This window comes from Chiloscyllium plagiosum, unplaced genomic scaffold (genome assembly GCF_037043375.1).
Source record: "Chiloscyllium plagiosum isolate Xiang-an unplaced genomic scaffold, Cpla_swu_hap1 HiC_scaffold_26, whole genome shotgun sequence".
Taxonomy (NCBI): Eukaryota; Metazoa; Chordata; class Chondrichthyes; order Orectolobiformes; family Hemiscylliidae; genus Chiloscyllium; species Chiloscyllium plagiosum.
The window spans coordinates 40,749,363-40,993,155 of record NW_028270164.1 but is presented as its reverse complement, the minus strand read 5'-3'; the positions used below and the strand labels follow the sequence as shown (position 1 = coordinate 40,993,155).

The 243,793-nt window shown below is 42.0% G+C and overlaps 1 protein-coding gene across 6 annotated transcripts; it reads right to left on the bottom strand.

Moving 5' to 3' along the window:
* Nucleotides 1-14,567: 14,567 nt before the first annotated feature.
* On the bottom strand, nt 14,568-184,777 carry LOC122563251 (alpha-1,3-mannosyl-glycoprotein 4-beta-N-acetylglucosaminyltransferase C-like). Of its 6 annotated transcripts, none has more exons than XM_043716885.2 (5): nt 184,692-184,777; nt 89,109-89,160; nt 31,525-31,680; nt 22,340-22,490; nt 14,568-16,548 (listed from the first exon to the last, which is right to left on the bottom strand). In XM_043716885.2, the coding sequence occupies exons 3-5, from the start codon at nt 31,624-31,626 to the stop codon at nt 15,392-15,394; spliced, it is 1,410 nt and encodes a 469-aa protein (XP_043572820.1). In that variant the 5' UTR covers nt 31,627-31,680; nt 89,109-89,160; nt 184,692-184,777; the 3' UTR covers nt 14,568-15,391. The 6 variants fall into 6 exon arrangements, with proteins under 6 accessions (XP_043572820.1, XP_043572815.1, XP_087829763.1 ...); XM_043716880.2 differs by lacking the exon at nt 184,692-184,777 and adding an exon at nt 123,535-123,668; XM_087973637.1 differs by lacking the exons at nt 31,525-31,680; nt 184,692-184,777 and adding exons at nt 111,242-111,342; nt 123,535-123,635.
* Nucleotides 184,778-243,793: the final 59,016 nt, after the last annotated feature.

The following is a 243,793-nucleotide window of genomic DNA, read 5'->3' as shown; positions in this document are numbered from 1 at the left end:
GTCCCAACTGCTCCAGTGTGTATAATATCTCTGAACAGGTTGATTAGAAAAATATCTAGTCATTGTGTATAGGTAGCGCACGTGATCCAGTGGCAGTGATAGAGTTCCTACTGGCCAGTCTAGTTTCCATTTTTAAATAATCCCCTCAAATTCCAATGTTTGTTTGTATACTTGTTTAGTTAATTGACTGGTGCATAGATATACAGCCAAGCATCATTGGTTACCAACTTGAGTTCTTTAAGACCATCATCAAACAGACACTCTGACTGTGGGTATCATTGTATGGATTATTCTTTAGTTGCAACTTGGATAGTTTCAGTAACCCACAGATGTCAGTGGCTGCTCAGAATTCTCAACCAATCTGGAGATTGTTTGAAAGGGCTCAATGTCCCCAGGAGATATGAAAGCCAGTTGGGGAAGCATTATAATCTACGAGGGAGTGATTGCTGATGAATACCATCTCCTGCCAATCGCCCTGCCTGATGTCTTCAACCATTACTCCTTGCTGCAGTGGGTTTACCATATGGGGTGCTGAGAGGGAAGGTGTTTTGCTGTTGCATTGAGCAGGTCATTGAATAAAGACAGGATTGGTTTGAAGTTGACCTTTTCCAGCAGCTCGCCTGAATAATTACCCTTCTGGTGTGAGATGGTGGTGGCTTGTAGTGGGGACGGGGAAGGGTGGTGATTACGTTGCTCAGACCTGGGAAGCAGCAGAGTGGATTTGACCAGAAATGACCAGTGATAATGCACATCATTGAACTGAGATGCAAATCACTGAATTTGATGTGGGCAGATAGGTAGCATTCTGGGACACAGCTTTCTTCAGCTGAGTACGTGATGGCAGTAGCAGTCCCCATGTGACCTTCATGAGGTACCAGCCATGTCGATGAGGAAGCTATTGCAAGCTTTAATTTCTGTTGCAGTCCTATTGGAATACTGTCTGTTTTGTCAAACATAACAAATGAGGATTGTACTTCAGTGTGTGGTAATGTTCACTTACCTCTTTGCTCTGGTATTGTGAAATTGCTTATTTATTATGTGTTGTTGATTAATAAAGTTCAGAAAGTAGAAAAATAACATATAGGTTTTTTAAAAAATTGTATGTTTGGGCATTGGAACGGGAACTTGAGCTTTATTTAGAAAGAATAAGTTACATAGCGACTATTGATCTTAGCCAAAGCTTATAGCATTTAGCTGTTCAGTCTGATGAGCTAGAATTAATATCATCTCTCCCTTTGTGAACAGTGTCTTACAACAGTGAGTGCACAAGACGTACGTTGGCTGCAAAACATTCTGAGTGCCCTAAATTGGGAAAGATGTTATGCAAATGCAAATATTTATTTCTTTTGGTTGTTTCCTATGGATCGTTAATTAACTTTTTGTATTCAAGAAAGGGCACAAAATATGCCCAGGAAATTGTAAACCAGTTTAGCATAAGTGGTAGGAAACAGAATGGAATCTTTGCTCAAGAACTACTAGAAATGCGAAATACAGTAATAATCATTTAGCTTGGACTGAAGTTGCTTAACTAACCTTACTGCATTTTCAGAAGAGGTAACATGCAGTAGCTATAAGTTATTTGGATTCCCAAAAGCAAACCTTTGGTAAAGGTGCCCCATTACACATTAATGAATAAGGACAAATGATGTGGATTCAGAGGTTATATGGCAGATGGTATTCTTAGCTGGTTTCAAGCAGGAAGTTGTGTACAGGAGAAAAGTGTAGTAATTCAGAGTGAGGGTGAGTCCATTGCTGTTCAAAATTTACATCACATAAAAGCTGCAAATTGTTGTAAAGGAAAGAAAGTTCCAGCCTCTACCATCACTATTCATAGCTCTGGACCACAACATGCACATTGAAGTGCTTGCTGCTATCACGGTAATTTGAACTCCTTGGGCAGATCATTCCTCTGGTCAACTTGATAGTAACAGCACAGGATTCAAATCTCTTGGGCTGGGGACAGTACAGAATATCTCCTTGCCCTACCTATGGTGGAGATCACAGTGGTGGAAATGTGTTGCTGGAAAAGCGCAGCAGGTCAGGCAGCATCCAGGGAACAGGAGAATCGACGTTTCGGGCATAAGCCCTTCTTCAGGAGATCACAGTGTTGTGGCTCAGGTCCTTTAGACCATCAGGATGAACAAGAAACGAGTGGAGATTGTAGAGGATTTCGTTTGAAAACGTTTTGATTGGTAATATTTTTAAAAAATCAGTAATATTAGAACAAATACAGTTGCTCAAAATAGATGGCTGACAGCAGGTCACCTAGTACCAGATTCAACGTCTCTTTTTCTCTGGTAACCAGTTTTGGTGTTTTGTGTAGTTATCTTACAACAATGTGTGCTATTTAGCAAAGCCAGTTATACAAAATCAATTCTCTGCTATTGGATATTAGAAACAGTGGAGAGTTGCCAATTACCTTGCAATTGCAAAACATTCATTCAAAATACTATTATTGTGAAAAATTTACATAGGTAAGGCTCCTCATATCAATCAGTACACCTGCCAAAAAAAAACTTTAAAAAGGAAATAAAGTCGAAACAGCAGTGAGGAGATTCCGTTCCCCCACCCCCCCATTTGAAATTTATCCTGTCTGATTAATACCAAAATTCAGAATCCAAAGGATGGTGGAGAGCAAATGCCAATATGGAAATTATCCCTAACTAAAAACACTAGGAAGTCTCTAATCAAAGTAGAACATTTTTGTAGAACCATAATACTAGTAAATAAAAGCTAAGTAATGCAGATGCTGGAAATCTCGAAGAAGATCAGGAAGTACTGGAGAAACTCAACAGGTCTGGAACCATCTGTGTAGATAGAAACAGATTAACATTGTGATGTGACTCTTTTTCACATCATTTAATACTAGTTTGATCAAATCTAGAGCAAGCTGTTAGAGGGAAAAGAAGTGTTTTTCAATGGAAGAATTTTCCACCTCAAGGTAAGGTGGGGAATTCAGGTCATGTTGGGGGGGGGGGGGGGTGATTATTGGGGGGCAAATACACAATGTTGGAGAGCAAACAAGAGATTTGCAAATTATGGGAGAAATCTGTGCTATATCCTGATTGGCAGAATGAGGTTAAGTCAAGTTTGTTTCAGTTGAATGAGGGTAGAATTAGGCAAATTCTTGATTTGTAAGTTGAAGAAAATTATTCAAGTTTGTAAATTTTCTGACTATCTTACCTGTCAAAGAGAAGTACAAACACAATAGAGTCATAGTGATGTATAGCAGAGAAACAGACCCTTCGGTCCAAATTGTCCTCGCTGACCAGATATCCCAACCCAATCTAGTCCCACTGCCAGCACTTGACCCATATCCCTCCAAACCCTTCCTATTCATATACCCATCCAGATACCTTTTAAATGTTGCAGTTGTACCAGCCTCCACTACTTCCTCTGGTAGCTCATTCCATACACGTACCACCCTCTGCATGAAAACGTTGCCCCTTAGAGCACTTTTATATTTTTCCCCTGTCACCCTAAACCTAGGTCCTCTAGTTCTGGACTCCCCTACCACAGGAAAGAGACTGTCTTTTTATCCTATCCATGCCCCTTATTATTTCATAAGCCTCTATAAAGGTCACCCCTCAGCCTCTGACGCCCTAGGGAAAACAGCCCTAGCCTGTTCAGCCTCTCCCTATAGCTCAAATCCTCCAATCCTGGCAACATCCTTGTCAATATTTTCTGAACCCTTTCAAGTTTCACAACATCTTTCCAATAGGAAGGAGACCAGAATTGCACACAATATTCCAACAGTGGCCGAACCAATGCCCTGAAGAGCTACAACATCACCTCCCAACTCCTGCACTCAATACTCTGACTAATAAAGGACATTAAGCAAATGATTTCCTTCCAATATGTTATTGCTGACAATTTATAATCTCTTTTATATGAAAATGAATTTTACTGGTAAGATTTGAAAAAAAATTTCCAAAGTACAATTGTAAACACGAGTCAGATAAAATGGTCACTCTATACCCCAGGGCACAAAATACTTCGAAATAAACAGACACAAATCTTGATGGATTAGAACAATTGGTTTATTAACTGTGCTTATCCTTGAAAGGATATGTTGATAGTGCAAGGAGAGCAGAATTTATGCCTCCAAAGAACATGAAACTGCACAAACTATACAGTACCATTTCCCAATATCTCATAGCCCCACTCTATTAAAAATGAAAGAGTTTACAAGATAATAAATCCTACAAAATCATACATTGTAACTTCTGGTTTCAAATTATTTTCACAGGAGCTTAATTTGTGCAGGTTCCAATTTTTATACAACACAGACAGCATTGCCTTCTTGAGGATTAAGTAAATTGCTTGGAGCTGGGCTGACAAGTAATGTAATTCTAAATGGGACGCTGGACCACTGTCAAAAAAAATTTCAAAAGAAATAAAGAAGCTGGTAGAATTACCCAACGGATCTGCTATGTAGGCAATGGCCTACTGGTATTATCACTGGGCTATTAACCCAGAGACCCATAATGTGAGTTAAGAGTCTAATGATGACCACAAAACCACGTTGTTTGTTGGGAAAAACCAGCACTCATATCCTTTAGGTAAGGAAACTGCTGACCTTATCTGGTTTGACCTACATGTGACTCCAAACCCAAAGCAATGAGCATTGAGTATAGGTGTTGGGAGGTCATGTTACAGCTGCATTAGACATTGGTTAGGCCACTTTGGAATATTGCGCGCAATTCTGGTCTCCCTCCTATTGGAAGGATGTTACGAAACTTGAAAGGGTTCAGGAAAGATTTACAAGGATGTTGCCAGGGTTGGAGGATTGGAGCTACAGCGAGAGGCTGAATAGGTTTGGGCTGTTTCCCTGGAGCAGAGGCTGGGGGGCAACCTTATAGAGGTATACAAAATCATGAGGGGTATGGATAGGGTAAATAGACAAGGTATTTTCTCTGGGGTGGGGGAGTCCAGAACTAGAGGGCATAGGTTTAGGGTGAGAGGGGAACAATTTAAAAGGGACCTAAGGGGCAACTTTTTCACACAGCGGGGGGTGCTTTAATGGAATGAGCTGCCAGATGAAGTGATAGAGACTGGTATAATTGCAACATTTAAAAAGCATCTGGATGGGTTATGAATAGGAAGGGTTTAGAGAGATATGAGCCAAGTGCTGGCAAATGGGATTAGATTAGATTAGGATATCTGGTCAACACAGATGAGTTAGACCAAAGGGTCTGCTTCCATACCGTACATCTCTATGACTCTGACTTTAGTGGACAATGAAGAAGGTTATCTCAGAGTACAACAGGACCTTGATCAGATGGGCCAATGAGTGGCAGATGGAGTTTAATTTAGATAAATGTGAGGTGCTGTATTTTGGAAAGGTAAATCAGGGCAGTGCTTATACTGGGGAGTGTTTTTGAACAAAGAAACCTTGGATTGTAGGCTCATAGCTCCTTGAAAATGGAGTCACAGGTAGATAGGATAGCAAAGGCAGCGTTTGGTATGCCTGCCTTTAATGGTCAGAGTATTGAGTACAAGAGTTGGGAGGTCATGTTGCAGCTGAAGAGGACATTGGTTAAGACACTGTTAGAATGCAACGTTCAATACTGGTCTCCCTACTATAGGAAATATGATGTGAAACCTGAATGGGTTCAGAAAATATTTACAAGGACTTGTCAGGGTTGGAGGGTTTGACTTATAAGGACAGGCTCCAGGTTATTTTCTCTGGAGCAGAGGCTGAGAAGTGACATTATAGAGGTTTATAAAATCATGACGGGCCCTGGATAGGGTAAATGGTCAAGGTATTTTCCTCGGGGTAGGGGGGAATCCAAAACTAGAGAGTGCAGGTTTAAGGTGAGATGGAAAATATTTAAAAGAGACCTCAGGGGCCACTTTTTTCACACAGACAGAGGTGTGTATTAAATCGACTTGGATTGAATTTATTGTCACGTGTACCGAGGCACAGTGAAAAGCTTTGTCTTGTGAGCAATACAGGCAAATCACCATAGATAAATAGCATAGATAAGTAAATAATAGGTAAACAGCGGCAAAAACAAAAACACAGGTAGAGGCGAATGTTAAGAGTTTGAGAGTCCATTCAGTATTCTAAAAACATAGGGTAGAAACTGTTTTGAAACTGGCTGGTGTGTGTTTAGACTTCTGTATCTTTGATCTGATGGTAGAGGTTGTAGAAAAGCATTGCCAGGGTGGGATAGATCTTTGAGAATGCTGGCAGCCTTTCCTTGACAGTGGGCCTGGTAGATGGATTCTATAGATGGGAGGTGGCCTTTGTGATTGCCCGGGCTGAGTTCATCACTCTCTGTACATTGGGGAGACTGGGCACCTCCTAGCAGAGCGCTTTAGGGAACATCTCCGGGACACTCACACCAATCAACCACACCGCCCCGTGGCCCAACATTTCAACTCCCCCTCCCACTCCTCCGAGGACATGGAGGTCCTGGGCCTCCTTCACCGCCGCTCCCTCACCACCAGATGCCTGGAAGAAGAATGCCTCATCTTCCGCCTCGGAACACTTCAACCCCAGGGCATCAGTGTGGACTTCAACAGTTTCCTCATTTCTCCTTCCCCCACCTCACCCGAGCTCCAAACTTCCAGCTCAGCACTGTCCCCATGACTTGTCCTACCTGCCTATCTCCTTTTCCACCTATCCACTCCACCCTCTCCTCCCTGACCTATCACCTTCATCCCCTCCCCCACTCACCCATTGTACTCTATGCTACTTTCTCCCCACCCCCACCCTCCTCTAGCTTATCTCTCCATGCTTCAGGCTCACTGCCTTTATTCCTGATGAAGTGCTTTTGCCCGAAACGTCGATTTCGAAGCTCCTTGAATGCTGCCTGAACTGCTGTGCTCTTCCAGCACCACTAATCCAGAATATGAAATGAACTGTCAGAAGTAGTGATGGAGGCTGGTACAATTACAACATTTAAAAGGCATCATGGATGAATATGTGAAAAGGAAGGGTTTAAGAGGGATATGGGCCAAATGCTGCTAAATGGTACTAAATTAATTTAGGATACCTGGTTGGCATAGACGAGTTGGACTGAAGGGTCTATGACCAGTGCCCAACAGTCCTTGTCGTCAAAATATTAAAAGGCAAATATTGAGTAGTGTCGAACAAAATTGAACTTTGCTATTAGCTCGTTAAAATAATATTTTTACATGTAATGCCTTCCTGGTTGTATTTAATGCTGTCAGACTAATTTATTACCAGGGCTTATATTTGACCCCAATATTTTCACCTTTTGCTCATTTAGGCTATTAATGTATAATTAACCATGGCAACTTACATCCAAGACTGCAAATTATTGACAAAGTACACACAACATTTACCAACAGTATTGTAAGGCTGCAGTCTGAGAAAGCCAAGGGTAATGATAGATTTAACGCTAGGATTGCGATTTATTGTGCATGTTTGGGCATTCTTAAATTTAAAAATTTAACTTTTAAAAAAGGTCTGATATTTATTAATGGGAAATCATCAAAGTATAGCACCACAGATCTTGGGTGAGGTACAGTACATACAAGAACAAGTGGCAGGTCAGGCATTAATAGTGCATGGCATTACAGATAACATGTAGCGACATTAAGTTTTGGATGATAGGTAGTTAGAAGCCAGTTAGAAACAGGATGATTTGATTTGAATTTGATACTGAGTAATAGTCAGTTGAGGGATACTGTTGCTTTTATGAATAATAACAAAATTTAATTTCTGCACAAATACACTGCCAGTCAATTAGAGCTCTGATGCATTAATATATTCAATAAGCTGATTGCCCATGATTGCTGTGTGTGCTTTTTCTTTCCGTTTCTTTCAGTGAGTTTTATTGCCTGAACCAGAAACAAATCTCAAACCCCTTCCTTTTTGTAGTATCCCTTTACATGATCTGACAATGGTCAATTCACTGAATTTTAAATTAGTTTTTATTTAGACCTTCCCCAACCCCCAGCAAATTGAAACTGAAATTGTAGCCATTTCCCAGCAGAAATGAGGCAATGTATTCCAGTGGCTTGTTTTCTGGATTCCAGAAGATCAGCATGAGCAAACTAATCAATTCTGACCCCTTAATTGCTGCAGACTCGTGGTCACAAATTTTATTGTAAACTGCATGGAGCTTTACTTTCTAAGCAAAACTATCCGAGAAACAACTATTATATCCTAACTTATTACTCCTCGCAATTGCTCAAATCTTTTCTGAACCCTTTCAAGTTTCACAACATTCTTCCAATAGTAAGGAGATCAGAATTGCACACAATATTCCAAAAGAAGCCTAACCAATGTCTTGTACAGCTGCAACATGATCTCCCAACTCTTAAACTAAATGCTCTGACCAATAAAGGAAAGCCTACCAAACTCGTCAACCACGTCTGAGGGGAAATTGCGGTCTTTGAAGAAGGAGGCCATCTGGGTTGTTCGGTATTGGAATTGGCATCTGCTCCCAGGAGGACCAATTCCAATACCGAACAACCCAATTGGCCTCCTCCTTCAAAGACCGCAATTTCCCCTCAGACGTGGTTGACAATGCTCTCCACCGCAACTCCTCCACTTCCCGCTCCTCTGCCCTTGAACCCCGTCCCTCCAATCACCAGGACAGAACCCCACTGGTCCTCACCTACCACCCCACCAACCTCCAGATACATCATATCATCCTTCGTCATTTCCGCCACCTCCAAACAGACCCCACCACCAGAGATATATTTCCCTCCCCTCCCCTATCAGCGTTCCAGAAAGACCACTCCCTCCGCAACTCCCTCGCCAGGTCCATACCCCCCACCGACCCAACCTCCACTCCCAGCACCTTCATCTGCAACCACAAGAAATGCAAAACTTGCGCCCATACCTCCCCCCTCACTTCCCTCCAAGGCCCCAAGGGATCCTTCCATATCCATCACAAATTCACCTGCACCTCCACACACATCATTTACTGCATCCGCTGCACCCGATGTGGCCTCCTCTACATTGCCTACTTGCGGAACGTTTCAGAGAACACCTCTGGGACACCTGTATCAACCAACCCAACCGCCCCGTGGCTGAACACTAACTCCCCTCCCACTCCGCCAAGGACATGCAGGTCCTTGGCCTCCTCCATCGCCAGACTTGGCAACACGATGCCTGGAGAAAAAGCGCCTCATCTTCCACCTAGGAACCCTCCAACCATAAGGGATGAATGCAGATTTCTCCAGCTTCCTCATTTCCCCTCCCCCCACCTTATCTCAGTCCCAACCCTCGGACTCAGCACCGCCTTCTTGACCTGCAATCTTCTTCCTGACCTCTCCACCCCCACTCCCTCTCCGGCCTAACACCCTCACCTTCCCAACGTCCCTCCCCCAAGTCCCTCCTCCCTACCTTTTATCTCAGCCCGCTTGGCACACCCTCCTCATTCCTGAAGAAGGGCTTATGTCTGAAACATCAATTCTCCTGCTCCTTGGATGCTGCCTGACCCGCTGTGCTTTTCCAGCAACACATTTTTCAGCTCACATTTGGAGTATTGCAGAGAGTTCTGGTCACCACATTACAGGGAGGATGTGGAAGCTTTCAAAAAGGTTCAGAAGAGATTTGCTAGCAAGTTGCCTGGTTTGGAGGGAACGTTTCATGAGGAAAGGATGAGGGAATTGAGGTTGTTTTCCTTAGAGAGGAGATTGACAGGTGACTTAATTGAGACATATACTATAATCAGAGGGTTAGATAGGGTGGACAGCGAGAGTCTTTTTTTTTCCTCCGATGACGATGGCTAGCATGAGGGGCCATAGCATTAAATTGAGGGGTGATAGATATAGGACAGATGTCAGAGGGAGTTTCTTTACTCAGTAGTAGGTTGTGTGGAACGCCCTGCTTGCACCAGGAGTAGACTCGCCAACTTTAAGGACATTTAAATGGTAATTGGATAAACATATGGATGAAAATGGAATAGTGTAGGACAGATGGGCTTCCGATAGGTTCCACAGGTCAGTGCAACATTGAGGGGTGAAGGGCCTGTACTGCTCTGGAATATTCTGTGTTCTATTTTATGACTAATAGAATTATGGTCACTGGCCCAAACGTTCTCCCCCACTGACACCTCAGTCACCTGCCCTGCTTTATTTCGCAACAATTGGTCAGGTTTTGCACCTGCTATAGTCGGTACATCCACATACTGAATCAGAAAATTTTCTTGTACACACTTAAATTCCTCTCCATCACAGCCCTTAACGCTATGGCAGTCCCAGTCTGTCTGAAAAGTTAAAATCCCCTACCATAACTATATTATCCTTACAGATAACGGGGACATTCTTATCAATTTGTTTCTCAATTTCCCGCTGACTATTGGGGATCTACAATATAATCCCATTAAGGTAATCATTCCTTTCTTATTTCTCAGTGCCACCCAAATAACTTCTCTGGATGTATTTCCAGGAATACCCTAAATACAGCCGTAATGTTATCCCTCATCAAAAACGCCACTCCCCCTCCTCTCTATCCTTCCTATAGCATCTGTACCCTGGAACATTAAGCTGCCAGTCCTTTCCATCCCTGAGCCATGTTTCTGTAATTGCTATGATATCCCAGTCTAATGTTCCCTGAGTTCATCTGCCTTACCTGTCAGGCCTCTGGTGATAATGATTTTGTATAACCTGACTCCTTATTAACTTAATGGAAGGGATGACTCCCTCCAAATTAGGAGATTCAAGTCTAAAATTCAACCCTAGAGGGAGAATTACAAATCACAAATGTAAGACAATTAAATTGAGCTGTTAGCCAGGTAATCATCTGAATCATAAAAAACAAACGCTTATTCTAATCTTCTGGTTGTACAAAGTTTTATCCTTTCCCACTCCCCTCAGAGTATCCACACTGTACACATCTATAAACTTTGCAAAATGCTTGTTTTGTTTGTGCACTGTAAAAAGAGGTTTGTTGTTCAGTACATACACACAGTGTACTCTTCAAGAGCTACATAAATGGACTCCAACCATATTCAAGGATTTACATTTTCCTTTGAAAAATAACAATCATGGAAATGCAGAATAGAACTTCCCAAATACTGGCAAAACTAAACAGGATTTTTACATGATTTAATTACGTAAATCAGTGGACCTGTTCATGCCCATTATAAGCATAATTGATAATTGTCCTTTACACAGGTCACTTAACAGCTCATTAATTCAACATCTGCAAGAACTTGCTAAGTGCAATCTGTGCAACGGGCATAACTCCAGAAGTCCACCTAAACCACAGGTTTTGCAGTGCCATGGGATTGCTGCTGGCACATTGCTACTGTTCTGACACTTAAAACTCTTCCACCACGCAAGGTCTGTTCTGGCTCCCAATAGAAGACTCAAATATGAAGGCTTTTCTGGTGCATTGGGCACATCCCTCTCCTAATATACTCGAATACGTCGATTAAAATACCCACAAGGCTCCATTGTAACTGGGCCAAAGGTAAAGCAAACTTCTCAGTTATAACAAATTTGACAGTTGGCACTCAAAGAATCAAACAATTCCACTTGGAGATTGCCACCAGCTGTACAAGACTTGGATGTCAGGGGTATGGAGGCAGGAGTGCAGATTCAAGCAGTGTAAAATGAACTTTTAAAGCACTTTGTAATCTGACTTAGTAAATCTGGAATTGCTGGACAATTAAAAGACTCATCAAGATGGTCTCCCAGCATCCTGGTTCCACCATCCTGGTAGGTGCATAACCTAAGGATAATGGGGAGTTGTTGACTAATCATGATCATTAGGCATAATTAGTCTACAACAGAGCACAAGGAAGAGCAGAGGGTGGAAAAGCTTTGGGACCCATGGATCCAGAATAACCTGTTTCACACTGGCAATGCAAACTATTTACAAATGATCAATGCATTGCAAAGCCTTCACTGTGAACTGATGTTGACTAATTTAACCAGAATGTTTAACATTCTTTCTAGTGATGTTCCTGTGGGCAGCTTTAGTTACGTAATTCCATAAAAAGTCAACTTTGGCTAGCATGCAAAACATTTCAGAGAACACCTCTGGGACACCCGGACCAACCAACCCAACCACCCCGTAGCCCAACACTTTAACTCCCCTTCCCACCAAGGACATGCAGGTCCTTGGACTCCTCCATCGCCAGACCATGGCAACACGACGGTTGGAGGAAGAGCGCCTCATCTTCTGCCTGGGAACCCTCCAACCACAAGGGATGAACTCAGATTTCTCCAGTTTCCTCATTTCTCCTCCCCCCATCTTGTCTCAGTCAAATCCCTCGAACTCAGCACCGCCTTCCTAACCTGCAATCTTCTTCCTGACCTCTCTGCCCCCCACCGGGCTATCACCCTCACCTTGATCTCCCTCCACCTATCGCAATTCCAACGCCCCTCCCCCAAGTCCCTCCTCCCTACCTTTTATCTTAGCCTGTTGGACACACTTTCCTCATTCCTGAAGAAGGGCTTATGCCCGAAACGTCGATTCTCCTGTTCCTTGGATGCTGCCAGACCTCCTGCGCTTTTCCAGCAACACATTTTTAGCATGCAAATCAACCAAATTTGGATGTTTTCCTATACAATATTAACAGGGCACATTACTTCCTTGTTATAATTACTTTCAGTTCTAGCACACTTCATGTGTTTGCAAAACACCACATTCTGGTTAGTGAGAAAGAAATTACAGAAAATCTCTCTATACTTGAACAAAATAGGTTACATTTTGTCGGTCTAATTTGCATCCTTTGGAACAGTAGAAATTCAGATGAAAGAGGTATATTTTGAAAACAACTCATGAAAATATATTATGACATTTCTAATGGTAATGGATCATGGTTGTAATTACTACTCAAACATTCAAACAACTCTTCCTTCACCTTTAAAAAAAAAGCACAAGAGTAAACATTTCCCTATTTAAACGTGTTCATGAATAAAAGTTCATAGTCAAAGTTTCTTTGAAAACAGTAATAATCACATTCTTTATCAATTTATACAATACATCAAAGTAAAGGCATTCTTTGAATTATAGTACAAAGGTTTGCACAAATATACATAACGCCTTATCAATAACCAACATTACAGAAGACGGTGAATCTCCCTCAGACAGTTAATGGTTTGAAATTCCACCTGTCACCCTTGTTTTCTCAATACAGACACAAATAAACCTCTATTCAGAAGCAACTCACTTTCCTGGTACAAAGTTAAAAATTACACAACAGCAGGTTTATAGTCCAACAGGTTTAATTGGAAGCACACTAGCTTTCGGAGCGTCGCTCCTTCATCAGGTGATTGTGGTGGACACAATTATAAGGCACAGAATTTATAGCAACTGTTTACAGTGTGATGTAACTGAAATTATACATTGAAAAATACCTTGATTGTCAAAGTATTTTTCAATGTATAATTTCAGTTACATCACACTGTAAACAGTTGCTATAAATTCTGTGCCTTATAATTGTGTCCTCCACAATCACCTGATGATGGAGTGACGCTCTGAAAGCTAGTTTGCTTCCAATTAAACCTGTTGGAATATAACCTAGTGTGGTGTGATTTTTAAACTTTGTACACCCCAGTCCAACACCAGCATCTCCAAATCATGACCTTCCTGGTAGCTCATCCTGATTCACATAATTATGTAAGTTGCTGATATTCTCCTCACTCTGTTCCATTCTGTCTTTCCATCAACATGACGGCAGAGTTTTCAGGCCCTGGTGAGGTGTAGAACAGAGATGGATGTGTCAGCTTCCTGACCCTGTTACCCATTTAGAGAGGTTGAGGTGGATTTGGAATCTGAAGGGGCTGACTGCAGCCAATTAGGCTAATTAAGAGCCTTGCTAAGTAAGGCTAGTCCACAGAGACTAAATGGGAGTTTCCAGTCAGCCTTCAATCTCCTGATAACAGTTTTCTTTTGGTGGTAGGGGAAGAAAGAAGTGAGGAGGAGAAAGAAGTAATTTAACTGCCTGAAGGTGGGCAGCAATTGGCAGAATCTGTGCCAGTCATCCAGGGGAGTTCACATGTTTTCCCTACCTGCCTTGATGAGGGTACAGCCAAATGGCACCTTCCAGAGGGATTCTCCCACTGGCAGTAGCCTACCTGGTTTCTCTATTTTTTAAACCAATTTTCAAAGAGACTGGTCAGAGGGTGCCTTCCTGTTGAAATACCCTCTCAGCTATGTATTCTTTATTACAGTTTGCAACACCACTCAACCCAACGTCCCCTGTTAATTCTTCAGTTTGGAGAACACATCTATCACTCTTATTTTGGCACAGAACCTCTCTCTATGCCAATTAAGTGGTTAACCTGCATCCCCGTTCTAAGTGATTAAAGACTTAACAGCCACCTAGGTTTGTCTAATACATTATAATCAGTTGTATTACACTTTGATCTTTTACTTATAAATTCTGCGTCCTATGATCCTGCTCCACTAGCGACCTGAAGGAGCAATGCTCTGAAAGCTTGTACCTTCAAATAAACCTGTTGGACTATAACCTGGTGTCGTGTGACTTTTAACTTTGTCCACCCCAGTCCAACACCCGCACTTCCACATCATGAACTCAAGATAGCTTTGTTCAGCAATCTAAACTTTTGATTTTAAACCATTTACACACAGAATAATGGTGCATTCTCATTGTGCTTGTTAATAGCTGGTGTTGGGTAGAACAGATGTCCCAAATATAAAATATTTTGTGGGCACATTTGGATGATTCATGAATTTCCATTACAACTTGGCCGTTGGCATAATAAACTTGTTCTGGCTCCTTCTTTTCAGCACCAGTTAGGTTATTACATCAGTGGGCAGAAATGGAGGATGTATATTAGACCTCTGTTGAATGCCATTACATTCAAATCTCTGGTCAGACCACTTACTTCTGAGGGAGAAGGGTCATAATGCAATGGTGGCTTACACACTGAAATTGTATGGAAACAAAACAGGCTCACAAGAATTAGAGAATGTAAGACTACTTTTGAAATAATTAATTTTTTGTGCTATATATTTGGGATGAATCATTTGGTATGGAATGCTAGTTGGCAGCAGGTAGCCTGGTAATCAAAACATCATACGATCCTTTGGAATTATTTTCATTATATATTAAAAGTTTTTATTGATCTGAAAATATAATTAATTGGTAGGTGTTCAGTTCAACTTAGTAAGTGAGACGCACTAATATAATTTCAATTGGCTTTGAAAACAAACTTCGCATTTCAATATCCTTGGACTGAGATAAGGGCAGGGGGTCCAAATCAACCAAGGCTTTGTTCCCAATCACCATTTACCACACTCCTAAAAGGTGCCAGGACATGAGTGAGCTGTGGCACTGTTTCAATGAATAGGCTGACATCATTTACTGTCTAAGCTCACTCACAAACAAGAAACCATTTAGTAAGATACACTCACAGAACTATGTCCCAGCATGAGTCACTAAGGAGAGTAAGGAAGAGAATGATACTTGGGGATATATTGTCGTCATAGAGGGTTGTTGGGCTTTACCCAAATACTGATGCTTCTAATAATTAGCCAGTCTTTTTGACTGTTTGTTATAGATATTCGCACACAGTCTACACTGAAATCAATGATGGTATTGATATCTTTTTTATCAAACAGTCCTTTTTGGAACTCATTTAGTTTAACATAGTCTGAGCAATCTTTACCCTTCTGCGTTATTTTTGGATTCTTTCCAACTTCAAGGATGCCAGAATGAAGAATATCATTATGCCTATCTTCTGAACCAGTGACAACATGGATTCTGGTAACATTCATTGGCTTCATGAATACAATACTGAAGTAGTCTCCAGTGGAGGGTGATTTTCCCCAAAAGTACGCATCACCATTACTGTAAGCTTTGCTGGGGTCATAGTTCTCAAATACTTTGAGACTTGTGTAGATAGTCGCTGGAGGGTTGTCAGGAATATCAAAGAAGTCCTCTTCAAAGTCATCATCCTTTAACCTATTTTCAGTCCCTCTGAAAGAGGAATAATATCCAATATGCTGAAAAAGGGAAGGCTTAAAGCGGATGACATCTTTTTGAGTGAGAAGGCCTCGAAAATGAATCAGTAACCAGTCACATGGCATCTCCTGATAAAACATCAGGAGAAAGTGGGCCAATCTTGGAAGGTCAGTAGAATGGTAAAGTTTTCCGATATAACCCAACTTGGAAAACTCCAATGTCACCCAATAGGAACCCTCCTTCGAAGCAAGGACTTTCTTGATTGCTGTTAGGAAAGAACGGGCACATTGAACGTCGTCTTCCAGCATTAGGTAATATTCGGATAAGTTTGCACAGAAATTGAGCAGGAAAGCATAGTCGACATTTTGTTTTGACCTGAAAGTCACACGATCTGCTGGGTCATTATAATTTCGTTTCAGACCTTTTAGAGATGGATAGTACATTTGGGGAGCATGAATGATAACCAAGTGGCCAGAGATAATATGGTGAGCAAATTTTCTGGAAACCTGTTGAACTATTTGTGCATTCCAAGCCATGTCAAAGTCTGCTAAGTGTACGACCACCACCATCTCAGTGAGCTCTTCATTTGTGGACTGATCAAATATGGATTTTAACGTTTCAAAGAGATAATTCCCACGTTTTCGTTTCACTGAAGACAGTCCTACTGTAAGATATTCTGCAAGTAGACAGATAGAAATAAATTTATTCAATTGTCAAAAGTCTAAAGATATGCACTAAAAATTTCAAAGCAAAAACCAATCCAATCTACTTCCATTTCACTAACAATGTAGGAGGCTGCATTCAAACGGTTTCATACAATAAAGGGCTGGTCAAAGCCTATGGTTCAGTTGGGATATTAGGTCAACTTTACGCGACTGACTGAACTGGTCCTCACCCTGAACAACTTCTCTTTCCAATCTTCCCACTTCCTCCAAATCAAAGGAGTAGCCATGGGCATCCGCATGGGCCCCAGCTATGCCTGCCTCTTCGTAGGATATGTGGAACAGTCCATCTTCCGCAGCTACACTGGCACCACCTTTTCCTCCACTACATCGATGACTGTATCGGCGCTGCCTCGTGCTCCCACGAGGAGGTTGAACAGTTCATCCACTTTACCAACACCTTCCACCCCGACCTCAAATTTACCTGGACCGTCTCAGACTCCTCCCTCCCCTTCCTAGACCTTTCCATTTCTATCTTGGGCGATCGAATCAACACGGACATTTAGTATAAACCGACTGACTCCCACAGCTACCTAGACTACACCTCCTCCCACCCTGCCCCCTGTAAAAACACCATCCCATATTCCCAATTCCTTCGTCTCCACTGCATCTGCTCCCAGGAGGACCAGTTCCAATACCGTACAACCCAGATGGCCTCCTTCTTCAAAGACCGCAATTTCCCCCCAGACGTGATCGATGATGCTCTCCACCGCATCTCCTCCACTTCCTGCTCCTCCGCCCTTGAGCCCCGCCCCTCCAAACGCCACCAGGACAGAACCCCACTGGTCCTCACCTACCACCCCACCAACCTCCATATACACCGTATCATCCATCGTCATTTCCGCCACCTCTAAACAGACCCCACCACCAGAGATATATTTCCCTCCCCTCCCCTATCAGCGTTCCGAAAAGACCACTCCCTCCGTGACTCCCTCGTCAGGTCCACACCCCCCACCAACCCAACCTCCACTCCCGACACCTTCCCCTGCAACCGCAAGAAATGCAAAACCTGCGCCCACACCTCCCCCCTTACTTCCCTCCAAGGCCCTAAGGGATCCTTCCATATCCGCCACAAATTCACCTACACCTCCTCACACATCATTTACTGCATCTGCTGCACCCGATGAGGCCTCCTCTATATTGGGGAGACAGGCCGCCGACTTGAGGAACGTTTCAGAGAACACCTCTGGGATACCCGGACCAACCAACCCAACCACCCCGTGGCTCAACACTTCAACTCCCCCTCCCACTCCACCAAGGACATGCAGGTCCTCGGACTCCTCCATCGCCAGACCATAGCAACATTATGGCTGGAGGAAGAGCGCCTCATCTTCTGCCTAGGAACCCTCCAACCACAAGGGATGAACTCAGATTTCTCCAGTTTCCTCATTTCTTCTCCCCCCACCTCGTCTCAGTCCCAACCCTCGAACTCAGCACCACCTTCCTCACCTGCAATGTTCGTCCTGACCTCTCCGCCCCCGCCCCCACCCCCACCCCCACTCCGGCCTATCACCCTCACCTTAACCTCCTTCCACCTATCGCATTTCCAACGCCCCTCCCCCCTACTTTTTATCTTAGCCTGCAGGACACACTTTCCTTATTCCTGAAGAAGGGCTCATGCCCGAAACGTCGATTCTCCTGCTCCTTGGATGCTGCCTGACTTGCTGCGTTTTTCAAGCAACACATTTTCAGCATACCATGATGGTATACAATAAACCAATTGATCATTGAACCAGATGACGAAATTCAATACCTGGGGCATTCATGGACTGAAACGTTTTTAAATAGGGGCCAAAAACACATTTAAAATAGTCGCAGGCATCACCTGATCCAGATACCTTGGCCAAGTCTCACAAAACCAATACCAACTAAATGAAAGTAAGCCATAGCTGAAATTAACAGTTTTCTCCAAAGAGGTTGGAAAAAAAAAAAGAAGGCTCCTCACACCCCACTGGATCTCCTGCATCTCCTAATGCATTTATACCATGATGAGAAATGGAACTTCGGACTACAGTTATCAGCTCTGACATCAAAATACGAGCAGATGGTAGACTGGTTAGCAAGGTTAGATCACGCAGAATAGAGGGAGAGCTAGCCATTTGGATACAGAACTGGCTCAAAGGTAGAAGACAGAGGGTGGTGGTCGAGGGTTGCTTTTCAGACAGAAGACCTATGACCAGTGGTGTGCCACATGGATTGGTTTTGGGTCCATTGCTTTTCATCACTTATATAAATGATTTGGATGTGAACATAGGAAGTATAGTTAGTAAGTTTACAGAAGACACCAAAACTGAAGGTATAGTGGACAGCGAAGTAGTACAACGGGATCTTGATCAAATGTGTCAATGGCTGGCAGATCGAGTTTAATTTAGATAAATGCGAGGTGGTGCATTTTGGAAAAGCAAACCAGGGCAGGACTTATACACTTAATTGTAAGGTCCTGGGGAATGTTGCTGAACGAAGAGACCTTGGAGTGCAGGTTCATAGTTCTTTTGAAAGTGCAGTCGCAGGTAGGTAGGATAGCGAAGGAGGAATTGGGTATGCTTACCTTTATTAGTCAGAGCATTGATTATAGGAATTGAGACATCATGTTGGAGCTGTATAGGACACTGTTTAGGCCACTATTGGAATACTGCATGCAGTTCCAGTCTACATGCTGTGGGAAGGATGTTGTGAAATCTGAAAGGGTTCAGAAAAGATCTACAAGGTGTCGCCAGGATTGGAAGATTTCAGCTATATGCAGAGGCTGAATAGGTTGGGGCTATTTTCCCTGGAGCTTTGGAGGCTGAGGGGTGACCTCAGAGGTTTATATGGACAGGGTGAATAGACAAGGTCTTTTCTCTGGGCTGTGGGCATCCAAAACTAGAGGGTACAAGCTTAAGGTGACAGGTGAAAGATTTAAAAGGGACCCAAAGGGCAACACATGTATGGAACGAGCTACCAGAAGAAGTGGAGGCTGGTACAATTACAACATTTAAAAAGCATCTTGGATGGGTATATGAATAAGAGGAGTTTGGAGAGATATGGGCCAAACGCTGGCAAATGGGACGAGATTAACTTAGGATATCTGGTCCACATGGACAAGTTGGACTGAAGAGTCTGTTTCCGTGCTATACATCTCTATGATAGAAGAACATACAGCCAGTTGATATTGCTGGGGCTTCTGTGGTAGATTAGGGGAGATGAAACTAAAAATGCAGACCCAAATATAGGTTGAAAACTCTCTCTATGTCCCTCAAGATGAAAAGTTTCCACAGAAAGAAGAGATGAAGCAACAGGTAGCTGGGTATTTTAAAAATAAGTGCAACTTTACTATAGCTGATGATCCAACAAGCTAACTAACCAACTGTGGTCTCAGGTTAAACTGATGCCTCAAGGACATCAAAAGGATTAGCTTCCTTTGTTCTGAAAACTATCCCCTTTTAATGTTGGATGAGAGAGACTGACAGAGCAGGCTGACGTGACTGCCCAAAGCTTTAAGCTCTACTTTCTACCGCTATTATTGAGTTTCAAGAGAACAAAATTGCTCTTTCTTTTACTCAAGAAATGCCATGTAATTGGCTGTCTTGCTTATATTGAAAATGATTAACCATATTTTAGTGGAGAAAGGTGTAGCTGTTTGTTAAAACCAGCTGGGAGGTTGAAAAGAATGTCTTTTATTTACCCTTCCTCTGGTTTAGCTCTCTACTCACTGGCCTCTGAAGATATCAGGTGGAGTGATAATGTGCATCCTCCTACTGTTCTTAGTGAGCAGGTTGAGGTGATGTGATCCATAGTTCAGGATTCTCAGCCATAATTTGCACTGGAGGCTGATTCTCAACTTTCACTTCTGGTGTGAGTGGCCACATTGTCTCTGGTCAGTGGACATTTGCTGGAGTGCTATCCTCTACCTTTTAGGGAGCTTTCCGTGAATGAGGAGAGGGTTTTTTTTGTTTATACACACTGCAGATGGCTCACAATGCTCTCTTCCAGGAAATTGCATCGAATATTAGCTGCTGTTTAGCAGATTGGTCAGTGTGATTTGAAGTACTTTCCTGATGGATTTCTTCAAAACTTCATGAATGGAAAGTGTAGAAACCACTCACAAACGAAGTGGCTGGAGCATCCCTTTCCCCTTTCTCTTGGCAGCAGTTAGCCACTGGCCCAAGGTCTATGTGTGGCTGTGAACCTGTCCTGCATTCTGCAGAACAGAGAAGGGCCACTATTAGAATACACAAAGTTCTGGCTGTGCTCTGTATCAGTTATAGCCTCGATATTATTGTTATCTGTGTATCAGATAAATAATCTTAAGTCGAGCCTTTGTGCCTTTTACATTGGATCTTCGCCTGAGACTTGCATAAATTTTGATTTTCAACGGCAGCATAAATTACTCCACCAACAGAATGCGCAATTCAGGAATAGAATATGTAAATGTAGGGGAATGGGTCTGGGTGGGCTGCTCTTCGGAGGGTCGGTGTGGACTTGTTGGGCCGAAGGGCCTGTTTCAACACTAAGTAATCTAATCTAATAGTTTGACCAAAAAATCTGATGAAATCATTTAAGTAACAGAATTCATTCGAGGCTTATTGTGTATTTAAATATTTGTAAACATACATATATTGTAAAGGTAAAGTCACCATCATCTCAGAGAATCATAGGGCTGCTCTCTACTAGACAGTGGAGACTGGTAATGGTTTAACCCAAGGGTCACTGCATCTTAGATGCCAAGTGAGGTTGAGGACACACAAGTTCCATGGGAATGTCAACTGGTGCAGAAATTGAACCCACACTGTTGGCATCACCTGCGTCACAAACCAGCCGTTCAGCCGACTGTCATTTGAGATAAGCCAATACGACATTGCCCTTATTCATTTGATAATACAGAACTTGAGTTTGCCATAAAAAAAGACATCTTGACAAAGTGTTTCATCTTGCACTCAATCAGGATAATTTGCAAGAATACCAATGTAAAGGGAAAACAACTTTTTCATTGTAGGAGAGAAGAGTACTGACTGACTCAAAAGAGACCTTGATTGAGAGAGACATTATCATGTAGAATTTATCAGTTAGATGACTGACAGTTAATTGCCTTGCTTGGTTTAATTTCTAAACCAAACAAGTTGACTATGATTGGTTTTGGAATTGCTCTGAAAAACGTACCAAAGAATAGCTGTCACCTATTTTTCTGGGTTGAAGCATCGTGTACATATATTTCTGCTTGCAAAGAACAAGGCCCCATGTATTAATTTTTGTAGTTTCCAGTATGTGCATATGCTCCACAATGTCAACTTGGCTAATAATCCTAAATTGATTGTCAGCATTTATTTCTCACTGTATATCACACAAACCCATAAACGGACCCAAGGCCATCACTTTTGTTGCTGAGAAGTGTCCCACCTACCTCACATTATCCTGAAAGTAAACATTTGATGAGACTAACTGCTTCACACTGCTATAGGTAGTAACAAATAATGTTCATCACTAACCAGATGTTTCAATAAACATGTGGACTATATGGAAGCGTAAGACATCTCCAAGTTGGGTAGAAACACAAATTTCTTTTTTTGGGTCAGTGCAAAATTATTCACAATAAAATGGAATTTTTAAATGTAAGTTTTGTTAATTTGAAACTCCAATTACAGTTCAGACAATAGGTCTGGCTTTAGGAGACTTTAGACCAAGATTATTAACCCTTAAATGCAATTTCTTCATCTTACAGCTAACACATACACGTGAAAAACGTCAAAGAAAATGCTTTTCTCTTACTCTTTTTCAGTAAAGGATAACCTGCTAAATATTGATAGGTGACATTAATAGGTGCAGAAAAGTTTATCAGCTCCCTGAAGTTCTGCACATTCCTCTCTGAATACAACTGCTGGACAGCTATTTCTTTGGCCAATCTCTTTTCTTCTTCTTCCTGAAAGACAATTGTAAACAACTGTAAATTGCACCACCAATAAGAAATCATATAATCATCAAAGACATATCTTTCAGTAATCCCTGCTTTACATGTCCAGCTAGCAAGCTCAGCACTTTCACACATCCTGAGTGCAAAAACTCCTTACAGTATGGGGTGCTCAACATGGACAAGTAAACCATCTTGCTCTTTATTAAAAAGATGCAGAAATATTTATTTTATGTAAGGTGGCGGCGTCATGGTTGAAACCACTAAAATACCATATCTGCAAGAACTCCCTTTGTTACAGTCATATTTTAATGTAAGATGATAGAGATTTCTCCCCACCACCCAGTGTTTGTAAATGCTTGCTTTTCATTTACAAAGTACTCACATTTTAGAGATTTCAAAATGCCATTATGAAGAGATATAGGTGGGGACATGGTATTGGGTTTGCTGTAATTTATATTCAAAATAGAGTTATTGAGGTAAATGTTGATCTCAATGGATTCAATTTGTAGAATAGCATGGCTGAGTTTGTGGAAAGTGGTTAGAATATTTCAATGATCATTCACACCCATTCTGATGGAGTTAGTTCAATTGATTTGTACTCAATGGTGCAGTTACCATGACAACCTAATGAATTCCTCCTATGGTGATAATTTTAAAAACTATAGAAGACAACCATTGTTCAGATTCAGTCTTGGTTTAATAATGGCGATGTGAAGGGGAGATATGGGGCTCCGAGCTGAGTATTAAAATACAGTAATATTTAAAGTGAACGTTGTTTCTACTGTACTGGAAAGTTTTGTTGTTTATTGCAGTCGGTCAAAGTGTTAAGGGAAAGGAAGTGTGGAATTGCTATTTTAATTCAGGGATAAGCATACTACAAAATAAACCAGTTGCTTGAGTTCCTATTAAATTCATTTTATTTGAGTGTAGGGATGGCACTCAGTGGCTCAGTGTTTAGTACTGCTGCCTCAAAGCATCAGGGGCCCAGTTTCAATTCCAGGTCTGTGTGGAGTCTGTACATTCTCCCCATGTCTGTGGGGTTTCCTCCCATAGTCCAAAGGTGTGCAGGTTAGGTGGATTGGCCATGCTAAATTGCCCAGGGATGTGTAGGCTGGGTGGATTAGCAATGGAAATGCGGGTTACAGAGATAAGGTGAATTCTCCTTGGAGGGTCGGTGTATACTAGATGGGCCGAATGGCCTGCGTTCACACTCTAAGGATTCTTTGATTCTATGTTCATCAGTCCTGCTGAATGAAAGATTTGAGAAATATTTGAATGGGTCCTGTATATTCATGGAACAGATTGATATTGTCACATGTCTTGGGTTACACTAATTCTGGGTTAATATGGGCAGTGAGAATTAGGGACAGAGCACAGCAGCTTCTCACAGGATTAACCTGCACTAGTGAACCTACAAGAATATCTGTGGCCCACTCAATATTTACAACAGGCCCCTTGTATTCTTGAACTATTTCATGTCCAATTTACCAGTGTCGAAGAGTAACAAATGGCAGCCAATGTACAAACAGCATGGTTCTTTGACCAGAAAATGAGACTAATATGTTGCATACACACACACTGAAATGCTCAATACCAGCCAGGACAAAGCAGCCCACTTCAGTGAGTTTCACGTTCCATAAATATAAACAAGACCAATGGCAAATTGATGTTTTTTCTTAATAGTGGTGGCTGAATGAAAAAACAATATTATAGATTTTTGGCAACCACCTGAACAAGAATAACATAGAACATTCCAGCGCAGTACAGGCCCTTTGGCCCTAGATGTTGCGCCAACCTGTGAAACCTTTCTGAAGCCCATCTAACCTACACTATTCCCTTTTCATCCATATGTCTATTCATTTAAATGCCCTGACAGTTGGCAAGTCTACTACTGTTGCCAGGCAAGCCGTTCCATGCCCCTACTACACACCGAGTGAAGAAACTACCTCTGACATCTATCCTATATCTATCAACCCTCAATTTAAAGCAATGTCCCTTCATGCTAGCCCTCACCATCCGAGAAAAAAAAGACTCTCACTGCCCTCCCTATCTAACCCTCTGATTATCTTAGGTCTCAATCAAGTCACCTATCAAACACATTCTCTCTAACGAAAACAACCTCTCAACCACATTCTCTCTAATGAAAACAGCCTTCAGTCCCTCGGCCTTTCCTAGTAAGACCTCCCCTCCATACCAGGCAACATCCTATGAGGAACCCTTTCCAAAGCTTCCACATCTTACCTATAATGTGGTGACCAGAACTGTACGCAATACTCCAACTGCGGCCGCACCAGAGTTTTGAAGTTTAGCTTTACATCTGAAAGATGATACCTCCGACAATGCCACACCCTCTTAGCAATGCATTGAAATTCCAGGCTAGGTTATGAGCCCAGATTCCGGATTCTGTCTTCATCCATGAACAAAATGTTATATCTGACTCGTTATCATATTTGACTCACTCACCTGGAAAGTGTGGCAAAGTACTACAAAAATGAGTAGCTTATAAATGTCCCTCCTGTATAGAGAGTAGAATTCATTCATCGATGGCTGAGTTACAGACTTGGAGTTCCCCTTAAATGAGAAGACTTAAAATAAACATCTCTAACATTCTGCGGGTTCCAGATCAGAAAGTGAACTGGATCAAACCGGAGTACTCTGGCTGCAATAGCAAGTCAGAGGCTGGGAATTCTATGATAAGGAACTTACGGTATGACTTCCCAAAGCCTGATCACCATCTACAAGATACTGGTCAGGTGTTTGATGGAATATTCTCCACTTGTCTGGATGGGCGAAACTCCAACACTCAAAAAGCTTGACACCATCCAGAACAAAACTAAAAAATGTTTTGCTGGAAAAGCACAGCAGGTCAGGCAGCATCCAAGGAGCAGGAGAATCGACGTTTCGGACATAAGCCCTTCTTCAGGAATCCTCAACACTCTTACATACCTGCAAAGGACCTCTACTGTTCTTCATCCACAGAAGAATTCATACACTAAACAAACAGTTCTTCCTCGCCATATCGGAAATTAAAGACAGTAAGTACCAATTTTTCAGCTCTGATCTCCAGCATCTGCAGTCCTCACTTTCTCCCACCATCCAGAACAAAAGAGCCTATTTGATTCTCACCCCATCCGCCATATTCCCTCCCTCCACCACTACCACTGTGGCAGTACTGCATGCCATCTACAAGAAATACCGTAGTAATTCATCAAGGCTCCTTCAACAGCACCTCTCAAACTCGCAACTTCTACCATCTCAAAGCAAGAGGCAACAGATGTTTGGGAACACTACTACATGTAAAGTCCTCTCCAAAACCTCACGGAACTACATCACTATTCAATGTCAGAAACCTGGAATTCCCTCCCCAATAGCACAGCAGTGCACACATACCACATGAACTGCAGCTGTTCAAAACAAGGTCGGCATGTGGTTGGCACTTCTATCTCCGAGCACCAAGGTCCCAGGTTCAATTCCAGCCTCAGGTGACTGCCTGTGTGGAGTTTGCACATTCTCTCCACGTTTGCGGGGGTTTCCTCCCACAGTCCAAAGATGTGCAGGTCAGGTGAATTGGCCACGCTAAATTGCCCATAGTGTTAGGTCGCCCATCCACAGCTTCCAACCTCAGTCCGGGAATCCCTCACTGCCCGGTTCTACATCCTTCCCAAGATCTACAAGCCTGACCACCCTGGCCGACCCATTGTCTCAGCATGCTCCTGCCCCACTGAACTCATCTCTACCTACCTCAACACTGTCCTATCCCCCCTAGTCCAGGAACTCCCCACATACGTTCGAGACACCACCCACGCCCTCCACCTCCTCCAAGACTTTCATTTCCCCGGCCCCCAACATCTCATTTTCACCATGGATATCCAATCCCTCTACACCTCCATCCGCCATGACCAGGGCCTCCAAGCCCTCCGTTTCTTCCTCTCCTGATGTCCCCAACAGTATCCTTCCACCGACACTCTCATTCGTTTGACCGAACTAGTCCTCACCCTTAACAATTTCTTCTTCGAATCCTCCCACTTCCTCCAGACCAAAGGGGTAGCCATGGGCACCCATATGAGCTCCAGCGATGCCTGACTCTTTGTTGTTCATGTAGAACAGTCGATCTGCGTAATTACACCAGCACCACTCCCCACCTCTTCCTCCGTGACATTGATGACTGCATTGGCGCCACCTCGTGCTCCCGCGAGGAGGTTGAGCAATTCATCAACTTCACCAACACATTCCACCCTGACCTTAAATTTACCTGGACCATCTTGGATACCTCCCTCCCCTTCCTGGACCTCTCCATCTCCATTAATGACGACTGACTTGACACCGACATCTTTTACAAACCCACCGACTCCCACAGCTACCTGGATTACACCTCTTCCCACCCTACCTCCTGCAAAAATACCATCCCGTATTCCCAATTCCTCCGCCTCCGCCGTATCTGCTCCCAGGAGGAGCGGTTCCACCACAGAACACACCAGATGGCCTCCTTCTTTAGAGACCGCAATTTCCCTTCCCACGTGGTTAAAGATGCCCTCCAACGCATCTCGTCCACATCCTGCACCTCCACCCTCAGACTCCACCCCTTCAATCGTAACAAGGACAGAACGCCCCTGGTGCTCACCTTCCACCCTACCAACCTTCGCATAAACCAAATCATCCGCCAACATTTCCACCACCTCCAAACAGACCCCACCACAAGGGATATATTTCTCTCCCCACCCCTTTCAGCCTTCCACAAAGACTGTTCCCTCCGTGACTACCTGGTCAGGTCCACACCCCTCTGCAACCCACCCTCCCATCCTGGCACCTGCCTCTGCCACCGCAGGAATTGCAAAGCCTGCGCCCACACCTCCTTCCTCAACTCCATTCAAGGCCCCAAAGGAGCCTTCCACATCCAAAGTTTTACCTGCACATCCACTAATATCATTTATTGTATCCGTTGCTCCCGATGCAGTCTCCTCTACATTGGGGAGACCGGACGCCTCCTAGCTTTAGGGAACATCTCTAGGACACCCGCACCAATCAACCACACTGCCTTGTGGCCTAACATTTCAACTCCCCCTCCCACTCTGCCGAGGACATGGAGGTCCTGGGCCTCCTTCACCGCCGCTCTCTCACCACCAGATGCCTGGAGGAAGAACGCCTCATCTTCCGCCTCGGAACACTTCAACCCCAGGGCATCAATGTGGACTTCAACAGTTTTCTCATTCCCCCTTCCCCCACTTCACCCCAGTTTCAAACTTCCAGCTCAGCACTGTCCCCATGACTTGTCCCACCTGCTTATCTTCTTTTCCACCTATCCACTCCACCCCAGACCTATCACCTTCATCCCCTCCCCCACTCACCTATTGTACTCTATGCTACTTTCTCCCCACCCCCACCCTCCTCTCACTTATCGCTCCACCCTTCAGGCTCTCTGCCTGTATTCCTGATGAAGGGCTTTTGCCCGAAATGTCGATTTTACTGCTCCTCGGATGCTGCCTCTAATCTTTACATAGTGTTGGGTGCATTAGTCAGAGGAAAATGGGTCTGGATGGGTCACTCTTCGGAGTGCCGGTGTGGAGTTGTTGGGCCGAAGGGCCTGTTTCCACACTGTAGGGAATCTAATCTAAAATACACGTTTATAGCTGAATTGCTCAGTGTTTCTTAATGGTTGGGGCAGCACGATGGCACAGTGGTTAGCACTGCTGCCTCACAGCACCAGAGACCCGGGTTCAATCCCCGCCTCAGGCGACTGTCTGTGCGGAGTTTGCAAATTCTCCCTGTGGGTTTCCTCTGGGTGCTCCGGTTTCCTCCCACAGTCCAAAGATGTGCAGGTTAGGTGAATTGGCCATGCTAAATTGCCCATAGTATTAGGTGAAGGGGTAAATGTAGGGGAATGGGTCTGGGTGGGTTTGCTCTTCGGAGGGTCGGTGTGGACTTGTTGGGCCGAAGTTCCTGTTTCCACACTGTAAGTAATCTAATCTAAAACAAGGTTACTCACCACCACCTTCTCAAGGACAATTAAGGGTTGGCAAAAAATTCTGGTCTTATCAGATGCTCAAATTCCTCGAGATGAATTTAAAAAAAAGATAACTTGAAAATCATTGTAAAAAAAGTAAGACACGCAGCCTTGTTCCTTCATCTGATTTGACTTTGACAATTTATATTATCATTGCAGGGAGAATACCATCCACCAGAGGGAACAAGGAAATAGAGATTGACAGTAATTGCTGAACATAAATTTTCACTGTGCCTCAGTCACAATATGACAAGGAATACATTTCTACATCATTTTGAAATTTGCTTTTGGTTCTACCTTCCTTTTTTTTTAAAACAGTGACAACACTTCAAACCCATTCTATGCATTGTGACAGAATCCAAAATGGATGGAACTACTGCACAAGATCCCAGAATTAAGTCTGGCTTGATAGATGATGGTTTATTTGGTTTGTTCATCAACATGATTGTTAGTCACCAAGATATATTCAGATGAGGCTACAGATTTTCTCTAACACCACAACAGAAGTTTATTAAACAAAAAAGTTTAATAAAACAAAAGTTAGAATGATATCAAAATACATAGCAAAATAAAGTATCAATCTATTTTCCGAAATTATCCATCATAGACATTCAAGTCCAGAAAAAAATTACCTCACATTTCAACCCTTTAGGGTTTTACTTGACTTTTTCCAGATTCTTTCCTGTGGACTGTGAAGACAACTTGATGAGACCATTCCAAACGTCTACAAATCAGAGACCCTAAACTTTCTCAGTTCTGATAAACTTTATATTTTGCAAATAGGTTCTCTTTGCTTGGAAGTTTCACAAATTAAAACCCTTCTGTTGAGGTAACTTATTCCCTGAACCCTTCACGGAGAAAAGCTCATCTTGCTTCTAAACTCAACATTGGTGTATTTTGTACTGAATTTTCAAAAAGACTCACGCAAACCTAGATTCTCTGACCTGAAAAAAAGGCTTAAACTCTGTCATAAATACCACAGTCCTAACACCTTTCCACAAACACAAGGATCCACAGTTTGCTGTTTTACAGACAGGCAGACAGACACACACACACACACAATGTATAATATATAAATATTTCATTCATTGCTGGGATGTGGACATCAATGTCTGGGTCAATATTATTGTCCATATCCAGTTGGGCTGGTGCTGGTGAACTGTGTTTTTGAACCTCTGCAGTCTATTTGGTGAAGGAAGACCCACCATTCCATTTGAGAGAAAGTTTCAAGATTTTGATCAGTGAGACTGATATATCAAAAATACACCTTCATCACAAAGTACAAAGTGCCTGAGATTGTGAAAGGCACTAACATCATTGGAATTAAAGGAGTGGCTGCTTGGAATCCAGGTAAATTGTGCCAATCTTGCCCATTTTCTTTGCACGCACAGCCATTGTCTCTATGCCTCAGCCAGTTTTATGCAACACTTTAATCTGGTACCTACTTCCCAAAACAAATCCTAATGAATGCAGATAATGTGTGTCATCTTTGGCATTTAAGTACAATCTAATGCATCACAGCAATAAACATATAATAAAACAGGTTAGGCAAGTCTACTAATTAAAAGGCAGATTCATTTACATCTCTCAATACAATATAGAAGTTTTGCTTTCCACCTGTTTTGAGTCTTGAGACCCTATTATATGCCATAGGCATTTCCCAACGTTATGGTGAAAGATTATATGAATGTGAATTCAGGGGGAAGTAAAGCTTGGTAACAATTGCCTGTATTGTTAATTTGTCTTCATTATTTATCAAATAGATTTTTCTCTGTATTCCTAAATTCTCATGGATTTATAGGAGTTTCCCTAGTAAAAGCTCTATTTAAGCATGGGAACATACATAACTAAAGACATCAGTCCGCTACGTACTGGATCAGTAGCAACAAATGTGTATTTAAATAGGACCCACCATATAAACTAAACTTTTCAAAGCAGATCACAGACATTATAAAACAAAGTATACACTGAGCCACTTCGGAGATCAGGTTAGCTTAGCAAAATCTTGGTCAATTTGGTGGGTTTCAAATGTTTTAAAGGAAGAACATTTAGTAGAGGTGGAAGGTGTCCCAGATCCTGGGACCTCCACAATGAAACAAATAGCCATCAACAGTGGAGCAATGTTTTAAAAAAGATGATTCAACGGGATGTTAGTGTGGTTGGCCAGGCCAGTATTTGTTGCTTATCTTGAAGTGTCCTCGAAAAGGAGGTAAGCTCTTTTTGTAAAACTACTGCAGACCATGGGGGTTAGGTACACCACATTGCTGTTAGGGAGGGAGCTCCAGGACTTTGACTCAGTGACAATAAAGCACAAGTGTATAGTTCCAAGTCAGGATGGTGCGTGACTCTCAGCAGAACTTGCATCTGATGATGTTCCCATATATCCGTTGACCTAGTCTGGGGTGGTAGAGGTTGTAGGTTTGGATGTTTAAAATCAGTGATATTAAAGAGGCTAGGAAGAGATAAATGGCTAGAAACTACAGAGATAGAAAGGGATGAAGTAATTATTTCCCTATTAATGGAGACAGTTTACAAACTACTGAGAAAATACACAGCTACATAAAAGTTGCAATTTTGCTGCATTCTGTACTTTCAGGAGCTGCTTGAAATAAGTGGCTTTCACTTAAAGATACATGAGGGTGGCCCTATTTCATCTACTGAGCTGGGGAGAAAAAAGTTATTTTAATGACACCTTTGATGAATGGCAAATTTAACCTGAACAACTTTCCACATCGTGAATAGTGTCAAGTTCCCTCGCCCCTTACAGAAAATGACTTTTCGCATTACCATTAGAATTAAAGATCTCAGATCACAACAGGAAAGCTTAAGTTTGGTGTCAATGGAAGAATGTGGAAAACTTGGCAGATATGGAGCTGTTGTACAAGGTGGTATAAATCGTTGAATTGAACACACATGAAAAACCCCCATTGTCAATTGTTGGGAAAGTGCTTTCTCAGTCACACTTGGTGCACAAACATCAAGACTGCTGAAAAGCTGATGCAAAGTGGACTCCTGTCTACCTGTGCCACTGAGAATACTCACCAATATGCTCCCTTCTTCATTGTTCATAAAGAGGAACATGAAAAGACAAACAAATAGGAAGAAACCAACCACCATCACCGATCGTTTCCAGTAGCATCTCATTGCAGCAGAATTTTTCCAAGTTGATCATGAGTAAGGGCGGTTTTCAGTCTCACTCTGAAAACAAAACACAGACCATTTGTCAAATTGGAGTTTGAGTCTTCAGGTGGCTGCATCATTTTGAAAGAAGTTACAGTATTTTACAAAGTCTAGTACATAACGGCAGACCATCAGGCTTCACCACGATGGGTACCATATTCAAACAGCCAGTAAATACTTACTGATGACATGTACGTATGAAAATTGAAAAAATTGGGCAAGAGAAGTGCCAAATCCAAGGACTCTTTCCAGTCCTTATACCAGTGTAATGGAGAGAGAAAATAAGTACTCCTTTTAAAAAGGAAAATAAATACTATCTGGAAAATCTTTGTGACATTGTGTGCTTCTAAAGTTGAAAGAGAGTTTCTAGCACTCAGCATTAGTTGAAATCAGTATTCATTTAATCTCAAAGCTAACTGTATCGGTGCTCTTTGCTTGCCTCATCTCCTCCTGATTTGGAGTGGCACAAGTGTTGGCTTGGGAACAGGAGACCCTTCTGCATGGAGGCTGCAAAAGTCACAATCTGGCAAAAATGGAATGAAACTAGCCAGAGGCACACTACTTAATTGCTTCATGCCATTTTTTTACAACAATATATTAAGTGATATAATAAATTGACTCAGTAGACACACTAGTCTCTCGTCCCAGTGACATTCTCTTGAGTCTTCCTTTAAAAAGGATCAAACCAAGCTGGTTCACACATAAATTCCAAGAAAATTGTTGTCCACACAATTCGTTTGTAGCTTAATCAGTACACCATTTTGTGCTGATTTGCTTTATCAAAATTACTGATGTAGTTTTTGCAATATTGGGCCCTAGATTAGAAATAAATATTCAAGCTATTAATTTATCTGACAGTATTCCAAATGTTGTGTAAAGGGATAAGACAATTCGATATAATACAATATAAGCTTATTAATGATTCTTTGAACCAAAAACACTGGAACCTTATTTAATGTAATTGTGCTTGACATAATTTCCTTTCTATTCTCTTCTATTTTAAGCTAGATGATTGATAGTATGGGCAGGTGTAACTGCAGGGGCTGTTATCTCTAAAGTATTAGAGGCATTGTCACCAACCGAAGGAGAAGAGAATATCTATGAAGGGAGCTCATTCTATCTTCTACACTCAGGAGGCTGGTGACAGGTACATTTCATAGTTTCCATTCTTTACACAGGTGAATTGTGTGAACCCCCTGAAGTTAGAGCTTTGCTTGCAGTATTGTGCCCACAGTGTACACTTTGCATCATAATCAGCCCTTGATTTGGCTCTATTCTTGTGCTAGTTCAATGGCTTCTCATTAGTCATTCTTCTTGTCCCAATTAATATGTCAGTATGTGTCTGCAACACAATAACTCAAACACCTCCAGTTTAATTGCATCAGGAATCACACAATATCTGGAGCAAATTTTAGCCAAAGCTTTTTTTTTTAAAAACTTGCCATGACAGAAAAAGTTTCCTGACAGTAAGAGTTTGTGTCAACCACAGGGACTGGAAATTGTACAATTAATTGTTAAGATTGGAGAAGGGGGTGAGACCATTAACTGCAAGGATTAGAATTAACTGCTTTCCACTTTTGACAATTGTAGGTAGCTGCACTAAAAAAAAAGCAGCAAATAAAACTCAAACTCATCTACAGATGTGCACACACCTGGCTCAAATTGACCCATTCCTCAAGTTGTTACTAAAAGCAGATTTTTGTCATGTTTGAATGGTTTCTCTTTTTAAACTATGATCACAGTCACATATTTGAATCATTTATGCAACCAAAAATAGGTTAAAATCAATAAACATGATGTTGCAAACTGATAAATGAACTACCCAATGTGATCTTAAGATAACTGCCTTGACTCTGTAATAGTGCTACCCCTCTCCAATTTAAAACCTCAATTCATGCATGTAATCTGGGCTAACACTTACTGATGCGCTGGTCTTCTGGATAAGACATTTAAAACCAGCCTCATTTACACTCTTAGGAGGATATGAAAAATCCCACAATACATTTTGAAGACAGCTAGGAGATGTCCCCAGGCCAGCATATACAGCACAGGAACAGGTCCTTCAGCCCTCCAAGCCTGCGCTGATCCAGATGCTCTAACTAAACCGGTTGTCTCTATTCTAAGGATCTGTACCCCTTTGATCCCTGTCTATTCATATATCTGTCTAGATGCATTTTAAATGATGCTACCAAGCCCGCCTCTACCACCTCTGCTGGCAACGCATTCCAGGCACCCATCACCCTCTGTGTAAAGAACTTTCCACACATATCTCCCATAAACCCGTGACCACTAGTAATTGAGTCCCTCACTCTGGGGTGAAAGCTTCTTGCATCTCAATCAGGTAATGCCACCACCCTCACCCAACCTCCATCTTTCTAAATCGAAACAATCATAATCTACTCAACTTCTCTTCATAGCTAGTGCCCTCCATACCAGGCAACATCCTGGTGAACCTCCTCTGCACCCTCTCCAAAGCATCCACATCCTTTTCTTAATATGGCGACCAGAACTGTATTTAAAATGCAGTATTTAAAACGTGGCTGAACCAAAGTCCTACCCAACTGTAATATGACCTGCCCGTCCGATGAAGGAAAGCATGCTGTATGCCTTCTTGATCACTTATTGACCTGAGCTGCCACCTTCAAGGTACAATGGACTTGAACGCTCCGACCTCTCTGTATATCAATTTTCTCCAGGGCTTTTCCATTTACAGTTTAGTTCGCTCTTGAATTTGATCTTCCAAAATGCATCATCTCGCATTTGCCTGGAATTGAACTCCACCTGCCATTTCTCTGCCCAGCTCTTCAATCTACCTATATTCTGCTGCATTCTCTGACAGTCCCTTTCACTAAGTGTTACTCCACCAATTGTAGTGTCATCTGCAAACTTGCTAATCAGACCACCTATGCTTTCCTCCAGATCTTTTATGTATATCACAAACAACAGGGGTCTCAACATGGATTCCATTTTGAGAAACTCCCTTCCACTACTATTCTCTGTCTCCTGCTGCCCAGCCAGTTCTCTATCCATCTAGCTAGTACATCCTGGACCCCATGAGACTTCACTTTCTCTATCTGCCTACCATGGGAAACCTTAACACCATATCGAAATCCATGTACATGACACCTACAGCCCTTCCCTCATCAATAAACTTTGTCACTTCCTCAAAGAATTCTATTAAGTTGGTAAGACATGACATTCTCTGCACAAAACAATGCTGCCTATCATGGATAAGCCCATTTTCTTCCAAATGGGAATAGATCGTATCCCTCAGTATCTTCTCTAGCAGTTTCCCTATCACTGACGTCAGGCTCACAGTTCTATGATTACCTGGATTATCTCTGCTACCCTTCTTAAACAAGGTGACGTTAGCAATTCTCCATCGTCTGGGACCTCACCCGTGTTCAAGGATGTTGTAAAGATATATCTGTTATATTTCCTCATTTGCTTCCCTCAGAAACCTGAGATAGATCCCATCTGGACCTGGGAACTTGTCCATCTTAATGCCTTTTAGAATACCCATCACTTCCTCCCTCCTTATGCCTAACCTCAACATCCGTCATGTCCCTCTCATCAGTGAATACCGGTGCAAAGTACTCATTAAGAATTTCACCCATTTTCTCTGACTCCACGCATAACTTTCTTCCTTTGTCCTTGAATGGGCCAATCCTTTCTCTAGTTACCCGCTGGCTCCTTATATAGGAATAAAAGGCTTTAGGAATTTCCTTAACACTACTAAATCTATTCAGCTACTGTATTCATGATTGTGGAACCTTGCAGTGCACTAACTGGCCATCATATTTCACTGACCCTGACTTGGAAGCACTTAATTGGTTGCGTAGTAACTTGCTATTTCAAAGTATTATTGAACTACACTGACCAGCTCTGAAATACAATCCTCTGACACTGCAGAGTTAGAGAGACAAACTTGATGTTACATTTAATATTCAGCGGAGGAGCACAGAAAATGAGCCAGTACTCCAACTTCTGATCGTGACTGTTCTGTGTCTGGGTTTCCTTAAACCTGAAATGGCAGCATGATAGCACAGTGGTTAGCATTGCTGCTTCACAGCACCAGGAACCCATGTTCGATCCCAGCCTTAGGTGACTGTCAGTGTGGAGTTTGCACATTCTCCCTGTGCCTGCTAGGGTTTCCTCCAGGTGCTCTGGTTTCCTCCCACAGTCCAAAGATGTGCAGTTTAGGTGGATTTGTCATGCTAAATTTCTCAGTGTCCAGGGATGTGCTGGCTAGGTGGGTTAGCCATGGGAAATGCAGGGTTAAAAGGGTCGGGGTGTGGATCTGGATGGAATGCCTTTTGGAGATTTGATGGGCTGAATGGCCTGTTTCCATACTGTAGGGATTCTATGATTTGAAGTGCTATAGTGTGCATGAGGATAGCTGTTTACCTGGAGTCTTGAGTAAGCAGTTAGTTTTATTGCATTACTGTAACAATTTACAGATTACACAAATGTGACCAACATTACTACAGAGGTTAAGAGCAAACTTGCCTCAGGTCTGCCTCCTATCACTTCTTTCTTAACTCTGACCAAGGCCCCATGACATCACAACGATGGATAGTGCTTACTGCACTGTCTCAATTATTAAAACAGAACATGGCTTGGAAAAAGTAGAACGCTAAAAACATTTTCATCAGCCAAAGCAGCACGGATTTGGAATAAACTGACCACTAAACTGCATTGGCCTGTATATTGTATCTTCTTTAATTGTTCCAGAAGTAATACTGCATACTCTCTTGTGCTTTGTGAATGGAATGCATACAATACAAGCAATATTATTCCAACAGTAAAACAGGTAATTTTCAGCATCTGGAAAAACTTATACCTATTCAGGCTGGCAGTTTAAATTCCAGCATTTTGAGAACCCTGTTTCAAGAATTCTGCATTTGTTTCAGTCCAGCCAGCCACATTGATAATCAAGCAGCCACATTGAAAAATCCTCAAGACCTGATCAGGTGTACCCCAGAACTTTATGTGAAGCTGGAGAAGTGATTGCTGGGCCCTTTGCTGAGATATTTGTATCATCGATAATCACAGATAAGGTGCCTGAAGACCGGAGGTTGGCTTTCACGGTGGCATTATTTATTGAACGTGCTGAAGAAAAGCCAGAGAACTATAGATTTGTGAGCCTGATGTCAGTGCTGGGAAGTTATTGGAGGGGATTCTGAGGGGCAGGATTTATAAGTATTTGGAAAGACAAGGACTGATTCTGAATAGTCAACATGGCCTCGTGAGTGGAAAATTGTGTCTCACTAAGTTGATTCAATTTTTGGAGGAAGTAACAAAGAGGATTGATGAGGACAGAGAGATAGACGTGATCTATATGGACTTCAGTAAGGCGTTTGACAAGGTTCCCCATGGGAGACTGGTTAGCAAGGTTAGATCTCACAGAATACAGGGAGAACTAGCTATTTGGATACAGAACTGGCTCAAAAGTAGAAGAGAGAGGGTGGTGGTGGAGGGTTGGTTTTTAAGACTGGAGGCCTGTGACCAGTGGTGTGTCACACAAATCACTGCTGGGTCCACTATCTCTTGTCATTTATATAAATGATTTGGATATGAACATAGGAGGTATAGTAAGTAAGTTTGCAGATGACACCAAAATTGGAGGTGTAGTGGATAACGAAGAAGGTTACCTCAGATTACGAGATCTTAATCAGATGGGCCAATGGGCTGAGGAGTGGCAGATGGAGTTTAATTTAGATAAATGCAAGGTGCTGCATTTTGAGAAAGCAAATCTTAGCAGGACTTATACACTTAATGGTAAGGTCCTAGGGAGTGTTGCTGGATAAAGAGACCTCGGAGTGCAGATTCATAGATCCTTGAAAGTAGAGTTGCAAGCAGATAGGATTGTGAAGAAGGTGCTTGGTATGCTTGCCTTTATTGGTCAGAGTATTGAGTAGAGGAGTTGGGAGGTCAAGTTGTGGCTATACAGGACATTGGTTAAACCACTGTTGAAATATGGTGCTCAATTTGGGTCTGCTTGGTTTAGGAATGATGCTGTGAAACTTGAAAGGGTTCAGAAAAGATTTACAAGGATATAACCTGGGTTGGAGAGTTTAAGCTATAGAAAGATGCTAAATAGGCATGGACTATTTTCCTGGAACATCACAGGCTGAGGGGTGACCTTACAGAAGTTTATAAAATCATGAGGGACATGGATAAGTTGAATAGACAAGTATTTTTTTCCCCCTGGGGTGGGAAAGTCCAGACCTAGAGGGCATAAGGCTTAAGGTGAGATGGGAAAGATTTTAAAAAGGGACCTAATGGGGAAATGTCTCATGCAGAGGATGGTGTATATAGGATGAGTTGCCAGAGGAAGCGGTGGAGGCTGGTGAGGATGCCACAAAGGGATCAGTTCCATATTTTTCTTCTTTCAAGGCATATTGGGCACTCAAGGGTTAAACATTCCGCTACCAAAGAGACTCACTGCAGTATCAATTGCATGTCTGTCCTCTTACAATATAGAGGGAACATCTCAGTAGGAAGGAGGCTGACTGAATCCTAAAGAAGGAATCCAGTGGAGCCACACATGTGGATTCCTCTGCAGCCTCAGGCAAAGGTATTTGTTCTCAGACAAGACTGATAGCCTAGGCCACAACCCTGTTAAACTGCCTCCAGCTCCCATAGTCTTGCCTCCCCTCCATATTGTATAGTTACGTGAATCCCTTATTGAGAACAAGCAAAAACCCTTCTGTTTTAATCTCTTCCCATCAACACATGATCATGAAGAACGCGTTAATCACTCCCAGTAATCCATTCACGTGTTATCACAGAACATCGACATTCACCGAACTTTGTAAATTTATAATTGCCTATCCTAAACCATGTAAAGACAATCGACTATGTGACTGATAGACCTTTTGTTTTATTCCTATCAAAAATACTGTCTTTGTGTTGAGGGCAGAGATTGGTGAAGAAGTGTCACCACAAATAGACACACAACTACTTCTGGTCACATTAAGAATCTCTCGCCGGCTGTCCGATAACAAAACATCTAGCTTTGTGCAGAAACTTGTGTCGTCCGGATTTGTGGGAAAAAAGGACATCAACATTTGGTGCCGTGACTCGGATCTCAACATAGGGAACGTCTCACGGGGCTGAAAATCTGAATTGGGCAGAACAGAGCGGTAAGGGCACCCAGGGTGTTTTACCCCAGACTGCTCCTTATGTTCAGCCAGACGATCTGTCCATTGCACTGTGGAACTGGTGCCATGACAAGGTCACACAAGCCACCTGGACTCAGCTTGTAAGGTAGGAAAGTTGTCCAGTTGCTCTAAATTGCTGCAGGGTGACATTGGCTACTCTGTATTGTGCGCATTCTGGCTTGGGAGCTGCCTCTTTTGAATATGGCCAGTGGAAATTCATCTATAGATATATAGAAGAGAGAGCAGGCTGGGTAAATTTCTTGCCCCACGGTACTAATACGGTCGGTGGAAATTTGTTCACATTAGAGCAGAGAAGCAGAAGGGTGGCACGATGGCACAGTGGTTAGCACTGCTGTCTCACAGAGCCAGAGACCTGGGTTCAATTCCTGCCTCAGGCAACTGTCTGTGTGGAGTTTGCACATTCTCCCAGTGTCTGCGTGGGTTTGCTCCGGTTTCCTTCCACAGCCCAAAAATGTGCAGGTTAGGTGAATTGGCCATGCTAAATTATCCGTAGTGTTAGATGAAGGGTTAAATGTAGGGGTCTGGGTGGGTTGCTCTTTGGAGGGTCGGTGTGGACTTGTTGGGCCAAAGGGCCTGTTTCCACACTGTAAGTAATCTAATAATGGGACAATCACTTGATGTGGCTGGGAAGGGGACCACCCCCCGCTTCAAAGCATGTGCGAATACTTACCTGATCAGGAAAAAGATGTATGGAAATTAAGTGCAGCACCAAACAAAAGGCTAGGGCACAAAATTTGGCCTCTGGGGGAAACTTGGGATGTGGGTGTCTGTGAGTAAGCAGTGAACCTGATCTGGAAGAGAAACTGTGGTGAAAGGTGGAAATCCATTATTAAGGAATGGAAGGAGAGAACCGATAACAAATGGCAAGACATCTTCCTAGCCAGCTGGAGAAATAACGCGTGTGACAGGCAGATGGAGGTGTTAACAGCAGATGGGACTCTGAAGGGCTGGAAGGTGCTGAAGGCAGAATGCGAATGGGTGGATGGTAGGTGAAAAAGGGAATAGGAGAAACAGTGCAAAGAGGCTAAAGCTGGGGAAGATAAACTAGAAGGGTTACAGCGGCAGCACTGCAAGGAGAACGAAAGCACTTCTCAGGATCCTGAGTTCAGGTCTGGCATACCTGTTTAAGGGAGGGAGGGAATGACACGGAGATCGAGGAAGAATGGGGAGAGAGCCGAGAGCACCAGTTGAAACACCCCCCACCCCCTCCCTGCCACCATAGCAAAGCCCCGAGAGATCTTGCATAGCCAACCGGGTTAAAACGCGCGCGCTGGGAAATCTGTGGAACCCTGTGATCTCTGCACTGGAGGTCACCAGCTCCTCGTCACCCCGAAAATATAGTCCCCATCAGGCAGTTTCCAGAGCCCAAAGCAGATGAGGAAGATGAGCCATCTGCTGTCAGGGTTTACATCCTGTGGAAACCCCAAGAGATGATCATGATAATGAATCAGGCACCAGACCGTAAAGATAAGCCTGCCCAATTCGCTCAGTACTTCCAGCGCACCATTCAAATGTATAATGCAACACCCCGGGATCTGTTTGCCCTTTGCTGCATGACTTTGTCACCAGAAGAAGTAACTAAATGGGGCAGGAGCAGATGGGTGAGAGCAATGGAAAGGGCCCGGTCCTCACCCACGAGGATTTAAACGACAGATTCAAAGACGACACTCAGGTGAATCAAATTGTCCAGTCATTAGAACGCACCCTGCAACAGCCCCTTAAAAGGCTATACCCCTTGTCCTCCAGTGCAACTACAATTAAAAGTGAACCAGAGCCTGCCTTTGATCCCACAGCATCCCATTAAACCAAAGCCATTAGCAAGGTCCTAGACTGCAAATCCAAGGTGGGAGATTCCGGGGAGACTTCTGGGAGAGATTTGTTGCTTCCTATGGACCTTTGCTGGGGATCAAGTTTTTAACTCCGGGAAGGACTCACCATTGTTTAATTCGATGGTTCTACAAATGTGTCCCCTCAAATCTTGCTGACACGATATACACAAACAATATGGACTGTTCTGAAAACACCAGGTCCCAGATGAGAAGAGCCCTTATGTATTACTGGGAAGGTTAGAATGACCCCAAGCAATGCTCCAAATCTCACCCAAAAACAGAGTTTGTTCTGCTGCCCCACGAATGCTGTCAGTACTAATGAATTCTAGTGGAACCGGGATTGCCCCTGGTCACAAACTCTCCCCCAAATGCTGGTCCAGCGACACCCACCAAGTCACCTCTTCCTATGGGGACCTTGCGGGGTGGATTCCCAGTGAGGCAGCCAGGCCAGTGTTTCAACTGTGGGAGGCCCAGTCACTGGAAGGCCAAATGCCCCCTTCGTCCAGAACCGGACTATCCAGGCCCGGACCTGCCACCCCAGACTCGTTTCACCTCTAACAATCCGTTTGCTTGATTCACAAACAGTAACCTCCCAGTTGTCAGCACGTCCCCTCAGTAGGAACCCTATATTACCCTGTGGACAGCTGGAATGCCAATCCTATTTATGATAGATACAGGGGTAACCAATTCCACCCTCGATCAGGCAGTTGTGAGGGATAGGGGATTTCAGCTATCAGGCTAGACCATGGCACTCGCCGGGTTTGAAGGAACAAGCAGCTTTTTATTCTAAATCCTCCGCTGGAGGCTGAGTTCTGCGGACGAGTCTGCTCGATTTCCTTCACAGTAACAGTAAAGATCAGATGGAACATGGCAGGCAGGGTTCGAGATCATCTGTACGGATGAGGGCATTGCAGTGGGACTGCATGGCCAGATGCAATACCCCCAGTTTGCGGTCCCCCAGTGGGGACACAGCATTGAACAATTTGCCTTCATACTGCCGCTCCCAACCCCAGACCACCATGTGACGGTTTGCTATGACTCCACTGGATGCTCCACAGAACATAACTAGTATTACACTCCGTTTGAGGGCACGGGATTCTCCATTTCGGTTGTCGGTGAGGTCGAGGGTAAGTAAGGCTCTGCTTATCTTGTTCAAATCCCACACTACCTGTGGTGACAGAAGGGGTTGGTAGTCCCACATCACTCGAACCATCGGCCCACGGTATAAACCTAAAGATGTGGGCCACCTTGCCTACACACTGACATAATTTACTTCCAACACCTGGGGACTGTAGCAACACCTCACAGAGGGCCATTTGAAATACTGGGAAAAATCCCACAACACAAGGTCGGCATCCTGGCCCACTACACATCCTCTGTAGACCCAACCCATGATTTTGAAACCCATCTGTGGGCTGCCTCTAAGCATGAAGTTGGCTTGTCCTCTGCTGCAAATAGAATTAAAAGTGAATCAAAGCTTGCCTTCGATCCCACACAGTATTCCATTAAACCTGAGGCAGAACAGGGAATCCAGGCCCTCATTGACACTTTTCTGGCACAAAGTATCCTGGTCCCAATGCAAATCTCTTTGCAACACCCAGATCTTTCCAGTTCCCAAACCAGGCCAACAGGACTGGAGGCTGGTGCAGGACCGAAGGAAGATCAATGAGAATGTGGCACCGTTACACCCCCTTGTCCCAAACCTGGTTACCATATTAAGCTGCATACCTGCTGAAGCCTGTATCTTTACCACCACTGATCTACAACATGCCTTCTTTTCCATCCCTCTACATCTGGATTCTCAATATTTATTCGCCTTTACCCACTGGGGCCAGCAATATACTTGGACTCGCCTGCCCCAGAGGTTTGTTCACTCACCCACCCTACTCTCACAAACCCTCCACAGTCAGTTATGGACCCTGAAGCTCCCACATGGATCCACAGTGAGTGGTGACCCATAGGTTAAACTACCACCAGTCATCTCTCTTCAGTGAGAGAGCAACCTATGGTCCTGGAGAACTATAGCAACTTTACTTTTAACAAATTCAGATTGTGGCAGCTACAATAGAACAGTATTTCTCATGGCTTGTTCCTTTAAGGTTACCTGTGGGGAAAAGCTAACATTCACATATGCCTATAAAACACAGAGACACTGTAGGCACAATCTTCTGGTAACTGTAACTCCTGTTAACCTTATTGCTGATATAATAACTCAATGTTCTGGCCTCATGAGAAGTGGGCACTCGATTGTGGCATGGGCATAAGCGAACTTAGGGAAATAAATAGTGATGTCTTGAAGAGAGTACACATTACAGAAGAGATGGTGCTGGAAGTCTTAAACCTTAAGGTATATAAATCGCTGGGACCTGAAGAGATGCACCCCAGAACATTGTGGGAGGCTAGGTAGGAAATTGCGTGGCCCATAGTGTAGATATTTGTGTCATCGACAGCCAAGGGTGAAGTGGCTTGTGTTGTGCCAATACTGAAGGAAGGCTGCAGAGAAATGCCTGGGAACTGCAGACCGGTGAGCTTAAAATCTTTGGGTAAGTTGTTAAAGGGGATTCTGAGTGACAGGATCTACAGGCATTTGGGATAGTCAGCATGGCTTAGTATGTGGGGAATTGTGACTCACGAATTTGATTGAACTTTTTTTGATGGGGTGACGAAGAGGTAGATGAGGGCAGTGTAGTAGGCATTGTCTAATTGGACTTTGGAATGACCTCTGACAAGGCACCACATGGAGGCTTGTTGAGTAAGGTTAAATTTCACAGAATCCAAGACGACCTGGTCAATTGGATACAAAATTGGCTTGAAGGTAGAAGGTAGAGGGCTGTTTTTTCCCCAAACTGGAGGCCTGTGACCAGTGGTGTGTCACAGGGATCAGTGCTGGGTCCACTGTTACTTGTCATTTATATAAATGATTTGGATGAGAATTTAGGAGGTATGATTCGTCAGTTTGCAGATGATACCAAGAGTGGTGGTATATCAGACAGTGAAGGTTATCTGGGAATACAGCAAGATTGTGATCAGCTAGTTGCCAGTTGTCTGAGGAATGGCAGATGGAGTTTAATTTACATAAAATGTAAGAAGTTGCATTTTGGTAGATCAAACCTGGACAGGACTTACATAGAAAATGGTTGGGCCCTGGGAAGTGTTATAGAACAAAGAGATGTCGGGGTACAGGTGCATAGCTCCTTGAAAATCAAGTCACAATTGACGAAGTGGTGAAAGCAGCTTTTGGCATGCTAGCTTTCATTGGTCAGAGCATTAAATATAGGAGTTGTACAAGACACTGGTGAGGCCACATTTGGAGTATTATGTGCAGTGCTGGTCACCCTGCTATGGAAAGGATATTATTAAACTAGAAAGAGTACAGAAAATATTTACTAAGTTGCTATCTGGACTGGAATGTTTGAGCTATAAGGAGAGGTTGGATAAGCTGGGACTGCTTTCCCTGGACCATAGGAGACAGAAGGGTGACCTTGTACATATCTATAAGATCATGTGAGGCATAGATAAGGTAGATAGCCAACAGTTTTTTTCCCCATGGTAAAATAGTCTAAAACTAGAGGGCATAGGTGTAAGGTGACAGGGGAGAGATACAGAAGGGTCCAGAGAGGCAATTTTTCCCACACAGAGGGTGGTGAATGTCTGGAACAGGCTGCAAGAGGTCATGGTGGAGGCAAATACAATTTTGTCATTTAAGAAACATTGGGACAGGTATGTAGATGGGATAAGTATGGAGGGATATGGACCAAACGCAGGCAACTGTGCCTAGTTTAATTGTAAAAACTGGAGAGGGGGCACCATGGGCCAGTTGGGCCGAAGAGCCTGCTTCCAATGCTGTAAACCTCTAACTCGGACTCTAAAAGTGAAGGGGTCTGCAAGAGAAATCAGTTTCAACCATCAAAGCATTGAGTTCTTATATTCAAAGACTGCTGGGCTCTGAAATGTCATGATATTATCAAATGAAAATTTGAAAAATACAAGCCCGAGTTCACCTGAAGTTTGCTTAAACCGAAGAGATGTGCATTGGTGAATTGGTTGAAATTGTATGCAGAATTCACCACCCTTTCAAATTATGTGCAGCATTTTGTGAAATGAATTGAGGTTTTCTTGAGGATCTGGTCAGCACATCTACTGGCCTGCAGCAGCTTGGAACTGGCAAAGGCTACTCAATAGGGCATTAATACTTGAAGAGAACCTGCCGCAAAAGGTCTTCAAATAGACAACAAGAACTTGATCATATATTGGCTACTGGACTAAGTCTCCAATAACCTGTGAAAACTTATGAAAAGGAGTGTATAAAGTGCATATACAAGGTATAGATACAAAGTCCACCTTTTTATATATAAAGCAGAATTTCCTCATTGCAGCAATAAATCCCTCTTCAAGTCATAAATCAGTACAGACCAATAAAGTCACATTTCAATTTTCTGAGGTTTGGAATCATTAGGAGATATTTGAGTCCGACTACCAGAGGGCCTATAACCACACAATTACTTCCATTAAATATGGTGGCTCTCTAGTGCCTGCTGTAGACACACATTGCTGTGGATAAGATATGCATTACGTATAAAATTTCACTATCCAAGGGGGGACATAAAAGGACAGGACATTATCTGAATTGTAAATCAGAAACACAAAGAGCACCGTGGTCATGATCCCTCTGCTGACAAAGTGATTTACAATATGCTTTGATGCATCGGATTCTTGATGTCTTCTATACGATGAGGGAAATGCACAGCCAGAGTGCACACAGATTCTATAAAGAGAAAATACCAATCATTCTCTTGGGCAGATCTCCAAAATGGATCGCAGTGACTGAAATCAGGGCTCAAAATATCTGCTTGCTGCTTCATCATGGCCAAAGCTCCTAGACGGGGTGCATTTCAAAATGGCAAGCAACAAACAGGATTTATCATGAACACAACCCTTTTCTTTGAAAAAATGGTGCCTGATCTGGTGTAAGTGACATGGTTTGGAAGTCATCTTGTCTACTTTAAAAGTAATAGCAAATGTGAACAGACAGAAGCATATCAGATTCCATCAGAAGACCCACTGAAAAAGTTGCAAGTCAACGATGCCACAGAGGTAATAAACAATAATATTGTCTGACATTCACTAACCTGTTCAAACTTGCCCAACAGCCTCCTGGAAATGCAATTATAAAAAGCCTCTCGGTAACTTAGAAACCTCTGCTTTCAAGACACTAAACTTCAACAAAAATCAACACATCTAAGAAATGACATGCCCACCATTAAAGAACAATGGAGATAATTATACACTGTAACTCTATTGCTTTTCTCTTCATCTAAATACTATGTCCTAATATTGTGAGACATTAAATTTTCAAACCCTCTAGGGCAGATATGGGATATTAAGTGGTTTCTTTATTTCAAACTCTGAATAAAGCTTGCTTCTGAAATTACTTTGAGTGATTGTCCAAATTGAAGTAAGAAAATACATACATCTCACATGCAAAATGGTTTAAAAAAAGATTCTATGAGAAAAGGCAGATGAAAATGTTAAATTATTCACTGAATCTGCTAAGGTCATTTCAACGTTCTACTTTCCATGGGTTTGGAATACTTGGGCCCAGTTTTATTCTAAATTGAGATGGAATGGAATGGAGAAGTTAACGTAACCTTAGAAGTTTAAAAATATGTAAGAAGCTGGCATGTGGAATATTACTTGATGGCTTGGGTGGATTTGAATGCTTTCGGCACAATGGCACAGTGGTTAGCACTGCTGCCTCTCAGCATCAGAGACCCGGGTTCAATTCCCATGTCAGGCGACTGTGTGGAGTTTGCACATCCTCTCAGTGTCTGCGTGGGTTTCCTCCAGGTGCTCTGGTTTCCTCCCACAACCCAAAAATGTGCAGGTTAGGTGAATTGGCCATGCTAAATTGTCCGTAGTGTTAGGTGAAGGGGTAAATATAGGGGAATTGGTCTGGGTGGATTGCGCTTCAGCAGGTCGGTGTGGACTTGTTGGGCCGAAGGGTCTGTTTCCACACTGTAAGTAATGTAATCTAATCTAAAATGTAGTCTGTTTGCTGTTAGGATTTAAGAAGTCATGGTTGCTATGGTAACAGTTGATGTCATTCAAACGTCAGATTACATCACTGACTAATATGGTCTTCCTTTCATATTCAGGTCAAGATACATGTGAAAGGGTGGGAGAGAAAATAAAAAGCTAGCAGCTAGAAAAAATACAGGAAAGTGTGTTCAGTCACATTTAACATCTTGCCAAATGCACCCATTGTCACAATCAGACTTGTTTTGTACACCTCAATAATTTTGCTATTTCACTTTTTATTTCCTCTTCCTCACTTCAACACAGATGTGGAAGTAATGAAATTGTTTCCATGGTTTCCTCACAATTATAGAAACTTGAGTAAATTACAAATGTCAGGTCAAATGTAACACTTCACTTTCTCTCTTTTTTTGGGGACTTGAGTGTATTCTGACCTACCTCCACTGATTTCCTTATGTCTCTCTGCCTGCTGCTTCTCTTCTGCTTCATTGGTTAATATTGATATCACATTACAAAACCCATCATACTGCTGCCATCCCAATGTATTTTTCATGAAACATTACTTCTGTGTCAGGTGGCTCAATGGATGTATGGTATACATCATTGTTAGTAAGTTGAATGAAAACTGACATTCATTCTCAGATTTCACAAGATCACCACTTTACAACAGGCCATTTGATTTAAATACCAGCTGTCTTCAAACAGGAAAACTAAAGACTAAACAAAAATAATCTCGTACTTGTTGCCCTTAAAAGTAGATTTGCACATTTCTATGCAACAGGGAATTCTTTGCTATACTGTATTTCTTTTCATATCATAATTTCTTTATCTTTACAGTTTCTTTTACTTAAATGGTCCAGAATAGGGGGAGTTCCACACACCTTCAGTTGTGCCAAAGTGCTTTTTAAACTGAATGAAATATTTATTGAAGTGTAGCCACTGTACATAGAGTTAGGTACCACAGCAATGTACTAATAGAATCACAGAATGTTTACTGCATAGGAAACCAGACAGCCCACATCAGGTTTGTGTTGACTCTTTGCAAGGATCATTTCATTCTGTTACCACATCTTTTCTCTACAGTTCTGGAAAGTTCTCTGCTGATTCAATTTCCTTTTGAAAGCCACAGTGGACTCTGCTTCCTCTCAGGCAGTACATTCAGATCATAACTAAATGCTGTAAAAAGATTTCACCTTAGGCTGGGCAGCCCATTCTCCAATCTAAATGTTTTTTTCATTTGCCTGGTTGCCATGGTCTAATTTTTCAAACTGTTCTTTAAAGCAGGACTTCCAAGATGAGGTCTTACCTCCAGAGGCCAGCAGCTCAGTGCCACACCAGGATCAATGGCCATTGCCGATTGCAGATGACAACGATATGAAAATTGGTGGGATGGTTGTGACAAAACTGCTCCTTTAACAAGGTTATGGGGTCCTTAGTTTTCCACCCCCACCCCCCCCCCCCCATGAGGTCGTAAATAAAAAGACTCTGAAAAGTCTGGGATTGAAGGGTTTTAGGGCCACTTTAATAATAGCTAACAGATATTGCCTCAGGCAGAAGGCTTTCATGTTTAAGAAACACACTTGTACAATGAAAGGGGAGTGGCCAATTCTCCCTGCTGAGCTTTTCTCTGGTTTTTAGTAGTATTGTGGAAAAAGCACAAGTAGAAGTAGGTCCAGGTTGTCTGTCTCTTTGTCTCCGTAAGGACCTGTGTTTGGTTTTTACCTTTAGTGCCAAAGGTTCTTTATAGGGTTTGTTGCAAGTATTTGGAACAGCATCAATACGTTGGAGTGATCTGTTGGCTTTTCGGACAGTCTAAGTTATTTGATATTCTGTTTGCTGTTGTTTGTGTTTCATTCAATATTCTCACAAATAAATTCAGAGGGAAGAGGAAGAGAGATACAGAGATAGAAAAAGAGAGACAGCGACAGAGAGGGGGAGGGAGTTTGAACTTCAGAAATTGGCACTTAGACAGGAATGTCAGCAAAAAGGATGGAGATGAAGGCTGAAGGCAAACTTAATGAGGAAGAGAGTGAGGTTGAGCAAATCCCATGGTAGTCAAAGGCCTAGTGAGAAACTGATTAAATATATTCAAGCATTGCCTACATTTGATGAGAAGGATGTGAAAGCCTTTTTCATCTCATTCATTTGAAAAAGTGGCTAAACAAATGCAGTGGCCAGTGGGTTTGTTGATCCAAATAAAACTTGTAGGTTCAGATGGTACGTTATTTGCATCACTTTAACAGGAAGTATCTGGGGCATATGAGGTGGTGAAGAAAGCTATCTTAAGTGCATATGAGCTAGTGCCAGAAGCTTACAAACAACTTTTCAGGAACCTAAGGTGGGACCCTGGTCAAATCCACAATGCTTTTAGAGAGATAGTTATTTTTGAGTTCAAAATATCACTTCTTGAAGTAGTGCAAACTCATGTGGAAGAGCAGGAACGGAAAACGGCAAGATTAGCAGCTAAAACGGCTGATGATTAGGAGTTGGTTCATGAAGCAAAGTTTGGCTTCCAAAATCAATTTCAATCCATGAGGGATAGAAACTGGGGAAAAGAGAAATCCTCACGTGGAAAGGGAAAGATAGATCTCAGTGAAGATCATAAGGGTAACTTACAAGATCAAAAGGAAACCCTTGAAGGGACAGTGAAGTTAAAAAGCTCAAGTGTTTTCACTGCAATAAAGTAGGCCATATGAAATCAGTGTTGGTGGGTTAGGAAAAGCACTGGGAAGTCTGATGTAGGAAAACAGGATAAGCCAGTGAATTTTGTTGGAGTGGTAACAGAAAGCACAGTGGAGGCTAGAACAAATGTACCAGAATGTACAAGCTGGTTAAGGAGGAAGTGTCAGGTCTTTTTAAACCATATACCTGCAAAGATAATGTTTATTCATGTAGGCCAGGAGCAGCAGGTAAAGAGGTTACAATATTAAGAGACAAAGGATCCGCTCAGTCTGTGATGCTGAAAGGGGAGGAGATATGTGCTTCTGAAGGTCTATTGCCAGAAAAGGTACTAGTAACGGGAATTCACGGTGAGACAAAAAGCACTCAATTTTTAAAGTGAGTTAAGAGTGCCAACTGAGGAATGGAGAATTCGTGGTAGGAGTACTGGACAAACCTTCAGCTCCAGGAATACAATTTGTCCTTGCTAATGATATAACTGAATCACTGGTAGGAGTGCCACATACTCTGGTTGAAAAGCCAGTGGAAACTCAGGCAACAGAACTATTGCAGGATACATAGCCGGGGATTTTTCCTGACTGTGTGGTAAAGAGGTCAAAAAGTCACCAATTGAAACCGGAGAGATCAAAGAGTACATACAAGAAAGTTGAAGTGGAATTAGCAGAGAGCCTGTTTGATCAGATGGTTGAGACAAGCCAGGAGCAGATAGCTAATAATATAGACATCTTTAGCTCAGATAAATTAACTTAGTTACAGCAGGAAGATAAATCTTAAATCAATTGCATTAAAAGGCATACACAAAAGGAATCCAAATGTATCCCTTAATGTTAGTATCTTAAATTTGACATCTTACGGAGGAAGTGGAGACGATCACATATCCAGGCAGATGAGAAATGGGCAGAAGTACATCAAATTGTATTGTCAGCAGGTTATAGAAAGGTGTTGCGAGTAGCGCATGAGCTACCTCTAGGGGGTCATTGAAGAGTAAGAAAAATTAAAGCTAAAATATGAAAAGATTTTTATTGGCCTGGACTGCACAAGGATGTAGTTGAATGTTATACATGTCAGGTAATCGGAAAACCACAAACAGGAATAAAACCCACAGCTTTAATCGCTAATCCTGAACTTGAGGAACCTTTTAAAAGAGTCGAGTGTGTGGTGCTGGAAAGGCAAAGCAGGTCAGGCAGCATCCAAGGAGCAGGAAAATCACCTTTTTGGGCTTGGGCTCTTCATGAGGTTCCTATCGTAAATATGCTCAAAAGGAATTTTGACAGGAAAGGTATGCAAGAGGAGAACGTGATTGCAACACAGAGGAAAGAACCAAGTTCAGAAGATTCTGCATTGGACATTCCTCAAATTAAACTGGATAATGAGGAAGTTGTCAAAAATTGTGATAAATTATGGAGTTACCTTCCAGAGGAAAATCAAAATGACCTGAAAAAGAGTTATTACTATCACATGAGGAGATAAGTGGAAATAAGCTGGGAAGCACTAACCTAATTATACATGATGTAGATATAAGGAGATAAGCAATATCCTTATAGGCATGACCCTCTAAAGTTGGCAAAGGTTCAAAAGGAGATTGAACACATGCTTCGAGATGAAGTGAGTTACAGTGACTGGAGTTCAGCCAAAACCAGATGGTACCCAACGGTTATGTGTGGACTATCATGAAGTCAATGCAGTTACAATGACTGATGCATATCCAATTCAGCTGTGGAAGGCTGTGTTGAGAAAGTGGGACAAGCAACTTCTATTTCTAAGTTGGACTTGCTCAGAGGATACCGGCAGATACCTTTGTCAGAAAAAGCAAAAGCAATTTCGGCTTTCGTATCGCCGAACTGATTGACGGGCCTATGCTCAAAACATCGACTCTCCTGCTGCTCGGAAGCGGACTACTTTTCCGGCACTACACCTTTTGACTCTATCAGTTTAAAAAGAGCAGTACCAAATTTTAGCAGTGCGGCTGCTTCACTCAAGGTGGCTATTGATGCAAGTGATGAGAATGTTGGTGCTGTGCTCTTTCAAGACAACAAGAAGATAGAAAGACCTATCGGGTATTTTTCCAGGAAGTTGAACATTCATCAGCAGAAATATTCAATGGTTGAGGAGGAGACTTTGAGCTTGGTTTTGGCATTACAATATTTCAGTGTTTGTGTTACCAATAACTTATCTGAGACAATCATATACACTAATCATAACCCATTGAAATTGGTGGAGAAATTTAAGGACAAAAATGCCAGACTGATGGAGCTTGTTGTTGCATGATTTTCAAATTGAATGGCTGCAAGTGGCAGAACAGGAAAACATGATTGCCAATGCAAGGTTGACAGTTGAATGAGAAATGGAGGCCTTTGTTGGCAAGAGTACAACAGACTGAAATGGAATGTAGTTGTGCATGTTTATAGTCAATATAATGTGCGTGTGTAGAGTACCAACAATTTACGCTTAAGGGGTTTCAAAATGAAGCCACCTTTGGATATTGATGGCTCATTCTTTTTTAAAAAGGGGGGGGGGGGGCGGGAGGAGAGAAAAGGTCTAACAAAGCTACTCCTTTAACAAGGTTATGCAGTGCTTGGCTTTTTTTCCAATGAGGTTGTAAATGACACAGATTCCAAAAAGTCTGGGATTGAAGGGTTTTAGGGTCAATTTGATAATAGCTAACAGTTACCACCTCAGACAGAAGGCTTTCAAGTTTAAAAAAAAACACTTGTACAATGAAAGTGGTGTGGTCAGTTCTCCCAGCTCGGCTTTTCTCTGGTTTGGTTTGGTTTTCGCAGTAGTGTGGAAGAAGCTGCTGGACTCTCAGAAGCAGGTTCAGGCTGGTACTCTCTCTCTCTGACTTCTCTCCTGTAAGACCCTGTGTTCGATTTTACCTTTTGTGCCAAGCAGTGTTTATGGGGTTTGTTGCAAATATTTGGAACAGCATCATTACGTTGGGATCATCTGTTGGGTTTTCAAAAAGGTTAGCTTATTCGTGGTGGGGGGGGGGGGGGGGGGGGGGGGGGGAAGGTATTGTGTCTTTAGTTGTTTCCGTTTTATTCAGTAATCTTGCAAATAAACTCTGTTTTCCTTAAAACTAAGTGGTTTCACCAGTGGCATTACTCCTGGAATATCCACTTTCCACCTGCCTAACACAAACCAGCAAATTTAGAGTCTGCCAGTCCCTTATAGTACTGGAACAAGTGTAAAATAGCAAGATCTTGTCTGTGATACCTCACCACTCAAATAGCTAATAAAATCTCACAGATGAATGGATTCAGGGTGTGACTGGACTGAGACATTACATCAATACAGATCTTCAGGACAGATGAGGTTCAGTGAAGAAGCAGATTATGGGTTGTATTAATCAGAGCTTTCTCCCTGTCAGCATAATAGTTGAATAAAAACACTACGAATAATTCTGTAAGACAGTATGCCTTATGTACTGTCTGGGAAAATACAATTGTTCAGCAGAGAAGTGTACTCCCCATTAAAGTCTAATTAGAGCTCTCCCTAGTAAAAACTCAATGTTCAATCAATTATGGCATTCACAATAAGACACCAGATGAAATGTGTAATTTATACAGATTTGGTACATCACAGCAAAATTCTTAATCTAAAAGTCTTCACTGTCACATTTAAAAAAACCCTCAGTCAGAACTTCAATTTCTCTCTGGGCTGAGGCATTGTGCAATATAAGTGATTTTCAGGCGTTTAAGCTATACCACGCCACACACTTTCCCAAAATCCCAACAGGCGGTAGGTTTTGCTGAATCAATTGAAACAGAACCAATAATACAGTCACATTTGGGAAATGTGACTAACTACAAAAAGGCAAAATCAAATCAGGAATTCAATTTAGGATGGAGCCCTCCCCAGGGGGGTTGCTTTTTAAATACTGTGTGGCAGTCTACTTCAATTTTATTCTGTGCTAATTTAGCTGATCTGAAGCATTAGTACTATTGTATAGATTCCAGACCAGACATGAAGTGTATCTTCAAGCCAGTTACACAACATCACAAATATGATATAAAGGGTACCCCCACCTTAGTGCAATGGAGTCATTGTAGTGTGTTAAGTTAGTCAGTTATTTGTATGCAGTGTAGAGTCACATCAATAAACACAGAATATTATAGCAATACAAATAGTTAACATTGCTAATAAATCTCAAGACACCTGTCTCAAGAACCACCCAATGTTATGAGTGCTTACAAATAGGGCATACTGGCAGTGGTGTTAACACAAGTACTACATGTGAACGGACCACATTGTTGGCTGCAGTGTTCCTTCCCTATGGAGAATAATTTATCAGATATCTTCTCTGATCACTCTTAAGTGACTTGTATTAGAAACCATACATGCATTATGCAGAGGTGAAGAGAAAGTTACATTTAGCTGCAATGGTATCTGTCTTCCTCGGCCCCATGGGAAAAAGCTTGGCGACACTCACTACCCAGGCTTACCTGCAAAAAACAGCTGTTTGGGTGAGCTTCTGGTGGGCAGCTGCCACCTCTCCACATTGGCTGGCTGTGCAAATCTTACTCCTGCAAAATTGAAGGCCAGTGGGAGGGAAAAAAGAAAAAGACTTGTTCCTTCATGTTTTTGGTGAGATACTTTGGCATAATCCTCTTTATAAACTGGTCACTCTTAATTGCTAACTACCACCATCAGAACCTGACCACTAAAGCATGTTAGTTAACATTGAAGTTCATTGTTGTTGAACACAACAGGAATTGGCTTGAAATATACTATTTTGCGCTAAACCCTTCAATGTAAAGAGTATATTTGACAGCAGCAGTGGGGTTTCATCCTCTGGTCAAACACCATGGAGAATGGAAATAACAGGCGCATGAGTGAATGATTTACTAGAGATATCACAGCATTATTAAGCAACATGTAGCAGAATTTTGCAAACACAATGCAGCAGCTTTCTATGGTCACCTTTTTATAGCAAAAAAGAATATCAAAGGCATTTCATAATAATGTTACACCTTTATACAAATCAAAGACTCTTCTGCCAACTTTGTTTAGCTTTGTCATTGGATTTTACATCAATCACAAACCATTCCCCTAAACACAACCTAGAGACTATATCCCATTTCAAAGGCTAGAGCATAAATCTTATCTGGTAAAAACAATGACTGCAGATGCTGGAAACCAGAGTCTGGATCAGTGGTGCTGGAAGAGCACAGCAATTCAGGCAGCATCCGAGGACAGGCAAAATCGACGTTTCGGGCAAAAGCCCTTCATCAGGAATAAAGGCAGAGAGCCTGAAGCGTGGAGAGATAAGCTAGAGGAGGGTGGGGGTGGGGAGAGAGTAGCATAGAGTACAATAGGTCAGTGGGGAAGGAGATGAAGGTGATAGGTCAGGGAGGAGAGGGTGGAGTGGATAGGTGGAAAAGGAGCTGGGCAGGTCGGACAAGTCCGGACAAAATCTGTAATTCATACATTTTTGGTCATTGTAAATATCAGTTCCAATGTATCAGGCAAGAAACTTGAAACTAATGCAATTTACTCAAAATGACCAATGCCACATTGCAAAGAACATAAATAAAACATAATGGGCAACTCATAACAATTTTGAGGGAGCACAGTATCTAAAAGATGACCACGTGTTCTACGCTCTATAGATACTAATCGACCTGCTACCTGTTTTGAAGTACCTGCTCTATTTGTTTCATCTATTTTTCCAAAAAGATTAAATGGAAATTAGTTTCTGATCAAGGTAAACAGGGATGTTAATTCCCCATGTTTGCTCCATTAGTACACTAGATGGACACACACAATTTGACATTATCCTTGAAGGCATTTGGAAAATAATGTACCAACAGTTATATAGAGGAAATAATACCTGCAATACCAACTCTACTGATCAATTAAAACATCATTCATTTCCTAAATATTTCTGGTTAATTATAATAGTCAATGAATAATTCATTTGCAATATAGTCTCTAACATGAGTGACTCCAATTGGATTGGTCTCTCAGGGTAGGGGATGTGTGCAAAAAATCGAAGATTCCCTGCAGTTGTTACGGTATCAGACCCAAGTCTGTCCCCTAATTGCAGTTTGTTTTTTTTTGTTTATAAAGTTGAGCATCTTTATAGATTTAATAAAGATGTCACTATTTATAATAACATAAACCAAATATTGCATCTACATATGATATAATCATGGGAAAGAAATCGTATAATTTCAGCCAATGACCAGTCACTTTTATGTAAAATATTTCTTCAATATGCATCCATTCATTTTCTGCTACTAATTATCTTTCATGAATGCCTTTGTCCAACCAGAACATCTTTGTAAAAATTCTTATTGAACCTTAAACAACAATGTTGTGTTCTGTCTCACAGCTAGTATGGTCGGGGACCTTGAAGCCATCACGATGGGGAGAAAGAACGGGTACGCAATGAATACAGTCCACCGATTTCTCAGCAACAAACCCTAGCCACTCTCCCTGACAGCAAAGACATCTCAGAAATGACTGCCACACTACTCAGACTCCTTGGCATCATGGTAGCCCACAAACTCACCAACACACTAAAACAACAGCAAATGAACTTGAAAGACCCTATACAGACAATGAGCAAAACTAATATCATTTACAAAATACTTTGCAAGAACTGTAACAAACAAGACATTGGACAAACAGGCAGAAAACTAGCCACCAGGATACATGAACACCAACTAGCCACAAAATGACATGACTCACTCTCACTAGTATCCTCACATACAGATGAGGAAGGGCACCACTTTGACTGGGACGACACATCCATCCTAGGACAAGCCAAACAGACATGAACGAGAATTCCTAGAAGCATGGCATTCCAACCAGAACTCTCTCAACAAACACATTGACTTGGATCCCATGTGTCACCCCCTGAGAAAAAGAACTGGAAATTACATCACCATAGGAAATGATGTCACCACAGGAAATGACATCATCAACACAAGGAAACTCAAACATATGAATAGAAAGTGGGCAACACCACCAGTACTTCATTCGGAGGCTCACTGACGATGTTACCTAGTATGGTGACGAAACGTCGGAAAATGAACCTTCCAGCTCAGCGATCAAATCCACATCCAGAACCTCAACCTGAGCTACAAATCTTCTCAAACTCGCTGCACCATGATTCCATAGAATGTGACTTAAGGTCTCATGCTTCATCTAACTCAAAGATCACTTGAGGTCTGAAAAGCTATTGGAAGTGTGCTGCTTTGCGTAACTTAAAAACTAAATATCATCCCAGATATTTATGTGCCTGTGAGTATAATGTTTGTACAGAATAGCAAGTTGTAATGCACGTCTGTTGAATTGCTATCATTACAACTGCAGTGAATTGGAGTTTCATTGTGCAAATATATTTAAACAGGAAGATGAGAATATCAAATTGTTTAGGTTTCCAAAATTAAATAAGGATTTTTGTGTTTTACAAAAGAGCAACATTGTAATTGTAGGTGTACTACTATGGGACTAACTCTTTCACTTTAGAGTTTTGTAAGTCCCTACTCTAAAACAAATCTTACCAAAAGCTAGAGATTTACAATAAATGGGAATATATTAATTGCCCATTTTTTGGGGGTAACTCTTTTAATGACAGCTGAGCCGATAAACAAACTAATACCAGTTTGAAACAGCGCAAGAATGAAGGAGCTCCCTTTATAGTTTTATTTTGCAATCTTCTGCTATTGAGTCGTGACCTGAAGGTGCAACTCCATTTCAGTGGTGTTGATTGTTTACTTTATAAACTATGGCTGGATGATTGTTCAGTACTCAATGTCATACACCATGTTCTGAACTGACTTGTTAGGATAACCTTTTGAATCTTCTACTTTAATAACCAGTGCCTTTTTAAATCAGAATAGTACATTTGTATTAGAGTGTAATTTATTTTTACATGTAGTTAAACCATTTAAATCCATAGGATCATGGCTGATTGGATTGCGGCCTTAATAACATTTTAATGCCATAACTTAACTTTGTCATCAATCAAAAATCTGTTGATCTCAGCCTTGAGTTTACTCAAGCTTCATCTTCAAGCTTCCACCTCCAAACAGACCCCAGCACCAAGGATATATTTCCCTCCCCTCCCCTATCAGCTTTCCTTAGAGACCACTCCCTCCGCGACTCCCTTGTCAGATCCACACCCCCCACCGACCCAACCTCCACTCCCGGCACCTTCCCTTGCAACCGCAGGAGGTGCAACACTTGCGCCCACACCTCCCCCCTCACTTCTCTCCAAGGCCCCAAAGGAAACTTCCATATCCGCCACAGATTCACCTGCACCTCCACCCACATCATCTACTGCATCCGCTGCAGCCGGTGTGGCCTCCTCTATATTGGGGAGACAGGCCGCCTACTTGCGGAGCGATTCAGAGAGCACCTCTGGGCCACCCGGACGAACCAACCCAACCACCCTGTAGCACAGCATTTCAACTCCCCCTCCCACTCCACCAAGGATATGCAGGTCATTGGACTCATCCACCGCCAAACCACAACAACGCGACGGTCGGAGGAGGAGCGTCTTATCTTCCGACTGGGAACCCTCCAACCACAGGGGATGAACTTGGACTTCACCAGTTTCTTCATCCCCCCTCCCCCCACCTTGTCTCAGCCGAATCCCTCCAGCCCGGCACCGCCTTCCTGACCTGCAGTCTTCTTCTTGACCTCTCCGCCTCCATCCTACTCCGACCTATCACCCTCACCTTGACCTCTTTCCACCTATCACATTTCCAACGCCCCTCCTCCAAGTCCCTCCTCCCTACCTTTTATCTTCTCCTGCTGAACACTCTCTGCTCATTCCTGAAGAAGGGCCTGTGCCCGAAACGTCGAATCTCCTGTTCCCTGGATGCTGCCTGACCTGCTGTGCTGTTCCAGCAATAAAGTTTCAACCTTCATCTTCAACTGTTGTGGAAAGGAATTCTCATGGACTGAGGATCTTTTGAGTGAAGAAACTCATTCTACGTAAGAATACACTATTTAGGAATGGAACTAGGCCACTTATACCCTCAAATTGACATTTCTATTCAATACAAATCATGGCCAATCGGATTACTCAACATTCTAGCCAACCCTGATAACCTTTCACCCCCTTCCTCCCCTCTGTCTTAAACAGAGAGACATTATTTTTAAACTGGGCGAAAGTGAGCACTGCAGATGCTGGAGTTCAGAGTCAAGATTAGAGTAGTGCTGGAAAATTTACTTTGATTTTCCTGCTCCTCGGATGCTACCTGACCTGCTGTGCTTTTCCAGCACTACTCTAATCTTGACTACTTTTAAACTGCTCTATATTTTCACAAGAGGAATCATCTCAGCATCTATTCTGTCCAGCTCTCTCAGTCTGACATGTCATGGCTAATTACCTTTTGTATCAAATGTCATTGGATGCCACCATTAAATATCTTTATTTTTGTTCTCTAAAGTTAAAATCCCGGTCTAATGACAGGTTTGTTGGACCAACACAGAGTATCGACGGAAGTAATCTTTTTTCATTTATGGAGGTTAAGGATGCAGAATATTTCTTGAATGGTAAGAGGTTAGAAAGTGTAGATGTGCCAAGGCATCTTGATGTCCACTTCAATAACTCACTGAAGGCTAACATGCAGAAACAGCAAGCTATGGAATATTAGCCTTTGTCACAAGGGATTAGAGTCAGGAATAGTGAAGTCTTGTTTCAATGACATAGGAGCTCGGTTAGACTGTACCTGGGCCACTGTCTGTTACCTCGCAAAAACATTATTGTCAAAGAAGGGGTGCAACAAAGATTCACCATTCTTGTTACCAGGATGGTGGGATGGTCCCATGAAGATCCAGTTGGGTAAATTGGACCCATATTTTCTCCTGTTTCAAAAAATGAGAAGTGATCTCATTGATACTTACAAAATACTTGAAAGAATAGACATGGTAGATGCAGGTAAGATGCTCTCCTGGTTGGAGAGTCTAGAACCACGGGTACAACTTAAAAATAAGGGGAATGTCATTTAGGACTGAGATGAGAAATTTTTTTTAAAAACTTTAATTATGTATCTTTGGAATTCTTGACCACAGAGGAATAGAGTCAGAGAGTCATAGAAATGTACAGCAAGGAAACAGACCCTTTGGTCTAACCCATCCATGCCGACCAGATATCTCAACCCAATCTAGTCCTACCTGCCAGCACCCACTCCATATCCCTCCAAACCCTTCCTATTCGTATATTCATCCAGATGCCTTTTAAATTTGTAATTACACTAGTCTCCACCATTTCCTCTGGCAGCTCATTCCATACACGTATTACCCTCTGTGAGAAAAAGATGCCTGTTAGTCTCTTTTATATCTTTCCCCTCTCACTCTAAACCTATGCCCTCCAATTCTGGAGCACCCCCCACCCAGGGAAAAGACCTTGTCTATTTATCCTATCCATACCCCTCATGATTTTATAAACCTCTATTAGTTCACCCCTCAGCCTCCGACGCTCCAGGGAAAATAGCCCGAGCCTATTTAACCTCTCTATAGCTGAAATCCTTCAACCCTGGCAATATCCTTGTAAATCTTTTCTGAACCCTTTCAAGTTTCACAACATCTTTCCGATAGGAAGGAAACCAGAACTGCACGCAATATTCCAACAGTGGCCTAACCAATTTTCTGTACAGCCTCAACATGACCTCCCAACTCCTGCACTCAATACTCTGACCAATAAAGGAAAGCATACCAAACACCTTCTTCACTATCCTATCTATCTGCGACTCCACTTTCAAGGAGCTATGAACCCGCACTCCAAGGTCTCTTTGTTCAGCAACACTCCCCAGGACCTTACCATTAAGTGTATAAGTCCTGCTAAGATTTGCTTTCCCAAAATGCAGCACCTCGCATTTATCTGAATTAAATTCCATCTGCCACTTCTCAGCCCATTGGCCCATCTGGTCAAGATCCTGTTGTAATCTGAGGTAACCTTCTTCGCTGTCCACTACACCTCCAATTTTGATGTCATCTGCAAACTTACTAACTGTACCTCTTATGCTCACATCCAAATCATTTATTTAATGACAAAAAGTAGTGGACCCAGCACCGATCCTTGTGGCACTCCACTGGTCACAGGCCTCCAGTCTGAAAAACAACCCTCCACCACCACCCTCTGTCTTCTACTTTTGGGCCAGTTCTGTTTCCAAATGGCTAGTTCTCCCTGTATTCCGTGAGATATAACCTTGCTAATCAGTCTCCCATGAGGAACCTTGTTGAATGCCTTACTGAAGTCCATATAGATCACATCTACTGCTCTGCTCTCATCAATCCTCTTTGTTACCTCCTCAAAAAAATCGATCAAGTTTGTGAGACTTTTTGTTTAGCAACACTCCTTAGAACCTTACCATTAATGTAGAAGTCCTGCTAAGATTTGCTTTCCCAAAATGCAGCACTTCACATTTATCTAAATTAAACTCCATCTGCCACTTCTCAGCCCTTTGGCTCATTTGATCACGATCCCATTGTAATCGAAGGTAACCTTCTTTGCTGTCCACTACACCTCCAATTTTGATGTCATCAGCAAACTTACTAACTATATCTCTTATGCTCACATCCAAATCATTTATATAAATGATGAAAAGTAGTGGACCCAGCACCGATCCTTGTGGCACTCCACTGGTCACAGGCCTCTGGGAATGTAGAAGCTTAGGTTTTGAATATAAAAGTAGAGATTGATAGAATTCTGATTAGCAGTGTATAGGGTTATGGGGATTGTCTGTGTAAAAGGTATTGAAGTGTTCAATCATTCATTATCATACTAAATGGCAGAGGAGCTCAATGGACTGATTAGCCCACAACTTGTTTCTTCATTCTTATATTGCTTAAATTGGCAAGGACTGCAGTTGTGTCCTGTTTTCCACAACACAATTCATTGGACCTTGGGATATGAGATGAAATATTTAACAGATTTAAAATGCACAGGCTGCAAAATGATGTATTATGCACGAAGGAGACTAGACAGGATCCTAATCATTCCAGTAGCAGGAAAATAATTAGTGTTTGTAAAGATTCAATTACCCATATAAATTTACCATTAATCATTCAAAAAATTATTGAAATGGAACAGTGAACCTTCGACCAAGACTTAACCTGCTTTATTAATTAAAAAGGAATTAAAATTCCTGCCAAAAAAGCTAATGAATCCCTAAAAATTACATATAGTTTTACAGCATGGATATAGTCCAGTGGAACCATTAAGTTACCCTCCCTTTCACTTTATTTCATCTCTCCCATCAACATTACCCTATCTTTTTCTTGATTTGGTACTTATCTATCTTCCACATCAATACATCGATGCTAAGCATGTCATTTGAGATTTCCACAACCTTACACTCGGTATATCACGATACCATGATAATGCGTAATGTCAAAGAAAAGCAAGTACTTTTCTTGTTTATGTTTGTAGTCTCTTTCTTGGGTTATAATGAGTCTTCGACATTTAAGGAATATGTACAAATCAAGACAAATTATTTATTGGATACATTTATTTGATAATTATGGTGGATGAAACTTGAGATTTTATTAAGTTAAGGGTGCTAGATGAATGTAAGTTATTGTCGCCATTTCAAGAGCAAATCAGAACACTTCAGGCTCTTTCACAACTGTAAAAACTTCCCATGGCTAGTCCCTTTGTATTGAGGTTATTTTTAGATTACTCTTCTGATTTATGGGTTTATTGCAATAGCAAAATCTCATATTGGCAATATAATCAGGTTAAGTCAGAAAGCTGTACAGAAGAGATCTGTGCACTATGCACCCTACTTTCTGCCGACTGTTTTACCTACACAGTAAAATAATCAATGGTCATTGACCTGAAATATTACAATTATTTCTCATTCCACAGATGCCATTACACCAGCTTCTGACATTTTGTTTTTAATTCATATTGTAAATCAATACTGTTTTGGTGTGTTGATTTTGAAACTGCAAGGTATGGGTCATAATTTGGACAAGTGATTAGCAATGAGTGCTCACTGCCAATGAGCAGTTAAGACAAGATCACAAAAGTACACCATACAAGAATGATACCAAACCTTGTTCAGCAAGGTTCAATCATTTGTTAGAACATGTTTGATGTGGCATCCTACTTTGATTTTATACTTTACCTCCTCTCCCCAAATCCTGGAAATAGATTTAAAATCTGTGACTGTCCATTCAATTTGACTGCTTCACTTCAGCCAGAAATTCATCAGCCAGTGACTGAGTGCTGTATCAGTTTCTCCAGCATCATTCCAGTCACTGAACTGAAATGTTGCTTTGCAGCAATAATATCAAAGTATCTCCAGGTGTCTAATTATTGCAGTGATCAATGCTCCTCAACACTATCCTCCTGAACACTTTTAATCTCTGATTATGTTCTCAAGGGAGCAGGAACATGAGAGAAATCATGTTGAAATAAATACAATCTTTGTTTCAGAAGTACAGAATTCTTACCTTATCAGCAGAGACATTTTCCCTGGTGTTCTGGCTAATGTTTATCCTTTAAACACTATCAATAAAACCAATTATCTGGTCATTATCACATTGTTGCTTGTGTTGTATATAAATTGGCTGCTCTGTTTTCTACATTATAATAGCAGCTACACCTCAATAGAGTCAGTTAATTCACTGTAAAGCACCTAGTTATGTCCAGAGCTCAGAGGTACAATCTTAGGGCAACTTTTTCTTTTCTCTCTCATTTGGTTCTTCCCTGAGTGTGTTTTGGATTCTTGGCCTTACTTTCCCCACAAGGAAAACAGAATTACACAGTTTAAAAAGTGGTATACTGACTAAAATTATTCCTCAAAGGAAATTATGTCTTCATTCTCTGACAACTGGAAGAACTGAAGTTGTTGCTATGCTTATAAAATTTATAATTTAAAAATTTGGGCAACAATTCCATCCAGTAATATAGTAACCAGATTTTTTAGTTTAAGTATCAGTACGTTTTTTTCCACAACCACTTGATGAAAGAGCTTCCAAATAAACCTTTTAGACTATAATCTAGTATTGTGTGATTTTTAACTTAGTATCACTTTAGACTGAGACGGTCTTACTTACTAATATCACTTGCTCAGTAAAAGATGATCAATGCCAAGCCATTTGTTAAATATCAATGATAGGCATCAATAGGGATGGGCATCATTTGTAAATAAAAGTGCCCAAATTTATTTGGAAACATGCAACAAGGTTAGGCACCATTGATAAAGAGGACAAACTGAAGTAGGAGAATTCCAAAACTACTTCACCTTCATTGTGAAAACGTTTCTCCTCTTTTCAATTCTAAGTGTCTTACTCTCAGAGTAGAAGGTACGTCTAATGATTGATTTTAACTCATGAACATTCAGTTTGCCTTCTGAATCGCTTGTTGTATTTGCATGCTCAAATTCATGGAGAGCTGGTTCCCTTTTGACATAAACACTCTTCAATTTATCACCATTTAAGAACTACTTTGCTCCATTATTTCCTACTAAAGTGGATAACATCACACTTATTCACATTATATATTCTTTCTGGTATGTTCTTGCATAGTCTGAGGTGTTTTGGCACTGCCTCATAACTCACATTCCCTCCAAATTTTGTATGATCTGCAAACTTGGAAATATTACAACTGGTCGCTGCATTCAAATAATTGATATGGAATATGAATAATTGGGGCCCAAGCACAAACACTTGAAAGGTGTACAGTACGCCTTTATTGTCACCTCCTTCAGCACTCCAGGGCACAGGACATCAAGCATTGCGAATTGTCAATTGTTGGAGGTGCTGCCTTTTGGAGGAGACATTTAAACAGAGGCCCTGTCCGTCATTTCACATATCCTGTCCACACTTTAAGATCAGCATGGAAATTTTCCTCACTAATACAGCTCATATGTATCCCTCAAAACTACTTTATTGAAAAACAAATCTGGCCATTATTGCTGTTAGTTGAGGAACATTGCTATTTGGATTAGGCTGCTGCATGTCTTACATTACATGTGACTACACCTCATTTGTTATAAAACCTTTCAAGATGGCCCCAGGTTCTGGAAGGTTATAAAAAAATGCATGCCCTTTGTTCCACTGTTTCCACACCTGTATCACTACTCTTATCTACTGAGTGAACAACCAGACCAGAACAAAGGAGGCCTTCCGCAGAGCGAGAAGAGGTGTGCCATTCAGCCCGAAGTGTCCATTTACACAGTTACATGCACTTCCCAACTCTGAGACTGAGATTTGTCTGAATTCCCTATGAAACTGAATCAATACACAATAAGATTGCCACATGACTGATTGTGCTTTGCGCATATGTGCAAGTTACTTTAAAGCTTCTGTTGCAGGGGAAGCCTTTGATTTTTCACTTATTGCATTTTGACCAGATGACTTCAAGCTGTCTTGAATAATTCCTCTTCTCAGATTTCATCTTGGAAAATTTTCTTTACTTCTACTCTAGCAGAAGATTGATCACTTGACAAATTGGCAGATGTAAAAAGACACAGCAGAACTACAAGTGTCGTTGCGCTGAAGCAGTGAGAGAGTCTACATTGTAATACATCAGTGGTTGGAAAAACCCAGAGTCTGGCCCAGAGAGACCTCCTCCCCTTCAATAAGAACACAAACAGCTCCTTTCCAAAGAGTCATTTTCCTGTCGATCATTGCTTATACTCTCTCACAGATGCTGCCAGTTAACGCCAGATGTTAAATGTGGTTGGTCCTCCTCATGGACCTGGCTAAAGTAGGGCTCATGCCCGAAACGTCGATTCTCCTGCTCCTTTGATGCTGCCTGACCTGCTGCGCTTTTCCAGCAACACATTTTTCAGCTCTGATCTCCAGCATCTGCAGTCCTCACTTTCTCCTAAAGTAGCCATTGACAGGTCCAGGCAGTGGGCCATGGAGGGAGTTATAAATCCAAACTGCCTGCCTCTCCTCAGCAGCTATGTTCATGCCCAGGTGCCTTTTCAAAACAGCACCCTGTTTATCTCCCCTCTGACCCTATTCTGATTTAATTCCCTCCCCCTTTTTCCGACTCTTCCTTCAGTCTGATATTGTTGCAGTGTCACTCTCTTCACATAGGGTTCAAGTCCCACTTGCTCCAGAGATGCATCATAACCTATCTGGACAGGTTGATCAAAAACATCTAAACTTAATAAAGCGATGCGCTGGAAAAAGCACAGCCGATCAGGCAGCATCTAAGGAGCAAGAGTGTGGATATTTCAGGCAGGACCCTTCTTCAGCACATCGGTCAACCAGAGTCGAGGTACATACCTTTCCAGCCAGGAGCTTTATTTCCATTCATACACCACAAAGTCAAACAGTGATGGCTGTATACAATGGGGGAATATGTTAAGTGCTCACTCAGAGAACTTGCGACCATCAGCTGCTCCCCAGTTCCACCAGACCCTACTGGATGAAAACACTGCTCAGTCTCTGATATTTTGCTCAAAATGACCACCATTTATGAGTTCGACTACCCATGGGAGACTGGTTAGCAAGGTTAGATCTCACGGAATACAAGGAGAACTGGCCATTTGAATACAGAACTGGCTCAAAGGTAGAAGAGAGGGTGGTGGTGGAGGGTTGTTTTTCAGACTGGAGGCCTGTGACCAGTGGAGTGCCACAAGGATCGGTGTTGGGTCCACTACTTTTTGTCATTTACATAAATGATTTGGATGTGAGCATAAGAGATACAGTTAGTAAGTTTGCAGATGACACCAAAATTGGAGGGGTTTGACAGTGAAGAAGGTTACCTCAGATTAGAACAGGATCTTGACCAGATGGGCCAATGGGCTGAGAAGTGGCAAATGGAGTTTAATTCAGATAAATGTGAGGTGCTGCATTTTGGGAAAGCAAATCTTAGCAGGACTTATACAGTTAATGGCAAGTTAATAGGGAGTGTTGCTGAACAGAGACCTTGGAGTGCGGGTTCATAGCTCCTTGAAAGTGGAGTCGCAGGTAGATAGGATAGTGAAGGTGGTGTTTGGTATGCTTTCTTTTATTGGTCAGAGTATTGAGTACAGGAATTGGGAGATCGTGTTGCGGCTGTACAGGACATTGGTTAGGCCACTGTTGGAATATTGCATGCAATTCTGGTCTCCTTCCTATCGGAAAGATATTGTGAACTTGAAAGGGTTCAGAAAAGATTTACAAGGATGTTGCCAGGGTTGGAGGATTTGAGCTCTACGGAGGGGCTAAAGAGGCTGGGGCTGTTTTCCCTGGAGTGTCGGAGGCTGAGGGGTGACCTTATAAAGGTTTACAAAATTATGAGGGGCCTGGATAGGATAAATAGACAAGGTCTTTTCCCTGTGGTCTGGGAGTCCAGAACTAGAAGGCATAAGTTTAGGATGAGAGAGGAAAGATATAAAAGAGACCCAAGAGGCAACTGTTTCACACAGAGTGTGGTACGTGTATGGATTGAGCTGTCAGAGGAAGTGGTGTTGGCTGGTACAATTGCAACATTTAAAAGTCATTTGGATGGGTATATGAATAAGAAGGATTTGGAGGGATATGGGCTGGTTGCTGGCAGGTGGGACTAGATTGGGTTGGAATAGCTGGTCGGCATGGACAGGCTGGACCAAAGGGTCTGTTTCCATGCTGTACATCTCTATGACTCTATGACTCTAAATGCAGATGACACCAAAATTGGAGGAGTAGTGGACAGTGAAGACAGTTACCTCAGAGTACAACGGAATCTTGATCAGATGGGCCAATGGGCTAGGGAGTGGCAGATCGAATTTAATATAGATAAACATGAGGTGCTGCATTTTGGAAAGGCAAAATCACTTAATAGAAAGGTCCTATGGAGTGTTGCTGAACAAAGAGATCTTGGAGTGTATGTTCATAGCTCCTTGAAAATGGAGTCGCAAGTAGATAGGAGAGTGAAGGTGGCATTTCATATGCTTTCCTTTATTGGTCAGAGCATTGAGTTTAGGAGTCAGGAGGATGTATAGGAGGATGGTTAAGCCGCTTTTGGAATACTGCATTTCTGGTCACCTTACTATCGGAAGGATGTTCATAGAATCCCTACACAGTGTGGAAACAGGCCATTTGACCCAATAAGTCCTCGAAAGAGTATCCCACCCAGACCTAAACTCCTACCCTATTGCTCTACATGACTAATGCAGCTAACATATGACCAATCCACCTAACCTGCACATCTTTGGACTGTGGAGAAAACTGGAGCACCTGGAGGAAGCTGGAGCGCCCAGAGGAAACCCACGCAGATATGGGGAGAATGTGTAAACTCCACACACACACACAGTCGCCCAAGGCTGGAATCAAACTTGGGTCACTGGCACTGTGAGGCAGCAGTGCTAACCACTGAGCCACTGTGCTGCCCGTTTTAAAACTCTTTTTTATGTTGTGAAACTTGAAAAGGTTCAGAAAAGATTTACAAGGATGGTGCCCAGGGTTGGAGGATTTGAGCTATAGGGAGAGGCTGAATAGGCTGGGGCTGTTTTCCCTGGAGAGTCGGAGGGTGAGGGGTGACCTTAGAGGTTTATAAAGTCATGAGGGGCACGGATAGGATAAATAGACAAAGTCTTTTCCCTGGGGTGGGGGAGTCTAGAACTAGAGGTCATGGGTTTAGGGTGAGAGGGGAAAAATTAAAAGGAACCTTATGGGCAACTTTATCACACAGAGTGGTGAGTGTATGGAATGAGCTGCCAGAAGAAGTGGTGAAAGCTGGTAAAATTACAACATTTAAAAGGCAGCTGGATGGTTTTTGACAAGGAAGGGTTTGGAGGGATATGGGCCAAGTGCTGACTAAAAGGACTAGATTAGTTAAGGATATCTGTTTGGCAAGGACGAGTTGGACTGAAGGGTTTGTTTCCGTGCTGTACATCTCTCTGACTATAAATTGCGTCACATCTCAAATCTGTCTTCAACTCACCTTACCTCAGACATTGTTATAGTCACATTTAGAGTCTGAATGAACCTCTTTTTATATCTGAGGTTGACATAAAAGATGCCTTTTTCAATTCAATGCTTAACTGAAAACGCATGAAAAGTTATAAATAAACCATGTTTGCTTGATCACAAGTTAGCAAGTACATGCATGTGTTTTACTTTAGCAGTTCTGAAGAAGATTCACATTAAACTTGAAACAATAACTTTCTTTCTCTTCAGATGCTGCCAGACATGATGTTCATCATCATTTTCTGCTTTTTATTTTAGATTTCCAACATCTGCAGTTTTTTGTTAAATTGTTTTAGTCTTATACTTTATTATAATGTTCAAACACAAAGCATAGAGTCAAAGAGATATACAGCACAGAAATAGATTCAAAGTTTGTGAGAAGATTTGTAGCTCGGGTGGTCGTTGCTGTGGTTCTGTTCGCCGAGCTGGAAGCTTTTGTTGCAAATGTTTCGTCCCCTGTCTAGGTGACATCCTCAGTGCTTGGGAACCTCCTGTGAAGCGCTTCTGTGGTGTTTCCTCCGGCATTTATAGTGGCCTGTCCCTGCCGCTTCCAGTTGTCAGTTTCAGCTGTCCGCTGTAGTGGCCGGTATATTGGGTCCAGGTCTATGTGTTTGTTGATGGAGTTTGTGGATGAGTGCCATGCTTCTAGGAATTCCCTGGCTGTTCTTTGTTTCGCTTGCCCTATAATGGTAGTGTTGTCCCAGTCAAATTCATGAAATTGCGAGGATATCCGTTTTTTGCAAAAAGAGGAAGAGGAACACCTATACAAGGTATTCGCAAAAAACGGATATCCTCGCAATTTCATCAACAGATGCCTAAGGGAGAGACAACAGAACGAGGACATGCCGCAACCCAAAGGACTAGCCACACTACCATACATCAAGAACATCTCTGAAATGACAGCCAGACTACTGCGACCACTAGGACTTATAACAGCACACAAACCAACAGCCACACTCAGACAACAACTCACCAGAAAGAAGGACCCGATACCCAGCATGAGCAAACCCAATGTAGTGTACAAAATCCCATGCAAGGACTGCACAAAACACTACATAGGACAAACAAGAAGACAGCTAACGATCCGCATCCACGAACACCAACTAGCCACGAAACGACACGACCAGCTATCCCTAGTAGCCACACACGCAGACGACAAGCAACATGAATTTGACTGGGACAACACTACCATTATAGGGCAAGCGAAACAAAGAACAGCCAGGGAATTCCTAGAAGCATGGCACTCATCCACAAACTCCATCAACAACCACATAGACCTGGACCCAAGATACCGGCCACTACAGCGGACAGCTGAAACTGACAACTGGAAGCGGCAGGGACAGGCCACTATAAATGCCGGAGGAAACACCACAGAAGCGCTTCACAGGAGGCTCCCAAGCACTGAGGATGTCACCTAGACAGGGGACGAAACGTTTGCAACAAAAACTTCCAGCTCGGCGAACAGAACCACAGCACAGAAATAGATCCTTTGGTCTAACTAGTCCAGCCAGATATCCCAACTAATCTAGTCCCATTTGCCAGTACTTGGCCCAATCCCTCTAAACCCTTCCTATACCCATCCAGATGCCTTTTAAATGTTGTAATTGTACCAGCCTCCACCACTTCCTCTGGCAGTTCATTCCACACACACACCACCATCTGCATGAAAAAGCTGCCCCTTAGGTCCCTTTTCTACGAGATTAGAGTCCCTACAGTGTGGAAACAGGCCCTTCATCCCATTAAGTCCACACTGACCCTCTGAAGAGCAACCCACCCAGACCCATTCCTCTACATTTAACCCTGTACCTAACACTACGGGCAATTTAGCATGGCCAATTCACCTAATCTGCACATCTTTGGACTGTGGGAAGAAACCGGAGCACCCCTTACTTCCCCCTTACTTCCCTCCAAGGCCCCAAGGGATCCTTCCATATCCGCCACAAATTCACCTGCTCCTCCACACACACCATTTATTGCATCTGCTGCACCTGATATGGCCTCCTCTATATTGGGGAGACAGGCCGCCTACTTGCAGAACGTTTCAGAGAACACCTCTGGGACACCCGGACCAACCAACCCAACCACCCCATGGCTCAACACTTCAACTCCCCCTCCCACTCCACCAAGGACATGCAGGTCCTTGAACTCCTCCATCGCCAGACCATAGCAACATGACGGCTGGAGGAAGAGCGCCTCATCTTCCGCCTAGGAACCCTCCAACCACAAGGGATGAACTCAGATTTCTCCAGTTTCCTCATTTCTCCTCCCCCTACCTTGTCTCAGTCAAATCCCTCGAACTCAGCACCGCCTTCCTAACCTGCAATCTTCTTCCTGACCACTCCGCCCCCACCCCCACTCCAGCCTATCACCCTCACCTTGACCTCCTTCCACCTATCACACTTCCAACGCCCCTCCCCCAAGTCCCTCCTCCCTAACTTTTATCTTAGCCTGCTGGACACACTTTCCTCATTCCTGAAGAAGGGCTCATGCCCGAAACGTCGATTCTCCTGTTCCTTGGATGCTGCCTGACCTGCTGTGCTTTTCCAGCAACACATTTTCAGCTCTGATCTCCAGCATCTGCAGTCCTCACTTTCTCCTGCCAACTCCAATACTCAATGCTCTGACCAATAAAGGAAAGCATACCAAATGCCTTCTTCACTATCTCATCTACCTGGAACCTTTCTGCACTCCAAGATCTCTTTGTTCAGCATCATCCCTAGGACCTTACCATTAAGTGTCTACATCTTGCTCTGATTTGCTTTCCCAAAATGCAGCACCTCGCATTTATCTAAATTAAACTCCATCTGCCACTCATTTGGCCCATTTGATCAAGATCAGAAGTTTCCTGAGGTAAACTTCTTCACTGCCCACTACACTTCCAATTTTGGTGTCATCTGCAAACTTACTAACTATACCTCTTATGCTCACGTCCAAATCATTTATATAAATGACAAGAAGTAGTGGACCCAGCACCGATCCTTGTGGTCACAGGTCACAGGCATCCAGTTTGAAAAACAACCCTCCAGCACCACTGTCTTCTACCTTCGAGCCAGTTCTACCCGTAATGACTCGATCTCCCTGTATTCCGTGAGATCTAATCTTGCTAACCAGTCTCTTGTGGGGAACCTTGTTGAATGCATTACTGAAGTCCATTTAAATTATGTCCACTGCTCTGCCCTCGCCCATCCTCTGTTACTTCTTCAAAAAACTCAATCAAATTTGTGAGACATGATTTCCCACGCACAAATCCATTTGACTATCGCTAACCAGTCCTTGCCTTTCCAATTATGTGCAAATCATGTCCTTCAGGATTCCCTCCAGAACTTACCCACCACGGATGTCAGGCTCACTGGTCTATAGTTCCCTGGCTTGTCCTTACCACTTTTCTTAAACAATGGTACCATATTAGCCAATCTCCAGTCTTCTGGCACCTCACCTATGACTATCGATGATAGAAATATTTCAGCAAGAGGCCCAGTAATCACTTCCGTGGCTTCCCGCAGAGTTCTGGGGTACACCTGATCAGATCCTGGCGATTTATCCATTTTTATGCGTTTCAAGACATCTAGCACTTCCTCCTCTGTAATATGGGCATTTTTTGAGATGTCACCATCTATTTCCCTACAGTCTATATCTTAAATGTCCTTTTCCACAGTAAATACTGATGCAAAATACTGGTTTAGTATCTTCCCCATTTTCTGTGGCTCCACACAAAGGCCGCCTTGCTGATCTTTGAGGGGCCCTATTCGCTCCTGATGAAGGCCTCCTGTCCAAAATGTTGATTTTCCTGTTCCTTGGATGTTGCCTGACCTGCTGTGCTTTTCCAGCACCATTCTAATCTTGACTCTTTTCTCAACTGTACCAGTCTAAGATTGATCTGTTTCCTCAGTATCTGCCTGGGTCCCATCCCCCTTCCTTATTAGTTTGAATCCTCCCGAGCAGCTCTAGCAAATCTCTCTGCCAGTATATCAGTCCCCTTTCAATTCAGGTGTTATCCGTCCTTCTTGTGCAGGTCACTTCTACCCTAGAACAGATTCCAATGATCCAAAAATGTGAATCCTTCTCCCATACACCAGCCCCTCAACCATGCATTCACCTGCCCTATCCCCCTATTCCTACCCTCACTAGCTCGTAGCTCAAGTAGTAATCCAGGTATGACAACCATCGAGGATCTCCTTTTTAAATTTCTGCCTAACTTTCTATATTCTCCCTTCAGAATCTCATCCTTTTCCTTTCATATGTCATTGGTTCCAATGTGTACAATGACCTCCTGCTGGTCCCTCTCCCCTATGAGAACATTCTGCACCCTCACTGAAACATCCTTGATCCTGGCACCAGGGAGGCAACACACCATGCTGGTTTTTCATTGCTGGCCGCAGAAACGTCTGTCTTGCCTCTCTAGTCAGAGAGTCCCCATACACAATCAATTGCTTGGAACCCGACATACCCCTCATTACATTAGAGCCTGTCTTGATACCAGAAACTTGGCTGTTCGTGCTACATTCTCCTGAAAGTCCATCACCCCCTACCATTTTCCAAAATAGCATACTTGTTTAAAATGGGGACAGCCACAAAAGGCAGCACTACCTGCCTACCTCTCCTGTCTTCCTTGGAGTTAACCCATCTACCTGACCGTACCTGCGGCTTTTCTCCCTTCCTATAATTATCATCCATCACACCCCCTAGCACTTGTAAATTCCTCATTGCCTCTAACTGTCGCGCCAAGCGATCCATCTGACAGGATTCGTAACCAATGGCATTTATTGCAGATATAATCCTCAGTAATCTGTAAACTCTCTTGAAACTCTCACATCTGACAAGAAGAGCACATCACTCTACTCAAGACCTTCCAATCTACAGACCCAGAAAATAGCACCATCTTATTGCTCTACAAAACACTACTCCAGGCTAACTTAATATTTACAGCTTATATTTTTAAAATTTAATTAAGAGACAGATCCCAATAAAAACATAATCAAGAAATAACCCACTCTCCTCACTATTGTAGGTTTACAGCAATGCTATACTTAAAACTATTCACTTATCTGTTTCTGTGCTGTGACCTCTCCAAACAGGTTCCTCCAAGATCAGTTGTGAATTTCGCTGTTAAGTTTTCCTAGACCTACTCCATCCTGAATCTAGCCTCGAACACAAACACTTGGAATCGGTGGACTGGACCATATTCAAGTACTCAGCGGAAGACTTACACGGGTACGTCTCCACAGTCACGGACTTCATTAGCAAGTGCGCGGAGGACTGTGTGCCAAAGAAGTCAATCCAGGTGTTTCCCCACTAGAAATCTTGGATGAACCAGGAGGTTCACTGCCTACTGAAGACCAGGCAGGCAGCATTCAAGTTGGATGACCCAGACCTATACAGAAAATCTGGATATGACCTTTGCAAAGCCAGGGAAGCCAAGGGACTGTACCAGACCATGTTAGAGGCCCAAACCAAATATACAGATACCTGCCACCTGTGGTAAGGCCTACACAACATAATAGAATACGCAATGAAGCAGAGCAAGATAGTGGACAAAGGCATACCTCTCCATGATGTTCTCAGTTAGCTCCCTCCTGTAGACATCAGATCAGGCTTTCCAGAGTCATACCAAGGAAAGCACTGGACCCGGATGGTTGCCCCAGCCCAGCTGGCAGTTATTCACCGACATCTTCAACCTCTCCCCCCACAAGCAGAGGTCCCCACCTGCTTCAAGACCACCATCATCCCAGTACCAAAGAAAACACGTTCAATGTGCCTTAATGACAACCGCCCAGTGGCTCGGACCTCCATAATCACTGCTAGGACCAATGCTTCAAGGCGCTGGTCATGGTCCATAACATTAGCCTCTCAGCCTGCAATTTGCCTACTGACGAAACAGGTCCACGTTTCATTTCCCTCACCCTATGCTCATCCCTGGAACATCTAGATTGCAAGGACACCTACATTAGACTCGTCAACTACAGCTCTGCCTTCATCACCATTATCCCTTCCAGACTAATCTCAAAAAACCGAGACCTAGGTGTTGGTTCCGCCCTATGCAACTGGATCTTCAACTTCCTGACCCACACACTGCAAATCAGTGAAAATAAACAACTGCACCTTCTCCATGATAACCCTCAACACTGGAAACCTGCACCTCCACCCCTACCCCATCAAGGATGCATTCTCAGCCCCCCACTATACTCCCAGTACACCCACGACGGTGTTGCCAAATTTCAAACGAACGCATCTACAAGTTTGCTGACAACACCACCATGGTAGGACAGATATCAAACAATGATAAATCAGAATACAGGAAGGAGATAGGGCTTGGCATTGTTGTGCAATGATAACAACCTCTCCCTCACCATCAACAAAACTAAAGAAGTGATCATTGAATTCAGGAAGAACAGAAGAGGACATGCCCCGCACCATCTACATCAACAGAGCTGAGGTGGGAAAGGTTGAGAACATCAAGTTCTTGGGAGTGACGATAACTGACAACCTGTCCTGGACTTCGCACCAATCTTTACAGATGCACCATAAAAAGCATATTGTCCGGGTGCATAATAGCCTAGTACAGTAACTGGTCTCCCCAGGGCCTAAAGAAACCGTAGGTTGTGTGCACAGCCCAGTCCATCGTGGAAGCCAATCTTCTATCCATGGATTCCATTTACACTTCTCATTACTGCGGAAAGGCTGCCAACATCAAAGACCCCTTCCATCCCTCAGACAGAAGATACAGAAGCTTGAACACGCACCAACAGGTTCAAGAACAGCTTTTTCCCTGCTGTTATTAGATTGATGAATGGACTCTCTGACTTTAAATAATGTTGGTCTTGCTCTGCACATTTCCCATGCAGTTGTTACTTGTATGCCTCATTCTAAGCACCCTGTGATCTGCAGGTCCTTGTTTGCTTTGATCTGCATGTACTGCTCACAAAACAAAGCTTTTCACCGTACTTAGGTACAAGTGACCACAATAAATCAAATTAATTCAAAGACTAGAATAAATTTACAGGATGTGGGAGGTGGAAATGAAGTGATGAAGTCCACAAGACAGAAAGAAATATATGTTCCGATGTTGGTCGTGAAGTTCTGATAGGGTTGGCAACCACGTTCAAGGAGGAGTCACGTTCTCTTTTACTCATTGTCCTTTTCTGGAGTTGATTCTTTGGCACTTGAAGTTTCTTTTAATTTTAAAATCTCTGATGTATTCCAACTTGTAAGAAAGATAGGGTTAGAACTTGAAAAACATCTATTCAGAGAGAACTGGTTATTGTCCCCCGCAGACGATCTTGACGTAACCACTTTGCCATAACAGACAGACAAGTTTGTAATGATTGCCCTTCCCAGGAGGCATTTCAATCATAGGACAGCTGAGCATCACCACACAATGGAGATAATTCATGTAAATTTCATGGTTTGGATCTTCTATTGTACAAGGCTGTCCAGTTGCCATCAAAACAGAAAGGGTGTTGTTGGCACTCTTTTTGCATTATGGATTCCCTTTGTTTCAGGTACTTTCTACAGAAGAAGTGGCTGTTGCTCATTGTCCTTAGGCATCTTCTAGATCAGTAAAACAATAACAAGCATGAAATTCTGAAAAGGAAATAATGTCCAGACATGAAAAGGATTCAGTTGAACAATGATCACATCCAACTCGAAATGTTCACAATTTCTCTCCCCACGGATGCTGCCAATCCGATGGAGTTTCTCCAGCATTCTTTTTATGTAAGATTTCCATCTTCTGCAGCGTTTTACTTTGTATTATGCCCAGATATGTCTTCTATTAATCTCGAGAGGTTTATGTAAACAAGGTCTCTCTTGTGGATCAGATAATCTCTTCAGACATGTTAAAACATAACGCATTGGCTCATTCAAATGTCTTTTAAATAAAGGCCCAGTTGATAGAATTAAAAGACGATAGTCCATATTTTATAACCTTGTGACAAGATATACTTTCCACCTAGATCACAATTTTAATGGGCTCATTTCAAATCCTAACATCGATCAGGAAAGCTAGCAGATCTCTAAAGTCCATGCATCATCAACAAACGTCCATTTTAATATCTCAGATTTCACATAACATTAATTAACCTGCAGAGTGAATGTCCAGCCACTGTAATCCTGAACACTGATTTAGACAACAAGTCAATAGCAACAGATCAGCATGGTAACTGAATGATGTATATCGATCTCTGGCATGGAAGGAGGACTCAAGAATTTATTTGAAACTTGCACTAAACTCTGATGGATTTTGTCCTCCTGATGCAGGGCAAACCCGTGTCTGGGGACCAAAACTGATGTTGTGAGGGGTTCTGATTATAAAGTGGTCAGGCCATTCTGGACAACTGCCTTTGGAAAATAGCCTAACTCTTCCTCCGTTATTCAAAGCTAGCAAGAGATGGTTTATTTATCTAATTTCTACACTCAATTAAATGTAAAACCACCAGTAAAAGAGAAAACCTGTCCAGAATTCATCCCCACGCCCAACAAACACATGTAAGCAAACCAAAGAGATTACACGATAGCCCGTGAACTTATCTTTTGTAGCTGCAGGCTGATTTGTTGTGCGTTTACTGCAATTCCTATTTCTTAACTGCAGTATTACCTTTTTAACTGTTGTCCGGTTCTCTTATTTTTGAAAGTAATGTTAAAATGATGCTGCTTATTAAATGTCTGACAGTAACAAATAGCTCCAGTAATTGCCTGTTAGTTATTTTAAGGGTAACAGTTAGCATGGTGAAACTGTGACAATCCATATCCAGTTAATTGGGTGATAAAGCTCTTGATATTCTGCTGACTGCAGCTACGCTGTGGCATCTGTTAGTTTCATTATGTTGTACCCAAAGGAGACAAAAAGCTCTTATCTTTGGATAAATCATCTCAATGCAGCTTCATTTCTGCATCCTAGAGCAGCATTAATCTGTCACTTTATCAAGGCATTTACTGTTGTTGTTCATCACTGTGGGGCACACCTTGAATTTTACCCACTTTTTAAATTTCTTTTCCCCAACTTTTCTTTCCTTCCTTCAAGCCTAAAAGACTCTTCCATTGGGAATAGTGGCACCAGCAAAGGCTTATGAAAGCACCTTGCCTCTGAGCCACATGTTCATGCTTCCTAAAACAGTAGCTCACCTCAGCTGACTCCAAAGGTGCTGCATTGAGAAAGTGCAGCACTATTAGAGGAACTGGTTTTCTGGTGAGATGTTGAGTGTAAGAAAATCCCTATGTTCTACATTAGGGACAGTTCATACAATCCCGCAGTTTGGGGCTAATATTGCTCTCCAAAACATCACAAACAGATCACCATGTCAATATTACATTGTGGTTTGATGACATAGAACATAGAACATTACAGCGCAATACAGGCCCTTCAGCCCTCGATGTTGCACCGACCTGAAGCCCACCTAACCTACACTATTCCATTCTTGTCCATATGCCTATCCAATGACCATTTAAATGCCCTTAAAGTTAGCGAGTCTACTACTGTTGAAGGTAGTGCGCCCCACACCCCTACTACTCTGAGTAAAGAAACTACCTCTGACATCTGCCCTACTTCTATCACCTCTCAGTTTAAAGCTACATCTCCTCTTGCTAGCCATCACCATCAGAGGAAAAAGGCTCTCACTGTACACCCGATCTAACCCTCCGATTATTTTATATGTCTCAATTAAGTCACCTCTCAACCTTCTTCTCTCGAATGAAAATCACCTCAAGTCCCTCAGCCTTTCCTCCTAAGCCCATCCCTCCATACCAGGCAACATCCAAGTAAATCTCCTCTGAACTCTTTCCAAAGCTTCCACATCCTTCCTATAATGCGGTGACCAGAACTATATGCAATACTCCAAATGTGGCCGCACCGTAGTTTTGTACAGCTGCAGCATGATCTCATGTTTCCAAAACGCAATCCCTCTACCAATAAAAGCGAACACACTATATGCCTTCTTAACAACCCTATCAACCTGGGTGGCAACTTTCAGGGATCTATGTACCTGGACACCGAGATCTCTCTGCTCATCTACACTATCAAGAATCTCACCATTAGCTGAGTACTCTGCATTCCTGTTACTCCTTCCAAAGTGAATCACCTCACACTTTTCTGCATTAAAACTCCACCTCTTAGCCCATCTCTGCAGCTTATCTATGTCCCACTGTAACTTACAACATCCTTTGTCACTGTCCACAACTCTACCGACCTTAGTGTCATCCAAAAATGTACTATCCCATCCTTCTATAACCTCATCCAGGTAATGTATAAAAATGACAAACAGCAGTGTCCCCAAAACAGATCCTTGCAGTACACCACTAGTAACTGAAGTCCAGGATGAATATTTCCCATCAACCACCACCCTCTGTCTCTTTCAGCTAGCCAATCTCCGATCCAAATCACTAAAGAACTTCCACTCCCATGCCTCTGTATTTTGTGCAACAGCCTACTGTGGGGAACTTATCAAACTCCTTACTGAAATCATATACACCACAAAAATTGTATTACCCTCATTCACCTGTTTGGTCACCTTCTCAAAGAACTCAGTAAGGTTTTTGAGGCACGACCTACCCTTCACAAAACCATATTGACTATCCTTAATCAACTTATTCCTTTCTAGATGGTTATAAATCCTGCCTCTTATAACCCTTTCAAACACTTTATCAACAACCAAAGTAAGGCTCTCAGATCCATAATTTCCAGGGGTGTCTCTACTCCCCTTCTTGAACAAGGGAACCACATTTGCTATCCTCCAGTCTAATCCTCCTGTAGACAATGATGATGTAAAGATCAAAGCCAAAGGCTCTGCAATCTCCTCCCTGGCTGCCTAGAGAATCTTAGGATAAATCCGATCCTGTCCAGGGGACTTCTCTATTTTTCACTTTCCAGAACTGCTAACACCTCCTCCTTATGCACCTCAATCCCATCTAGTCTAGTAGCCTGCACCTCAATATTTTCCTTGATCTTTTTCCTTGATCTTTATTGTCTTTTTCTAGTGTGAATACTAATGAAAAGTATTGATTTAGTGCTTCCCCTATCTCCTCTGACTCCACACACAACTTCCCACTACTATGTTTGATTGGCCCTAATCTTACTGTAGTCATTCTTTTATTCCTGATATACCTAGAGAAAGCTTTAGGGTTTTCCTTGATCCTACCTGCCAATGACTTCTCATGGCCCCTCCTAAGTCTTTTTAGCTCTCTCTTTAGGTCTTTTCTGGCTAACTTGTAGCTCAATGCCCTATCTGAGCCTTCACATCTCATCTTAACATAAGCCGCCACCTTCTTCCTCTTGACATGAGATTCAACTTCCTTAGCAAACTACGGCTACCACACTCAATAGCTTCCTCCCTGCCTGACTGGCACACACTTATCAAGGACCCGCAGTAGCTGTTCCTTGAATAAGCTCCATATTTCAACTGTGCCCATCTCTTGCTGTTTCCTTCCCCATCCTTTGCAACCTAAATCTTGTTTAATCGCATCGTAATTGCCTTTCCCTCAGCTATAACTTTTGCTCTGCGGTATATACCTATCCCTTTCCATCACTAAACTAAACATACCCGAATTGTGGTCACTATCACCAAAGTGCTCACCTACCTCCAAATCTAACACCTGGCTGGGTTCATTAGCCAGTACCAAATCTAATGTGGCCTTGTCCCTTGTTGGCCAGTCTACATACAGTGTCAGGAAACCCTCCTGCACACATGGAACAAAAACTGACCCATCTAAATTACTTGAACTATAGTATTCCCATTGGAAAGTTAAAGTCCCCCGTAACAACTACCTCGTCACTCTCGCTCCTATTGAGGATCACCTTTGCTATCCTATCCTCTACATCTCTGGAACTATTTGGAGGCCTATAGAAAATTCCCAACAGGGTAATCCCTCCTTTCCCGTTTCTAATCTTAGCCCATACTACCCCAGTAGATGAGTTCTCAAACGCCCTTTCTGCAACCATAATATTGTCCTTGGCTAACAGTGCCACACCACCCCCTCTTTAACCATTTTCTCTATTTTTCCTGAAAGTGAAATCAACTTTGCACAAAATTTCCCCAATTCCTCTGCTTGTTTTATCACTGTGCATATATTAACATTGTTAGCTTATTGCACAATGCAATTAATGAGTTTGTAAAAGGCATTTACAGGTTAAAGCAGCAACAGAGCAAGGCAAGGGATTCAAACTCGAACAATAGAACCATACTGCATCTTTAACATAGTAAACCATCCCAAAGCAAGTCTTAGGAGTTATTACAAACCAAAACATGTGACATTGAGCCACGCAAGGGAATCCCAGCACAGAAGTTAACATTTATAGAACACAGAACATAGAAGAATACAGCGCAGTACAGGCCCTTCGGCCCTCGATGTTGCGCCGATCCAAGCCCACCTAACCTACACTAGCCCACTATCCTCCATATGCCTATCCAATGCCCGCTTAAATGCCCATAATGAGGGAGAGTCCACCACTGCTACTGGCAGGGCATTCCATGAACTCACGACTCGCTGAGTAAAAAACCTACCCCTAACATCTGTCCTATACCTACCCCCCCTTAATTTAAAGCTATGCCCCCTTGTAATAGCGGACTCCATACGAGGAAAAAGATTCTCACTGTCGACCCTATCTAAACCCCTAATCATCTTATACACCTCTATCAAGTCTCCCCTAAACCTTCTTTTCTCCAATGAAAACAACCCCAAGTGCCTCAGCCTTTCCTCATACGATCTTTCTACCATACCAGGCAACATCCTGGTAAACCTCCTCTGCACCCGTTCCAGTGCCTCCACATCCTTCCTATAGTATGGCGACCAAAACTGCACACAATACTCCAGATGTGGCCGCACCAGAGTCTTATACAACTGCAACATGACCTCAGTACTCCGGAACTCAATTCCTCTACCAATAAAAGCCAGTACGCCATATGCCTTCTTCACCGCACTATTTACCTGGGTGGCAACTTTCAAAGATTTGTGTACATGGACACCAAGATCCCTCTGCTCATCCACACTACCAAGTATCCGACCGTTAGCCCAGTACCCCATCTTTTTATTACTCTTACCAAAGTGAATCACCTCACACTTAGCTACATTGAACTCCATTTGCCACCTTTCTGCCCAGTTCTGCAGCTTATCTATATCCCGCTGTAACCTGCCACATCCTTCCTCACTGTCTACAACTCCTCCGACTTTCGTATCATCCGCAAACTTGCTCACCCAACTTTCTAACCCCTCCTCCAGGTCATTTATAAAAATGACAAACAGCAATGGTCCCAAAACAGATCCTTGCGGAACATCGCTAGTGACGGCACTCCAAGATGAAACTTTGCCATCAACTACTACCCTCTGTCTTCTTCCAGCCAGCCAACTCCTAATCCAAACCTCCAACTCACACTCATTTTGAAAGGTCTTGTAGGCTTTAGGAGATGTTTGAAAGGAGCAAAACAAAAAGTGGTACAGTCATGGAGAGATTCAATGAGGGAATTGCACAACTTAGGGCCCAGATAACTGAAGGTGCAGTATCAAACCACAAGAACACAAGGGGAGGAATGGATCTTACAGTCATTCGAAGCTCCTTTGCTATTCAATATCGAAATGGCTGACTAGAAGCTGATTTGCCCACTCCTCCTATCTCTTGAATCTGCAAGACACCAATAAACTGCTTATCCAAGCCTGAATGTATTCAATGATGAGAGACTCTGCCAACCCTCCGGTGCACAGAACTCATACAATTTACAACCCTTTGAGTGAAGGCATTTCTCATCTCAATCTTCTACAACCAGCACCTTATCCTGATATTTTGCCCACTATTTTAGATTCCCTATCCAGTGGAAACAATCGCTCAGCATCTACCCTAACAAGTCCCTTCAACACCCTGTGCAGTGATGAGAATGGAGAAGGTTCCAAGAGGCCAGAAATAGAGAAACACATATCTCAGCATAATGTGGGACTGAAGGAGTTTACATAGATTGGGAGAGTGAAAATACAGTGGGATTCAAAAGCAAGAATAATAATTTTAACAAATAAGCATGTTGCTTCACCAGGAGCCACTGTAGGTCAGGAAAGACATGGCTGATGGGTGAACGGCTTGGTGCACGTAAAACCATGTTCAGCAGTGTTTTGGAAGGGTAGAATGTGGGAAGGCATGTTCGAGAATAGGTAAGTCTGGATGGAACAAAAAAGTTTACATGAGGACTGCAGCAGCTGATGAATTGAGACAGGGAGCAAGTCAGGCAATTATTATAAAGGTGGACGATATAAACATCATCTTAATTGTGTGGATGAGGTTGAATGCTCATTTCAGGATCGAAGATACCACAGTTTGCAAATCATATGGATCAACCTTAGACTCCATCTCTATCCTTAGCAAGTATATGTGACTAAGGTGTTTACAGCAGCAATCGAAGACAATGGCTTCAGTCTACCCAATAATTAATTGAAGAAAATTCAGATAAAAGCAAGGCGTATTCCTTTAAAGCTAAAAGGCAGAACATTCACAGCTAATATGTCCTGGATAATAAAAAAAAGCTTACAAAAATTAAATTAAAACTGAGAAAAAAAAGTTTGAACAAGTAGCAGGAGCAGGATTCAGTCAATAGCCTGGAGATTATGAGAAATACAGTTGAAAACTGAAGTTAAAATGGGAGTACAAGTGACGCTGTAAGAAACAATCGAAAAGGCAAAACCTAAACTAAGCACTAAAAATGTATTACTAACGTGCAGGGCAAAACATGATCAGGACCAGTAAACAGATATAGTCATTGTTATAGACAATTAGCCTGTGACTGTTTGTGGCAATGTTGGCAGCACACTAAAGCATTCAGCCCAACAATAGTGTGCTGTTGAATGGCTACAAGACTCAGCATGAAACCTATCTTCACAGGAGGCTAGAATAATTTAAAAGCAGTCTGGACTTCTGTATTTGAGTACACACCTCTTAAAAGAAGAAATGCATTTTGGTTGCAACAATTGGTTTCTGAGCAGGAAGAGGATTGAACATGGCATGAACTAACCAACAAGCATGCTCCAAGGCAATAACTGTAGAGTTGAAGGTCACAAACTTTGAATCTTATTTGAATATAGAAGGCTCAGTGCAAGTGACTGCCCTTACCATCATAGCAATATCTAACTGACTGTGGATCAGGGCGACTTAGCACAACTAAAGTCAATTAGAATTAAAGGAAAAATTCACCACAGAATTTTAGATATTTCTAGCGCAAAGGCTATGTATCTTGAAGCCAATTATCTCAGCCCAGGACATTGCTGAAGGTATTCTTCAGGGCAAGGTCCTAGCCCCAAGCAATTTAATTGCTTCACCAGTGACTTTCTCTCCAACCTAAGATTAGAATTGTACAAAGTTTAGTACCATTCGCAAATCCTCAGATATTGATACAGTCCAAGCCAATATGCAAAATGAGAAAAACAGAAATTGCTGGAAAAGTTCAACAGGTCTAACAGAATCTGGGGAGAAAAATCAGAGTTAACGTATGTCGGTCCAGTGAACCCTTCCCTCAGAATTGAGGGTAGCTAGGAAACAGTTGCAGAAGATAGGGTGGGGGAAGGGAGTAAGGAATAAATGATCAGTGGAGATAGAGCCCAAAGAGAGAGAAGAACAGTTGGAAAAACAAAGGAGTGAACAATGATCAGCCTGGGAGAATGAAGAGGCTACCAACTGGGACAATTAACAGCTAACAATGGGTAATGGGTAGGAACATGGGGGGGGAGGTGCCTCAAGTCCTGAAATTGTTGAATGTGATGTTGAATCCAGAGGCTATAGAGTTCCCAAGCAGAAAATGAGATGCTGTTCTTCCAGACTGCACTGGAGCATTGCAGAAAGCATGAGACAGATGTTGGCTCGGGAACAGGGTGGTTTGTTGAAGGGACAAGCAACTGGAAGCTCAGGGTATTTTTTTTTGTGGACAGAGCATGACTTCACCTGGAAGATGTGTTTGGGCCCTTGGATACTGAGGGAGGGGGAAGTAAATGGGCTGATGTTACAGAAGGAGCCATAGGGCTGTAGACGGGTGGGATACCAGGAGTGGACCAGGATATCCCAGAGGGAACAATCCTTGCAGAAGGCTGACAGGGGAGGGTAGGGGAATGTGTGTTTGATGGTGCAATCTCACTGGAGGTGGCAGAAATGAAGGCTAATGATTGAGGATCATCCATAATGCCAGATCATTAGCTTGTGGATGAAGAACTAACCAGGATATGGACAAAATAAAATGATGTAAGATGAGGTAAGCACAACTTCTAGCACAGGTATGATTGGCTGAATGGCTGCCTTCTGTTCTGTAAGTTTCTAATCATTCAGAAAATGTCCTCCAATGCAAAGTAAACATTTGTGATTATTCTGGAATTCCTGAGTCACATCCAAAAGAGCTGCAGAGAAGAATAACATTTCTACTGTGTGGCATGTCTCCTTATGTGGCCTGCCTTCACATTTTCTTTGCGTATCCTCCAGTATAATGCCTTGGAATATTTTGCTACATTAAAGATGCTATATAAACACAGTTGTTCTTCTTGTTGCAACATAGCATCACCCAAGGTGATACAGTGCAAAAAGTGTTGTCAACATGTTGACAGTGACAATGTTCAGTGCCCACGCTTGCATTGCTGGCTGTGCTGTGCATGACGATGTTAAGAAAGGTAATGATGACAGGCTTTTGATTGAGGCTGTGGGCAACAACAGGGCAGAGATACCAGCAGGAAGCCCAATGTTGAGGGAGACCACCTCAGGGACTCAGGTACATAATTCTTTGAAAGTTGCACCACACGTGGACAGAGTGGTTAAGGCGGCATTTAGCATGGTTGCCCTCGTTGTTCAGATGTTTGAGTATAGGAGTTGGGAGATCATGTTGAGAATGTGCAGGAAGTTGGTGAGGCCCCTTCTGGAGTAGTGTGTGTAGTTCTGGTTGCCCTGCCATAGGAAGGATATTATTAACGAGAGAGGGTTCAGAAAAAAAATTTACCCTCCATTCTTAGTAATATTGTGGTATCAGTTATAAGCAGAGGCTGGGACTTCTTTCACTGAAGCATAGGAAGTTGAGGGGTGACCTTATAGAGGAGTAAGTGAGGACTGCAGATGCTGGAGTTCAGAGCTGAAAATGTGTTGCTGGAAAAGCGCAGGTCAGGCAGCACCCAAGGAGCAGGAGAATCGACGTTTCGGGCATGAGCCCTTCTTCAGGGTGACCTTATAGAGGTTTATAGAGACATGAGGGGCACATAAAAGGTGAAAATTGAAAGGGTCTTTTTCCCTATGGTGGATGGGGGAGTTCAAAACTAAGGGATATATTTTTAAGGTGAGAGGAGAAGGTCATAAAAAGGACATGAGGGGTGACTTTATTTTGTTATTTTACAGAGAGTGGTTCATATGTGGAATGAACTGCCAGAGGAAGTGATGGATGTAGGTACAGTTACAACATTTGAAGATGTTTGGATAAGCACACGAATAGGAATGGCTTGGAGGGATATAGGCCAAACACAGCCAAGTGGGACTGGTTTAGTTTGGGAAACTTGGTCGGCATGGACTAGCTGGACCAAAGGGGCCGTTTCTGTGCTATATGACTCTATGACTGTGTATGGGAGAACATATGAAAGAGATCATGAGTGAGAGGGAGGGGGAAGTGAAGGTACTGCAGGAGAGTGGGGTGCTGGGTGGGAGGAATTCCAAGAGGAGCCCTAAGAGTTTACCGAGGAGGAGAAATCCCCTGTTGATCCAAGAATCTGCCCTAACTATGCCAGGGAAAATGAAATACATTGTAACTTCCAGAGTGTTACACTGAGCTGAGCTCACTCACTACAGCAAAGTGCCCCAGTTTGGAACAGCATTCCCATCGATGTGACCATGGTGTACTTACATGTGTATCTCCCATGCTCCAAGAAATCAATAGGTCCTGCTGTTAGTCAGCATTTAAAATGGTCAGACCCGGAAAAGGGTATCATTTTCAAAAGGAGTGTAATAATACTTAATGGGGCTGTAAAAATGATGTCGTTTACACTAATTTAACTTTGTCATTGCATTAAAAATTTTAACCTCAGGCAGCATGTTAAAAATTAAAGATAACTCATCATTAATTCAAATCAAGGCAATCAAGATCATGATTAATCCTTCCACGAAGGCTGGAAGGTTTCCTGTGACAGCAGAAAAGTACATTTAATATTAAACAGCCAGGACCTACATATGCTGTACTAGGTATTCAGCTGCACTCATCACAGTTCACTTCTGTAACTGTTATAGATACTTGGTCCACCACACCCACACCCAACTAATTATCACCAAAATTGCTATTCACTGGCAATGCATTGTTACCTAAAAGTAGAATCCTGACAGTGTGGAAACAGCCCTTTGGCCCAATACGTCTACACTGACCCTCTGAAGAGTATCCCATCCAAACCCATTCCCCATTAGTCTACATTTACCCCTGATTAATGCACTTAACCTACACATCCCTGAATACTCTGGTTAATTTAGCACGGCCAGTTCACCTGACCTGTGCATCTTTGGACTGTGGGAGGAAACCGGAGCACCCGGAGGAAACCCACGCAGACACAGGGAGAATATGGAGAAGCCGGTGTTGAACTGGGAGTGTACAAAGTTAAAAATCCCCTGATGAAGGAGTGACGCTCTGAAACCAAGTTGCTTCCAATTAAACCTGGTGGACTATAACCTGGTGTTGTGAGATTTTTAAAGGGGAGAATATGCACACTCCACACAGATAGACACCTGTTTTAAAAAATTCTCAAGGTCAAGGACCAGGCTCGCAGGAAAGTAGTCTGACACAGAACAAACAGCCAAGAGGCGAGTGTGCTAGAATATAAGTGTTTTATTCCCCGCAGCGTCGCCACAACCAGGTCTCGTACTTACAACGGGTCTGGTTTATACTCACTCTACGTGTTACCGGAACTGGGAGCCGTCAGTTCTCGTAGAGCGGTTGCCAACAACCCACGCTCGGCGGTTAAACGCAACCCCGGAGCAGACTCACCGAACTGGAGACTTTTCCAGCTGATATACTCTTTTCCAGATATAAACATTCATGTGAACAGCAGAGCAAGGCTAAAAAACACATTCCATTCTGGTTACATACAGATAAGAAGATTCACACGGGGAGGTGTGTAATAAGATTCACACGGGACTAAGCAACACCTCCATTCCGGTTAGATTCACACATGTATTGGGACATAATTTTTAACCGTTTCACCACAACACCTGAGGCCGGAATCAAACCCGGCCTGTGAGGCAGCAGTGCTAACCACGGACCCACTGTGCTGCTCCAACGTGCCCCATTAAGAATCATTACAATCCTTTTGAAAACAATACCTTTCTCTGGGTGTGATTATTTTAAATGCTGACTAACTGCAGGAGGACAGGAGATACAGCACTGGGCTGTGTAAATACACCAGGGTCACATTCTCCATCAACGTTTGCACAAATGAGTGGTAACTTGAGTGTCAACATAACTAGTAAATTCAATGTACCCTGTAATGAAAGATTGCATAAAAAATTACAGGATCGCATGAAATGAATTTAAGAATTACTTAAGGATCCAAAGTCACATGACACCACGCTGTAGTCCAACAGATTTACTTACCTGATGAAGAAGCAGTGCTTTGAAAGCTTGTGACTTAAAAAAAAACCTGTTGTACTATAGCCTGGTGTTGTGAGACTTCTGATTTTATCCACCCTAGTTCAACACAGGCATCTCCACATTATTATTTAAGAAAGTCAGATTTACAAAATAATGGCCTACATATTGCAGTCATCAACGAGTGAACTGTGTTTGTATTTTCAGCTGCACATGAACTATTAGTAGAGTTTTGCAATGGCAATTTATAGTGACTAGAAAGTCATTTCAGCATGGTGTCCTCAAAGGATCGGAGGCCTGTGTGAACAGCAGTTTCTCTTCAAGTAGTAAGATTAAAGAATCCTTACCAGACTTGTAGAATATCAAGTAGGGCGTTAGAATATTTAATTCAATGGAAAATCATGTGCAGACAATGAAATAGACATTGGAAATACACAATTAAGAGCAACCAGCGAAAGCAACAGAAAGAATAAGTATTCTTATTAAATCTCCAACAATAATGAAATAAAGAAAGAGACTCCATATTTGTTAAAAATTAATTTTCAGCAACAAATTGTTGAGGAGATCATAGCATCGAGTTAAACCTCACTGGAAGTAGTAATTCACAAACTAAGGACATAGGTTCAAATCTCTGTACGTCAATTATCGGAATTTAAATTCATTGATTAGACGGAAATAAAAGTATGCCTCAATAATGGCGACATGAAATTGCTTGCTGCATCTCTGAAGCAGTCCAAACAGGCATTTTAACAAGGGAATATTTTTCCCTGGAAAAATGCCAAAATATATTTTTCAGTCTAAACAGCAAGTGTTGCTTGCGATGCACACCAGGGAAAACCTGCCCTTGTGTCAAAGCTATTACAGTGTTTAAAGAGGCTGTGTTTACATTTATACTAACGCAACTTGTGAGAGAAAAAAAAAGAGGTGTTGAGACATTCCTAGAGGGAACTTGATAAATTGTCTCCAGCTACTTGAACGAGACTCTGCAAGGTTAACACTTTTCATTCAAACTTGAAAGTAAAACTTGATTGAACATTTCCTTTGTACATTTTAAAGCATTTTCAAACAGTTTATTTTATCTTTGCTCCTGTTAAGAACAGAACTGCCCTTGAAAATTCATTCTTGACTAAATCTTATCACAAGACCATTATTTACCTCAAGATAAAACACTGATTCATTTTAAACAGATTATCACAGCTGTATCCCAGCATTCAAATTAACCTGACTACATTTTCTGATCACCACACCTTATGAACCATTGTCATAACACATTTAAATTCCTAACTTAGAGTTTTGCAACTCACCTGGAGAGGTTGCTGATCTGGTTTTTCGATTTCTGGCCGAAAGTATCCACCCCTGATGAAGAGGAAAGATGTGTTATCATGTTGGGAAACCAAATACGATTTTACAGTACCAGGATAGATAAATCATAATAAATGTAAAGGAAAGAAAGAAGAAAACCAAACTATTGTTGCTTTTCTCTAATGCTTTCAGCATGATAGAATTTTGCTGAACTACTAATAGTGAGTTAAAAATCACACAATACCAGGTTATAGTCCAACAGGTTTATTTGGAAGCACTAGCTTTTGGAGCGCTGCTCCTTCATCAGGTAGTTGTGGAGTATAAGGTTGTAAGACACAGAATTCATAGCAAAGGTTTACAGTGTGATGTAACTGAAATTATATATTGAAAAAGACCTGGATGGTTTGCTAAGACTCTCATCTTTTAGAATTACCATGTTGGTTTCAGTTCCTTCATACATAAATTGCAAAATGTTTTCAAAAATTTACATTCTCAAGTGAACTTTAACAATTGGTGTCATGTTGGCCCAGATAATGCATTGAAGGTGTGAGGTGCCCTGTGTGATACTGTGCCACAATGTTCAAACTGACTCTAATCTAAAAAAATGATTTAGAGACTCTAACAAGGATTCATGCAGTTTTTGAGCAAAATAAAATGTAATTCTGCAAGTACAAATTCACCCCATAGACTCATATGTGTACATGTGGGGGGTGGTAGGAGTGTCTGTGAGAGAGAGTGTGTGTGTGTGTGTGTGTGTGTGTGTGTGTGTGTGTGTGTGTGTGTGTGTGTGTGCGCGCAGGCACAGTGCAATGGGGTCACCTGTAGTGTGACATGAATCCAATGTCCCGGTTGACGCCAAGCCCATGGGTACCGAACTTGGCTATCAGCCTCTGCTCGGCCACTATTCGTTGTTGCCTGTCCCTAAGTCCGCCTTGGAGGACGGTCACTCAAAGGTCCGAGGTCGAATGTGCCGGACTGCTGAAGTGTTCTCTAACTGGGAGGGAACACTCCTGTCTGTCAATTGTTGTGCAGTGTCCATTCATCCGTTGCCATAGCCTCTGCTTGGTCTCGCCAATGTATCATGCCTCAGGGCATCCTTGCCTGCAGCGTTGGTAGACAACGCTGGCTGAGTCGCACGAGTACCTGCCATGTACATGGTGGGAGGTGTCCCCCTGCATAATGGTGGTATCCGTGGCGACACTCTGATATGTCTTACCGTGACAAGGTTGTATGGTGTTGTCCTGAAAGCTGGGCAATTTACTATGAACAATGATCTGTTTGAGGTTTGGTGGTTGTTTAAGGGCGAGAAGTGGAGGTGTGGGAAAGGTCTTGGCGAGGTGCTCATCCTCATTGATAACGTGTTGCAAGCTGCGAAGAACATGGCGTAGTTTTTTGGCTCCTAGGAAGTACTGGACATCGAAGGCTACCTTGTCGGTTGCAACGCGTGTCTCTCTCTCCTGAGGAGGTCATTACATTTCCTTGCTGTGGCATGTCGGAACTGGTGGTCGATGAGTTGAGCATCATATCCCATTCTTATGAGGGCATCCTTGAGTACTTCCAGGAGCCCGTCATGTTCCTCGTCATCGGAACAGATCCTGTGTATGCATAGGGCTTGTCCATAGGAGATGGCTATTTTAATATGTTTTGGGTGGAAGCTGAAGAAGTGTAGCATCACACATTATCCATGGGGTTGCAGTGGAGTGAGGTGCTGAGGTGCCCATCATTGATGGAGACGCATGTGTCCAAGAATGAGACAGATAGTAGAGAATAGTCCATGTTGAGTTTGATGGTGGGATGAAACTCATTGATATCACCGTGGAATTGTTTCAGTGACTCCTTGCCATGGGTCCAGAGGAAGAAAATGTCGAGCTGCAAACAACAGGGTACATTTAGTTGTCCAGTACTTCCCAGGAGCTGAAAAACTATGCCATGTTCTTCGTGGCCTGCAACACACTATCAATGAGGATGAGCACCTCGCCAAGACCTTCCCCACACCTCCACTTCTCACCTTTAAACAACCACCAAACTTCAAACAGATCACTGTTCGTAGCAAACTGCCCAGCTTTCAGGACAATACCATAAAACCTTGTCATGATAGACACTGAAAGACACGTCAGAGTGTCGACATGGATACCACCATTACGTATGGGGATACCTCCCAACATGTACATGGCAGTTATTCATGCGAGGAGAAAGTGAGGACTGCAGATGCTGGAGATCAGAGCTGAAAATGTGTTGCTGGAAAAGCGCAGGTCAGGCAGCATCCAAGGAGCAGGAGAATCGATGTTTCGAGCATGAGACTCATGCGACTCAGCCAACATTGTCTATCTCATAAGCTGCAGGCAAGGATGCCCCGAGGCATGATACATTGGCAAGACCAAGGCAACGGATGAATGGACACAACAATCGACACATAGGAGTGTTCTCACCCAGTTGGAGAACACTTCAGCGGTCTGGGACATTCGACCTCGGACCTTCAGGTGACCGGCCTCCAACGCGGACTTTGGGACACGCAACAACGAAAAGTGGTTGAGCAGGGGCTGATAGTCAAGTTCGGTATCGATGGGGATGGCCTTAACTGGAACCTTGGATTCATGTCACACTACAGGTGACCCCCATTGCACTACACACAAACACACACACTCTCTCATATACTTCCACATTCTCTCTCTCACACACCCTCTCGCACATTTATACCCCTTTGCACTCTCACATACACACTCTCTCACAGACACTCATAAACCCCCCCCCCCACTCTCTCAGACAAGTCTGTGGGGTGAATTTGTACTTGCAGAATTACTTTGCTCAAAAACTGCATGAATCCATGTTAGAGTCTGTATAACCATTTTTTCAGATTAGAATCAGTCTGACCATTGTGGCACAGACAGTCCCACACAGGGGAGCTCAAACCTTCAATGCATTATCTGGGCCGACATGACACCACTTGTTAAAGTTCATTTGAGAATGTAACTTTTAAAAAGTTTTGCGATTTCCATATGAAAGAACTGAAACCAATATGTTCATTCTAAAAGATAAGAAATTAACAACAATCCAGGTCTTTTTCAAAATATCATTTTAGTTACATCACACCGTAAACTTTTGCTATAAATTCTGTGCCTTAGAATCTTATACACCACAACCACCTAATGAAAGAGCAGCGCTCCAAAAGCAAGTGCTTCCAAATAAACCTGTTGGATTATTATATGGTGTTGTGTGATTTTTAACTTTGTACACCCCAGTCCAACACCGGCATCTCCCAATCATTACTAATAGTGAGGATACTGCTATTAATATGGGCTAAATCTAACAGCAAGTTCTTGTGTCTACATATGCACAATTAAGTGCAGAACTCCAGGAGTCCCTGTCAACAAAAGTCTATTCTGATGCAAACCTCATTGTTCAAGTCTTCACTAATATAACTTGAGGTAATTAAACATTGAGTTTGCAATAAAGCACAATGAAAAGAATTAGAGTTGGTAAAATCAAAAGTGAATGAGCTTTTAAAAAGCATTACGTGATAACTGCTGCTGACAATGTCGGTCTGGGAAAACAATTTTACATGCATGCAGTCTCATTGTCTTGGAAGAAAACTATTGTACAACAGTTTTTTTAAAAATCAAGAATGTTGTTTATCTTTTTGCTCTCTCCTTTAAACAGAAGTATGTTTCAAGACAGGCAGTTCCAGATTACAGACAGATTCTGAACTGGAGTCCATTCACAGGTTAATTTGTATGCAAATTGGAACACTATGCAGAACAATATAAAGTAATTCATTGTAAGCACAGGAAATGTTATGTTGGATCTTTAAAACCCCACCCCTGTACTTACGAACACGATCCCATATAAGTGCTTGTAAATTGGATATTTGTAAATCAGGAACTCGCTGCAGTTATTTCTTTCCCCTGTGCATTGATTTAACTGTAATTTGTGACAGTTACAACCTACGAGTTCCGATTAGGATTCATCAACTTCATTGTTGAAGGGCTTTGCTGCTGCTTATCTTGCTCACAGAAGTTACTACTTTCATTTGGAGTACACCCCTCTGGATCAGATGAAGTTGTCAATGGGAGATTGGGGGAACAGTGGTAAATCCACCGTACTATTTGGTTCCTCTGCATAATCAGGCAGAATTATGGACACACATGTGGAGGAGGCTGGTACAATAACATTTATAAGGTAAAAACAATGACTGCAGATGCTGGAAACCAGATTCTGGATTAGTGGTGCTGGAAGAGCACAGCAGTTCAGGCAGCATCCAAGGAGCTTCGAAATCGATGTTTTGGGCAAAAGCCCTTCATCAGGAATAAAGGCAGTGAGCCTGGAGCGTGGAGAGATAAGCTAGAGGAGGGTGGGGTGGGGAGAAAGTAGCATAGAGTACAATGGGTGAGTGGGGGAGGGGATGAAGATGATAGGTCAGGGAGGAGAGGGTGGAGTGGATAGGTGGAAAAGGAGATAGGCAGGTAGGACAAGTCCGGACAAGTCATGGGGACAGTGCTGAGCTGGAAGTTTAGAACTAGGGTGAGGTGGTGGAAGGGGAAATGAGGAAACTGTTGAAGTCCACATTGATGCTCTGGGGTTGAGGTGTTCCGAGGTGGAAGATGAGGTGTTCTTCCTCCAAGCGTCTGGTGGTGAGGGAAGGGCGGTGAAGGAGGCCCAGGACCTCCATGTCCTCGGCAGAGTGGGAGGGGGAGTTGAAATGTTGGGCCACGGGGCGGTTTGGTTGATTGGTGCGGGTGTCTCGGAGATGTTCCCTAAAGCGCTCTGCTAGGAGGCGCCCAGTCTCCCCAATGTAGAGGAGACCGCATCGGGAGCAACGGATACAATAAATGATATTAGTGGATGTGCAAGTAAAACTTTGATGGATGTGGAAGGCTCCTTTAGGGCCTTGGATAGAGGTGAGGGAGGAGGTGTGGGCGCAAGTTTTACAGTTCCTGCGGTGGCAGGGGAAAGTGCCAGGATGGGAGGGTGGATTGTAGGGGGGCATGGACCTGACCAGGTAGTCACAGAGGGAACGGTCTTTGCGGAAGGCGGAAAGGGGTGGGGAGGGAAATATATCCCTGGTGGTGGGGTCTGTTTGGAGGTGGTGGAAATGTCGGCGGATGATTTGGTTTATGCCAAGGTTGGTAGGGTGGAAGGTGAGCACCAGGGGCGTTCTGTCCTTGTTACGGTTGGAGGGGTGGAGTCTGAGGGCGGAGGTGCAGGATGTGGACGAGATGCATTGGAGGTCATCTTTAACCACGTGGGAAGGGAAATTGCAGTCTCTAAAGAAGAAGGCTCAACCTCCTCGCGGGAGCACGAGGTGGCGCCAATGCAGTCATCAATGTCTCAGCATGCTCCTGCCCCATTGAACTCACCTCTACCTACCTCGACACTGTCCTATCCCTCCTAGTCCAGGAACTCCCCACATACGTTCGAGACACCACCCACACCCTCCACCTCCTCCAAGACTTCCTTTTCCCCGGCCCCCAATGCCTCATCTTCACCATGGATATCCAATCCCTCTACACCTCCATCCTCCATGACCAGGGCCTCCAAGCCCTCCGTTTTTTCCTCTCCAGACGTCTCCAACAGTACCCCTCCACTGACACACTCATTCGTTTGGCCGAACTGGTCCTCCCCCTTAACAATTTCTCCTTTGAATCCTCCCACTTCCTCCAGACCAAAGGGGTAGCCATGGGCACACGTATGGGCCCCAGCTATGCCTGTCTCTTTGTTGGCTACGTAGAGCAGTTGATCTCCCGTAACTACACCAGCACCACTCCCCACCTCTTCCTCCGCGACATTGATGACTGCATTGGCGCCACCTCGTGCTCCCGCGAGGAGGTTGAGCAATTCATCAACTTCACCAACACATTCCACCCTGACCTTAAATTTACCTGGACCATCTCTGACACCTCCCTCCCCTTCCTGGACCTCTCCACCTCCATTAATGACGACCGACTTGACACCGACATCTTTTACAAACCCACCGACTCCCACAGCTACCTGGATTACACCTCTTCCCACCCTACCTCCTGCAAAAATACCATCCCGTATTCCCAATTCCTCCGCCTCCGCCGTATCTGCTCCCAGGAGGACCAATTCCACCACAGAACACACCAGATGGCCTCCTTCTTTAGAGACCGCAATTTCCCTTCCCACGTGGTTAAAGATGCACTCCAACGCATCTCGTCTACATCTCGCACCTCCGCCCTCAGACTCCACCCCTCCAATCGTAACAAGGACAGAACGCCCCTGGTGCTCACCTTCCACCCTACCAATCTTCGCATAAACCAAATCATCCGCCGACATTTCTGTCACCTCCAAACAGACCCCACCACCAGGGGATATATTTCCCTCCCCACCCCTTTCCACCTTCCGCAAAGACCGTTCCCTCCATGACTACCTGGTCAGGTCCACGCCCCCCTACGACCCACCCTCCCATCCTGGCACTTTCCCCTGCCACCGCAGGAACTGTAAAACCTGCGCCCACACCTCCTCCCTCACTTCTATCAAAGGCCCTAAAGGAGCCTTCCACATCCATCAAAGTTTTACTTGCACATCCACTAATATCATTTATTGTATCCGTTGCTCCCGATGCGGTCTCCTCTACATTGGGGAGACTGGGCGCCTCCTAGCAGAGCGCTTTAGGGAACATCTCCGGGACACCCGCACCAATCAACCACACCGCCCCGTGGCCCAACATTTCAACTCCCCCACCCACTCTGCCGAGAACATGGAGGTCCTGGGCCTCCTTCACCGCCCTTCCCTCACCACCAGACGCTTGGAGGAAGAACGCCTCATCTTCCGCCTCGGAACACTTCAACCCCAGGGCATCAATGTGGACTTCAACAGTTTCCTCATTTCCCCTTCCCCCACCTCACCCTAGTTCTAAACTTCCAGCTCAGCACTGTCCCCATGACTTGTCCGGACTTGTCCTACCTGCCTATCTCCTTTTCCGGAGAAAGTGAGGTCTGCAGATGCTGGAGATCAGAGCTGAAAATGTGTTGCTGAAAATTTCCTTTTCCACCTATCCACTCCACCCTCTTCTCCCTGACCTATCACCTTCATCCCCTCCCCCACTCACCCATTGTACTCTATGCTACTTTCTCCCCACCCCCACCCTCCTCTAGCTTATCTCTCCACGCTCCAGGCTCTCTGCCTTTATTCCTGATGAAGGGCTTTTGCCCGAAACGTTGATTTCGAAGCTCCTTGGATGCTGCCTGAACTGCTGTGCTCTTCCAGCACCACTAATCCACAATAACTTTTATAGGGCATAGGGATGGGTATATGAACAGGAAGGTTTGAGGAATATGAACCACGTGCTGGAAAATGGCACTAGATTAATTTAGGATATCTGGTCAGCATGGATCAATTGGACCAAAGGGTCTGTTTCCGTGTTGTACTGCTTTATGAATCCTGATAATATTTCTCCACAACAATTGCCAGTTCATTTGTTCACAAGATGTGGGCATTGCTGGCAAGGCTAATATTCACATTCCGTCTCTATTTGTTCATTGAGAAAGCGGTGACATGCCATCTTCTAAAAGTATGGCCATCTACATAGATTAAATACTTTTGCAACAGCTTTGATGCAACTAAGTGACTTCCTAGGCCATTTAAAAACTAGATACATGGAAAGGATGGTAAGTTACCTTCCCCAAAAGATAGCTGTGAACCATCTGGGTTGATTCATGGCATAATTCTAGTTCTTTATTCCCAGTTTTCTTTAATTAACTAGAACTAAATGCAATGATCCAATTTGAATTCATGCCTCTGTTGTTACTTCAGGCGTCTGGATGAATCAACCTGGTGCCAAAACACACGCTACCTGTTGAATGTATAAAAATATGCATAGACCCAATGGCCCTGATTTTCCCTTCAGAGTCAAAAAGTCATACTTCTAACACTGATCCAACAGGGGGAAAAAAAATCCATTTTTATACATTGATCAGTTCTATGTACAATTTACAGTTTTGTGGATAGCAGTCTCCTGCTCTGAAACAGTGGAGGCCACTTCAAGAATCAGTAGAGAGAATCAGCAAAGATTCAGCAACCACATCTCAGTCAGCTAGTAATAAGTGCACCAGATTAAAACATCCCACAGCCAATTTGATAGCTACCAAGGAAAGGCAAGTACTGAAGGTCAGCTGTGGGGGGTTAACGTGTCACGTGGATGTGGGTTATGACAAAAGGCAGATTGAGATATCGAATTGGGGGTGAGCAGAGGTCAGGGCAATGGGGATTGTTGAAGTGGAGGTCTCTGGAAGGAATTGGGAAGGGTGTTGCTAGCAGGTTATTGTGGTGGTTGTGAATTTATGTGGTGTTGTTAAGTGGGGGGGGCAGAATGTTAGGTTACGGCAGGAGCAGGCAAGGGTGGGGGGGTGGTGGGGTGCACTGTTGATGTGTAGAGGCAGACGGTTGAGATCAGATCTGGTGACTGGAGCAGTGTTGTCCAAAATTGAAGGTGGGTGTGTGGGTGGGGGAACAGGCATTTAAAAAAAGGGAAGTGGCAAGCTTAATGGGACAGGTAGGGGTTTTCAGTCCCGTGAGATTTAATTGGGTGGGGGTGGAATGGGGAGGAGCTGGGAATGAAAAGGTTAGATGGTATATAACAGGGAATGCGGTCAATGGTAAGTCAGCTTTCAATTTAATAGCTAACTATGAGTTACAGCAGGTTATTAAACACCATCTTTTCATGGAAAACTATTAAATTTAAGTGAACTGAAACCTAAAAGAAAATTTCAGAAGTTGAGAGATTTTTTTTAAATAAACAAAAATGAAGATTCCACATGCAGGAAAATTGCCCAGAAGTAATTTCAACCCTGGGCAATTCTTGCAGTCAGCTGGCTTTAGGATTTCTGCATGGTCCCAGCGAACAACCAATTGCAAAATTAGGTGTTCGGCCTTTGAAATGTTTGCGCTATTAAGTTGAAAGTAGCGGACAACCAGCAATCCGCATTCATGAACATCAACCAGCCACTAAACGCCACAATCAGCTGTCTCCAGTAGCTATATGCACAGATGATAAGAACCACAAATTCGACTAGGACAACATAATAATAGGATAAGCTAAACAGAGCACAGCCAGAGGATTTCTAGAAGCATGGCACACATCCACGGACTCCCATCAGTAAACACATTGATTTAGACTCAATATACCGACCACTGCAACCAGCAACCGGAAACAGCGGGAAGAAAACCAAATAAATTCCAACCAACAGTACAGCAGCACTTCACAGGAGGCTCCACAGCACACAGGATGGCCTAGATAGAGGGTGAAACATCTGCAAACCAACTTCCCAGCTCAGCGAACATACCCATAACAATTGCAACCCAGCACATGAGCTACAAATCTTTACACAGACCTTGAGTTGAAAATATTGCTTCGCTTTCGCATTGTAACACAATACCTGATCAACAGGCATTCAACTGTATCCAAGTCTGTTCACATTCAAACACATCGTCTGAAAGCTAGTTTTGCAACAAAAAACATTTCCAAAAGAGACAAAAATAAATGATTTTACGTCAGACCATTTTCTTTGACTAATTTTCTTCCTTTTACAAAATCGTGACCTGATATAGGTAATGACAATACAAAAAGAATGCTCAGTATGGTTTGTGTTTCCAGACCTATAGTTATGATTGTGAACAGGCTGACATACAGGAATAGACGTAAAGGCTTAATAAAACCCAATAAAAGCAGATAGTGAAAAAATATTGAAATACATGAAAACACATTACAATTAAAACAAAAGCATTCAAAACACTTTTGGAAGATGAAACCAAAGGCAAACATTCACAAATTTTCCTTTTGCCACAAGATGATTCTACCTCCTTAAACAAAATAAAATTAATCAAGTCTTATTCATCCATTAAGCATGATGGACATGAAAGGAAGCAATCTTGTTGGCAAAAAATATCTGAATGCTAGGGAGCAGACTTTATCCCAAGCAGATCAGTGGAAATGTGCCATTGTGGTGGTGAATCATTCAGATAGAAAGAATCCGAGAATTGAACTGTGATTTGTTTGGAGTGAATTGATGTTAGCCAGAGTAATGCTGGCTGCTAAAGTCTGTCTTGGAGTCTCTACACTAAAGGAATGGGGAAAGAAATTTCTATTTTTGCTTCTGTTCCAGAGTGTGTGCACATCTGTGTATGTTATGACCAAGTCCAGGATGATGAATAAATTCAGCAAGTATATAAAAAGGACACGCCTTCTTCAATTTAATTTGAATGCAGGTAAAGTTGTAAGGAAACAAGACAACCAGACTTTAAGTAAACAAAGAAAAAGTTCAGTCTACTTTTAAAACTCAGTTTAAAAAAATTCTAAAAGTAAAGCTTGTGTCCGAAGCCCATGACGTACTCACATTTGCATACTGGCATGCAAGCAAAAGAATTTACAGATTTTTGGGGTGGGGGGGGGGGGGGGGGGGTGGAGAAGGGGGAGAGTGGAATGTAAAAGCGAAAGTACATAAGCTTTGGCACTTGAAGTCTGTTTTAGTTTTAAATTCGTCATCTCTTTGATGTACTAAAACTTATAACAGATGGGGTCAGAGCTTGACAAGAAATGTTTGGTGAGATGCAGCTATTCTATCCCACAGGCCCTTTTAATATCTGTTTGGTACAGAAAGGCAGTTACAAGCTTATAATGTTAGTTCTTCCCAGGTGGTGGTTTGAACAGCTGGCTATTGGCACAAAATTGAGGCAATCCACATTAAAGGGATTTTGATTCTCCCCCACATTCCCATTATCAAAGCTTTCAAGATACCATCAAAACAGAAGTGGTACTCAGCATTCCTTTTGGCATAATAGGTTTGTTCAGGTTTCTTTCACACTGGATATTAGTTCATGTGTACTGTGTGTACTTCCCTTATGGAAATACAGTCCATCCCTCAGCAATGTTGTTTTGTCATCCATTTTGTATCCTGGTTCATTTAAAAGTTGTCGTCTTTTAAGTAAAATATTGGTACATCTATAACATCAAGGGTCTGTGTGTGCATACTGTTGACTTTTCAATTGATGTGAAAAGGCCATGCATTGTGATAATGAACATTCATTTACAGGATGTGAATTCAGGATTTATTGCCCAGAGGGCAGTGAAGAATCAACTATGCTGCGAAGTGTCTGGAGTCATGGTCATCACAGAGTCACGTACATTAGGGATATTTAAGCAACTCTTGGATAGGCAATGAATGATAGTAAAACAAAAGGTATGTAGTTAGTTTGATCTTAGTGTAGGATAAAAGGTCGGCACAACATTGAGGGCCGAAGGGCCTGTACTGTACTGTTCTATGTTCTAAATTCCACCAGCACAGGTTTTGAACCTGGGTCCTCAGAACACTACCTGAATCTCTGGATTAATAGTCGAGCAATAATACCATTCACTATTGTCTCCCCTGTGATGGTATTTAGAGTCATAGAGATGTGCAGCATGGAAACAGACCCTTCGGTCCAACTCGTCCATGCAAACCAGATATCCCAACCCAATCTAGTCCCATTTACCAGCACCCAGCCCATACCTCTCCAAACCCTTCCTATTCATATACCCATTCAAATGCCTTACAAATGCTGCAATTGTACCAGCCTCCATCGCTTCCTCTGGCAGCTCATCCCACACACGCACCACCCTCTAGGTGAAAGATTTGCCCCTTAGGTCCCTGTTATATCTTTCCCCTCTCACCCTAAACCTATGCCCTCCAGTTCTGGACTCCCCCACCCCAGGGAAAGGACTTTCTCCATTTATCTTATCCACGCCCCTTCATGATTATATATACCCAAAACTTTGACTTCTCTACCTCCTGATCCTGTCTGGCTTGCTGTATTCTTCCAGCAACCTGTTTGTCTGGGTTGCCATATTTGAAGTCCAGCATGCACCATTTCCAACCTGGCAAGCCAAGAATTGCACCTCACAGGTAAGACCACAAATGGAGTACTGCATGCAGTTTTGATGGCATGTCAATAGAAAGGATATTATTAAACTAGGAAGAGCGTGGAAAAGATTTATCTGGGAATGGGTCCAACCAAGTGAATTTCTGAGTGAGAGAAAAGTATGAGGTAAAAGCAATGGAACCACTTGCTGGCTGCTATGACCATAGGTTTATTTGGACTGTGAATGAAGATGGGAACAAATGGTCATCCTTATCTGTTTAAAAGTGTGGTGCTGGAAAACCACAGGTCAGGCGGCATCCGAGGAGGAGAGTCGACGTTTCGGGCATAAGCCCTTCATCAGGAATGTTCATCACAAATTCCTGATGAAGGGCCTGTGCCTGAAATATCGACTCTCCTGCTCCTCAGATGCTGCCTGACCTGCTGTGCTTTTCCAGCACCACACTTTTCGACTCTGACTCTCAAGCATCTGCAGTCCTTACTTCCTCCTAATCATTTTCTGTCTAGTGTGACAGCTTCTGATTTTGGAAAAATGAACATGAACATCACCTGGAAAAAAAAGCTACAAAAGCTGAAAATGAGCTGAGAATTTGAAAACATTGAAATAATCAATGAGTAAAAAATAAATGAAGATTCAAGTTGATGTGGATAACCTGAATTGCATTACCACTGCAACAATAATAACATACAATTTGCAGCAAGTCTCAATTCAGTATATTATCCATTTCTGATATGGACAATGGCAAGGCCAAAGTATTTGCTCTAAGTCAGAGAACAGTTGATAGCAGGAAATGAAGTAAGTCATGCACAAACACTGTAACCCACTTCCCCTTAGATCAATGTAATCTGATATACATAAAACAGATATGAACAAGTCACATTTATATCTAAAGCAGTGGTACGTTCAAGCTTCCAAATGGTGACTTTGAAAGAAGAAATATGTTGGATCTTTAAAGGGTCTTCTGAATCACAGGGGAGAAAAGAAGTGGGCTATCTGTGAGGCTGTGCTGTCAGTGCTGTTGGTCTCCATGCTTCTGACAAGCTGAGCATTAATAAGGCCATGTCTGGAGGAGAGCGCACAAGCTTGGAGGTCTGATTACCTGCTCTCAGATGGAGCAGAGCAAGAGCTGCTGTCAGTGGAAGGTCAAGCTGTTTATTGCAAATTGCAGCACTGAACAAAAGCCTGCTATTTGATAGTAGCATCAATTTCAGGCTTCTCTCCAAAATGGTCTCATGATGATCTGTTTGACTCTCTCATGCAGAATAGTGATTTTCCCAGCCTGTACTCACAAGTGCGCTGGCTGATCATTTAACAATTTGCCCCTTTCATGCAATTTTACAATTAAATAAAGAATCTATTTTATTTTCCATGCTGTTAATTTTTCGACATTGAGATATTCAGGAGAAAGTGGGAAAATTGACAAATCAGGAAGTGTCTGCGTGGGTTTCCTCTGGGTGCTCCTGTTTTCTCCCACAGTCCAAAAATGTGCAGGTTAAGTGAATAGGCCATGCTAAATTGCCCATATAGTGTCAGGTGAAGGGGTAAATGTAGGGTAATGGGTCTGGGTGTGTTGCTCTTCAGAGGGTCGGTGTGGACTTGTTGGGCTGAAGGGCCTGCTTCCACACTGTAGGGAATTTAATCTAACCTTGAGGGTTATGACAGCAGAAATTTCACTAACAAACACTATGTTGAGAATAACAAATTCAGTAGAGACAAAACTGGGACTTGGGACTCTCCTGGTCAGTTGAATCAGAGAAAAAAAACAATTATTTTTCATTTCTTTCTCTCTTCAAGACGGCTGAACGGAATAGTCTGAGACTTCAAATTCCATGCACTCTCACTATTCTTTAGTGCTCCAAGTTCTACAGTTCTCGGTAGCAGCCCAAAATTTGGTGGGTCAGCCGCAGAAGCTTACCTTAGGGAAAGGTCAATCAGTCGGATGGTGTTCTAATCAATAGGTATCACTGGACTATGTCTTAAGCACTTTTTAAAAAGGGGTGCATATGTGTGTTCTGTAACTCAGCAGATGAACTGAACTGGTTACACAGCACATCTGTCTGAAGGTCCAAGTTAAAACTGATTCAGACCACTAGATGTGTGATGTACCATTTGTCAGCAAAAAGAAAGAAGTGTTGTCATCATAGGAGGTGTGCTGTGTAAATATACAGTTAAGTGGATGCTCAGAAAGATGCAAGGAATCAGCACATGTAACAATATGAACAGACGGGCCTGAGATCAAGGTTCAGAGATAAAATCCAGAGATAAGCCTCTTTCCAGAGAAAACAGCAGTTGGCCAAAGGAATTAATGATCCGACCGATGTGATACACGGCACATTTGTGATGTGTGCCAGTAGTCAAACTGGGCGGCACGGTGGCACAGTGGTTAGCACTGCTGCCTCACAGCGCCTGAGACCCGGGTTCAATTCCCGCCTCAGGCGACTGACTGTGTGGAGTTTGCACGTTCTCCCTGTGTCTGCGTGGGTTTCCTCCGGGTGCTCCGGTTTCCTCCCACAGTCCAAAGATGTGCAGGTCAGGTGAATTGGCCATGCTAAATTGCCCGTAGCGTTAGGTAAGGGGTAAATGTAGGGGCATGGGTGGGTTGCGCTTTGGCGGGTCGGTGTGGACTTGTTGGGCGAAGGGCCTGTTTCCATGCTGTAATGTAATCTAATCTAATTAATCAGGACATTGGTGACTGTAATCATGTATGAGTAAGCTGGAGATGTAGCAATGTTTTGTAGTGTCTCTTGTTTCAATTAAGAATTTGGTATATCCACTAGGATATTGCCTTGGGTTACTGATAGCCATATTAATCCTGACAAAGCAGGAAAAATAGGAATAAAAGCCTTCACAGTAAAGAGAACTTAACCAGGAAAATAATTAAAATGGAGATCATGACAAGACTTTACACAGTGGATAAGAAGGATGTGGAATGCTCCATCACAATTGCACACTTGGAACAAAGGCTATGAAGCCTCTAAAAGACAACTGAATGTGAGTGAAAAATATTAAAGTATGGAAAACTGGTGAAGAATGGAATTAAAAACTGGGTGACGTGCTTGAGAAAAAAAAGTTACATAAACTTATAGGGCAATAGGGAGGGTGGGGATAAAAAAAGTGTTTGAATCTTCGTTACCTGCGACATGTAATGATTTCAGACCCAATATGCAATTCAATACACATTACTATGTCATGACACATTCTGGAGAAAAATGGGAATCAGGTATTCCATTGACATTACAAGTCCTAAAGCTCTAAGCAAATTTTAATTCATACACCTAATTTTATAGCCCACAGTTAAGATGGTAATTGAATAGAGAGAAAGCACTCCCATCTAAATCACTATGGCTATCTATCACGATGACAGGTATGGCTGTCCCATCTAAAATGCGAAAGGCTTTAAACTGAAGAAGATTAAAGCAATTTTTGTAAACTACACTTACCCAAAGTGTTTGTGCACAGTAAGCTTAAAAGCTACAAAATATTCTGATTATGTAAATAGACCTTTATTTGATTCTTACCCCAACAAGCAAAGTCAATTCCTGGAGGGATTGTTTCAAAAAAATTGCATTGCACAGCCACATTGATGGTCTCCTGGTAAACTTACATTAACAAACAGCCTATGAGGTGCAAGTGTATTTTTGCAACAATGATACTTCCAGTTTAGTTTTAATTCTATGTTAACAAAGACAAGATAACGCTTTTATTTTTTTTTAAAGTTCAGGTAATCTTTATTGCGACCCAACTTTGTTACAGCTACAATCCCCCCCCAGCAAAAAAGCATTGAGAGTGTAGCTTTTTCTTTTAAACAGCTCAAGGTCCAAGTGGACACACTCCCCCCACCCCCCACTTTCTTTACTAGTGGTCAGCACCAAGCTGTCCCTTTGTAATTGGATCCTTGGTACAGCCTTAACCTATATTGCATCACTCAGCAGTTTCAACCCATACCCTGTAAGGATAACACTTTTATTGTGACATAGGCCATCAGGATAAATATAGCACACTCACTATTTAGTGAACATTTGGTAAATAGTGCCTCTTAAAAGGGGCAGGAAAAGACAAAAACAGAAATTGAAGAAACTCAGCAGGTCTGGTAAAGTACATGGAGAGAAAGTAGAGTCAACGTTTTGGGTCCAGTGATCCTTTTTCAGAACTGAGTTCTGTTAAGGACAAAAATAAGTTTCATTAAAATAAAACCTTTGGATGTATTGATTTCCAAACAATGGTCTAAGTTCATTGCAGGTATGACAATTTAGAATACAGGTCGTTCCACTATAATGCATGTTTCATTAATGCAAGTTAGCAGTAATGTCATTGACAAATTGGGGACACTGTTTCTAAAGCCTGAACTTTTAAAACGTGTGTTGACTATAACGCAATTACATCGCCAACACTTTAATCACTGTTTCTAACCCTTATGACCTGATGAAGGAGTGGCGCTCTGAAAGCTATTGTGCTTTCAATTAAACCTGTTGGACTATAACCTGGTGTTGTGTGATATTTAACTTTGTACACCCCAGTCCAACATAGGCATCTCCAAATTGTTTCTAAAGTGCAATTTTTCCATAATGCGGTGTTGCACAAAAACCCAACTATCGCATTATAGAAGAACTACCTATAGATTTATAATTTAAATCAATGTGCAATTTGAAAACAATACAGGGTGTGAATCAGTAATCATGGGAACCTTGTACACAGATAACTGTAGTTACAATGAGCTCAGATAAGCACCTAAGGAGTTCCTAATTTCCTCAAAATAATATAATTCCTTTAATTGTTAAAACAATTGAACTTTTCCCAAGACATTGTATTGGGTTTATTCCCAGAGGATATGCTGAAAATAAAATGGATAATTTGTCTGCAGTGCTGGTCAATTAGAGAACAAATCACAATTCAACTGTGATCAGAGATTGATGTGGGTATCCCAAATTTTTGCCTTGTTTTCCCAACTCTCCTGTTGAATCTTCACATGTAACAGCCACTTGGCAAGAAAGCAAACAGGAAACCGGTTTTCAGATTTGTGCAAATACCTCCTTTTAAAATCAAGCAAATAGAAGCATATTGGTGTCCTGCACATTCAACATCCCACATGCCCCAAAGGTGTAGTGATGAGGGTATTACGTCAAATGCACTGATCAATAGAAGGTGGCTGGTACAATAGTTAAGCATATATTATTTTCACTTCTGTATCTGAATACAGCCCTGATGGATGATAGACTCTCCATTCAGCTTAAAATTTATATGGTGTTTGGACAGTTTAAACATTGGCTTTATTAACTACACAGCAAAACAGTACCTACATTGAGGTTAAATGGGAAAATGCATCCAAGATGATCAAGAAAATGTTAGATTTTTGAAATGAGTCATTTCAATGAAGTGAAATGTCACATGGTGCTTACCAGCTTTGTCAATCACCACAGAGAAAGCTTGGCTGTATCCAGCTGGAGCACGTGCAGTTTCCATTCCTAACAGTATAATCCCTCAACGAGCAAGTGGAATTTCACCCTCCCCCAAAATGCAACACTAACAAGTCACTAATACTGAAGCATCATCCCAGATAATAAAAAATAGGCAGTGCAAAAGTTTGATAAACTCAAAAACTCAGTCAAGCAGTAATGTGTGTTTGCCTTGTAGTACTTGGAATGAAATGCAAAAAATGGAACTGTTAGAAAGAGGATTACTGTAATAGCTTGATTTAATATCCTCTGCACGTTGAAATAGGCAAATGTGTTTTCTAATAACGATAGGATGGCTTTTGTTTTAAAAAAAATACAAATCATAGTCTGTAGTCTGTCCTAATCCATTTTTGCATTCCATTTCATTAGACTGAACAAGCTGGACTTGGAGAAACTTGAGATTTTCTTATTAGTTCGAAGGAATTTACATTATTCCTCTTCCTTGCAAACGCTTGGAACTGGGTCATGTTTGCTATAAATTCTACAACTTTCTCATATTTCGTAGGCTTCCACAGATTGTGTAGTACAGTACATGAGGGGAAACCATTCACATTGGTGACTTACAAATATTTATTTATACAGACATGATTCTTCTTTGTTATTTACTTCCATTAGTTGCAATTACCTGTAAAAATAAACAGGTTCTGGTGTGGAGCACCTAATGGATTAGCAGTTTAGTTGGTCAATCTCCCTTTCCTTCACGTGCAGTGGAGAAAAAAATAACTGAGGGCACGAAGAACATTTATGCGAGAATAAAAATAAGGATTGTGAATGTCCTCTCAAACCACATTTCCTGCCTCTTCTCAATGTTCCTGGCAATGCAAGCACCAATGAATGCAAACAATGATTTAAGGGCATTGGAATTCAATAAGTCTCTCTAAATACTTAACAAGTTAAAAGCTCTCTGTTCAAATGTGGGCATGGAGTTTGCTTAAGTCTCTCTAAATACTTAAGCAAACTCCAGGTCTGCATTTAAACAGAAAACTTTCAAGGTGTTAGGTCAGCTTAATTCTTCAATTTTCACACAACAAACGTTATGCTAACTACCATCTGATTTGCCCCCTCATGTCTCTTAAATAGCAGAGTGAGAACTTTGCAAATTAAAACAGTTTCTCAATCAAAGCTACTTTTAAATATTATAATTAGCCCATCTGCAAAGCACGGTGGCCCAGTGGTTAGCACTACCACCTCACTGCACCCTCTGGCAACTGAGTGGAGTGGAGTGTGCACCCTCTCGCTGTGTTTGCGTGGGTTTCTTCCCACATTCTATAAAATGTGCAGGCTGGGTGGATTGGCAGGGCTAAACTTCCCATGGTGTTCAGGGGCATGCTGGCTAGGTCGACTGGCCATGGAAAATGCAGGGTGGGTCTGGGTGGAAGGATCAGTGTGTCCTGATGGGCCAAATGGCCTACTTCCATGCCATAGGAATTCTATGATTCTAAGGCTAACTGGTCCTGAAAACTGGTCATTCTTTTGTGCTTTTATTTCCTTAATTATTAAAATATTAGGGAGAGATCTTAAAATATTACTCAATAAGAAAACACATTTGGATATATTTGATTTTCTATCTGTTGAGGACTTCAGAATAATCGTGAACAGGCAAAGGAATTACTGTTGGCGTTCAGGTAACACGAGTTGAAAGGTCTGTGCTTGGTTATCCAAATCTGGCCATTTTTGGACAGCTCCATTTTACACCAGACTGTCTTACTGAAAACCAGATGTGTGGCAATGTCAACTAGGAAGCAGTTAACAGCAATAGCACAATCTGGACGATCAGATTACTGCTATCTAACCCTTCGGAGCTTAGCACTCAGGGTCGCCTCGTCTCATTTTTGTGACTTTTTAATTTGTTTTTGTTGGGATATAAAAGCCAAGCTGGTTTTATGACCTTCGGTTGCTCATTGCAACTGGTCTTTCAACTGTTACATTGAACCTTAAGAGAGAGCTTTCTGATTAAAACACTCCAAGCTTCCTTAAGCCAGCTTCAAAACACTCCCTGGAATATTGATCATCATATTATGGATAGATCGATAATTGAATTTCAGTTATTAAGTCTTTATGTTGCATTAATACCTAACCCAGGATCACCCAAATTCTATAATCTTCTCAGCATCTGCAGGTTAATCTGATGCATTGTATAACTCTTCAAAAAATTCACCAAGTCCAATTGCAACATTTAAAAGGCACCTGCATGGGTATATGAATAAAAAGGGTTTGGAGGGAAATGGAAGCCGGCCATTTGGCCACAATGACCAATGACCCTTCCACCCAGACCCACCCTGCATCTTCCATGGCTAGTCAACCTAACCTGCACGTTTCTGGACACCATGGGAAAGTTAGCATTTCCAATTGGGTTGGGATATCTGGTTGGCACGGACGAGTTGGACCTAAGAGTCTGTTTCTGTGCTGCACATCTTGATGACTCTATGACTCTAAGTCATGCCATTTCCAAACTGCCAACTGAAGAGCTGTTGGTCTTTCAATCGCAATGACTCTCAGATTGGCTTAATTATACTCTTGGCTCCATACATGATGAGTTTGTTCCCAGCAAAATAATGACTCTGTCCCATCCGAGTTGTTCCCCAGTATGATTCTGACATTTGCTACTTTAAGTCTGAAGGTTACACAAAAGATCTTTAATTGTTATACTGTACCACCTGGTTATAGCCATTTATTGCCAGACTTCACTGAACCACTTAAACACTATTTCCAAACCATTGATTTTGTTCCACACTTTTGGAAGTGCGGTGAATGGCAGATGCTGCTGCAGAGATGTCTTTGCGTCAATCGGTACAAGAGGAGGCCAGTAAGTATAGTTCTGTCAGAGTGTGGGAAAAACCAGGAGATTACACAACTGCATTGGGCAAGTGAGTAGCTGCAACAAACCTCACAGCTTTTCTGCTCCTGGCTGCTCGGCTAGCAAAGGCAGATTGGAATATAAAAATGTTTTTAGCACAAAATATACGGATATTAAAAAGGAATTGAGGTTAAGATCAGTAAATATTGAGGAAAGGGGAAGAGTGGGTAGTTGGTGAGCTGGGATGGGTTTCACTCCTGTGTTTGAAGATTCCCTTTTTAATCACAAAAGGAGCAGATGTAGGCCATTTGGCTCATCAATTGCCCTGCCATACAATTAGATCATGACTAATTGCTATCCCTCAACTCCATTTTCCTACCTTTTCCCCAAAACTTTTGATTCCTTTATTGATTAAAAAGCTGCCTTTTTCAGCTTTGAATATGCTTTGAACCTCAGCCTCGACAGCCCTCTTGAGATTTCCAAAGATTCATGATCCTCAGAAGAGATTCCTCCTCATCTGACTTAAATAGGAGATTATACCCTCATGTCCTCGACACACCTAAAAAAGGGAAAATACCTTAACTTTTCACCACTCCTTTTCTCAGAGGCACTACCCCCACCTTGAGCCTTTTGTTGAGTTCAAAGACCTGACTACATATTTTAAATGGTCAAGGAGAAAGTGAGGACTGCAGATGCTGGAGATCAGAGCTGAAAATGGTGTTGCTGGAAAAGCGCAGCAGGTCAGGCAGCATCCAAGGAACAGGAGAATCGACATTTCGGGCATAAGCCCTTCTTCAGGAATGAGGAAAGTGTGTCCAGCAGGCTAAGATAAAAGGTAGGGAGGAGGGACTTGGGGGAGGGGCGTTGGAAATGCGATAGGTGGAAGGAGGTCAAGGTGAGGGTGATAGGCCGGAGTGGGGTGGGGGCGGAGAGGTCAGGAAGGAGATTGCAGGTTAAGAAGGCGGTGCTAAATTCGAGGGATTTGACTGAGACAAGGTGGGGGGAGGGGAAATGAGGAAACTTCCGCCTAGGAACCCTCCAACCACAAGGGATGAACTCAGATTTCTCCAGTTTCCTCATTTCCCCTCCCCCCACCTTGTCTCAGTCAAATCCCTCGAACTCAGCACCGCCTTCTTAACCTGCAATCTCCTTCCTGACCTCTCCGCCCCCACCCTACTCTGGCCTATCACCCTCACCTTGACCTCCTTCCACCTATCGCATTTCCAACGCCCCTCCCCCAAATTCCTCCTCCCTACCTTTTATCTTAGCCTGCTGGACACACTTTCCTCATTCCTGAAGAAGGGCTTATGCCCAAAACGTCGATTCTCCTGTTCCTTGGATGCTGCCTGACCTGCTGCGCTTTTCCAGCAACACATTTTCAGCTACATATTTTAAATGGTTTGTTAAAGAAGATTAAATTTATTCTTACTGATGATTTTTAAAAAATGGTCAGGAATAAAGTGCCTAGAATACCAGAGTCTAAACATTGGATTTCAGACTGAGGGAATGCAACCACTGGCACCATTTATATTTTCCCCAGCCCCAGTTGTCTGCTCTGGAAGGTTCAGACACAGGGTGTGGACTTGGATTACAGCAGTTAGATCCAGTTAAATGCCATAATTACAGTCAGCTACTGTAATTATGGCATTCATGCAGCGTCAAGAACCAGTTAAATGCTCTTCATTTCAACTCATGAAACTGAAACTACATTGGGGAATCAAGTAAAATCAATATACATAGTGAATGTGAAGGAGCTAAATGCATTGATAAACTTGAAGCAATTCAGCGATCATAATTTCAACTGTGGGAGAAAGTCAATCTACCAATATATCTTCAATGTTTGAAAAGCAAAAACAAATTGTTTTCAGAAACGATTATCAATGCTGATAATAGAACTTAAGTGTGGCAAACTGCGCTTATAGTGCACATTGCACTTTTCTGGGTTTGAGATCAAAATATATCTAACAGCTTACACATGTTTTGGTTGTTTACTCCTTGAGATTCTGGGGCTTGTACCTGGCATGCCAACCCCAGGCTGGTGGGGGTGGTGAAAGAGGGAGCTGATTATTGCATTTGAAAAGATGGAGGAAGATTGGCTTCACCATGTCTTCTGTCACCTGCGAATATAAAGAGCTTAGCTGATGTCTACATGTTGTAGATTTTTATACATAATCTATTGTTATTTGTTACTCTATAATACACAAATGGTAATAATTATAAATAACGTTACTATGTTGCTTTGGTTTTATTAGCTTGGAGTATCCTGTTCATTTTGAATTGTTAAAATGGGTGGTCGCATCAGGAAATAATCCATGAGGCACCACTCTACTGGTTTCTGCTTTCCTTTGGTCGAAACAGCACACTATTACAGGACCATATTGAAACGCAAAAAGTAATCATGAGCTTCTCTTTTTCCACTAAAAATTGTGTCCTTAAACACATCCTCCCAGCTCTTCCATCCTCACCTCAAAAAGTGGGGTACAGGATCTCTTCCACACTATTGAGACCATTTAGTTACCTATTTCTCCCATTTCCTTCTTCTCCCTTTGCTCTTCAGGTCAAAGCACCCCTCTGGTTTCCCCTACTCAAATCATGAACTTGCAGGTTTCTCTCGTTTCCACCTCAGATAGGTGGGAAGGAAGATAGACAGGTAGATGACAGCAAGAGGGTGGAGCCAAGTACGAGGGTTAGGGTCAGGTCAAAAAGGAGGAGCCGAGCTCTGACTTAACCTACCTGTCCATCTTCCTTCCCATCTATCTGCTCTAAACTTCTGACCGACCTACCACAATCACCTATCTTCTCCCACCTATCATCATCCCATCTACCATTCCCCTTATTCCAACACCCCCATTCATTTCTCAGCCAACTTCCCCCTCTCCAATCCTGAAGAAGGTTATGCCCAAAATGTCGATTCTCTTGCTCCTCAGATGTTGCCTGAAGTGCTGTGCTTTTTCCAGTGCCACACTTCATCGACTCCATTCTTATCTACCCAGTCAGATTCACCATCAGAAAGTGGCCAGGGGAAGAGTTGGATCGGCGACCTTTAAATTGTGCTATGTAAATGCAGGCTGTTGCTGTTTGCTCAACTCATTCTTCCAAAACAAAAAAAAATTGCAAAATTGAATTCAATATAGCCATGACATGGAGGTGCTGGTGTTGGACTGGGGTGCACAAGATCAAAAGTCACATGACACCAGGTTATAGTCAAACAGGTTTACTTAAAATCACAAGCTTTCAAAGTGCTGTCCCCTTTGTCACTTCACCCAATGAAGGGGCAGTGTTTTGAAAACTTGCAATTTCAAATAAGCCTGTTGGACTATAATCTGGTGTCATGTGACTTTTGACCTCAAGTTCAAGATGGGGGAAGAGAATGTTAGGGAATATTATTAATTCATATGATTCTCTGATTGCTAGCTCTACTTTTGGTTTCAATAAAGAGGAAAAAAAACTTCTAGGCTTGAAGATTGTTAGAACTGGTAAATTTCCAGTTATTAGGATTGATGAAAAAGTGGGACTAGCTCTGATCAGAAAAGCAAGGGGATTGAGGAAGGTGTTCCAAATCATGATGAGAAGCTGTCATGGAATTGCCAGTGAGAAATCGTTCCCATTGACAGATGTGTCACAAACCAGGCGACATTAATTCATGGTGAAGGTAAAAGAACGAAAAGGTTTCTTGAGGAAAAACTCCTTTATGTAGTGAGTGCTTAAGGCATGCAATGCATTGTTGGAAATAGTGAAGTGGCAGATTCAATTATGGCTTTCAAAAAGAAAGTGGATAACTATCTGAAGAGAAAAGATTTACACAAAAACTGGGAAGAAATGTTTAAAAATCATACATCATCAGGATATAGTCCAACAGGTTTATTTGAAAGTATTGAATTTCAGAGCATTGCTCCTTCATCAGGTAACTAGTCGGTCAGGATCATAAGACACAGAATTTATAGCAATCGGTCAGTGTCATGCAATTAAAATGATATTGAATAAACCTAGATTGCTGTTAAGTCTATCATCTTTTAGTATGGGTTGCAGGTTTCGGTTCATTAATATGTAAATCCCAGAAATTTTTATAAATCACATTCCCGAGATAATGTATGGTTTTATAAAAAAAGTGACATCTCAGCTCAGACAATGTATTAAAGATGTGAGGCTAGAGGCTGTCTGTTTCCCAAACTTGAGTCAGGCTGGTTCTATTTCCAAAGAAGGAATTTATAAAATGTTATATAGACTGACTGCCTGGAAGTTGTGCTTTTTGAGCAAAAATAGAAAAAATCAAAAAGCACACAATACGGCATTATGGCTCAGTGGTTAGCACTGCTGCCTCACAGTGCCAAGGACCCCGGTTCGATTCCAGCCTCGGGGGACTGTGTGGAGTTTGCACATTCTCCCTGTGTCTGCTTGGGTTTCATCCAGATGCTCCAGTTTCTTCCCACAATCCAAAAGTGTGCCGGTTAGGTGAATTGGTTATATTAAATTTCCCATAGTGTTCAGGGATGTGTAGGTTAGGTCCATTAGGTAGGGGTAAATGTAGAGTAATAGAATGGGGTGGGGGGGCGGGGGGGTTATGGGTTACTCTTCGGAGGGTCAGTGTGGATTTGTTGGGCCGAATAGCCTGTTTCTGCACTCGGGATTTTAAATTCTAAAATTCAAATAAACCTGTTCAACTATAACCTGGTGTTGTATGATTTTTAACTTTGTCCACCCCAGTTCAACATTGGCACCTTCACATCAGGACAAGAACGCGACAGTGAGACTAGAGAATCATAATGTACCTCTCCTCACAACCAGGACTACATCACCTCCCTTTAAACAAGGAATGGTACACTGGAGTTTAATTGGTTGGTCCCACCTGGAAAGATTTGGTCATGTAGAGTTGGAGGGTGACAGTGATCTTGATAGCCACTACAGGAATGGTGTTTGCCAAGATACAAGCCTATAGATTCCTATTTTCTTAACTCAGTTATTGCTCCTGAGCAAGGCCAACAAGGTTAGGGCCAACTATTTGGTAGCATTAACTTTTCACCTATTTACTTCTTCAAAGCAACACTGGCAGCTTTGCTCACTACCATTCACTTCCCTCTTTATACTTTTACCATCCATTCTCCCCTTCTCACATTCAACAGCCAGAATTGTCTTGTTACTACCCCTCAACCAGCCTCACTGCTAATTTTGAAGATTGGGTTGCACTCAGTGCTATTGACAGGATTATAGTCTTTGAGTCCTGGACAGGAACACATGCAATAATAGGAATAGAGCAGTTGGAAATGTCACATTCTTTGGCATTAACACAACGATTAACACAAAACGTATTATAGAGACACACACACCCCCCGACATTTCACTAAATGTAACTGGAGCATACCATGCAACTGAGAGGGCATTGAATATATTGTAATGTACACAGTGACCACACTGGTCAGTGTGAACCGCAGTTAGTGCATAATGTTTCTGAAATAATTGGGGCATAATTTTATTTTTAAAGGCAGGTGTTCTTGGTTTAAGAATCAAAAGATACATTTTTTTTCTTTGTTACTACCCAGTGATTTCACTTTAAAAATTCATGTATGAGGAATTGGAGGTGAAACTTGATTAGGCTCGTTTGTAATAGCCGTCAATGCATGGCAGCCTACGAACACGTCAAAAACCTGTTTGCTTCAGTGAATTACTGGAATCAACATGAATCTTTAGCACAAACTGGATATTAGAAAGCATTTCAAATATTCACTGAAGATCTTTATCAAGTAGGTCAATATGACAAAATAACACTAACATAGCATCAAGCCCACTTGCTGAAAAAACATTATAAATCGATGGCATGCAGCGCAACCTTTAGTAATTGTTTTGATAGGTAGTCTGAGATAGACACCAAATTACTTCATAACTACTGGGAGACTGAAGAGATTCTGAAATCAAAAACTAACTAAACAGCAGAATATGAACCACATAATACAATTTTACATACTGCATTAGATCAATAAGTAGTCTCCTCCACAAGGATCAAAGCTTGACTGCCACTCTCTAAATTGGATAGATCCAAAAACAAATCGAACAGTTCTAGACTGGCCATCATTGAGATACTGAGGGCAGTAACTGCAAAATCATACCCACCTCAGTTTTTAAACTGATGGCTCTCCTTCAAATGAAGGGGACCAATTCTAGTCCAGTGGGAAATGTAGAGGGACATGCCTGGAGCAGAACCAGGCATGCCCTGACATCCCCCCCAAAAATCAATTCAACCTGATGAAGCCATAACACATGCATGCCATACAGCAGAAGCAGTGTGGGACAGACAGACAGATCCTAAAACCAACAGGTCAGATCAAAATCCTGCTGACCTGGTATATACAGTTATGAATGGTGATGGACAGTTAACAAAAGGAGGGTCTGCAAATAACACTTTCTCAATTATGCCAGAGCCAAGAATATGACTATCAGCCCCGACGACCTCCTGGCTGTATTGCTGAAGTCTTCTGATCTAGTAATAACCAAGCCTCTAGCTAAACTGTTCCTTTACAGCTGCAACAGCAGCATCTACCTGCCAAAGTATGCCTTGCCCACAAAAACTGGGAAAATCCAATCTGGTCAAACACTAAACTATGAGTATACTCTTGATAATCAAGATGGAAGGTGTCGCCTACACTACAAACAGCATTTACTCAGCAACAAACTGTCAACCATTGTTCAAGCTGAGTTTCCCCATAGCACCTCAGCTCCAAACCTCATTATACTCCTGGCCTGAGTGTGTTTGCATTTGATGGAGTATGGTAACAAGCAAACCCAAAGTTGGAACCAATGAGAATCACAGATATACGGCTCTAATACTTAAGTATTATACGTACTGAGCACCAGGGAAGACTGTCTTAGTTATTGGAGGCCAATCATCTGTGTAGAAGTTACTCAGGGAAATGTCTTGGCCCAACTACTGTCAGCTACTTCCATCAATGACCTTCCCTCCATTCCAAAGTCAGAAATAGAAGATGTTTGATGTTCAGTTCAGAGCTGCTCAGACAATGATGTGTAACATGCGGCATTCATGCTTGGGCTGATAAGTACAGGTAGTTCTTAGGCCATACCAGATACGATGAAATGACCATGTCCACCGAGAGCAGGTCTGATCAGTTCCCCTCCCATGTCACCAATGACCTAGGGGTTACCATTGAACAGAAACTTTAACTTGACATCCACATCAATATATAACTACACAAACAGGTCGGAGGTTGGATATTCTAATGGTTACTAACTTACAGGAGAAAGTGAGGACTGCAAATACTGAAGATCAGTATTGAAAAGTGTGGTGCTGCAAAAGCACAGCAGGTCAGGTAGCGTCCGAGGAGGAGAATTAGCGGTTCGGGCATAAGCACTTCATCAGGAATGTGTGCATGTGTTGGGGGGTAGGTGAGGGGAGATAAATAGGAAGCAGTTGGGGCTTGGGGGAAGGTAGCTTGGAAGTAGATAGAGAGATGCGGGCGGGTGGCACTGGTGATAGGTCGGAGCAGAGAGTGGAGTGCATAGGTGGGAAGGAAGATGAGCAGGTGGGACAGTTCAAGAGAGCGGTGCTGAGTTGGAGGGCTGGATCTGAGATAAGGTGGTGAGAGGGGAGATGAAGAATCTGGTGAAATCAACATTGATACCATGTTTTTGGAGGGTTCCAAGGGGAAGATGAGGCGTTCTTCCTCCTGGCATCAGGTGGCTGGGATTTGGCAGTGAAGGTGTCCCAGGATTTGAATGTTGTTGGGGAGTGGTTGGCCACAGGGATGTTTGGTGCATGCCCCAGAGATGCTCCCTGAAACGTTCCGCGAATTGGCGCCCTGAAGTGTAGAGGAGATCACATCAAGAGCAACATCGAGAAATGGGACACACACACACTAAACAGCCCTATCATCCTGCAGCCAACCACTTCAACTCTCTCCCACTCCACCAAGGATTTGCAAGTCCTGGGCCTCCTTCACCGCCAAATCCTAGCCACCCAGCACCTGGAGAAGAATGCCTCATCTTCCACCTTAGAACCCTCCAACCACATGGCATTAACGTTGATTTCATCAGTTTCTTCATCTCCCCTCCCCCTATCTTACCCCAGATCCAGCCCTCCAAAATTGGCACCACCCTCTTGAACTGTCCCACCTGTCCATCTTCTTTCCTACCTACCCACTCCACCCTATCACCATCACCCCCATCTGCATCTACCTATTGCCTTTCCAGCCTCCTTCCCCACCCACACGCCTCACATTCCTGATGAAGTACTTATGCCCGAAATGCCAATTCTCCTGCTATATGGATGCTGCCTGACCTGCTGTGCTTTTCCACACTTATTAACTTATATCCTGACTACCCAAAGACTTTCCACAAGGCACAAGAGTGTATTCCACTTCCACTTGCCTGGATAAATGCAGCTCCAATAACATTTAGCAAGTTCAGGGGTAAGATGCCCAACATACTATTTGTTCACAGGAATTAGTTGTTACATTTATTGCTCTTCCTAACTGTTCTTGTGACAGTGATGGTGAACTGGAGTTTTTCCACATGCAGTCTTTGGGATATGGAAACACTTGGAGTGAGTTAGTAATAAGAGTAATTAGGAAATAGCAGTGGAGACTTGAGCTCCCGAACTAACCAAGCCCTCAGCTAATCTGTTCTAGCCCAGTTACAACACTGGCATCTACCTGACAATGTGGAAAATTGACCAGGTACGCCCTGTGTACAAGACGTCAAACAAATCCAACCTGGCCAGTTATCATCTTAAGAGTTTATGCTCCAAAATGATTGAAGGAGTCAACCACCATACTATCAAGCAGCACTTGCAAAGGAATAACCTGATCACTAGCACTTGCAGAACCCAAACTGAGTGTCAATCAGTTCCTCACCTCATTAAAGTTGAAGAGTGTGGCGCTGCAAAAGCACAGCCAGTCAGGCAGCATTGAAAGAGCAGGAGAATTGACATTTCAAGCGTAAGCCCTTCATTAGGAATGAGACTTGTGGCCCAAAAGGGCTGAGAGATAAATGGGAGGGAGTTGGGAGTTAGCTGAGAATGCAATAGGTAGATGAAGGTGGAGGGTGAAGGCGATAGGTCGGAGAGGAGGGTGGAGTGGATTGGTGGGAAGGAAGATGGATAGGTAGGACAGTTCAATAGGGCTGTGCCGAGTTGGAAGATTCGATCTGGTATAAGATGGGGGAGGGGACCTCATTACAACCTTGATCCAAATGTGGACAAAAACAGCTGAACTCCAACTGGTGAGGAGAGAGTGACTGTCCTTGATGCCAAGCTAGCATTTAACAAAATATGGCACTAAGGAGCTCTAGAGTCATAAAGAGGTACAGCTCGGAAACAGACCCTTCGGTCCAACCTGTCCATGCCGACCAGATATCCCAACCCAATCTAGTCCCACCTGCCAGCACCTGGCCCATATCCCTCCAAATCCTTCCTATTCATATACCCATCCAAATCCCTCTCAAATGTTGCAATTGCACCAGCCTCCACCACTCCCTCTGGCAGCTCATTCCATACACGCACCACCCTCTGTCTGAAAAAGTTGCCCCTTAGGTCCCTTTTATATCTTTCCCCTCTCACCCTAAACCTATGCCCTCTAGTTCTGGACTCCCCGACCCCAGGGAAAAGACTTTGCCTATTTACCCTATCCATCCCCTCATAGCTATCTTAGATAAGGTCAACCATCACATCACCCACTATCCCCAAAGAAAATACTACATGAGTTCCTTCAGCTGCTTCATCAATGTTCTTCCCTCCATCAAAAAAGGTCAGAACTGGGGATATTGTGGATGACTGCACAATGTTCACCACCTTTCATGACTTCTCCTTAACTACTGAAATAGTCCGTCCTCAAATACAGCAAGATCTGGGCAATCTCCAAGCTTAATAAGGGGCATTCATACCACACAAATGCTGGGCAGTAACCATTTCCAACAAGAGAGAACTTGACAATTATCCTTGACATCCAATGGAATGACCATGGCTGAATCTTCCACCATCCAATATCCTAAGGGCTTAGCATTGACCAGTTCTACTGGACCAGCCACATACATAAAATGGCGATGAGTGCTGATCAGAGGCTAGGAGTTCGGACAGGAGTAATTTACATCCTGTTTCCTAGTCAAGAATGTAATAGAAAACTCTGCTTTGCTGGAGAAGTGCAGCTCCAACAACACAAGAAACTTGAGATAATCTGGGACAAAGTAACCCACTTAACTTGCGAATCCAATCAATTCACCTTCAACATCACCCCCTTCATGATCAACACAGAGTAGCAGCACTGGGTATTATCTATAAATGCACTGCATCAATTCTCGGCATGATCAACACCCGAACTATCACCTTAAATATTTATTCCTTCCATTGTTGTCGCTTTGCAGCAACTTGCTGAGTCTCCTTTGACTATAGCTTACAATTATGCAACATCAACCTTGAAAAAGGGCAATGGATGCACGTGAACACAATAACCTGCACGTTCGCAATCAAGTTACAAACTCATTACTCATTCACGGGGTGGTGTCACTGGTTAGGCCAGCATTTATTGTCCATTCCTAATTGCCCAGAGGGCAGTTAAGATCAACCACATTGCTGTGGGTCTGGAGTCACATGTAGACCAGACCAGGTAAGGATGGCAGATTCCTTCCCTAAAGGACATTTGTGAACCTTTCCTGACTTAGAAATAGATTGCCCTTCCTTTATCATAACTGGATCAAAAACCTGGAACTCCATAACTAACTTCATTGTAGGATACAGTACTTTCAACAATGGATTGCTGTAGTAAAACAGATAATTCACGATCACCTTCTCAACGACAAATAGGAATAAGCAGAAAGTATTGGTCTGGGCGGTATATCCCATGAATGAACAAAAATAAAATATCAAATACATTTCTCTACTAAAAGAGAACTTGTTAGAAGAGCCTAAAAATGGCTTAAAATGCCTTCTATAATTGTTCCTTGAAAATACCATACATTTTACTGGAGGATAATCCCTACCTCTGAGCCAAGAGGCTAGATCCCAACTGTTCAGAGACGTGTCATAACATGTCTGAATAGGTTAATTAGGACATATAATAGCTTTCTTCTGCTTCTCCCAGATATCTATTGACAGGCAATGAACAATACTTTTCCACAAAGTGACAGCTCCCAATTGCATTTCAATCTAATGTTCAAATTGATCAAGTGTCAGTTTGTCAATTAGTATGTTAGATTAATGTATGAATTACCCCTAAATTAGATATACAGCTAAAATATTCCAGGAACCACTGTCACTCATTTCTGCAGCACAGAGATAATGCTATCTAATGGTGTTTGATATGAAACACTTAAGCACAGAATGTTTCAGTTTAGAGACATCTCTAAATAATAAGGGCCTGGTTTCTTTAAAGCATTGATGCCCTGGTAATCATGAGATTACACAAACATTTTGTTTGGCATTCATTAAACAATAGTAACAACAGAAAGTTAATTATTTTTTGTATTAGAATTTAAAGAGAAAAGGATCGTTGTACATTATATGCTACAGATGAATAAACATGAACAGGACCCTGCTTACCTACCACCTCTGTCCAAAAGAAAAATAATCCCTTCAAATGGCCTGCCAGAGGAAGTGATGGAGGCTGGTACATTTGCAGCATTTAAAAGGCATCTAGATGGGTATATGATTAGAAGTGTTTGGATGGATATGGGCCAAGGCCTGGCAAATGGGATTAGATTAGTTTAGGATATCTGGTCAGCCTGGAGGAGTTGGCCTGAACGGTCTGTTTCCGTGCTGTACATCTCCATGGTTTAGTAGGCGAGGGCTGTTTTCCCTGGAAAATCGGAGGCTGAGGGGTAACCTTATAGAGGTTCATAAAATCAGGAGGGGCATGGATAGGGTAAATAGAGCAAGTCTTTTCCCTGGGGTGGGGGAGTCCAGAATTAGAGGGCACAGGTTTAGGGTGTGGGGGGAAAGATATAAAAGGGACCGAAGGAGCAACTTTTTCACACAGGGTGGTACGTGTATGGAATGAGGATGTGGTGGAGGCCGGTACAATTTAAAAGGTATCTGGATGGGTATATGAATAGGAAGGGTTTAGAGGAATATGGGCTAAGTGCTGGCAACTGGGACTAGATTAGGTTGGAATATCTGGTCGGCATGGACAAGTTTGAACGAAGGGCCTGTTTTCGTGCTGTACATCTTTATGACTCTAACTTGTTTGAAAAATGAACCACACTAAAAAAAAGCCCAAACATTAAGGAAATAAGACATTACACCAAATATTAAAAGATGTAAATTCATGCTTCCTGGATTGTTGCCCGGATGATGAAAACAAAACATTTCTATTTTAGTATTTTTTTTCCCTGAGTGAGAGTTATATTTTATTTTAAATTAAGTTCAGCATGGCATAAGATGAGAGGGTGAAATTTCACCTGTTGGTAGTTTAATTGGGAAAAAGAAACTTGTGTATAAAAATAAACTGTTTTATTCACAACAACTTCTCAGTGAAATGATCGTGGCACAGAAGGAATTTCCCTGCCCCTCAGCTCAATTTAGCTCATCCTGACTGGCATCATCATTGCTGAAGTTCTTCCAGCACTGGCCAGTAACCTAATTACACTCACTATGTATTTCTGTGCATCCACTGAGAGATTCTGGACATGTTTCCAACAGCTCCCCAGAAGGAACTGATAGCAAAAGATATGCAGGATGATGGCCACGTTCAGACCATTGGTTATGTGTGGCCATCAGGTCCATTAGGGAGCAGATCTTCCATGTGATTCTAGGGTTCTGCCACTAGTTACCACATTAAAAAAATCACAACACCAGGTTATAGTCCAACAAGTTTATTTGGAAGCATGAGCTTTCGTAGTGCTGCTCTTTCATCAGGTCATCAATTACCTGATGAAGGAGCAGCACTCCAAAACAGAGTGCTTCCAAATAAATCTGTTGGACTATAACCTGGTGTTCCGTGATTTTTTTTAAACTTTGGCCACCCTCGACATCATGGCTACCTACCATGTCATTATCTCTACTTTTCTTGCTGTAACAGTGTGTAAGTTGAAGCCTTGCTTCCTATGCAGGCAGATGCATTTTGTGAAAACTGATCTCTGTACTTCCCACCCCAATGCTCTGCTCACTAGCTGCAGGTGGCTGAATTACAGGGCTTTGTTGGCAGTCATGATGCCTTGCCTGCAGTTCAATCTATGGCAGCCACGTTGCCACGCATCTTGATCTTAAGTCTCAATACTCTCACAAGTACTCTGAATAACTTTTCCAATTGGAAGCCTTGAAATGAGTCACTGGAATATTCACTGCTGTATTTGTATATGAACCCCATGAACTGCTGCACTCTTCCTCATCTCATTGTGGAGTTTCAGAAAAGACTGATATTTCAAACAGTTAAAAATACCAGTGACACATGGGTTAACACAAATTTGTAACCTGCCTAGTTGAGATTTACTGCAACAACCAAATGAACCCACAATAAGATCTCTAGTTGCTTGTGTCAGAACTGATTTGGAGATAGCAGTGTTGGACTGGTATGTGCAAAGTTAAAAATCACAACACCAGCTTACAGTCCAACAGGTGTATTTGGAAGTACTACCTTTCGGAGTGCTGCTCTTCATCAGGTTGGCAACCACCTGAGGAAAGAGCAGCACCCTGAAAACTAGTGCTTCCAAATAAACCTGTTGGACTATAATCTGGTGTTGTGTGATTTTTAACTGTCAGAACTGGCGTGGTCACCCACGTTAAAGCCCTTCATCCAACTATAACCACGCACATCTCCACATTAAAAGTAGACTTGTAACTTTTTTTTCGTTAGTTCGGCTAAAACACCAACAATTTATATTAAAACTACCTTAAACAAACATCCTCTGTTACTTCTTTGAAACAGAACCTAATTTTTTTGTTGTAAAGTACATGTCCAGAAAATCGTTGGCTGCTCACAGATAAAAGCAAGCTCAGAAATCATCCTTACTTACAAAAAACAGACAATGCTGGAGGAACTCGTTTATAATAATTTACTGGCAGAACGCCTCAACAACGTGAAAATCTGATTTACACTTCTATGCCACCCTGCTAGCGTTTGCTGTGCCTACAAGTTGTTGATTCCCCATTGCCCTTATTCAGAAACAATGTTGAGACAAATAACGGTCAAAACAGCCCATCAAGTTCAGGAGTGAACACAATAAAAACAAACTTTCTTCCTTCCAACGTGAGCTGCAGTCACATCTGTTCCTTTGCTCAAAGCCACGCTTCGGCTGAAAGGAAATGTTGAAGAGCTCCGGAAATAAACAAAAATACCTCTGAGTTCAACTAGCTTGAGGTTCACTCGTCAGAATACCTTGAGGGAAGCGTTCACCGGGAGGAGAGACTCCAGTCGTGGTGGTTTACAGGTGACTAAATACCTCCAGAGGTGCAGCTAAGGTGTGGAGCCGGACGAATGACGGCTTGCATTAGTTCCCGAACCCTGTTCTAATCTCAGGGCGGAGTCTACATTCTGCAGAGTGAAACCCAGGCGTGACTGCCCGATCTTACACGTTGTGAAACTTGCCCAATGTCGCAGACACAATGTTCCACTCTCCCAATAGGGAGTTGTGTCAGTAATTACACTCACTATATGTAATTATAAAATCGGCGCTGATTCTACATTGCTTTATGTCTTTTCAATTCGTCAGTAGATTAGGTTATTTTCCGTGATACAGGAAAAAAATAACCATTTTAATAACTGTTGTCTGCCTGCGTGACACCCGAAGGTGGAGAGATAGTGAGAGACTAATGTTTTCTCCTTCCGAACCGCCTGACACTCAGGTTAAACACACCACCAGTCATATCTCTCTTTAATTAGAGAACGGTCGTTTGTAATGTCCTTAATGTTGTGCTCCACTGTGCAATTTAGGAAGTGACGGACTTGCGTTTATGTAGCGCCCCTCTGTACATTTAGAAAGTGATGGATTTCCATTTAGATTGCAACAACCAGGCGTCCCAAAGCGCTTCACAACCAAACTTCTGAATTAAATTTCCTGTTGTAATGTGTGAAACCCAACAGCCAGTTCCCTGGGTGACCAGTTAATCTGCAAAAAAAAAGGATGCTGGAAATCTGAAACCAAAACAGAAATTGCTGGAGAAACCCAGCAGGTCTGGCAGCATCTGTGGAGAGAGAAAGCAGAGTTAAAGTTTCGGATTCCCCATAATCTGCGGTGTATGTGTGATGTTGAAGGAGGGATTGGTATAGATCAGAACACCTTGGGAGAACGCCAAAAAAAGTTTTTTTAAAGAAGCTGGAAAACTCAGCAGATTGGGCAGTAGCTGTCACTAAGAGAAAGAGAGGTAACCATTCAGGTGAACCTAATCGGATAACCTTCTGTCAGAACTGCAAATGCAAGAATTTTTAAGCCACTGGAAAAGGAAGGAGGAGAGCGGAATTACAAACGGACAAGTCTGAGGCCAGGGGAAGACAAATAACAAATAGTTTCATGATGCATCAACAATTCCATTCACTTCCTCCAAACAGAAAGTCATTGACCCCTGTAACTCTTAGTTGATTTAATACCAATCCTTCCCATGCCAGCATTGCCCTTGTCGGGCTTTGGTTGTTATTGGATCCCTGGCCACATGGGTGTTTTTCTGGCAGTGGATGTATTGAACAAAGTCTTTTGGCACATGGTGCTGTCACTGAGTCCCTGCACTTACACACAGTCAACATAGGTTGGAGGAGTGTGAATAAACTGGGGATTTGAAATCTCCTCAGTTCAGGGGATTGGCTCCAAGCTGGCTCACCACAGCCAGTGTACTGTGCACAAGTAAATAAAGAGTGACTTGGTGACGGGATACCAGTCTCTGTGCAGTTAATTCAGTAGTGAGGGGAGAAAATACTATGTGCTTGAAGGACCTTTGCTTACAACACCTCGTAGCTTGAGTAACATTTCTGGCAAAAAATAGAAAGGTGTTGCTGGCTGCTTTGGTACAGTGGTTGTTTCCCTATTGCAGACTGGAAGACCCAGCTTCAAGTCCCACCTGCTCCAGAGATGTAATAATATCGCTGAAGAGGGTGATTAGAAGACAACAGGTTAAAAAAGAGGTGTTTCTTTCACTGTGTCTCACACCCTGCACACACACACACCATGGGTGCTGGGGAAAAAATAAGCACTACCGCACTTAGGTGGTAGTGTGGGGGTTAAAAAAGAAAAAAAAAGAAATGTAACTCTCAGCACTGCCCTTTGATGTGAAGGGCAGTGTTTGTCACTGGCCACTCGGGTGTTTGCCTATTGTGAGTGTATGTGCAAGGACTCTCCATGAAGGGGACTATCCCTAGACTAAGAAAAAATAAAAACAAAAAAAATAAAAAAGAGGTGTTGCTATGGGACCCTGTTATGTCTGCTTTTTTAAAGTCAGATTTATGGGAAATGTAGCAGTGGCCCCTTCTTCTATCTCTTTGCCCACTTCATTGTTGACTGTATCAGTATCACCTCTTGCTTCTACTGTATGAACTGGAAAATTTCATTAATTTTGGCATAGAATTGCTGATGGCCAGACAATCGTTATTCCAGTGTAGATGGGAGTTGTGCATTGGGATCCTGTGGAAACCCAATTATAGCAGACTCTGAGGGTCTTCTGGTCTCCCTGCTATAGGAAAGATGTTGTGAAACTTGAAAGGGTTCAGAAAAGACTTACAAGGATGTTGCTTGGGTTGGAGGGTTTGAGCTCTAGGGAGAGGCTGAATAGGTTGGGGCTGTTTTCATAGAGTTATAGAGATACACAGCATGGAAACAAACCCTTTGGTCCAACTTGTCCATGTCGACCAGATATCCCAACCCAATCTAGTCCCAACTGTCAACACCTGGCCCATATCCCTCTAAACCCTTCCTATTCATATACCCATCCAGATGCCTTTTAAATGTTGCAATTGAACTAACCTACAACACTTCCTCTGGCAACCCATTCCACACACACACCACCCTCTGCGTGAAAAAGTTGCCCCTTAGATCTCTTTTATATCTTTCCCCTTTCATCCTAAAACTATGCCCTCAAGTTCCGCACTCCCCCACCCCAGGGAAGGGACCTTGTCTATTTACCCAATCCATGCCCCTCATGATTTTATAAGCCTCTATAAGGTTACCCCTCAGCCTCCGACGATCTAGGGAAAACAGTCCTAATCTATTCAATCTCTCCCTGTAGCTCAAATCCTCCAACCCTGGCAACATCCTTGTAAATCTTTTCTGAACCCTTTCAAGTTTCATAACATCCTCCCAGAGGGTTACCTTCTACAGGTTTATAAAATCATGAGGGGCATGGATGGGGTGAATAGCGATGGTCTTTTCCCTGGGGTAGGGGAGTCCAAAAATAGAGGGCACAGGTTTAAGGTGAGAGGGGAAAGATTTAAAAGGGACCTAAAAGGGCAATATTTTCACACAGAGGGTGGTGCTTGTATGGAATGAACTGCCAGAGGAGGTGGTGGAGGCTGGTACAATAACATTTAAAAGGTATTTGGATGGGTACATGAAGAGGAAGTGACATGGGCCAAATGCTGGCAAATGGTACTAGATTGGGTTGGGATATCTGGTCAGCATGGACGAGTTGGATCGAAGGGTCTGTTTCTGTGCTGTACATCTCTATGACTTCATGAAAGAATTGCCTGAGACACTGAAGATTCTATGGGCGATTTCTTTGTGCCTGGAACCCTTCGAAAATCTCAATCAGGGATTTCAGAGGGTTCAATGAAATTAAGTAAAATAATTACTTCCAAAAAATTAGACTATTAAATAGAATTAACTCCTGAGTAACTATTAAATAGAATTAACTCCTGAGTAACTATTCAACTGACCCTATAGTTAGTTTACACACCTCCCCAGCTACACATCCCCTCAAACCCTGTACACCCCAGACACTGAGGTCCCTGAACCTGACTACCCGCTCCCATTCTAGATCTGAAAGACCACTCCATTCCTCTGCTCATAAGCCCATCACACCCCCTTCTGCTCTGGAGCCAACTTCACCTTCATTCCCTGGGAACTGACTCCCCTTCACCTACTCTGGACCCAATTCACATTTACCCCCCACAGCCCTTCCTCCAGAGCTGATCCCCTTGCTCACACTCCAATCTCGACCCTCCAACATCCCCCCTGCTGCTGGATCTGACACTCCTTTTCCCTGCTTTGGAACTAGCCACCACCACCACCTCTCTTGGGAGCCCAACAACATTTCCTCTAAAGTGCCTGGCTCAGTGCATGAGGTCCATGTAGTGGCAGGAATAATTACTGGGGGAATGTAGGAACTGACCCACCTTCAGCCTCTCGCAGCCAACCTTCCATTTTTCCCAGTGTAGACCTGACCTGCCTGCTTCATCTACTCCAGACACATTGCTCCTTCAACCCCTCGGACCACTGTCCCCTTCCCCGTCTACTCCCATTGGGAGCTGACACTCCTGCACTGAACTTGATTCACTTTTCTGGGATTTTGGTCCTGACCCAGCCTCCCATGTTCTGGTCCTGAACTCCCCTTTCCCCACTCCAGATCTAACTTGTCCCTGTGCAGCCAGTCCCAGCAGCCTGCCATCCGTCCCCCACTTCACTGCTGCTAAATCCAAATTCCTCTCCTCTCCCATCACCCCCCATGGATCTGACACCCAACTTGCACCCACTCCGACCTGCCCTAAACACTGCAGTATATTCATGGCCCCCTTCCCTGGATCATTACTCTCTGCACTCTACCCTGTATCCACTTGGCATCCTATTCACTTAGCATCCTACCTCTTACCCAGCTATCAATGCACCAGGCTGACACACCACTCACCTGGCATTCTGGCATAATACCTATATAGCACTCTGATGCTCTACATATATGGCACCCTATCCCCTATCCATCTGATACCCTTGCCTCCCAATACACGATCCTCACCATATGATATGAGCTGCTAGTGGCTATCTGTGATTCTGCCCTTCAAATGTCAAAGTACAGCAGCTGGCTGCTATGTAGAGGGACCTGCTTTGCCTTCTCCTGGTTCTATTGTGATATCACAGTCTTGTACAGTTCCACATTTCTGAAGATGCCTCGATCAGAATCTTTTCAGATAAAAATGATCGGATTGGAAATCTGCATGAGATTGCCATTCCTGGGAAAATCCGACTCTTTGTTTCCAATTTCCATCCATCATTCTCTTTCACCATTTCTGATGATTTCCTTCCTCAACTTCTCTGCCATTATTTCTAGAGATCAACGATCAATAAATACTGGCCACAAATCCAACAACTCCCACAGCTGCTTCAATGACACTTCCTCAGGCCTTGTTTTCTGGAATGATTCTGTTCCATTTTCCAAGTTTCTCCATTTCTGTCACGTCTATTCTGATGCTACCTTCCATACTATGTTTTCAATAGGTTTTCCTTTGCCTCCTTGAGGATTTATACCCAGGATGGTAAATAGGTAACTTCAGTTTTTAATCCATTTCCTGTATTTCTCTCTACTCTTATTGTCTTCCTCATTTTTTACCCATCAGCCTCTGTAATCAACAGCTTATCCTCCACTATCTTTGTCAGCTCACACACACACATCTACCAACAAGCTGTCTTTCAGCATTCCATTGGGACTATTCCCTCTCCTAACCCCTTGTCCACTCCTCACAGTCACTGCTCACACTTCCTCCCCTGTCTGTTAAAGCAATAGGAGATTTAACACCTGCCCTTTCACTACCTCTCATCTTATTATCCAAGATCCATCACATTCCTTTTGTGGAACAATGATTGATTTATCTCTTTCAATTTAGGATATTGTGTCCACTGCTGGAGATGTGGTCTTCTTTACATTGCAGACTGGCTTCGTGGATCACCTGTGATGACGTTGCCCCTTTAACAAGGTTATTTTGTCCTTGGGTTTTTTTTTATGGGAGGTCTAACAATGGCAGGGGAATGGCCAGTTCTCCCAGTTCAGGTATTTTTCAGTTTGGTTAAGTTTAAGCAGGAAGTCAAAAGCTGTTACAGTGAACAAGGTTCCAAGCTTCAGCAGATGATCCCTGGCTGACTTCTGTCTGCAATCTCTCCTGCCTGAAAGAACCGATCTTTGAATTTACCTTTTGCCAAGGGGTGTGTTTGTGGGATGTTATGCAAATTGGAATAGCTCCTTAGTTAAGTGGCGGAATCGAGTTGGTTGAATTTTCAAACAGTTAAGTTAGTCTAAATTCTGCTTTCCTATGGTTGTGTTTCAGCTGTAGTGTGCAAATAAATTCGGTTTTGCTTAAAGCTGAATGGTTTAGCCAGCTGCATCACACCTAGAATATCCACTTCATATCTACCTTTAAGATAAGAAAAGTTAGGGTCTGGGCTACCTTCTTAATATATTTTGAGGGGGTCTGGCCTGGTTCATAACACACCTCTATTCAGTCCATACGAGGTCTCAATTGCTTCTCATTTTAGTTCTCCATCTTGCTCCCAAGCTGACAGTTCTGTCTGTCTGAACTGCTAGGGTTAGGTTCCAGATTGAGAAACAGCACTTCATGTTTCAACCATGCTCTCTCCAACCTTATGAATTTAATGTTGAATTCATCAACTTTATTTCCCAACATCTGTCTTCATTCTTTTCTGTGGGTTATTGTATTCCCCTTTTTTCACTTCTCATTTTTGTCCTTCTGGATTGGGCCTCCTTTTGTCTACTTATTTATTGATTCATGTTAGAACTAAATGGGCTTTATGAAGCAATTCATGCCTCATTTGAACACAGCTTTCTGTTTCTTTACTGTATCTATTGTTGGATATCATGAAATGTTATTTAATGTTCTCTGGTCTCCACCCTACCACTGACCATTTTTATTCTTCCTGTTCCACGACCCCCAACACACCTATCGCCCCCACCTTTCACTCACTGAAAACATTTCCATTTATATTTATCTCCATTTCTCATTCCCTCGGTAGATGCTATTTGACATGGCAAGAGTTACGCCTTTTAGAGTGATAGAGACACGGCACGGAAACAGACTCTTTGGTTCAACTCATCCATGCCAACCAGATATCCCAAGCTGCACCTGCAGCATTTTGCTTTTGGACAGGGGATAACTTCACTGATCTTCTTTGACATAGTATCAGGTAGTATTTTTATAACCAGTCAAACGAGCAGACCAAGCTTCAACTGAACAGCTCAACAGTGTGACCTTAGATTTCCGTGGTCAAGTCCTAGACACGGAACTCAGAAGCCAACCAACGAATCCTCATTCAGTGTCTTTCAAAATGATTCACAGTTCTCCCTCAACTCTGTTAAGGGTGGGTTTAGGGCAAATTTGGCCCTAAAAATAAGGTAAAACTGAAAGGTTTTAGAATCATAGAGATGTACAGCATGGAAACAAACCCTTCGATCCAACTCATCCATGCCAACCAAATATCCTACCTAATCTAATCTCAGTTGCTAGCACATGATCCATATCCCTCTAAACTCTTCCTATTCATATACCCATCCAGATGTCTTTTAAATGTTGCAATTGCCTCCACAACTTCCTATGGCAGCTCATTCCATACAAGCACCACCCTCTGCGTGAAAAAGATGCCCTTAGATCCCTTTTATATCTTTTCCCTCTAACACTAAACCTATGCCCTCTAGTTCTGGACTCACCAACCCCAGTGAAAATACTTTCTCTATTTATCCAATCCATGCCCCTCTTGATTTTGTAAACCTCTGTAATGTCACACCTCAGCCTCCGACAGTCCAGGGAAAACAGCCCCAGCCTGTTCAGCCTCTCCCGAAAGCTTAAATCCTCCAGCCCTGGCAACATTCTTGTAAATCTTTTCTGAACCCTCTCAAGTTTCACAACATCCTTCTGATAGGAAGGAGACCAGAATTGCACGCAATATTTCAAAAGTCGCCTAACCAACATCCTGTACAGTCACAACACGACCTCCCAACTCATATACGCAATGCTCTGACCAATAAAGAAAAGCATACCAAACGCCTTCTTCACTATCCTATCTGCCTGTGACTGCACTTTCAAAGAACTATGATCCTGCACTCCAAGGTCTCTTTGTTCAGCAGGTCCCTAAGACCTTACCATTAATCCTGCTTTGATTTGCTTTTCCACAATGCAGCACCTCGTCTTTATCTAAATTAAAGTCCATCTGCCACTCTACAGCCCATTGGCCCATCTGATCAAGATCCCGTTTTACACTGAGGTAACCGTCTTCATTGTCCACTACACTTCCAAACTAACTAACCACACCGCCTATGTTCACATCCAAATCATTTGTATAAATTATGAAAAGTAGTGTAGGATGGGGGGGATGGGGGGAGGGGGACGAGTCTGAATTTGCTTTTACTATTAGTGACCTCTGAGGAGACTTCCTCAGTCAGTTACTTGTAACCTATTCCTTGGCAAAAACAGTTTTTAAAGTTGATTTTCAAGTTTATGTTTCTGCGTGATGTTGTACATTGTAGCAGGTTTTCTGCAGATGAGCTTGACCAGTGCAGTTATGCCTTTGCTGTTTGAATTCATGTATCGCTGGACATCAGAGTGCATTTGGGAAAATTAACAAACAGTGAAATTCACATCTGATCTTGGAGGAACTGTTGGGTGAAGTTCACAGCACAGAATCATTGTTTTAAGTGTGGCCTACAGAGGATCTGCAGTAGTGAGTAGAGTGGGTTCTTTCTTGATTATATAGGGTGTAGGTTTGCTCGCTGAGCTGTAGGTTTGATATCCAGACGTTTCTTTACCTGGCTAGGTAACATCATCAGTGGCGACCTCCAAGTGAAGTGAAGCTGTTGTCTCCTGCTTTCTATTTATATCTTTCTCCTGGATGGGGTTCCTGGGGTTTGTGGTGATATCATTTCCTGTTCGTTTTCTGAGGGGTTGATAGATGGCATCTAGATTGATGTCTTTGTTTATGGCGTTGTGGTTGGAGTGCCAGGCCTCTAGGAATTCTCTGGCATGTCTTTGCTTAGCCTGTCCCAGAATAGACATGTTGTCCCAGTTGAAATGGTGGTTTTTAACATCCATGTGTAGGGCTACGAGGGAGAGAGGGTCGTGTCTTTTTGTGGCTAGCTGGTGTTCGTGTATCCTGGTGGCTAACTTTCTTCCTGTTTGTCCTACATGTATCGTGTTTGTGGCAGTCCTTGCATGGAAATTTGTAGATGACGTTGGTTTTGTCCATGGGTTGTACTGGGTCTTTTAAGTTTGTTAGTTTTTGTTTGAGAGTGTTGGTGGGTTTGTGTACTACTAGGATTCTGAGGGGCCTTAGTAGTCTGGCTGTCATTTGATGTATGGTAAGGTGGTTAGGGTTTCTGGCTGTGTTTGGTCTGCTTGTCGTGGCTTTTTCTTGAGGAATCTGTGCATGTATTATTTGAGTATCCGTTCTTCTTGAATACGTTGTATAGGTGGTTCTCCTCTGTTTTCTGAAGTTCGTCTGTGCTGCAGTGTGTGGTGGCTCGTTGGAATAGTGTTCTGATACAGCTTCGTTTGTGTGTGTTGGGATGGTTGGTGGTGTAGTTAAGTATTTGGTCAGTGTTTGTCGGTTTTCTGTACATATATGTTTTTGGAGATAAGTCTCTTGATTAAACTTGAAATATAAGCCATAACTATTCATTTAAGCTGGAGGCAGTGTTTGAAGAGGAATAAGACAGTGTTATTTTCTGGTTCTGTAGATTGCGATGGAGCAAAAATGGCCTTTAATAGAGTGATATGTACTTCTTGTCAGATGTTGGAGTTTAAAGAGAGTTTAAGGGTTACTGTGGATTATATCCGCCATAAATGCTGTTGGCTGTGAATCTTATCAGATCGAATGGATCAGTTGGAGAGACAGTTAGAAGCGATGAGGAATTTGCAACAGCAACAGTATGTGATGAATGGCAGTTATAGGAAGGGGGGAATGTCTCAGATACAGTCACATAGATGGGTTAACTCCAGGAAATGTAAGAGAGGTAGGCAGCTAGTTCAGGAGTCTTTTGTGGATATATCCATTTCAAACAGGTATGCTGTTTTGGAAAATGTAAGGGGTGATGAGTTCTCAGGGGAACGTAGCACGAACAGCCATGTTTCTGGTATTGTGACTGGCTCGAATGCAACAAGGGGTATGTTAGGTTCCAAGAGCTCAATTGTTTTAGGGGATTCTCTAGTCCAAAGTACAGACAGACGTTTCTGTGGCCAGCAGAGAAAAAGCAGAATGGTGTGTTGTTTCCCTGGTGCCAGGATCAAGGATGTCTCAGAGAGAGTGCAGAATGTTCTCACGGGGGAGAGGGGCCAGCAGGAGGTTATTGTCCACATTGGAATCCATGACATAGGAAGGGAAAAGGTTGAGATTCTGAAGAGAGATTACAGAGAGGCAGAAATTTAAAAAGGAGGTCCTCGAGGGTAGTAATATCTGGATTACTCCCGGTGCTATGAGCTAGTGAGGGCAGCAATAGGAGGGTAGAGCAGATGAATGCATGGCTGAGAAGCTGGTGTATGGGAGAAGGATTCACATTTTCGGATCATTGGAATCTCTTTTGGAGTAGAAGTGACCTGTATAAGAAGGATAGATTGCGCCTAAATTGGAAGGGGATATCATGGGACTGGGATATCATGGCAATTACGTAAACATGGCTCAGGGATGGGCAGGACTGGCAGCTTAATGTTCCAGGATAGAAATGCTACAGGAAGGATAGAAGGGGAGGCAAGAGAGAAAGGGGAGTGGCATTTTTGATAAGGAATAGCATTATAGCTGTGCTGAGGGAGGATATCCAGGGAAGTTATTTGGGTGGAACTGAGAAATAAGAAAGGGATGATAACCTTATTGGGACTGTATTATAGACCCCCTAATAGTCAGAGAGAAATTGAGAAACAAACTTGTAAGGAGACTCAGCTATCTGTAAGAATAATAGGGTAGTTATGGTAGGGGATTTTAACTTTCCAAACATAGACTGGGACTGCTATAATGTTAAGGGTTTAGATGGAGAGGAATTTGCTAAGTGTGTACAAGACAATCTTCTTATTCAGTATGTGGATGTACCTACTGGAGAAGGTGCAAAACCTGACCTATTCTTGGGAAATAAGGGCAGGGCAGGTGACTGAGGTGTCAGTGGGGGAGCACTTTGGGGCCAGCAACTATAATTCTATTAGATTTAAAATAATGATGGAAAAGGATAGACCAGATCTAAAAGATGAAGTTCTAAATTGGAGAAAGGCCAATTTTGATGGTATTAGGCAAGAACTTTCAAAAGCTAATTGGGGCCAGATGTTTGCAGGTAAAGGGACAGCTGGAAAATGGGAAGCTTTCAGAAATGAGATAACGAGAATTCAAGAAAGTATATTCCTGTCAGGGTGAAAGGAAAGACTGGTAGGTATAGGGAATGCTGGATGACTAAAGAAATTGAGGGTTTGATTGAGAAAAAGAAGGAAGCATATGTAAGGTATAGACAGGATAGATGGAGTGAATCCTTAGAAGAGAATAAAGGAAGTAGGAATATATTTAAGAGGGAAATCAGGAGGGCAAAAAGGGGAGATAGCTTTGGCAAATAGAATTAAGGAGAATCCAAAGAGTTTTTCCAAATACATTAAGGACAAAAGGGAAACTAGGGAGAGAATAGATCAGTAAGGCGGCCTTTGTGTAGAGCCGCAGAAAATGAGGGAAATACTAAATGAGTATTTTGCATCAGTATTTACTGTGGAAAAAGATATGGAAGATATAGACTGTAGGGAAATAGATGGTGACATCTTGCAAAATGTCCATACTACAGAGGAGGAAGTGCTGGATGTTTTGAAATGGGTAATGGTAGATAAATCCCCAGGACCTGATCAGGTGTATCCTAGAACTCTGTGGGAAGCTAGAGAAGTGATTGCTGGGCCTCTTGCTGAGATATTTGTATCATCGATAGTCACAGGCGAGGTGCTGGAAGACTGGAGGTTGGCTAATATGGTGCCACTGTTTAAGAAGGGTGGTAAGGACAAGCCAAGGAACTATAGACCAGTGAGCCTGATGTCGGTGATGGGCAAGTTGTTGGAGGGAAACCTGAGGGACAGGATGTACATGTATTTGGAAAGAGGAGAAAGTGAGGTCTGCAGATGCTGGAGATCAAAGTTGAAACTTTATTGCTGGAACAGCACAGCAGGTCAGGCAGCATCCAGGGAACAGGAGATTCGACGTTTCGGGCACAGGCCCTTCTTCAGGAAAGGCAAGGACTGATTAGGGATACTCAACATGGCTTTGTGTGTGGGAAATCATGTCTCACAAACTTGACTGAGTTTTTTGAGGAAGTAACAAAGAGGATTGATGAGGGCAGAGCGGTAGATGTGATTTATATGGACTTCAGTAAGGTGTTTGACAAGGTTCCCCATGGGAGACTGGTTAGCAAGGTTAGATCTCACAGAATACAGGGAGAACTAGCAATTTGGATACAGTACTGGCTGAAGGGTAGAAGACAGAGGGTGGTGGTGGAGGGTTGTTTTTCAGACTGGAGGCCCGTGACGAGTGGAGTGCCACAAGGATCAGTGCTGGGCCCTCTACTTTTTGTAATTTACCTAAATGATTTGGATGTGAGCGTAAGAGGTACAGTTAGTAAGTTTGCAGATGACACCAAAATTGGAGGTGTAATGGACAGCGAAGAGGGTTACCTCAGATTACAACAGGATCTGAGAAGTGGCAGATGGGCTGAGAAGTAGCAGATGGAATTTAATTCAGATAAATGCGAGGTGCAGCATTTTGGGAAAGCAAATCTTATCAAGACTTACACACTTAATGGTAAGGTCCGAGGGAGTGTTGCTAAACAAAGAGACCTTGGAGTGCAGATTCATAGCTCCTTGAAAGTGGATGCGCAGGTAGATAGGATAGTGAAGAAGGCGTTTAGTATGCTTTCCTTTATTGGTCAGAGTATTGAGTACAGGAGTTGGGAGGCCATGTTGCGGCTGTACAGGACATTGGTTAGGCCAGTGTTGGAATATTGCATGCAATTCTGGTGTCCTTCCTATCGGAAGGATGTTGTGAAACTTGAAATGGTTCAGAAAAGATTTACAAGCATGTTGCCAGGGTTGGAGGATTTGAGCTATAGGGAGAGGCTGAACAGCCTAGGGCTATTTTCCCTGGAGTGTCGGAGGCTGAGGGGTGACCTTATAGAGGTTTACAAAATTATGAGGGGCATGGATAAGGTAATAGGCAAAGTCTTTTCCCTGGGGTCGGGGAGTGCAGAACTAGAGGGCATAGGTTTAGGGTGAGAGGGGAAAGATATAAAAGAGACCTACAGGGCAAATATTTCACACAGAGGGTGGTACGTGTATGGAATGAGCTGCCAGAGGAAGTGGTGGAGTCTGGTACAATTGCATCATTTTAGAGGCATTTGGATGGGTATATGAATAGGAAGGGTTTGGAGGGATATGGGCCAGGTGCTGGCAGGTGGGACTGGATTGGGTTGGGATATCTGGTTCGGCATGGACGGGTTGGACCGAAGGGTCTGTTTCCATGCTGTACTTCTCTATGACTCTCTGACTCTATAATTGATAAATACATCACAATTTTCTTTCCCTCGAGCCACCAGAACTGGAAGGTGACGATTTCACCCCCTTACCCTACAACGGATAAGACAGGGTTGTGGGTGGAACTTAATGGTGAGAGGAGATGAAATAGATAACTGGGTGAAATCCCACCTAACATGTCTATTTGGATAGACTTGAGGGGTAAGCCCCCTGAGGGGGCAGATCCAAGATTATAATATTTAGGTGAGACTCTTCCTCAGGCTTTACTGAACCTACAGAATCCAATAGCTGGTACTGGGTTGTTCAAATTCACCCTCACAATCTTTCAAAGCCCCAGCAATCTTTCCACCCTACCCCAGATCACTGCTCATCCCATTCGTTCTTGTCAGCGGACTCTTAACACTGCCCAAGATCTCTCAATCTTTTGTAATTTGCAGAGAACTGCAATCGCCCCCCAGTGGTCTCTGGTTGTAATTGTCCACCCCCATTTTCTCTCTTGCCTGGCTGATAGCCTGCTTCCAGCAGTCAGGATTAAGTTTTGGAGAAGGAAAGAGTGACTGGGGTGAGGCTGATATCTAGACCAGGTTTACTTGCCAGGCCTGATTCCCAAGGCCTCGCTAAAAGAAATTTTTAAAACAGAAAGCACTGAAGAAGTTCAGCATGAAACGCCAGTGCCTGAGGAGAGAGAAAAACGCAGGAGTTCATGTTTTGAGAACATGAATGCTTCACAGCCAATGTAGTTCTTCTTTAAAACTAAAGAGAGAGGTGAAAAGTGATAGGTTTATTGCTGTTGAAAATGTGGGAAAGAGGAAGTGGAACAGAAGAGAAGGTCCGGGGTAAGGAAGGTAGGAAACCAAAAATTGGTAAGGTCCCACCCTCACCCCTAACTTTAACCACCACATCTCCCCCAGCTTGGTTTCTATTGTGAATATAGCAAGGGGTTAGGGATATGTGTTAACCTACGTAGTTTGTTCCTAAACTTTCCCTCAGGAGGTAATAGTGAAGAAGAAAAATCTGCAGTTGAGAAGAGAATATATGGTAAGACCATTTCCATGATTCAGATAGGGCCTCTTCACTTCCCAAATTAACTTGAAGGTGAACAATCAATTTTTATACAAGAAAACATTTAGCATAGTCTTATCAGCAAACAGACTATTCTGGGTCGATAGCCTTGTGACTGTGGCTGTGCTTTCTTGCCTGTAATGTGCCTTGTAATGACCTTACTCCTTCATGATCAATTGCAATTTTTGTGTCGGTGTGTGTGGTTGCAAACTGTAGAAAGATTGAGCCTCCAAAGAGCTTTTCTGAGGAGTGGTGCCTTCAGGCTATGTGTGGGCATGCAGGCTTCGACTTGTGAGGTTTGCTGATTGAAGCAACAGAACATTCATTCAGTGAGAAGCACTGACAAAATCAATTGTCAGAAATGTTTGTTAGAATGGTGAACAAGCATCGGACCCTTAGTTCACGTTGTACAAGGTTCATGTCATGACAAATTAAATTACCAAAATAGCACAACAGCTCTGGTATAACTCACACTAGTGCGTTTGTGAAAGGAACAACAATATCACATCTTCCCATAAATAAGCGATATTTCAACTGGTGACAGTGAGTTACTGGTGTTCTTTCCTGGTCATGACGGAACCATAATTCACAAGTTGTGCAAGCAACAGTGACATATAGCATCCTCTGTATATAGGTGATACGATGCCAGCAAAACTCTGTCATCTCTGAGCCAACTGCTGCGGCTGTCTTAAATATTTGCATCTCACATTCGCTTATTTTGTTGAGAAAATTCCACGTGTGTTGCCTCAATTGTTCAGAAAAAAGATCTTGGCTGTCTGCATTTGAACAGATTTGCAATTTGTTTCATGTTTGTCCTCTGAAAGTCTCACTTCATGTCAGCCTCACAGATCCCCGTTTCAACAGCCTGACTGGCTTTTCCTGTGAGTTTTAACTTCCTGCGAAAGAGCAAGGATGTGGGGTGCTATCAGTTGCCAAGACAGGTTAATAAATTGCTTTTCATTTATAATAAAAGGCTTAGTTGTAAGTACCCCTGCAACAGGCTAAGAGGTTGCGTGTTGAAGTCCCACTCTAGTGCAGTGCTGCAGGAGTGCTGCGTTGCAGGTGCTGTATTTCAGATTGCATGTCAAGTTAAGATCTCAAAGTGGATATAAAAAGTCCCATTGTACATTTTGAAGAAGAGCTCGCAAGTTATTCTTGCTGTTCTGGTCAATATTATTGCTCATTCGCCATTGCACAATATTATTGCTCATTCATCATTATCCTGCCGCTTCTGTAAGCTTGCTGTGCCAAATTGATTGCTACATTCCTGACATAACAACAGTGACTATACTTCAAATAAAGTACTTCATTGGCTCTAAAGCATTTTAGGATGTCCTGAGGTCATGAAAGGTGCTGTAAATACCCTATATAAATGTAGTCATGATTCGGAGATGCCGGTGTTGGACTGGGGTGTACAAAGTTAAAAATCACACAACACCAGGTTATAGTCCAACAGGTTTAATTGGAAGCACACTAGGTTTCGGAGCGACACTCAGGTGACAATCACCTGAGCGTCGCTCCGAAAGCTAGTGTGCTTCCAATTAAACCTGTTGGACTATAACCTGGTGTTGTGTGATTTTTAACTATATAAATGTAAATTGTTTTTACAAGTCCAGAGCTAAAACTAATGCCAGCTTATAAGGAGCTTAATAAGCTAAGAAGCTCATCAGAATTAAACAAAAATTGTTATAAATATACCACTACGCTTTAAACGACCAGATGCAAAAGTCAATGCTTCAAAATCTTTCTGGGCAAAAATGGTCAGCAGATAGCAATGTCACATACATAGTCACTTTGATGATCTCCTTGATAAATGAAGTCTGTGATGTGTCATCAGTAATAAGCTATTCTGTCTTCTCTTTTTATAAAAGATAAAGAATAATTTGCAATTTTCTCTCTGCTTTTGAAGTAATGTCCTATCTTGCAGCATATGTTCTGCAGATTCAATGCTAGGATTGTTGTTGAAAAACACCGGTTCCAAATTTCTGTTCACATATAGACTGTTCAGAACCTAATACTAATACTCCTTTTCAACATCTGCTCTGAACTAATAATTCTAAGTTTTATTTTAACAGTAGCTGATTTGCATTCAACATGATAGGGACTAACTCAAAATCAAATTTGATGTTTTTTCACAAAGTTACCAACTTCAATTGTGAAAAGAGGAATGCTGAATAACTAGTTGTAAGCAAAATAGAAATTGCTGGAAAAGCTGAGCAGGTCTGGCAGCATCTGTGGGGAGACATTAGAGTTAATGTTTCAGGTCAACTGCCCTTTCCTCAGAACTCAGTTCTGTCGAATCTGCAGATGCCAAACCGCAAATAGAACTTTGTACAAAGGCCAAATTAAAAATGAAACTCTATACAATTTTAATTAGTCTTTAATAACTAGTAGACTTCATATAAAGCTTGCCATTCAAAAGACCATGCATGAGGGTAGACAGACCTTGAGTTTGAAGTCTCGCACAAGGATTGCAAATTATTGATGAAAATCTTTCCAGATATTGTTCCTTATTCTGGAAGATTTGCCATTAGGACTGTTGTGACCATGTTTGTATTTGTGAACCACTGTAGAGGAGAACAATATGAGATCACCTTCATCAGTGTTGTTTATAACAGTGTCGCTAGAAAGCTAGACAAAGTTAAAGAATCTATTGGGCTTTCACAGAAAACTAGAATGTCATTCTTGTGCTCCGGTATTGCTGAAGTACTTCCCGGTATGTGCAGAGTCTGATGTTTTCCGTGATAGTATACAATCTCATCAGGCTCACTCTGTCTGCTGCTGATTGATAGATCTTTACAACCCATTTAGCACTATCAAATACACTGGTATTTCCATCACATACCTAGTAGATACATGTTGTACTTCTCATTAATATTATATGTCACATAAACTGGAAGTCTATAAGAGTAGGTGAAGAATTCTGCTTACTCTGGTCTGGAAGAATCTTGGTCAACTCCATCAACAACCAGAGAGTCAGGGATCACAGGAAGTTCTTGTTGAAATACCAAAGAGGGCCCAATATTCTCTCATTCACCCACTGGAAGTGCCTCTTGAATAGGAGCTTCTTATGAAATAGGCTAACCCTCAGCACAGGCAATGGCTTAGTGTTATTATCGCTGGACTGTTAAACCAGATAATGTTCTGGGGACCTGGGTTCAAATCCTGCCATAGTGGAATTTGAATTCAATAAATATCTGGAATTAAGACTTTAATGATGACCATGAATCCATTGTCGATTGTTGGGGAAAACCCATCTGGTTCACGAATGTACTTTAGGGAAGGAAACTGCTATCCTTACCTGGTCTGCCCTCCTTGTGACTCCAGACCCTTAGCAATGTGGTTGACTCTTAACTGCCCTTGGCGTGGGCAATAAATCCCATGAAGGTATAAAGAAAAAACATGACTGAAGCAGTGGTATCCTGACACTGATCAAACATCTGGAAAAACAGAGATACTTCTTGAAAGAAGATTTCCTTGATAGGATTTTGGAAAAACTGAGGTCAATATTCAGAAAACAGTATTAAATCTTCTTCTGATGAAAGTGCATGCTTTTGGAAAGGCTGAGGTAATTCCTCACAAAAGGGAATACAGGCATCATCTCAGCATGAAGTGTCATACCTGGCATGGAGTCTGTTGAACTAGCTGTAGAAGACCTTGCCAACTCAGCAAGGATCTGTTCTGATTCGATAAATTGTAAATTAATAACTACTATTGTTGAGAACTGTTCTACAAAAATACCATTAACTGGAAGGCTTTGGTCTCCAAGACCCTGGATCCTGATGTTTGGTAACTGAAGGCATATGATGTCAAGCAATTCTAATGTGTCAGACAGCACAGTGACTACTTATCCTCAATCAAGATTATAATTAACATCAACAATTAACATAATACAGTATTTGTTGGGACACTGTCCATTGTGAAGGGTGTAGTAGCAGAACAATAAGTCATGCATTGTATAATTGAGCTGAGCCATCATGGCTTCATGAAGGGAAATTCACGCCTGACCAATTTATTAGAATTTTATGAGGCAGTAGGAAACAAGTAGATGAAGGGGAACTGGTATGTGTAAAATATTTGGATTCCCAAAAAGTATTTGGTAAGGTATTACTTGTAAAGCTACTTGAAATAAGAGCTCCTGGTGGTGGAGGCAGCATAGAGGATTGGCTAACTAATAGAAGGCAAAAAGTTAGGATAGGGGGATTTTTCAGGTGGCACCGTGACACAGGGATCAGTGCTGGGATCCCAATTATTTACAAGGCGTGTTAATGACTTCAATGAGGGAAGTGAATGTACTAAAACAAAGCTTGTGGATGACACAGGCAGGTAAAAAGATAAGTTGTGAGTATGACAATGTCTGCAGAGAGGATTATAGACAGGTTAAGTGAGTGCGTGCTTTCAATAATATGTTTTCTCTTGGAGCCAAATCCAGTGCTGCTAGGATTGACTGAAAATCTGGTCAGTTTTAATTAATACCTTGTCTGGAGATGACATCATCCACAATGTATCCATCTACTGTGTATAAGAAAGTACTGAACTGGAGTGGTTGCTGCTTTTAATGGAGACCTGAAAATGTTCCATACTTGTGTCAGTGAGCCTTCCATAACTCCTGTGTAGCTGGGTTAGTGCTTTGACGGTGTTGAAGAGCTATGAAAGGAGTAGACACTGCTCAGCAATGGCATAGACATACTGCCATTTCAGAGTATCCTTCACTTTCTTCACTTCTAGCAAATTTTCGATTTCTAGTATTCAGGAAGTCTCAGGCCTTTTCTCTTGTGGCCTCTTAATGCTGGATTTTGGTTTTTCCGATATTTCTGTGAAAACACAATCTACTTTAAAACACTGCATCCACTGCTGCTGCCACCGTATTTGATTTGAGTTCAACTGCTCATCAATTGTCTCTCTCCCTAACGGACTACTCTGTGGACTATGGTAATTATCTTAAGTGACAACTTCATCAGAGTAACCAACTGTGTGGAAGGGAACGGATGGTATAGAGACCAAGTGCAAAAGATAAAGATAAGGTCAAAAGATAAAGATAAAGGGGTTATTAACATGTTCTGAGGAAGGGTCACTGGATCCGAAATGTTAACTCTGACTTCTCTCCATAGCTGCTGCCAGACCTACTGAGATTTTCCAGCAACTGCTGTTTTTGTTTCTGATTAGTTCTTTTGGTTTTTATTTAAGGAGTTATTAATAGTGGTGAAAAAGAATAAGAGATGTAAAATGAGTGTAAAATAATGTATGAAAGGGAGAGAATGTGTCCTTCTCTCCTGAGAGCAGAGTAAACAAAACACAAACATGACAAGGTTGTGGGAGGGACGAGGGGAGACAATATAAGAACAGTGGAGAACAGACATAATGTGGTCAGTTTCTAAAGTTAAGAAATTTAATATTTGAGACCTAGAGCTGTAAAGTGCTGGAGTAGAAGATGAGCTGCTGTTTCTAGAGTTTGTGTTGTATTTCACTGCAACACTGCAGCAGGCTCAGGTCAGAAATGTGAGCATGAGAACAAAGTGGTTTACAAAACCTTGCACCCATCGTAACTTTTCTGGCCTGGGCCTACTACAGTGTTTTAATGAGGTATAATGCAAGCTCAAAGAACGACACCTCATTTCCTACTTAGACACTTTACACAATCCCATCCGCAGTTTCCACACTGCCTCACTGCGCCAGAGACCCGGGTTCAATTCCGCCTCAGGCGACTCTCTGTGTGGAGTTTGCACATTCTCCCCGTGTCTGTGTGGGTTTCCCCCGGGTGCTCCGGTTTCCTCCCACAATCCAAAAATATGCAGGTTTGGTGAATTGCCCGTGCTAAATTGCCCGTAGTGTTAGGTGAAGGGGTAAATATAGGGAAATGGGTCTGGGTGGGTTGCGCTTCAGTGGGTCGGTGTGGACTTGTTGGGCCGAAGGGCCTGTTTCCACACTGTAAGTAATCTAAGTAATCTAATCTAATCTAATCTAATCTAATCTATTTAGGGGAGGATGTCTAACTCCCACTGTGGTCACCATGCTTCCTATCACTGCAGGCTGCATAAAATCCAGCCCTTTGACTCTCTGTAGAAAGCTTTTGTTGTGCAGTAGTCATCATTGTAGAGACGGTGGTCCATATAGAAGTTGCCTTTGCCAGTCCTATTTAGTTTCTCAGCTGGAATGAAAAACACTCCTGTCCTTCTCTGCATTACCTAGGCTATTTATCAGCATGCTTTTTCTGAACAACAAGTCATGGACCACAAAGCAAATGAATCAACATACAGCAAACTTGCCGAAAGGATGTAAAAATCTATCCCAAAGGATATTTTATGATTCTGGACCAAATCTGATGGGAATCACAGTGGCCACCCAGAATTCAAAATTATTGTGTTTCAGAAACATGGGATCTTTCTGAGAGTCAGTGTATGGATGGGATAACTTACAAGATAATTTGTAATTGCACATGTTTTCCAGCTTCCTGGCAGCATTGTTGTGTTTTCAAACTGGGTCATAAAATATATCCCTAAAAATGCGCAGTAATATTTTATTACAGTCTGGATGATTCATAAACCTTTCAGCATGACTGCTACAATTCCTAACCCACACTAAATCAAACTGGTTCTTTTCTTTGACAAGTTGAGAACATAGGGATAGGGGTACATTATTCAGCATGTTGAGCAAGTTCTGCTGTTCAGTTATAGATCATTGTTAATACGTACTTCACTCCATTTAGCCTCCCTTGACTCAAATTCTTACCCAACAGCAATTTATTGACATCAATCTTGATAGCTTCCACTGCCCCCAGCATCAGGATAATCGTGAATAGTAAGGGTAATCACAGGCTCATTGTCATGTGACAAACAATTTCTTTATCCTTTCCTCAAGTTCCTTGATTTTCTCCTTCACCCTACTCCCCACATTCTTGATCTCTTATCACTATGCAGTTTGCCCTCTCTTGGAGGTCACCAATCTAATCTGCATGAAATCTGTCTCTTGCACTTTCAATTTTGCATTCACTCGATTCTTCATTGTACAAAGCTAACACATATAATCTTTTCAGGTTCTATCTCTTCCAATCCACCTCACTATTTACTCAAACAGGCCACCTTAGATTTAATTTCAACTACAGTATTGTGTTTACTTAATCTCCTTCCTGTTTCTAAAAGCCCTCAAATTGTCATTTGAGTCTCAGTTCAATTCCTTATCTGGAGGTCTTGTGGTATGGTGATGCCTCTGAGCCAGAACACTTGGATTCACTCCAATACTTGAGGATAAAAATTGACATTAACTCTCCAGAGTGATACAGAGCATATGTTGCACTCTCTTTCTCATCAGGTGGGAAAACATCCCAGAAAACTATTTCCAAGAAGGGCACATGAGACATCTCTGGCATCCTGGCCAATACTAACTGCTGAATCAAAACCAGAAAGAAAATACAGATTATTTGGTCCTAAATCTATTTTTTTTTTTAGTGGGAGCTTGCTGTTGAACAGGTCCTCTGTTATGTTTCATTATTTGTAAAGAATGTTGGGACATGCCAAGGTCATATATGGTGTGTGTGGATGCAATTTATTTCTGCTGAACTTAGTTAAGTGTTTTGATGAGGTAGCAAATGTAGTAGATACGGACAGTCTATGCATCTTATTGATATAAACTTCAAGGGAGACATTCAACAAGACTCCACTTAAGAAACTAATGAATAATGACAGTACATTGAATAGGAAGCAATTTATTGATTTGGTTAGGGAATTGTTGGGAGAAGGGAGAACCAAATATTATCAGTTGGCATGTTGTACACCCATACCCCAAATGTGTACTGAGGCCACAGCTTATTATTAGATTTAGATTAGATTACCTATGGTGTGGAAACAGGCCCTTTGGCCCAACAAGTCCACACCGACCCTCCAAAGAGTAACTCACCCAGACCTATTTCCCTCTGACTAATGCCCCTAACACTATGGGTAACTTAGCATGGCCAATTCACCTGACCTGCACATCTTTGGATTGTGGTAGGAAACCAACACAGACACAGGGAGAATGTACAAACTCCATATAGACAGTTTTCCAAGGCTGGAATCAAACGTGGGACCCTGGTGCTGTGAGGCAGCAGTGCTAAATGAACTTGGGGACAGAATGGAGAAACATACTTCCAAATTTAGTGACACTATTAATTTGTATAGATGGGAGAAGATAGTTGCAAAGAGACATTGATGGGTGGCATAATATTTCAAGAGATAGTGGTTATGTAAATCTAAGATCCCAGGTGAATGTTTTTGGACCCAGCATTGTAACTGATAGAATTTATATTCAATTCATAAAATATGCAGGGTAATGGTGTAATTGTAACTTTGATTCCTTTCTGAAAGAAATCTGCTGTCTTTACTTGGTTATCCAACATGTGTCTTAAGTACCTTCTCTAGTAAGCCTTTCAATGCAGGGGGAACTAGTGATTGGCAACAAATGCAGGCCTTGTCAGCAATGCTCACATCCCAGTGAAAGAGCGAAAACAAATCTTGGGTGGAGTTCAATGTGGGAAAGCATGAGGTATTCCGGTTTGTACCTTCGATAAGTGATAGGTGATTTTCTAAATAACGAGAAGTTCAAAATGTAGATGAGAAGCGAGATTCATGCTCTGACTCCCGGAATCATTAAAAGCAAATAGACAAGCATATAAAAAAATGGAACATTTAAAAGAAAAATCACACATGGGATGTGGACATTGCTGGCTAGACCACCATTTATTGTCCATCCCTAACTGCCCTTGAAACGGTGATGATGAGCTGCTATCTTGAACCACTGCCACTTCATTTATTGTGCAGACACTTATGATGCTGTTAGACAAGGAATTCCAGGAGTTTGAATCAGCAACACTGAAAGAACTGCGGTAAATTTCCAAGTCCATCCAGCTTCCAGGTTAGGTGATGGCCAGTGTTGTTATTGGTAAGCTATTGACTTAGGTAATCCTCTGGGACCTGGGTTCAAATCTTGCATGGCAGATGGTGGAATTTGAATAAAAATCTGAAATTGAGAGTAAAATGATGCCATAAAACTGTTGTTGATTGTCAGGAAAAACCCACCTGGTTTACTAATGTCTTTTAAAGAAGGAAACTGCCATTCTTATCTGGTCTGGCCTACGTGATTCTTAACTGCCATCTGGACAATTAGGGACGGGAAATAAATGCTTGCTTGCGATGCTCGCATCCTGTAAATGCACAAACAAAATGGCTTGTGGGTTGGAGGGGAACTTGAAGGTGATGGTGATCTCATGTATCTGCTGCTATTGTCCTTCTAGGTGATAGTGGTCATCAGTTTGGAAGGTGCTGTCTGTGGAGCCTTAGAGAATTTATGCAATGCATCTTGTATATAGTATACACTTCTGCTACAGAATGTTAGTGATGGAGGGTGTGAATGTTTGTGGATGTGGTGCCAATCAAGTGGGATGCTTTAGCCTTCATAGTGGCAAAGTTCTTACGTGTTAATAGAGCTGAACTTATTCAGGCAAGTGGGGAGTATTTCATCATACTTCTGGCTTGTACCTTGTAGATGGGGAATAGACTTTGGGTAGTCAGGAGGCGAGCTACTTGCTGTCTGATTCCTAGCCTCTGACCTGGTCTTGTAGCAATTGTATTTATATGATGAGTCTAGTTGTGTTTGTAGTTGAATGTATCCCCAGGATGTTGATAGTGGAGGAATGGTAATGCTCCTGAATATGAAGGGACAATGGTTACATTTTCTGTTGTTGGAGATGGTCATTGCCTGGCACTTGTGTGGCACAAATGTTACTTGATAGTTGTTAGCCCAATTCTGCATATTAGAAGAAAACGAGGACTGCAGATGCTGGAGATCAGAAGCCCTGGGCTTATGCCTGAAACATTGATTCTCTGGCTCCTCAGATGCTGCCTGACCTGCTGTGCTTTTCCAGCACCAACACTCATGACTCAAATTTGCATATTGCCCGGTCTTGCTATATTTGAACATGGACTGCTTCAGTATCTGAGGAATCATGGATGGTGCTGACTATTGTGCAAACATCCCACTTCTGACATTAGGGAAGGTCACTGATGAAACAACTGGAGATGAATGGACATACGACATTACCCTGGGGAACTCCTGAAGGGATGTCCAGGACCTGAAATGATTGAAATAGAAAATAGAAGCAGGAGCAGGCCGGCATTTATTACCCATCCCTAAATGCCCAGAGGGCAGTTAAGCATCAACCACATTGCTGTGGGTCTGGAGTCACATCTAGGTCAGGCCAAGTAAGGATGGCATTTTCCTTCCCTAAAGGAAATTAGTAAACTGGATAGGTTTTCCCCCAACAATCAGAAGTGGGTTCATGGTCAGTCATTAGGTTTTTATTGAATTCAAATTCTGACACCTGCCATGGTGGGATTTGAACCCAGATGCCCAGAACATTATTTGGGTCTCTGGATGAACAGTCCAGCAATAATACCACAAGGCCATTACCTCCCCCTTGATACCTTTAGCCACAAGTGGTATACCCAACTCTTTCTTGAAATCATACAATGTTGGTCTTAACTGAATTCTGTGGTAGTGATTTCAACCTCCAGCAAACACATCTTCCTTTGCTCCATGTATGATTCAATCCATTGGAGAGTTTTCCCTGATTCCCATTGACATCAGTTTGCTAGAGCCTCTATAAACTCCCAATTGGTCAAAGCAGCCTAGATGTCAAAGGGAGTCCCTGTTTGAACCAAAACTGTAATGAGGTCAGGAGATGAATGACCCTGGCAGTATCCAAACCTACCATCAGTGTGCGGGTTATTGTGAAATAAGTTCTGCTTGATGCACTGTTGATGACACCTTCCATCACTTTACTGACAACTGAGAGTAGATGTGGCAGTAATTGACCAAGTTGGATTTGCTTTTTGTGTACAAGATGTACCTCGGCAATTTTCCACATTGTTGGGTAGATGCCAGTGTAATAGTAATGTTGCCCTTTTTCTCAAGATGGTTGAAAATGAAAGTGAATGGAAGTTACAAAGCTCTGGTAGACAGCATTGGGACTGCAATTGAATTTTGACAACACACCTGAGGGAAGACATTCTGGACTTGAAGGGGGTACACTGCAGATTCATCAGAAAGGCAATTGAGCTAAAATGGTTAAATTATATGGAGGGATTACACAGTATACAGTATTATTTCCTTGAATGTAGAAGAGTCAGGGCTGATCTACTCAAGGTGTTTAAGATAACCAGTAGAATTTATAGGATACATATAAAAACACAATTGCCTCTTAGAGTGAATACAGAACAAGGGATGATGCCAGGAAGCACTATTTCAAATAACACTAATGCAATTGTGGGTCAATGGGCTAAAAAAATGGCAGATGGAGTTCAATCTGGATAAATGTGAGGTATTGCATTTTGGTAGAACAAACAAGGGTAGGGCTTCTACAATTAACAATAGGGCATTGGGTAGTGCTGTAGAACAGAGGGACCTAAGAGTTCAGGTACATAGTTCTTGTGTCATATATAGACAGGGTGGTTAAAAAGGCGTTTGGCATGCTTGCCTTCATTACTCAGTCCTTTAGGAGTTGGGAAGTCATGTTGAGGTTCTACAAGATATTGGTGAGCTCTCTTGTGGCATACTGTCTCCAGTTCTAGTCAGCCAGTTATTGGAGGGATATTATTGAGTTGGAGAGAGTTCAGAAGAGATTTACCAGGATATTGCTGGGTATGGAAGGTTTGAGTTATAAAGAAAGGCTGGATAGGCTGGGGCTTTTCTCACTGGAGCATTCACTGTTGAGAGGCAACCTTACAGAAATTTATAAAATAATGAGAGGTTTTGATAGGGTTAGTGGTAGTTGTCTTTTCTCTAGGATGGGGAATTTCAAGTTGAGGAGGCACATTTTTAAGGTGAGTGGAGAGAGATTTAAAAAAGACACGAAAGGCAATTCTTTTACACAGAGGATGGTTCGCATGTAGAATGAACTTCCTAAGGAAGTGGTGGATGTGGGTACAATTACAATGTTTAAAAGACATTTGGAAAAGTACATCCATAGGAAAGGTTTGAAGGGATATGGACTAGGAGCAGGCAGGTGGGACTAAATTAGTTGGGATTATGTTTGGCATGGACTGGCTGGACCGAAGGGTCTGGTTTCATGCTGTATGATGCAATGACTTGATGTCTCGAACGCTCCCTCCCAAATAATGCTAATACTGTTACCAATTAAAAAAAAGGTAATTTCAGTTTGAAAGTTTTTGTTGAGCAAGGATATGTCGGTATACAGAAGGACAGTTGGGCTTGAGATACAGATCAACAATGATCCAATGATCCTAATGGGTTGACTGGCCTATTTCTGCTTCTGTCTTTCTGTCCAGCCAACTCTACTTCTTTACTCCCCTTATGCAATTGAGTGATTGATATGCCAATTGTTTTTGAGCAAAGTATGCTATTCTGAATTGTTTCCAGCCAAAACAAAACAACAGTGCTCTCAGGCCCACTCTCGTATTGACAAATTCACCCAACTTGAGCCTTAACAGGCATAACCATGCATCCAGCAGATTTCCTGTGTTTGAGATTTTTACATCAATTCTTTCACAAATTCCTTCCTTTGTCTTATGTGTTTAAAGAATTTAACTTTCTTTGCCCTGTGTGGCTTACAGGTTACCAACAGAAAACACATATTGATGTTCACCTTCTAGCATCACAACTAACATGTGTTCTGCAATCTAGAACGAGGCCCATCAAATATTATTAGTTATATTTGGCATTAAAAGTGGAAACTCCTGCTTGGTTTAATTGCTGCCTTTCTGAATGCAACAGCCAGAAAATCTGCAGTGATGTTTTCTTCTCCCCACCTTTGTCCCTTCATTTCCAGAATCCCACAAAAATATGAGAATCCTTAGTTCCTCACTCCTATCGTGCACGTTCACAGATGGAGAGGCTTTACAAATTTACACTGATATTACTCACTACCACTTCTCCATTTCAGCACTCAACCGTTTGCTGTCTGTTGTCAGCCTGCACATCCAGCTTTCAGACTGACCGAGCCAAAGCTACCACCAGCTCAAAATCTTTGGTCCTCAGTACAAATCCTATGCCCTTACCACTGGTTCCAAACTGTACACTGCCATTGTGTTAGGCTGTGGTAGATATTTTTTTCCTAACCTTCGAATTCTGTTTGAGACTGAATTGTGTTTCTGTTACTATATATTCTCTGTCACTATGACATAGCCACCTCCAAAGCATTACTGATTGTTGATTGTATCTCAGTTCCTGTTCTGCTGGTAACCTGTCAACTGTGGCTCAGTTGGCAACACTCTTGACTCAGAATCACAGGATTAAAGTTCAAGATCTATTCCAGCGTTTAAAAATAAAGCAGACACTCTACTGCTGGGCTGAGGGACTGTAGTAGGTACTATCCTTTGGATGAGATCTTTAAACCAATTCCCATCTCCTTCTAGAGTGGATGTAAAAGTCATAGAGTCATAGAGCACAGAAATAGACCCTTTGGCCCAACTCATCCATGCTGACCAGGATTCCTAAACTGAACTAGTCCAATTTGTCTGTCCATATCCCGCTTAATCTTTCCTATCCATGAATTTGTCCAAATGTCTTTTGACCTTCTCAGACAACCCGTTCCATACATGCACTGCCCTCTATGTGAAAATGTTGCCCCTTAGGCCCCTTTTAATTCTTTCCCATTCCACCCTAAACAATTGCCCTCCAGTTTCAGACTCCCCTGCCCTGGAGAAAAGACCTTGGCTATTCACCTAATGAATGCCGCTCATGATTTTATACATCTCTAAAAGGTCACTCCGCAACCTCCTACACTCCAAGTCCCAGCCTAACCAGCCTCTCCTTACAACTCAAACCTTCAGTTTAAGTAACATGCTTGTAAATATTCTTTGCCCTTTTATCAGTTTAATAACATCCTTCCTATAGCAGGGTGACTAGAATTGTATGCAACATTTTAAATGTGGCCTTACCAATGTCTTGTAAAGTGATAACATGACATTCTAACTCCAGTACTCAATGCTCTGATTGATGAAGGCAAGCATGCCAAACACCTTCTGCACCATCCTGTCTACCTGTGATGTCAATTTCAAGGAACTATGTACTTGCACTCCTAGGAGTCTCTGTTTGACACTCTCCAAGGCCCTACCATTAACTGTGTACGTCCTGAACTGGTTTATTTTACCAAAATGAAGCACCTTGCATTGTAAAAGATCCAATGGAAAAAGATCAATGAAAACCCTTTGTTCTAAGGTCAGAGTGGGGTTTTTCTCTGGTGATTGCACAGTGTTCGGCACCATTTGCACCTTGACAGATACTGAAACAGTCTGTATTCATATGCAGCAAGTGCTAGAGAACATCTGAGCTTGGACTAACAAATGACATTCACACCACACAAGTATCCAAACAATGATCACCTCCAGCTTGAGAGAAGCTAATCATCTCCCCTTTGCATTCAATGGCAGAAAGACCAATAACTGGACGCCCCAGATTTAAGGTGTGTGAAAATGATCTAACAGTGACAAAAGGAAAAAGCTTTATTTATTCCAGGATTAGGTTTTGGAGGGCACTGATAGAATTCCAAATCCAATCCTTGCCCTCAATGGGGAATTAGAAAAACACACAGATGAATAAGTGAAGGTAGAAAAGTTACAAGATGTGGGGAAACAGCAGGAGAGTTGGACTAATGGAATTGTTCTTTGAAAATGCTAGTCCAAACTCAGAGCTACAAAATATCCTTCTCTGATGTTCTATTCCATAATTTGTTAACTCCATTTGTCTTCATCACTATTCCATTGCTTTTATTGCTGGTCTGCTTGCCTCATGTCCCCAGGTGCAGCAGTTTGTCCAACAGCTTTCTGCCCGTGTTCAAATAGTTCATTATCTGTGTCCTTCATAACTTATTTTGCTGTTCTATTTCAAATTCAATTTGCATATCCTCATTCCTTCTGGCCTTTTTTCACCCTTTCGCCGCTACAATGGCCTCCCGCCCCAACCTTCTGCAATGCTCAGTGCCTCTAATACCAACTCCCTGAAACGTCTCACCTCTGCTTGTCTCAGCAGTTGGAGCTCTATTCCTAATTTATTTCATTTCTGCCTTTCCTTCTCACCAACATCTCTGATCCACATTTTTCCTTGTTCTGATTCTGTTAAACACCATGGAAGTCCATTTTATGTTAAAGATGCTTTATCAATGCACATTGGACTTTCATCTTTAAGATCTATAAAGATACAGAAAAGTACTTGAAACTGACACCAGGTGGTAGCAGAAGAAGATTTTCATTAAAGCAAAGATATTTAGAATGTAATGATATAAATTATTACTTAAAGCTTACCATGAGCTTTCATACACATTTGCATACTTCATGTCTGTGTCAGCACAACAGCAGTCACTAAACTTTAAAATAATTTCACTGGATGAGAAACATATGTTCAATGTTTCTGACAATTGTAATGAGGCACCATAAATGGAATATTCCAGCCCTTCAACAATATGGACATTGGGAAAATCACATGAGATTAGAAATGAGGAGCTTTTTGTCATTGAGAGCAAAAAGACTGATTTTCCAATCTAGTGTGGAATGACAAAACAAGATTCTTTATTGTGAACCAAAAGAGACCAATTTGCATGCATTGAATGCATTGATATCCTAATTACTGTGTCATCTCATACCATTGAAATGCAGTTTCTAATTCTCCCAGATGTTAAAGCCAGATGATAGCGCGGTCTCTCTATCTCACCGTTTGCTTCTATGGACATCCATCAGGCACTGACACCTCACTCCTTAGGCAAACACCTCCCATATTCCCCATCCAGCACAACCTCCGGGAAAGCCGATTGCCAATTACCTTAAGATCATAAGACCACAAGAAATAGGAACAGCAGTATAGGTCGTTCAGCTATAACGCGTGTTTCGTTAATGCAAATTCACTGTAATGTGATTGACGAATTGGGGACACTGTTTCTCAAACATGAACTTTTAAAATGTGTGTTGGCTGTAACGCAATTACATTGTCAACACTTTAAGAACTGTTTCTAAAATGCATTTTTTTTATAACGCGGGGTTGTATAAGAACGTAACCATCATGTGATAGAAGAACTACCTGGAGGTTGTTTGGCCCCTCGAACCTGTCCACCATTAAGTGAGATCATGACTGAGCTGACATTCATCATGCCCACTTTCCTGCATTTTCCTGTAACCCTGGATTCCCCTACTGATTGAGAACTTATTTCAGCCTTAAATATACACAGCTTTCTGTGGCAGGGTGGGCCAAAGACACTCAACCATCTGAGGGAAGAAATTCCTCCTCATCTCAGTCTTAAGTTGGCATCTTTTATTTCTGAGACTATGCCATCTGGTCCCAATCTCTCCTGTGAGAAAAAACATCCTCTCAGCATTTATCCTGTCAAGCCACATAAGAATTCTATATGTTTCAATGAAATCACTTCTCATTCTTCTAAACTCCTATGAGTAGACTCCCAACCTGTTTAACCCTTGCTCATAAGACAATCCCTCTGATACCAGGGATGATCCTAATGAACTGTCTCTGAACTGCCTTCAATTTCTTTCCTTAAATAAGGGAACCAAAACTGCTCACAGTACTCTAGATGAGGAACTTGTATAGTTGTATAAGACTTTCCTACTCTAATACTCCAAGCCCTTTGCAATAAGGGCCAACATTCTTTTAGCCTTCCTGATTACCTGCTGCACCTGTGTGCGAGCTGTATGTGTTTCATGCACAAGTACTCCCAAGTTCATTTGTGTTGAAGCTTTCTGCACTTTTTCTCCATTTAGATAATACTCTGTTCTTTTGTTCTCCCTTCCAAAATGTACAAGATCACATTTCCCCACAATACACTGCATTTGCCAAACTTTTGTCCACTTACCTAACCTATCAATATCTCTCTGTAAACTGTTTCTATCCCTCGTGCAATCTGACTTTCCACTCACTTTTGTGTCATCTGCAAATCTGGCTGCAGATTCTTAACTTCTATCCTCCAAGCTGTTAATACATATTGTAAACAGTTATGGTTTCTACATTCATCTCTATGGAACTCATTGGTTATGGGTCATCAACCTGAAAAAGAGCCCTTAATCCCGACTCACTATTTCCTGCCCAAATATTGATCCATGTCAATATATAAGCTCATACAATGTGGGCTCTTATGAAGTTCAAAGACAACTTTCCGGAATCGCTAGAATCAGGGAGGGACCCAGAGGACTGGAAAATGGCTAACGTGACACCTCTGTTTAAAAAGGGAGTAAGAAAAAGGTCGGAAAATGACAGACCGATTAGCCTAACCATGGTCGTGGGTGAGATCCTGGAATCCATTGTGAAGGATAAGATTTCTGAATACTTGGGAGTGTATGGTAAAATAGGGCAAAGTCAGCATGGTTTCATTAAGGGGAGGTCATGTCTGACAAATCTGCTAGAATTCTTTCAGGATGTAACAAGCAGGTTAGACCCAGGAGAGCCAATAGATGTTATCTCCCTGGACTTTACAAGGTCTTTGACAAGGTTCTGCACAGGATGCTACTGAGTAAGATAAAGGCCAATGGTGTTACAGGCAAGGTGCTAGCATGGATAGAAGATTGGCTGTCTGGCAGAAACCAGAGAGTGGGGATAAAAGTTTGCTTCTCAGGGTGGTAAGCGTTAGTGGTGTTCTAAAAGGCTCAGTATTGGGACTATACTTTTCATTTTAAATATTAACAATCTAGTTGAAGGAAATGACAGCATTCAGACTAAGTTTTCAGACGATACAAAAATGGGTAGAAGGTCAGGTAGCATTGAGGAAGCAGGTTGCAGAAGGATTTGGACAGGTTAGGAGAGTGGGCAAAGAAATGGCAGATGGAGTACTATGTGGGAATGTGTGAGGTCATGCACTTTGCTAGGAAGAATAGAAGCATGGACGTTTTGTTTTAAATGGACAGAAAATTCAGAAGTTTGAAGTGCAGAGACTTGAGAGTTCTAGTCCATGATTCTCTGAAGGTAAGCCTGCAGGTTGAGTCAGTAGTTAGGAATGCAAATGCAATGATGGCATTTATTTTTAGAGAACTTGAAAAAACCATTTAGGGATGTACTTTTGAGGCTCTAGAAGGCTCAGACCACATTTGGAATATTGTGCGCAGTTTTGGGTCCCATATCTGAGAAGGATGTACTGACCAGGAGCGTGTTCAGAGGAAGTTCACAAGAACAGTCCCAGGAATAAAAAGCTTAACACATGAGGATCATTTGAGGATTCTGGGTCTATACTTGATGGAGTTTAAAGGATGATGGCACAATTGAAACGTACAGGATACTCAATGGCTTGGACAGCTTGGATGTTGGGAAGATGTTTCCATTGGTAGGAGAGACTGGGACCCGAGGGCATAGCCTTAGAGTAAAGGGAAGACCTTTTAGAACAAAGATAAGAAATTTCTTTAGCCAGAGAATTGTGAATCTATGGAGTTCATTGCCACAGAAGGCTGTTCAGGCCAGGTCATTGAGATTGAGATAGATAAGTTCTTGAGCATCGGGGGGGGGATCAAGGGTTATGGGGAGAGCGCGGAGTTGAAAAACGTATTAGCCATGATTGAATGGTGGAGTAGACTCGGTGGGCTGAATGGCCTGACTTCTGCTCCTGTGTCTTATGGACTTATGGTCTTATCTACTGGTTCCCTGTCTAACCACTCTGGTTGAAACTTCCTCAAAAGGCTGAAATAAATTTCATCTGCTTCCATCTGCTTGATTAGATTATGATTTTCGACGTTTCGGGCATGAGCCCTTCTTCCTGAAGAAGGGCTCATACCTGAAACGTCGATTCTCCTGCATCTTGGATGCTGCCTAACCTGCTGCGCTTTTCCAGCAACACATTTTCAGCTCTGATCTCCAGCATCTGCAGTCCTCACTTTCTCCTAGAATATGATTTTGCGAATATTCTGCTATTACTTGTTTAATCATTGATTCCAACACTTTTCCAACATTTAGATTAGATTGGATAACTTACAGTGTGGAAACAGGTCCTTCGGCCCAACAAATCCACACCGACCCTCTGAAGAATAACCCACCCAGACCCATATCCCTCTGACTAACACACATAACACTATGGGCAATTTAGCATGGCCAATCTCCCTGACCTGCACATGTTTTGGACTGTAGGAGAAAACACGGGAAAAATGTGCAAACTCCACACACACAGTCGCCCGCGGCTGGAATAGAACCTGGGACCCTAGTGCTGTGAGGCAACAGTGCAAACTACTGTGCCACAATGCCACCCACAAATAGATGTTATGCTAATTGACCTATAGTTGCCAGTTTTTTGCCTCTGTCCCTTTTTGATTAGGGGGGGTCACATTAGTAGTTTCTAATCCTCTGGTACTTCTCCAGAATCCAATAATTTTTGGAAAATTACAACCAACACATCTATTAGCTCTGTAGCTAACTGTTTTAGGAATTGGATGCAAGCACTGGGGCCAGGGGACATACCCAGCTTTAGCCTCATGCACTTGTCTAATACTACCTCATTACTGTTGGTGATGGTACTTAATTCCTCCATTGTATTCTTTAGTATTAATGGGATGTTCGAGGTCCCTTCCACCATAAAGGCAGATGCAAAGTAACTGACTTTTCTTTCCATTTCCTTGTTCCCTAAAACAGACACTGCACATTCATTTTTGAAGAGGCCTATGTTCAGTTTGACCTCTCTCTTACTTTCCTTTTATTTAAAGAAGCTCTTATTGTCAGTTTTTATATTGCTCGCTAGTTTACCCTTGTAGTTTATTTTCTTTGTCGTTATTGTCTTTATAGTTCTTCTTTGCTGGATTATGGATTTATCCCGGACTTTGGGGCTATCTCTGACTTTGGCCTCCTTATATGGTTTTTCTTTCAACTTAATATTCTCCTTAACTTCCTTGGTTAGCCTTAGTTGGTTTATCATCTCTCTTAGAACCTTTCCTCTTACTGGGATGTATTTTTGCTGAGAGTCATGAATCTGCCACTGCTTGTTTGCTGTCATTCCCACTAATCCATCCGCTCAGTCCATTTTATCAAACTCCTTCCTCATTTCATTGTAATTCCCTTTATTTAAGTTAAACATAGTTATTTCGGACCCAAGCTTCTCATTCTCGAAGTGCATATTCTGGCAGACTTGTCCAGGGTAAATAAATTGAACTTTGCCAGACAGCTCCGCACAGCTAGCTCTTGACTATGTGCATACTAAGCTTTAAAAAGTGGTGCTGATGCCAGGAATCCATGGTGGTCCTGACAGTGACTGGTACCACTGCCTACACTGTGTGGGATCCACAAGAACTTGTTGCATGGTTAATGAAGTGAGTTTGGGAAGATTATAGAATCGCTACAGCATGGAAGCAGGCCACTTGAGTACACAGTAACCCCCCCCAAAGGGCATCCTACCCAGTCGCACCCCATCCCCACATTTCCCATGGGTAATCCACCCAGTTTGCACATCTCTGGTTCAATCAGGCAATTTAGCATGGGACTAACCTGCATACCTTTTGGACTGTGGGAGGAAACCAGAGCACCTGGAGGAAACCCACACAGACATGGGGAGAATGTGCAAAGTCCATACAGACTGTTGCCTGCGCGTGGAATTAGACCCAGGTCCCTGGCTCTGTGAGGCAGCAGTGCTAACCACTGAGCCACAAGATTGTTTAAAAAAATGTCACAAGAGCTTGTGGAGAGCAACACTCCAGGAAACTCACCAAAAATGATACTGAGATGATTTCTGATATGGTTGATTACATAGTAACTTCTTTTATTATTAAAGAAATAATTTTTATTTGTACAATTCCTTTCACAATCTCAGAATAACACAAAGTACCTTACATCCACTTGCGTTATTTAGAAGTGTACTCATTCATATAAAGTAGGAAATGAAGGATCCAACTGGAGCACCACAAACAATAATGTGATAATCACCAGATAATCTGTTCAAGTGATGGATTAAAGGACAAATATTGGCTGGTAGACCAGTAGAAACACCCTGCTCATTTGAATGTGCCTCAGTTTAATGTTTCATTCAAAAGTTAGCATGTCCAATTGCACAGAGTACACAAAAGTTGTACTGGAAGGGTATGATTAGATTACGGGTTCATGTCTCTGAAGCAGTACTGACTCAGGAAGTGAGAGTGCTCCCTTTGAGCTATGGCTGGTGCTACAGTAATTATTAATTAGAACTCAATGAGAGTTACACCAGTGTGACACACTGCTGACTGCAAGAGGCCTTGCCATAGACAACATGGGCCAAGATTTCACACATGATGTGCAGCCCAAGATACTATACTGCTCAGTGCAATTCACAATAAATGATAAAGAGCAAACTTAATGGAGTCCACTCCTGGCCATTGTCAGCCTTTTCATAAAGAAAAATTACTAAAGTGAAGTCCACTTTAAAATTTAGATTGATTGGGCAAATGCACGAGCATAGGAGGTGGCAAAATATCAGCTCAGCTATTTTTGTTGTTGGCACAATTAAAGTATTTTAAGGTTATTATCTAGTTGGAACAGCAAATTATTAAACTGTAGCTAAGGAAACTAGACTTGCTCAATTCAGCAATATTGACTGTTGGACTGTGTTGCGTACTATGGAAGAATGGCTGGTTGTGTTAATTGATTAGCCTATATGGCAACAATAGCTGCATAAGTGAACAGTCAGACAGCAGCCATTGTCTGTGGAACTCTGTCCCAGCGATCACCAGTTTAAGACAAAAGAAAATTGGCATGATGTTTAAAAAAGATTCGGACAGAACAAATAAGGACAATCTTGCATGTAAGCATAATGGAAAATAAAATTATGTTTACACAGACTTGAAAATCTCTTTAACAAACTGGGTGCATTCAACAACAGCTGTTGGTACACAAAGGAAAATGATTCTATAGCTATTTATAAAATGAATTAATGATACCAACACAACCCCATCTATCAGCGATAAAATGCTTTCAGCTGCAGGGCTCAAACGATATCCATTACTATTAATTCTGAGAATAATAACGCCACTTTTATGCTCTAATTAAGAGATAATGAACATAAGGGTATTGCATTATCATCTGCTTTAGCACTGCTGGTTTATATCCACACATAATGCGAGTCAGTGAATAAATAAGTATAAACCACAAAAATATACATTCCTTTTGATTCGTGATCTCCTTCTTCAGTATAATGCAATAAGCAGTCACGATTAGTAAGATTTATTGAGCTAATAGTACTCTTTCCCTGTTGGGTCCATCCATCTAATTTCTTATGATTTTTTTCCATCAAACTAACTTTGTCCTGAAGTGTTAAGCCTAGCTGGAAATGTGAATTCTATAATATTTTACCACCACTTAAACAGTTAAGACGTTCTTGCCACACGATACAATTTAATCGGTGACTGCCCAACATAAATAGAAACAATTTGCAGTTTCTGGGTTTTCAGAGACCATGAGTATGATTCAGATGGGTGTAAGGATTGTGTGGAAGTCCTCACGTAATGACCCATATATGAATTGTCCGGGAAAGCTCAACTTCCTATGGGGCAATTCACCTGCTCCCTGACACCCGCTGTAATTGTTTTTGTTTCCGAGTTACAGTCAGAAATTTGGGACATATTCAATGTGCTTATACAAATAGTTACCCAGGAAAGATTAGACAGCCTAGGTTTAGTCTAGCTCCTGCATCATTACATAAGTGGTCCCTGAACCACAGAGCCCACCGCCAATTATCCTCCCTGTCTCCCCACTAGCCACTGACCACTCACCCACTTACTCATTTCCCTGGCTCATTCATGTACCCCTTGCAAACCTGCTCATTTAATCACATTCAGACTGGACATTTAAACTTACTGAACAGCAGCTGGTGAAATAAGAAAGGGACACATTCTGACTTCACTATGATTCACTGCGCTCTGTATTACTGAGCCAGCTGCGTTTAGAAGACTCCAGTAGAAATACTGAGCAGTGTGTGGTCAGGGAAATTTCTGGAGCAACGGCAACCTCACAATGATTGTTGCTCCTTTGAAGATCTGGGCCAATATCTTTCGTAGCAAAATATAACCATGCTTTGTCTATGAGTAAGGACGTTGTGAGTTCTGAAATAACTCCATAAATGCCAGCATCCTGTCACCAAGTCATATGGTGACTTCATTTACACGTGGACAGTCCTTGACACTGGACCGGCTCCCTCAGAGCCAGCTCTCAGAGTGAACAGAACCTTTGACATGCCTGTTTATATTTGGCAGCCAGGACTCCCTGATTGGACCCAATTAACAGCCCCAATCAGGGAACTCATATTCTATGTTGTCCACCTGGCTGACCATGTTCTAATCACTATAGCTTCAAATATCACCCAGTGCCAAGGCTGGCACTCCAGTGTACTACTGAGGGAGTGCATTATGAGGTGCTTATCTTTGGAAGAGATATTAAAACCAAGCTGTGTTCTCTCAGATGTTTGAAATAGTGTCATGGAAACTTTTACAAGAAACGTATGGAGATATCCTTGGTGAGACCAATATTTATTTCTCATTCTTTTCACCCCATGAATAGATTGTCTGATCATTTTTAAATTGTCATGTGTGGGAGCTTGCTGTGTGCATATTTGGGCCATGTTTCCTTTATTACCATAGTGACCTTACTTAAAAAGTAAAATGGACAACTTTTAAATCTTTTGTATTCATTCATGTCAAAGGGCATTGCAGGCTCGGCCAGCATTTATTGATCATCCCTAATTCACCAATGGGTACAAAATGCTGAAGATATATAGTAAAAATTGAAAAGGTACAAGGCTATAGGTGATCTGATTTTGTCCCCGGGGGTGTTTTACCTGATGCAGCAATATTTAAATTTAGAATATGAGTTTCATAGGATTAGAAACTGGGCACAGACATTATGGTAATGAAGAATCCAACAGAATTTTATTACAGCTAACTATTAAATACAAGCATCACGTTAACAGACCAATAAGTATTTGGTCTAATGTTAAACTATTAGATTGTGAGAGGTCAGCATGCTGTCTATAGGGTCTCATGCTTCAAGTGATTCTGGGACAAGATGAGTCGGTACAATGGACTGAAATGGCCACTTTTTGTTTTATCTCATTTTATAATATTGTCAAGTTGGGATGTTCCATATTTAATTTAATTTAATTTAAGACTCTGCATACAGAAAGGGCAAGCAATGATAGAAATTGAAGGGAGAGGATAAACTCTTCAGATCCAAAACAAATTTGTACGGAATTCAATAGTGTCTTCGGGGTCATTACCTGAAGGTGAATGACACAAGGTCAAGTTAAATTTATTGAAGTAGTGTGTTGCTGACTTTATAGTCTGTCTCATCTGGAACACAGGAAACACCTGTGTGTATTTAGCAAAACTCTGATCAGGAAATGGGAACTTAATTTGTGTTATTTGTCACCTAATGTATCCCTCAAGCTGAACTGGTTCTGAAATATCATGCGATCCTGGCTCGATGACGTCATCTACTTGTAGTGCAGAGTGGGCTGCCCAGCGTTGGACAACAAACAAAAACACATATTCCAACAGTTTCATAGTTCAAGTGTTTTTTGATGAACAAATATTTCCAGTCTTCCAAGAATTCTTATGGATCGGGAAATCTGTAATTAGTATTCTGTGTTCTGGGCTATCTATAGCCAGAGAGATCGCAACACTGGCAAATGGAGGGATACCCTCTTCTTTAGGTAGATTACAGCACATAGTTTGAGCCTCATATCATCTCATTTTTACCCGTGGAATTGGAATGGCCACCCAACAGCACCACTTTATGGCATCAAGGTTCTGCAACACAATATCTCGCAAGGTGGCTAATGCTTGCTTTTGCCCTATATCCTGCTGCTTGTAATGAATGTTCCAACACACCTTGTATATCCTGAAGCTACTTAAATCCTTTGACTGTAGACTGGTAGCCAAATTATTCCATTCAAACTCAACACGAGAATTAGAATCTATGATTCTGTCATTAAGGCTAAAGGAGAGTTCTGCAGAAAAGATGGTTTCATTCCTATAAGGGTGAAGTAAGAAGCAAACTGAACAGGAAGGAAATAGCTACATGGACAAAACTTGTTCAAATCAGACTTGTAATTAAGCAGAATGACATATAGTATCTGCCTGACAAGATTTATAGCAGCAAAAGCTCTCCTCATAAAACACTGCAAAGGAAAGCAGAAGTAAATCAAATGTAAACTGCTAAATAATTATGTTCCAAAACCCAAGTACAAATGAATGCCTTTAATTGGGCTGTAGTGCAAAATAAATCACCCTATTTATTAGTTTCTGTGACAACAAATCTAATTATACTTGTGGGATTTGCTGACATCAACTACGTATGATTTGTGCTCAGTTTCAATGTGAGGTTGGGGATCGAGGAAACAGTGTGAATCACCATCACCACATGTTTGTCTCCAGTACAGCAAATTCACAAGGTGACTGGCAGCACCCAGTTAGGGTTATTCTCGAAGGCCCTCTAAGTCAAACCCCAAACTAATTACTTACTATCTGATCCTAAATCCTCTACCATGCTCATTTTCAAAGGAACAGATACCCCAGCACCAACTGCACAAGTGGTAGGTTAACTTACAATCCAGTGTGGGGAACTATTCCTTTATATTACTTGAGAAATGCTCACTTACAAATTGCTATGCCACATTCTTGGTTCAGTACAAAAAAATTCATCACCTTCCAGCTCATTATTTGAAGTCGAAACCATAGTTCATCTCTCTCCTTTCTTTTGCACTATCTCTAAGTTGTAGGATGTTAAAGGGGAAGGAAGACTTAGGAGAGGTATTTGTCCAAGATACTTGCACATTCATAGAAAAGAATGCTTACCAAAAAGATTACTGCTGACATTTTAGACATTAGTTCTGAAGAAGAGTTATATTCTCTTTCCACTGATGCTGCCTGATCTGTTGAGTATTTCCAGCACCTTGTCTTATTTCAGATTTCCAGCATCTAACTTTACGCAGTTTACTGGTGTTTGCATGACAGACTGCTCAAAGTATATAACCAAGAAACGCAGGTTAGAACATCACTGGTAGCTCAAATGGAATTACGAACATCTTGGGCAAAGATTGACTCACAACTGATCACACAGTGGCACTACCAGGTTAGCCAGCCAAATTATCAAATATGAAGAGAAAATGAGGTCTGCAGATGCTGGAGATCAGAGATGGAAATGTGTTGCTGGAGAAGCGCAGCAGGTCAGGCAGCATCTAGGGAACAGGAGAATCGACGTTTCGGGCATTAGCCCTTCTTCAGGAATTATCAAATATATCTGGCAAATTTTGGCAAACTAACAACAAACAGAACCTCCGAGAAAGCAAACTACTTCACCCAGCAGTCTGTTTAAACAGTGTATTTTGGAATAAAGTGTATTTATTAATCATGTCTACTCTATGTAAAAAGAACCATTATGAATTTTATAAAGTTCCACATCTAAAGCTATGGCAAAGTCTCCTGATAAAAGGAGGATACGTTTTCAACAAAATGCAGTCAGTGGAGGACATTTGCATTATACATATAATGTGACTGAAATCAGTCCCAGTCACTTAAAAAAGTGTTGTCTTCAGGTAAGTTTGATGGGGAAATTACTCGATCCTTCAGTCTGGCTCCTACTATTGGTGCCGTTACATGCACTCATTGTTGGGAAAAGTCTGAGAATTGCTTCGAAAACTCTAAATCCCATGTTACCATTCAGAAAAATGGCTCTTGGGCTGTTGTGAGACAATTCCCCTAACGCTTCCTATGAATTTATTCTTGGAAAGTTCACTGTTGGTACTTATTATCTGAGCAGTATATCAGAGAGAGTGTCTGAATGTCTCAATAAAACAACTACATCTGAAATTTCTGGTGAACATATCACACCCTCAGATGTAAACAAAAGTGGAGTACTTTGAACCAAATAATTTTCCCTGGACCATACATTCTCCTCAATGAGTTTTACATCTAATGCATTACCTTGCATGAAATCATATTACACATAAATTCATAGAATCTCAGAATTGCTACAGTGTAGGAGGCCATTTGGTCCATCATGTTTGCATAATTGAACCCCTCCAAATTTTCTTTAGTATGAGCCTCTATTAACTATTCTGACAATCTAGACAATGTAATTTGATCTTCAAATTTAGGAAAGTTACTTTTTTAAAAATCCAGATTTCTAATGAAAACTGGAAAAGCAAAGGATCAAGAACAGTTCCCCAAAGAACTCTGCAAATTATCACTCAATATATCACGTTATGTTTTGTTATTGTCTAACCAAATTTTCGCCACATTAATTCTGACTGCCCAACTCCGAAACGTTAATTGTGCTACAAGTCTGTGAAGATGCAGTCCATCTCACATGCAGTTTGGAAACCAAATGGATATTCAGTGCATAGCACTCACCAACATCTTGTACTGTGCAAAATAAGTGATTTTGCCCATGCAACCTGGTGTTTGATATCTCTGTAGCGAGAAGCAATTGGAAATGCATTGTTTCATCAAGGTTTATTTAAACAGGAGTGATTTGCTCCATGACAGTCATACAGAATGAAAATGCAAAGATAGCATGCTACAATTCAATTTGTCTGCGTGGGAAGGGAGTTATATACATTTGGTACTATTTAGTCCATGTAAATGTTACAGTAGCAGGGCTGTAACAAGGAACAGTTTTAATTTCACATTTACTTCAAAAATATACGCATGTCCTGTGACCATTTATCTAAAGTAGATGGAACCTATTTTGCATTCAGCACATCCAACAAATAGCTTTTCTTTACAGCACATGTTGCTTTCACCATTATGAAACAGTGGGACTGCAGGTAACATATGTTGGAAAATGTCTTGAATGAAGTGAGTTTACTATCAAGTGTGTCAAAATCTTGGGAAAATATGATATGCACTGCGAGATATGTGACAGGTGCTTGCACAGTCAGGATAACAAAAGTACTTTTTTCTGGTTCAACTGTGCAAGAGGATAAAGTTAATTAGAATTTTCTGTCAGATGTTCTGTTACTTAAAAGATATTTGTTCTTAAAATATCTTTACCTGGTCTGCTGTTGTTTAGTTTAAAATGAGTCTGCTTCCATTCTCAAAAGGTTGCCCTATTTCTACAATAACTCATGGAAAACACTGATGTTGGCTAGCCAAGGATGAAGATCTCTAAAGGGGATCTGTCAAAGATGCTCAGCGTTAAAATATAGAAATTTGTGTCTGAGATATTTTCAATCCAATGATCTTATTATGTCCTATCCGACCATAAATCTTGATTAGATTAGATTTCCTACAGTGTGGAACCAGGACCTTCGGCCCAACAAGTCCACACTGACCCTCCGAAGAGTAACCCATCCAGACTCATCTCCCTGCGTTTCCCCGTAACACTATAAGCAATTTAACCTGGCCAATACACCTGACCTGCACATCTTTTGGAATGTGGGAGGAAACTAGAGCACCTGGAAGAAACCTACGCAGTCACGGGAAGAATGTGGAACTCCACACAGACAGTTGCCCAAGGTAGAAATCAAACCTGGGTCCCTGGCACTATGAGGCAGCAGTGCTAACCACTGTGCCACCATGCCACCCTATAAGAAGTAGTTACTGGATCTTGAAATACAAGAGGTAGTTACTGGATCAAACCCATCAGTTTTTGGTTAGGTTAATGCATTTTTTTGTAATCTTTAATTTTTTAATGATTTTGGAGGATTGGAATACATCAGATCAAATTGGCAATGTTTTGAAGGCCTTCACCATGTCTTTTTCCCCCATTTTGCTCATTTCAGGGATGTATAGAAGAGAAGTAATTTTGGCTATGAAAACAAGTGTGGGGTTTATTTAATGGTGACGATCCTCAGGAAGTTTAAAGATGCACTGCAATTATTACAATAGCTGACTTGGGAAAATATGGCTGTTGTCAAACTGGATTAGCAGTTTCATCCTCCCATTGGGCTTTAGTTCCACCTTAAGTTTTGTAATTATCTTTACTGCACTGTGATGGTTTCTCCCTTATGGTCTAATTGACAATTTGAAGTTCTAATCTGTTTTCTTAATGTAGGTAACAGTGAGGTCAGTAACCTAATGTGACATCAGCCATGCTTCTCATCGCCAAGACTAGTAACAGTTGTGCACCAAGCCTCATCTTAAAACATTGAATACTACAGATTATTGTATGTTTGTCATTATGGCAGAAGCCAGGAACATCAATGTTAAATTTCAATGTGTGAATGTATGCCAAGAATATAAACTAATTCTCAAAATCTTTATTCAACTGAATAATAGCACAATTTTTCAATTCTTAAAGAGTTAAGATCGAACAAAACAAACAAACTATTTTTCATCTGTGGAAATTATATTACCACAGCAATAGGTTTTCTGAGAATGTCTTTTCTGAAAAAAAACCTAATATTGAACTGACAGTCTTCCTTCTGAAGAACATAGTTACAGCAGTGATTTAAAATACAAAGAAAAATCTGGAGCTCGATTAGCTCAAACTCAAGTTGATTGTGGCATTAAAACATGCTTAATCACATTAAACTCTTTGATACTAAACAAAATTTAGACGAATTACTCTAAGCTCGTTATATTCTATATCAATATAGCTTGTCTATATAAATGGGCACTGCCCATTTACGCCACATGCCATAGGAATCAAATCACCATTCCCCTCAACTTTAACCTTTCAGGTTGAACATCCATGATGCACACTGACATTTAGTTGAAGAACTTCAGCTAGCTACAGAGTGCAGGCCATTTGGTGCATCAAGTGCTCTTCATCAAAATATTTGTAGGATTATTATATTACCAAGCTGTTGAATCTTCCTCTTGACAGGACATTAAGTTTTTAATTCTACTTTATTCTTTCCTAGAAAAGAAAATAATGGCAGAATTTATTTGAATTTGTTGCACAATCTTCACACAACCTGTTTGTGGACAAGTTGATCATGAATATTGACTAGGACCCAGATCCGCTTTGTCTCTGTCCTTTTCTGTGACGACCAAAAGATATTCAGGGCTAGTAATGGAAGGTGGATGGGGATATACATCCCCTGCATACTCCATGGTAACAACACTGAAGAAAGTGGGAGAGCTGGGGTGACATTAAGTATAAGGCCTTTAAATCATGGTTACTGCATCATTTGTTATTTGTTTAGAATGGCCAAACTGGGCCTTTTAAAAAAATTCTTCCAACTTTGGAGTGAAGACAAGGAAACTATCTTCTTTCTCCAATGATATAATAATGCACAAGGTGTTTATGGTGCAGTGGTAGTGTCCACACCTCTGAGCTAGAAGTCCCAGATTCATGTTCCACCTGCTGAAGGGGTATATCACAATACTTCGGAACAGGTTGATTAAAAATATCGAAAACAAAGCCCAAGCTTCTCTGACCATGGGGCAGACGTACGGTGGGAAGGAGCCCTTAGAGATGCCTGTTTGCAAATGCTCCAAGCTAGGAAAGCTCCTGGAGATGGAACTCAATAGCAACTATGAGCTCAATGCCTTAAACCTGTGAGACAAAGGAACTTACTGCACATCTTATGTGGTGGAATTGTTTTTATTTCCTCTGTGGCCCATACAGGCGACTGACTCTAATGAAAATAAGATGTCTGTTTGCATGAAATAATCCAACTGGTCATGATCGAGCTGCAGGTCTTGGATTGTGTGTTAATGCATTCCAACATAACTAGTGTAAATCTATATTTACTTGGAACACTTTGTGACTGGAGCTGTATTTTCTTTTCAACCACTGCAGTATTCTGGTGTTTGGCAGCTCAAACTGCTGAATTTCACATTAAACTCTTGAACACTGTTGAGACATATGACACTGCAAATCCCCACAGTTGTCATTTTGTTTTGGTCATTATTATTAAGGAGTCGAGTTGGGCAAAAGGAAATCTTCCCGGGATGATTGCAATGGAGATTTTCACAGCAGAGACAGGATTAGCACAGCATGCTGTGTTTTCTAATATATTGACCTGTGTTTTTCACCAAGATTCTTGGCTACAAAACCACGAGAGATCTAGGAGCCAAGTAGAAATAAGAACAGATAGCAAGCATTCCTGAACTTAAACTATGCTGCAGATCTATGGCAATCTTTATATTAAATCATGCCAACAAGAATTTGTGCATTCTTTCAATTTACTTTCTCCTTATAATTTGGACAAAAATCAATTTTTAACAACCAAGGATCCAATGGTTTTCACAGTTCTAAATGTCTTATTGTAAATACAAAATGTTATAGCATTTCCTTTCCCTCTATTCTTCTCTCCATAAAACATTGGCTTTCCACTGCATCACAGAGCAAACAGGTACAGTAATTGTAAGGGTATAAAGAATGTTTGAGAAATTACATTGTCCAGAGGGGCTGCAGGACTGTCAGAAGAGTGAGGAGGTACCAGCTTCCCAAGCATAAATGAAAAAAAGGTGTCCAACCAAGTAATACTCCACATTCTACAAGTCACACAACCTCTGCCTTTGGTCAATAGAAACTGTATCCTACTCACCGGTCTTAGAAAATATACTTCAATTTGGTAACCTGCTGTTATCAGGTGAACAAAAATGAACCAAGTGCATAAACATCTAATATCTCCATAAAACTGTTGTTTTAGGATAACTGGCAAGTGTGCAAAACTCAGTTAAAAATTCTACACTGCAACTCAGGGAGAGTTATAGATTAACATTTGGAAGGTGAAGGTTTGCACACTGGCCATATGTTTCAGGGACACGAATGAAGCAAAATCCTGACTTTCTATGAGTAATAGGGATCCTCGTAAATTAATTTGGAAAGCACACACCACGAGGTGAAAGATATCAAATGAAAACTGTGCAGAACTAGTTCAAAATTGTCAAACTCATTCAGAGAGCTTTGAGGATGCCAGGTATGGGGAATGGAAATGTCACAATGCCACAGTATTATTAGGATAGATTGTCTCATGGTTTGGATATGAGTTGGAACTGTGTTTCAAGGATTTAATCTATTGGATTGAGGACAATTTGATGTTGACACTTGTGCATTTGTTCAGAGTTTTATAGACTTTACAAGTGGAAGAAAATAAACTATATTGGATATCACATGTCATTTGTCTGTATATGAGGTGTTTAGAAACACTTTTGATCATAATACGTTTCAGGATCATAAAAAGTACCACCTGGTCTCAGATCAAATGTTGGTGAGTAAGTGTTGGATAAATATTAGAGAACACCAGCTCCTTCAACAAGTTTCTCCTGGTCTGGATTGATAACGGCCTATCAATTGCAACATTGCTGTTCTCAAGAACTGCTTCCTTAAATCTCTCATTGTTTTCGGAAGGCTCCGAAATACACTTTTCTTTTATAGTGCAATGATACTATGACTTTAAGAGGTGTATTTTATTAGGAAGAAAGGTTGAGACAGAGGTACCAAGCAGTCTGCTCAAAGACAATAAGGTACAGGTTTTGAGGCCTTAAGGTTTTTGTTTTAAAGTTCGAACAATAGAAGCAGCCTCAATGGATGGGGTCAAGCTCCCACTGAACCAAGATGTTTAGTTTTAGCATTCTGCAGTTGCCAGGGTCTTGATGCTGGATGTAGAACCTCTTATTCCTCTCTCTGTTACAGCTTAAAACTGGGGTTTTCTTTCTGCTGCTAGAATTGCATGTGGGACAATCTATTTTACTGACTTCACCTTTGCCAAGTGTTTGTTTATGGGATGTTACCATATTGGAACAGTTAATTTTATATACATACATACATAAGTTGGTTTAGCATTTCAATCGAGGTGTAGTTAAGCCAATTATTATGTTATTTTTTTATTTTGGCTGTACTTTAACTGTAGTGTAAAAATAAAAGTGTGTTTTGCTTAAAGTCAAGTGGTTTTACCAATTGAATTGCACCCGGAACACAATGCTGTACACTTAGCTTTAAAATAAGAAATGTTAGTGTCTAGGCTATTTTTAAAATATATTTTGAGGGGGTATGATCTGGCTCATAACAATATTTTTAACCCCCTCATAAACATTTTGTTTCCCTATCCCATGGCATTATTTGAAAAAGAGTAGGAATGTTTTCCCCTGACCACTTATTCCTTAACCATTAGATTACTGGATATTTATCTCCTGAATGTTTGTGGGTTCTTGCTGTGCAGAAATTAGCTGTTATATTTATCTCCATAGCAACACTGATTATAAAGTGAATCTTTGGCTGTGAAGCATTTTGGGATGCCTTGATATTGTAAAAGATATTATATGAATATGAGTTCCGTCGTATTTCACAAACTTTCCCCACAGACTACCCTTCATGACAATAGTCTTAAAATGGACCAGGTTTTTAATAATTCACTGCTAAAAGTATAACATTTGGTAATGCATAGATTGATAACTCCACTTAGCACTCAAACTTGACATGATTTTTACTGAAAGGGCACCACCTTACCCTAAGATTTATCAGCCTTTTATGGAACTGAAGACCTGCATTTTAGATTTGTTCAGCTGTATAATTGGGCTCTCTTAATTTGTTCAAACCATGATTTGATGAGATGAGTATTCCTGATTATGCTGAACCTGTATAAGACTCTAGTCAGACCGAATACTGTGAATAGTTTTGAGCCCCTAATCTATGGAAGGATGTACTAGCCTTAGAAGGGGATGAGTGGAGGTTTATAAGGATGATCCCATGGATGATGGGCTTGGTGTCTGAGGATTGGTTGAGGATTCTATGTCTGTACTCATTAGAGTTTAAAAGGGGAATCTCATTGAAGCTTACAGAATACTGAGAGGCCTGGATAAAATGGATGTGGAGAAGATGTTTCTACTAATAAGAGGGACTAGACCCAAGAGCACAGCCTCAGAATGAAGGGATAACCCTTTATAACTGAGATGAGGAGAAATTCCTTCAGCCAGAGGGTGGTTCATCTGCGGAACTCATTGCTACAGAAGGCTGTGGAGGCCAAGACATTGAGTGTATTTAAGACAGCAATAGTTACGGTCTTGATTCATCAGGGGATCAAATGTTATAGGGAGAAGGCAGGAGAATGGGGTTGAAAAACATGTCAGCATAAAGAAATGGTGGAGCAGACTCAATGGACTGAATAGCCTAATTTTATTCCTATGTCTTATGAACCATGAAGATAAAAGACAACAGAACAGCACATCTCAACACAAAATATTGAAAATCTCTCTCTCTCTCTTTCATTCTCGCATCTGAGCAGGCTAAATCTTCCCTTGTGCAGTCTTGCCACTAAAAGACCACAGAATGCCAAATGGCACAAGGCCAGGATGGTTCACAAAGCCATCTTCCAACTGGATCCATATAGTTGTGTCAATTACAGTAAAGCAGACACATTTTTCTTTTGCTACATTCAAGTGGTTAATTTGAAAATCATTTTTTTCGGGATGTGGGAAAGGTAGCATTAGTTTTTCCAAGAAATTGGCAACGGACATTCTTCTTGAGCTATTGAAGTTCTTATGACAATGGTGCATACACAATAATTTCAAGGAGAGGGATACACATGAGGTACTCTGTGCCCTGTAGATCATTTAGAATGCCAATATTGGAGAAGCTGGATATAGATAGATAGATGACATTGGCAGACTTAAACTGGAGCATCTCCATCTGGAAAGCAGGTATTTTGGATGCAGCAATCTTGCAAATTGCTGATGTTAATGATCAGTGCTAAGTGTATGTGTTTGGATGACATTCCTTTTAAAATAAATGGGTTAATCTCTGCATTAAAACAAAGGATGGAAGAAAGTTGCAAAAATAGGAAAAGCATCTGTTGTGTAACCAAAAGCAATTTCTCAGCTCAAAAATCATGATGCTATAGTGGGAAGCAATGTGAAACAAGCCACATTACAAATACATTAGTTTGTTGACAGACCATGTCCATGATTTAAGATTATAGTAGTTTTTCATCTACCTTTGTGCTCTCCAAAATGTAAGAATAGGTCACAATGGCAAAACTGTCGTTGTGCCTACTAATCCAGAAGCTTGACCAGTAGTTGCAAAAATTGTAGGTTCAAATTGCAAGACAACTTAATAATTTAAGTTTCAAAAATACCAATAAACATCTTTAATGGCACAGAATCAACTGTTCCATGACTGATCTTATGGATAATAATCACCACATTTACCTGGTCTGACATTTTACATGAATCCATCACATTCTCAAATTAATGTGGTTACTACTATCTGAGATGATCTAGCAAACTGTTCAAAATAAAAGCCAAACCTGTTTAGTTGTACCTAAGGATGAGTAGGCAGTAAAGAAGAGCCTTGTAACATCCTGAGAATTAATTTTAAAATTACATAACATTCCAAAATTTTAACATCAATATGTTGAGATTTGTAGTAAATGTTGCTTGTTCCTATTAGTCAAAAGTTAAATTTGGCTGCCCAGAAACTAAATCACATACATGGTTTCTACTAGTCATTTCTAAAATTATCATTCTACTGCTGTGATATGTCTAAACTAAATACAAGTCTAAAAATAATTGTTTATCAATAATTCTGTTGGCAGGAAAGGTTATCTAACAGCAGGATATGAATTATTTCTTTCTTCCAACTCCCTAGTCTTGTCATACTAAATTAAAGCAATCAGCATAAATAGAAAATCAGAAGTATACACTTGAACTAGTGGAGCAGAGCAGGAAGGAACAGAGTCCCAGTGTACTCTGTGGCCTGTGGGATATAGAATCTTTACTGAAATATTGTATCAGTTATGAGCATGCTCCAAATCCACAACACAAGAAAATGTCAAGCCATCTTCTATCAAACAGCAGGTAAAGAGGCGCACTGTTGGAGGATTTCTATTTGTCCTGTGCAGCTTTACAATGAGTTGCTTTAGCAATGTTAAAAAAGCAGGTTGCAGAATTCATTATCAATGGTAATGAATGCATAATAAAGAAATTTTCACAGATGTACGTCATTTGCATTACCACACAGAGTGAAGGAACCGATTAGCAGGTTTCCAATGAAACAGTCGGACATTAAAAGACAATTAAATATCTTAGTGACAGAAATGCTACTGAGTAGTTTCAGAGGAAATGATTTGCTTTTGTTAAGTACCATTGGGAAGATTCAGAAGTATACAGTGGCTACTAAATGTTACAAGGATGTGAGACAACCACGAATAGTAAAAGCTCATGTACCTAAAACAAAGGCTGACAGTTTCCCATGAATACCTACCTCCCTGAGGAGACTAACTAGGTCAGCAGGATCCCACTGCAGTACACATTTACCACACCTTATCAGAAAGTGTATGTTTGAGAGGGTGAATGGTTTATCATAGCGAGTTGAATAAAATTACACTAGTTAGCATAAAAGTAGAGTCTTTCTGCATGTAATGACAGTGAAAGCGCAGTGGGACATGAACTTTTTATTGCCTAAACTACAAGTACACTCAGCATTCCATTCATTGGGAGACTGTAGACATTGTGGGCTCTTACTGGTAAATTCTAATACTTTCTGCTGCCAAATCTGAAAAATAGTTCAGACTATGTCACAGTGATAAGGAGGGATTTTCTTCTCCCCTATTTGCATATTCTACCTGTGTCTCTTGTCACATTTCTCCTGCTTCTTTTGCCTTTTCTTTCAAATTAGATTGGTGCAGTTTAGGCTCCCAGGAAGTCCTCTGACGCTTTCAAAGCAGTTTTGGGCTTCAACACAATAGTGTTTTATTAGTGGAGCAAATGTTACTGTGCACTGTGTGCTTACTTCCACCTCCAACATACAGAGGGCTCCCATCTTCTGGAGTATGGCAACATCAATCATCAACTGATGAAGGAGCGACGCTCCGAAAGCTAGTGTGCTTCCAATTAAACCTATTGGGACTATAACCTGGTGTTGTGTGATTTTTAACTCAATCATCAACAGCAGAGATTAGAGGGGGCATCAGTGTTGATTCCGTTTCACAGAAGAAGCCAGCTATATTGGGTAAAACTTTGACAACTGGCATTCACGTCATCATTATTGTATGAAAAGTATTTCCATACAGGAAGATGGATTCCACATTGGATAAAAAATCCAGATTCCAACTTTTGTTCACTGTTTTAGGATTATGAATGACCATCATGTCACTTTTACAGTGCAAGGGTTCTCAAATAAAAAAACCCTAAATGGGTGCTTTTGTACCAGACTCAGCCACCTTTATTTTTATTGTGGCTAGATCTGGATTTCTCATTTGGTTCTATTTGGCCCATCTCATTATTATCTACACCATACTAATGACCTATATTAAATAAAACATGTTCTTATACAATGACATGAACCCAAATTTCCTTTCCAATGATGTCAGCTGCTTTCTATACCTGTCCAAGTTGAATGTCCTGCCCATGGTAACTAAACAACTGAATCTGACAAAGATCTTTCGAACCAAGAGATAAAGGTAATATTGTCCGTGGACCATTTCCTCACAGCCATCAATGAATTGTAAAATACGAAGTTCAGATTTTATGTATTTAATGTATGTATTGACAACTGGCTATTACATGAAATGGTACACACTAAACAGGATGTAAAAACAAAGAAAAAATTGTACTAGTGTTGACGTCCCAGGATTGATGGTCTGTTCATTTTACTGCTCAAGCATGCATTGCTTTCTGCCAAAAATGCTTCATTTAGATTAATTGCACTATTGCTTACTGAGCAGGTAGAGCTTAAAGTCAGCTTTTGGCTCAACACACGGACAACAGTATACATTTGTACCCACTCCAGGAGTTACAGTTGAAGGTTTGTTGTGAAGAGACTGTACATGCTCTTTATAGACACATCATGTGCATTGCCTTCCAATTGTTCCTCTTCTGCACAATTCACACCTTTCTTTTGATGAAGGCAGATGGGATTTTTTCAAAAAAAGCATTGAACTACATTACTTTGTCATTTCATAAAATTATCATTCTTTACAAATTCTGCTCATGAACTGACTATTTTAACACACAAATGAAGATTGCCCATCGTTAACCCGAGCTATGATTAGTGAAAGCAAAAACATTCTGTAATCATCACCCAATGCGACAATTTAAAAGATTACTTGGTACTGTGCTATAGCAACGTGCATGCAACATATTGAGAAAGGATACTAAGGGATTACATATGATAGGCTGCAATATATTTAAAGTGGGATTGCCAACAAAGGATAACATCTGCACATATTGTTACAGTCTGTAGATCACATTCCTTTTCCAATTCACATCATGTGCCAGTCATGTGTTATGCTCTAACTGTAATAGCTTTACAAATGCAATATGTAATAATCTCAGCACCATGTTAGCATGCCCTGGATAAATCAAACCACTTCCAATTGGTGGGCTCACTCTGGGTTTTCCTTTAAGTAAGCAACAGCTCCTCAACCTCTCCACTGACCTGTTCAAATACATCAACAGTAAATTATACATTTTAATCTCATCCACAAACAATAAGCTAAATTCTGAAGGCAAAAAAAATGCAGATATCATGAATAATTGAACATTTTCTAATTAAAATGAATATCATGCTTTTAATTAATAAACTCTTCATTTTAAGCAATGTTTCCAATGTACACCTGATTTCTCATGACATTGAGTGCCATAGTGAAAAAGGGTATCCTGCTTTACAATGAGTGTGACCATAGGCATGTTACAGAAAGTAATGTGACATTTATAGAAAACACAAGTTAAATCCAAGATTTCTAGCAAAATAGAGACAGATAGAATTAAGTTTTAGAGCCAGTCAGAAATAGAACAGAATTAAACTGAATGCGTTGAGTGACAAGGCAGTTTCCTATTAATATTAATCGCTTACCTGCTTGACTCAAGTCAGGAATGAGGTGGAATATTCACTGCTGGTTGGCTAAGAGTGGCAACAACAACACTGAGGAAGCTCAGCATTGTCCAAGAATAAGCAATTTGCTTGACTGGCACTTTTGCCACCAGCTGTAGTATCCATCCCCAGCACTACCGGCACCCTGTGGTGGCAGCATACATGATTTACATGATTTACTGTAGAAACTTAGAAGGTTATTGCAACAACACCTCTTTCATGGATCACTATGAAGGACAAGAGCAGAACTGTCATAGGAGCATTTTCATCCACAATTTTCCATTTAAATTGCACACCATCCTGATTTCACTTCATGTTCATTTACTGCGCATCTTCAGCTGTGCTGAGACGGTGTTGCTACGCTTCCTCTTTGAACTGTGAGCTATTGCAATGCTATTAGATAGGCAGTTTCATAATTTTGATTCAATGACAATTAAGGATACAAGCCCAAAAAATGGTGATACATGTGTGTGACTTGGAGGTGTTGCTACTTATCGGTTGCCCTTGTCCTTTTAAGTGGTAGAAATTGCTGGTTTGGGAGCTGCTGTCAGATAAATCATGGCAAGTTTCTTGCTGCAGTACAACTTGTAAAAATGTGAAGTACTAGGAGAGGTTTAGAGTAGTAGATACAGTAGTGACCAAAGGGCCTCGTCCTGGATGGTGCTGAGCTTCTTCAGTGTTGTAACAGCTGGACGCACCATGATAAATTTGATTTGATTAATTATTGCCACATGTACCCAGGTAAAGTGAAAACATTTTTTTTGCATGCAGTACAGGCAGATCAGACCGTACAAAGGCATAAGAGAATAAAACAGAGTGAGGAATACAATATTATGGCTGCAGAGAAAATGCACAAATAGCGGGTTCTATGCCTATGAAAGATAAATGGTACTTGTCACTTATCTGTGCAAACCTACATACTGCTCACACCTTGCGGCATGGATGGTGTTTACCTGAACTGGAGCTGGTGTTTTTGCCAACTTCAAAACTAGGGAAAAGGAAAGGATTCTAAACTGAATAATGGGAGTAAGGGAGCAAATTTGGGGAGCTGAGTTAAATCAAGGTCAAAGAGAAATTTATTAATATGGGAAAGATAAATCTGACATGGCAGAAAGGTATAAAGTGTACGAACCCAAGAATCACCCAACAATCAATACTATAATTTCCAAAGAGAGCATAGGATAAAAGCAGTGGCTGTGAATCTGAATGCACATAACATTCAATCAAAACAGACATGCTGAGAGTGAAAATTGAAATGAATAGTATGAAGTGGTAGCCATTTCAAAGACAAACTTGCATTATGGTATGAATTGGGACCTGACATTTGAAGGGTCAGGGTGTTTTAAATGTCAGAGGTAAAAACAATGACTGCAGATGCTGGAAACCAGATTCTGGATCAGTGGTGCTGGAAGAGCACAGCAGTTCAGGCAGCAACCAAGGAGCTTCGAAATCGACGTTTTGGGCAAAAGCCCTTCATCAGGAATAAAGGCAGTAAGCCTGGAGCGTGGAGAGATAAGCTAGAGGAGGGTGGGGGTGGGGAGAAAGTAGCATAGAGTACAATGGGTGAGTGGGGGAGGGGATGAAGGTGATAGGTCAGGGAGGAGAGGGTGAAGTGGATAGGTGGAAAAGGAGATAGGCAGGTAGGACAAGTCCGGACAGGAAAGTAGGAAAGGGTGGGGATTGACTTTGTTAATTAGTGATGGCGTCAACACAGTTGAGAGGGACAATCTAAGTTCAGAAAACCAAGACGTGAAACCAATTTAGATAGACAGGTCCCCAACAGTAACCATATGGTATAGTAGGACCTAAATTAAGACATTATGAAACTTGTTAGAAAGGCACAATACTAATCATGGGAGAAGTTAATCCATGTATCTATTGGAAAAGTCAGATGGGCAAAGGTGGCCTAGGTGAAGATATCATAGGAGGTTTTTGGGAAAGCTTCTTGGAACAGCATGTCCCAAAGCCAACTAGAGTGCAGGCTATTTTGCAATGAAGGATCAATTCACAAGCTCATAGCGACGGCATCCTAGAAAGCAGTGACCATGAATCTGTCCATTCTGTTTGAGGGAGTGATGAGTAAGTCTGCGACCACATTTTAAAATTTGAATGAGACCAATTATAGGGCATAAAAGCAGAGTTGACCAAAGTGATTTGGCAAATTTGGTTAAAGAATAGGTCAATAGAGATGCAGTGGCAGACATTTAAGATGATATTTCAGAATATACAGAATAGACTCAGAAACAGACCGTTTGGTCTAACTCGTCCATGCTGACCAAATATCCCAACTCAATCTAGTCCCACCTGCCAGCACCTGGCCCATGTCCCTCCAAACCCTCCCTATTCATATACCCGTCCAGATGCCTTTTAAGTGTTGCAATTGTACCAGCCTCCACCACTTCTTCTGGCAGCTCATTCCATATACGTACCACCCTCTGCGTGAAAAAGTTGCCTCTTAAATATATTCCAATGAATAAGAAAAAAAAAATCAAGGGACAGGGATTGAGTAGGAATGTTAAAAGTTAGTATCAAACTAAAAGAGAAAACACGTCATTGTGCAAAGACAGGTAGATGCTCAGGAGATTGGACCGATAATAAAAGGAACAAAGAGTAAAAATAAAGAAAACATTAGAATATGTGAGTAAGATAGTCAAAAATATAAGAAGAGAGTAAGAGTCTTTCAAGAAGAAAAAGTTAACGAAGTATGTGATGGTCATTTGAAAATGAGATTGGAGATTTAATAATATAAGATAAAGAAATGGCAGATGAAATGAACAGGTATTTTATATCATGTTTCACTATAGAGGATACAAGAACATCCCTAGAGCAATGGTACATCATAGAATGGAAGGAAGGAGGAAATAAGGAAAATCATGAGCACCAGACAGACACGCTGTACTTCATAAATTGTTGGAGCTGTAGGTTAACAAGTAACCTGGTCCTCACAGACTTCATTCTGGGGTGTTAAAAGAAGTGGATGGTGCGATAGTTGATGAAATGATTTTAATTTCTAAAATTTTCGTAATTCGGGGACAGTCACATTACACTAGAACATGATTAATGTAACTCCTTTATCCAAAAATGGAGGGAGTCAGAAAGGAGGAAACCAGTGGGGTTCCCTCGTTATCGGAGCTGGGACTACAATTACTTACAATATATGTTAATAACTTGGAGGGAGGAAGTGAACGTGCTATAGCCAAATTTACAGCTGACACAAAGATTGGTGGAAAGGCAAGTTGCAAGATAAATACAAACTGTTTATAGATAGATACTTTTAGGTTGAGTAAGTGGACTAAAAGCTGGTAAATGAAGTATAATGTGGGAAAATGTGATGTTCATTTTGGAAGGGAGGTCAACAGAACTGAATATTATTTAAATGGAGAAAAACTGTAGAAAGCTGCAAAACAAAGGGACATGGGGGTACTTACACACGAAAGATAGAAAACTAGCACACAGGTGCAGCAGGCAAATGGGAAAGCTAATGGAATGTTAGTCCTTACTTCAAGGGGATTGGAGTTTAAGAGCAAAGAAATCTTACTGCAAATGTACAAAGTGCTGGTGAGACTACATCTGCGGTACTGGGAGCAAAGATATTGTTTCATTTGAGACAGTTCAAAGAAGGTTCATGAGATGATACCTGGTATGGGGGATTGTCTTATGAGCAAAGGCTAAGCATTTTGGGTCTCTACTTACTGGAGTTTAGAAGAATGAGAGGTGATCTCATTGAAACATATAGGATTCTGAAGGGACATAGTCTCAGAATAAAGGGGCATTAATTTAAGACTGAGATGAGGAGGAATTTCTTCTCTCAGAATATTGAGTGTCTTTGGAACTCCTTGTCATAGACTCACCATGGAATCAGACCCTTCAGTCTAACCCATCCATGCTGACCAGATGCCGACCCAATCTAATCTCACCTGCCAGCACTTGGCCCATATCTCTCCAAACCCTTCCTATTTGTATACTCTTCCAGATGCCTTTTAAATGATGTAATTGTGCCAGCCTCCGTCATTTCCTCTGGCAGTCCATTCCATACACGTACTACAGTCTGTGTGGAAAGGTTGCTCATAGGTCTCTTTTATATCATTCCCCTCTCACCCTAAACCTATGCTCTCTAGTTCTGGATCCCCCAACCCAGGGAAAAGTCCTGGTCTATTTATCCTATCCATGCCCCTCATGATATTATAAACCTGTAAGGTCACCTCTCAGCCTCAGACAGTCCAGGGAAAACAGTCTATTCAACCTCTCCCTATAGCTCAAATCTATCATGGAGAAATGTTAGATGCTATTGTTAAGATATTATAAGAAGGCATTTGGATAAGTTCCTGGTAATCAGGCAGAATCAGCTTGGATTTGTGGAAGGGAAATCATGTTTGACCAATCTATTGAAGTTTTTTGAGGAGGTAACATGTGCTCTGAAAAGAGAGGAATCAGTGAATGTGCTATGCTCAGAGGCCTTTGATATGGTGTCACATCAAAGGTTTTGTAGAAATACAAATTCATGGTATAATGCGTAGATTATTACCCTGGCTAGAAGATGGACTGGTGAACAGAAAGCAGGGAGTATGTATAAATGGGTCTTTTCTGGGTGAAAAGGTGCAGCAAATGGTGTGCCACCGGTCTGGTGCTGGAACCTTAACTTTCTGTAATTTATATGCATGGCTTAGATGAAGGGAAAGAAGGTATTGTTGCCTTTACAGGTTAGGAATGGAGAACAAGAGTCAGGATGTCACGTTGCAGCTTTGTAAGATTTTGGTTAGGCCACACTTCAAGTATTGCATTCGGTTCTGGTCACCACATTTCAGGAAAGATGTGGAAACTTCGGAGAGGGTGCAGAAGAGGTTTATCAGGATGCTGCCTAGATTAGAGGGTATAAACTATAAGGAGAGGCTAGAAAAACTCATGTTGCTTTCTCTGGAGCAGCAGAGGCTGAATGGAGACTTGAAAAAATTCTGTAAAATTATGAGATGCCGAGATAGGTTTGATGGTTAGAATCTTTTTCCCAGAGTTGAGTTGTCTACTAATAGGCAGAATGCATTTAAGATGAGAGGGGGGGGAAGTTTAAAGGAGATGTGAGAGGCAAGTTTTTTACTCAGAGAGTAGCAGGTGTCTGCAATGCACTGCCTGGGGTGGTAATGGAAGCAGATATGATAGGGGAGTTTAAGGGACTTTTAGGTAAGCACATAAACATGCAAGGAATGAGGAATATGGACCAAGGGCAGGCAGAACAGATTAGTTTAATTTAGTGCCATGAAGAGGACACACGGAGGTTAAAGAAAAATAGTTATAGGTTAAGTGAGAGGGCCAAGATGTGGCATATGGAATATAATGTGAAAAAAGTGAAATTGGCTATTTTGGCAGGAAGAATAAAAACAAGGCAGTTGATCTAAATGATGAGAGACTGCAGAACTCTGAGATGCAGAGGGATCTGGGTGTCCTCATGCATGAATTGCAAAAGATTAATATGCACATACAGCAAGTAATTAGGAAAACTAATAGAATGTTATCATTTATCATCAGGGGAATTGAATACAAGATTCAAGAAGTTATGCTTCAGTTATACAAGGCACAGGTGAGACCACATCTGGAGTACCTTGCATAGCATTGTTCACCTTATTTAAGGAAGGATATAAATGCATTGGAGGCTGTTCAGAGAACATTTACAAGGCTAACACCTGGAATGAGTAGTTTGTCTTTTGAAGAAAGCTTGGACAGGCTAGGTCTATATCCACTGAAGTTTCAAACAGTAAAAGGTGATTTGACTGAAGCATATGACATCCTGAACGGTCTTAACAGGGTAGATGAGGAGAAGATGTTTCCTCTTATGGAAGAAACAGAACTGTGAGTCGCTCTAAACATCAGGGGTTGCCCATTTAAAACAGAGATTCGGTGAATTGTTCTTTATTAAGCAAGGGGTTGAAAGGTTATCTGGGATTGGCAGGAATGTGGATTTGAAGTTGCAATCAGGTCAGTGTTGACATTATTATATGGTAGAGCAAGCTTAAGGGACTGATTTGTATGTTCAGATGGATTGATACGTAAAGGTTCCTTACAAACTATAATGGATTGCTCAAAGCTGGTTGCATTACATTTGATGCTGCTGCCTCTGATCTCAGCTTTTTCTTTGCACTTTACTGTAGTTAATAAAACCATCCTCTCTATTAAGAAATATTTTATGCACTTTCATATTTAATTCACAGATGGAATGAATGAACTCTGTTTCTAATATAAGTTCTAAATTATAATCTAGGATAATCACACTGAAAATAATGGAACAAAATTGGTCATGCATTGACCATAATTTCTATTGTTATTAATTAGTCAAAATCTCATTAACACTAGAACAAGGAAAACTAAGTTGTCAGCATTTCTTAAAGGCAAATATTAACATACTTCCCGCACAAGGATTATTTGAGTTGATATTAGGTCTGTGAATATGGAAAGTTACTCCAGTCAATACATTTATAGCTTTTGAATGACATGTAGTACTGACAATCAGCTTAGCTATTTGTCTATGCTACAATGACTTGAATGCAGCTGTAGTTCAGTACAATTTATAACACTGCCTTTAGATGGCACAAATCAGTTCAGCCCTGTACTGCTGCAATACACAAAAATTCCACGACTGAAAATGCTACCCCTTTAGATGTGCTACGATAGCCACTGAAAATTTCTACTGAATTCGTGAAATTTTACAATACTACATGGAGAAGATAGAATAATTCATACATTAGTTTTCAGACCCAATTAATTTGATTTAGTTTATGAAATACTCTAACAAAGCTTTCTTTAACCTTTCAAGAATTGGAATGAAATTCCGTGTATTATGGAAAGTAAGGTTATAAAAAATCCCAACATCAAACTATGATGATATAAATAATATATTTGGATGCTATGATAACCCAGTGGGGAAAAACAGGGTGCAACTGAATCATATAGATAAGAAAGCCTGAGGTTTGGCTTCTCGTCTCTGCCAGGCAGAATGGGACAATTACAGGAGCATTCCAATTGATCAATGAAGGTGAAACATGTAAGCCAAGTTTCTTGCTACTGAAGGTAATAGAGAGCAGAAGTAATAGAAAGTGTGAACAACTAGTATGTACAGATTAGGGTGGGATGCAAAATTCCCCACAGACTGCATTAGCTGGCTGGATTTTCAGATAAGGCATGGCCACTGAGTTATTCTACAGGAGATTTCAGTGGAAGTTCTCTCTAACTGGAACCTAATGCATTCAGGAGAAGGAAGACACTGACAAAAAATGTTTTCAAACAAATTTACAAATCTGTTATACCTCATCTCAACAGAATTTCAATTTAAAAATGATCTGTAATGGATGACTTCAGTTTTGCTGAAAGCTTCAGAATGTCTCCAGTTTCCAAAGTCAAACTTACAAAGAGTGAAAAAGCAATGTTCCCTATACCAAATTACTCACTCGTTTTTTTCTAAATTTGTTGTGTTAAATATAGTCAGGCCTATCGGTGACATCTGTCTCAAGACAATAAGCCAATGATTTTACACAATAGAACAACTGCTGAACTCCACAGCTCACTGAGTCAGGTCTATGACCGACTAATATCATAGAAAACACCAACGTGTCCACTACCAGCGTTTTTCAGAAAAAGGAATACCAAGAGATGGTTACTATCCGTTCAGTTTTCTGTTTGTTTTGTTTCGAATTGAAGTCTAATAAAAGTTCATGCTATTCCGGAAGGGCTGATTCGTGGACTGTCATTTTACATTTAAATCAATTTCCAACTCTAAAGACGAAAAGTTTAAGGACAACTTTCAATTGCTATGCAAACGAATCAAAGCCCTTCTTTCCCACAGCCATCGCTTTTAACATTCAAGACTGCAGCAAACAGGACAAGTTTGAGTTGCTGGGAGTTTAGGATTGTGACAGCTGACTATCTGACTTCGTCCTTCCGTCTCCTTAAATAACTGGAGGAGATCGAAATCTTTCCTGGTATTTCCTCCAACTCGTTCCAAAAGATGCATCCCTTGTGAAATGCTTGGATGTTTATCCTGTAAAGGTAGATGTAGAAACTTCGGTTGACAGCCAGCGACATTCCCCTTGAATCAGACACAGGAGCTGCCCTTTCATCAGATTCGGAATCAACCGCCTGAGTTCACAACGAGTTGGATTTTTCACATGGATTTCTCAGGGTCTGCAAATGTTTCTCATAAACTAATCTGCAGCGTTTAATTAAAAATTGGATAGTATGCTTTGTGCGTGTGCAATTTTTTTTCTATGGAAAAGACAACCTACAGGCTACTGTAAAACAAAACTCCAGCGGATTTCAGCAGTGAAAGAGTTAAACTTGGTTGAAAATAATCTTCTTACCTTTGCTGTGCACATTTCCAATCTCTTCTCCAGTGCCTTTTCACACGAGGTTTGTAAATCCTGGCCCTGAGAGTGAAGAGAGCACAGTGCAGTAGCTGTGTCCATATAACAGTCGGATTTTTTCCATGTGTTTTCTGTATATGTGTGTCCTTACATATACCAAGTCATGTTAGCGTCGATGGAGAGGGAATGGGGTTCGTCACAGATCCCTGCTGCATCGGCTACCCCCCTCCCCCTTGATAAGCAACCGCTGATAACTCCTCGACAGCCGGAGAGAGAGAGAGAACATCTCCTGTGAGCCGAGAGAGCAGTGTTCACCATCTGCATCTGTGTGTAGCACGGGTTACCGGCGTGGTCCCGGGGCCTCTCACTGTGCCATGTAAATCAGAAACCACTCAGCAGCTTGTTAAGGATGTCCATCTGTTAACTTAGCCGCTTGTCTGCTGATCTCTTTAAGCACAGCCACTGTAGGATTGTTTGCAGAACGCAGTCGAATCAGCTCAACCAAGACGTGTAATGCAATTCTTCAGCCTAGGGAATTATTTGATATCGGGAAGGATTGCTATATAGACATGTGGTAATCAAGCCTTCACAATACTGTAGCCCCAGCATTAAACTCCAAACAGACATGCCTGAACTCAGCTCTGTTAAAAAGCTGTAATTCTGATTTTGCTCCCTCCACACATTGGAACTAACTATAAATCACAAAACTAAGTCTCCCATGATGGCTCATAGTCTCATAATAGTTCTCACCGGAAAGGAAAATGAACATTAAAATAAATAAATCCACGTTTAGCAAACCAAGGAAAAGCTGCACGGAGAATTGAACAGATTTGTAATCCTTTGGAAACACAACGCTCTTGTTCAGAAAATGTTCTAAGCATCAGCCCAGCAATTACAGCCTAACTTCAGTGATGGGTAAGCTTCTAGAAACTATCATTCAGGATAAAGTTAGTAGTCACATGGAGAGCTTTGGGTTGATTAGGATGGATTTCTGGAGCTGAAATGGTGGCTTGTTAACTTGCGGGAGTGCTTTTTATCGGAGGTTAACGGAAAAGGTCATTGAGAGTAATGCCATGGACGCAGCGTGTGTGGACTTTCAAACGGCATTAGATACAGTTCCACACATTAGAATTGCGAGAAATGTATACCTTGTTCGATAAAAGAGGTTGTCAGATGAAATTTAGCGCAGAGTATGTGTACATGTGCATCCATCATTGAAGGTGATGGGGAAAGTAGAGTTAATAAAGGCCAGGATAGTGTATGCTTTTTAAAAGGGGAGAAGAGCAAGGACGTTATGCTGAACATATGCAGGATACTTTTTTTTTCAATTCACTCATGGTCTGGGTGTCACTGGCTGGCCAGCGTTTATTGCCTGTGCGTGGCTGCCCTGGAGAAGGTGGTGGTGAGCGGCCTTCTTGAACAGTGAGCTACAGTCCCTGTGCAGGCCGAGGGAGGGATTTCCAGATTTTGACCCAATGACACTGAAGGAACAGTGATATATTTACTAATCAGGATGGTGAGTGGTTTGGATGGGACCTTACAGGTGGTGGTGTTCCCATGTATCTGTTGCCCTTATCCTTCTTGATGGAAGTGGTTGTAGATTTGGAAGTTCCTGCCAAATTTCTGCAGTGCATCTTGTAGATGGTACACACTGTTGCTACTAGGCATATTGGTAGAGGGAGTGGATGCTGGCAAATGTGGCACCAAGCAAGCGGGCTATTTTGTCTTGGATGGTGTCAAGCTCCTTGAGTATTATTTGAGCTGCACCCATCCAAACAAGTGGGCAGCATTCCATCACACTCTTGACTTTCGCCTTGTCGATGGTGGAAAGGTTTCCTAATGAAGGGCTTTTTCCTGAAATGGCATGCATGTGGCATGAATGTTACTTGCCACTTGACAGCCTATTGTTGAGATCTCATTGCCTCAGCTGGAGTATTATGTGCAAATCTGGCTATTACATTATGGGAAGAATGTGATTGTGTTAGAGAGAGTGTAGAGAGATTTATAAAAATAGTTGCACAGGTAGGAAACTTCAGTTACAAGGATAGACTTAAGAGGTTGGGACTGTTCTCCTTGGAGGGTAGAAGGCTTAGAGGAGATTTGATTTGAGGTTTCCAAATCGTGAGACATCTTAGATAGGGAGAAACTGTTCACAATCATAAAATGATCAAGAATAAGAGGGCACAGCTTTTAAGTCATTTGCAAAAATAGCACATGGAATGAGAGAAAAACCTTTTCAAATGTGTGATTCAGGTCTGGATGGCATTGCCTGGAAGTGTGATGGAGGCAGGTTGAATGAATGCTTTCAAGAGGGCACTGAATAATCGTTTGACTGGAAACATTGCGCATGGTATGGGAAAAAGGCAGCAGAATTGTATTAAATCATAGCGCTCATTTTGTGTCACAATGAATTGAAAGGCCTTTTTCTATGCATAATATTGAACACCTTTTTTAAAATACAGACAGCTGTCCACATTAGGTAAAGAGCGAGTTGATATTATCTGTACTAAAAATGTGTACTATCTCCCATTTACAGCATTCACCTCCTGCAGTGACACTTCCATTATCATGTAGGAATTGATTCCCTCATCAGTGCAATAATTGAAAAATGAAATAGGTGGAAGAATCTCAAAACAAAAGGAGGGGAAAACATTAGAAAACTAATTACCAGCACCCACTTAGGATTTATAAAAGTAAGCAGACTTAATCACTACTAATTAAACATAAATAGAAGGCAATACTTGCATTAAAGAAAAATTCAAAACATTTTTGCCTCAGAATTTCTAATTACGATAACATCGAAAAGTGCTGTTATTCATAATAACATGACTTTTATATATATATATATATATATATATATATACTGAATTGGCTTTTAAAATCTTAGTTAAAAGTTGCACATTGTGATCTAATTGTCAGCCATTAACCTGGGCTGCAACCCAGGTATTGCCAATAGCATACTCTGTTAGCTGAATGTAGATCAGAATCTGAGCCCTTTTTCCAAGCTGAGGCAGTAGCACATAGTTTGCCAACTAATAGACTAGAATTTCATCTGTGTTACAGCTGCTAAACAGAAACTTAAACGTCTGATATAGATGACTGTAAACGCGCGCAATATTATAAGCTGAGTGGGTCAGCCACTGTATTAGTAAAGGCTAGTAAAACAACATACATTGTTCAGATTCAAGAGGCATGAGGGCCTTTATGTAGTTAACAGACCTTACACCTCCTTGGCATTTCCAAAACCAATACCCTAAACAAATCTCATGTTCTTCTGAAATAGCATATTTTCCAACTCAGTGTGAGCAACATCTTGGGAAATTGGCTGATGTTAAATGTTTAGACCTTTAAAGACTGTTGTACTGGCATTACTGCAAAGGCAGCGTCTGTCATAGGAGCTGTTTACAGTTGCTTTGCCTGCCAGAGGGCTGTGGAGCCAGACAGTGGGGATGGAGACTGTTGCTTATGATTATGAGGTTGACCAATCTCTCAGTGGAGGAGCTCATGCTCTCAAAGCGCTATGTCATTGTGGAGCACGTTTTCAGTTGATAACTGCACCGTGCCTCAGGCAATTCTATCATGGGACACGTGTCTCATGATTCTCCAGACTGACCTGGCTGTTTTGTGACTTCTGAAGCTCTGCCTTTCTGCCCTGCAATCCTTCCATCTTCACAGGATACATGCCACAGCCAACTCTGCATCGCTCTCATTTTCTCCAGCTCTGACGTGTTGCTGGTCAAACTAGCATTTCTTACTCATCGCTGACTGGAAAGTGAACAGTTCAGAGTCAGACACTGTGCTAAAGGTCTTGAATCACATGCAAGTCCTGTAAGGAGGGAAGATTTCTTCTGTAAAGGACATTAATAGAGTCATAGAGTCATACAGCACAGAAACAGACCCTTTGGTCCAACCAGTCAATGCCAAACATAATCCCAAACTAAACTAGTCCCACCTGCCTCCTCCTGGCCCATATCCCTTCAAACTCTTCCTATGAATGTACTTATTCAAATGTCTTTTAAATGTTGTAATTGTATCTACATCCACTACTTTCTCAGGAAGTTCATTTCACATGTGAACCACATGTAAAAGATTTGCCCCTCATTTTTTTTTATATAGACATTTTTATTGAAGAAAAAGGAAATTTTTAAAACATTTTTTACAAACTTTCAAAATAAAATAAACAAATATAAACACTAATATACAATTAACTATTAAATAAATTGTAGCCAAAACACAACAAACAAAAAAGAAAAAAAACTCAACTTAGTACTAATTTAACCTACAAATAACCAAAGCATATAATAAAATATCTTACATTACTCAAAAAAAGATAATTAAATAATGAAGTACATGCTCAGAATAAATTAGCATCAAGTCATAATAAAACCCGCATTCATGTGGGATTCCTCCCCCCCAGGGGCCCCTGGACCAGCCAGAACCACTACCACAACTAGATAAAAGCCCTTGACAATATGGCCGAAATATCTGTTTCTATATAGTTCAGGAAGGGCTGCCATATTTTATAGAATAATTCAGTTTTTTGGTGCACCATATTTGTAAGGAAGTCAAGGGGAATACATTCCATGATTAACCTGTGCCAATTCAAAAGTTCTGGAGGACCCTCAACTACCCAATTTACGAAGATATTTTTCCTTGCACAAAAGGAGAGAATGGAAAATAATTTCCTCCCATGCACATCCAGGGAGGGCTGGTTCGAAAAGCCCAGGAGAAGAGATACTGGATCTACTCCAATTTCCGCTTTCAAGATTTCTGTCAGAGCATTTGCTACTCTGATCCAGTATTTGTGGATCTTATGATATGTCTCTAAGCAGTGTGTGAGAGTGCCCACTTCTATTTTACATTTAGGACACATTGGAGATGTTCCTGCCCTAAATTTTGCCAGTTGTTCCGGTGCTATATGGGACCTATGGAGTATCTTAATTGAATAGCTTGGGTTCTATTACAAATGGAGATCTTTCTGGCATTTTCCCAGATGTCGTCCCACATTTCTGAATGGATTTCCAACCCCAATTCCTGATTCCATGTTTTAAACAATTGTGCCATGTCTTTTGATACTTCGTTCTGTAATGAGTGATAAAGAGTGCTGACCGAGGGTGGACCCATTGGCCATTACACTCTTCTTTCCCTATCCGATTTTAAGAACTATCCAATAATGTGGTCTTCTTCTGTATATAATCTCGAATTTGGAAATATCGAAAAAGGTCTCCATTAGGCAGTCCAAATTTCTGGTGCAGCTGTTCAAAAGACATCATAACCTCCCCATCGAACAGATCCCCTAAGCAAGAGATACCTCTGGACCTCCAGGTTTTAAACGTAGCATTTGTGTGCCCTGGTTGAAAATCCCATGCTCCCACTATAGGAGTACAAGGAGAGGTTTTTTGTGAATTACCCTCGTCTTGCCGCATTATCTTCCAAGCTTTAATTGTATTTAATACAATAGGGTTTTTATAATGGCCCATAATAACTTTCATCTTATCTAAAAATAAGAGATTAATGAGGGGACACTTTGCTTGAGAAGCCTCAATGTCCAGCCAGTTTGATTGCAGATCACACGAGACCTAGTCGGCTACGTAGCTTTATACAGAACTCAGCTGATACTTCCTAAAGCCTGGAAACTCTGGTCCTCCCCTGGCTTGTGGAAGCTGCAGCTTCTTTAATTTAATAAGGGGCCGTCTATGATTCCAAATGAAAGAACCAAGCCAACCGTATAGTTTACACAATGCCGGCCTCGGCAACATCACAGGGAGCATTCTCGTAGGGTATAAGAGATGAGGCAAAATATTCATTTTAATTAGAGCTATTCTGCCTAACCAAGATATCGGGAGATCCCCCCCCCGCGTTGAAGCTCCTGCCTTATCCTCTCTAATAGGTGCACAAAATAGGCTTTATACAGCTGATCAAATACTGGGTGATAAAAATATCTAAATATAAAAAACCTCCCAGAGACCACCGAAAGGGAAAGCAAGACCCGTCTGATAAATTGGATATACTAGCGAGACCGCCCATCGGCTTGGCCTCCGATTTCGTGAAATTGATTTTGTAACCTGAGAATGCACTAAATAAGTTGATTACTTGGATCAAGCAGGGCACGGATATCAAAGGATTACTAAGAAAATGGAGAACATTGTCTGCTTAAAGGGTAATTTTATGTTTACCCGAACCAACTCTCTGAGCCATTATGTTAGAATCGGCCCGTATAGCTTCCGCTAGTGGCTCAATTATTAACGTGAATAATAACAGTGAGAGAGGACATCCCTGACATCAGCCCTTACCCACACTGAAGCTATCCGAGCCTAAACCATTAGTAATCACGACTGCTTTGGGGTCATTGTACAATATTGAGACCCATTTAGCAAATACCTCTCCAACACTGAACTTTTCCAGTGTGTAAAACAGATATAACCATTCAACTCGATCGAATGTCTTCTCCGCATCTAAAGAGACTACTATTCCCGGTATTCTTTCCTGATGACAGACTTGAATCACATTTAAAACCCTTCTAATATTATTAGATGATCTACGGCCCTTGATAAACCCCGTATGGTCCTCTTTTATGATGTATGGTAAAACCCTCTCCAGCCTTAATGCTAATGCTTTAGAAAGAATTTAAAAATCTACATTTAGCAAAGATATTGGTCTGTATGATGCGCAATCTTCTGGGGCCTTTCCTTTTTTAAGAATGAGAGAAATATTTGCTTCTCTCATCGAAGGTGGGAGGCAGCCCTGACTATATGAATAATTATACATGTCTATAAGTGGACCAGCCAGTACCCCTATAAACTCTGTAGAATTCAGCCTGGAATCGATCTGGGCCAGGTGCTTTACCACTCTGAAGCTGCCTGATTGCAACAAGTACTTCCTGGGTTGTCAGCGGAGCATTCAGGATCGATACCTGTTCTGGGGTTAAGTCCAGAAAGATCAGGCTTTTAAAAAAAGACTCCATCTTCCTAGCTCTGTCTTCACAATCCTGTGATTTATACAGATTAGGGTAAAACTTTCTGAAGGCTGTATTGATCCTTTTGCGGTCATGAGTCAAAGTACCAGCGCTTTCCCTAATGGACGTGATAGCTTGAGGGGCCTTTTTTCTCCTTGCGAGATACTCTGGGTATCTACCAGGCTTATCGCCGTATTCAATAGACAATAGACAATAGGTGCAGGAGTAGGCCATTCTGCCCTTCGAGCCTGCACCACCATTCAATATGATCATGGCTGATCATCCTTAATCAGTATCCTGTTCCTGCCTTATCTCCATAACCCTTGATTCCACAATCCTTGAGAGCTCTATCCAACTCTTTCTTAAATGAATCCAGAGACTGGGCCTCCACTGCCCTCTGGGGCAGAGCATTCCACACAGCCACCACCCTCTGGGTGAAGAAGTCATATAGTCTTTGCTTTGCAAATAATATTTCCCTCTTTGCTGTTTAGGTAAGTGTAGTATTCAAGGCTGTCCTAAGGGCTGTAGTCCTTTGTAACTTAGCAATAGAGGGCCTTTCAACATACGCTATCTCAGCTGCCTTCAAGCGAGCCTTGAGTAGACGCTGTTGTTCTCCCTTTTGTTTTTTTCTGTGTCGCCGAGTATGAAATAATGAGACCTTGCGCATAAGCCTTAATGGTTTCTCACATCACCGACGGGTTACTGGCTGTACCTGAGTTAATTTCCAAAAAGATTTGAAGTCTTGAGAGAAATATTTTATGAATTTGCTATCCTTCATTAAGAAGGAATCCATACGCCAATGCCGGGGCTTGTCTCATCGTCCCTCGTCTTAACTTCCATGTATACTGCAGCACGATTAGAGATTATTATATTACCTATTTTGCAGGATAATATGGAGTTCAAAAAGGTCGAGGGAGCAAAAAACATATCAATTCTAATATGACACTTGTGGGGGTTTGAGTAGAAAGTAAAGTCTCTGCCCTGCAGATGAAAGCACCTCCACACATCTATTAACCCTAGCTCCTTATTCAAATCTGCCAATTGTCTGGATCTAAGAGATATACCCACAGTACTCTTGGATATCCTGTCTATCTCTGGGTCCATAGTACAATTAAAGTCTCCCCTATAATTGGGTGACGAGCCCCAAAAGCTGTCAGTTTGGAGAATGCTTCCATTATAAATTTGAAGGGGTGTGCTGGGGGACAATAAAGATTCAAAATTCTTTAACATTTGTTTTATAGTACACTTGAATTTGTTTACTCTATTATGTGGTACCTGGGACGAGGGCGGGCACTGGTTGGGGGACGATATGGTGGGTTTACTGACAGGTAGTGATGCCGCCTGGGAGCAAGGGGGAGAATCTCCTTTTAAATGTGTTTTATATTTTTCTTATTTAGAATAGTTTTTAACTATATTGACATTAATGTATTAAAGAATTTCTACTTTTGTGAATTTTCTACGGTCTATGCTCGGGGTGTTTTGGGTGGGGTTCTTCCTCTCCATTTATAAGGGCTTTAATCAGTATATACCGTCCAGATTAATCTTTTATCTGACTTAAGATTTTGAAAGGAAGGTTCTTCCGAATGTGAATGACCACTGCCCTACTTTTTGAACTAAAAGATGAAAGGAAGGCCTGATTGAATCCTCCTTATTGTAATTTTAAATGCTCTTTATCCAGAAGGTGTGTCTCCTGTAAGAGAGCTATATCAACCCTTTTTTTTTGAGGCTTGATAGTATTTTCTTCCTTTTGATTGGTGAATTACCCCCCTTGACATTCCAGGTGTACCATCTAATCGAATGACTAACCATGATCGTCCAGCCAAGTCCAAGACCCCCTGGGAGGAAGAACCCCACTCAATCACTACCTGTCAGTAAACCCACCATATCCTCCCCCAACCAGTGCCCCGCCCTCGACCCAGGCATCACATAATAGAGTAAACAAATCCAAGTGCACTATAAAACAAAAGTTAAAAGTGAGTGCCCCACCCCCACCCACCCACACATTTAGATACGTTTAGTAAAGATAATACAAAGTATAAACATACAAAACTATAAAGTTACAATCCTGGCAAGTAATAGATAACTAAGTATAATAGAAGAGAAAAGAACCCCCCCTCTAAAAAAAATTGAGGTAGGACAAAGCAAACGCCCCGCCCCCACAAATCAACTAATCCGCCTGGCCTGTAAAATTAAGAAAATCACATAGCGAATAACAAATAAGCCCCCCTCCCTGCCCCCCTGGAGAGGATATTAAACAATAAAGGGGATGAAAAGAGAAAGAAAAGGTAAACCTGGGGGGGGGGGGTGGCTGGAGCAAAATAGCAATATTAGCCGTACGGTTTAATTCTTAGAGACTATTTAAGAGTCCAAAAATTCTTTAGCCTTCTCTGATGATTCAAAGTTATAAACGGATCCTTCATGGCTAAAGTGCAGTGTTGCTGGGTAACGCAAGGAATATTGGATGTTTAAGTCTCTCAGACGCTTCTTCGCCTCATCAAACACCCTCCTTTTGCGGACCACAGCTGGAGAAAAATCCTGGAACAGCATAATCCTAGAACCCTTGTACACCATGGCCTGGGGATCCTTCCCCAGGCTTCTAGCGGCTCCCAGGAACATCTGTTTCTCTCTGTAGCATTAGAGCCAGAACAGAACCGGGCGGGGGCGCTGGTCCGACCCGGGCCTGTGTATAGCAACCCGGTGGGCCCATTCTACCCGCACCTGGCCTGATCCGGACTCCAATTTTAATATTTCAGGGAGCCGTTGCTCCAAAAAAGCTGCCAGCTGGCCTTCCTCTTTCCGTTCGTGAAGGCCCAACAACTGAATATTTTTTTGATGACCCCGATTATCAAGGTCATCGATGTGCTCCTCCAAGGTCTGGACTCGCTGTTCGAGAGCCTGGAGCCGGCCCACAGCCGATTCAGCGGCAGTCTCCGAGGTTGCGGCCTTTAGCTCCGCCCCTCCAACACGATGTTCAAATTTTTCAATTGCAAAAGCACGACCAAGAGCGACTCCCACCTGCTCCTGGATTCCTCGATAAACGCATTGATCCTCTCCTGCAACTTATTGATCATGGAGACTAGGCTCACCTCTGCAGGTAAGACCCCCGAGGTGGCCACAGATTTCTCCGCTGCTGCTGGAGGGGGTGGGGGAGGGGTCCCCGCCTGTTGCGAGCTGCAGGCATTTTTACCTTTAGTCATTTTAAGCACAGCACCAAACTGTTCAAGTTTGGTGCAAAATGATTAAATATGCTGGGTAAGATTTATTTTAAATGGTTTAGAGGGTGTGGTGGAGGCGGGTACCTGAGTCTTGGGCAGAGTACTACAGACTCAGACTTTCTGGGTTGCCGCCATCTTGAATCCCCCCCTCATGTCTTTTTTAAATCTCTTTCTCCACTCACCTTAAAAATGTGCCCCCTAGTATTGAAATCCCCCATCCTAGGGAAAAGATAACTACCCTTAACTCTACCTATACCCCTCATTATTTTATAAACTTCTAGAAAGTTGCCTTTCAACCTCCAATGCTCTAGTGAAAAAATCCCAGCCTATTCAGCCTTTCTTTGAAGCAGTGCAGTTTTTATGACAATCAAAAGTAGTTACACAGTCATCAGCAGGCTTGCTTTTAGTTCTAGATTTTCATTGGATACCAATTTCACCGTTTAACATTGGGGGATTTGAATCCCTATTCCCAGATAGAGTCATAGTGTCATAGAATTGTACAGCACAGAAACAGAGCTCTCAATCCAACCCGTCCATGCCGACCAGATATCCTAAATTAATCTAGTCCTATTTGCCAGCATTTGGCCATATCCCCCTAACCCCTTCCTATTCATGTACCTATCCAGATGCCTTTCCAATGTTGTAATTATACTAACCTCCACCATTATATTTGGATTGGATTACTGGCCCAGTGACATTATCAGAACATCAACCCCTCCCTAGTACCAGGTCTCTAATAACACACAAGAATGTTCCAGGGCAGGATTACCTGCCCTGGTGAAGAATGTGAAAGATGTGACAGTGCAGGCTCAGAGATATTCTCATCTTCAGAGTCTGCCAGAATGGGTCGGCAATGCTGCAACTCCTCTCCCTCTGCAGCAGACTTTATGGAGATATAATGGTTTGGATAAATCAGCACAATCAACAGATGCTAAGATCTATGAAATAATGAGGTGATAAATTACATACTGGTGGGTCATAGTAAGGTGAGGACTGCCCCAAGCATTCTTTGAATCCCCTGAACTTTTGGATTGTTAAAATCTGTTCACCCTCTACCTCCTGCTGATTGCCATTTCTCCTTCCACCTCCAATGTCCCACTGGATTCACCTCTGGCTGGTTCCAGGCCAACTCCTTGAAATACATTAAAGCCCTGAGCTGGAACACTCCCAGTCAGAGGATGGTCATTTGTGCTGCTCTCCTGTTGGACTTGCAAGATGAGAAACAATCTCATTTGGTCAATGCCTCCCTCCATTACCACTTAAAGCTTTAATTCAGATAAGGCAGATTTCCCATAGCCTATTGTCGGATTATTAACTAAACCTATGTGTTATTAGTGCTCACAGCTTTCCTATAATGAGAGAAATTTTTTTATTCATTCACAGGACATGGTATTGCCAGCATTTATCGACCATCTGCAATAGGGCCTTTGGGAATGTGGTAGTGAGCTGCTGTCTTGAAGCGCTTTGGTTCATTTGATAGAGAGCTGGGCGACCGTACACAGGGAGCTTAGGATTTTGATTCAGTAGCAATGAGGCCTTGGTGATGCAGTCCAAAGTCAGGACGGCAAGTAGCTTGGAGGGGAACTTGCAGGTGGTGATGTTCCCATGTTTCTGCTGCCCTTGTCCTTTGAGGGGTGGCAGGTTTGGAAGGTGCTGTCGCAGGAGTCTTGGTGAGTTGTTGCAAGCATATTGTAGGTGGTATATACTGCTGCCACTGCACGTCAGGAAGTGAATATTGTGGGTGGTGGATGGAATGCCTATCAAGCGTACGGCTATGTCCAGGATGGTGTTGAGCCCTCACGAAAACACACAGCCTTTGTACTCTACTGACTGCTGATATGGTGCATTCCATGACGGTCACAGCTTGCCAGGTGTAAGCAGGCCATCAAAACACATTCTTCATTTCACCCAGTTCTTCCCCAATGCTTCTCTCTGGCTGTCACTTCCTGCCATGCCTTGTTGGTAGGCCTTGCAGGCTTCTAAGGGACAGGATTCTTCTCCATTCTGTCATCACCCCCACCAACAACTCAAGTGAGGTGCCAGAGAATCGCTGGAGTTAGGATGGGGCAGGCTTGGTCTCTGCTCAGCATTAACCAAGCAATGGCTAATGCTCATCCTTTAATTCATGTAGACAGCTCCCTGTATCCTGCCTCCTCCCTGTGTCTGTCAACACCAATTGGGCAGAGAGTCTGGGCCCAGTTTCCTGTTGATATTACATTTCCAATGCAGTGTAGGATTGGGGCCAGGAAACAAATGTAACAATGGGGTCTTGACCTGAAATCCCATCTCAAGTGGATGGCTGGAATACGTTGGGTTCAATTCCTACACTGGCTGAACCATCATAGAGTCATACAGCACAGAAACAGACCTTTTGGTCCAAAGGATGAGTTGGACCAAAGGGTCTGTTTCTGTGCTGTACATCTTTATGACTCTAGTCCAACCAAGTTTCCCAAACTAAACTAGACCTTTCTGCCTGCATTTGGCCCATATTCCGTCAAACTTTCCTATTCATGTACTTACCCAAACGTCTTTTAAGTGTAGTAACTGTACCTGTATCGACCACTTTGACACAGAGAGTGGTTCATATGGGGAATGAGCTGCCAGAGGACAAGTTGCCCCTTGCATCCCTTTTAAATCTTTCTCCTTTCACCTTAAAAACATGTCAACTAATTTAGATTGCCCCTGGCCTTTGCTATTCATCTTGTCTGTGACCTCATGATTTTATAAACCTCTAGAAGGTCATCCCTCAACTTCCTACGCTCTAGGGAAAATAAGTGCCAATCTATCCAGCCTATCCTTAGAAGCCAAGTCCTCCAGTCTGGCAACGTCCCATCTTTTCTGAACCCTCTCCAATTTACTGATGTCCTTCCTATACTGCACACAGTACTCCAAAAGTTGCCTCACCAACATCCTGTACAACCTCAACATGATGTCCCGACTCCTATACTCAAAAGGTCTGAGCAATGGAGGCAAGCATGATGAACGTCTTCTTAACCACCCTGTCTGTGTGACACAAATTTCAAAGAGCTACATACCTGGGTTTCTCTGATCGACAACTGTACCCAGTGCCCTACCATTAATTGTTTCCCTCTCAAACTCTCCTCTTGCCTAAGGCATGGTGACCCTCAGATTAAACCTCCATTAGGCTTCTCCCTCTCTCTAATGAAAAAATAGCCCTATTATGGTGACTCTACCTGCAGTATCCTTGAATTTAGGACAAAGCCTTTCAGCATGTGCCAGCCCAATCCCTGTGGAATCTGCTAACTTGAACTATAATGGAAACCACAGACACTTCTACAGATTGCAGCAAAAGTCAGTAGAAATCAATGATTAACTAATCTGTAAATAGCTAATGGTCCTTTCACATTTACCACCAGTGGTAGCAAGGCCCTTTCTGCTGCTTAAATGCATGCTCAGCTCAGTGAAGCTATCGAGGAGAAAGTGAGGATTGCAGATGCTGGAGATCAGAGTCGCGAGTGTCGTGCTGGAAAAGCACAGGAGGTCAGGCAGCATTCGAGGGGCAGGAGAATCTCCTTCTCCTCGGATGCTGCCTGACCTGCTGTACTTTTCCAGCACCACACTCTCGATTCTATGAAATTACAAGCAACAGTGAGTTTTACAGTGCTGGCAATAAAGCAGGGTTACATGCCACTTCGTGCTACAATATACCGATCCTGATATCTCCAGTGACATTCACGGCCGTGCAAGCCAATGTCTATTGCAGGTCACATGTGTACCTAATGCAAATGACATTTTATAGTCAGAATTAACTTACTGAAGACGAATGGGGAGACCATAGCTCTTTGCTGGCAAGTCCTAGAGGCATGTCCCAGGCCCGGCCAGTGTGGGGGTGGGGAGTGCAGGCATTTCCCGGAGGTGAGTCCCAGGCCAGGCCAGCGTGGGGGGGTGAGGAGTGCAGGCATGCCCCTGAGGCGGGTGGAACTGAGGCCAGTGCTGGGGCAGTGATGAGTCCCTTAGGGACTACAAGTGAAGCCTCCAGGATTGAAGCCCATTGACTTCTAAACACTTAACCCCTGCGGTCTGAAAGCTGACACAGACTTCATTAAAAGACTAAAATGCAAGTACTTTTTAAAAGAAAACTTCTTTGTCTTTATGCTGAACTTTTATTTACAATTCTATCAAGTCTGTAACGCATAGTTAAGTATTCTGTACCTAGTTAAAAATCAAACAACACCAGGTTATAGTCCAACAGGTTTAATTGGAACCTTTGCTATAAATTCTGTGTCTAATGATCTTATATTCCACAATCACCTGACAAAGGAGCAACACCCCGAAAGCCAATGCCTCCAAACAAACCCAATTTGGAGATGCTGCTGTTGGACTGGGGTGTACAAAGTTACACAACACCAGGTTATAGTCCAACAGGTTTAATTGGAAGCAAACTAGCTTTCGGAGCGTCACTCCTTCATCAGGTGGTTGCGGAGGACACAATTATAAGGCACAGAATTTATAGCAAAAGTTTACAGTGTGATGTAACTGAAATTATACATTGAAAAATACCTTGATTGTTTGTTGAGTCTTTCATCTGTTCAAATACAATGATAGTTTCACTTCTCTCATACATAAATCACAAAACGTTTTTTTAAAAGTTACATTCTCAGGTCAACTGTAACAATTGGTGTTAGCCAGATAATATGTTGGAGGTGTTAGCCCCCTCCCTGATGCTTCCAATGAAACCTGTTGGACTATAACCTGGTGTTGTGTGATTTTTAACTTTGTACACCCCAGTCCAACACCGGCATCTCTAAATCATTCTGCACCTAGATACCCAGATGGCACCAAAGCGGTGACATTACAAACTTTTCAGTGCATTCATTCGAGTGCACGTGACAATGAAGACTAATTCTAATTCTAATAATGGCACATCAGTAAACCTAATGCTAGAGAGTGGAATTTCTCAGCCTGCACATTCCTCAAGATACCACTATTGTTAGGTAGCTCAGTTGGTTGGATGGCTGGTTTACAAAGCAGAGTTCCTGCACTCACCGAGGTCATCTCACCCTTGCCTGAGATGCAGCCACCCTTAAGTTAAATCAACACTTTGTCTCTCTCTTTAATGAGAGAGCAACCCTATGGTGACCTTGTCTTTTACTCTTACAAGCACTGCATTCTATTATCAAGCAGAACTTTTAATGCATGTATGTATTTTAGTGATTGTGGTCTTTCATGATTAATGGAACAAAATATATATGTAAAGGAGTACCATTAGTTAATGTTTCACATCATTTATTTAAATGTAGAAATATTACCATGCCAAGATGGATATTATAAATTGCATATAGAATTGCATTTGTGTTGCAAAAGCTGTAGTTGATGACTGTGAACAATGAGCAGGCAAAATTAATTCACACTTGCAGGAATTTTTCTTCATATTTTAAAAGGTGCATTTATCCTTTGGCAGAAGCCCCCATTTTAAAATCAATTTTGCAGAGTGATCGCAATGGTTAATTAACACAGTTCATTGCCACTGGCCTGACAGATATGCAAGGTATGATGATGAACCATGAACTATTGCAATGGTCCTGCTGCTCTCCCTGTCAGTGAAATTCATGTTCCTTATACAGTGGATGTTGTACCCTTCAGCACTCACAGCATCCTAGATTGCTATTTCTGAAAGATAGTACCTTCAACAATCTGCACTCTGAAGTGAGCTCAACTTGGAAAATCACTAAAGAAATTCAATACATAATGTGTCAGGCAGCTAAAATGTTAATAGTAAAAAGGTAAAGACAGCAGGCTTGATTGGTTTTCTAATGAATGAGGTGGTGAGTGCAGAATAGGTCTTGTGTACCATTCATGAGTTATGTTAGTCAGGTAGACAGGAGGTGGGGGAATGTTAATTGAAATTTCTCAGTGTTAGTTGTAAGGGCGTGGGAGGTGGAGCAAAAGTTTAGTTTCAGGCGTGTTTAAGAAATATGTTTAAGAAAGAACAATGTTGTAGTAAAATGTTTATGGAAGAAGTAGATGGATTTCTAGATAGTAAAAGTGTCAAGGCTTTTGGGGAAAGGTCATGAGTATGGCATCAAGATAGTGAGGATCAGGCATGATCATGTTGAATGATGGAACCTGCTGTTTCTATAAAAGGCTCAGTTTGAGTTCTGCTGATGCCAGTCAGCTCCTGAACTCCTTACAACCTTTGTCCAAACAGATAAGAAAAGAGCTAAATTCCAGAGGTAGGGTATGACTGATGCCCTTTGACATCAAGGCAGCATTTGACCAAGGATGGTATTGAAGAACCCGAGCAAAACTAGAGCCAATGGGAATCATGGGAAAGAACCTTTGACTCATTGGAGCCATACCCGGTACAAAGGAAGATAGTTGAGGAATTCTGATGAAGAATCACCTGACTTGAAACATTAACTCTGCTTTCTTCCCACAGATGCTGCCATACCCGCTGAGGTTCACCAGCAATTTCTGTTTTTGTTTCAGATAGTTGAGGTTGTTGAAAGTCAATTTTCCCAGTCCCGGGCATCCATGTAAGGAGTTTCTTAGGATGGTGTGCTAGGCCCCAACATCCTCAGTAACTTTGTCAATAACCTTTCCTCCATCATAGAGTTAGAAGTAAAAATGTTCACTAATGATTGTGCCATGCACAGTGTGACTTATGACTCCTCAGATCCTGAAGCAGCCTGTATTCACATTGCAGCAAGACCTGGACAATATTCAATTTTGAGCTGACAAGTGGCAAGTAACATTCATGCCACACAAGTACCAGGCAATGACCACCCCAAACAAGAGAGAATCTCATGATGTTCCCTTTATGTTCAATGGCATGGCTATCACTGAATCCCTGGCTATCAACATCATGGGTCTTACCACTGGAGAGAAACTGCACTGTACCAATCACTCAAATAGTTTGGCTGCAAGACCAGGTCAGAGGCTGGGAATTCTGTGATGAATGGAGATCTCTCACCTCTGATCTCCCCAGCCACACATCATCTTGGCTTGGTAAAATATCACCAACCTTTCATTGTCAGTGAATCTAAATTTTGGAATTCCCTTCCTTACCAGTGCTCTAGGTGCAGTTATACCATAGGGACTGCAGTGGATCAAGAAGGTAGTTCACCATTACTTTCATTAGGACAATAAAGGATGAAAAACAAATGTTGCTCTAGCCAATGATGCTCACACCCTGTGAAAGAATACATTTCAAAATATCACAATGACATTTTTTGCTCGTTCCATAATTTCTTACATAATTATGTATCCATTCATAAGGTTCTGATTTGGGTCTTTAATGGTGGGTCTTTAAACAGTTTTAATCAGCTCATTCCTTGGTAAAATGCCTTAGATTCTGGATGCCATTGTTTAACGTTTAGAAGGTGCAGTTGCAAAATGAGATTAGTTGTTACTTATAAATTCATGACGTTATCTGTGTATCTGACGTATCATGATGTATCTGACAAACCATTTTTAAAATCTGTTTTACTTCCTGCCATAAGTCAGCTTGGTATGTGTGGGCTTTCAGGGGTACAGGGAAAGGACAAAAAGAGTGAGATAAGATTAAAGCTCTTGTACAAAGCTGATGATTGAATGGCCTTGTTTATTGTTGTAAGCATTGTATAGTTCTATAACAGACAAATTGTATCTTCACCATGTATCTGATATAAAATGGTGGGATCATTTAAACTGCTTGTCACTGTTTATGGAGGGAGATGCCTATGATCATCCTATTTGTGGACCATGACTCATTATTTATTTTATTTTAAATAAGTCCTTTTCCTCAAAGAACCAGGAGATTCACTGAAGGTAGTTGCAACTTTTCTACTATCCTGGGGAAATCTGCTGGCATTCTAATGTAAATGTAAAAACGGTTTTTGATTATGAAATGTCATCAAAATCACCGACATGGAAAGGCAAACTACACTGTGCCACTACACCATACTGAGAAAGAGCCTATTTAAAGGAAGAAAAGGGGTTGATTAGGAAAAAAAAGGTGTTGAAGTAGAAAAGAAACTGACAATCCAATCTGTTTTATTGCAGACTTTCTCAATGGGTGGAATTGTGATTTCCCAGGAGACACTTCACAGAACTGGTCTTTTCAAGTGGAAAAATGTAACAAATTAAAAAAAATACATGTAAGAAATATCTGATGTATTAAAGATAGGAAAACATGTTAAAGCTCTGTCATTTTTCTTACAGTCAATCTGTGTGAATCAGAGATTGTTGTTAATTTGAGCTATAGCATTAAATATTCACAATGCAGTCATTGCCTCACAAGAGCGAAAGGGAATTTTTGTGTAAAAGCTGTTTTAAAATTGTCTGGTGCATTAGGAATTTGTCTCTTCATATTTTGCTAGTTCTACCTCTCCAATATTGCCAGACCATACTGTCTTAGTTCATCTGTTGCTGAAACCCTCATTGATGCCTTTGCTAGCTCTGGACTTAACTATTTCAGCATAGTCCTGGCTGATCTCCTACATTCCACATTCCACAAGCTTAAGGGAAATCAAGACTGTGCTGCCCTTGTGCTTCCTTGCACCAAAGCCTTAAACTTACCAACCCCATGCTTGCTGATCTCCATTGGCTCCCAGTTAGCAAAGCTTCAATTTTAAGATTCTCATTCTCCTTTTCAAAATAAGTGTTCCTCTCTATTTGTGCAATTACCTTGAATCCCACAACCCCATATCATATTGGAATCAATCTAAATCTGGCCTCTTCAGCATCCCCAATTTTAGCTGCTTGACTTGAGCTGCCTGGCTCTAAAACACTGGAAAGTCACCCGTAAATGTCTCCACTACTCCATGAGTTTTACTTCTTCAAACATGCTTTGAACATCTGCTTTGATCATCTTATGTGGTTCACTGTCAGATTTGTTTTATTTCACTCCAGTGATAAATCCTATTACTTAAAGGTGTGAACATAAATCTAAGATGTTGTTGTCATAAAGATAGCTTGTGTGAGAACTGGAACAATTCACATCAGTATAGATGAGGGTCAATTTTAAAAGCCTAGGATTAAGACACACAAATGAAACAGTGTATATGGCCTTTAGATTATAGAACATATGGAACTAGAGTCTAGATTAGAGTGGTCCTGGAAAAGCACAGCAGGTCAGGTAGCATCCGAGGAGCAGGAAAATCGACGTTTCGGGCAAAAGCCCTTCATCAGGAATCATTCCTGATGAAGCGCTTTTGTCCGAAACATCAATTTTCCTGCTCCTAAGATGCTGTCTGACCTGTTGTGCTTTTCCAGCACCACTCTAATCTAGACGCTGATCTCCAGCATCTGCAGTCCTCACTTTTACCTATATGGAACTAGATGTTATATGTTTCAGGATACAACCACAGCCAGCTTATGGTTGGACTATAGTCAAGGATTCATAGAGATGTACAGCATACAAACAGACCCTTTGGTCCAACTCGTCTATGCCGACCAGATATCTTAACCTAATCTAGTCCCACTTGCCAGCACTTGGAACATATACCTCTAAACTCTTTCTATTCATATACCATCCGAATGCCTTTTTAAATGTTGTAATTGTACCGGCCTCCACCACTTCCTCTGGCAGCTCATTCCATACACGTACCACCCTCTGCGTGAAAAAGTTGCCCCTTAGGTCCCTTTTCTATTCCTCCCCTCTCACCCTAAACCTATGCCCTCTAGTTCTGGACTCCCCAACACCAGGGAAGAGACTTGGTCTATTTAGGAGAAAGTGAGGTCTGCAGATGCTGGAGATCAAAGTTGAAACTTTATTGCTGGAACAGCACAGCAGGTCAGGCAGCATCCAGGGAACAGGAGATTCGACGTTTCGGGCACAGGCCCTTCTTCAGGAATGAGCAGAGAGTGTTCAGCAGGAGAAGATAAAAGGTAGGGAGGAGGGACTTGGAGGAGGGGAGTTGGAAATGTGATAGGTGGAAAGAGGTCAAGGTGAGGGTGATAGGTCGGAGTAGGGTGGAGGCGGAGAGGTCAAGAAGAAGACTGCAGGTCAGGAAGGCGGTGCCGGGCTGGAAGGATCCGGCTGAGACAAGGTGGGGGGAGGGGGGATGAAGAAACTGGTGAAGTCCAAGTTCATCCCCTGCGGTTGGAGGGTTCCCAGTCGGAAGATAAGACGCTCCTCCTCCGACCGTCGGGTTGTTGTGGTTTGGCGGTGGATGAGTCCAATGACCTGCATATCCTCGGTGGAGTGGGAGGGGGAGTTGAAATGCTGTGCCACAGGTTGGTTGGGTTGGTTCGTCCGGGTGGCCCAGAGGTGCTCCCTGAATCGCTCCGCAAGTAGGCGGCCTGTCTCCCCAATATAGAGGAGGCCACACCGGCTGCAGCGGATGCAGTAGATGATGTGGGTGGAGGTGCAGGTGAATCTGTGGCGGATATGGAAGTTTCCCTTGGGGCCTTGGAGAGAAGTGAGGGGGGAGGTGTGGGCGCAAGTGTTGCACCTTCGTCTCCGCCGCAATCCCATTCTCCCAATTCCTTCGTCTCCGCCGCAATCCCATTCTCCCAATTCCTTCGTCTCCGCCGCATCTGCTCCCAGGAGGACCAGTTCAAAATACGTACAACACAGATGGCCTCCTTCTTCAAGGACCGCAATTTCCCCCCCGACGTGGTCGACGGTGCCCTCCACCGCATCTCCTCCACTTCCCGCTCCTCCGCCCTTGAGCCCCGCCCCTCCAACCGCCATCAGGACAGAACCCCACTGGTCCTCACCTACCACCCCACCAATCTCCATGTACAGCGCATCATCCGCCGTCACTTCCGCCACCTCCAAACAGACCCCAGCACCAAGGATATATTTCCCTCCCCTCCCCTATCAGCTTTCCGTAGAGACCACTCCCTCCGCGACTCCCTTGTCAGATCCACACCCCCACCGACCCAACCACCACTCCCGGCACCTTCCCTTGCAACCGCCACAGATTCACCTGCACCTCCACCCACATCATCTACTGCATCCGCTGCAGCCGGTGTGGCCTCCTCTATATTGGGGAGACAGGCCGCCTACTTGCGGAGCGATTCAGGGAGCACCTCTGGGCCACCCGGACGAACCAACCCAACCAACCTGTGGCACAGCATTTCAACTCCCCCTCCCACTCCACCGAGGATATGCAGGTCATTGGACTCATCCACCGCCAAACCACAACAACCCGACGGTCGGAGGAGGAGCGTCTTATCTTCCGACTGGGAACCCTCCAACCGCAGGGGATGAACTTGGACTTCACCAGTTTCTTCATCCCCCCTCCCCCCACCTTGTCTCAGCCGGATCCTTCCAGCCCGGCACCGCCTTCCTGACCTGCAGTCTTCTTCTTGACCTCTCCGCCTCCACCCTACTCCGACCTATCACCCTCACCTTGACCTCTTTCCACCTATCACATTTCCAACTCCCCTCCTCCAAGTCCCTCCTCCCTACCTTTTATCTTCTCCTGCTGAACACTCTCTGCTCATTCCTGAAGAAGGGCCTGTGCCCGAAACGTCGAATCTCCTGTTCCCTGGATGCTGCCTGACCTGCTGTGCTGTTCCAGCAATAAAGTTTCAACTTGGTCTATTTATCCTATCCATGCCCCTCATGATTTTATAAACTTCTATAAGGTCACCCCTCAGCCTCTGACGCTCCAGGGAAAACAGCCCCAGCCTATTCGGCCTCTCCCTGTAGCTCAAATCCTCCAACCATGGCAACATCCTTGTAAATCTTTTCTGAACCCTTTCAAGTTTCACAGCACTAGGTCAGTCTTAATGGGAAGATAGTCTTGTCTTAAACATGATGTAGTTTATTGCATGTTAGGAAACAGGTACAAGATACATTAATAAGATAAACATTGTTATTAAGATTATGAGGAGTCTTAACAAACAGGTTTTCACTCAGTCAGATCTACCTTATCCCAGGACTCTGAAATTTCCAAATCATCGAGCAAATATCCAGGATATCAGTCATGATTGAGAGAGTCGGGATAATAGAAAGGTACTTTAACTGGCAAGATGGTGTCCTGCAAAGATCTGTTTTAGGGCCTCAAATGTTCATAGCATTCATGAACAACTTTCACAAGATAGAGAGCCATTAATCCAAGTTTGACAATGATGCAAAAATGGACAGATTGTAAGTAGCATAAATGGAAGCAAGAAACAAAGCCATATGAATAACTAAAGTGAATGACCAAGATAGCACCAATGTGGTCAAACATGAGATTGTCTACTTTGCACTTAAACATTAAAAAGGATGGCATAGTGACATAGTGGTTAGCACTGCTGCCTTACAGTGCCAGGTATCTGGGTTCAATTCCAGCCTTGGGGGGTGCTGTCTGTGTGGAAGTTTGTATGTTCTCCCAATGTCTGCATGGGTTTCCACCCAGCACTCTGATTTCCTTGCAAAGGTGTGCAGGTTAGGTGGATTTGTCTCGCTAAATTGCCCATATGTGCAGGCTGGGTGGATTAGCCATGGGAAACATAGGGGTTGGGATGGGTCTGGCAGGGATATTGTTCAGGCGATCGGTGCAGACTCAATGGGCAGAGTTGCCTCTTTCTGCACCATAGGGATTCTATAAACTATCAATCTACTTCCTCATTCTGTCTAGCTCTTAAACCAGCGAAAATCCAAAGAGACAAGATTGGCCTTATACATAGATCATTAAAATGTCTTGAGCAGATACAGAAAATAATGCCAAGCTTTGATTGCATGCTGACCTTTGTATCTGGAGGGAGGTGCAATTCTGCTACAGCTATATAAAGGTCTAGGGACAATCGCCTCTACAGAAAAGGCAGCAGTTCTGAGCATCACACCAAAATGGGCACTTACGGCTTTGGAAGGAATGGAGCATTTTTGTACCAGAAAGGAAGGTTTATTTTAAAGATTGCAAAGACAGATGTCACAAACAAGGGTTGTATATACCCTGCAAATTATACAGTTCAGGTGCGAATTGATTTAAAGTATTTTGATTTATTCACAGGATTTTCTAGCGAGGTCAGCATTTATTTGCATCCCTTGCTGCCCTTGAGAAGGTGTTGGTGAGATATGTTTTTGAACAACTGCAGTCAATTTGGTGTAGGTAGACCCAAAGTACTACTAGAGAGGGAGTTACAATATTTTGACACAGCAACAGTGAATGAATGGTGATATATTCCCAAATCAGGATAGACGATGGCTTGGAGGGGAATTTGCAGGTGGTGGTGTTCTCATGTATCTGCTGCCTTTGTCCTTCTAGATGGAAGTTGTTGTGGATTTAGAAAGTGCTGTCGACAGAACCTTGGTAAATGTCTGCAGTGTACCTTGTAGATAGTACACAAAATATTGGTGATTGAGAGAATGAATATTTGTGGATGTGGTGCTAATCAAGCAGGCCACTTTTTCCTGGATAGTGTCACTGTTTTTGGTGTTGGACCTGCACTCATCTGGACATGTGAGAGTATTCCATCACATTCCTGACTTGTGCCTTGTAGATGGTTGAGAGGCATTAAAATGTCAGAAGGTGAGTTATTCGCTGCCGATTCCTAGCTTCTGACCTGCTCTTGCAGCCGCAGTGTTTATATGGCTAGTCCAGTTTAGTTCCTAGACAATGGGTATTGCCTATGATGTTGGTAGTGGGGGGGGGGGGGGTGGGGGTTTCACTGTTGGTAATGCCATTGAATGTCAAGGGGCAATGGTGAGGTACTCTCTTACAGAGTTGGACATTGCCTGATACTTGTATGACAGAAATGTTATTTGCCATTTATCAGTTCAAACCTGGATATTGTCCAGTCTTGCTGCATTTGGACTTCGACTGCATCAGGATCTGAGGGGTTGCAAGTGGTACTCAACATGATGCAGTCATCTGCAAACATCCCCACTTCTAACCTTATGATGGAGGGAAGGTCATTGATGAAGCAGCTGAAGATGGTTGGGCCTAGGACACTACTCAGAGGAACTAGGATTCTTGTGGTGCAGTGGTAGTATCCATGATTCTGGGCCAAGAGACCGAGGTTCAAGCCCCATCTGCTCTAGAGGCATGTAATAACATCTCTGAAGAGGTTGATTAGAAAATAAATGCACTGTGGAACTCGTCCAGAGATGTCCTGGAGCTGAGATCACTAACTTCCAACAACCATGATCATCTTCCTTTGTGCTTGGTATGAGTACAACCAGTGGAGAGTATTCCCATTGACTTTTGTTTTACTAGGATTCCTTGATGCCACATTCAGTCAAATGCAAGGGCCACCCACTCTTACCTCACCTCTGGGATTCAGCTCTTATGTCCAAGGCTTTAATGAGGTCAGGAGCTGAGTGGCCCTGGCGGAACCCAAACTGGACGTCACTGAGCAGGTTATTACTGAACAAGTTCTGTTTATGACACCTTCCATTACTTTACTGATGATTGAGAGTAGACTGATGGAGGAGGAATTAGATTTCTCCTGCACTGTGTGTACCTCGGCACATTTCCACATTGTTGGTTCATGCAGTGTTGTAACTGTACTAGAACAGCTTGGCTAGAGGCACAGCAAGTTCTGAAGCACAAATCTTCAGTACTATTGCCAGAATGTTGTCAGGGCTTATAGCCTTTGAAGTATCCGCTGCTTTCATCTGTTGCTTGACATCACCCATGGAGTGAATGGAATGGGCTGAAGCCTGGATTCTGTGATGCTGTGACTTTCTGGAGGAGGTCGGGATTGTTTTAGATGCTTCAGCTTTATCTTCAAGCTATGAAGGGGAAAGAAAGAGTTAGTGGGGATGGGAAGCTCAAACTGGAATACATCATAAACCATGGGAGTCAGACGATGCACATGTTGGATGATCAATAGCTGGTGTCTAAAGAAAGAGCAGGTGGCGGTAGGAAGTCATGAAATGATGTCTCCCAGAACATGGAGCATCCAACTCAACTCTTGGATCTTGCATTTTGAACCATAGCCTTTTGTTACAATAACATACTTGCCTCATGTTGCAAGATCCTAGCATCCTCTGTTTCGCTCTAATTTTACTGCGCAATGGACAATAGGATGTACACTTCGTCTTTAAGACCTTATTTCTTTTCCATTAGCACACTGGGTTCTAACCATAGACAGTTTTTAAATGAGAAAATGGAGCACATGGGAGCAGTGCTCTCTTTCTCCATTGCACCTGCTGACCAGTTTCTTAGCCACAAAGTGCACTCGCTGTTGTTGTGTATGGTAGCCATGATATGGAGGTGCCGGTGTTGGACTGGGGTGAACAAAGTTAAAAAATCACACAACACCAGGTCGTAGACCAGCAGGTTTATTTGAAAGTACTAGCTTTCAGAGCGCTGCTCCTTCATCAGGTAACTAGTGGGTCAGGATCATAAGACACAGAATTTATAGCAAAAGACCACAGTGCCATGCAATTAAAAAAATATATTGAATAAACCTAGGTTGCTGTTAAGTCTTTCATCTTTTAGAATGGGTTGCAGGTTTCACTTCATTAACCTGCAACCTTTCGTTTTATCTGGAGTTTGAAAGTTTTCAGAGTTTTCAGAGGGGCACAATGCACAAACCTCTGAAGAAGGAAAATAAAGTTACACGACATTGCCCTCATCCTGAAGGCCATCTTTGCATGCAGCTGCATCAAGATATGTGCATTCCCTCAGCATGCAAACAGTGAGAGTCACTGCATGCTAAGGTCCTGCCTATTCCTGGTGTGGTGAAGGATGGGTTTTGGCCACATTGACACAGAACACGACACGTAGTTGGACTGTATTGTGTTTGTTGCTACTAGTGGAGCAATTCATGCAGAAGTGCACCTTTAGCCCAGAGTGGTAAATGCATACTGTCCATGAAGTCATGTGGGCAAAAGAGACGATAGCTCCTGTTGGTTGGTTCACTGAGCTCCCTGACAATTTGGTTTGGCTGAATGCTTCATTGCCAGAAGGACTAGGACAGAGCTTGGCTGGTGGTGAGAAAGATCCTGTCAGATGCTTCCCAAGTGCCTGGAATCTGTGCCCCTTCAGCACACTGGCCGTGAGGTAGCTGTGGTGATGAAAAGACTGATGGGCACCACCTTGTGAAATTTGCATTTGCAAACCAGGTCTGGAGAGAGACGCACTGCTCTGTGTCGAGGTTCATCCCAAACAGCTCTGTGGTGCAGGACTCTGACCTCTACGGGCCGTTCTAGGGATGTACACCAAGCCAAACTTCAGCTGTTTCTGAAGACCAAGAATTCAGTGAAATAAACTATTCGGTCTGTCCAAAATGCTGGTCCTCCAATGCAAGGAGTTGTCCTCAGCTGACTGTTGGAGACTGGCATTTCAAGGTGCAGACCACATGCTGAGTGATTCACTAAAGCTTAGGGCAGCTGCTGCAGAGGTGCAATGGAGAAATGTCACTGCCTAGAATCTTTCAATCATAAAATGCAGAGGGACTGGAAACTGCCAAACATCTTGGATTGTGCTTCACAAAGAAAACACGTTGTAAATCAAGAGTATTGAAAAAATATTGAGGCATCTCATAGTGAAGAAAGTTATATAGAACACTTTATATCAATTGTATTTTCTCTAATTTGAAATGTTTTGCCCTCTGGCTGTAAAATGAGGTGGAATGTATTTTGTAAATATTGAGAATGTCATAGTCATATCAACTGGAACATTTTGTCTTGGGGCATGTTGAATTTTCTTTTAAATCCTCTAAATGGTCGAGTGGAAATGTGTGTGTTTACAAATTATATGAATTAACTGCACTTTGGGGGATTTTTTGTAATAAACGAGCTGACTAAAGTGCCTCATACGTGGAGATTTTGTTTTGTATTCAAAGCTGCAAACAAGAAAGTAGACAATTTTTTAGTGATGGATTTGGTCAAAGGTGCCACGACTCAATTACATTTGTCTGCCACCAGCCTTGTTGTGGTTTGATAGTCCAGCGATGGACACTGTCCAATTCCCTCTTCGAGTGCAGCTTACAATTGCCTGTCTTCTGCCATCACCCAGATGATGGTTACCTCCCCATTCATGTCATAGGGTGATCATGATGTCAATTTAGTTTTGGGGTTGAAGAATACTGAATGACAAATGGTGGCAAAAAAATGGTGCTCAGGTCTGAAGGCTGGTGACAAGGCTATCTGCGCACAAAGCAACACCCTGAAACAGTATTCTGATTCCTAGGGCACAGAGCGCATGTTTTAGAGTATTGACATTAAATGGAATGTGAGGGGTAGGATTATGCCCCTTGAGGTCACACAGTATTCTGACTAGGAACATCATAATCACCCCTTCAGTGACCCTTGGTCAAAAGGCCAGAATTCACTTCCCATCATCACTTTGGATATGCCTGTACTAGGGGAATGGCCCTGGGTTCAAAAAGACTCCTTCTCATGGGAAGTCAGAGATGGGCAAAGTGCAGGCTACAATTCTCTTCACAAATAATATTTGATGTGTGTTGATTGGTAATTATAAATCTCTAATTTTAGTTAACAAAACATTATGGAATAAGAAGTGAGTATACAGAGTTTGGTCCTTAATGATTCCATTGAGCAGCAGAACAGGTGCTAGGAGCCAAAAGGCCTCTTCCAATTCTTATGGGCTTTTTTTGGCTAACTGCAAGTCACCTTGAGTTTGGGGACTAAAACCTGACACGTGGTTAGGTTTTCTTGCGAAATCTTAACAAACTTACTGCTTTAATGGTTCTTTCCATCCTAATGGTGAACATCACCTGGTATCATGCACCATTCCTGAAAGTGCACGCCAATCAAAAGACATCTGCCTTAAGACCAGCATGCCTTGCAGCTGTGACATCACCAACAGTGCATCTGGAGGGTGCTTGTTCTGGTGCCTACCCTGCTCATGACTGGGCAGAGATAGCTGACAAGGGCAGTTTCTCTGACAGAATACTGGAGTGCTGGTTAATGGAGTTGTACACAGGAGGACCAATCTCTTCCTAGAGGACAGAAAGGGGAGACCACACCATTGGATGTGATCTGCCTGGTCAGAGATCAGCACTCCTGTCAGTACCCTGAGCAGGGATTAGCAGATCAGGCAGCAGTGCTGAATGAAGGTCAATAACCTTCTCAGTGCCATCACAGCAAGTGCCATACACTACTCTCTGCTACCTCACACCCGCTTATCCCTATTACTGCACTCACCTCCTACCAGGACTTCTGCCCTGAAATCCCCTCTGTTGTATGCAACATAATCCCTCATTTGCACCTCTTATCCACCCCATCCTTCCACTCCACTAACCCTGCATCATTTACACATTGCCTCCTCATTCCTTCAGAACACCTCAACATCTTTAGCCCCACATACACCAGGATCAACAGTGGGCCATCCATTTGAGTTTAACCCAATTGCTCCATTTTGTGTTATTACAGGAGAAGATATCCAAGAACAGGATGGAATGAAGACAAACCAATGGGTGGAATCCAAACTTCTATGTCCTTACCCCACTCCACTCCCACCTCATAAGGAGAGTATATTCACCCTGGCTGGTGAGGACTGGAACAGGTATCTGAGTCCTGGCAGCTGGGTAAGTACCACTTGTAGTGGCACTGAAAGATTGCCATTTGGCAGGCAGTTAGTGAGCTACACAGGGCATCATCTCTCACCATTAGCTGTGGCACCTCTATCATTCGTGTCTTACAGATGCAGCTAGTGTGCTGAGCTCATCAGCTGAGAGGCAGCCATCTCCCCCAGGAGGAGACCTCCTTGACCCTGGGAGAGAAGGCTGTTCATATCCCGAAGATGCCATTGGCAAGGCTGCCCACTGGGCTCTACCAATGGTGATCCTGACAGCTTTGTGGGCTCAATGGGTGAAGGGAATGTGGGATGGGAGATTGCTGAGGACCTCAATCTAACAGTTGCACAAATAGGGCAGGAGAAAGACACCCCAGACCCAATAGTGCACTTGAGGAATTGTGGTGACCAGGCACCTGCTCAGCCAGCAGCAGGAGGAGATGCTGTCTCCCTGTCCTGGGGAATATCATAGACATATTCAGAGATGAGCAAGATCAACAGCTGATCAGTACACTATGACTGCCCTTGCAGGAACAAATCATCCAGTCAAATGACCTTCAAACTCCTTCCATTGACAGGTTGGTTGCTGCAATGGAGAGACAGCACCCTTTGGGGCTGTTGGACCGTCACATATACTGCACTCCATCACACTCCCTGAAGCACAAAGACACAGACCCACTGTGCCAGGCCACACTGAGTGAACACCTGTGCGTGGACATTTCCTTGGACTGGTAAAATATCTTGCCCTTTACCAATCACTGTGGACCTCCCGACAGATGGGTGTCGACAACCCCACCCCCCCATCCCTCAAGAGTTGGGTGTGGACCACATGCCTGAAGGTTTTCAGATGGGTTTGACTGCTTGCTTCAGATACACTGAGTTAGGAGCAATGGCTACTGCCATGTGGTATGGGGTGGGGTGGGAGGAGGGGGACCGGGGGCGGGGAGGCTAGTCTGATGTTGCTCACTGATGTATAGGAATATGTAGGAGCCCTCAAATGAGCAGTACTGGTGAGAGGTGGTGCCCTATGTAGCTCAGTAACTGCCTTTTAGTGTCACTATAAGTGGTACGTATCCAACTGCCAAGGCACAGATACCTGTCCCAGTCCTCACCAGCTAGGGCAGTATCCAGGCCAGCCACTTGTTGAGTGCCAATTGTCAGTGCAAGGCAGGGCAGAGCAAGGCTCACATGCTGTGGGCGTACAGTAGGCCCAGGTGAATATGCACTGCGAAAGCAAGGGAGCAGCCTGGTGGGCAGGCTGATCCACACTGCGGATTGGATGCCTGTTGCTGTGCCCAATGCTGCTGTGTATGCTAGGTATCAGTGAGCCTGCTTCAAAAGTGTAGGATTGCTAGGTGTAATGTCAGGGCAATGCATGGGTACTAGGATGGTGGCGATGGTTCCCTGAAAATCAGATGCGAGTGCGCTTCTTGGAAGGGTTAGAGTGGGAGGTACTGATGAGTGGAAGGGTAAGTATGGAAGGTGCTGATGGGTAGAAGGGTAAGAGTGGCAGGTGCTGATGCTTGGTGGCTTGCTCTGCATTTTGGCCATAGGCAACATAAAGGTTTTTTAGGAGCTAGCTGTGAGCTGAACCTGCCAGGCATCCACTTTGATTTCCACATCAAGTTTTCCTGGGAGCTCGTTTGCGTGATGCTGTTAGTAATTTTACAACCCGCGGTGAGCTGACCTGTTAAGAAGCCATCTAACAAGCAATAACGAGTGTCTGTTGGGAACTTGCTGTTCCCTAATAGAATGTTGCCTAGCCACCTCAGCGAAAGGGGAAGTTGGGGCGAGATGATCTCAACTTTTTGACAGCCAGCTTTCCTGATTTTACCAGTCATTTCACCATAGCCTGCATTGCTCAGCTTCTTGTAAGATTTCACAGTATGTTCTTTTTAAAGCTCAATTTAAAATCAATATTTACTAGCTGCACATCTCTGATGGTATTTTCATATGTGGTGGCACAGCAGCTTTTTTGATCAGGTAAACATTTGATCTTCAGTCTCAGAGTTAACCTTTGAAGCTTCAGTCAGATTCTTAACTAAATATTGATCCAGCTCTTATTATCAAATGTCTTCAAGATGCTTCCCAGTGCTCCCTCAGTTCTTATTGATAATAAGAATGCATTGACCTGATATTTTATTGAATAATCACAACCAGATTCACTGATGGAGGTTCTGCTCTAGTTTGTATGAAGCTCGAGTGAGATAATGATTTGGAGGAAATATCTGAACATTGTTCAGCATTCTCCCCAGTTAATCTAATGGAAATCGGATACCCACCTTTGGAGAATCCACTGCATTGCTCAAGCCATTTAGAACAAGTAGACGTTGTCACTTTTGACAATTTCAAAATGGAGGTTCTGCCATTTCCTCTCTCTGTAATGTTTTGCCAATCCCATAATATTCAAAAGTTCAGCATTTCTCTTATGCTGATCTCTTGTGTGGTCCTAATATTTATCAGCTCTGGTGACTGTAGTTATGTGGGAACTAAACATAGCCATTTTCTTCCTGAACCTCAATGCCTCTTAAACTGTCTCCGTGCAGCTTTAACCACCTTCTTTTGAACCCCTCTTTACCCAAACTTTTGGTCGGCTGTCGTAATAGCTCCTTTTGTGACTTGTTGTTAAATTTTGTTTGATAATGTTCCTACAAAGCTGCCTGGGTGGGAGGGAAGGGTTTAGGTGTTGATAAGCACTATGTAAGTGCAGGTTGATGCTGTTGCTTGGTGACTAATGGAAACATTAAACACTCCTGTGTCAGTTAGAGCGTGGCTGGATTATCACAATGTGACCATTTTTGGAAGTATCATGCACCTATTATCAGAGTTTCTTTACTAAATGATACACAGGATTACACAGGAAATACAGCATAGAAACAGGCCATTTGGCCCTGTTAGTCCAGGCCGTGTTCATGCTCCACTTGCTTCCTCCCATTTCTTCTCATCTAAATTTATCATTTTAACCATCTATTTCTTTCTTTGTGATGTCTTGTTTAGTTTCACCTTAATTGCTTCCAAATGTATACTTCAATTCCCTGTGGCAGCTAATTCCATTTGGTCCACAGTCCCTGGGTAAAAAGTTTCTTCTGATTTCCATTTTGATTTCTTGGTGGCTATCTCATACCAGTGCTCTCCAGTTCTGCTCATCCCCACAAGTGGAAACATCCTCTCTGTATTCATTCTATTAAAACCTTCCATAGTTTTAACAACCATCACTAGGTCAGCCCCAGCCTTCTGCTCTCCAGAGAAAAGAAACACAGCTTAACAACCTTTTATTGAAAGGTATACCATGCATCCTCCACCAGTACTCTCTCTGGTGCCTCTATGTCCTCTGTAGAATGTGGCAATCAGATCTGTACAGAGTACTCTTAAGTGTTGTCTAACCAAGGTTTGATACAGGTTTAACATAGCCTCCTTGGCTTTTCAGTTTTATCTCTCTAGAGATAAAGCTGAGGATTTGATTTGATTCTGTATGGTCTTGCTAAACTGTGGCACACCTTCAGTGATTGATGTAGGAGCAAATTACTGCAGATTCTGGAATCAGTACTGAAAACAACAAATGCTGGAGATCACAGCAGGTCAGACAGCATCCATATAGAGAGAGAGAGAGAGCGCAAGCTAATGTGTCGGGTCCAGATGACTCTTTATCAGCGTTCCATTGAAGCTCTGATGAAGAGTCACCTGGATGCAAAACGCTAGTTTACTCTCTCTCCATGGATGCTATTTGTCTTTCAGTGATTGATTTATTTGTCTTTGTTATCTCCTATTTTGTGTTTTGCGTGTGTGTCTTTGTGTGTGTCTGTGTGCGTGTTGCATGTCTGGGAGGTCACCTCCGTTGCAGGCATCTGCTGGCTCCAGCAGAGGATCCCAAACCCAAAGGTATCGCCACCTCCTTTAACCCTCACAAACTGTACTCTTGCTCCCCTCTGAGAATTCTGATCTGGCCTCCTTAATGTGGTTCAGGAGTCCTAGGCATGACCAGTACTCCTGGCTGATGTGGCTAGGACTAGGAATATGCTATTTGGCCCTTCGAACCTGTTCCACCATTCCATATGATCATGGCTCATCATCCAACCCAATGTCTTGTTCTAGCTTTCACCTCATACACTTTGATCCCATTAGTCCCAAAGAATATATCTAACTCCTTCTTGAAAAAAATTGATGTTTTGGCTCCAATTACTTTTTGTGGCAGAGAATTCCACAGATTGGCTACTCTCTGGGTGAAGAAATCTCTCCTCATCTCAGTCCAAAAGGGCCTGCCCTGTTTCCTTAGACTGTAAGGCCTAGTCCTGACCTCCCTAGTCATTGGGAGCATCTGTCCTGCATCTAATCTGTGTAGTCCTATCAGAATTTTATAGACTTCTATGAGAGCACCCCTCATTCTTCTAAACTCCATTCTATAAAGTCCTAAACAACCCAATTTCTCTTCATATGTCAGTCCTGCCAACCCAGGAATCAAAGTGGTAAACCTTTATAGCACTCCCTGCATAGTCAGAATGTCCTTTCTCAAATAAGGGGACCAAAACTGCACACAATACTCCAGGTGTGACCTCACTAAGGTCCTATATAGTCACAGCAATACGCCCCTGCTCCTGTATTTGAATTCTCACGTTATGAAGTCCAAAGTATCATTTGCCTTTCACCTGCGTGCTTACTTTCAGTGGCTGATGTGCAAGAACACCCAAGTGGGATAGCACCTCTCCCCTTACAAATCCATCATCATCAGATAATAATCTGCCATCCTGTTTTTGCTATCAAAGAGGACAATCTCAGATTTATCAAAATTATACTTCATCTACCAAGCATTTGCCTGCTCATTCAACTTGTTCAAATCACAATGAAGCATCTCCACATACTCCTCACAGCTCATCTCCAACCCCACTCCCCCCCAGCCTTGTGTCATCTGCAAAACTGGAGATATAACTCCCTCATCTAAATCTTCATATTGTGAATAGCTGGAGTTCAAGCACTGATCCCTGCGTTCACCTGCCACTTGGAAGAAGACCCGTTTATCCCAGTCATTATTTCTTATATGTCAACCAGTTATCTATCCACATTAGTAAGCTACTCTCAATCCCATGCTCGTTAATTTTACATGTCAATCCCCTTGTGGGGATTTATCAAATACCTATCTCCAATTTTTGCAAGTACATCACATCCACTGGCTCCCCTTACCAACTCTATCAGTTACAATCTTCAAAAATTCCAATAGATTAGCCAAGCCTGATTTCCCTTTTGTAAATCCCTGTTTACTAAGTGTTCTGCCGTTAAATCCTTTGTAATTGTTATGGCACAAGGATAGCAACTTTGACCAAATCAGATTCTCTAACACTGGATTCACAACATTATCACATTAAAACATTTAATGACCCTCAAAATTGCTCAACTGCTTCTAGCCAGACTTAACAAGTACAAAAAAATCTTGGACATCAACTTTACAATATAAGCAAAAATTAACAATTTATTGGCAATAATTTATCTTTAACAGAACACCAGTGAACTTCAAGGCAATCTAATTGATGTCCATTGATCACCAACTCCCAAGCATATACTATTGGGAAGATAAAGGCCTTTAGGTGATAAATTAAGAAAAGTAATCGTAAGTTGCTAGTTTGATAAACATTTCAATGATGAACACCATGCCTTCACAAAATATAATGGGTTGTGTTACAGGCAGGTAGGATTGTATTTTGCTTGAATTCTGAAGTTACTGGTTAATGCAGATACCTTCCACAATCTTCTGAAGACTTTTCCTTATTTCTTATGGATTTGGGTTCTTTTCTCAGGACTTTCAACAAACCAATAACTGAAGAATAACTAGAGAGAGCAAAACCAAACATCCCAGTCCTGCAGTCCTGCAGCTTTAAAACCAGTTGGTTTCTCTTTCATTTTCCACATTCTCTGTGGTTGGCTAGTCAGCACTGGCCTTCCCTTGATTCAACATCCAACCAATTCCCGGTCCTGTGCATAATGATATCTCAGTACCAGTTCGCCTATAGTTTTCTTAGAGCAGTACTTAGCCTGCATTATCTTTCCAGCCCAGTGCCCAACAACAAACATCAGCCTTTTGTATTCTTGCCTTTTTCTGAAAAACAAGCTGCTATTCAAAATTCAATTCTCAACTTCAACTCACAGTTCAAAAGCAAACAGTAGAAAAATAGAAGAAAAATAATGGTCTCAACAATAATAGATTCCAGTATTTTCCCCACCACTAATATCAGGTTAGTCGATCTATAATTCTCCGTCCTTCTTTGTACCTCCTTTTTAAATTGTGGAGTAACACTAGCTACTCTCTAATCCATAGACATTGTTTCAGCGTCTATAGAATCTTGAAAGGTGTACACAAATGAATATGTTATTTCAAGGGTCACTTTCTTAAGTACTGTGGGATGTAGATTATTGGGCCCTGGGGATTTATTGGCCTTTAATCCCCAACACAATATCCCTAGTAGTACTGATAACTTTCAGCTCCTACATCCTGCCAATGCTCCCCCCCAAAGCTCACCCCCCCCCCCCCCCCCAACTATCTTGTGTTCCTCTACATTTTTGTGACATTATTTGTGTCCTTCCTTATGAAAACAGAATCAAAAATGTTCTTAATTGGTCAACCATCTCTTTGTTTCCTATTGTAACTTCATCTGTTTCTGACATTATTTCATTACTCCCGAACAACAAGGCCAGCCTATTGGGGTTCTCGTTATTCTTGGAGATTACATTCTCCAGTGTGTCTTTTTTGTGATTATTGATAAATTTCTAACTAAACTGAAACTTATTCAGCAGCCTTGCCCAATGTAGCAAAGTTTGAGCTCAGCAAATATGTCGACATTATTGAAATTCACATCATGTTGCTGTATCAACAATTAATATGACCACATTAATAATGTCATTTAAATAAATGTAGACTCAAAAATTCACACTGCAAAGTGCTAGCAAATCAAGAATCTTTGGCAAGCACAGAGACCAGAATAAATATCCTTACTTGCAAAATAGACTGTAAATTTAAATCGATCAGCCACATTTCTGAAGACATACATTGTGCCATTCTGCCATTATATATTGTGTAGATCAGCCATATATTTGATAAGATTTAATTGTTGATTTTCCAAAACCACCAGGGAATGTGTATCAGAAGGTTAGGTCCATTGGATATAAATGGTCAGAAATTACTGTGAACTATCAGATTGCCAAGCATCCATATTTCCAATATGTTCTCAAGGTGCACAAAGGTCTCAGCTGGGATTAAGAAACATGAGTTTATTTGAGTGATTTGGTTCAGTGGGAGTTAAGATAAGTCTCGTGAAGCCAGAAAATGACCCCTCCATTTTTCAAAGATCAGATATTATTGGTTGCTGCTTCGCAATCCAGCTAAAATCAACCGTTCAAATTGGATACTATTTCTCTCATTTGAACTACTTTATTCTCTCTTAAGAAAACACTGTCTTTTCTCGGGGACACTGTGCACATCAGATTGTATGTCAGTGGAACATAGCTACAATAGACATTATCTTCCCAGCCTTGGGTGATTGTCTGTGTGGAGTTTGCATGTTCTTGCCATGTCTATGTGGTTTGACTCCGGGTGCTCCAGTTTCCTCCCACAGACATGCAGGTTAGGTGGATTAGCCATACTGAATTGCCCATTGGGTTCAGAAATGTGCTGGTTGGGTGTATTAGTCATGGGAAATGCAGGGTTAAAGGGATAAGGTGGGAGGGATGGGTCTGGATGGACTGCCCTTCGGAGGGTGGTGTGATATGATGGGCCGAATGGCCTTATTCCACACTGTAGAGATTCTATGATTAATCTGCACCAATTCAATCCACCTAAGCAATTCATGTGCTTGCTGACCTAGATTGAATAAAAGGAAGTGTCTTCGCTTTTTCATCACAATGAAAAATCCACAAGACATTGCTATAGATAACATAGCTGTTGCCCATTGCAACTGAGATATGTCTGGGCAGATGCCCTTAAATCAGGGCCTTAGAAGCTTTCTGAAATATATTTCTTACTGCATTTGGCATACTGATACTGCCAGCCAGATATAGGTTTACACCAGTATGGCTTGACACTCTACACAAAGATCTTCAAAATGCATCATTAATGTTGCATGTTGGATATTTTAAAACTATTTAATAGAGGTCACTGCTTTTTCCAAGGGTTTAATTACTAAATTCTCTCACATACTGAGGCCAGCAAATTACGTCAACACAGCAGTTTAACAACAAGCAAAGGGAATTGTTAAAAAAATCTTGAACTGGAATCTCATCCTGTATTCTTCACCCTTCTCAAACCTGGTGTTAACTACACAAATAATACTGCTGGCCCTTGGCATCCATATTTTAAAACAAAAGAAAATATTTCTCTTCACGGATGGAGGAGTCGAGCCTGGAGCCAACAATACCCTTGGTGTAGAAAATGGCCACTTATTTCCCTGCCGAGTCACATTTCACTGTCACTGATCTGAAACTTGCCTTTCACACCACCAGTCATTGTCTGGTCTGTTGAAATATTGTTAGGCATGTGTTTTGAAGGTCATTCTACAGATAACACTAAATAACTGGGTGCTGATATTCTATTACAATGACAGTAAATTACTGCAGATGCTGGAAATCTGAAATGGAAAAAATAATGCTCAGCTGGTCTGGCAGCTCAAATTCAGCAATTTTTGTCAGATCAACGTCGTTCAGAAGCCATTTGCTTCCAAATCTCAATTTCTCTACATTAACCATTTTTGCAAAAATCAAAGATGCAGTTAATTTTTACTCATGAAAACAAGTGGATAATGGAGATTTCTCTGATAATTTTCAAGACTTATACGCTTTGGAAAATTATTTAATTATAAACATGGTTGTCAGTTCAAATCCTTTGAGTTTAGTTACTGAAATTTGAAAATTTTGAATCTAGGCAGAATATATTTTCCTAACACTAGACTCATTTTCTTTGGGGATTGTGATTTGGTATACATGGCAAGTGGCATTTTCTTCACAATATTGAGAGGTTCTAAGGAGTAAACCCTTTGGGTTGGTTTTAATCTATCTGTCCAAAGGCCACATTTGTCTGAGTAATAAGAATTATACATTATATGAAAGAAAGAGAAAACTTAAACCTAAGAATATTAAAAATTAATCTCAAAACTTCTGATTGTCCTTTTAGTATAATCTTCAAGTTTCAGGGTTCAGCCTATATAACACTTTTGGAGCAAATTCCTCAGGAAAATATTTTATTTCAAATTCGTGTTTAATCCGATCTCTGCTAATGTTCATAAGTTGTCACTCCACAAAGTAAGTTTCTGCATATCTGTTCAGCTTTGTTAAATGTTTTTGCCTATAGTTAACCCCATAGCGCTTAATCTCTCTTACCCCTTAGTTTCTCTTCGAGATGCAGCAGGAAACTGTGTTGGGATGTTTATTCTTGACATACATAAATGATATTCCCAACAAGCTAAATAACAATGTGTGACTGTTTTCAGATTCTTGCATGGTTTATGGATCACTGAAGATCATATCAATACGCTGTAAGATGATCTTTCTGAATTGTAAGAGATGGCATAAAAATGTCAAAAATGCTATGTTATGAATATTACCACCAGAAATGATTCACCACAGAAAGCTTTAAGTTCTGAAATTAAATTCCCTAACAGAGAGAGAACCATATCTGGGAGATTCTGTTTGGAAAATGATCTGCAATGAGGCTTCCATATTCAATGGATAACAGACAAAGCAATCAGTTTTTTTTTTGATTGTGAAGCAGAATCTTTGATATCGCAACAAAAAATATTAGAGTGAGAGCTTACCAAACATTTCTTTGTACTATCCTGGCACATGAAAGTGAGGTGCGAGATCCTTCTATGTCAAAGTTACATAGGTCTGTGCACATCAGTGTGGGAAATACATTTGCATCATGTCCCTGATCAAAGGTTTGACATGAGATTCACTACAGCAAAGGAGGGAGAAAAAATGGCAACCACATTCTGTAAAATATGAAGTGGGCTACTGGGAATTCACGGAAATACGTACGTGATGCCCTCCAGAGATGGCAAAATGCAAAATAGTCAGCCACACAAACTATAAATTCTTCTTTTTTCCCAAGACAGTGTATGAATAATTTCCTCTAATGGGTCATCCCACAATGGAAGCTGGAAAAGGAATTAGTGACAACCCTGGTATTTGAAATCTTCAAGACCCATTAAAGTGTTTTCATTATTAAATGACAATCTCAGCAAATCTCAGCAGATAGCACTACCCACATAATTGTTGGTGGAATACCGCTAACAATCGGTGTTGCTGACATAACTGAAGCAGAAGCTAAGCATACTTCTCTCGGTATGTTTGCAAAAACAAAGCGCAGTGACTTCTGTCATTTAGGTGCTTCTTCCCCATTCATTTGCTTCTCTTTGTTGTTTAATTTCTTTTACAAACCCTTGTTTTCATCAGTCTCTCCTTCAGCTGTTTCTCTCTTCCTTCTGACATCTGACCTGTTTTTGTTTCTTTTGCCAGTCAATTTTCACTTTGCTGTTGTATAAGGTAATGGGTCTGAAAGGGTTAATGTTGGTGACTGCATTAAGCTCCACCCAATCTGATGATTTCATACTGGCTTGGGTGGAGATAAGGCAGAACAACTTAGGATATTGTGAAGACTTATAACCTAGTCCTCCTCATATTCTTCGTAGTTATGTTGATCTTACTAATGTAGCTTGAACCTGACTGTAAACATGCAATTCAGAACATTGTGTTTAAGACAAGAGTCTCTTCTTGTTAAAATTCGTTCATGCCCGCAAACTTCTCCAATCAAAGCTTGATAGGGTTGGGATTCCAAAACATACAACATTTTACATTTTAATCATTTAATATTTTCTTCCTTTCACTTCTATAGCAAGTGCCTGTTCCTTCTAATTGCTGCATGAAGATAAAGATGGAAGGAATCCAAAGTCTGGATCGCGTCAGGGAGCAGGGCCGGATCTCAATGCAGGTGGGAAATGGGCATGTTGAATCTACTTGGTAAATGGATGAGAGAAAGAGATTCTGAAGAACCCGAAGGAGCAGTGACTTTCAAGAATCTCCAGAGTCATATTCTAAAGGCACCAGGTTGCTTATTGAAACCAGAAAGCATTGATAAAGTTGACTTGTTCAAAGTGCTGGTTGGATTTTCCAAGGAGCCATTTTTTAACTGCATTTTCTGAATTGCCTGTAAAGAAATAACCACTGACAAACCAATTCAATGGTTAGTATAAAAAAAAGGAAGGACAGTAAAATGTGGGAGTAAATGTGGGCTATTTAGCCCATCAATGCTGCTCTGCCATTCAATGAGATCATGGATAATCCTGAAATACACTTTCCTGCCTTTTCCTCATACCCCTTAATTCTGTTCCTGATCAAAATCTGTCTGTCTCAGCCTTGAATGTACTTACCGATTCAGCCTTGAGAGCCTTCTGCAATAAAGAAGTCCACAGATTCATTAACGTCTGAGAGAAGAAATTCCTTCTTATCAGCAACTTAATTGGGCAACCCTGTGTATTAAGTTAAATAATTAATTTCCAGGATATGAATAGAACAGGAAGTACCTTGGATTAACTCATATCCTTCAGATGTTGTATCTTTTCAAGAAAATGAAAGACTATTCAAATAAACTCTGTCATTTCTACCTCTATCTGGGTGCTTTAAAGTATGCAGGAGAATGCAATTGGAGCCGCATCTATAAAAGTGAAAACATTTCTGTAACCCTGCCAACTTTCTTATTGCAGTATGTTCAGTTACTTTAGTTAATACAACTCATTTATGATCTGACCAGTCCTAATGGATGTATTGATTCCCTGAATTCATAATCTTGTTTCATTTGGTTACACCCACTTGCAGTTGAATTAAACCTGGGTGTGACAATTTGAGACTTCACTGAGTCAACTGTGCTACATTCATTGGATAAACAGTTAGCAAATAAAACAAAAATGGAAATTGCTGGAGAACATCTGTGGAGAGAAAACAGAGATAACACTTCAAGTCCAGTGACTCTTCTTCAGAACTCAGACGCTGCCAGACCTGCTGAGTTTCTCCAGCAATTTCTGTTTTTGTTTCAGATTTCCCCACCCACCATTCTGTTTTTGATAGAAAAGAACATATTTTTATCAAAGAGCCAATTGTCTGAAATATTACATGCTCTGGTTTACAATTCTCGCCATTTATATAGCCTGTTTGATTGAGTTCAGATGGAAGGTTACGTGACAAAATTAATTGCTCCTTTGATTCAGATATATACATTTTCTATTTGTAAAACCTTAAAATGTAAATCTGGAATTTACAGTTGTTGATAAATGATTAAAACAAAACATAAAACAGTGGAATGCAAGATGGATGTATGAATCATTTGTCCAACATTTTCACAAAGAATTACTTCTAATCTAATCTACTCTCTTGAACTGGAATCTCATCCTGTATTCTTCACCCTTCTCCAAGCTGGTGCTAGTACACATATACTATCCCTACCCCTCAGCCTCCATGTTTTAAAACAAAAGAAAATATTTCTGCCCACGGATAGAGGAAGCCTAAGGCCAACAATAAACTTAGTGTAGAAAATGGCTGAGTGAAGGAAAATATGGGTTGCTGACAAAAGCAGAGAGTCTGAGGTGAATGTAACAGAAAAATCCCTGGACAGGGGTCAGAAATCAATTGTTTTCATTGATTATTAATGTCACTTTTTTTGTTATTTTGTATGTCGTCTGTTGTAATATGGATGGTTGCTGCATGATTACATCATGAGTACAGAGGCAAACTAAATAACACCTTCAAAGTTACAAGATGGAGCCAGGAGCTACACTTGAACCTGTACAATTCAATCATCCGCTCCACAGTAACACCAGCAAAATATCTTTTGAATTACAGGAATTGTTACCGCTTATAAAATTCAGCAAAGCTCATCACCATAGCGACCCTATTCCTTACTTTGTTTCCAGACTCAGACATTCTGGAAGTGTTGTGACAGAAAGACTGCAATTAAACTTGTTAATATTTTTTGCATCAAGGAACATCTCCCTTATCTTAAAAACCAGCTGCAACCAGTTTTGAAAAAACAAACTCTCTCAAAATAGAAGCCAGAAAGCACCTTTGAGGGAAAGCATGGTTATAAAAGCTACACTTCGCATCTTATATAATACTATGAGATTTCAATGTATGAAAAGGAAGCCAATCAGAGTTTAATGGGACTTTCAAAAAGCACTCTGGTTATTCCCATTCATCTGAACTTTCTCCATATTCCTGTATATTTTTTGTACTGTTTTGGGGAATTCTTTCTTTATATGTTTAGAGTTTCTTGCGAGAATATCAAACCGACAGTATAGAATTAATTACTCAACAACCTCAGTGACAGAAGTGACAAATCCTCATGGGATGGTCAGCAGATATAAACAGTTTGCCCCAAAGATCTTCACTAGGTCTGACCTGGGTAGGCCATAACATGAAGGACACATGAAGCTTTCTGTCCCTGCTGAAACTGCAAAGTAGTGCAAGGGAGACTGATTCAGCAACAGCAAACTGCCTCGAGGAAGCAATTCTTTAGTATCAAGGGAATAGTATCAGCATATTTGTATCCCTTTTGTTTTTATTAAGTGGAAATAACAACTCGAGCACACTTCAAGCAACCCATGTGTAATATTGTACCAAAATGAAATACATTGAAAAGGCATTTTTGAATGGCCTAGCAAGGAATTGTGAGTAACTATGCAAGGAGACGTGAAATTGAGCCTTGCAGGTTTGAATATTCCTAGCTCTATTCCTGCTCTGTCATTGGTGTCAGCCCCTTAATACAAACTGCCAGGCTTCATGATTTGCTCTGCAGAAAATTGAGGAATTGGTTTAGGATACTTACATTAGCCTTGACCTTCAGGCCTAGAGCCAATGAATGGGTTGGAAAATCACCTAGGCTTTATGTTTCTGATTACACTGTTAATATTTGCTGGCCAAGTGTTGAGCAATCTTTATTGCAGCTCTTGAAGGGTACAGTTGAATATGTGATGTTTGATTGCCTTGGCTCACCCTTAAAGATGTTACTTTGGAATGAGGTGCAAAGTTGATAGAATCCTCAGCACCATAAGTCACTGCTTTCACAGATTAATAATGCTTACATTGCAACTCTTAGAGACACTATCAGTTCATCACAAAACTTCAGCTTCTAGTTAATGTGCCACAAGCAAAGGAGGTATATGGCTAAAAATAACTACTCTTTTGTTGGTTTTGGTGGGCTCCATTCTTGTTTCCTAATGCTGTGAAACAGATAACTCCAATCCCTGAAAATATATTTGATTGATTGAAACATGGGTTCAAATACCAATTTGCAGTTTTAAACACTGGCTATTGACCTAAAAGGAAAGTAAAGTCACCCTAATCCTACGAGACCATAGAGCTGCTCTCTCAATAGGCAAAGATAAAGATGGTGGCTTATCATGAGGATCACCATGCCTCAGCTGAATAGAGAAGGAGAGTCCTTCCTGGTAACCTCAGCTGCTGCAGAAATTGAACCCATGCTGTTGACATCACCTTGCATTGCAAACCAGCCATTGAGCCAACTGAGCTAACCAAACCCATCTGTTGACAGCACAATTAACTCAGGACAATGCTCTCTAAAGTTAGTTTGCATATTCACCCTGTGTCTGTGTGGGTTTCCTCCCGGTGCTCTGGTTTCCTCCCATAGATCAAAGATGTGCAGGTTAGGGGGATTATTCAGGGTACCTGAGGAGTTACAGGGTTAGATTGGAGAAGGGGGTGGGGTGTGAGTCCAGGTGTGATATTCTTTGGAGGGTTGGTGATGGCTTGATGGGCAGAATGGCTTCTATCTGCATTGTAGGGATTCTATGATTCTATCATTCTAAATACTTTGCAAAACAGAAGTTTTAAATGCCAGTGTTAGAAGATTGCTTCCCCCTCATTAAAACTGTGGAAACTTAAGATAGGTTCAACTTGACCAGATGGTGCCTTTGTTGAGAATTGGATTGAAACCACCAACGTTCATTTCACTGCGAACTTTGAACTCAGTTACTAAAGCATTAGTATCTGGATTTAAAACTACGGGTTTGGATGAAACGACAGCATCATTCCCATATCCATCACACATTGCCTACTCAACTTCTTTGATTTTAAAGCCATACGCAGACCAACCTTGCTTCTTTCCTCAGTAGCTCTTGTGTTCTTCAGTGGTAAATGCAGTCCATGTATACAGCTGAAACTCATCACAGGTAAGGGTTTATAATGCCATCTTTAATGAAGCTTTTTAATATTCTTTATGAAAACTAAACCCCAGATGAATCAAAGACAGTCTTATCATTGTACCAACACAGATTATCCCTACAGTTGATAAAGCTTTGCAATAAGTAAATCTTATAATATTTATGAGGACTTTTGAAAGCATGGGGGAGTCCAGAACTAGAGGGCATAGGTTTAGGATGAGAGGGGAAAGATATAAAAGAGACTGAAGAGGCAACGTTTTCACTCAGAGGATGGTATATGTATGGAATGAGTTGCCAGAGGAAGTGGTAGAGGCTAGTACAATTGCAACATTTAAAAGGCATCTGGATAGGTATATGAATAGGAAGGGTTTGGAGGGATATGGGCCAGGTGTTGGCAGGTGGGACTAGATTGGGTTGGGATATCTGGTGGGCATGGATGAGTTGGACCGAAGGGTCTGTTTCCGTGCTGTACATCTCTATGACTCTATGTGTTTCTGTAAACTATGGCTTCCAGGTTGTTGATTGTAGATAAATTCAATATTGTTTTACTGATACATTAAGCTAAACAAATCAGTCAAATAAACCTTCCCTCAAAATGGAGCATTCATGTCTATTTACATTTGAACAAAGAACAAAAACGATTACAGCACAGGTACAGTCCCTTTGGCCCTCCAAGCCTGTGCTGATCCAGATTCTCTATCTAAACCTGTCACCTATTTTCCAAGAACTGTAACCCTCTGCTCCCTGCTCATTCATGTATCTGTCTAGGTACATTTTAAATAATGTTATCGTGCCTGCCTCTACCACCTTCGCTGACAATGTGTTCCAGGCATCCACCACTCTCCACATAAAAAACTTTCCACGCTCATCTCCCTTAAACTTTTCCCCTCTCACCTTGAACTCATGACCCCTACTAATTGAATCCTCCACTCTGGGAAACAGCTTCTTGGTATCCACCCTGTCTATATCTCTTATGATTTTCTAGACCTCAATCAGGTCCCTCCCTCAACCTCTATCTTTCTAATGAAAATAACATGAATCTAGTCAACCTCTCTTCATAGCTAGTTCCCTCCATACCAGGCAACATCCTGGTGAACCTCCTCTAAGCCCTCTCCAAAGCATCCACATCCTTTTGGTAATGTGGAGACTAGAACTGTACGCAGTATTCCAAATGTGGCTGACCCAATGTCCTATACAACTGCAACATGACCTGCCACCTCTTGCACTCAACACCCGTCTGATGAAGGAAAGCATGCCATATGTCTTCTTGACCACTTTATTGACCTGAGTTGCCACCTTCAGGGTACAATGGATCTGAACACCCAGATCTCTCTCTACATCAATTTTCCCCAGGGCTTTTCCATTTACTGTATAGTTTGCTCTTGAATTTGATCTTCCAAAATACATCACAATGCATTTGCTCGAATTGAACTCCATCTGCCATTTCTCCGCACAACTCTCCAATCTATATTCTGCTGCATTCTCTGACAGTCCTCTTCATTATCTGCTACTCCTCCCATCTTAGTGTAATCTGAAACCTTGCTAATCAGGCCATCTATAACTTCCTTCAGATCATTTATGTATATCACAAACAGCACTGGTCCCAGCACACTCACTGTGGAACACCACTGGTCAAAGCTCTCCATTGTGAGAAACTCCTTTCCACCACTACTCTCTGTCTCCTGCTGCCCAGCCAGTGCTATATCCATCTAGCTAGTACACCCTGGACCCCATGCGACTTCACTTTCTCCAATAGCCTACCGTAGGGAACCTTATCAAATGCCTTACTGAAGTCCATGTATATGACACTTACAGCCCTTTCCTTAACAATCAACTTTGTCATTTCCTCAAAGAATTCTATTAAGTTGGTAAGACATGATCTTCCCGGCACAAAACCAATTTGCCTACCACTGATAAGCCCATTTTCTTCCAAATGTAAATAGATCAGATCCCTCAGTATCTTCTCCAGCAGCTTCCCTACCACTGACATCAGGCTTACTGGTCTATAATTATCTGGATAATCCTTGCTCTCCTTCTTAAACAAAGGGACAACATTAGCAATTCTCCAGTCCTCTGGGACCTCACCTGTGTTCCAGAATGCTGCAAAGATATCTGTTAAGGCCCTAACTATTTCCTCTCTCACTTGCCTCAGTAACCGGGGATAGATCCCATCTGGACCTGGGAACTTGTCCATGTTAATGCCTTTTAGAATACTCAACAATTCCTCCCTCCTTCACCTAGAATAATCAAACAGTTATCCGTTACCTCAACATCCATCATGTCCCTCTCCTCGGTGAATACTGATGCAAAGTACTCGTTAAGAATCTTACCCATTTTTTTCTGACTCCACGCTTAACTTTCTACCTTTGTCCGTGAGTGGACCAACCCTTTCTCTAGTTAACTTCTTGCTCCTTATATTTGAATAAAAGACTTTGGGATTTTCTTTAACCCTGTTTGCTAAAGATAGTTCATGATCCATTTTATCCCTCTTAATTCCTCATTTCAGATTGGTCTTACATTCCCAATATTCTTCCAAAGCTTCGCCTGTCTTCAGTTGCCAGGATCTTATATATGCTTTCTTTTTCCTCTTAGCTAGTCTCACATTTTCACCTGTCATCCATGGTTCTGTAATCTTGCCATTTCTATCCTTCATTTTGTCCTTCTGTCCTGAACTCTAATCAACCTCTCTTTAAAAGCCTCCCACATATCAAATGTGGATTTACCCTCATATAGCTGCTCCCAAACCAGATTCTTCAGCTCCTGATGAATTTTGTTTTAGCTAGCTTCCCCCCAATTTAGCACTCTTCCTTTAGGACCACACTTGTCTTTTTCTATGAGTTTTCTAAAACTTATGGAATTGTGATGACTCTTTCCCAAGTAATCTCCTACTGAAACTTCAACCACCTGGCCGGGCTCATTCCCCGACACCAGGTCCAGTATGGTCCCTTCCTGAGTTGGACTATTTACATACTGCTCTACAAAACCCTCCTGGATGCCCCTTACAAATTCTGCCCCATTCATGCCTCTAACGCTAAGTGAATCCCAGTCAAGGTTGGGAAAATTAAAATCTCCTGTCACCACCCCCTGTTGCTACTACGTCTTTCCATAATCTGTTTCCATATTTATACCTCTATCTCATGCTCGCTGTTGGGAGGCCTGTAGTACAGCCTCAACATTATTACCACACCCTTCCTATTTCTGAGTTCTGCCAATATTGCCTCACTGCTTGAATCCATCAGAGTGCCCTTCTTCGGCACAGCTGTGATATTCTCTGACCAGTAATGCAATTCCTCCACCCCTTTTGCCTCCGTCTCTATCCCATCTGAAGCATCTATATCCTGGGATATTCAGTTGCCAATCTTTCCCTTCCCTCAACCAAGTCTCAGTAATATCAATAACATCATACTCCCAGGTACTAATCTAAGCCCTAAGTTCATCTGCCTCACCTACTCCATTTCTCACATTAAAACAAATGCACCTCAGACTACCTGTCCTTTTGTATTCATCATCTGCTCACTGGCTACTCTTCCCCTGAGTCACGCTGACTTCATTATCTAGTCCCCTCTTACAGGCTTTAGTTACTACCTCATTACTGTCTACTAGCCTCCTCATTTGGTTCCCATCTCCCTGCCACATTAGTTAAAACCCTCCCCATCAGCATTAGCAAAAGCACCCTTTAGGAAATTGGCTCCAGTCGTGCCCAGATGTAGTCTGTCTGATTTGTAATAGTCCCACCTCCCCCAGAACCAGTCCCAATGTCCCAACAATCTGAACCCCTCCCTCCTGCACCATCTGTCAAGCCACTCATTCATCCTGCCTATTCTTTCATTTCTACTCTGACTAGCACGTGGCATTGGTAGCAATCCTGAGATTACTACCTCTGAGGTCCTACTTTTTAACTTGGCTCATAACTCCATAAATTTTGCAGGGCCTCATCCCATTTATTACCTATATCCTTGGTGCCTGTATGCACCACGACAGCTGGCTGTTCACCTTCCCCCTTCAGAATGTTCTGCAGCCGATCTGAGGCATCCCCAACCTGTGCACCTGGGAGGCACCATACCATTCAGGAGTCCTGTTTTTGACCACCGAACGGCCTATTTACTCCCCTTCCAATTGAACCCCCTATAACTCTAGCCCTTCCACTCTTTTTCCCACCCTTCTGTACAGCAGAGCCAGCCACGGTGCCATGAACCTGGCTACTGCTGCCATTTCCCCCAACAGTATCCAAAAGTGTGGACCTGTTTTGGAGAGAGATGAACACAGGGGACACCTGCACTGCCTTCCTGCTTTTTCTCTGCCTTTTGGTCATCCATTCCCTTTCTCTCTCAGCAATCTTAATCTGTGGTGTGACCAATTTGCTAATTGTGCTATCTGCAACCTCCTCGGCATTGCAGATGCTCCAAAGTGAGTCCATCTGCAGCTCCAGAGCCATCATGCGGTCTAACATAAGCTGCAGCTGGACACACTTCCCTTACTTGAAGGAGCTGAAAATGTGTTTCTGGGAAAGCGCAGCAGGTCAGGCAGCATCCAGGGAACAGGAGAATCAACGTTTCGGGCATAAGCCCTTCTTCAGGAATGAGGAAAGTTTGTCCAGCAGGCTAAGATAAAAGGTAGGGACGAGGGACTTGGGGGAGGGGTGTCGGAAATGTGATAGGTGGAAAGAGGTCAAGGTGAGGGTGATAGGTCAGACTGGGGTGGGAGTGGAGAGGTCGGGAAGAAGATTGCAGGTTAGGAAGGCGGTGCTGAATTCGATGGATTAGACTAAGACAAGGTGGGGGGAGGGGAAATGAGGAAACTGGTGAAATCCGAGTTCATCCCTTGTGGTTGGAGGGTTCCTAGGCGGAAGATGAGGCGCTCTTCCTCCAACCGTCGTTTTGTTGTGGTCTGGCGATGGAGGAGTCCAAAGACCTGCATATCCTTGGTGGAGTGGGAGGGGGAATTGAAATGTTGAGCCACCCATTTTCAGCTCTGATCTCCAGCATCTGCAGACCTCACTTTCTCCTTACTTGAAGGAGTCAGGGACATCAGCTGTGTCCCTGGGCTCCCACATTGAGCAAGAGGAGCATAACACGGGTGTGAGATCTCCTGCCATTTTCACTCTTAAGCTTAACTTAGTCCAGCTATCATATCAAATATTAGATAAATGAAACTTTAAAAAAATTACCAATCACACTATTTACCAGCACACGATAAAAAAGAGAAGGAAAATCCTTATCTTATCAACACACCACAGGGTGGGTGGGAGACACTGTATGTGTAGTGTCTTGGGTTTAGCCACTGTCCAAATATTTCAGTGCATGCACCTTCCCAGAGTGCAATATAACTGGTCCCACTCAGCTCCTCTGCCGATTGTCTTAAACAGAGAATCCTGGATAAACTCAGAAGGTCTGGTAATTTCTGTGAAGAGAGAAACAGAGTTTTTATTTTGAATCTGTTATGACTCTTCAAAAGAGGAAGAAGTTTTGAAGTAGAGTCATATCGGATTCGAAGCGTTAATTCTCTGTAGATATTTTCAGACCTGCTGAGTTTTTCCCAGCATTCTTTGCATTCATTTCTGCAGTATTTTGCTTTTATTTACATTTGTCTTCCACACTTGGAGCCAGAGTTTCTTGCTGTTTAGTGGCTGCTTCTTGAATGATCTTCAGTAGACCAAACAGGACCTGTTGGGGAGATCACTCAAATCCAGACATAACAGTTGGGATCTGGAATCATTTCTTTTTAAGGAACACCTAATCTGTCCTGCCCTTGATCTGCCACGAATGTTACGAGGGACTTTTACCTTCATTAAGGTACAACTACCTGAGGCAATTATTTTGTTAGCTCCCACAACATAAGACCTAGATATGAGTCATATAGTACTGAACTACTCAATACACCTTATGACAGCTCTTGGTGTCCACACATATTGCAATCATAGGCACTGCCATATTTGGGCTAGTATTGAGCAATTCAGTTATAAACTGTTGCACAAGTTCCTCAGAATGTCATACTGCAATCGGCCCCAGTAAGATTGAGGAAGGTGGAGACTAAGATCTTTACTAATTATGATAGCGTACTATAATACCGCAATTATTTTATGGTCAAGTCTCTTAAAGATGTATTACATATATCTGTAAGACATTAACACAACAAGTTCTGGTATAAATAAGCACAGCCAGCATAGAATGCCAAATCTCAGAGTAAAGCAGCCAGTTAGACTAATTGCTGCCTATTTACTAGCCTTCTTGAACTCTCCCTCATTTTCAATTATTTTCAGGCTACTTTCAGGAAGAATATAGACTATTGCTCAATGATTTTCTCTGTCTCAAAATCAGAAAATATGGACAGGATTCACACACACACACACACACACACACCAGACGCATGATGTATAAATACCAAAGCGATTACAAATCTTTTCCCAAAATAGCCTGATGTGCTATTTATTTATATGAGAACAATACAAGCACTGTATCCTATTTTTGATCTTAAATCTCATCTTCAAAATTTTGTTCTGAAAGCATTTTTTGTTTCTGAAATGTTGAAAATACATTGCCCAAGTAGATTTCTGATGTGATTGATCACAAACTACTGAAGTTATGATCACTGAATTCTCTCAGTTTATTGATGCTTTTTGCTCATTCACATTAGCTGTATGCATCTCCATTTGACTTGACACCCCCACATAATTTCAGCTTAGTAAGTAGAAATGAAGAAAGTTTAACCGGTCATTGATACTGCTTGAGGTGCAGAATTGAATATCATAATTACAGTAGCATAAGCTATTCAATAAACCCTACCTATGTTGCTGCTACATTGGATCTAATTACTCTAATCCAAAAACACCCCTAAACATTCCAGAGCAGACAACTGGGACTAGTGGAAATTAGACGGTAAGAAGGGATAGGATTTCAAACAGGGGGAATGCAGTGGTTAGATTCCTGTATCCACAGCATTTTATTCCTGACTTTTTTTAGAAGCAGCAGTTGGAATTATTTACCAAACTATTTCAAGATGTAAAAATACACCAGCTTGTTGGACAGCAGAATGGAAAACACAGAGCGGGGCCTCTGACAAAAGGAATGCTGAGATATTAAAAATATATAGACAAGAACATTCAAACACCACAAAATCACCTCACTATCATGCCACTATTCTTATTTCTTTCAAAGTTTATCAGAATTTTATCGAAATTCATTTTAAGTTTCAATAGATTTCTGTGCTAATGCACCTTATATTTTATGTAGCCTTTACTATACAATAGGAGCAAACATAGGCTCAAGTTTGAAGCAGTCACTGAATCTTCCAGCTTAGCTGTATGACCTCCTAGTTTTTCTCACACTCAGTCAGAGACATGATCAAACATGGCTTTCTCTGTCTGCGTCAATTGGTGTGCAGACTTCCAACTGGAAGTGCTTCCTGAGGTCAAAGGGCACTGTGGACTCACCATTCATCCCATTGCTGTTTTGTTGGCATGGAGCCAATAGGCTCACCAGCTGTACTGACAAATTATCCTCACCAGAGGAGTGACAGCTTTCAATCCTAAAAGCTATCTCCACAATCCTCAGCTCGTCCTCAAGTTAACAACAGATTTCAGGAAGTACTAGAAACAGAGTGAAGTGCCAGATGCATGTTCCACTTCACAACTCAACTCACAGAGAACTTGTATGTCATTCCTAAATATGTATGGTTCTTTTTTAAGGTGAGCTATTTACATAACTTCAAATTTTCTTTGACTAGCAGGAAACAAAAACGCTGACCTTGACTCAATGCACCAACATCGCCCTCTAATAAAGACACTGCTGCCCTAGCATCAGAAGAAATTGATAAGGAAAGAAGCTACCACTGACACCATTTCATTACTGGAGTCTGAGACTTGGATTTTCATGTTCCTATGAATTCATGTTGCAGTATTCCTGCAAACCTGCTGGGTCTTTTGAGAATTCTTTGAAAAGGTGACGAAGGAGGTTGATGAGGGGAAAGCGGTAGATGTGGTATATATGGATTTTAGGAAGGCGTTTGATAAGGTTCCCCATGGTAGGCTACTGCAGAAAATACGGAGATATGGCATTGAGGGTGAGTTGGAGGTTTGGATTAGGAATTGGCTGGATGGAAGAAGACAGAGGGTAGTAGTTGATGGCAAAGTTTCTTCATGGAGTGCCATCACTAGCGGTGTTCCGCAAGGATCTGTTTTGGGACCATTGCTGTTTGTCATTTTTATAAATGACCTGGAAGAGGGGTTAGAAGGTTGGGTGAGCAAGTTTGCGGATGATACGAAAGTCGGAGGAGTTGTTGACAGTGAGGAAGGATGTGGCAGGTTACAGCAGGATATAGAGAAGCTGCAGAGCTGGGCAGAAAGGTGGCAAATGGAATTCAATGTAGCTAAGTGTGAGGTGATTCACTTTGGGAAGAATAACAAAAAGATGGGGTACTGGGCTAATGGTCGGATACTTGGTAGTGTGGATGAGCAGAGGGATCTTGGTGTTCATGTACACAGATCTCTGAAAGTTGCCACCCAGGTAAATAGTGCGGTGAGGAAGGCATATGGCGTACTGGCTTTTATTGGTAGAGGAATTGAGTTCCGGAGTCCTGAGGTCATGATGCAGTTGTATAAGACTCTGGTGCGGCCGCATCTGGAATATTGTGTGCAGTTTTGGTCGCCATACTATAGGAAGGATGTGGAGGCACTGGAACGGGTGCAGAGGAGGTTTACCAGGATGTTGCCTGGTATGGAAGGAAGATCGTATGAGGAAAGACTGAGACACTTGGGGCTGTTTTCATTAGAGAAAAGAAGGTTTAGGGGTGACTTGATTGAGGTGTACAAGATGATTAGGGGGTTAGATAGGGTTGACAGTGTGAACCTATTCCCGCGTATGGCGTCGGGTATTACAAGGGGGCATAGCTTTAAATTAAGGGGGGGTAGATATAGGACTGAAGTTAGGGGTAGGTTCTTCACTCAGCGAGTCGTAAGTTCATGGAATGCCCTGCCAGTAGCAGTGGTGGACTCTCCCTCTTTATGGGCATTTAAGCGGGCATTGGATAGGTATATGAAGGATAGTGGGTTAGTATAGGTTAGGTGGGCTTGGATCGGCGCAACATCGAGGGCCAAAGGGCCTGTACTGCGCTGTATTCTTCTATGTTCTATGTTCTATGTAATTAGAGTTTTCCGCACGATAAAGAAGTTGTCTGTTCATTTCACCCAAACTACCAAGATAATGCATTGTTGGAGATGGTGGCGCAGTGCTAATGTCACTGAACAGGTAATCTAGTAAATAGCAGTATGGGTTCAAATCCCACTATCGCAGACAGCGTCATAGAGGTGTATAGCACAGAAACAGTCCCTTTGATCCATGCTGACCAGATTCCCAGATAAGACTAGTCCTATTTGGTCCATATCCCTCTAAACCTTTCCTATTTCTATACCCATCCAGATGCCTTTAAAATTTTGTAATTGTACTAGCCTTCATCACTTCATCTGGCAGCTCATTTCATACACACATCCCCATTTGTATGAAAAAAATGCCCCTTAGGTCCCTTTTATATCATACCCCTCTCACCTTAAACCTATGCCATCTTGTTTGGGACTCCCTTACCCTGGGGAAAAGGCATCGTCTATTTATAATTTTATAAATCTCTATATGGTCACCCTTCAGCCCCTGATGCTCCAGGGAAAATAGCACCAGCTTATTCAGCCTCTCCCTACAGCTCAAACCTCCCAACCTTGGAAACATCCTTGTAAATCTTTTCTGTACCCTTTCAAGTTTCATAACATCCTCCCTAGTAGGAGGGAGACCAGAATTGCATGTAATACTCCAAATGTGACCAAACCAATGTCCTGTGCTGCCGCAACATGACCTCCCAACTCCTATACTTAGTGCACTGACCAATAAAGGCAAGCATACCAAATGCCTTCTTCACTATCCTATCTACCTGTGAGTCCACTTTCAAGGAATGATGAACCTGAACTTCAAGGTTTCTTTGGTCAGAAACACTCAGCAGGACCTTACTATTAAGTGTCTAAGTCCTACTCTGGTTTGTCTTTCCAAAAAATGCTGCACCTCACATTTATCTAAATTAAATTTGATCTGTCATTTCTTGGCCCATTGTTGGTGAAAGTCGAATCCAATAAAAACCTGTAAATAAAAGCAAGGTTAATGGTGGCCAAGTAACTATCATGGGTTGTTGCAAAAATGCCTCTCGTTCACTATTCCGCCTGGTGAAGGAAAATCTACCTGGTATGTCGTTATGAATGATTTATTCAACCAGCATCAATTGGTACTGACAATGGCAAATTCACAGTTAACCCTGCAAAGTTCTGCTTGCCAAATTTGGGAGAGCTGTCACACAAAAGGTTCAAACAACAGCTTGACATCATCGTGCTGAACAGGCTATGTCCTGTATCCCCAGCAGGACAGACATAATGGGGAATCTCCTGGAAATCCTCAACACTGACTCTAGACACCAAGAAATTTCATTATAACATGGGCAGGGGAAGCTTCTACAGATTACCACCTAAAGTCCCTCCTGTTTTGATGAATCAACACACCTTCATATTGAGCAGCTGTTGGAGAAAGCATTGAGCATGAAAAGGACACAGAATGTATTCTGGAGGGGAGACACAATGTCCATTGCCAAGAGTGGCTCAGCAATAGCACCACTGACCAAAGTGGTCGGATCCTAAAGGGTGTACCTGCCAAGCTGGGTCTGCTGCAGGAACCAAGTGAACAGGAATATTTGAACTTGTCCTCACCAACGTATGTGTTGCAGATGATTCTATCCATGACCACATAGGTAGGGGTGACTATCACATAGTCGTTGTGGAGACAAAATTGGGTCTTTACATTGAGGATATTTTCCATTGTATTGTGTAGCGTTACCTCTATCCTAAATGGAGTAGACTTCAAAGAGATCTAATAAGTCAAGACTAGGAATCCATGAGGCATAATGAGGCATCAGAATTGTCTTCAACCACAATCGGTAACCTTGTGGCAGGGTATATCCCCCAATCTACCATTACTATCAAATCAACTCTGTTTCAATGAGAGTGAGGCAGGAGTGCTGATGCAGTGGTAATGTCACTGGAGGAGTAATCCAGACACCCAGGATAATGTTCTGTGAACATGTATTCAGGCCCCATGACTACAGACAATGAAACTTGAACTCAATTAAAGAAACCTGAGACTAAACAGCTTTCTTAGGGGTAATCACTTGTTGAATAACCCCGCCTGGGCTACACATGATTCCGTTAGCAAAAGAAATCTCCAATTTTTACCCAGTCTGGCCTACACATGATTCCAGACTCACAGTAATGTGGTTTACCCTTAACTGCCCTCTTGGAAAATTAAGGATGGTTAACAAATGCTAGTCTAGCCATCAGCACCCTCATTTCATGAAGCAGTAAGCATACCTTAAAAATTAGGTAAATCACAGAACTACTTGTGCGCTAAACAGTATATGCAGCAAGTGATACACATGGCTAAGTGATCCTACAATCATCAGATCAGATTGGATCAGTCATGAATGGTGGTGAACAGTTAAACAGCTGTGAGGAGGAGGCTCAGCTAATATTCTTATCCGGAATGATGGGGAAGCCCAGAACATTAGTGCAATCAGCTTTTGCATCTACCGTCAGTCAGAAAATGTCCGTGCTGTATGACTTGATGAGCCTATGACTCATCTCAGGCTTATTCAGAGGCCATTATCACAGATGCCACTCTTCAACCAATTTGAATTACTCCACTTGATAACAAGAAATGGCCAAAGGTTTTACATACTGCTAAAGTCCTACCAACATTCCAGAAATAGGATTGAAGAATTCTGGTCTCCCTCCTACTAGCTGGGATCCCAGTCTAGCTAATCCATTACAGCTACAATACTATCAGTTAGCTGACAATATGAAAAAATGCCCAGGTACTTCCAGCTAATAAAAAGTCTGGACAAATAAACCTGGCTAATGACCACATCATCAGTATATTCTCCATCAATGCAAAGTGATGGAAGAAGCCAAAGTAATAACCAGCTTGCTGATAATCAATTTGGTTTCTGCCTGGGCCACTCAGCTTCAGACCTCTTTCACAGCCTTGGTTCAAACATGGACAAAACAGCTGAATTCCAGAGGTATGTGAGAGTGATGGCCCATGACATCAAGGCAGTATTTGACTGAGCATTTAGCATCAAGAAGCTTTAGCAAAGCTGGAGTCAAGTGGAATCAAAGGGAAACGTTTCTGGTGGTTAGAGCTATGCTTAGCACAAAGGAAGATGGTTGTGTTATTGGAGGTCATTAATGTCAGTCCAAGGACATCTCTGCAGAGGTTCCGAGGGTAATGTCCCAGGCTAAACCATTTTCAACTGCTTCATTAATAAACTTTCCTCCATCATGAGGCTAGAAGCGAAGTTATTTGCTAATGACTGCAAAATGTTCAGCACTATTAACAGCTCCTCAGATACTGATACAGTCCATGTCCATTTACAGCAAGATCTGGACAACATCTTAGTTTGGGTCAAAAAGTATCATGTAAAATTCACACCACACCAATGCCAGGCAATGACTATCTACAACTAGAGAGAACTTTTTCATTTCCTCTTCATGTTTGATGGCTTTCCGAATTCTGAGTCCCCTAGTACTAGAATGTTGATGGTTACCATTGACCAAAAACTGAATTGGGACAGCAATATAAATGGTTAATGAGTGCATTCCTGATGAAGGGCGTATGCCCAAAATGTCAACTCTCCCGCTCCTCGGATGCTGCCTGATCTGCAGTGCTTTTCTAGCACCATGCTTTTTGATAGCCATGTAAATGCTGTGTCTACAGGAACAAGTCAGAGGATAGGATCTGTGGGATAAGTAAATCAACTGAGAGACAGAGCATTCCTCCAATCTAGGCCTACACAAGACTTGTGTCAAACCATCTGTTTTTATCTCTCTTACTTGTGAATATGCTTGGCACTTTAAGAGAGGATAGTTTCAATTGCATAGTAGTAATGATTAATGCATTGATGTTTGCCATTTGTTAAAGGATAAGGTTATTTACAATAAACATAGTTATTTTGCTGTTAATGATAGGGTCCTGATGTGAATTCCTTTGGTTTGAATAGCAATCACGCAAATTGATCAACTTGATAGTTTAATTGGGCAGTGACACATTTGTGATGGTTTGTGGAATAGTTGAGACTGATTGTTGGCACACCCTTCTCAATTTACAAAAACACAGAATTGTAATGGCACAGGAGGAGGTTATTGGCCCAATCTGCCTGCACTGTTCCAGTAAACAATCTTCATTACCTACTGCCAATCTCCTATGAGTCCCCATAACACTGCACATTATTTTTCTCCAAATAATCATCCAATACCCCTATAAACCCCTCAAGTGAATCTACTTCCACATCACTTCCACTGCAATCCATATTCTGAGTACGCACTGAGTAAAAGCTTTTCCTCATTTTACCCTTGCTTCCTTTGCAGATCACTTCAAACCTATGCCCTCTTGTTGTTCTTCTCATTGTGAGATGAACCGGTTCCTCCCTATCTACTTCACCTAGCCTACTCTATCCGATCTCCTCTTAGCCATCTTCTCTCCAAGTAAAACTGCCCCAACTTCTTCAATCTACTTTCATAACCATCTGGTCATGTTCTACAACCACCTGATGAAGAGGCAGCGCCTCGAAAACTAGTGCTCCCAAATGAACCTGTTGGACTATAACCTGTTGTTGTGCGATTTTTAACTTCATAACTGAAGTTTCTCAACTCTGCAACCATTCTTATAAACAGTTTCTTCCAATTCACATCCAATTGAGTCACAAACACTGCACTGAATGTGAATGAAACCTGTAAAAGTAAAACGCATCTCAAATTGGAGACTCTGCTGAAATCTCTTGTCTGATAACCCATTGCTCCAGTGGCCCACAGTCAGCACCTGTCACCTTACCTCATGTACCATTTGTTGAGACTGCAACCATATAGTTGTAGGTGTGCAGTCTGTAGCTAGGGCACCGAAACCCAGAGGACATCAGCTAAGAGCATCTCAGCAGCCAGTTACTAATGCAAGTCTTTACACTATAAAGCTGACACAATATATTGAACAAGCAGAAGATTTAAATGTTTTACATTTTTCTGTTAACAAATGCAATAAATTATGAAATGACTGTGGAGTTTTCCACATCAGATCTATCCAAACCCATTAGAAGTCATATGGAAACAAAAAGCTACATTTCATTTGTAAATATTAAATATCGAGTGCATTTTCCCAATGACTTACAATGTGTAAGAGTTATCGTTTGACCCTATTAACAAATTGACTCCTGTTCACTTGTAATACAAAATCACACTGTAAAGCTCAGAACAGTCAACCTGTGTGCTCTCTGAGACCATGAACTCTCCTTGAGAAAGAAATGACCTTGGGTTTCAACTCTTTGTATGTTGTTTCCAGCAGTGGAGTATCCAAACTGGACATTTTAACTGAATGAAGGCTGCTTTCTTGCTACAATTTGATTTTGGAATATGGAGACCTTTTGGTGCTCAGCGTCATAATGTAATGATGATATCATTGCAAAGCTGTGTTCATCAGGCAACGTTTGATGCAATTAGTGTCACATTGATGTCACAAACAGCCCTGTGTATTTTTTATGGCTGGATGGGAAGCCAGTAGATCCATCACCAGTTTACAAGACTCATGATAAAGGGACTCTCATTTCAAACAGCACAAAGATGATCAGATCTTCTGTGATTTTGGCTATTAGCACTGGCCAGAATGACCAGTGCTTAACAACAAATGCAGTTGAGTGATTGCAGTCTGCTTAAGAATTGAGAAACAGTGATTACAACGTTCTACTTTGCTTCACATGCAACTCTTCAACCAGGTCACTTGGATTATCAAAGATCAAAAAGTGACAAGACTGCAAATGGACTTTCTGTCAGACATTTCATCTGTCCTCATTTCCGAGGAATGGGCCGTGGACTTAGAATCATAGACTTATACAGCACAGACACAGACCCTTCAGTCCAAATTAGCCACGCTGACCAGCTATCCTAAACTGATCTAGTCCCATTTGTCAGCACTTGGCCCATATCCCTGTAAACCCTTCCTATTCATCCAGATGCATTTTAAATGTTGTAATTGTACCTGCCTCCACCACCTCTTCTGGCAGCTTGTTCCATACATGTACCACCCTCTGCGTGAAAGAGTTTGCCCTCAGGTTCCTTTTAAATCTTTCCCCTCTCACCTCAAACCTATGCCTTCTAGTTTTGGACTCGCCTATCCTAGGGAAAAGTCCTTGGCTATTCGCCCTATCCATGTCCCTCATGATTTTATAAACCTCTATAATGTAATTTTTAGCCTCTGACATTCCAGAGAAAAAAGCCCCAGCCTATTTAGCC

Bases quoted from the DNA above. Each gene is read 5' to 3' on its own strand.
- LOC122563251 (XM_087973637.1), bottom strand. From the start codon at position 111,330: ATGGTGAAGCCAATCTTCCTCCATCTTTTCAAATGCAATAATCAGCTC. The intron at 89,161-111,241 runs GTACAAGCCCCA...CCTCTTCATCAG, and splicing joins GCCTGGGGTTGGCATGCCAG to GGGTGGATACTTTCGGCCAG. The intron at 16,549-22,339 runs GTAAGAGAAAAG...GTCTACTTGCAG, and splicing joins TTATCCTTTACTGAAAAAGA to AATATCTTACAGTAGGACTG.